Below are 284090 nucleotides of genomic sequence, written 5' to 3' on the forward strand. Positions count from 1 at the left end.
GGCAGGTGAAGCCGTTGAAGCTACTGGCAGGGATGGTACTGGCAAGTGAAGCCGTAGAAGCTACTGGCAAGGCAGGTACTGGCAAGTGAAGCTGGTGAAGCTACTGGCAGGGATGGTACTGGCAAGTGAAGCCGTAGAAGCTACTGGCAAGGCAGGTACTGGCAAGTGAAGCTGGTGAAGCTACTGGCAGCTGAAGTACTGGCAGGTGAAGCCCTTGAAGGTACTGGCAGCTGAAGTACTGGCAGGTGTAGCCGTTGAAGCTACTGGCAGGGATGGTACTGGCAAGTGAAGCCGTTGAAGCTACTGGCAGGGATGGTACTGGCAAGTGAAGCCGTTGAAGCTACTGGCAGGGATGGTACTGGCAAGTGAAGCCGTTGAAGCTACTGGCAAGGCAAGTACTGGCAAGTGAAGCCGTTGAAGCTACCTACAAGGCAAGTACTGGCAAGTGAAGCTGGTGAAGCTACTGGCAGGGATGGTACTGGCAAGTGAAGCCGTTGAAGCTACCTACAAGGCAGGTACTGGCAAGGGAATCTGGTGAAGCTACTGGCAGCTGAAGTACTGGCAGGTGAAGCCCTTGAAGCTACTGGCAGCTGAAGTACTGGCAGGTGAAGCCGTTGAAGCTACTGGCAGGGATGGTACTGGCAAGTGAAGCTGTTGAAGCTACTGGCAGGGATGGTACTGGCAAGTGAAGCCGTTGAAGCTACTGGTAGGGAAGGTACTGGCAAGTGAAGCCGTAGAAGCTACTGGCAAGGCATGTACTGGCAAGTGAAGCCATTGAAGCTACTGGCAGCTGAAGTACTGGCAGGTAAAGCCATTGAAGCTACTGACAGCGAAGGTATGGCAAATGAAGCCATTGAAGCTACTGGTAGGGAAGGTACTGGCAAGTGAAGCCGTAGAAGCTATTGGCAATGCAAGTACTGGCAAGTGAAGCCATTGAAGCTACTGCCAGCTGAAGTACTGGCAAGTGAAGCCGTTGAAGCTACTGGCAGGGATGGTACAGGCAAGTGAAGCTGTTGAAGCTACTGGCAGGGAAGGTACTGGCAAGTGAATCCGTTGAAGCTACTGGCATGGCAAGTAGTGGCAGTTCAAGCAAGGGGAGCTGTTGGCAGGTCATCATGGTGCTAAGTTTCCTAATTTTATATTTAAAAATGATGGCAATGAATGCATTTTTTGTAAACGGGGAGAGGAGTGGTTGAGGGGGGGAATTAAACATCAGGGGATGAACCGATGTGCTTCAAGCTTGGCATGCCTTAAGTCCTACGTAGGGACTAGAATGTTGCCAAGTTACATGTCTTTCCATTTAAAAATGACAGCGTATTTGATTTGATTTTTTAAAAAAACACAAACGTTTTAAAAAAGCTCCTAAAAATCACGGATACAACCATTGTGCTTCAAACTTTGCCTACATAAAGCCCTACTTGTGCTATGATACTGCCATTTAAAGTAAACATCAGGGTATGAACCGATGTGCTTCAAACTTTGCCTACCTAAAGCCCTACTTGTTCTTTTACACTGACAAATTTCATGTCTTTACCTTAAAAAGTAATGGACGTTAATGGATTTCTTGCAAATTCCTTCATGTAGTCCTTGAAAAAAATGTCTGAATTTCCGAATTGATCTGAATCGATTCGGAGTACTGGCAGGTGAAGCCGTTGAAGCTACTGGCAGGGATGGTACTGGCAAGTGAAGCCGTTGAAGCTACTGGCAGGGATGGTACTGGCAAGTGAAGCCGTTGAAGCTACTGGCAGGGATGGTACTGGCAAGTGAAGCCGTTGAAGCTACTGGTAGGGAAGGTACTGGCAAGTGAAGCCGTTGAAGCTACTACCAAGGCAGGTACTTGCAAGTGAAGCTGGTGAAGCTACTGGCAGCTGAAGTACTCGCAGGTGAAGCCCTTGAAGACACTGGCAGCTGAAGTACTGGCAGGTGAAGCCGTTGAAGCTACTGGCAGGGATGGTACTGGCAAGTGAAGCCGTTGAAGCTACTGGCAGGGATGGTACTGGCAAGTGAAGCCGTTGAAGCTACTAGCAGGGATGGTACTGCAAGTGAAGCCGTTGAAGCTACTGGTAGGGAAGGTACTGGCGAGTGAAGCCGTTGAAGCTACTGGCAAGGCAAGTACTGGCAAGTGAAGCCGTTGAAGCTACCTACAACGCAAGTACTGGCAAGTGAAGCCGTTGAAGCTACTGGCAGGGATGGTACTGGCAAGTGAAGCCGTTGAAGCTACTGGCAGGGAAGGTACTGGCAAGTGAAGCCGTTGAAGCTACTGGCATGGCAAGTAGTGGCAGGCCAAGCAAGGGGAGCTGTTGGCAGGTCATCATGGTGCTAAGTTTCCTTATTTTATATTTAAAAATGATGGCTATGAATGCATTTTTTGTAAACGGGGAAAGGAGTGGTTGAGGGGGGGAATTAAACATCAGGGGATGAACCGATGTGCTTCAAGCTTGGCATGCCTTAAGTCCTACGTAGGGACTAGAATGTTGCCAAGTTACATGTCTTTCCATTTAAAAATGACAGCGTATTTGATTTGATTTTTTAAAAAAACTCAAACGTTTTAAAAAAGCTCCTAAAAATCACGGATACAACCAATGTGCTTCAAACTTTGCCTACATAAAGCCCTACTTGTGCTATGATACTGCCATATAAAGTAAAAATCTGGGTATGAACTGATGTGCTTCAAACTTTGCCTACCTAAAGCCCTTCTTGTGCTTTTATACTGACAAATTTCATGTCTTTACCTTAAAAAGTAATGGACGTTAATGGATTTCTTGCAAATTCCTTCATGTAGTCCTTGAAAAAAATGTCTGAATTTCCGAATTGATCTGAATTGATTCGGAGTACTGGCAGGTGAAGCCGTTGAAGCTACTGGTAGCGAAGGTACTGGCAAGTGAAGCCGTAGAAGCTACTGGCAAGGCATGTACTGGCAAGTGAAGCCATTGAAGCTACTGGCAGCTGAAGTACTGGCAGGTAAAGCCATTGAAGCTACTGACAGCGAAGGTACTGGCAATTGAAGCCATTGAAGCTACTGGTAGGGAAAGTACTGGCAAGTGAAGCCGTAGAAGCTACTGGCAATGCAAGTACTGGCAAGTGAAGCCATTGAAGCTACTGGCAGCAGAAGTACTGGCAGGTAAAGCCATTGAAGCTACTGACAGCGAAGGTACTGGCAAATGAAGCCATTGAAGCTACTGGTAGGGAAGTTACTGGCAGGTGAAGCCGTTGAAGCTACTGTCAAGGCAGGTACTGGCAAGTGAAGCCGTTGAAGCTACCTACAAGGCAAGTACTGGCAAGTGAAGCCGTTGAAGCTACTGGCAGGGATGGTACTGGCAAGTGAAGCCGTAGAAGCTACTGTCAAGGCAAGTACCGGCAAGTGAATCTGGTGAAGCTACTGGCAGCTGAAGTACTGGCAGGTGAAGCCCTTGAAGCTACTGGCAGCTGAAATACTGGCAGGTGAAGCCGTTGAAGCTACTGGCAGGGATGGTACTGGCAAGTGAAGCTGTTGAAGCTACTGGCAGGGATGGTACTGGCAAGTGAAGCCGTTGAAGCTACTGGTAGGGAAGGTACTGGCAAGTGAAGCCGTAGAAGCTACTGGCAAGGCATGTACTGGCAAGTGAAGCCATTGAAGCTACTGGCAGCTGAAGTACTGGCAGGTAAAGCCATTGAAGCTACTGACAGCGAAGGTATGGCAAATGAAGCCATTGAAGCTACTGGTAGGGAAGGTACTGGCAAGTGAAGCCGTAGAAGCTATTGGCAGTGCAAGTACTGGCAAGTGAAGCCATTGAAGCTACTGGCAGCAGAAGTACTGGCAGGTAAAGCCATTGAAGCTACTGACAGCGAAGGTACTGGCAAGTGAAGCCATTGAAGCTAATGGTAGGGAAGTTACTGGCAGGTGAAGCCGTTGAAGCTACTGGCAAGGCAGGTACTGGCAAGTGAAGCCGTTGAAGCTACCTACAAGGCAAGTACTGGCAAGTGAAGCCGTTGAAGCTACTGGCAGGGATGGTACTGGCAAGTGAAGCCGTTGAAGCTACTGGCAGGGAAGGTACTGGCAAGTGAAGCCGTTGAAGCTACTGGCATGGCAAGTAGTGGCAGGCCAAGCAAGGGGAGCTGTTGGCAGGTCATCATGGTGCTAAGTTTCCTAATTTTATATTTAAAAATGATGGCAATGAATGTATTTTTTGTAAACGGGGAGAGGAGTGGTTGAGGGGGGAATTAAACATCAGGGGATGAACCGATGTGCTTAAAGCTTGGCATGCCTTAAGTCCTACGTAGAGACTAGAATGTTGCCAAGTTACATGTCTTTCCATTTAAAAATGACAGCGTATTTGATTTGATTTTTTTAAAAAAACTCAAACGTTTTAAAAAAGCTCCTAAAAATCACGGATACAACCAATGTGCTTCAAACTTTGCCTACCTAAAGCCCTACTTGTGCTTTTATACTGACAAATTTCATGTCTTTACCATAAAAAGTAATGGACGTCCTTGAAAAAAATGTCTGAATTTCCAAATTGATCTGAATCGATTCGGAGTACTGGCAGGTGAAGCCGTTGAAGCTACTGGCAGGGATGGTACTGGCAAGTGAAGCCGTAGAAGCTACTGGCAAGGCAGGTACTGGCAAGTGAAGCTGGTGAAGCTACTGGCAGGGATGGTACTGGCAAGTGAAGCCGTTGAAGCTACTGGCAGCTGAAGTACTGGCAGGTGAAGCCGTTGAAGCTACTGGCAGGGATGGTACTGGCAAGTGAAGCCGTTGAAGCTACTAGCAAGGCAGGTACTGGCAAGTGAAGCTGGTGAAGCTACTGGCAGCTGAAGTACTGGCAGGTGAAGCCCTTGAAGCTACTGGCAGCTGAAGTACTGGCAGGTGAAGCCGTTGAAGCTACTGGCAGGGATGGTACTGGCAAGTGAAGCTGTTGAAGCTACTGGCAGGGATGGTACTGGCAAGTGAAGCCGTTGAAGCTACTGGTAGGGAAGGTACTGGCAAGTGAAGCCGTAGAAGCTACTGGCAAGGCATGTACTGGCAAGTGAAGCCATTGAAGCTACTGGTAGGGAAGGTACTGGCAAGTGAAGCCGTAGAAGCTATTGGCAATGCAAGTACTGGCAAGTGAAGCCATTGAAGCTACCGCCAGCTGAAGTACTGGCAAGTGAAGCCGTTGAAGCTACTGGCAGGGAAGGTACTGGCAAGTGAATCCGTTGAAGCTACTGGCATGGCAAGTAGTGGCAGTTCAAGCAAGGGGAGCTGTTGGCAGGTCATCATGGTGCTAAGTTTCCTAATTTTATATTTAAAAATGATGGCAATGAATGCATTTTTTGTAAACGGGGAGAGGAGTGGTTGAGGGGGGGAATTAAACATCAGGGGATGAACCGATGTGCTTCAAGCTTGGCATGCCTTAAGTCCTACGTAGGGACTAGAATTTTGCCAAGTTACATGTCTTTCCATTTAAAAATGACAGCGTATTTGATTTGATTTTTTAAAAAAACACAAACGTTTTAAAAAAGCTCCTAAAAATCACGGATACAACCAATGTGCTTCAAACTTTGCCTACATAAAGCCCTACTTGTGCTATGATACTGCCATTTAAAGTAAACATCAGGGTATGAACCGATGTGCTTCAAACTTTGCCTACCTAAAGCCCTACTTGTTCTTTTACACTGACAAATTTCATGTCTTTACCTTAAAAAGTAATGGACGTTAATGGATTTCTTGCAAATTCCTTCATGTAGTCCTTGAAAAAAATGTCTGAATTTCCGAATTGATCTGAATTGATTCGGAGTACTGGCAGGTGAAGCCGTTGAAGCTACTGGCAGGGATGGTACTGGCAAGTGAAGCCGTTGAAGCTACTGGTAGGGAAGGTACTGGCGAGTGAAGCCGTTGAAGCTACTGGCAAGGCAAGTACTGGCAAGTGAAGCCGTTGAAGCTACTGGCAGGGATGGTACTGGCAAGTGAAGCCGTTGAAGCTACTGGCAGGGATGGTACTGGCAAGTGAAGCCGTTGAAGCTACTGGCAGGGATGGTACTGGCAAGTGAAGCCGTTGAAGCTACTGGTAGGGAAGGTACTGGCGAGTGAAGCCGTTGAAGCTACTGGCAAGGCAAGTACTGGCAAGTGAAGCCGTTGAAGCTACCTACAAGGCAAGTACTGGCAAGTGAAGCTGGTGAAGCTACTGGCAATGCAAGTACTGGCAAGTGAAGCCATTGAAGCTACTGCCAGCTGAAGTACTGGCAAGTGAAGCCGTTGAAGCTACTGGCAGGGATGGTACTGGCAAGTGAAGCTGTTGAAGCTACTGGCAGGGAAGGTACTGGCAAGTGAAGCCGTTGAAGCTACTGGCATGGCAAGTAGTGGCAGGCCAAGCAAGGGGAGCTGTTGGCAGGTCATCATGGCGCTAAGTTTCCTAATTTTATATTTAAAAATGATGGCAATGAATGCATTTTTTGTAAACGGGGAGAGGAGTGCTTGAGGGGGGGAATTAAACATCAGGGGATGAATCGATGTGCTTCAAGCTTCGCATGCCTTAAGTCCTACGTAGGGACTAGAATGTTGCCAAGTTACATGTCTTTCCATTTAAAAATGACAGCGTATTTGATTTGATTTTTTTTAAAAACTCAAACGTTTTAAAAAAGCTCCTAAAAATCACAGATACAACCAATGTGCTTTAAACTTTGCCTACCTAAAGCCCTACTTTTGCTTTTATACTGACAAATTTCATGTCTTTACCTTAAAAAGTAATGGACGTTAATGGATTTCTTGCAAATTCCTTCATGTAGTCCTTGAAAAAAATGTCTGAATTTCCGAATTGATCTGAATCGATTCGGAGCGACCCAGTACACTTTGCATCGATTTGGACCGACCCTATACACCTCATATCAATTTGGTCCGACCCGATCGGCCTCAGATCTGCTTTAGAGTGGTCCGAATCCCCCCGATCCGGATCGGATTTGAGATTTGGATCCGGAGCAGTGCACAACACTACTGACAGGTCCATGCCCTACCAGTACCAAGTAGCTTCAACAGCTTCGCGTGCCTGTACCAGTAGCTGGCAAAACTACTTGCAGCTGAAATACTGGCAGTTGAAGCTGTTGAAGCTACTGGCAAGGCAAGTACTGGCAAGTGAAGGCAGTGAAGCTACTGGCAGCTGAAGTACTGGCAGGCGAAGCCATTGAAGCTACTGGCAGGGATGGTACTGGCAAGTGAAGCCGTTGAAGCTACTGGCAGGGATGGTACTGGCAAGTGAAGCCGTAGAAGCTACTGGCAAGGCAAGTACCGGCAAGTGAAGCCGGTGAAGCTACTGGCAGGGATGGTACTGGCAGGTGAAGCCGTTGAAGCTACTGCCAGTGATGGTACTGGCAAGTGAAGCCGTTGAAGCTACTGGCAGGGATGGTACTGGCAGGTGAAGCCGTTTAAGCTACTGGCAGGGATGGTACTGGCAAGTGAAGCCGTTGAAGCTACTGGTAGGGAATGTACTGGCAAGTGAAGCTGACAAAGCTACTTGCAGCTGAAACACTGACAGGTGAAGCTGTTGAAGCTACTAGCAAGGCAGGTACTGGCAGTGAAGCCCTTGAAGCTACTGGCAGGGATGGTACTGGCAGGTGAAGCCGTTTAAGCTACTGGCAGGGATGGTACTGGCAAGTGAAGCCGTTGAAGCTACTGGTAGGGAATGTACTGGCAAGTGAAGCTGACAAAGCTACTTGCAGCTGAAACACTGACAGGTGAAGCTGTTGAAGCTACTAGCAAGGCAGGTACTGGCAAGTGAAGCTGGTGAAGCTACTGGCAGCTGAAGTACTGGCAGGTGAAGCCGTTGAAGCTACTGGTAGGGAGTGTACTGGCAAGTGAAGCTGGCAAAGCTACTTGCAGCTGAAACACTGACAGGTGAAGCTGTTGAAGCTGCTGGCAAGGCAGGTACCGGCAAGTGAAGCCGGTGAAGCTACTGGCAGCTGAAGTACTGGCACGTGAAGCCATTGAAGCTACTGGCAGCGAAGGTACTGGCAAATGAAGCCATTGAAGCTACTGGTAGGGAAGGTACTGGCAAGTGAAGCCGTTGAAGCTACTGGCAAGGCAAGTACCGGCAAGTGAAGCCGGTGAAGCTACTGGCAGCTGAAGTACTGGCAGGCGAAGCCATTGAAGCTACTGGCAGGAATGGTACTGGCAAGTGAAGCCATTGAAGCTACTGGCAGGGATGGTACTGGCAAGTGAAGCCATTGAACCTACTGACAGCGAAGGTACTGGCAAATGAAGCCATTGAAGCTACTGGTAGGGAAAGTATTGGCAAGTGAAGCCGTAGAAGCTACTGGCAAGGCAAGTACTGGCAAGTGAAGCTGGCAAAGCTACTTGCAGCTGAAATACTGACAGGTGAAGCCGTTGAATCTACTGGCAGGGATGGTACTGGCAAGTGAAGCCGCTGAAGTTATGGAAGGGACAGTACTGGCATGTGAAGCCGTTGAAGCTACTGGAAGGGACAGTACTGGCATGTGAAGCCATTGAAGCTACTGGCAGGGATGGTACTGGCAAGTGAAGCCGTTGAAGCTACTGGCAGGGATGGTACTGGCAAGTGAAGCCGTTGAAGCTACTGGAAGGGACAGTACTGGCATGTGAAGCCATTGAAGCTACTGGAAGGGACAGTACTGGCTAAAGACTCATTTGCTGCACAGCGGTTTCTCTGTTTGGGGTTATGCTAGAACGGAGGCGATGGCTAGACCAGGCCTATATCCCGGGATCATCCCTGTGCATCCAAATGATACACAGGGGATCCCAGGAGCAGGCAGGGTCAACCCCTCCATTTACCTGGGATAATCCTTAGGTCTAGCTAAGGCTGGAAATGCAGACCATTTCCAATCCCATGCAAAAGGATTGCTTACAATCTTGGCTTCGGCAGCAACAAGTGACTCAGAACAGAGAAATGTTGGCTGAGTTCAGACGTCACGCTAATCAGCGAGAAATATTAACAGAATGGGAAAGAACGGTCGATTAGTGGGTCGTCCAGCCTCTAACCTGCCTCTGGTACAGCCGATTTCCCGGAATCACCTGCTTTTCAAAAAAGAAGTTGCAGTTTCACTTTCGATCTACCGATCTCTGGCGTGCAGCCGGATCCCGACGGAAAGTCGCTTTGCACCACGTGCTTTCTTTCCCTAAGGCAGAGAAGGAGGCAAGGCGCCGGCGTGAGCGGTTCTGCTTTCTCCGTCCGCTTCCCACGGTTTGATTCCGACGCGTTTTGCAATTCCCAAAGCATTTGCATCTCCCCGCGGCTCGGGCTTCCCCCCTCTGTCGGGAATCTCTCGGGGGAACTTCTGTTCCGCTCCTGTTCGCCGGCCAGCCGCTCTGCAGTCTCCACTCGGCACGCAGCCCACCGCCTTTACGCTCAGGCTCGGGCTGCAGCTGAACGCCTTCGCCGTCGTCTGTGCGCAACAGCGACTCGGATCCCCCTTCCCCCACGGATTAAGGGGTGTCTATAACGAGTCCCCCCCCCCCCCGCTGTTGCAGAGAACGAGGCGCCACGAAGTGATCGAGAAATCCGAGCGGAAGCGAAAGCATCAAATAGACCGAAGGTAAGAAATCGCATTGAGGTCACTGCTGCTGCGCCCTCGCTTCTTCCTCTCCAGCGGGCTGGAATCATAGAATAGAATCATAGAATAGCAGAGTTGGAAGGGGCCTACAAGGCCATCGAGTCCAACCCCCTGCTCAATGCAGGAAAATCGTGCAGGAAATGCAGGAAATCATGCAGGAAATCATTAGATCCCGGGGCGAAGGAGGTGGAGAGAGGGTACCAGGAAAGCCAAGGTCCGGGAAGGGTTAAGTCCCTGTTTTCCTTCTGCAGATCCGCTGTCCTTCGCCCGATGGCTTCAGAATATACCTGCATGACAGCTCCTACCTACCTAATCGAGAACAGACGCGATGGGAAGTTTGTGGTAAATGAGGAGGCTGCAGACTTGCTTACGGGGATCCGCCAGCCCGTGGTGGTAGTGGCCATCGCAGGGCTGTACCGCACGGGCAAGTCCTACCTTATGAACAGACTCGCCGGCAAGAGAAAAGGTGAGCGGCTGCCCAAATGCTACCTGACACTAAAAGAAAGGGATGGAGTCTGGTGGCTTAGCGCAGGGGCACTAAGGAAAAAAGGCGGTGGTGTCCGGTGCAGTTGGAACTGGGAGTAGAGCCACCGAAATCCATGAGACTTAAATCAGTTACGCCCCTGGATTTTTCTGCCTGTCCTGGGAAGAAGCACAGGGGAAGAGGAGTGTAATAACAGTAATAATATTTATACAGAACCATCAGCCTACATGCTGCTTTACAAAGTATATCAATGACAGGTCTCTGCCCCAAGGAGCTTGCAATTTAGATTTCAACAGAGCGCAAAGAATAGGCAAGAATAACAAGAAGGGCCCACATGAACAAGCAGAGTTACCCAGGCTTGGCCTCTTTTTCATTACATGTAGTTGAACTTTGTTTCACTTGGGGGTTAGGTGCTCGGAGTTTAAGCCAAAGTAGAGGGCGTAGCCTGCAAGGATGGCCAACTTGTGGCGCTCCAGATGTTTTGGCCTACAACTCCCATGATCCCTCACCATTGGCTATGCTAGCTAGGACTTAGGGGAATTGTAGGCCAAAGCATCTGGAGGGCCACACATTGCCCACTCCTGGTTTACAGCCTGATCCTAGGCATGTTTGCTCAGAAGTAAGCTGGATCTGGACTCTAGTGGTGCTTAGAGTAGACCCACTGAAATCAATGGGACGTAAATCAGTTACGCCTTACTCGCCCCATTCACTTCAATGTGTCTATTCTAATTACGCCTGGATCCAAGCCACTGAGTTCAGTAGGAACAGCCTTGCAGGCTGCAGCCTTAGCCCTTGTGTTTCCTCAGACTGAACCTCTGTGCGTCCCTCCCTCAGGTTTCTGCCTGGGCGCCACTGTGCAGGCACTGACCAAGGGCATCTGGATGTGGTGCCTACCTCATCCCCACAGGCCTGATTGCACGCTGGTCTTGCTGGACACGGAGGGATTGGGTGATGTGCGGAAGGTGAGTGGGGGAAGACGCAGCAATGTGCGGGGCAAAAGATGCCAATATGGTGCCTGTGTTGGTGGATGATGATTTACATGGGTTCTCTGATCTCACTGTGTCAATCCTTTTGGAATGTTTCCATTACCCAGAAGATGGTGGAAAGACAAGAACAAGTTTCTAGTCCCCATATCTGTAGAGGAAGACCTACAAAGCTCTGGTCAGGATTTATTAAGATACAGAAACCGGAGGTGTCTTAGTGCAGGTAGTGCTGCTCAGCCAATGTGGCTTCTGTCATGTGAACCACCACAACTCATTATCATAAGCAACAGCTCCTTCCTGTGCTACTCTTGTAATCCTGCAATGCTTTCATATCACTCCAGTCTTCACCAATTCGATGTATGCATGTCTGTAAAAACACCACCACCAAAGCCTTTCAAGGCAGCTTAGAATAAATCAATAAAAAGTATATATTTATTTCATTATTAAATTCATTATTAAGCTTGAAACCCATTGAGAAGTTAGTAATCACAAACACAGCTGTGATTCCAAATTGAGCCACTAAGGCTTTGTGTACTTTCTATTAAAATAATCGAAATATGTGCTAAGACATATACTGAATCTGGTATGCTTTAGATCATGCTCTTTTATCTTTCTTTGCTTACTTTGCATAATAACAATCCTGCTTCATAGTAGGAACACACTTTCAAAGGCTTTGGGGAACGTTGGACTCCAATTCCCATCAGCCCTAGCCAGCATGGCCATGCTGACTGGGGCTGATAGGAGCTGGAGTCCACAACAACTGGCGGGCCGCAGGTTCCCCATCCCTGCATTAGGAACTAGAAGCTTGCTTTACATTTTAAACAAATCTTGAGATTCTCAGGATGCTCAGTTCCTTTGCCCTAATTCTGGAACAAGCCACTTTGGAGCCCTTGGGAGAGATGGAGTGGCGAGATATAAGCACCAAAATAAAATGTGTTTTGCGCATGTCAGGCACTTGCCCACAGTTGTGGGATGTGCACACCGCTAGCCACCACAAGCTTTCCAAATGCAGACTCAGCCGTCTCAATTCAAACAACCCCTTCTACCAGGTTTAACAGAGTCCGCTCCAAAGCAACTGCCTTTTTGCATGCAGTTCCCAGAGAAAGGATCTGCGGTGGAGAATGGGGCGTCAGTTTCTGGGGCTAATGGAGGCTTTGGAAATGAGGTCCTAAAAATTGCCTTTCTGTTTCAGGGGAACACAGAGAATGATTCATGGATCTTTGCACTGGCCATTCTGCTCAGCAGCACCCTGGTGTATAACAGCATGGTCGCTATTGACCAGAATGCCTTGGAGAAGCTGCAGTATCCTTCTGAGGCATCAGAAATTCCAAGGAGACTGGACAGTGTCCCCTCCCTCTGACTGGGATGGATTTGCCACCAACTTCCCCAAAGGCTCAGGTGCTTCCTGGTCTGGTGACAGTGACTGCTCTGGGGTGCCTTTCCTTTTCTGGGAGTTCACCCATCCCTAGTTTAAGGCCATCTTGATAAAGAAGCCCCCTGCCACAATGCCCTCCCTAAATTACTGTTGTGAGATCTGTTAAAGAAAGTGCTCTCTGGACATGCTCAAGGGTCCATCTTTTGGCTGCCAGCCAGCTCAAGGTCCACATTTTTAGTAAAGACATGATTTGGGAGAAGTTCACGGTGAAATCCAACCTAAGTCTTAGAGTAGAGTCACTGAAATGAATGGGATTTAGGTTGGACCACATTCATTTCAATGGATCTACTCTAAGTAGGGCCTGTGCTACTTACCCTCCAATTCTATTTATTTTATTTATTTGTTACATTTTCATACCGCCATCAGCTGAAGCTCTCTGGGCAAGTGCATAATTAAAAACTATAAAATACAAGTATAAATTTGAAACATTACAAGTTTAAAATGCAATATAAAACCAGCTACATTAAAGACCAGGGGAAGCCTGTGTAAAAAGGTATGTCTTCAGGAGACGTTTCAAAGATATTATGTTTTCCACCTCCCAAATCGCATGGGGGAGGGCCCTCCAGAGGGTGGGTGCCACCACAGAGAAGGCTCAACAACATCAGGTTTTTCCCTTAGCCAGCTGCAGGTATGTTGTGGAGCTGACAAAGAAGATTAGAGCAAAAGTTTCCTCTGGACGTTCACAAGAGGACGACAATTCTGCCGAATTTGTTCGTTTCTTCCCGGCCTTTATCTGGGCTGTGCGGGATTTCACGCTGCAACTGGAGATAAACGGGCAGCCTGTCAGCGAGGACGGGTACCTGGAGGATGCTTTGAAATTGCAGCAAGGTGAGCGCAAAATAAAATGCAACATGGAAGACGAGGAAGACAATTGTCCCACTACCCTGCATCAGAGCAGACCTTTCTAAGGGGTTATCTTGTTTTGCCACTAGCTACACTTCCCTTTTACAATTCAATCGGGACTTGATCAGGGTTTTTTTCTATCAGGGATATTCGCTCTGTTTTATAGGGTCTGCTGGGCATTGCTGCCCCTTTGTGTCCCTGCAGGGCAAAATGTTGATGCTACCCATTTAAAGGAAGGGCTAACACAGGGGTGGGCAACTTGTGTCCCTCCAGATATTTTGCTCTATAATTCACATCCTCCCTCACCATTGGCTATGTTAGCTACGGCTGATGGAAAGTAGGCCAAGACATCTGGAGGGCCACAAGTAACTCACGGCTCATCTACACCAAGCAGAATATTCCACTATGAATCATAGAATCATAGAATAGCAGAGTTGGAAGGGGCCTACAAGGCCATCGAGTCCAACCCCCTGCTCAATGCAGGAATCCACCCTAAAGCATCCCCGACAGATGCTTGTCCAGCTGCCTCTTGAAGGCCTCTAGTGTGGGAGAGCCCACAACCTCCCTAGGTAAAAGTGGTACGAAAGTGGTATGTAAAAGTCAGAAACCACAACAATGCTTTATAGTGGTATTGAAGTGCATTAACAACTGTTGGGACCCATTGACACATGCCATATACCACTTTCATAGTGTTATATCCTGCTTGGTGTAGATATGTCATGGGCCCTAACAGTTATCAATGCACTTCAGTACCACTATAAAGCAGTAATGTAGATCCTGCAGCGCACTTCAATGCTGCTATAAAGCAGTAGTGTGACTCCTGCCTTTCATACCGCTTCCATAGTGGAATATCCTGCTTGGTGTAGATGAGCCCTCACTCCTGGATTAACAGCACAATCCAACTCCCTTTCCATTCAGTGGTGCTCTCTCAGGTAAGTATGTATAGTGTGTGTGTGCAAACCATTGAAGTCCGAGGAGTCCTATTCATCCTTCCTGCTGTGCTGATTTACTCATTAAGGGCACAGTCCTGTGCATGTTTGAATATGCTGTCTGGGGAATGCTGGGAATTGTAGGATTTTTCTTTCTTTCTAAACATGCATAGGATTGTGGCTTATGTTCTTCTCCCTGCAAGCCACTCTTCGCCCCATAGAACAAAACATACAGGTATCATACGTGGGACTTGAGGCACATGACTCCGATTTCAGACTACATGGCAGCTGTAAAAAGATTGCAACCCAGATACTTTTAAAAAAAATATATCAAAACTTTTTAATACCACACTTCAGTTGTATTCCCAGGGTGGCTTTGTTTCTTGTTGTGAGTCATCATGAGAATTTTTGTATCTGGTCAAGAGGGCAGGGCTCCTGCAGCTTTAACTGTTGTGATGAAGAGGGAATTTCACCCGGTGCTGCATGCACGCAAATGACACCTGTTGAAATCCCCTTTTCTATACAACTGTTAAAGATACAGGAGCTTTGTCCTCCTTTCCATGTGGTCACCCTAGCAATATCGAGCATTGTTTTTCCCTATTCCATTCCTCTCTCCCAGCATTTGAGGGCAGTTGATGTGCAAAACTTCTGGAGGGCCCTAGGTTGGGGACGGCTTGCGATCTGGCACTACTAACAAAGTACCCCGGCCCGCCTGCCTCTTCTTCTTCCCTAGGCGACTCAGAGCAAATCAATAAGTGCAACATGCCCCGGTTATGTATCCGCAAGTTCTTCCCTTCGCGGAAATGTTTCACGTTTGACCGTCCAACTAACAAGCGGAACCTGCCTCGGCTTGAGGAACTGGAAGAAGAAGAGCTGGAGGTTGATTTTTTGGAACCAATGACCCGTTTCTGTGAACACATTTGGAAGACCTCCCAACCCAAGACGGTACCAGGAGGCCACACTGTGACTGGAAGAAGTGAGGAAAATTCCTACAAAGTAATAGGATGGGGAAGATTCCAACGACACGCCAATCCATTATGGGTAAAACAACCCCTACAACAGACCATGGCTTATCAGGGTGGATTGTTTCTGAAAAACAACCCACCCTGATAAAACCGGTCCAGGTTCAGATGATAGGTTATTCCATCATGGGTTATTCAAGAACATTACTCATTGTGGGTTAGCGTGTCATTTGAATGTAGTTGTATAATCTCAGCAATGTATGTTCTGCCCTGATGACATAAAAACTCTGTTTCTAGAATGCGTTAGGCAAACCAAGTGAATTTGTTTGCTTGCCATTGCGTGTGTACTTGTGTGTGTTTTCCTGATTTCAAAGAACTTCTTTTTCATGGCAGTGTTTGCAAAGAACTGGAACTCAGTGTAAGGAGATTAATTCAGGTGCTCATTCCAGTTCCACAGTTCGTGATTCTGCAGCTTCGCTGACCCTTTCCTTTTCAGTGCTTGCGAACCTGGTGAAGTCCTACGTGGATGCTATCAACAGCGGGGAAGTGCCTTGCTTGGAGAATGCAGTCCTGGCCCTGGCCGAGATTGAGAATTCAGCTGCCATGCGGGAGGCCATTTCCAGCTATGAAGAACGGATGGGACAGCGGCTGAAGATGCCCACGGGCACGGTGGAAGAGCTGCTGCGGGTGCACGCAGAGTGTGAGCGGGAGGCCAACGCCGTGTTCATGGCCCGTGCATTTGGGGAGAACATTAAAAGCTTTCAAGAGGAGCTTGCGGTATGTTTCCTCCTGTGCCTCATAACTCCCTATGCCAGTGTTGGAAGAAGAGGGCCACAGGGTTATTTTCGCCCAGCACTGGGATTCATTTCTGTGGTTCCTAAAGTGACACCACCACCCCGCAATGTCAACAAGTAAAAAGTCCATGGAGTCTGATGCCATTCTGGATGTTCAACAGGTCTCCAGAGATGCCTTATTCTTTCTAAATATTTCTAATCATATACAATATTAAAATTTTCCTATTATAATTTATAATATTACAATCCACATCAAAAGAATCCCAATATTTTTGAGAGAGCAGTGACCTGGATAGGCCCAGGGGAATCTCCTAAAACTTGCAAAACCACATGAATAAAATAACGAAGTGCAAGCTTCCTTAGACAAAATCCAATTTCGGCTGCTTAGTTATAAATGTCATGGCTAGGAGAATCTTTTAAAAATTTACATGGTTTTCCAAAAGTCTCTTCGTTCAAAACAGGGTCAACCGCATATTGTCCCCTGCAAAGGGCCAAGGGGAAGTAAGTGTATCTAATGGCCAGCTCAGTTCAACTGGAAACTAGACTCCCCCAAACAAAGAAATTCTTTTCTTTTTTAATTGCCTTTGTCTCCCACTATCCCTGGATTATTTAAAACTGATCCAATCAGGATGAGAAGAAAAATGTGACAGCCATGGAAACAGAACAGAAAAACTAGACCATCCAATGAGTTTCCTTACCTTATAAGTGCAGGATGAAAGGACTTAATCTAGTATTCATAGAATAGTAGAGTTGGAAGGGGCCTACAAGGCCATCGAGTCCAACCCCCTGCTCAATGCAGGAATCCACCCTAAAGCATCCCTGACAGATGGTTGTCCAGCTGCCTCTTGAAGGCCTCTAGTGTGGGAGAGCCCACAACCTGACCAGGCAACTGGTTCCATTGTCGTACTGTCAGGAAGTTTTTCTTGATGTCCAGCCAGATTCTGGCTTCCTGTAACTTGAGCCCCTTATTCCGTGTCCTGCACTGTGGGATGATCGAGAAGAGATCCTGGCCCTCCTCTGTGTGACAACCTTTTAAGTATTTGAAGAGTGCTATCAGGTCTCCCCTCAATCTTCTCTTCTCCAGGCTAAACATGCCCAGTTCTGTCATTCTCTCTTCATAGAGCTTTGTTTCCAGACCCCTGTTCAGCCTTATTACTTGTCTGTGTGAGACGAGATCTCCACAGGATCTCCACCCATCTCCGAGCAGACAAACAGCTGAGTGGGGGAGGGGGAAGCAGTTTTTTTTTAATTTAACTTTAGAAAAGTTGGAGACAAATTAAGTTGGCCAAACCGTTAAAGATCCAGCCAATTCTTTTGGTTTTGTTGGGGGATACGGTGACAGTTCAGACGGATTGAAATTTGTACTGTGGATTAGACGTAGCGTTTGTATGTTTTCCCATGGCATAATAAGCTGGTGAGGAGCACCTTTTGACTATTTTTATCATGCTGTATTTCTGGTGCTTCCTTTGTTTTGGTCTGGCAGCAAAAGTTGAAGCAGAAACAGAAGGAGTTCTGCGAGAGGAATGAGCAGGAGTCCCGCGACCGCTGCTTTGCTGCACTTACAGGACTTGCCCAGGAGCTGGAAAATGGGATCCAACGGGGAATCTACTCTGTGCCTGGAGGCTACAAGCATTTTTTGAAGAAAATGCATGAAATAGAAGAGGAATATCATTCGGTGCCTGACAAAGGAATTCAGGTAGGGCAGTACCCAGCAATTCTGTGATGCATAAAAAGAGAGCATCCTGATGTTGACGGAGGATAGCTCCATACTATGTAGACCAACACTACAATACTATGCACTCCTCCTTGGAGAAAGTCCCATTCAACTCACTGGGCCTGTTCAGACAACACGCTAAGCCATGGTTAGGCCACTAACTTTTTTGCAACAAATAGTGGGCGTGTTTAAACCGTGGTTATGTAGCCACCATGGTTAGGAATGGTTCACATGACACGCTAGGCCAGAATGTTTAGCTCAAAATGCTTGACCACCGTGGGTTAGCGCGTCATCTGAACAGGGTCAATGGAACTTCATTCTGAGTAACCATGCATAGAATTGTCCTGTTAAACTGGCTTAAGAGACATTCCCTCTTTGCAAGATAGGGGTTAGAGATTACAAAAACACATTTTTCAACACCACACCAAACTATAATTACTCCCTGTATGCCTCTTTAAAAACTAGTCGCTGTAGGGTGACCATATGAAAAGGAGGACAGGGCTCCTGTATCTTTAACAGTTGCATAGAAAAGGGAATTTCGGCAAGTGTATTTTGTATATATGGAGAACCTGGTGAAATTCCCTCTTCATCACAACAGTTAAAGCTGCAGGAGCCCTGCCCTCTTTTAAATCTGGTCACTCTAGTATAGCTCCTGCAGCTTTAACTGTTGTGATGATGAGGAAATTTCACCAGGTTCTCCGTATATACAAATGACACCTGCTGAAATTCCCTTTTCAATACAACTGTTAAGGATACAGGAGCCCGGTCCTCCTTTTTCATATGGTCACCCTATGCACTCCTGTTCTGATTGTGGCTTTCCATTGGAGCATCTGGATGGCCGTTGTGGAATCAGAATGCTGGACTAGATAGACCTTTGCTATAATCCGTCATGGCTCTTCTATTTACATACCATCTTTTTGCCTTGAATCCCAATATGAAATCACATTTGGTTTTCTCATTTTTAGGTAAGATTAATAACCTTTGCTCCCAAACAGGCTGACAAAGCTCTTGAAGAGTTCCTGAAATCCAAGGAGACGGTGGCAAAATCTATCCTTCAGATGGACAAGGCCCTGACTGACAAGGAGAAAGAAATTGAAGGTGCAGATCTGGTCAAAAAGGCCTTATACATTACAAATTTATACATCCTAAAAATTGAAATCCCACTCAAAGCTTGGGCAAATTAGAGAATCGTTATAATTTGTGCCATATTGGCAATGTGGTGAACAACCTCGGAGGGTATTCTAAGGTCTGGATGTCAACACAGGGCCGATTTTGTCCCCCTAACTTCCAAAGGTGGGACCACTCTGGGCAAGGCCAAAACCGAAGATTGTAGCACACAGGTAGACTCAAAACAGGAGCAGGGGGCCTTGTGTGCTTTCCTGACTGCTAGCAATTCAGTGGCTTCTTTCTCTCCTGCCCCCCAGCCCAGCGCACTGAGGCCCAAGCAGCCAAACTTCAGCAGAAGCTATTGGAGCAGGAGCAGGCCAGGCTGGCGCAAATGCTGGACGATCAGAAACGAAGCCATGAAGAGCAGCTCCAGCTGCTGAACAAGAAGATGGAGGAGGAGAAGAAGAAGATGCAAGAGGAAACCGAAAGGATGTTGCAGCATAAGCTCAAGGTAACGAGCCCTCAGCCAGGTGCACACTCTGACTCGCTACAATGTGTCATCTATCCAGCCTAGGTACAGGCAAGCTGGTGCCTTCCAGGTGCAGTACCAAACAACTCCGTAATCCCTGAGCCTTGGGCATGCTTGCTGGGGTTGATGGTGGTTGTAGTCCAAAATAACTGATGGGCCCCCGATTGTCTATTTCTCCTATATGTCCTCTGACTCATTATAGCGCGTAATGTATTCATCCTCATGTTATGATGGTACACAGCTGGTAACACACACCAGGCCAAATCTACCCTACAGCCAAAGTCATCTTCTTGGCAGAGGCAACATATCTCTACAAATACAATATGTAGAAAAATACTTTTTAAACAATATGGAATGTAGGATTCCATATTGTTTGAGATTGGCTGGCCTGCAGCAGCCCAGCAACGTCATCGTTGAACTGAGTTTGGAATCATGTCCTTCCTGGATCCTGCCTCATGCTCTCTGTGCCACATCAGATTTTGCCCAAATTTCTGCCCAAAACAACATTCCTAAGAGAAGCTCAATCTAGGAGTACATCTGTCTTCAGGAAGTCTCTCTCATTTAGCATCATGGTGAAAAATGTGTGTTTTGTGTCTTACCAACGCAACAACTAGGCAATGTGGGCATTCTCGTCTAAGCTTGGCCCGATTTCTTTTTTTCTTTCTTTGCAATATTTATATACCGCTCCCCATTCAAAATTTCAGAGCAGTGTACAAGATAAAACTCAATAAAAACAGAATAAAACACCTTAAAATAGATTTTTTAAAGCAAAATGAAAGGTGAACTGTGAACCATGGCTGGTTATTAAGGAAAGGCTTCCTGGAATGATGACATTTTCAGGAGTCACCGAAAGGAATACAAAGTTGGCGCCTGACTGACCTCCAGAGGCAGGGAATTCCATAGGAAGGGGGCCACCACACTGAAGGCTCTTCCCCTGGTGGACTCCAGTCGGGGGATGGGTCTATTCCATTTCATTTGTGTTTGCTGCTTTCTGCCCCTCTGTAACCTCTCTCTGTGATCCTTACCTTTTCCAGGAACATGAGCAACTGGTGAAAGAAGGATTTGAACAAAAAGCCAGAGAAATGGAAAGTGAAATTCAACGACTTAAAGAAGAGAGTAGCAACTCTTTTATGTCACACCTAGCGCATCTAATAGAAAAACTGGGCCCGCATCTGATAGCTTTGGGGGGTCAGGCTATGCAACATAAGATGTATTCTGACATAGCTAAAATACCAAAAGATTCAAAGAAATAGTTCAGAGATGGGAAAGATTAGGTCTGGTTGCAGAGCTGTGTTTGAATTTATCGTTTGATACCCCCAAACAAAAATGGTTACAGGGGAGCGCTGGATGTAGGCCTCTGCTGCTTAAATTATTTTAGGATAAATCACAAAGTGTTCTCCCTTGGTGTATTTGCCCTGGCATTTTCTCTCTAAATTAGAATTAGAGAATTTTAATTAATCTTTCCAAAATTTAATTTTCTGCTTTTTCTCTCAAAATTCCATATTTCCCAAGTGTGGAAAATGTCCTCCAGGGCCCCATCATTGCATGCTTTTAAGGAATCCCGGAAGACTAACTTCTTTACTCTGGCTTTCCCCTGAATTATATTTTATCAGACTGGGTCATAGCTGCAATTGTGTTGTGGGTCTCTGCCCTTTGCTGATGTTTGTTGTTTGGGGGTACTTTTACTGCGTTGATTTTTTTTTATGAATTATATACATGTTATTGTTATAAGCTTGCTTGGGAGGGCTCCTACCCTGAAAGTGGCCTATAAATATTTTAAATTAAATAAAATATAAAGTAAGCAGCCAGCAAGTGCTTGTATGAAAATAATCTGTAAACTCTATATCAACTCTATATATTTTCTCAGTATTTTAACACCTAATTTAACTTAAATTTAAACCTTGTTTTAATTCTGTATTTTAACCTATATCAACTTTTGCTGTGTGGTTTTATCCTGGTTTTGTTTTTTATATTGTATTTTGTATGTGTATTTAGATTGTTGGTTTTTATACTCTTCATGGTTTTAATTTTTGTGAACCGCCCAGAGAGCTTCAGCTATTGGGCGGTATAAAAATGTAATAAATAAATAAATAAAGCGTTTTTGCAGACTCGTCAGTTTGAATTAAGCGGGGAGGGGGGGCTTTTAAAATGTAGATTTTTAGAAATAAATTGATAAGATGTGAAATTAAAAAGCAAAGGTCATGGTGTGCTGACTGTAACTGGGCATGTTTAGCCTGGAGAAGAGAAGATTGAGGGGAGACATGATAGCACTCTTCAAATACTTGAAAGGTTGTCACACAGAGGAGGGCCAGGATCTCTTCTCGATCCTCCCAGAGTGCAGGACACAGAATAAGGGGCTCAAGTTACAGGAAGCCAGATTCCGGCTGGACATCAGGAAGAACTTCCTGACTGTTAGAGCAGTACGACAATGGAATCAGTTACCTAGGGAGGTTGTGGGCTGTCCCACACTAGAGGCCTTCAAGAGGCAGCTGGACAACCATCTGTCAGGGATGCTTTAGGGTGGATTCCTGCATTGAGCAGGGGGTTGGACTCGATGGCCTTGTAGACCCCTTCCAACTCTACTATTCTATGATTCTATGTGTTTTACATCTCTCAGTGACTGTTCTCTTGACATTCGAGCAACTGTTCCAGCAGTTAAAATCGTTTCTGAGGCATTATCCATCTGGTGCTAGTAGAAAACCTTAGGGATGCTGATAAAATCACACATTTACTGTCAAATACTTGTATTTGATAAGCCTGTTATGATAAGCATAGCTAGATTTGCTGTAAACACAGCCCAGATCAGAAGAGACAAAGGCCTTAGCTAGACCTAAGGTTTATCCTGGGATCATCCCTGCCTGATCCTGGGATCCCCTGTGTGTCATTTACATGAACAAGGATGACCCCAGGACAATCCCGGGATAAACCTTAGGTCTAGCTAAGGCCTTAGAGGCCAACTGCTCCGCTTAATAATCCTGTGCCAGCAAACATCCTTGCTCCCCCCTTCTGAATGTTTATTTTAATTACAATTTTAAACTTATGTATTCTGACTTGTGTGGCAAGTGGGCTTCACCTTTTTATTGGAAATATTGTATTGATTGTATAATTCAATGTTTTTTGTTGTTTTTCTCTCCCTCCTTTTACTGTAATTGTGGCTAAAACCTAAACAGGTTGCCTAATCAACATATTTGATAGCCCGCGACGGAGGAGGGAAGATCTCGCATTGTGTTTAACACGAGATCCCTCTTTTGTTCACATGCGAGGTGTGACATCCTCAGAAGGAGAGGTGTTGCGCCTGCCATTTTTTAATTTCTTTAAGGGGAAGCAGCGCACAAACGCTCGTGAGCTAAAGGGAAGTTGTTTTTAATTTAAATTGTTTTCCTCGCTCCCCCCACCCTATCCCCAACGGGTGCAGCTCCCGGCTCCTCGCGAAGAATCGCGCAGAGCCGGGTCAACCAGCGGCACCCAGCCACACGTTCCGCGGTCTTGGGCTCAGCCCAGGACCGTGGAAAAAACAGGGCCAAAGGAGAGGGCGAGATCCCGGGGCAAGGGAGGGATCATCCCTCCCTGATCCCGGGATCCCCTGTGCGTCATGTGGACTCACAGGGACAATCCCAGGTATCATCCTGGGATTTCGCCCGGTCTAGCTAAGGCCTGAGTCCTGTGTGCTGACACTGTTTGCCCAGGAATGCTCTAAGTTCCAAAGAGTGTTTACTTCTGCTCTGCTTGGGAAACTGTAAAAACAGATGACTTGGTTCAAAACTATGCCTGTTTAAAGAAGGGAGATTTGACCTTAGATTGGGGCAACAACTGCGTGATGGTGGATATCAAGAACCGAATTGCAATTAGCAAACATACTGTATTGTAAAAACAACAACCATAGCACTGTTTGAGAAAACTTTATGGAGAAATCAATACTGTAGAAGAAAGTAAACAAAGCAGAGCGAATGGAATATTGTTGGCTAAGGTCAGTCAGCCTTGGCGACGGTAGTCAACTATTCAAAGAGGTAGCCATGGTGTATGGAATGTAAAAGGTTGCTGCATCTCTTAAAAACGAGTCCTGGAAAATTAATGCTCTAACCAGGTGGGGAGCAAGATACATCCTTTGCTGTTCTTCATACATGCCTTTTTCTTTTCTTAATTTCATTCTGTTGCTGTATTCATTTTTATCTTCAACATAGGCCCTTTCTACACGTAAGGATTATCCCAGGAAAATGGAGGGGTTGTCCCTGCCTGCTCCCGGGATCCCCTCTGTGTCATTTGCATGCACAGGGACAATCCCTGGAAAAAAGGCAGGTGTAGAAATGGCCATAGAGCTTCTCTGAGACTGCTTATACTTATCGTGTGTAGCCTACAAAAGTGTTGTCAGGAGCCCCTGACTTCGGTCTCCCACCTCCGGGTTTGCTTTACTCTATCAGTCAAATCAGCCTGGCCAGTTTGAGCGATCAACTTCACGCGTGACGTTTTTAAGTGTACATAACAAGCATGAATTGATCACGAAGGCGACGCACCCCTTTGCAAAACCCTATGCCGTGCAGATATGCTCCTCTGGGAGCTGTAATTGGCTGCCGTTTCCAGCCGAGTGGGCATTAGGTGGTAAACCCAGGTTTCCTTTTGCATACTGTGTGAAATGGCTGTAAGACCATCTCCAACGACTACGTTGAATCAGCAGATAACAGGCTCTGAAAGTGCAATCATGCCATCTAATCCAGATTGTTTTCCAGTCCCCAGGACTTGTTACGTTTCCAGCCTCAAGCCATCTAGTGCTAAACAAAGCGGAATGCATTGTGTGCCTTTCCAAGGCAGGAAAAAGGAAGGGCTGCAGGCCAGGCCTTGTTCCTGTCTGGTTACAAGTGCATGAACAATTTAGAAAGCCCAACAACAACTTTACCCACGGGACCTGGCAATACAAATGAAAGAGCCTCTGCCAGAGTCCCCAGAATAGCACCAATCCAACGTTGGCTATTGATCTCCTCATTCTGTTGCTCCAACTGCTGAATCTCCATAGTTAGTTGGTTAGCTTCCCTCTGAAATCCCTGCTTGATCATTGCCTCTTGTTCCTAGAAGTAGAAGAAGTGTTAAAGTCACTAGATCAAGAGCAAAGGGTGCGAGTTGGTTTGCAGCGTGCTTAGGAATGTCGCCAATAAAAAACAAACCAAGCGGTCCTCCTCCCATGATTAGAACTACATAAGGGGGAGGACAGAGATGTGCTCATTGGCCCTGGGCCCTGCACTGTCTCCCTGTCGTCCAGCTCCTTCATTCTCCAGATGTTGGAGGGGTAACTGCTGCACTGGGGTAGGGGTTGCTCTTCCAGGATCTCTTATCGATCCTCCCAGAGTGTAGGACACAGAATAATGGGCTCAAGTTACAGGAAGCCAGATTCCGGCTGGACATCAGGAAGAACTTCCTGACTGTTAGAGCAGTACGACAATGGAATCAGTTACCTAGGGAGGTTGTGGGCTCTCCCACACTAGAGGCCTTCAAGAGGCAGCTGGACAAGCATCTGTCATGTATGCTTTGGGGTGGATTCCTGCATTGAGCAAGGGGTTGGACTCTGTGGCCTTATAGGCCCCTTCCAACTCTACTATTCTATGATTCCTGTCTAGGCTCTCCATGCAATATAGAATCTTACACGAGTGGAGCAGGCTCCCTGCTAGAAAAAGTACGTAGAGGTTAGTGGATCCGAGCAACAGGAACACGCAGAGGAGACAGTGCCAATGAGCGCGTCCCACTCTCCCCCACTCACGTGAGGTGTGGGAACACCTTGAGAGGTCCTGGGAAGGGTAAAAGTGGCCTCAAAATCAATTTCAACAAAATAAAAAGCACTCGAACAGGGCTCCAGACAGGAAACTAAATGGGATTCCCACATAAGGTAAAGTAATTGAGTTAGTGTCCTTTGGAAGCATAGTCCTTCGTGTTCTGGCATGCCTCTAGCATTTTGGGCCCTCAGTCTCTTAGAAGTGGAGAACACACACGCCCCTCCGCAAACAAAATATGTCACAGTTCCCACAACTACAGAGTTTAGTTCAACTCCAAAACAAAACTGCTGAAGGAAACCCGAGTGCAAGGAAGGTCTCCTGCCGCTCACACACAAAATTCTTGGAATGCAAGGAATTAAAAATCCTGTTGGACTAGCATAGTGAATGTGCTACTTATAGAGGTGGTCAATCATGACCTCCAACAATTGTGATTGGCTGTTGGCCCAGTAGGTGGAGCTGGAAAGCTAATATAATTCTCCAGACACTCAAGGAGACACATCAGAGCATGACAATTGTTCCTCCGGACTAAAACCTTCCCTGCACAGTTCAGAGTGGCCAGGCTGACATATAGTTTGCCTCAGATGTATGCCCAGTTGCCAATTAAGTAGCAGTCCTGGGATTGTGAGGAGGAAGTGGCAATGCCCCACCAGCTTCCTTGAGCATGACCCATTTATAGCAGGCATGATTCCAACGCTCTCCACCCCAGGTGATTTTTTCAGAAATTGAGACAAGGCCCCAGCTGGCCCTGTGACAGTTACCCTGAGTTTGCTCTCCATCATCTTCTGCAGCTCTTCCAAGAGCTTCTCCCTTTCTTTCACCATCTTCTCCTCCAGCTGTTTCATGTTCATCTCATAACTCCGTTGCTGATCCTCCATCTTCTGTTCTAGAATAGCCTGCTGCTGCTTCTGGATCTCCCATTCTCGCTCTGCTTCCTCAGCCTTTGCCTTCATCTCTGTCCCAGAAGAAAGACAAAGAATGAATCTCTACTGGTGTTGGGTGCTTCCATACAGAGAGCTGCTATCACTATAAATCAAAAGGCACTGTGCAGCATACCCATATTTTTCTCCTTAATTGATCGTCCGCAGTGAGAAAGAAGGTGGAAGAAACAGTGGGAAAACAAAGGAGGGCCATGAGTAGAAGAGGACAATACCTGGACACCCATAAAAGTCAGTGAACAAGGCAGGGTAATGGTGTGATAAAAGCCTCATCTGGAAGCAACCAAAGAGGTGCCTTTCCAGTAAATCTGTTACTTATAGGAACACATACAAATATCCTTTTCTTAATGGCCTGTACCTTAAGGCATGGGTGGAAGGAAAAGAGATCTCCAGATGTTTTGAACATCAACTCCCAGCATTCCTGTTCACTGGCCAGGCAGGCAGAGGCTTCTGGGAGTTGGTACAAAACATCTAGAGATCTACCTGCTTTAAGATGTGCTCAGTTAAGAAGTTTGTCAAAGCCTCACACTGCCTTCTTTCCCTGCCACCAGACCTCTTTCAATACTGGGGACGTTTGACAGATTTGCACACCTATGTGCTCATGGCACACTTAAAGTGGTCTTTAAACGTGGTCGTGGTACAATTATAGGCTCTTTGATCCTATCTTACAGTTCTATGACACCCTTGTTTAGCAGACTGCAATACATGTATACTGCAGGTGAGGAAATACAATTATGACAATTTGGTGGTTTATAGTAAGGAAAATAAAAATGTTCAAGTATTCAGTACTAGGAGGAGGAGGAGGAGGAGGAGGAGAAAAATACATCTGAAACTAAGGAAAATAACCCCAAATTAGCTCTGGGGCACTGAGGAATAAATGTGGATTGAAATGAAGTAGAAAGACCTAAGCCAGCCATTGCGTTAAAAGCTCAACCCATTTGTTCCAAATATCCCCCTCCATACCAAATAACAGAGGTCTCGAACCTCAAAACAGCCCCATACAGCTGGTGCTAATGGCCGTTTCCCATATGCCCTTTTAAAGACATGGTAGAGGTATTACAGCTCATTCATTGCTTTGCAGTCTCTGTTGGAAAGGTCAGGTGTTAAACAGCTACGCAACTGACACACACAGAGGTCCTGCAGTTCACCTTGTCGCAGTTCTAGCCAGAGTGAATAATTATCGGACACGACATTTTCAAAGACAGGAGGGGCTCCAGTGACATTAGCCAGTAGCATGGAAATCCGTCCTCGAGCTCCCTCTGAATTTCTTGAGCTCACAAACTTGGTGGGGAGCAGGAGATGAAAAGCTGGGCGTCACTTTCCTTTGTATATTTTGGCTATATCAAGTGGCTACTTCCAAATCTTCTAGGTGAGGTGCAGTGGAGTGGTCCAGCTGCATGAGGGAGGGGACGTAGGGCCTTTCCCACCCAGAGAGCACCACCAGCAGCACAAATATCTACCACATGTGGATATTATACCAGCTGCTTACCTGCCATTTCCTTCTCTTTCTCTTGGAGGGCTTCATCATTCTGAAGTATGGTTCTGCCTATGTGCTTCTTGTCCTTAAGGAACTGCTGCAGGACAACCTCAGCCTGGATAGAGAAGCAGCAACAGTCAGCAGAGCTTAGGCCAAAATGCTCCTATGCTAAGAGAAAGCTGTCAATCGACTGTCGGAACTGAATATTGATATGATGAAAACGTTGGAAACCCCTGCCCTACACCTTACCCACCTTTACTCCTTTTTTAGGTTCCTGCTGGTATCTTTGTTCCAGTTTCTTCAGGTCATCCACAAAGACCTGGTGGCCACCAGGCCGGGAGTAAATTCCTTTCTTGATGTTGTTTTCCAACTTCTGAGCCAGGGACGTCAACACAGCCCAACAGTGTGTTGTGGATTCCTGCTCATTCTTATGGCAGTACTCCTCCTTCTTCTGATCCAGGGTTTTCTGGCAGGATAAAAATATACGAAATAAAGCTGAAACACAAAAAAACTAGTTCATTGGCTGGGCAAAATTCCCTAGATTCCAGATATCTTCATCTATTTAATCAAACAGTTGGGCTGCTCCTTTTGGTGCTCAACAGGTTTTGCCCACACTGCTGATGAATAAAGGAAGGTCAAAAGGGTGGATTTATCCACATTTTCTTTGGATGCTTATACAGAGAAGTGAGAATTCCATTTTTTGGCAATGATAGTAGGGTGACCATATGAAAAGGAGGACAGGGCTCCTGTATCTTTAACAATTGTATTGAAAAGGAAATTTCAGCAGGTGTCATTTGTATATATAGGGAACCTGGGGAAATTTCCTCTTCATCACCACAGTTAAAGCTGCAGGTGGCCTGCCCTCTTTTAAATCTGGTCACTCTAGTATAGCTCCTGCAGCTTTAACTGTTGTGATGAAGAGGGAATTTCACCAGATTTCCCATATATACAAATGACACCTGCTGAAATTCCCTTTTCTATGCAACTGTTAAAGATACAGGAGCCCTGTCCTCCTTTTCATATCGTCACCCTAAATGATAGCAGCCCAAAATCTCATGACACATTAATGGACATGCACCAAACTCCCCTCCTCCTATGCTCATTAAGTTATTTATTTATTTAAAACATTTATATCCCGCCCTATATCAATAAGATCTCAGGGCGGCGTACAGATAAAAGCATACAGTATAAAACAATAAATATACACAGCTAAAAACAAATTAAACCATAAACCAAGTTAAAACGATATATAATTTAAAAGTAGTAAAACTATTAAAACAGTTAAAACAATGTGCCTAATGAATTCAACCTAGTGAGTTGCTGAAATAAAACTGAAAATACAAAATTACCAAAATAGTATCCTGGCTGATTTCTAATAATTAACATGATATTGTTTTGTTGCAATAAATAGAGTGGGAGAATGTGTTAATTTGTCTAGGTTTAAGGAAACTGGTAAAAACAGTATACCAAATTTTGGTATAACGATGTCTGTTAAAATAAAATCATGTGTTGGTAGAAAATGTATTTAATCTTAAAACAAATATGTACACTTAAAATTTAAGCAGAATGGTCCACATACAACAAACATCAAACATACATCCCAAACGCGTTTCATCAGTGGGGAAAGAATTATATGCTGATTTTAAAAAACTTATTATGCCAATTTTAAAACCACTTTTTTATGCCCCAGATACAGGGGTTTCCAATAGGACCAACAGTTGGCTCCTGTAAGTCTTCAAAAATGTGGCAAAAAAGACAGGGGACTAGGCATCCCCTCCTGTCTTCAAGAGGCTTGACTCCAAAGTTATATCTGATGCATAACTGATATCTCTGGTTCATGTAGGCTTGTGCATTGCACTAACTTCAGAGGTATATGCACAATAAGTCTTCTTCTGTGGAAGAACCTGGCTTACCTGGGGTAGTGGACTCTCCTTCCCCCAAAGACATGTCTGAGACGGTGTTGCAGCAGGAGAGGGGACGTGCAGCTGAGGAAGATGCAGGCCCCTTGGGAGGGCTACGTGAAGGCCACCCTCCACTAGTGCAGATTCTGAGCCAGGAACAAGTCATCCACCCAGCCCTCAGGAAAGACGGCGACTGAAGCGCAGAGTCCGGCCTTCAAGGAAAAGTCCTCAACGGCAGGCCAGAAACTCAGCTCTGTGAATGTCACCTTATATAGCTGGTGGAGATGGAAAGTTCCTTAAAGAGCCACAGCTGGAGCTGGGTAGAACCAGGCTCAGGCTTTGCATAAAAGGATGCTTCAAAGAAGCACTCGGCACTGGCAAACAACAGCTGTGATATTGCTGGTTTTGCTTTCTATGCCCTGTTTCCTGTATTCATGACCTTGGGCTTTATCATGACTGGAACTTTGGACCAGATCTCAGGCTGCGACTCTGGACTTTGATTTCGGACTTTGATGCTACGTCTCTGCTGCTGGAACTTGTTTATCTCTGCCCGTTATTCCTGGCAACTAGGAGCTTTGCTGCTGGCTGGCTTCCCAGACAGACTTGTTAAGACTCTGTATCCATAAACACGACATACATCAACAAATGAACCCTCCAGCAGTCCATCTGTAAAAGAATAATTTCACCAGCACTGGGAACACACCTTCCCCTCTTTTTTCTTCAGTTATCAGGTTTCTGGCTTCTTCCAGCGCCTCCTTCCTTGTTTGCCATCAGACCACCAGCCTTGACATACATATTGACATCTCAAGAGACAACCTACCACGAGCCCAGCCTGGAACCGATGTGAGTCATCGTTGAAGGCACGAGCCATGAACACCTGGAGGGCTTCCTCCTCACACTCTGCGTGAATCCTCAGTAGCTCCTGAACAGCGGCTGTGGGCAGCTTCGCCTTCTGCTTCATCAGCTCCACGTAGCGAGCAACAGCGTCATTCACAGCAGCCGTGTTCTCAATCTCAGCCAAGGCCAGCACTGCGTTCTCCATACAAGGCACTTGCCCGCTGCAGATGGTTTCCACATAGGTCACCACCAGCTTCGCCAGCACTACAAGGAAAAAATAACAGAAACTCTTGTGGTGACACTCCTTTGGGGTCACAGTTAATTTCTTGTGTTCATAGAAGTTCACTGCAGTGCAAATTCAAGTGTTTAGGACTTCCCATAGATAGGGGGTGTCAAATGCAGTGGATCTTGAACATTGCGGAGCAGGATTTGTTTCCCTTCTCAACTGGCCTTTGACTGGCCAGCTTATGATCCAGAAGTGAAAACATATGACCTGAGTTTAGTTAGATTCAAAAAAAGGAAGGCAGTAGTTGAATGATCTAATATATACAGAGTGCCCAAAGCACACAACTACAAGATATACATTCAAGGATGGACAGTGATAATTAAACTTGTTTATTCACAGAAATGATGGTTATAACTGATGCATCCCCTGCACGGCGAAATGACACGGTCATCAATGGCAAACTGCTGGTTGCCTAACAAAACTGTACATGAAAATTACTCCTAATACAATCATCTTCACATTTTTATAATGAATAATTTCTAATGCATGATGTACATAAATCGAAACCACAATTATAGTTTATAGTTTAATACAGCACTGGTGATGACATCAGTATAGTAACCTTGTAAACTAGGTTTATAATACGAGGTTATGTTAATTGTTTTCTTTTTCTTATCAGCGTTGTAAACTTTATAACAAGCCCCTGGTTTGTTTGTCCTATTTGCGCGGTAGCTTCTTCGGAAAAAAACGCAATGATGAATCGGCTGAAACCTGTAGATTATTGTGGGGTTGACACCTCCAAAATGAAAAACAGCCGGTATGCCTTGAGCTTGGAGATACACAAATAGCAGCTGAGGCAACCAGCAGTTTGCCATTGATGACTGTGTCATTTTGCCATGCAGGGGATGCATCAGTTATAACCATCATATCTGCAAATAAACAAGTTTAATTATCACTGTCCATCTTTGAATGTATATCTTGTAGTTGTGCGCTTTGGGCACTCTGTATATATCTGAGTTTAGTTAGGACACTGCACCAAAAAATCATAGCCTGTTTGGAGAAATAGGGTACAGGGAAAGATAGAAAAAGGAAGGGTCTAAAAGAAAGACGCGTTTTAAAGTTTTAATTAATATAATTATAACAGACTGGATATATTAAAAGTGAGTCTTAGGTTGTCATTTCAGGTTAAAAGTAGATTTTGTGTCAACGTGGTCAAAGGCCACTGGCCTTGTCCCTCTGCTACGACGACAGCTGTTCAGAGGAAGGACCACAGGGCTAGGAGGACTCACAGTGGCCGGTGACAACGTGCCCGCCTGGGATGGTCTTTGCCATGGATGTGCAGTAGATGTAACGGCAGAACTGGGCTGCTTGTTCCACAAAGTCGGGGTCCAGCTCACTCTCCTGCATCTGCTCCAGACGATGCAGGTTCTTCCGATGAGTAGGGCGGTCAAAGATGAAGCATTTCCGAGTGGGGAAGAACATGTGGATACATTTACGAGGGAGGTTGAACAGCTCGATATCATGAGTGTTACCTGGAGAGAACAAGATAGAGGTGGGTCGGCTGCAAGTGAATCCATCAGTGCAAAGATGTTGGAACATGACAAAAAAGAAAGATTCAGTCACCTACTACGCATTCACCTGCTACGCAGTTCCACTTAATTTTGCCATGTTTATAGATCCGCCTTTATACTTTCTTTCCCTCCCATCTGACCCATGTCTGGCTGAAGACTGCAATCCTGCAGGCAGGGCTATTTTATTAATAATTTTATGCAGCATCCAGTCATTTTAAATGTGGCATGAACTGTGATTTTTTTTTATTCTGTATTTTATTGCTGTTTGTTGAAAGCAATCTCATGGAAATGAGGGGTAAAAATGTTTCAAAGAACTCTTTTCAATAAAGGTTGTGTGCGGAACCAAAAATATACTCCATGCGGAGCAAATTTAGCCATTAGCGACTTGCCACAAGATTATGCTGATAATCTTGTGGCACATTTGTCCTCGCTACCTGTCTTTAATTTCAAGGCGCTTTCCAGATAATCATCTGCAGTCATGGGGCATTTATTCAGTTCCAGTTGCAAGGAGAAATCCCTCAAAGCCCAGATGAAGTTTGGGAAGAACCGAACAAATTCAGCGGAATCTTCCAGTCCTTCAGCATTCTCCCCGGATGAGACTTTTGCTTTGATGTGCTTTGTCAGCATTGTCACGTAGCTGTTGGCCTGGTTTAGGAATCAAGAGACCCGCTGTCCCTGCAGGGAGGGACCTGCCCCACAGAAATACATCTATCTCATAACATCACATAATAGAGCAGACAAATAGATGTGAAGGAGGAGGCTCCCGTGCCTGTAATCACTTGCACATAGTGGGGAGATGCCCCCACTGCTGAAATGCCTTTGCAAAAGAGGAGTTGTGCCTCTTTTGAATTTGGCCCACCTGTTGATGAGTAACCAGTGGCACTGCGTAGAGTATGTTTTAAGGTGGATCCTTGCATTAAGCAGGGTGTTGGACTCAATGGCCTTATAGGCCCCTTCCCCCCAAAAAATGGGCTCTTTTCCCTCACCCCACCCGGAAAGTGAGTTTTCAGAAGGATACTGAAGTTGGTTCATAGCATTCTGGTCAATGGTATTCATATTGTTGTAGATCAGGGTACTGCTAAGGAGCACGGCTAAAGCAAAAATCCAGGAGTCAATCTGGGAATCGCCCTAAGAAAAAGGAAGAAATAAATATTGTAAGCTAATGTTGTCGCTGTACAATCAAGAAACAGATTCATTAAACACAGGGTGGGCAACACACTGCTAGTGGATCACATGAGGCCTCTGTTGATCCCTCTCCTAGTGCAGCCTCTGCCGCCCCCTGAATTTTTTACTTTTTAAAAAACGATCCAACTTTTTACAGAGTTTCTTCATTGAAATCTGTTTTATGCATACCTTCAAAATCTAAATCAGAGGTTGCAAAAGGTACCACTGATGTGTGCAGTTCCTCGTTCTATAGAGGAACAGCTGCCTAGAACAGCTTTCACCTATCTAGGGCCCTCCAAATGTGTTAGACTACAACACAGCCATTGGCCATTCTGGCTGGGGATGATGGAAAATGTACTCCAACCACATCTGCGGTTCGGTAAGGCTGACTTAGAAAGCCAACAATTGGGTTTGGTTGCAGCTTCATTGCGGCTTGCCCCTGACTCTAAGGGTGCCAAGTGTTTTCTAGCAGGGCTCCTGTGTGTATTACTATCATGTAACAGGCTGAAATTCCATATTACTATAGTAGCTGTGTGCCTTTGGCATTCGTTGGTTGCTATCATTCATATCAACTACTGCCTTCTCTAATTTTGTGCACAGGCTGAAATTCAACAGGTGCAGCATGTACTGCTTGTGGGTTCCTGGTCAATAGCTGGTTGACCACAGTGGGAACAGAATGCTGCACTAGATGGACCCTCGGTCTGTTTCAGTATGGCTCTTCTTATGTTCTTATACCACTGCATACAAAAAGTTCAAGTCACCTTTTCCACATCACCTAGTCCCTCAGTATCTAGAAGGACAAGGGTTTGGTTAGGCCTCTCAGGGTGGGGAAGGCACCACATCCAGATTCCCTTGGTGGTTGCTTGCACTGTAGAGCCCAGCAGGAAACCTATATGTGGCAATAATTATGTATTACAGAGTTGAAGATGAAAGAACTAGAAACACGTAAGTTGGAGTGACTGGGGAGAGGGGTTGCCACCTGTTTCTTGGAAGACTCCTATGTCTTTAGCCATTTGTCTTTGGTTTTCTTGGAAGGCTCCTATGTCTTTGTGACAGGCAAACATTCAAAGGGTGTAGATTTTCCCAGTGTGGTGATAGGGAAAGCTGCATTCCCCATATTTCTGTTTGTCATGGTCAAGGCACATGAGGCCTCTTAGGGGAAAAAAGGGGGGGTGACATTGCTATGCAGAGGGCTGCTTTATATTTTTCAGATATTTAAAAATAATACAGAAGAACAGAATTCCATACACAAAGCAAAATGGGTTTCAGAGAGCTTGTAAAGTGCAAGATTCAGATGGAGCTACCACTAAATAAACTTTAATAAAATTTGATAAAATATCTAATCCGTACTACAAAATATAAAAAGTAATCATAGAAAATAATAATTATATAACAAACCATATAAAATATACCAAATTGGAAATTAAACCATCCACAAACATAGTGACCTTACTTGTTTCTAATAAACGTATAGTAGGCAGTAATAGTTTACATCCAACTGTCCCAGATGTGTTTCAACCCCAAGGGTCTTCGTCAGTGGGATAAAGAGTTTTATCAAAGCTACAGCCAAAAACACTGGAGTTAATTGTCCAATTCAGACTAGAAAGTCGCTCTTGTATAGCTTATCTGTTTCCATTTATAGATGCATAAAAAGTGGAAGAGGGATATAGCGTTCCCCCCTATCACATAGCTGATGATGTATAACTGAAGCATCCATAAACCAAATCAAAACATGAATCAGGCTTTCAATAAAGCTCTGATGTGAAGAATCTATGTATGTCAGGCTTGAAAGGAAGAGAGCCCTGGTCACCATGGTCCACATACAGAGTGCTCCACCCTGCCAATTTGGGCAGAAAACCCTTGATTTTAGAATTCATCTTCTTCCCTCCCATCCCTTGGTCGACTTGAGCTCTGTGTCTCTCACCTGAAGTCTTGCCAGCTAGTTTGCTCATGAGGTAGGACTTGCCCGTGCGGTACAGTCCCACAATGGCCACCACCACCACTGGTTGGCGGATTTCAGAGAGCAGCCAAAGGGCCTCTTGACAGACATGGAACTGCCTTCCCCTGTTCTCGATCAGGCACATGGGAGCCGACATGCAGAGTTTGGAGGCCATTGCTCACAGCCTGGAAGAGCTGCAGTTGGGATGAGGAGAGAGAGACAGAAAAACCAGCAAGAGTCACCAGTGTATATATTTCATATTAATACACAGTATTCCTAGCGGGAACATTCTGGGGATTCTGGAACTGCAGACATTTTTACAGGACACAGATGTTTTCACTGTTTCTGGAGGGAAGTTCCCATGCTTGAAGAATATGAACACAGGGACCCATTGGTCACCAGCCAGGAAATCCTTTTCACATTGATGGCTGTACCAAAGAACCTGATGGCTGTGTGCTACCTCCAGTATCAGAGGTAGTAAGTCCAGTTGCAGAGGAACATGGGTGGGAGGGTATTTTCAGATATTTTCCTGTTTTTCTGCCTGAAACTCCCATTGACTGAAAAATACGAGTACAAGAAATCACTGGTCACCAGCCAAGAGAATCAGGAAGATGCTAAATATGATTGAATCCAAGAAATCAAAACCCCTTATCATTCTTCTATGCGGAGTTCACTGAGGCCACAGCTAGACCTAAGATTTATCCTGGGATCATCTAGGGTTCAGTCCTGCCTGAGCACTGGATCCCCTGTGTGTCACCTAGATGAACAGGTTTGACCCCTGGATGATCCAGGGATAAACCTTAGGGCCAGATCTACACGTCGTTGCGAAGGCGCTTGCGTGCGTCTGGAGTGCGCCCCGAAGCTCATCGAGACACACAGGCTTACTTTCAAAGTGCATTTTCCCGGCTTTTGGGCGCTGTTATTTAGTCCGTCTTAAGTGAATTTAAGGCGTCCCTTCTTCCACCGTGTGTAACAATTATTCACTCTTTCCTCCCTGCCCCGCTCCGCCCAGACTTATTTTGTTGCCTTTTGACTTCCGATACCATTTCCGGTGCGAACAGCAGCATCCATCTTTAATCATCACCTTTCCCGCGTGTGACAGGTGAGGTCGGTTCCATTTTCCTCATTGCTTTCCTCTGTTTGTGAGTCCCTGGTTTGTGGTCCCTGTTTGTGGGTCCCTGGTCGACAGCTGGTTGGCCACTGTGTGAAAAGAGTGCTGGTAGACCCTTGGTCTGATCCAGTAGGTCTCTTCTTATGTTATTACGTTCTTAACCCATGTGCTGGCCACAGAACCTCTGTGTTCCACAGAAGGTTCTGGTGTGACCAACATTCTAGGGATACGCTCACATTTCATACAAGGTCCTGTTGGATTGTACCATCTCACAGGGCATTTTGGCACCGGAGGCAGAAAATCCAAAGAGCACACTTCTCCCCTTCACAGTAAACAAACAGAAAACAACACTCACAATGACAAATTAAATTAATGACAATACGCTTACCTTTAACAGCATGGAAAATCTGCCCAAGGTAGCTGTCTCACAATAAATCCCATGCTTTTACAAAGGATGAATCTTTGCTCCTGGAGGGTGTAGGTTACATTGCGGCATTTGTGTGCACATGTGTGTGTGTGTGTGTATTAGTGAGAGGGTGTGTGTTTCCCCATATCAGGAATTCATAGGTGAAACGGATGGAACTCACAGCCCATCATAAACAAGTTTATGCAGAAGGAAGGCTGCTTCAAAATGTCGGACGAGGGGAGGCTTGACCACGAGAGATGGAAAATAGGATGGAGGCAACACTGCTAATTCTTGTCCTGTCTAGCTTGACAATGGAACACTGTGAGACGCACACACCACGAAAGGGCCTGGATCTTCCAAACGATTAGGTTCGCGCGTCTGACATCCTATCCAGCCCATCTCACGCCTTCAAGCCACATGTGGTTTATTGCAATCCGCGGCCGGATTCTTACTAGATTGAACACTAAGCAGGATATAACACTTTGAAAACGTTCTGAAGACTGTATACAGAGTGTGTCCTGGGCCTCATCTACACCAAGCAGAATATTGCACTATGAAAGCGGTATATAAAAGGCAGGAGCCACACCAAGCAGGATATAGCGGTGTGAAAGTGGTATATAGTATGTGTCAATGGGCCCAAACAATTGTCAGTGCACTTCAATACCGCTATAAAGCAGTAGTGTGGCTCCTGCCTTTATATATCGCTTTCATAGTGCCATATCCTGCTTGGTGTAGATGAGGCCCTGGGCCCCAACAGTTGTCACTACTGCTATAAACCATTTTAAGGCAGTAGTGTAGATCCTGCCCAGATCCTGCGTGGGGCAGGGTGGGGGGCCTGTTTTGCATGAAATCCCCAGGTGGACCGATGACCCCTCTTTCCCCCTGTCCCTCCCCATCCCCACCCCCAGGCTTTCAGGTTCGCGCTCGACCAGACGCAGGCGGCCCACACGCGTTTCGACACCCCGGAAAGCAGAACATCCAACATGGCAACAAGCCACAACCGATCCCGTGTGCGCGTCTACTCAGAAGCAAGCCCCACAGACTCCAAAGGCATTTTTGCAGGGTTACAGCCTTCATTCATCCAGGCAACCGGAGGAAGATAACGCTCCGCACCCGTCGCTGCAGAGAGCGTAGATTCCAACGGAGCAGCACCTGCCCCAGAGAAATGCAGGCATAATGGGAAGCTGAGTTTTAGAGGGAGGGGGGCTCATTCCTTACCTCCCTTGTCACGTCCTCCAACTCAGCGGCCGATTGCTCTGTTTGCAGTTCATTGGTGCTCGCAGAAACTGAAAGCAAAACCTGATTCCGCAGGATGTGCGCTTTTCGCGGTTCGCTTGGGGCTTCCAGGAATCTGGGTGGGTGGGGGCAGAATCCGAATCGTCCGGGAGGGACGTCTGAGGGGCATTCTGGGGTGGACCGACTCTCCTTGACCCCTGTTTCAGCGAGCACAAAGGAAGAACTTCGTGATGGGTTGAATCCAAATTTTAGGCATGCTTGAAGTAGACCCGTTGAAATCAATGGGACTTGAAGTCCCACTAATTTTAACGGATCTAGTCTAAATGGGAGCAGTTATTTCTTACACCCATCCGATTTCCAGGGTGGTCTACAAAAAGATTCAAACAATTAAAAGGTAAACACACACACGAAATGAGCTTAAAACACAAAATTATAAATGCAGCATTAAACAGTCCGCAGAATAAAAATGGTAACTTAGAAAGAGCTAGGACATGTAAAAAGGACTTTGCCTGACAACAGTGCCAGCTCCAGGTTTGGGGTCCTTCAAGCAAGACCACCTCAATGGACCCCCTCCTTTAATGAGTCTACCTTCTCACCAGCCTTTCTTCAGGTGCTGTTATTTCTCCTCCTCCACTTTCTCATGAGTACAATCACTTTCTTGGCACAGAGAGCTCTGTCAGACGAGTGTTTTATCGCGGATTTTCACGGCTCCCTCTCACAACATCGTCTCACAACCCCCCGCCCCCCGCCCCCCAAAACACCCCAGTAAGTCCAACTTCTTTTTAAAGAGGAAGTTACCACTGCTGTGTGCAGAAGAAGCACCGGGATCAAAATGGCCCACTGAATGGGCCACGTGCATGTTATTTCCTCTTTCAAAAGAGGAAGTAATGAGGGACAAATGTGTGGGCGGAGAAGTGACGGTAAGCAAACGCGATTTTCCCTCGTGTGATGCTGCTCAGAGAGCCAGTGAACAAGCAGGCAGTGGCATCTCCTGCCCCTCCTTCTCAACATCACCATTATTTTCCGGGCCAGAGCAAGAGGCAGGTGAACAAGCAGGTGGCAATGGCGAAGAGGAGGAGAAACTCTAGGGGTGTGTGTGTCTTTTTAGTGGCCCTCTGCTAATGTATGAGCCCTTGGCACGTGTCCTGCCAATAGCAGAGTTGGAAGGGGCCTGTAAGGCCATCGAGTCCAACCCCCTGCTCAATGCAGGAATCCACCTTAAAGCATCCCTGACAGATGGTTGTCCAGCTGCCTCTTGAAGGCCTCTAGTGTGGGAGAGCCCACGATCTCCCTAGGCAATTGGTTCCATTGTCGTACTGCTCTAACAGTCAGGAAGTTTTTCCTGATGTCCAGCTGGAATCTGGCTTCCTGTAACTTAAGCCCGTTATTCCGTGTCCTGCACTCTGGGAGGATCGGGAAGAGATCCTGGCCCTCCTCTGTGTGACAACCTTTCAAGTTCTTGAAGAGTCCTATCCTGTCTCCCTTCAGTCTTCTCTTCTCCAGGCTAAACATGCCCAGTTCTTTCAGTCTCTCTTCATAGGGCTTTGCTTCCAGACCCCTGATCATCCTGGTTGCTCTCCTCTGAACCCCCTCCAGCTCGTCTGCATCCTTCTTGAAGAACTGGGCACCAGACTTCAAGAAGTGTAAATAAAATGTTAAGTGGAAGGGGCCTGTAAGGCCATCGAGTCCAACCCCCTGCTCAATGCAGGAATCCACCTTAAAGCATCCCTGACAGATGGTTGTCCAGCTGCCTCTTGAAGGCCTCTAGTGTGGGAGAGCCCACGATCTCCCTAGGCAATTGGTTCCATTGTCGTACTGCTCTAACAGTCAGGAAGTTTTTCCTGATGTCCAGCCGGAATCTGGCTTCTTTTAACTTGAGCCTGTTATTCCGTGTCCTGCACTCTGGGAGGATCGAGAAGAGATCCTGGCCCTCCTCTGTGTGACAACCTTTTAAGTATTTGAAGAGTGCTATCATGTCCCCCCTCAATCTTCTCTTCTCCAGGCTAAACATGCCCAGTTCTTTCAGTCCTGGCTAGCAACAGTGACAGGGATTGGCTGAAGGGGCTCCACTTCAACGCAATCTTGGGTAGTATCAAAAGACTCTGCTGTATCATGTTACTTACCCGCCCAAGGGTCTCTACTTGTCTTGCTCAGCTTCGTCCATTTTTTCTCGTCGTCCCTTATGCCTGGAATTCTCTTCCAGAGCATTTGCGGATCACAAGTTCAATTACTGTTTTTAAAGCTAAATTGAAAACTTTTCTTTTTTCTACAGCTTTTAGAACTTGACTTTGTTCTTACTTTCACACTGGCTTGGTTCAGACAACACGCTAAACCATGCGGCTTAAGCACAAAATGGTTAAGGGAATGCATTAACCTTAATGCATTCCCTTAACCATTTTGTGGTCTATGGCCATACTATCCTGAATGCACCCGATCTCGCCTAACCATTTTGTTGTTAAGCAGCATGGTTTAGCGTGTTGTCCGAACCAGGCCACTGTTAGTCTTATTGTCCCGTGCCTATTTGGTGCATTCTCTTAGAATCATAGAATCATAGAATAGCAGAGTTGGAAGGGGCCTACAAGGCCATCGAGTCCAACCCCCTGCTCAATGCAGGAATCCACCCTAAAGCATCCCTGACAGAGGGTTGTCCAGCTGCCTCTTGAATGCCTCTAGTGTGGGAGAGGCCACAACCTCCCTAGGTAACTGATTCCATTGTCTTACTGCTCTAACAGTCAGGAAGTTTTTCCTGATGTCCAGCTGGAATCTGGCTTCCTTTAACTTGAGCCCGTTATTCTGTGTCCTGCACTCTGGGAGAATCGAGAAGAGATCCTGGCCCTCCTCTGTGTGACAACCTTTTAAGTATTTGAAGAGTGCTATCATGTCTCCCCTAAATCTTCTCTTCTCCAGGCTAAACATGCCCAGTTCTTTCAATCTCTCTTCATAGGGCTTTGTTTCCAGACCCCTGATCATCCTGGTCGCCCTCCTCTGAACACGCTCCAGCTTGTCTGCGTCCTTCTTGAATTGTGGAACCCAGAACTGGACGCAATACTCTAGATGAGGCCTAACCAGGGCCGAATAGAGAGGAACCAGTACCTCTCTATTCTTCCCTTTCTTCTTATTATTTTATTAGAATGTAAGCCTTTATGTCAAGTTGTTGCTGTTTATTCTTTTACTATGTACAGCACCAAGTACATTGATGGTGCTATATTAATTAATTAAATAAATAAATAATAATCAAGCAAAGATCTATTTACTTCGGTATCCTGCTTCCCACAGTAACTGGACAAATGTTTCCCAAGAAGGGGATGAACATAACTTCCCTTCACCACTGTTTGTTCTCCAGCAACTGATATTTAGAGGTTTCCTGGAAGCTCCATGTACTGTAGCTATCATAGCTAACCTCTGTGAAATAAATCCATCTTCAGTGCATTTCGCAAAGCCTCGTTTAAAGCATTGTGAAATCTGTCAGGGGGAAAAAGCAAATTCGTTGAATGGATTTATTCCTCTCAATTTAAAAATAGTGTTGTGAACCAGCGCTTCCAGAAGAGGTTTTTATTGTGCAATTGCCCTGGCTCATTCATGGAATTTTACGAGGCCTGCAGGCATCATCGCCTTCAATTTGTAGTCCTTGCGTATTTTCCCACTGCTTGCTGCTTATCAGGGGAAAAAAATCTGTTAAGGAAGAAAAGATAGAATAACTGCACAACAACCTTTGATTGTTTGTGCAACAAGGTCTCCATCTGGTAGTGCCCAAAGTTTGGTCTTGTTTTAAAGTTGCATTAAAGTTCTGGGTTTTTTTTATGTATACCACCATGGAAGACAGTTTTGGATGAATGTATGGTTTATTTAAAAATAAAAATAAAAGAAGAGTGGAAGAGTACCGAAGGAGAAGAGCCAAAACAAACAAGGGGGGAAAAGTAACTTTTAATTTCTGATTTGTTTTGGCCACAACTCTTTGGCAAGATCTACACATGGTTTTATAATGTTTTCGAATGGTATTGATAACTGTAGGGGCTTGTGACACATTCCGTAAACCATTTTCAAACTGCTTCCAAAGTGTTATATCCTGCTTGGTGTAGATCTGGCCTTTCTCAAAACAAATAAGCAAGGAAGCTGGGTATGTTCACCTGCTTGACATCTTTGATTCTGAGAAATTCCTTGCCTTTGTTTTAAGCTGTATTTGTTGTTTATTCGTTCAGTCGCTTCCGACTCTTCGTGACTTCATGGACCAGCCCACGCCAGAGCTTTCTGTCAGCTGTGGCCACCCCTAGCTCCCCCAAGGTCAAGCCTGTCACCTCCAGAATATCATCCATCCATCTTGCCCTTGGTCGGCCCCTCTTCCTTTTGCCTTCCACTTTCCCTAGCATCAGCCTCTTCTCCAGGGTATCCTGTCTTCTCATTATGTGGCCAAAGTACTTCAGTTTTGCCTTTAATACCATTCCCTCGAGTGAGCAGTCTGGCTTTATTTCCTGGAGTATGGACTGGTTTGATCTTCTTGCAGTCCAAGACACTCTCAGCATTTTCCTCCAACACCACAGTTCAAAAGCATCTATCTTCCTTCGCTCAGCCTTCCTTATCGTCCAGCTCTCGCAGCCATAGGTTACTACGGGGAATACCATTGCTTTAACTATGCGGACCTTTGTTGTCAGTGTGGTGTCTCTGCTCTGAACTATTTTATCAAGATTTGTCATTGCTCTCCTCCCAAAAAGTAAGCGTCTTCTGATTTCCTGGCTGCAGTCAGCGTCTGCATTATTTTTGGGCCCAGAAATACAAAGTCTGTCACTGCCTCCACGTTTTCTCCCTCTATTTGCCAGTTATCAATCAAGCTGGTTGCCATAATCTTGGTTTTTTTGAGGTTTAACTGCAACCCAGCTTTTGCACTTTCTTCTTTCACCTTTGTCATAAGGCTCCTCAGCTCCTCCTCGCTTTCAGCCATCAGAGTGGTGTCATCTGCATATCTGAGGTTGTTAATGTTTCTTCCTGCGATTTTAACTCCAGCCTTGGATTCGTCAAGCCCAGCACATCGCATGATGTGTTCTGCATACAAGTTGAATAGGTAAGGTGAGAGTATACAACCCTGCCGTACTCCTTTCCCAATCTTAAACCAGTCCGTTGTTCCGTGGTCTGTTCTTACCATTGCTACTTGTTCGTTATACAGATTCCTCAGGAGGCAGACTAGATGACTTGGTATCCCCATACCACCAAGAACTTGCCACAATTTGTTATGATCCACACAGTCAAAGGCTTTAGAATAGTCAATAAAACAGAAATAGATGTTTTTCTGGAACTCCCTGGCTTTCTCCATTATCCAGCGGATATTGGCAATTTGGTCTCTAGTTCCTCTGCCTTTTCTAAACCCAGCTTGTACATCCGGCAATTCTCGCTCCATGAATTGCTGGAGTCTACCTTGCAGGATCTGGGTTAAGATGAATGGCTTCCGTCCGTCAATATGTAAGCTCTTATTGCCCCCTGGTGGCTAATAAGTACCCGACTTTTTAAATGCAGAGTTTTGGGAGAAAGCCCAGCAGTGACTACGAGTTAGCAACTGCGTCGTATAACTGGCACGGCACACTGCACAGCCACTGCAGGGCAAATAAGCTATATAGACAGCCCCCTAGGCAATGTCAGAATGGATCATCCCAGCTCAGTCAGGCTTTCTCATCAAGACCAGAAGGGGGATGACTGAAGACCAGCAGTAGCTGTTGTGTTATGCACACAGCATTTTTCTAAATTGAGGGAATTCTTTGACATGCATAATTGCATATTTACCCTCACAAGAACACCAGAAAGGAAGAAAACAAGCCAGAGTGCCCAAAGGTGCAAGTTATTTTTATTTATAATTTCTGCAAAAAACAAACAACCACACATTTTGCATGTTTCATTCTCATTCTGCATTTGTTCTCATAATAGGCTGTAGTTCTCTCTGCTCACGTCCCTAGAAGCAAGTCCCATTGAATTATGTGGAATTTACTTCTGAGTAAATATTCCAGAAGGACTGTTTATTGATTGAATGAACTTGTGCACCACTCTTCGTAAAAAATTACAAAGTGGTTTACAAATAAAAATAAGAATGCAAACGCCTATACTAAATAAAACAATACATTAAAAAAATTCAAACCAACAGTTAGATCAGGGGTGGGCAATTTGTGGCCCCCCAAGATGCTTTGCCCGACACACCTCCGAAGGCAGGGACTTCCACAATGGAGGTGCTATGACCTAGAAGGCCTTCGCTTGTCCTTGGCCATTCTCAAGAGATCACACAGGTGGGACCACTACTCCTGTTTTGACTAATACTGGCACGCAGGCTTTGGATCTCACCCTGAAGCCTGGAAACTTCTTGATGGAACCCTTCCTTCTGAAGCCGGCTCTGCTCCTGGTAGAGGGGAAATGTAGAACGATATCAGTGCAAAACTGAGAAGTCAGGGAGAAATATACAGAGGATATTTTGCACACATCACATGGAGCCCAGCTACATCAAAGCCCAGCTATTTTCTAGGATTGCCATCTCCCATGGTCCTTCAAAGTCTGCAAGGGAGGAACAAACAGAGTCTGTAAAAAGCCAAAAACTTCTCAGAATGTCACTCGTCCCCCAACCCTGGTGATAACACGCTGCCATGATCTTCTTTCATAAAATCAACCTTGGAACAGCCACCTGCTTTTACTGCAACTCCACTAAATATTCTGGAAGATTTAAAGTTAATGGCGCTTTAAGAGTTCAGGTGCATGGAGGCATCTGGTCTTCCATTTGTTTGCTCCTCCTTGCTGTGGGAGAGCCTTGTCGCCCAATCCTGTCCATAATTAACAAGTAGTAAGTTGTGCATAGGACTGCAGTCTTAAAAGATACAGACACATGGGAGCGGTTAGGACAAGACACTAATCCTCCCCCACAGGGGTGGGCAGAAGACAGATCCAGATCTACTGGTGTATCTTTGGGTGATCTGCAGTAGATCAGCCAGGATTTCTGAAATTTCCCCCTTTTGCTCATAACATATCAGGAGTGTAGAAGCAGTTCTAAAGCATGGAATAAGAGAAAAGTTAGGTGTGTGCTTCAAAACCAAAACAATGCAACATGGCCATTTAAATGGGGGCCCTGTAAGACCACTGGGTAAAATCCAACACAAGTCCTACTTAGAGCAGACTCTTTGAAATGAATGGAACTTGGGTTATCTTAAGTCCCATTCATTTCAATGGGACTACTCTAAGTAGGACTTAGGTTGGATTTTACCCATTAAGTCCAGGATCTCAAACCACCTACCGGCACAACTGCAGTCTCTGGGCTTTATACTGTTAATTTTACCCTACCCAGTGCCTGTTTACCCTACCCAGTGCCTGTTTATCCTACCCTGGGCCTGTTTACCCTACCCAGTGCCTGTTTACCCTACCCTGTGCCTGTTTGCTTTCTCTTCCCCTCCTTATTGTTTTATTATGGTTTTATTAGATTGTAAGCCTATGCGGCAGGGTCTTGCTATTTACTGTTTTACTCTGTACAGCACCATGTACATTGATGGTGCTATATAAATAAATAATAATAATAATAATAATAATAATAATAATAATAATAATAATGAAAAGCAAGCAAGAGTAGGAAGCCACTGCTTGGAGGAAGAGGAGCGTAGCCTTCACAATCATTCATCCATCCTGCTTCTCCTAGTAACGTGGCAGGAAGGCGTGGGCAAGCAATGGCTCTAAGGAGCAACCGCCACTTTCAAAATAAAACGAAATAATAGATATGGGGACAGGGAAGGCCACCTACCTGGATCCTCTGGCTCAGGATTTTCTCATGGTCAGCTATGAGTTTCATCCTATCCTCCTCCATCTTGGCCATTAACTGCCTCTTGTGCTCCTCAAAACTCCGCTCCTTCTCCCGGGCCATCTGCTCGGTCTGCTGTTGCAATCTCCTTTGCAGCTCAGCCTCCTGTTTGGAGGCCTCGGCCCGGGCTTTCTCCGCTGAGGAGGCAAAAAAACCCAAGTCGGTGAGTCAGGGAAAGCAGGTGCAGCTAGTCAATGCCTTGGCTTTTCTCCAATCTGGAAAGCTTGGTCTTGGGTTAATATGTGTGTTGGTTTAATATGTGTGTAAGGCATAGACAGGCCTGCAAACCCCCTCCAAGTTATTTATGTAGTTTATTTATTACATTTCTATACTGCTCAACAGCCAAAGCTCTCTGGGTATGTCACAACAATTAGAACCATGAAATACAGCAACATCAAACACAATATATATTTGTCAAAAACTACAGTATAAAACCGAAGTTAAAAAAACAACAACCAGCAGTAAAGATTTAAAAAACACGAGAACAGATTTTAAAACAACAAAAACTAGAGAACTAAAACGCCTGGGCTCACCTTCAATCTCCTTCTGTTTGTTTGTGAGGTTCTGGTCAGCCTGCAGAATGGACTTGGCTGCTGTCTCTTTCGATTTCAGGAATTCTTGCAGGGCCTCAGAAGCCTGAGGGGAATAGGGAAAGCTTGAGGTGGTTCACTTTACTATGAAGCTTTTTATACAAGGCATTTATCGTGCGCTTGTGACGGTTCGCTCACAGAAGTTCCAGGGTCATTTTCACGACGTTGTCAAACTCCGGTGTCTCTCTCATCATATTTTAGGTTTATTCCGCAATTTTATAAATCAATGAAAATGCAGTAATAAAAAAACCTGGCCAAAACCCGCCATCAAAAGCCATGTGATTTGAGAATCCCATGTGATTTGAGAAATCCTGCAGCACCATCTACTGGCCGTATCAATGAAACGTATGGAACATGCCCAGAAAGGAACCAGGTAAAACAAAGGTTGCACGGGGGTGGGTGGGGGGCGGGACGAGACTTTACTTGTTCCCCATCATGAATCCAGAAAGATTTAGCCAGGGTAAAACAGTGGGATTTTCCCTTAATGCGTTCTTTCCCAAGCTATGTACAAGAAGGAGCCCCATAAGGGGCACACCCTCCAGTTCGCTGTGCAAAGTGCAGAATCGGAGTTTCACCCGAATGTCAAGGTTGCTGGCCAACGTACCCTGAGTCCTTTCTCAGGCACCATGTGATACATCGTCACAATTTGCTGCTGGTCTTCCATGAACTGCTGGTAGCCTCCGGGTACTGAGTAGTTCCCACTAGCGATCTTGTCCTCCAGTTGCTGGAACAGTTCAGTGAGCACAGCCTGGCAGCGATCCCAGGACGCCTGCTCGTTCCAATGGCAGAGTTCCTCCAGCTTCAACCGCAGCTGGTTCTGCAGGGTGGAAAAAGAGAGACATAGGCCTTAGCTAGACCTAAGGTTTACCCCAGGATTGTCCCGGGGTCATACCCGTTCATGTAAATGACACACAGGATATCCCGGGAGCAGGCAGGGACGACCCCGGGATAAACCTTAGGTCTAGCTAAGGCCAGAGAGGCTCTGATCAATGCTCCCCAACACAGAAATGATCCTATGGAACCAAAGCTTTGAATGCTCTGCATTAAAAGAAAAGTTAGTTTCTTTGGCTTCCCCTCCTCACAAGTAAATCTCCCAAGCATGCACCTTATGACATGCTCCAGAACCTGTTGACACATACTAGAGTTCCACAGCAGAGGGGGGAGGGGGCAGAAAGTAGATCTGCAGATGTTTTGGATGCCAACTTCCAGCATTCCTAACCATTGGCTATGCTGACAGGGGCTTCTGGGAGTTGAAGTCACAAACATCTGGAGATCTACCTTCTGCCCATACATGTCAATGTAGAAAGGTTCCTCTCAACCCAGAGGGAGGATGTACATCTCATTTCCACTAAAGACAGGTGGCTGCTGTGGGTAGAACTGCCTTTGCCAATTTCAACTAGGGCACCAGCTGTGCCCCTTGATGGAGAAAGCAGATCTGGCTTTAGCCACATCCAGATTAGATTACTGCAACACACTCTACGTGTGTTGAAAAGCGTCTAGAAATTTCAACTGGTATGTTCTGCCAGCAACTGAAGTCATTTCTCCTTGGAAAAAGCATCAGGTTCTGCTGTTGCTTAATTTAAATTTATTTATTGTCAGTTTGTGCTCTTTGTGTGTTTGTCTTTTCTGCCGCTTTTAACTTGTCATAAATGTGTTTACTTATTGGGTTTTATATTTCTTTATATTTTGTAACCTGCTTTTGTGTCACTCCCTTTTTGGAGGAAAAAGCGGGGTAGAAGTTCCTGTATAAACTGCCCAGAGAGGTCCGGCTATTGGGCGATATAAAAATGCATAAATAAATAATGTTGCAGACAGAACAATTTCTGACCACTGCTTTTCTAGCCATACTACACCAGTCTTGTTGAAATTGTACTAGCTTATCATTTGTTTCTAGGCCCAATTCAAGGAGCTGGTGATTATCCATAGTTTGGGGCCAGGATACTTGAAGGACCACCTCATCCTGCATGAAGCTGCCCATCAATTGCAACATTTTCAGGGCCCCTGCTCAGCTTCTTGCCGCTAAAACTGGCATTATTGCTGTGGATGCAGGACAGGGCCTTTTCGGTGGCAGCCCCCCAATTGTGGAATTCCCTCCCAAGGACTGGCCCCTTCTCTGTGGTCCTTCAAGTGGACAGCTAAGACACTTTTGTTATTGTTGCGCCAGACTTTTCAGTCTGGCTTTTCAGGTGTGCTAATTATATCTACTGATGCTTTTGTTTCTGAGTTTCATTGGAGCTTTTAATTGCCAACTTTAATCATATCGACGTATTTTATATTATGGTTTTATACTGTTGTTTTATACTTTGAATGGTTTTAATTTTTGTGACCCACCCAGAGAGCTCCGGCTATTGGGAGGTATAGAAATGCAATAAATAAATAAATAAATATAAATCAATATTAATTAATTAATTAATTAATGGCCTCAGAGGCTGTTTTTCAGGCAGGAGAGAAATGTCTTAGAACATGAATAATTGCATACCATCAGTTTTCTCTGGTGCTCTTGCCCCTCGTCCTTGAAGGCCCGGTCCATGAACACTTGAATGGCCTCCTCCTCGCAGCGGGCGTGCACTTCCAGCAACTCAGCCATATCCTCCGTAGGCAGCGTCAAGAGCAGATCCACCATCGCCTCGTAGCGCAGCATAGCGTCGCCCACGGCGGCCGAGTTCTCCGTCTGAGCCAAGACCAGCACGGCGTTTTCAACGCAAGGGACGGCCCCACGGCGGATAGCGTCCACGTAGGTCTCCGCCAGCTTCCCCAAGACTGCAAGAGAACGGCAACATACTCGTTTGTATTCATTGAGTTGGGTTTCTATCCTACCTCGTCCTGAGGGCTTGGGGAGGCAAGAGCTCTGAAATTGACCTTTAGATGAAAGCTACAGGTAAAAAAAAAAAAGCACAATGTCAGAATTAGAATGTTTGGAGGACCTAAAGCAGGGAGGTCGAAACTCTTTCAGCCCAAGGGCTGAATTTATATTGGAGATGCTTTCCCAAGCCATATTCCAGTGGTGGGTGGGGCCAAAAGCAAAAGTGGGCGAGGCCAGAGCCAAAATTGGGTGGGGCCAAGATACCAGCATATTGTATTTTAAAGCTCTTACTGACTATAACTCAGCCTTAGGAAAGAGATTTCAACCTTTGAGAATGGGGAAAACAAATTCAAACGCAAGGAAATCACCAAATAGTTGGGGGAAGGGAGTATGGCCTTCTGGGGAACCCCAAATTGGGACCCCAGGTCAGTGGATTTGGACCACAGGCCTGGGGTTCAACAGGCCTGGTCTAAAGTGTCCCTCACTCCTGGACCATGAGAAGCTACAGACAGCCAACATGGAGGTGTTCATGCTAAGCCTGTGAACACCATAATACACAGAGGTTCATGTTCCAGTCTTTCCAGCCCCCCAAAATTCTGCCAGAGTTTTCGACTGCTTTCTTGGCTCCTTCCACTCACATGCGCCGGTCACCAAACGTCCTCCCTGGACCACTTTGGCCTGAGCATTCTCGAAAATGTAGTGGCAGAAAGAACGTGCTTGCTCCAAGAACTCTGGGCTCAGCTCTGATTCAGGCAGATCCTCCAAGTTCTTCAACTTTTTCCGTGGGGCCGGGCAGTCAAAGACAAAGCACTTGCGGACGGGGAAATACTGCCGCAGGTATTTCTTGGGAAGGTCCTGCTTTTCAGTGGTGTCTAGGAGGGAATTGTACACGCACACAGTCAAATTAACTGGGCTTAATGGGCCCACCCATGCCCAATTCCTTGCATCAAGCCACCCTAAGAGGCACGTAAAACTTATAATTGCCACTACAACTGGGCATTTCATCAGTCAAAAAGGTAATAATTTGGTCGTCAATTCACTAGTCAAATCCTAGTCAAACGTCATCAAATACTTTTAAAGAACTACTGATATTAGAATATAATTTCATCAACAACAGTTTGATACCTATGTTAGTTACAGAAACAAATTACTCAACTATTATTATTATTATTATTATTATTATTATTATTATTATTATTATATTTATTTGTATCCCGCCTTTTGCCCAATGCTGGGCCTCAAGGCGGCCTTATAAAGTTTAAAATATAAATGGGGGGAGGGGAACAAAACCATAAACAATTAAAAAAATACACACCAAAATTATAAGACATTAACAAAGATGGAGGGCTGGATTATTCTCCAAAGGCCTGCTTGAACAAAAAAGTTTTAGCCTGCTTCCGAAAGCCCATCAAGGAGGGAGCCAGCCTAGCTTCCCCAGGAAGAGAGTTCCAGAGCACCGGAGCAGCCAACGAGAAGGCCCTCTCCCATGTTCCCACCAAGCGTGCCTGTGAAGAAGGTGGGACTAAAAGAAGGGCCTCTCCAGAAGATCTCAAAGTACGGGCAGGCTCATAGGGGAGAATACGTTCTTTCAAATAACCTGGACCCGAACCATATAGAGCTTTATAGGTCAAAACCAGCACTTTGAATTGTGCCCGGAAACAGACTGGAAGCCAGTGGAGCTGTTTTAACAGGGGAGTTGTCTGCTCCCTGTAACCAGCCCCGGTCAACAATCTGGCTGCAGCTCTTTGAACCAGCTGGAGTTTCCGAACACTCTTCAAAGGCAGCCCCACGTAGAGCGCGTTACAGTAATCCAATCGGGATGTAACTAAGGCATGTGTCACCGTGGCCAGGTCCGACATCTCTAGGAACGGGCGCAGCTGGCGCACTAGCTTTAACTGTGCAAATGAACTCCTGGCCACCGCCGAAACCTGTTTATCCAGGCTCAGGGCTGAATCCAGAAGCACACCCAAGCTGCGGACCTGCGTCTTCAGGGGGAGTGTAACCCCATCCAACACAAGCTGAATCCCTATTCCCTGATCTGCCTTTCGACTGACCAGGAGCACCTCTGTCTTATCTGGATTGAGCTTCAATTTGTTCGCCCTCATCCAATCCATTACTGCCAACAAACAACGGCTTAGCACAGAAACTGCTTCCTTGGAATTGGGTGGAAAGGAGTAGTAGAGTTGGGTGTCATCAGCGTACTGGTGGCACCGCACCCCACAACTCCGGATAACCTCTCCCAACGGTTGTGAAACCAATTATCTTTTAAAAAATATGTAATATATTATTGCCAAATGATGCTCCCCACACGGTGGTCCAAATATATACGAAGATGATGATATTTTGCTGCCTCTTACTGGGTTTCCAAAATCTATGTTCTTTCTACATTCAGAGCCCTGCCCCAAACCTCTGGCTTGAGGTGGGAGCCTCACCCTGCCAAACAGTAGTGCCGGCCTCCCTTTATTCAAGCTGTACAAAAGATAAAGGAACCATGTAGTTACAAAGTTGTAGCTGGTGGAATAATTGTAAAAGTGTTCTGTAACACATATATTTACATTGTTTAATCACAATTATATCCACTTTATAACTATACGATTCCTTTCTTTATCTTTTGTACAGACTGTGTTTTGGGAACTTTCTTGCTGCCGTTATCTTGCTCTATTCAAGGTCACCCCCAATTGCGAATCCAATTTTTTAAGCTGTCCTGCGCTAACCTTGCAAATGTCTTGCTTCTTCCCTTGCATTCCTGGTCTTCTACATTTTTCCATAACGGTGACAGTATAGAACAGAAGACTGCCTCCCATATTGTCTGTCTTAGGCTACAGTGCAGGGAAGCACTCCTGCTATTTATCATCACCTTGGACTTCATGTAGGGGATCTCCTCTAGGGAGAGAGGAAGGAAATTTTGCCTTGAGAAGCTGGAAAAGGACACTGGCCTGGTTCGCACATCACAACAACCCATGGTGTTGTTTTTTTCCCAAACCCTTGGGTTGTTGTTAATCAGCCCCCACCCCAGCTTTTTCGAGCGGTGGAAACATTTCAAATTTTGAAGCAGTGGTGAGCATGGCCAGTCACGAAACACGTTTCCCAGAAGGCAAACTGCTGAGATTAAAAGAAACTCTTGCAAGGAATCAGAGATTACATCATTGTTTATGAAAGTTCAGTACCCCAGAGTCTCTGATCCCATAAGGCGGGGTACACAGAAGTTAGATCTCCAGATGCTTTGGACTCCCAGAAGCCCCTGCCAACATGGCCAATGACCAGGAATGCTTGGAGTTGGTCCAAAACATCTGTAGATATATTTTCTGCCCACTCCTGGCATCAGGAAGCAACGATCAGAATGTGATCAATTCCATATCCACATTAATCCAGACTGTGTATGATCATGCCTTAGGCTGCTGGGTGTTCACTGGGCTATCTAGAGGTCCTAGACACCAAAGGTGCTGCTACTTCTCTCTCAAACAGTTTACCTGAGCAGTATTCTCTCTTGTACTGTCCTCACTGCTAAGGTAGTAAGAAGTACCCAACTCCTGTTCTCATCAGTGTCCCCACAATTTCCGAGATGAATCACTGCATTGCTGATATTTATGTTGGAGTAAGCTACTGCTATCTGAGAGGGTAGTTGTGCATGCTCCCCAAATGACCAAATGTTGTATCTCCCCCACCCCACTTTCTACTTGCAGTCTTAGCAAGGTGCACCCTCAAGCCTCCCCACTGTCTCGGATTCAGCCCCAATCCTTCTAGACCTCAGGCTGAGAAGTAAAAAAGGCCCAGGTAACTTGACTGGCTTCCCACCAGCTCCTCAAAGCACCTTTCCTCCTCTGCAAGGAGTTCTCCAGATATTCATCCTCGGTGATAGAACGTCCGTCCTCCAACTCCAGCTGCAGCACGAAGTCCCGCACAACCCAGACGAAGGTCGGGAAGAACCAGGCGAAAGCGTCTGAAATCCTGTCCTCTCTTTCACAGCTCTTCTTGGCTGAGGCCTTCACTTTGATATGCTCAGTCAATTCGGTCACGAAGCTGGAGACTGGGCTAAGGAAATGACGACACATGGGGCAATGGCCAGCATGGGGCAATAAACTCTCAGCTGTTCCTCAATTTGCCAGGTGAATTCAAATCTAACCTTTTCTGGCCATGCTGTCTACACCATAGCCATAAAACTGGTGGAAGAGTCATTCCCCTGCCCGAGGGAACTTGGGGGACTGTAACTCTACGAAGGAGACCAGAGAACCGAATGACAAATTCGTTCATCAAGCTGCAGTTCCTAGGATGATTTGAAGAAAGCCACGACAATTCAATTAGAATAATATCAACCGAAGTTTGTGAACCACCCAGAGAGCTTCAGCTATTGGGTGGTATAAAAATGTAATAAATAATAAATAAATAAATTGTACTGTAGATGCCCTCTAATTCTTCCTCTCCCCATTCCTTCTTTCATTACTATTGAAAAAATATCATTACTGTTAGCAAGTCTACACTACTGACTTCATCATCCTGTCTTCTTCCGGAGAACTGTGTGTGTGTGTCTGTCTGTCTGTGGGTGTTTGGGTTAGAAACTCTAAAGAGGAGTGGACTAAAAGCACATCTGGAACCCTGGTACAACCCTGGGTGATTGGCTAGGATTTCCCACTCCCACCTGTATAACAAAAACAGCAACAAAACTACTCCCCATCCCCTAAAACTGCACTGCTGAAAGGAAGACAACTTGGGTTGATCAGGAGTGCTTTTGGGTGTGGAAGAAATAAGAAGAGCCCTGCTGCATCAGACCGAGGGTCCATCTAGTTCAGCACTCTGTTCACACAGTGGCCAACCAGCTGTCGACCAGGGACCAACAAAGCAGGACATGATGCAACAGCACCCTCCCACCCATGTTCCCCAGCAACTGGTGCACACAGGCTTACTGTCTCAGATACTGGAGGAGAACTCCATTCAGTTCGCCCACTCAAAAACAAATTTCTGGGCTCAGAATTCTTCCATGCTTAGCATCTGTCTTTTGCTCCAGGTTCTGATCAGTGAATCTCAGGATTCTAATAAAAAAAGAAAGGAGATCCCACTACCCTGAAGTCCGCCGAGCCTCTGCTCTAAGGGAGATTTCTAAGCTCTCACATCAAAACACAGTTCCCAGTATTCTCTGCAAAAGTCATCTAGTCTCAATTTAAATTTAGTGTGTTGGTGCACTTTGCAGCTTCCTCTTAATCTGGATTTGCCCACAGCTCTGTCTGAAACGCTAGAGAGCCACTGTAAGCAATACTGAGCTAGAAGAAGCGTTGCTCTGAAGGCCCAGGGATGCTTTCCTAAGGAGGGTTGGCATTACGATGCCCTCAAGTTCCACTAACCCCAGGATCTGTCAACCCATGTTCTTACAGAAAGATACTGTAGTTGCTCCAAAGCATAGTGGTTAATAGTGCCCATGCTGTTGTAGACAAAGGTGCTGCAAAGTAGAACAGAGAGGGCAAATATCCAGGAGTCGTTCTCCGGGTTGCTCTGCAAAGAGGGACATGGATGATCAGCAGAAAATTCTGGGGCAGCGAAACACCAGAACTGCAGCTAGGCACTCGGCCGGAGGGTCCCTTCCTCGCCCCATTGCATCCCTGCATATGCAGAGCCTCCTGCTCTCTTGGGAGAGATCCATATCTTTGTCCTTCTCTCGCAGGGAAAGCTTCCAAGGTGGCCTTTCCCAGCCACCATCCTCTGACTCACCTTCTCGACATCACCCAGCCCTTCCGTATCCAACAGCACCAGGGTGTGGTCAGGCCTTAGGGGGTGTGGACGACACCACATCCAGATGCCCTTGGTGTTGGCTTGCACGGTGGCCCCCAGAGAGAAACCTGTACCAGGCGGAGTTGACAAGGAAATGGAGTTCAGCTACAAAGGATTCAGCTCTGTTGTTTCTCAAAAACTGCCCATAAAAAGCATCTCTGCAGTACGGGGATATTATTATTATTATTATTATTATTATTATTATTATTATTATTATTATTATATTTATTTGTATCCCGCCTTTTGCCCAATACTGGGCCTCAAGGCCCAATACAAAATTTAAAACATATACATTGTAAACCTAGGAAAAGAAATGTACAAAAATTAATTTTTTAAAAAAAATACAGTATTAAAACATTAAATGTTTAAAACACATGACAATTTAAAGGCCTTAACACAGATGGAGGACTGGATTATTTTCCAAAGGCCTGCTGGAACAAACAAGTTTTTGCCTGCTTCCAAAAGCACATCAAGGAGGGAGCCATAGCTTCCCCGGGAAGAGAGTTCCAAAGCACTGGAGCGGCCACCGAGAAGGCCCTCTCCCAAGTTCCCACCAAGCACGCCTGTGAAGCTGGTGGGACTGAAAGAAGGGTTTCTCCAGAAGATCTCAAAGCACGGGCAGGCTCATAAGGGAGAATACTGTCTTTCTCCCTTAGGATATAGAACCTTTTGCAGTCCAAGGGACAAATTCCTATCTGGGAAAGTTCTTGGGGGTGCATTTCATCTGTGGGCACGGCCAAAGGTAGAATGGAGGGGGGCAAAATGTGATGCTTACCAATTATAAGCCTATTCAGAAGTAAGCAGGACAAGCCTCCATATGTCTACCCAGAAGTAAGCAGGACTGAATCACTCACCAGCTTCCTCCCAATTAGGGATGTCGGAGGAATCCGCAATTGATTCAAATGCGTTTGGATCTCAATGAATCCAACCTGCAGATTCTGCAGCGGCCCGGATTTTTCCAAGTCTTGCAGACCAGTTTTTTTAAAACTTTTTTTTTTAGGAAAGGAGGATTTACGCAAATATGCCCTTGTGCAAGTGCAAAGAGGAATGAAATTCTCTTTAAAAATCTGATTCTGTCAATGAGTGGACGATGGAATGAAAGATACCTGACGATCTGCAAAAAGCAGGCAGAATGGACTTAACAAAATCCAAACATCCCTACTGCCAATGTCCCACCCTGCTCTCCTGGCAGGGAAAATCTCTTATCTCCAACCAGCAGCTGATTGAAGATAAGAGCTTCCCCCCCACCCCCCGCATGGTGATAAAGGCTCTCTTTCTCACTATGCAGAGGGAAAGATCTTATCTCCTTCAGCTGCTGATCAGGAGAGAGGACACAGCCTGGGGAAGAAACAGGTGGTCCAAATGAGGAACCCCCATGGGTCACATCCAGCCCACTGTCCGGAGACGCCCCATGCCGGCTATAGGAAATAAACTGCCCCAGTACATAAGAGAAGTAGCACTCAGCCTCCAAAGACTTTTGGGGTAGGGTGGGGACACAGCCTGGCCTAAGTTCTTCCTGTACCGCAAAGAAGAGATAAGAGCATCACAAGAAGCATCTATCTACAGAGGGCCCAAAATCTCTGCTTGTTAGCAAAGAAAATATACCTCCGGCATTCTCACCTCCTTTGTTCTTTCCTGCCAGCCTGTTCATGAGGTAGGATTTGCCGGTGCGGTAGAGTCCCACGATGGCCACCACCACCACGGGCTGCTGGATGTTCTTTAGGATCTCCAAGGCTTCTTGGTTGACCTGCAGCTTTTTTCCAGGGTTGTTCTCTATGAAGCACATTGGTTCCTTCATATCGTTTGCCTCAGCTGTGGAAGTGAACGTCCAGGAAGGAGGCAAAAAATGCTTGGAAACCAGTGGGGACTGAAAGGATAAGAAAGGGGACGCTGTCAGGTTCTGTAGCCTGGACGCTGCTACTGATACGCTGCATAGTTTCTTGGAGGCCAGAGTTCCTCCAAGACGACTGGAGCTTCAGTATGTGAAAAAACAACAACAGCAGAGCGGGTGAGGGAAGAAAGAAAAGCACTATTTGGGGGCCAGTTCATGATTGGGCCACACAACTGAAATGGCTGCTGGGTATAAAGGGAAGAGGGAACGGTCAGAGGAGGGACCTCCCAATGTATCTTCACACTTCAAGTTCTTTCAAACTGGCCAACTGATGACACTGAGGAGGAAATAATGTTCGCTCTTGAGAGAAGGCCTTTTCTCGGTTTATAAGACATCAGGAGCACAGAAAAGTGGGGCTAAAGCGGGGTGGTGCTTTTTCTTGGTGAGGGAAGTGTTATCTTCAAAATTCCCCTCATGTCAGGCCACATAATTCAGCCAAAAGGAAGGTTATGGCTGTGAAGCCCAGCCGCCAAAATGGCTGCGGTCTTGTTTGGTTCTTTTGGCCTTGTTCAGATTTGTCCTGGCCTCCTAGCAGGGAAGAGGGAGGGGGTGTATGGGAGCAGCTCTCATGGTCCATCTCGGAGAGAACAGCTGGCTGAGCTAAGAGCCCCATCTCTCCTACAACAACACCTGGGAAGTTATCAGGTCGGCCCAAGGTCGTGCCAGGGAGATGTTGACTCATTTCAGCTATGGGAACGACGGCCCCGTCCGCAAGGGAGGGGGCGCCAGCGGCCTGAGTGGGGCTTGGGATTGGCTGAGATGGGTCACAATGCCCACAGACCCAAAAAGGGATAAAGGAGTGGGTAGCTGGGGGCCGGCCATCTTCCCTGAGGTTACACACGTGTGGAAAGGAAGATCACTGTCGGGGTGGGTGACAGCTCGGTTTTAGAGAGTTTTTTTGTGTTTTAAAGTGTCTGGATGTTCCAGGGGAGACTAGCCACCTTTGTGGCGTGATGGGTTCATTTTAAGCGTATGGTTGATCGCGGCTATTCTTTCCTAATCCTTCATCTTTTCCCTCCCCCTCTCTCACCTCCTTTTGCTTAAGCGCTGACTGGAGCCTTATGTGTTAGTTTTAGTGTGTGTAAATAAACTGCTTCAGTCCTTAAAGTGTGTTTGTGTGGTTATTCTCTGGAGGTCTGGCTAATACCAACTTGGGACGAGGTTAGGGAGGTAGCTGTCTGGGAAATCGGACGTTTGGTCCAGGGCCTACCTTGCAGGGATGCTGGGCGGACCCCAGCCTTCCTCCACAATGGCTACCTAAGAGGGGCGGAGGCACCAATAAAACCTGTGTAATAAAGTTGCACGAAGGGCCGAGCTACGCGCAATGCTAAAAATGTGCCACGTGTCGTCATACAAATCACCTGCATATATATAAATGAGAAAATTTCAGCAGGAAAATAGAGCAGAGGAAAGAATTAGGTCTCCCTCCCTATGGCCACAGTCGGATCAGGGCCCCTGCACCTGCTCTTTGGGAAGCAAAGAGAAGCGGCTGGCCTAAACACGTTTTGCAATCGCATGCATAAGTCATATCAAAGTTCACCCCAAGTTAGGCCTACAGCACAAGGGCCTACAGCTCGCAGTGCCTTGTGATTGAGATGGCTCCCAAGACTTGACAAGAGCTACAGTTATCCATGCTCTGATAACCTCTCGTTTGGATTACTGCAATGCGTTATATGTGGGGCTGCCTTTGAAAACGGTCCGGAAGCTTCAGCTGGTACAAAACAGGGCAGCCCGTTTACTAACAGAGACTGGCTGGCGAGATCATATTACGCCAGTCCTTTTACAACTTCACTGGCTGCCAGTCCAGGTCTGGGCCCAATTCAAAGTGCTAGTATTGAAATTTAAAGCCCTAAACGGTTTGGGGCCAGGTTATTTGAAGGAACGCCTCCTCCCATATGTACCTGCCCGGACCTTAAGATCATCTACAGGGGCCCTTCTCCGTGAGCCCCTGCCAAAGGAAGAGAGGCAGGTGGCTACTAGGAGGAGGGCTTTCTCCGCTGTGGCACCCCGGTTGTGGAATGAGCTCCCTAGAGAGGTCCACCTGGTGCCTACACTGTACTCCTTTCGTCACCAGCTGAAGACCTTTATTCTCTCAGTATTTTAACACTTAATTTTAACTTAAATTTAAATTTTACTGTTTTAACTCTGTATTTTAATCTTATATCAATTTTGCTGCGTGGTTTTATTCTGGTTGTGCTTTTTATACTGTATTTTGTATTTGTGCTTTTAACCTGTTGGTTGTTTTATTATGGTTTTAATTTTTGTGAACCGCCCAGAGAGCTTCGGCTATTGGGCGGTATAAAAATGTAATAAATAAATAAATAAATAGCTCCACCCCCATCTCCACCCTCCTAATCTTACGTGTTATCCCAGCCCTGGCTCTCTGCCTTGCCACCTACCTTGGGTTCCCACACAGAGGGCAGGGAGATTCCTGGAGTCTCTCTTCTTTCTGGGGCTGCCCCAGGGAAATCTGCTATGGGCTCCGCAAAACTCTCATAGTCTTCCTGCCGAGAGGGGAAAAAAGCATCTCTCGCAAAGGCCACCCGTTCCTCCTCACCCACTTCTATAGGCGTCCCACCAGCACCAGCTCTAGGTTTTGAGGATCCCAGGGCAAGATGCCCTCAGTGGGCCCCCTCTGCCTTCACACCACCATTATCGCTAGCTCTTCCTCCTCTTTCTCGCCGTTGCTGCGACCGGCTCGCTTGAGAGGCCGAGCGCCAGTGAGCAAGCAGGCAGTAGCACTGACTGCTCCTTGTTCTCACCACCATTATTGCCTGGGCCAAAGCGAGAGGCTGGTGAACAAGCAGGTTGCAAGGGTGAAGAGGAAAAACAGCTCCAGCTGGCTTTTGTCAGTGGCCCCTGCGGGGGTGTGGCCTACCCTTGACGACAGCCATGAGTTCCACATCCGCCCCTCCTGTCCTCCCATTCTATTAAAGCCCAGCCACAGGGGTGTTCCCAAGCGAGCTCCCCGTGAATACTGCTGGCATGCTAATTATGTCACCCTGAACCCAAATTCAACCCTACCCATGTGAACGCTGCTTCTGAGCCTTCCAAAACAGCCTCCAGAAGGATAGGTTCGTTCCGAGACAACGCAGCCACAAACTGCTCCAGACGGCTAGACAAAACTGAAAGACAAAGAAAAATACAAAACTGCCACATTTTGTACCTGTACTGGGGCGTGGGTAATGGCAGACACAGCTGTGCATGTCACAAGGCCTTCCCTGCACCCCCAAAGCTGGCTTGCTGCCCTTAAAACCAGTGGAGGATGCTATATGGTAGCCAGTATTGAAGGAAGATTCATCTTCCAGTCCGGTTGGCTTCTGTACATGAAACGGGGCAGGGCGCCATCTTGTGCTTTGACTCGGGCAGCAAAATGTCTTGGGCCAACTCTGCTGAAATATGAAGATGTGTGGATCCCCCATCACCCCCTGCGACAAAAGCCTCGTGTGGCGCAGAGTGGTAAGCGGCAGTTACTGCAGCCAAAACTCTCCCCACGGCCTGAGTTCGATCCCAGCGGAAGCTGGTTCTCAGGCAGCCAGCTCAGGTCGACTCAGCCTTCCATCCTTCTGAGATCGGTAGCTGGGGGAAAAGTAACTGCGACTGGGGAAGGCAATGGCAAACCACCCCACTACAAAGTCTGCCAAGAAAACCGCCCAGAGAGCTTGTGAACCACCCAGAGAGCTCCGGCTATTGGGCGGTATAGAAATGTAATAAATAAATAAAATAAATAAATAAATAAATAAAAGGGGAGTTGTATTTATGGTGTGAAATTTGAACTTACTTTCCCCGTTGACGCACCTCTTAGGACCTTTGCTCAGGATATACTCTTTGAATGCCTCAAGCTGCTTCTGGAAAATGGGATGCGGCGTGTGTGATTCGAAAAGCTCCCTAACATATTCATCCACATGTGGGGAACGGAAGCAGAAGGCCTTCTGAGAGGGAAACAGCCTCTGTATGCAATTGGCTGGCGTGTCTTCCGAATCTGAAAGTAAAACATGGGAGGGAAGCTAAGCTCCAGACACACCCCAAAAAATAACTGAGGAGGACTTACACAGAAATCTCATGATCTGCCCACTTTCCACACCATATTGAAGGGGGTATCAACACAACAGTCCTAAAGCAGTCCCCTCTTCCCATAGGACCCTGGGGATTGTAGTTCTGTGAGGAAGCATTCTCAGGAAGAATTCTTATTCGCCTCTTTACCTCCAAGTCTATTTCCTCCAATTGGCTCTCCTGGGTCAGATTTTAGATTGCTATTCTTTGTGGGAGGGACATTTCCTCTTGCCATTTTTGATGCTGCTACATAAATAAGCAGCGCCCTTCCCAAACTACAATCTCCAGGATTCTTTGGAGAAAGCCAGGGCAGCTCAACTAATACAAACCCTACATATGGGACTAGTGCGGTTATGTTAAATTGGATGGTTGGCTTTTTGCCTCTTCTGCTGAGAAGCTGTAGCGGAGGAATGGGCAACTTGTCCCCCACTCCCCTTGAGATTATGGCCTACAACTCCCATCGTCCCCCATTGGCTATGCTGACTAGGAGTGATGGGAGTTGTCACAGGATATCCCCAATGTGTAAAGTCGCCATTGTGCTATAATACAACCACTAGATGATGCTGTTTCATGGAACTTTATTGAGCATTGCTCAGAGTGGAAGTGTTCAGTTACGCATCATGTGATTGCTGTTGGTCGCATCTAAAGTAGCCCATAAGTAAAGGGCCCCAGAAGAAAACCTGGTAAGAATGCGGTTTTTTTTCCTTAATGCAGAGACATCCTCAGAAGGAATTGTGCAACTACACTGTCTTTTTCCTCCTTAACGGATTCTCTGCATTAAGTAAAAAGACAGAAGGGGTGGTGGGAAAATACCAGAGGGCTACAAAGGGAACACATCGTCTTCCTGTAAAACTCTGATAAAATAAAAGACCTGTCTCTGGAAGCAGCCTAGGTTATGAAAGCACACCTGCAGTGGGAGAGAGGAGGATATCCATGTTGTGGTTTGTGGTTTGGAGTATCTCTTCCCAAACAGAGTCGGAGGCCACATCTCGAAGGCACCAAACAAACTCAGGCAGAATGCTGCTAAGCAGGAAGCTGTTCTCCGAAGGACAGTCTTCAAGGATGCGCACCTTGTTGGCCAGCTCCCTCACGCATCTACAGGGGATACCAGTAAAGGAAACGCAGCAGCAGCAGCATTGACAGAGGGGTGGTCCCTCAAAGACTTCTTGAAACAAGGGAGGAACGAACCAAAAGAACCGAAGACCAAACCCTCTTTGTTCTGCTCCACTGTTTTGTCTGCCTCACATCCCCCACCATTTCTGAGGACCAAAAATTAAATTAAATATCGGCACCTCTGAGCACATGCAGACTTTACTCACTGAGCAGAATTCATATGGAAAGAGCTCCCACCCAATTCTAAGGTACAATATACTCACTCTCTTTTTTCTTTTCTTTTTAAAGATAACGGGTTCAAGTTACAGGAAGCCAGATTCCGGCTGGACATCAGGAAAAACCTTCTGACTGTTAGAGCAGTACGACAATGGAACCAGTTACCTAGGGAGGCCGTGGGCTCTCCAACACTAGAGGCATTCAAAAGGCAGCTGGACAACCATCTGTCAGATATGCTTTGGGGTGGATTCCTGCATTGTGCAGGGGGTTGGACTCGATGGCCTTTTAGGCCCCTTCCAACTCTACTATTCTATGATTCTATATGGTTTAAAATGGGGAAAAAAACCTGTGTTGTGGAGTAAGACCAGCATCAAGTAATATAGATTCTCTTTATTGGACGTTTTGCCTGTTAATTTTGATTTTGCTCTATACTTGCTTCATTGCAAAATAGAATTGACTGATTCATTTTGTATATAGTTCTGTGACTGATGCAACAAATTGCCCTTTTCTTTCTTTGAAATGTTGTATTCTGAGAAGTTCCTATCAAGGAAATAAAGCCCTGCAATTGGCAGGGGGTGTAGACAAAATGGCTGCCTTGGCAGTGAAAAGGTCACTGAACTAGGAAGGATACATCAACCGATCAAGCTCCGTCTGTGGCTCTCCGTCACATTTGGTGTTATAGATGAAGATGCTGCAGAGAAGCACATCCAAGCAGAAGAGCCTAGAGAAGGCCTCCTCCTCCTCCTGCAACAGCAACAGAGGGAACATCAGAAGCCAGGCGCAGTAGGGACAGACCACTAGTAGGCTTTGTGAAGGAAGGCTGGGGTCCACCCAGCCTCTCTGCAAGGTAAGCTCTGGACCAAACACCAGGTAACCCAGATCCTCACCTCCCGAACCCCGTACCAAGATGGTATTAGCCAGCCCTTTGGAGAAGAACCACGCACACCACAAGTTAAGGGCTGAAGCAGTTTATTTACACACACTAACTCTTAACACGTAAGGCCCCAGTCGGAAGCACAAGCAGGGAATGCGAAGGGGAGGGAAGGAGAAGGGGGGAATGGGGGAAGAGGGTTTGAGGTAGAAGTTAGCAGCCATCGAACACCAATCAATCACTTAAAACATTAACCCACCATAAATCACGCCACAAAGGCGTCTGGCCTTCCCTGGAGTGTCCAGGCACTTAAAACACAAAAAAACCTATCTAAAACCGAACCGTAACCCAGCTCACCGGCGATCTCCCATTCCACACGCATGTAAGTCCAGGGGAGATGGCTGGCCCCTGGCTACCTACTCTTTTATCTCTTTGGGGGTCTGGTAGTACCATGACCTGCGTCAACCAATCCCAACCCTCACTTAGGCCTCTGGCTCCCCCTCCCTTGCGAAGGGCTCCCACCACCACCAGGTTGTTTTACTATGTTTTTCAGGAAGTTTTAGTATGTTTTTTAGGAAGTTTTAACAATGTATACTATGTTTTTAATCAATATTTTATGTATTTTATACTTATTGTTGTTCCCCGCCTTGATCAGGATGGAGAGCCAGGTAAGAAATAATAATAATAATAATAATAATAATAATAATAATAATAATAATAATTTATTATTTTTGTGAACCGCCCAGAGAGCTCCGGCTATTGGGCGGTATAGAAATGTAATAAATAAATAAATAAATAAATAAATAATAGTTTTTTCCTACAGTTGAAGCAAGTCAACACCCAATTAGCCCGACCTTGGGCTAGTCTGATAACGTCCCAGGTGCAGCTGCTGTGGGGAGAGTGTTCAGCTTAATGAGCTGTTTCCTCAGAAATGGACCTTGAGCGCTGTTCTCCCAAACTCCCCCCTCCCTCCCCATTACGAGGCCTGAACAGTTTGAACAAGACCGCAGCCATCTTGGGTCGGTCTTCACAGGCTTGGCTGCAGCTGTGCCTTTATCACAGCTTGATCTGCCTATGATCATCTCCAAGCTGTAAAGGTTTTGACCTGCTCACTTCCGCACAGTGAGCTGCTGTTGAAGGCACATGGGAGAGCCAGCGTGGTGTAAGAACACAGGAAGAGCCATGCTGGATCAGACCAAGGGTCCATCTAGTCCAGCACTCTGTTCACACAGTGGACCACCAGCTGTTGACCAGGAACCCGCAAGCAGGACACTCTGCAACAGCACCCTCCCACCCATGCTCCCCAGCAACTGGTGTATCTAGGCTTACTGCCTCTGATACTGGAGGTAGCACATAGCCATCAGGGCTAGTAGCCATGGACAGCCTTCTCCTTGGAATTTATCCAACCCTCTTTTCAAGCCATACAAATTGGTGGCCATCGCTACATCTTAACTATGTGCTGTGTGAAGAAGTACTTCCTTTTATCTGTCTGGAATTTCCCACCCTTTAACTTCATGGGATGACCCAAGATTCTACTATTATGGGAGAGGGAGAAAAATGTCTCCCCATTCACATTTTCCACACCATGCATATATATATATATATATATATATATATATATATATATATATACACACACCTCTATCATGCCTCCTTTTTTCCCAAGCTAAACAATCCTAGTTTTGTAACCTTCCCTCATAGGGGAGACGCTCCAGCCCTTTGATCATTTTAGTTGCCCTTTTCTGCACTTTTTACAGCTCTACAATTTTTTTTTTTTTTTTTAGGTCTGTTGACCAGAGCTGTACACAGTATTCTAAGTGCGGTCGCACCGTAGATAGCATAAAATGAAGAACCATCTTACTTCCTCCATTTGCTCAGGGAGGCCCTCGGTATCCAGCAACACCAGGGTTTCATCTCGCTTGGTTGGGTGCGGCAGCAGCTGCATCCAAATCCCTGGCGTGGCACCAAAGCCTGTGGACAGAAGGGGTGCAAGCAATGAAGTGGCAGGGCGCTTCATCTGGAGCAGGCGGGGCGACCGAAAGAGTGTGATGGCCATGCTCACCTTTCTTCTGCTCCGCCAGCTGGTCCATGAGGAAGGACTTCCCAGTGCCTTTGGGTCCAAAGATGCCTACTACATGGAGTGGGCCGGTGACCTTTCTGAGCAAGGCCAAGGCTGCTGGGTTCACACGAAGTGACGACTCCACCAGACAGATGGGCTCCGTCATCCTGGCTGGGGAGCATGGAGTAAGAAGGACAGGGTGAAGGGGCAATGCTTGTTGGCTGGCTGGCTGTGTGTTATGATGAATTACAAAACTATTGATAGATGACTGTAAGAAGCTGCTATTATTTTTATTTATTGCTAGTAAATAGACCCAGCTTGTCATAGCTCCTAGGACAGTATTCAATGTTAGTCCTATTTAGAGTAGTCCCAATCCACTAAAATTAATGGGATTTGGGTATGCAGGTTGACTCAGGAGAAAGCCCAGGAGTGTAAGGCAATGCCCAACCAGGTAACATCAGTAAGCTCACAGCCTGGCTGACAGATTCCTCAGTCAGTCTCCAGTTGTCTGTATCATTATGTGTTTGGGGGTCAGTCTAAATGACCTCCTAGCAACCCCTGTTTCCTCTTCAGGGGCGGGGAGGGCTGCCTTTTAAATATGTCTGAACAATATATATAATTCATTGTTTTACTATGTACAGCACCATGTGCATTGATGGCACTATATAAATAATAATAATATACAAATAATGGCATGATCCAGCTACTATTAAACACTTTTAGCTACCTAAACTTATGCATGTTTACGTAGAAGTAATTTCCAGAGAGCTCACTGGGACTTACTTAATTATAAAGAATCTCCTTAAATTAACAGAGTACATCTTGACTAATGAGTTAAAAGCATATTACATGTCAGACATTTTCAGACTAAGCCCAGGAATAGGGTATTGAGGGTATGCGATATTATTCAACAGGGTCATGGGGGGAAAAGTTTTGAAGAACACTCTAGGATCCACTGTTGATGAAGGATGGTTTCCAGAAATAGAAATATACACATAAATGTAAACAAATAAGTCCCATCCCCCCTCCGAAAAATTGGGAAGTCTACACCCTCCCACTGACATAATTTAAGACATAATTTTCTTTGTTACTAATGTTGATGGTTTCTTCTGTTGTTGTTGTTTTAAATTGTGTTTTGCCTGCTCCTCATAAGCTGGCAAAACCAAAGACGTTCCTTACAGTTTAGGAGCTTGTAGCTCCATTTGTTTAAAATAGAAAAGAAAAGAAAAAGTAAAAATAGTAAAATCAATTTGTAATAATTGTTTGAATACACTGTATTTTTAATATACCAAATAGGATGGTTTTAGGGCAAACCAACTTGTACATAATTACATTTTATGTTCCTAGAGTAACAAAGTGGCTTTCAATCTGTAAAAAGTGCAACTATTCCTCGCTCTTTGCCCCGAAGGAACTCCGACAACACGCTCGCGTGCACACACGGAAACGCGCACACCAACACTTCCCTCCTCCTCCAGGCCCGTCCCGTCGGCATCCAGGCTCTGAAACCCGAAAGAAGCCCGGCACTCGTACCTGGCCCGGTGTGTCGTTACGGTGGAAAGCCCTTCGGGAGACCACTGCAGTGGAAGGAGCCGGTGAACGATTCCCCCCAAATGCAGGGATGGAGAGGCGAGGCGCGGCTATTGATGCACTTTCAGTACTGCTGCACTTTCATTTTCGCTTCGGTAGCGCAGTGGGGGGAGGTGCGTGCGTGTGTGTATTTTAAGGGATCTGATCATCTCTCCCTCTTGCCAGGGGTGGTGCCAGGATGGGCGGAGAGGGGGAGAGCCGATCGCTTCCACTTCTTGGGCTCTCCGCTGCCTCAAGGGCGGCGACATCCAGATCGGTTTTGCAGAGCAGTTTTTCTTGAGCGATTCTCCTCTGGCACGTTTCCACCTCCCTTCCTTCGCAGGCCCCGCAGCCGACTCGCATGCAGCAAAGGACGGGGAGAGCGAGCGCAGCGCCCGGCTCCGCCCGGAAGCGACACGACAGTCATCAGACGTTCTAAATGAGGCGGGATGGCGGCCACAGGCTCCGCCCCCACCGACGCTCTCGTCCTTTCGAACGTCTGAACCTGGTTTCAAGCCATTTAGGGCTTTGTAAATTAGTGCCAGCAGCACTTTGAAGTTGGCCCATAAATGCACTGACAGTCGCTCCACATCATAGTTCTAGAATGACTCGGGAAGGAATCCTGGGAGCCCATTGTTTCTCAAAGAAGGAATCAAAACAGGAAGGGACAATGCTGGAAAGGAGACAAGCAAGAGCGCTGTTCATCACTTGTACAAGAGCTACTAATTTTTATCCGGTGAGCAGCCCAGTGCTATCCATGTTTTGTCAGAGATATGTCCCACTGAATTCAATGCGCAGGTCTGCAACTGTATTTTGTGAGTGTGGATAGACTGACAGGGAGTGGCCCCAATCCAGCTGCACCACTTGCAGAGTCCTCTCCATTTCACCCTCCTAATGTGTGCAATTTTCTGGATTGGGGCCAGCCTGCATGCAATAAGTACAGGAACAAGATGTGTGAGATTTGACAGCAATGTAGCTGGTGTGCACTTTTCCAGGTCTGGGCACTGTATCTGCCCAGTAAGTTTTCAGATTTGGGGGTGAGATGAGATTTAGCAAGCTCCAAAAATCCAAAGATTAAACTGCAAATAGCTAAACAATAAATACGTCAATGCATTTTATTTAGCAGCAAAGATGCCAGATTATATATGTTTGCACCTAATGCCATTACAATCTCAGCCCGGACTCGCTCCACTAGAGAGAAAGAGCCGACCACAAAAGTTCTTTGTAGATGCACACATACCTGGCTGAACCAAAATGGCCACCGCTCAGGTGACAAATTGGAGTGGCTGGTTCAGAATGCTTAGTGGAGGGGCGATAGCAGGGGGGCGAAAACCAAACAAAACCCACCATCCGCAAGGGTGGCATTCGTGGGCTTCTTTTCTTCAGCCTGCGTGGCTTTTAATTTTAAACATGAGATGGGCACAGAGATGAAAGTCCAGGACAGGCCTAGTTGGAATCCAGATTAAAGACTCCCTTGATGGCCTTATAGGCCCCTTCCAACTCTACTATTCTATTAAATGTGGATTCCTGCATGGAGCAGGGGGTTGGACTTGATGGCCTTAGAGGCCCCTTCCAACTCTACTATTCTATGATTCTATAATTCTATGATAACATTTCCTCAGCAGGACTGGGCGACATACCAATTCTATGGGCAGTTAAAATTTTGTTTCTAAGTTGCTTGCCTTAACAATGCCTGAGCAGCAATGAAGAGCCCTGGTGCAGCAGCAGTTGTCGTCTGACTCATGAGCCTCTTGACTTTAAAGAGTCTTTTAGTGGCCACATTGATTCTACTAAGACAATGCAAAGTAGTGAAGCTAAGATCCACACCTGGTTAGCTGAACTAGGTTCTCTGGCCGCAAAGAAAGGGGTGGTACTTAAAAGGGCAGCATAAGTCTGAATCCCTAGGCTTAAGGAAATACAATCTCAGTATTTGGAATGCTTTGCATATGTCTAACGGCAATCAAGAATTTTGGATAATTGCAATTGTTCATAACAATAGTCAGTCTGTTGGAAGACAAACATTTCGACATGAAGCTGTTAATGCGCTGTATCTACTTTTGGTTTCGTCACAGAATTGGGAATCAAGCACTTCTTGAAGAGCGGTTCCTTTCCTGCTTTTCTGCTACATAAAGGCACCCCGTGTTGATATCGCTGTTTTCTCAGAAACTGGGGAAGCGCACGTGCAGCCTTCACCCTCAAGAGCCTACAAATCCCAGCATGACTTGGGCAGGAGGGAAGAACCAAGGCAGCCATCATCTGGAAGTGGCTTGCCATCCTGGGCCTGAAGGGAGAGCACCTGGGGCCGGCTGCCTTGGTTCACAGGCTCCATCAGGAACAGGAAGGAAGGTGGCTGCAGCTTCAGGCCTGTCACCAATGGCAACGACTGAGCTAACAGTCCCTCACGGCCTACCACAGCTTGCGCAGTGCAGCATGGACCGGATTGGCCAGACTTTACTTCCCATGATCTTCAGTGGCAGGACTCCCATTGGGCAAGTCAGCACCATGGCAAAAGGCATGTTGGGAGTTGTAGTTTTTGTTTTCTGCAGGGAAAAGTAAAATCATAGAATCATAGAACAACAGAGTTGGAAGGGGCCTACAAGGCCATCGAGTCCAACCCCCTGCTCAATGCAGGAATCCACCCTAAAGCATCCCTGTCAGATGGTTGTCCAGCTGCCTTTTGAATGCCTCTAGTATGGGAGAGCCCACAACCTCCCTAGGTAACTGATTCCATTTTTGTACTGCTCTAACAGTCAGGAAGTTTTTCCTGATTTCCGGCTGGAATCTGGCTTCCTTTAACTTAAGCCCGTTATTCCGTGTCCTGCACTCTGGGAGGATTGAGAAGAGATCCTGGCCCTCCTCTGTATGACAACCTTTTAAGTATTTGAAGAGTGCTACCATGTCTCCCCTCAATCTTCTCTTCTCCAGGCTAAACATGCCCAGTTCTTTCAGTCTCTCCTCATAGGGCTTTGTTTCCAGACCCCTGATCATCCTGGTTGCCCTCCTCTGGACACGCTCCAGCTTGTCTGCGTCCTTCTTGAATTGTGGAGCCCAGAACTGGACGCAATACTCTAGATGAGGCCTAACCAGAGCCGAATAGAGAGGAACCAGTACCTCACGCGATTTGAAAGCTATACTATTAATGCAGCCCAAAATAGCATTTGCCTTTCTTGCAGCTATATCGCACTGTTGGCTCATATTCAGCTTGCGATCTACAACAATTCCAAGATCCTTCTCGTTTGTAGTATCGCTGAGCCAAGTATTCCCCATCTTGTAACTGTGCATTTGGTTTCTATTTCCTAAATGTAGAGCTTGGCATTTATCTCTATTAAATTTCATTCTGTTGTTTTCAGCCCAGCGCTCCAGCCTATCAAGATCACTTTGAAGTTTGTTTCTGTCTTCCAGGGTATTAGCTCTCCCACCCAATTTTGTGTCATCTGCAAATTTGATAAGCATTCCCTGCACCTCCTCATCCAAATCATTAATAAAAATGTTGAAGAGCACTGGGCACTTAAATGGATAGACTAAACCACGAACAAAATTAAGACAGCAACTCTGGAATGTGTTGTCCGTTTCAAAGCTTCATCAGTAAAGAATACGATGTGATAAGGATGCTAGAAGATGCTTGCACGCTGACACCCGTGGGGGGAGTAAGCACTTCTTAAATAGGATTTTTATGTTGTATAAGATAGGTCACTATGCCACAATGAATGAACAGGAGGATGTATGCTCTTATCTGTGGAGCCTCCTTAAACTTGTGCTATTCCTTGACCGACGGGTGTAGTGAATCCCATAATTTTGAAGAAGTCCTTCTTTTGATTTGTCCTGAATTTCCCACCAATCAGCTTCATGGGATGACCCTTTTGGGTTCTGATGCTAAGAGAAAGGGAGAAAAATGTCTCATAGCAGCACCCCCAACACCCCCATGTGTCGGGGGTGAGAGAAAAAAAGAAACAAGTTTAATTTGTTTTAAAGTAACATCACAGGTCTAACACCAGCCTACCTTGCAGGGTTGTTGTGAGGTAAGAAAGGTAAAAAAAGATACAAATTTAATTCATTTAAAAATTAATGCACAGGCCAAGCTACTACTACTTTAAGAGGATTACTTCGCAGACATATATTTTAAGGGCCCTGAGGAACATTGGGTATATCAGCTAGTGACAGAATAAAAATATTAGTCTTTAAGTTGCCACAAGACTCTGAAATTGTTTTTGCTGCAATGCACTAACATGGCTACTACTCTGGAAATTGATAAAAAGTAAATCTCCCTTCATCTCCCCCTCACTCCATCCACAGAGATGCCATCTTCAAAGGATCACACAGATTAGTTCTGTGTGGGACTAAAGGGGGCATAACGTTATATGAATGTTTAACAAATTCTTCTCTTTATTTTAGTCATTAGAAAAGTTTATGGATACTATGAAAATTCCTTGTAAAATATTCGCTTTGCATGCTATTAAAGCAGGTTTACCTATCTAGTGAATTGGTACTCAGGGTTGTCAATGAGTGTAATATTAAATATTACATTCTAATCTATAATGTACATTTATTGTACCAATATCCCCTAGATAGATAGATATACTGTTATCTTCTGCCATCACCACTGACAGAAAGAGGGCCCCCAAGACTGTTTTGCTTTGAGTCCTAGATTACCACTCTGCAGCCCTGGTTTGGCTCAGTTTCCCCCCCTCCCAACCAAAATTTAAAGTCTACAGCCCTACTTTCTGACACGAAACCCTTCTATACATCCTCCTATCCCTATTTTTCACAATGGTTCAGCCCAACTGTTGTTGGCTTTCTCCTTCCCAATGATTTGAGCAGACGACTCCCATCTCCTGCTCGTGCCGCGGGGGGCGGGGCGGGGCGGCGCGGCGCTCTCATCGCTCATTGGCTCTTTTCTTCGGACTGCATGAAAAGCGACAGTTTAGCAGAATACGATCAAAGTAATTAAACTAGTGAGAGGCGGGCACAAGAGAGCAATTTGTGATTGGACAAGAGGACAGGGGATAAATAAGACTCTTGTTTATTGATTCACCATCCAAGCGAAAGATGTTAAGGATGCTGTGATTGGTTGTTTGACGTCGAAGCCCCTAGGAACCGTTTAATAGGCACGAATGCTATCTATATAGGATTCTGAAGTATATTTTTGAGTTTTCCTTTCCACCAAATCGCTCCACAAAAAGGATCCTATAGGCAATATCCATCAGTTTCAAAGTCGCATGGTAATTCTATTAAAAAAAAGTTACCTCACAATTCCTAAGAGTAGCTTTATTAGCGCTCAGAAGGAGCCCAGGGTTAAAATCTACATTGCCTCAGTCACAACAGTCCTTTTATAACATTTTTTGGCCACAGCTTCTTCGTGAGGGCATCATTCCTCTATTACTACCCCCCAAAGTATCATTTCTTTTGTAGTAACTCTCACAGTAATACCGCTTCAGTTACCTGGTAGCACTGTTTTCCCCTCAAAGGAAGCCCATGGTGTCCTGGGCTGTTTTGTCCTAACATCACTTCATATGGACACCATGAATGTTCCCATTCAACAGTTTCCCCATGGCAACGTAGCCCCAGACCCCACATTGCCCTATAGTGACAACCTGCCTCTACTGCAATTCCATCACATTGATCTTTCTCTGTCCTGTCAAAATACTACACAATCCCCTACAAGTGTCTTATTTTCTTATATCTCCCCAAAGAGGAGATATCCAGACGCATTTGTGACTATAATCGCCTTCTTCTTCTGAAGCAGTTGTTTCAGCCAGCAGATTTCTGGGGCTGCAATCAAAAACATACTTCCATCGAAATGAAAACAACAAAACTACTAACATTTCTCGTGACATGAGCTTTCCCTGGAAATAGGGCTCATCTCAAAGTACTTACTGCAATGTGTTTGTGTCATTTAAAAAAGCTTCAGTCAAGAGTTTTAGGATCATTTAAAATGTTTACATTAGGGACAAAAATGTTGAAGGCTAGCGCAGGTAAAATCGCATCTTTGACCTCACACATTTATTTACTACCATCCATCACACACTTACTTCCACCCAGATAATTCTGCTCCTACCGTCAGCATGCAACCATATAAAGTGGGAAATTGCATATTTGGAGTCAGGAAAGATATGGGATTTTTAAAGTGCATGGTCAGGGTACTCCTACTGGCATACATTTCTGTCCTTCAAAGCTCTTTATTCAATATCAGATTAACATGATGGGCAGCTCTGTTTGGATTGAGGAAGGGGGTTCACTTTTCCTTAAGGAGACTTATTTTTCCTCCCTTTCAGATTCACACATCATGGGAGACAATGAGGAGCCTGACACTACAGCCGCACCAAATATTCATCACTGCCCCTCAGACTCCACCACAGATGACAGCGGCACCCAAGACGATTGTACGCTCCCCAGTGTTGTGCGCTCTCCAACCTGTGCCCGCTGCCGCAATCACGGCATCAGGATCCCATTGAAAGGCCACAAGAACAATTGCCAATTCCAGGGCTGCCAGTGCAACAAATGTATCCTTATTCTGTACGTTTAGTGGGAGAGCAAGATGAAAGTGGGTGTTGTTGACCCCTGACATTGTTGAGAGATGTGTTGCAGGATACACAGTGTGGGTCTCAGTAGGTGGCACTGTTCCCCCATGAATAAGGGCTTCATCATATTGGGCTGAAATAATACTTGAGTACTCGCCCCCCTTTGTGCTTTGCTTGGGGTTTGCTAGCTCAGTGACAAGCTCATTAATAAGGATATGTATTCATAACATTTCTAGACCACCCAATAGCTGAGGCTCTCTGGGCAGTTTATGATGAGGATGATGAATGCATATTACAGTGTTTTGTTTTCTAAACAGCACTCCTTGTCTGCCAGAAACTCCCTGTTTTCTAAAGATCAAACTACACATTATACATAAATGTGTAGTGAAACCATTTTTATTTAACTGAAAGGCAGCCTTGGGATGCAACAAGTTTGATTGGAAAATCAGCAGGTTACATGTGAATCTGAAACTCCAAAACAGGGAAAGCAATTTTTATTGGGGAGTGGGGAGGCAGTGAATGGGAAAAGGGGTTAAAAACACCTCATTTGCCTGGATTTGTATTTGCTTTCTCTATTACTTTTTTATTTAATGGGTTCTTCTTAAATTGTATTGAAACTGGTTTTATTTAAAATTGTTTATATTTAATATGATTCTATTGAAATATATGTTGCACTGTTGATATTGATCTATTGTTTAGGCTGCAAACGGCTTTGTTTACATGAAGCATAGGGTTACATAAAACTATGTTCTTGAAAGGTAGCTAAGAAATGGGTTAAATAAATTATAAATAAATCTCCCCAGGCAGAGACGCCGTGTCATGGCTGCCCAGGTGGCCCTACGCAGACAGCAGGAGATGGAGTTGAGGAAACGGCTGGCCAGTGGTTTGGTACAGCTTCCGGACAACTGGCCATCAAACTCCCTCCACCTGGCCAAACCATTCAAAGGGATTAAACCATGCAGGGGAGAGGAAGGTAAGCCACTGTGAGAATCCTATTGAAGTAGTAGGGCATTGATTAAAAGAAATAAAAATAATAAACATATGGAGTGTCTATTATTTCACATCTCATTGATCTGAATTTGCTTCAAATCCTAAATGTGTTTAGGAGTACACCTTTTAGCATTAATTATATGTGTAATCCCATCAATATAAATGGGATTTAGGAACACCTGGCTTTCTTTGGATTGTTCCTAAATTCTAAAACACAGCCACATTTATGATTGTATTTCAAGTGTGTATAAAAGGAGAAGTTTCTCTTTAGCTTTGCGGTTAGCACAAGAATGAGTAAGATAGGCTCCCAAGCATAATCTAAAATATATTTAAGATATGTGTTTTCAGCAATAAAAGAAATGGGGATTCCTGCATGATATTCGCAAAAACAGCCTCATACGCCCTTGCAAACATGGTTGAAACCTGTGGCAGGTGGGACAGAGAACTGATTGGGAAGAATGATTTGGAGCAAAAAATCAGTGGGTGGGGAAGAGTTATGCGTTCTTTCCCTGCAGTTTCTACACTCCAATTGGCTCTCTCCTGAAGACGCTTTTCCCTAGGAAAATCAACAACCACCATGTGAATTTTGCGAACATGCACGTGTAGTTCAGTCCTTAAGATCAGGCTGCTAACCTATTGTCTAACATACTAAATCATGGGATGTACATTGGTTGCTTACCAGATTTTCAGTAATGAATTAATTGACTCTTTCAGCCCTTGCATTTATGAATACAAACATCAAAAGAACGACAAGTCTTGCTCCAACTTTGGGCAGTATTCAGGTTCGTGGCTATTGGTGACTCTCACAGGCCTCTCCTCTTTTGTTGCTCAGACAAGAAGGAGAATGAAGAACCCTTGAAAGATTCAGAGGATGGACTCAGAGGGGCCACAGGATTCCTACGACGACAAAGACTGAGAGTTACTAGGAAGGTGAGGAAAAGGGACCATATCACTGACGACCCTAAGTTCTTATCGGATAGAGTCATTTTTGACAATGGATTATTGTTGGCACTTGCAGAAGGAGATTTGCAGTTTCCTCTTTACATTGGAAACAAGGTGCCTTTTTTTCCAAGATAAAGACAGCTCTGTAAAATTGTAATAGAATCTTTAAAGCAAAATGGCCAGGAAATGGAAGATAGACTAGAGGTGAAAGCCTTTAAACAGGAAAGCCACATGTCCCATCCCTTTACAAAAAAAGTGCATACTTAAAGGGAGAAATCTCTATATTTCAGAGAGAAAATTGTGCATATCTCAGTATCTTCTAATTAAACATAAAATAGTCATTTGCATCCAATTTTTCCAATGTGGCATCAGAGTCAACACTAGCCTTGATCCTTAAAATGGCTGGTCCCCTTTACGGAGTCTTAAGTGTGGGCAAGGAGTGAAAAGGAACCTCAGTACAGCGGTGTCTTCATCCCTGGCCAAACTGGATCCAGGCACATTTGATTTCTTCAGCTATAGGACAAATGGCAGGGTCAGCAGCTGAAACCTTGCAGTAAACTTCCCCTAAGATGCTATCAGGATTAGTAATATATGTTATGTAACTGAAATTATAAAACACATGCAGATTTATTTATTTTTAAATCCAACATGTCTTGTTTACAGGTTCCCATGAGGTAAGCATTCTTTTGCTGTCTCAGAATCAGAGCATTTGGTTCATTTGTGTGACAAAAAAAATGTATATGTCATCTCATCTGTTGTTGTTTGCAATATTTACAAGTTGGTGTCATTGTTCTTTAGGAATGTTCCTGGTTGCCTCTCCCTCACTATTCTAAAATGACAGAGCTGCCTTGGGCCTATGGAGGACATCAACCACCTCATACTCCTTGGTTCCCACCTCCACTTCCTATGCCTCCTGCATCCTTCTGCCCGTTCTTGCCCCAGGATCATTCATTTCATCTTTCAGCTATGGGAGGTAGGTAACCTGTTTCTCTAGTATCAGAACTGGGGTAGTTTATTTGCTATGGAAATTGGCCTTGGAGCCTGTAGTCAAATTCCAATTCAGACATTTCTGGCTGGACGGGATGGGGGAAATGGGGCGCCCTTCCTCTCCAATGGGGCCCCATTCACACTATCCCATGCAGCCACTTTCTAGGGTTGCTGTTTTTTAAAACTATCGGGGAGATTTGCACAAAAGTGCCAAAGCTCAAGACCCAGTGCTGTAACTGCTCTGAAGAGAAACCGCAAAAAGGGCAGGGAGAGGGAGCCAATAACTCCCATTTCGGATAGCCAAATCTGCACTCTCGCAAAAGACCAGGAATAAATAAATAAGTATGATCCCATTTGTGTGATCCCAAAACACCAGGAAAAAAAATTAAAAGGTGTTGAACAGATGATGTTCCTTCCAAAGTGCTGTTTGGGCATAAATGGAGGGGCAGTCACTGGCAAGGGAGGCTGGAGGCGGTCCTGGTGAGATCGCAAAGAGTGGCACAGGCTTTTTTTTTGCCACTCTTGACTTGGCATGACACAACAAGGTGCTGTTGCAGACTGAATATTCAAGTCACCCAGCACATGCCACAACCCACCATAGCTTAAGTAAGCCACAGTGGGCTGTGGTGATCATGCAAACTGCTTCAATATAAGCTGTCTAGGCCCCTGTTGCTTTTTTAAACCAGCCCTGAAAAATGCTGTCCCCTCAAGGTCCAGTGTCTTATACTGCAAATACATTACTGGCCTCGATACTCGGGATCTGACCACAGCAGCTTTTCTTTTTCCTGCAGGTTGTGATGCTAATGATACTTTGTACATGACAGACAGTTATATGACAGCCCGGGGACAGATGTTTCACCAGACCGCTGGCTCTTCCTGGTGCTTACCTGCACCAGCTGACCTGCCTAGGTACATTGTGCATCCCTCGCAGTCCTGCATAGGGAATATTTAAGGCTAAGCAGAGGAGTGGACTGAAACTGGGAGCTTTCAGAACAGGAATGTGGACTGACATCAGCTAATATAAAGACATGCCAGGAGTGCTAACTGTGGGAGTTGAAATCCTTCATCCCTATAGTTCTAAAAACTAGATTAATCTGGGTTATTAGGTGCATTCCTATAGGCAGATCATGTCAATGTTTTGTGAGGGGAAAGTTTCAGTGAAAATAATGGAAACCTATCACCCTTGTAAGAAGAAATTCTGGCAGATCTACTTAGTAAAAAAGAATGCCATGTTATCTCCATTCAGATTGCTTAATTTCTAAATATTGGCCCTTATTCTACCATACTCCCATAGAACCTGTTGGATATCCCTAAAAGGTGTATGTATGTGGGTGGGGAGAGCTTAGTTCCAGAGTCTCTCTTAATTGAAATTTTGAGCTAGCAGCTCTATCACCTGTCCACAAACACTTGCCCACACAATATGATGGAAGATCTGCTATTCTGCAAAATATTTTCCTGTCCAAAATGTTTATGCTCATGACAGTCATTATAAATACACTGAGGAAAGTCTGGCTGCTGTAAAGTCCTGTCTCCCTGCTGTGCTGAGATTAATCTAGGACAAGACAGGAAGCAGTTTGTGGTTCTCTGGGTATTAATCACAGTATTGATATAGTCATGGGGTACAGTATCTCCAGCATATTGGAATGAACATATCTTTTGGCTGTGAGCCTACATGCACTTTGATATAAATACTTTTAATTTATATCAGTAGGACTTACTACTCACATAGTGACTGGGTTTTCTACAGTGTCAGGATGCACGTTGGCTAATAGCAAAGAAGGGCTAATCCAGCTAAATATCAGGCCTGTTGGGCAATGGAAATTGCTTCAGTAGAAAATACTACCTATCTAATTATGTATTTTTTTATTTTCTGGCACCAGTATATCAACAGCTGCCTATAACAAACATTTACTGCAAACAGCGAGTAGTGGGTGGAAACGTAAAGTGAACTTGGGAGAATGACAGCTGCAGTAGCCCCTCTTCCCCCTCAACAGCTTGTGGTTTAGCAAGGACAGAAGGCGAGTGGGAGACAAGATGCCAGTGAGGAACTTTATAAACAGGGCTGATATGCTCTCTCTCTCTCTTCCCTTCCAGCCGCATGGCCCTAAACCCCCTTAATGGCAACATGGATTTGAACAGACGTCCAAAGGTTCCACCGTTGGGAGGTCAGGTATTCTGATCCTTGTATGTTGCACAAAGATATACCATGAGCTGGAGTAATTCTCCCCACCTTCTTCTCCAAAGAAGAGAACACATGTTTGGTTGATGTTGCAGGAAGGTAGTAAAGCTGACAGCTGGGATTATTCAATCTGCCTGTCTGTCTGTCTGTGTGTGTGTGTGTGTTGTGGGAGTGGAGGGTGGGAGAGAAAGAGAGAATACAGACACGAAAATATGGTGAGTATTCTCTCCTGATTGCCTGCATTTCCAGTTGATGGTCCACAGGAGTGTTAGCTTGTCACAGATACATGGATTCTACTACAAGGTTTCCTTCTTCAGGGGTACCTTGGAATGTATAATGTCTTTACTCATGCTTTTCGTATAACAGGCTTCATGACTCATTGAGCTGGAGCATATACAGTATAACAGCGGCAAATCATGGGTTATTTAACCCACAATTTACGGGAAAGCATGCCACCTGCAAGCCTGGTTTTTGTAAACAACCTCCAATCGGCATGATCAGAGGTTGTCAGCGTGGCATGCGAACCCACACCAATGGGTTTAGAGGCTAAATGAACCAGCAGTTAACCCAAGGTTTGTTGTTGGGTTAACCCATCAGCCTGGATTCACATGTCACACTGACAGCTTCCGATTAGAGAATGATGGAGTAGGATACAGGATTTATCTTGCTTTTATTCTGATTCCTAGCTCTGTGAAAGGAACATGTATAATCTGTTCATGAGGTGTTCATTGCCTGTTAATGTCTATTTGCTAACCACAGGGTTAACCATCTCTTCTCCCTCTCTTTCAGCCAACCTCCTCTCCTCACATTTCAGTCTGGCCCACCAGAGGATTTATCTTCTCACCCCTTTCTGAACAACAGCTCCAGAAAGAGGCTGCTGAAGCCCTGATGGTGCTGAGAAATGCCCCCCAGTCAAGTCCCATTCTTGCCACTTCAGGGCTTCTTCCGTCTGCCAGCTCTGCACCTGCTCTAATGGCCTCATCAGCTTTCTCCCACCCCTCAGAGGCAGTTCACAACCGTGGCGGGTCCAGTCCCTTCCAGCAGCATCCCTCATGCTTCATGCCTCCATGTGGCATGCATGCTGTAAAGGCCTCCCGGGACGTATCTTTGAAAGGAAACCATATGCCTCCCGAACCAGTTAGTGCTCATGGAGAACAGGTTCCAGGGTCCCTCTTCCTTCCTTCACTGCATGGTAGTGCTCTTCCCCAGCAGTACAAAAATGTCCATCTCTTCTCAGTTGCACCATCACGGGGGCCTCAGGTGGCTACTTCTGTAATGGTCTCCAGTATCCAAGCTGTCAAACCTAGCTTCGGAGCAGCTTCCAGTGTCAGCCATCACAACTTTGCCCCAAGCTTGGCAGCCTGTCACACTTCCTCAGGCTCTGTGTCAAAGACCATCTGCATGCCACCAACTATAGATGCTGGTTGGATCTCACAAACAAACGTTGAAGTCCTTGCTCCACCCAGCTCCACTCACAGCAGCCCTCAACTGCTGCCCTTCTGTGTCCCGCCAATGGACGTATCTGTCACGATGCCCCTACAAACTGGCATCCCATGCACCCCAATCGGGATGGAATTGCACATGCTACCCAGGCTGTCACTACTGAATCCCACCCCCTACATTATAGCTCAGCAAGCTTTCCCAGACCCAATGTTTCTCCCTGGGCAGAAGTCTCAGCAATGCCAGCAGCAGCAGAGCCAAGAAGGAAGGTGTTCCACTAAAGTGCGGGAAGAAGAAGAACAGGAGAGCTGCCCCAAGGTGCCCGGGAGCAAGGCTGCAAAAGGTAAACCAGAGACACTCTGCACCTGCTGCAATCAATGCAGGAACAACTAAGGGTGCAATTCTAAGTTGATAGTTGGCAGACTCCAAAGTCAGAGACTGCTGTCCTGTTTCTCAAAACCTCCTGCCTTCTTGGGAGACAATAACGAGGCTTGCTAAGTAATCCACAAAGCTTTATTCAAGCAATAAACCTCTCTTCCCACTTGAAGAGAGTCTAGGCACAACTATGCAAACTAAGCGAGACAATTGTCCTTTCAAGAAGAATGGAAAGCCTTTTCCCCAGATGCGTTAACTTCAGAGACTGGTTCTGAGGCAGCTTCTAACTGGACGCCAGCCGGGCTGACTTTGTCTTGCTTTCTTTTAGCTCCGCTCATTTTAGTCTCCAGTGTACTCTAGGATCAGCTAACCCTTCCGTGCTCTCCCCCTCGGAAGAATGTTGGCTTCCCACGGACTGTATTATTTGCCCTTGACGAGATAAGCTCTGGAGAGGGTTCACTGCCAGGTGGTGAAGAGCCTGTGAGAGCTTTCTACCCCACTGGTACAGGCTGGCCTGTTTTTGGCACCGTCTCCTCTACTTCAGAGTCTGATTCTGATTGATCACCTGAAACACCTTCTTCCAACCCAGGGAGAGCAGAGCTAGACATGACACCTGCCAAGTCTCCTAATGCAGGGCAGCCAGAGCACAGAGACAATCCTTGCCTCCGTGCTCTGGCCACCTTGCATTTTTGCTAGATAGATGGTTTTGCACCACCACCACCACCCTGTCTGCACTCAAGTTTCCAAGCACAGATAAGTAGCCAGCATAGTTTTCTCTCTGCGCTGGCTACAAGGAGAAGGGGGAGGGACCAGTTTACTTGCTCTGAGTTTGGAGCCAGTAAACTGAACAACCCTATGGCTCCCCAGACACTGTCATCCCTATCCATGTATAGGGATATCCCTGCTGTAAGATCAACAGTCGTGGAGTAATTTTTTAAAAGAATTCATACAAACTAGCTTGGGTAGATTCTCCTTCATTACAAAATCCAATTTCAGTGCCCAAGGGGGAAAAAGCTCTCTGTTGGCTTTCTCATAATCTGAGGATCTTCTGAAAGAAAATAGGACTTCCTCTTGGGTACTATTACCAAGTGGCAGTATCCATACCAGAAATGAGGCAGCTTCTCTGGGTATGTTTTGACAATGATCAAACTAAAAAAACTAAACAAAAGCTGAGAAATTTTCTGGAATTTCTTTATTAAACACCTTCACCTTTGTAACAGGAGGTCACACAGCTGAGCTCCCTATAGGAAAGGCTACAATCTTCAAATAACTTATTTCAGATTAGTTCCATCATGGGATTTGAGGATCACAGTCATACTGATATGTAGGGTACATGGAAAAGATCTGAGTGTCTGGGAGAAATAATCCAGAAAGGATTGCAATTCACACAGGACTCTTGCAGTGTGTCAGCCTAATGTTTGTAATGGCCATAGCTACCAGGGTTCACTCCAGTTCAGGCAGAAGACAATGCAATTCCAATCACGCTTCCTTCTGGCTGACCTGGCAAACCCAGGTCGTCCACATGGTATTTCCAAATAGCAGCCTGACACTCTGCTGGAGACCTGTCTGAGCGGCCGTCATGAGATCAGTGTGATGGTTATATGGGTACAAATAGGGGAAGGGTATATAAGGGAGCTACAACCAGAGATAAAACGGAGTTTCTCTTTTCCATCTAGGTTCTACAGAAGTCGCACCTGACTTCCTTGCATCCCAGCAATCATGCAACCGCTCTGTTCAGCAAGCCTCACCAAGTCAACCACAGCCAAACCACCTCCATCAGACCAACACCTCCCCCTCTGTTTCTCTAAGCATTACCCAGACGGGTTCCATTTCCCTCCCCAGCTAGGCTTCTGATAATGGGAGGTAAGAGACAGGGGTGGCCATACATCCACTTGCGTAAATGGAATACAGGGAGGGGGTTCTGTTGGGTAAGGTCCCTCGTTTAAAGGGTGGGGTGGCCCATGGCCAGGAAACAACCTTTGCATATGTTCCGTTCTGATCCACAACTGAGTTACTGCAACTGCTGGTGGTTCTATTGTGTCAACACAAAGCCGGGATCAGTTAATAATTTCAATTCATTTTTAACTAGTTCAGTGTCAGATGAGAGGTAGCGTTTGTGAAAGTGATGTGAAGAAATGTTATTTTTAAATAAAACGGAGTTAGGTTTTAGCTAATAGCTTAAGCAGTTTATGTTTCTTCTTGAAGAAATGGGATATTGTAATGATTTTTTTAAAATAGTTTTTAAATAAATCACATTGCAATGATTAATGGTCACGAGATGGTTTTAGGGAACATGAAGAATCTGATCCATTTACAAGGTCTTTGCTATTGATTTCATGACTCAAGAGAAGATATATGTGTTACATTCTCTACAGCACTGTTTGCTGCCAATAAAATGTTGTGAAGAACAGCAGTAGTTCGTACGAGGTTTTTTTATCCCAAGGCTACTGGTTTGAAAGATCTTTTACTTTGTATCTGATGCTTATGTGTTGCTATTGCAGGGAGGATTCAAGTTTTATAAATCGGATCCATTTAGATTCTGAACCCAGAATTTTCAAATTCTGCACTCAGAGTATATTAAATAATTACAAATATACTCAGAGTATATTTGTAAGCTTTATGCTGAGCTCAGTATTGAAGGCAGTCAAATTTTGAATTGCGGGTTGGTGGGTGGGTGAAGTATGTTATGACAGGTGCCTTTGAGGATATGCAAGAAGGCTATGAACGAAGACCACAAGGTATTATTATTCTGCCTTTTTCACAATACTGGGAAGGTTAGATAGCCACCCAACTCACAGACAATCTCTCCCCTGCATGCTCAATTCTTATATAAATATTTCTACTTATTTTCAAACTTATCTCCACAAGAGTTATAATGATCTTTTAAATGGAAGAATCACAGAAATCCAAGTGCTATAACACGTACCAGACCCTGTATGGTCATTTGTACATACGCAGTCACAGAAAGCCACCTTTAGAACTTTCTCTCTACAGCAGACATCAAAGAATCCAGGTGTTGTGAACAATAAAGTGACGTTTCTTCTGGAGTACAAATTGTGATCTCCCCCAAAATGGTCATTTCCCCCAATCTACTCTTTTTTTTTAACACAAGAGGGGAGAGGGAAACGCAAGCAAGACAAGGGAGATCCTTTCTGTTACTTCATGCTCCTCCTAAAAAAGACTTTAATTATTACAGGGTGACCATATGGAAAGGAGGACCGGGCTCCTGTATTTTTAACAGTTGTATTCCAAAGGGAATTTCAGCAGGTGTCATTTGTATATATGGAGAACCTGGTGGAATTCCCTCTTCATCACAGCAGTTAAAGCTGCAGGAGCCCTGCCCTCTTTTAAATCTGGTCACTCTAGTATAGCTCCTGCAGCTTTAACTGTTGTAATGAAGGGGGAATTTCACCAGGTTCCCCATATATACAAATGACACCTGCTGAAATTCCCTTTTCTATGCAACTGTTAAAGATACAGGAGCCCTGTCCTTTTCATATGGGCACCCTAATTATTAGTACTCCACACACTGACGCATCCTACATCACAGTGTTCCAGCATTTGGTAAACAACTGTTCCAGAATCACATCAGTTGAACTACTCAGTACAACTTGCAGAGCATGTTGTTCAGTTCTAATTTTAAAGGTAGCCAGCCTGTGGCAAGGCAACTGGACAGCATTTAACATGATAGGATTCTATCTGATAAGAGTCAACAACTTGCTCACTTCACCATTCAAACCACTCAAGTGGAGCACATGCTTGAAATAAATGCTAAGATAACAGGAAGGCTGAGCAGATCAGGCCTTAGCTGGGGATGTCCATGAGAGCATTGGCTGTTGTTGCTAATAGGATTGTAATGGATCCTAATGAGAGGAGGAGGATAATGGTAAGCCGAATAGGGTTTAATAGCACCACTTCCCAGTGGGCAGATGGAGATTTCCTTGAGACAAACAGTAAAATGGTCAGATACTTAGAGGAGCAGCCAACAATACAAAGAAAGGGAACTGTGTCAGCAAAAGTAAGCTTGGGATCAAATTATTTTCTTTGTTCTCTTCCTCCCCTTTCTTTGGAGCTTGAACTGAGGCAGAGAAACAACCATATTTAACAAACATGCAACATTAGGGCGACCATATGAAAAGGAGGACAGGGCTCCTGTCTCTTTAACGGTTGCATGGAAAAGGGAATTTCAGCAGGTGTCATTTGTAGATATGGAGAACCTGGTGAAATTCCCTCTTCACCACCACAGTTAAAGCTGCAGGAGCTATACTGCAGCTATACTGTGACCAGATTTAAAAGAGGGCAGGGCACCTGCAGCTTTCACTGTTGTGATGAAGAGGGAATTTCACCAGGTTCCAATATATATAAATGACACCTGCTGACATTCCCTTTTCAATACAACTGTTAAAGATACAGGAGCCCTGTCCTCCTTTTCATATGGTCACCCTATGCAACATGCACCAAAGAAATGAACAGGGGGGGTGGGGGAGTTAAAACAATGATCAAACTAAAAAAACTAAACAAAAGCTGAGGATCATGCTTCAAACACAATCTAGAACTACTCTTCCAGTGCATACGGGTAGTATAAAATGGCTGGGAATAAAGTTATATTGCTTGAAGGACCTAGATATAATATAATCCCACCCTCAATACTGAGGCTTGGAGAAAAATATCACAAGCCACTCTAGTTTGGGAAGATCCCTTCTTAATCAAAAAACAAGGTTAATTCACAAACATAAGAACAAAATTCACCTATTGAATCTTCCCAGGGGAAAATAAGGCAGGGATCAGGGCAGGGCAGAGAGAAAGCCTGGGCCCCGCCCATAAAGTTGAGCACTGGCTTACACAAAAAAAGAATACTTACTTTTTCCACATAGTTATATATTTGGGAACACAACGTTTGCTTTTTTTATTATTAGAATCCCAAGGTCCATCAATTGGAGCCAAGTGCAAAATGATGACTCAAGAGGATTGAGATATACTTACAGTTAAAGAACAGGGTGCCTCTGAACAAATGCCCAACACAGGAATTTCTTTCCACAGTCCTTCCACATAAAAATTCACTCCTGGGTTTTCCCCAAGCTGTCTTCATTTTAGCAGCCTAATTTATTGGGGGGGGGGGGGAGCTGTTTCCTTGCTGCTATTATTAAAAACTGGGAATCAGTAACCCATGACTATCCACAGCAAATCACCTAAAGAACTATGAGTAGATCCCAGTCTACGTTCCAATCACCCTGACTTTCACAGACACCAGCTGCAGTCACCTCTAGGGATTGACACATCTTCAAAAAGGGCCACTGGGATTACAGAGATATCTGTGACTATTCCTGTGTATGCAGTTGGTTCACACAAATGTTTCTCCACATGACGGAGTAGTGAATGCAAGCTTGGCAGAAATATTCTCTAGCCGATACAAGTTTTACTTTTGAATTTCAGATTCAAGGACAGCAAAATTAAGTGGCACCTGTAAAAACATCCTCAGGGCATGCCTTCCACAAAGTTACTAGAAGAGGTGGAGAATTACCTGCTAACCCACCCACCCCAAAAAAGCACAATGTGAGAAACAAGGACAATCTACCTGGTGTATGGTGTACTCATACCTTTCTGTGTTGATCTGTACCACATCTTCTTGTTGTTGTCCTTCTGTTTATAGGAAAATGGAGCCCCTGTCTGGCTGATGGAGAGAATGCAATGGCTTTGCATTGGTCAATTCCTATTCGCAGATAAGAATATACATGGAGTGGTTCTTCATACACAAATGTGGATATTGAAATTGAAGTTTGGCTCAGAATCTGGCTTCCTGTAACTTGAGCCCGTTATTCCGTGTCCTGCTCTCTGGGATGACCGAGAAGAGATCCTGGCCCTCCTCTGTATGACAACCTTTTAAGTATTTGAAGAGTGCTATCATGTCTCCCCTCAATCTTCTCTTGTCCAGGCTAAACATGCCCAGTAGTTTCAGTCTCTCTTCATGGGGCTTTGTTTTCCAGACCCCTGACCATCCTGGTTGCCCTCCTCTGAACACGCTCACTCCAGCTTGTCTGCGTCCTTCTTGAATTGTGGAGCCCAGAACTGGACGCAATACTCTAGATGAGGCCTAACCAGGGCCAAATAGAGAGGAACCAGTACCTCACGTGATTTGGAAGCTATACTTCTATTAATGCAGCCCCAAATAGCATTTGCCTTTCTTGCAGCCATATTGCACTGTTGGCTCATATTCAGCTTGTTATCTACAACAATTCCAAGATCCTTCTCATTTGTAGTATTGCTGAGCCAAGTATCCCCCATCTTGTAACTCAACCTTCCTTAGTCTGGACACCTCTTCCAGTAGAGGACGCCATCCAACAGAGGACTGCCAGCTCCCCAAACTTCAGGACTGTCCTCTGTAAAGGAGGAGACCTGGGCACCCTACGTCACCACATGCCTTGTGCATTGCTTGAGCACCAGGCAGCATGAGGCCCATGGTGTAAGGAGGGTCTTGCAAAGTCGGTCTTGCTGATGCATCTGGTTCTTTCTCCTGTTCCTTCCCACCATCCCAACCATCACATACCCATTCTAAAAGGTTGAAATGTCTCTCTTCGGGTGACGTTCCCGGCAGTTAGAGATGTCAGGGAAAGGAGTTTGGATGTGTATGAACCCGACCCACGGCTTCAGCAGTGGGGAGCTTCCTCTAAGTCACACGAATCCCACAGACTTGTGGATCATTCTTCATTGTTTTTTTTCTTTCTGGAATTTTACACAAATTTAGTCATAGGAAAATATAAAATGTTTAAAAAGGAACTGGCCAGAAGCCTTAAAATATACACTTTTTGCATGTGCCCATGTCTACATGTCGCATATGACTAGATGGACTTAATTTAATAAGCTATAAAACATCCACAGAAACCACATTTCAGTAGCCGTTCCATTTCCCGCAAAATCAAAGGTCATAATCGTATACATGGAACTTTTTAAAGAGCAGTCCACCACACAAAAAAATTGGGGGGATCGCTAGACAGGTGATAGATTTGGCATTGGTGTCAGCCCTTTTGAGGTCGGGAGGAAATGTAGGATAACCCACCGGAGGCAAAACAGTGGTGGTGAGTCCTCTTCGTGATGTATTTTTTTCTGTCAGTAAAGGGGAGCTTTGAGCCATGTTGTGCGGGTCACAGTAGAATTTCCTGGGGTTGAGCTGGGCACTTGAGAAACCAGTTGAAGACTGGGACTGCTGGGGACTGCTGGCTTTCTTGTTGTCTCTCTCTCTCTCTCTTTAAAAAACAACAACAACAACAACAACATCAACAACACCCCTTTTGATACTACAGAAGTGGTCCAGGGAGTTATCTAGGCAATATGGAAGAATGCTGAAGTGCTTTTAACCTGTTGGTTGTTTTATTATGGTTTTAATTTTTATGAACCGCCCAGAGAGCTTCGGCTATTGGGCGGTATAAAAATGTAATAAATAAATAAATAAATAAATCTCCTTTCAAGAAAGTTCAGGGACAGCAACTCGCCAACCCATCCCCACGTTCTCAAGGCATTTCCCTTAGGGCTCCCACCTGTCAAGAGTTCTCCTGCAATTTCAGGACACCTCTTCTCGATGTAGATGATCTGGGCAACAGAAAGGAACCGTGGAGTTTCTTCCTGATCAAGGAGGATTCCTTGAAAGCGCCTCCCTGTGCCAGGGAGCCAGAAGCGAGGGCCGTCAACAAGGGCCCTGGAACACATGAAGGGAGCCTGAGAAGCAAAAGGAATAACAGACAAGAAGACTACCGGCCGTCTGCCTGTCTCTGCTGGGGCCCAGGACACACACCATATACTGTTGTCAAAACTGTTACATTTATTTATTTATTTAAATTTTTATTTATTTAAATTTTTGTATACTTTTAATGTTTACTATTTTTAATTGTTGTAAACCGCCCAGAGAGCTTCGGCTGTGGGGCGGTATATAAATGTAATTAAATAAATAAAACGGTTATAAAGCTCTTTAAAGCGCTTTAAAGCAGTAGTGTAGATGGTCGAGGGAATTTCCCCCTCTTTCCCCCCCATGCTTTGAATTTTACAGGGGTGGGCAACCTGCTTTGTTTTAACTGTTTTATTCTGTTTTTATTTTCATTTTACCTTGTACACCGCTCCGAATTTTTTCAATGGGGAGCGGTATATAAGTATTCTAAATAAATAAATAAGGAAGGGGGGGGGCAGAACAGCGGGAAGATGAATGGAATAGCGGCATTCGGAGAGAGTAGCCGGTACCATTTTCTTCACGAAACAGGGGTGGGGGGAAGGAACGCAGCCTCCTCCCCTCAGTTTGCCCAGTCACATGGTTCCGTCCAGGCCGCAGCAGCAACCGCTCCCAGAATAGCGGACGTGAGACCGAATAGTCGGCGGCCAGAGAAGTTTCCTGCCGCTGCTTCGGGGTCGGACGACGAAGCGATTCTTGTTTTAACAACCCTGTGAGTATTCCCCCCCTTTTTTTTCGAATGGTACTGGCTGTTTGCAGTGCAGAGAGGAAACGGGCAAGACGAACCATTGCGCATTAGAGGGGTGGACTGACTACGTCTGCTTTATCTTCCTCTGGGGAAACTTAATGCCCACTCTTCAATGAGCAGGCTTTAAAGACGAGAGAGGCGCCTCGGACCATCTCGTGAAACATTCGGAGAGACTGTGCACGCAATCCTTGTTTCTCTCCCCCCCCCCGTTATACGCATTGGTACCGCCCACTACGCATTGGAATCATCGGACAATCGGGGATGGTACCACTAGGCACTGGGAAGGGAGGAGTGGAAAGGACCATTATGCCAAAAAAAAAAGGGGTAGCTGCAGAGAAATCCACCTCCTGTGCTGCTTGATGAGACTAAGATCCCTAGGTTTCAACCTCGACCCCCCACACAAAAAATAAAAATGCAATGAAATGTGGTTTGTTTGTTTTTATCATCCTCTGTGCCTGCTTTAAAGCGAAGGAACCCCAAATATGAGTGGGATAAAACCTCCCCTTTCTTTGAGGAATGGTACCGGCGATGCTTTGTGTAGCGGGGGTGAATAGGCGAAACCACTCAGCCTCGACGGGGGGGGGGAGAAGGGAAGGCTGGCGTCAGCAGGCTAGCTTGCTCGTTTGCCTACCTGGACTCGCCTTCCTTGGGCTGGTCCTCTGTGCAGGTGTGCAGCCCCCTCCCTTGAAACGGCCCGGTCCATTCTTCACCATGGGAAGTGCAGTGCAGTTGCACCGGGTGCAGGTGTGGGTGGGCAAGCTGTTGTGGGTGATTCCATTCTGGTTGTGTGCTTTGTCTCCCTAGGAGCCGGAAGCAAGACTCATGAGTGACGGTGACAAGAACCCAGCCAGCACCCCCACCCCAGTCACTGATGTGCAAGGGGATGGACGATGGATTTCCCTGGTGAGAGGCCCCATTGATCCCCAGGAGAGGCTGGCTTGTCTCTGCAGAGGACAAAGCTGGAGCGAGGGGTCACGGGAGGGGGCCTGCAGCCACATGCCTCTTCCACTTGCCCAAACCTGACCAGCATTGGCTCAAAAGGTCTCTGATCTTTGGCTCTGTGCTCCTCTTGGGATAAGGCAGAAGCAACCTGGGTCTTCCCATTTTCATTTAATGTTTATTATCGTACCCTTGGGCAGTGTTTATTTGAAAAGAGTTGGAAGACCTAAAGACCGTAGTGCATGCACTGGTAACTTCGAGGCTCGACTTCTGCAATGCACTCTACATGGGGCTACCTTTGTGCCTAGTCCAGAAACTTCGATTAGTCCAAAATATGGCAGCCAGGTTGGTCACTGGTGCACCTAGGGGTGACCACATTACACCAGTTTTAAAATCTCTTCACTGGCTGCCAATTAGTTTCCAGGCGAAGTATAAAGTATTGGTTATCACCTTTAAACCCCTACATGGTTTGGGTCCAGGCTACCTGCGGGATCGCCTTCTCCCATACAATCCGCCCTGCACACTCAGGTCCTCTGGGAAGAATCTACTTCAGTCAACCAAAACTAGGCTGATGGGTATAACTCAGAGGACCTTCTCTTCTGCTGCTCCCAGACTGTGAAATGTCCTGCCGGAGGAGACTCAACTTGACAGTCTTTTAGCATTTAAAAAAGCAATAAAGACTGATCTATTCCGGTAGGCCTATCCAGTGAAATTTTAGAATTTTTAAAAGAATGTTTTAAGGATGTTTTAATCATGTATGCTATGTTTTTAATCAGTTTTTTAATGTGTTTTATATTCACTGTTGTTCTCCGCCTCGATCCAAGTGGAGAGGCGGGTAAGAAATTATTATTATTATTAAAAGGTTAATTTAATCGTACTGGGGTGGGTGGGTTCAAAATGGACCCTTGACTTGACAGAGATGGAGGGGAAAATCCACTCCTGCAGAGGCACTGGAACGCAGAGCAATATAGCCGTCTTGGTCTTGGGACTCACATTTAACCCTCAACATGGGACCTATTTTTAATGTTATACCTATTGAAATAAAAACAACTGAGAGTCTTGTGACACCTTGAAGGCTAACAGATTTTGAAAAGAAAAGAAAATGTCGTGGAAGCTTTTGGGGATTAGACTCCACTTTGTCATTTAATCTTATGTCTCTCTGCTCCTCTATTCCTGTCAGCTTTCCTCTCTCACACTTCTCTGTTTTTCTGGGGGGTGGGGGTGGGGCGGAAACACCTGACTACTTCATCTTAATTTCCACAAAAGAAAATGATGCTAGTAAATGACCTAGTATTGGCTTTGAATGCTACAAAAACTGAGCCCACATTTCTGCTGTGCCGCAAAGCTTATTGGGAAAGTTCAGCCTAACCCGGCTTTGACTTGACCGCACCATCTCCTTCCGATGAGGCTGTGGAGGTGTGTGCAGTTTGTGCTTCTCTGTTGTTGGACCTTTGATATCAGAGATCCCCAAAAAGAAAGTATTCTGTAGATGTGCAGTGGGAGGCTGAGTACGTGCAAGACTCAAAGTCCTCCTGTGCCCCTGTCACACCCCAGCTGATGTATTTCATCTCCCTTCTCAGTGATTTGGAAAAGTAAAAATGGTCAATTAAAAAAAGGGGGGGAACCTCTTACACACAGAGGTTTGTAATATCTCTGCCAGTGCAAGATATTGAAAAAGGCAATTCTTCTGTCTTGCTTCCTCCCATTCCCTTCCCCATAAGATTGCTCTGTAATATCTGGAAACTGCTTTAGATGGAATAGTTACCTTTTTAGCATTCCTGAACAAGGGTGGATGATAAAAGTGGAGGTTCCAACCTCCAACTAAATATGTAAATAGATGGCAATTCTGTATGGTATTTGAGGCAGTAAGTCTGGGTGCACCAGTTGCTGGGGAACATGGGTGGGAGGGTGCTGTTGCACCTGTGTCCTGATTTGTGGGTCCCTGGTCAACAGCTGGTTGGCCACTGTGTGAACAAAGTGCTGGACTAGATGGACCCTTGGTCTGATCCAGCAGGGCTCTTCTTATGTTCTTATGGTAAGTAAATGCAAGTTTAGCACTAGGCTGTCATAGTAAAGTTGCATTAATTCATTTGGGATTAAGTTTGTGATCCTGCGCGGCACTAGGCACATCTTAAATCCACAGACTTCAATGGGATTAGGCACATCCAACTGTATAAACTTAGAATTCCTAGGTTTTCCTCCTCTCCCCACAGTAGATAATGTTCCCTTTTTAATTCCCTCTCGTGATATTCCTATTCTTTCTTTTTTCTAAAGCTTTTAAAACTTGATTTTGTTCTGACTTTTATACTGTTAGTTTTACTCTACCCTGTGCCTGTTTGGTGCATTCTCTTCCCCTTCTTATTGTTTTATTATGATTTTATTAGAATGTAAGCCTATGTGGCAGGGTTTTGCTATTTTATTGTTTTACTCTGTACAGAACCATATACATTGATGGTGCTATATAAATAAATAATAATCTTTCTTCCTGTAAAACAGCACAATCGTTTTATTGCCGATAGCAAAGACAAGGAACCAGAGGTTGTCTTCATCGGGGATTCTTTGGTGCAACTTCTTCACCAGTTTGAGGTAAAGTGGCTCTGAAAGGAACTTCTAGGGAGCAAAATGGCTAAGAGGAATCTCTTGTATAATCTGATGGCTGTTTTTTTCCGCCCCCAGATCTGGAGGGAGCTTTTCTCCCCTCTACATGCTCTCAACTTTGGCATTGGGGGTGATGCCACTCAGCACGTGCTCTGGCGCCTGCAGAACGGGGAGCTGCAGCACATCCGACCAAAGGTAATGGGGGAAGGGGCAGATGAAATGGTTGTATCCTGGCTCAGGCCATTGACCCATAGTGCCCAGTATTGTCAACGCTGACGCCGTTCTCTAACTTCACAAGCAAAGGAGTTTTTCAGCCTTGCTGCCCAAGAACCTTTTAGCTGGAGCTGCCATGGATTGAGTCTGAAGCCTCATCAATGCAATGCACAGGGCCATGCCTCTAGCTCCCTCCTTGTGAATGCTCCCTTCTTGCAGGAAGCGTTTCAGCAGGATCAGGGGCGCATGAATGCAAAGCAGCAAGAGGAAACAACATCACTATAGTGAATGCAGATTTCTAGGGAGAACTAGGTCTTTTTGAATTCCACAACAAGGAAACCAAGCATAAATCCTGCAGGTCTGCATAGGTTGAGTTGCAAATGATTTGTTCCGTTTCCGGGAACAGGTTTTTAAGAAGTACTTTGGTCATTTTTTAAGAGCGAGGACTGGGAGGGAAGTATCCCCGTAGTAATCAAAAGCTCATGAATGCAGAAAGTCCCCAAAACAGGAAATGCAGCTCAGGTGCCTTTTCCCTATCTGCTATTATGGCCATGCTGGCTGGGGAATGATGGGAGTTGCAGTCCAATGCAGCTGGAAGGCAGCAGGTTTGGGAAGTCTGATCTACACCTTCTGATGCATCGCCATCGCTGTTAAAGACCCGAACCTTCATTTTTTAAAAAAAACTGGAAGCAGAGATTAAGGTGCTAAGTTGTGTCCGGTTTAAAATTCCAACCTCGTAGACTTCTCAGAATACACACTGCCCAGTGTTGCTACCACAGAAGGATGCTGTCCAGAGTGCCAAAGATAGGTATCCCACCGCGCACACACCCTGGTGGCCAGGCACCCGTTCTGCTGCTTTCCTTCAGCCATAGGGTCTAGAAACATCCAGCTAAAAAAGTATGGGACTTCCATCCCACCCACATCGCAATGGCAGGGCCATCCCTTGCATCACAACACGGCAGACAAAAGCAGAATATCCAGAGGCTGTTAGTGGGAAATCCTGAAAGCGTTCCGAAAGAGAACAGATGTTTGGTGGCAACGGTGACCTCTTTTAGCCCGCGATAGCTTCCTCACCCTCCTGTACTCATTTTCTCTCTTTCACCTGTAGATTGTGGTCGTCTGGGTGGGCACCAACAACCACGGACACACAGCAGAGGAGGTAGCTGGCGGCATAGAAGCTATTGTGCGTGTCATCAATCAGCAGCAACCGCAGGCCCGGGTGGTTGTGATGGTAAGTGCGACTCTGGGTGGGAGCGCTAGGGAGGGGTGCAGAACTAAAGTGTGCAAATGGACTTCTATCTCCTATGTCCTGAATACAGGGCTTGCTGCCCCGGGGCAAGAACCCCAACCCTCTAAGGGAGAAGAACCGAAGAGCGAACGAACTACTTGAGAGTAAGGTGCCGCTGCTGCCTAACGCCTCCTTTTTCAATGCCGATCCGGGTTTTGTGCATTCGGATGGGACCATAAGTCACCATGACATGTACGACTACCTCCACCTGAGCCGCAATGGGTATGCTAGACTCTGTCCTGGGCTGCATCGCCTGCTGCTGTGTTTGCTAGGAGAATGCCATGCCCAGGCTCCTTGACCGATAGGGTTATCCATGCCCAAGATGGACCCAGGCCCTGGCAGGGGGTGCCCACTTAGCGGCTAGAAGGCGGCTGCCATCTCCTCCTCCCGTCTTCAGCTGGGTAGGCAATAGATGCAGCTCCCCCAACAGCTGTTTCTTTTGCCTTTGCTTACCCAGTATTCAGCACTGAATAGTGGTTTTCCATCCCTTTCAGCATGGGTGTTAGTTCTTTAGACTGTTAAGTGGTTGTGGGAAATTGGGTCGGGATGGATGGGAGCTAAAAACAGTTCTGGGAAAGGAGAAGCATGTTGGCCTATTTATGCCCGGGGAAAATACACTGGGCACAGAGCAAGTTAATGGGAACTGGCCTATGTTTACTTAATAAAAATCAGTGTGTACATTTCTTGAGTGCAAGACTGGTTCTTTTTCTTCTTCACTAGAACTGAGTGTTCTTTGACTGGTGATTCATGGAAGAGAGAGGCTCCATCCTGTACAATTAATTTTTTCTGAACTTGATAGAGAAAGGGAGCTCTTCTCAGAACCAGGAGGTGGGGCTTACTGGGGAATCAGTGACAGCAATTCCTAAGTTAAAGCCACACTGCAGAGCCTTGAAACGCGTTCCCTCCCCTCCTATTAACCTCCACATGCATCCCTCGTACAAAAGAGATTAGATCCTTTTCCTTATAGGGAAAGAGCTGAAAAGATACATTATGTCTCCTAAATGCTTAGAAATCCAATCAGATTGAATCAGTAGAGTTGGAAGGGGCCTGTAAGGCCATCGACTCCAACCCCCTGCTCAATGCAGGAGTCCAGCTGCCTCTAGTGTGGGAGAGCCCACGATAATTGGTTCTACTGTTGTACTGCTCTAACAGGAAGTTTTTCCTGATGTCCAGACGGAATCTGGCTTCCTATAACTGGAGCCTAATAGAAGGGATTGTGAAGGGATGTTTACACTTAACAGCCCCAGCACTTTTCAATCGTGAATGCTATCCTTCTCACAATAAAAGAGGAAAAAACTCAGAAAGGGAATACAATCAGAAAAGATATATAAATCAGATGAATTAAAGGACTCCATTTAAGCATACTATTTGAGGCATCTATCCTCCTGGTGCTGTGGGTACTTCAAAAAAAATCCACCAGGATACTTCACATTCTGAAACCTGTAGAAATTTTGTGTAAATATGCATACTTTATGCTACTGCTGCAATGCACAGGGAGAAGAGGAGGAGCTACAAAGGGCTCAAAAAGTAAGCCCCGCCCACAGGAACTCCTCCGCCTTTTGAGGCTTCTACAGACATTAAACCACACATTTCAAGCATACCTTGAGGTTTAGAAAACTGCCGAAGCAGAGAAGTCAACGAAAGCTGGATCTACAGATGCAGACGAGACCGAACACGTTTTGGTGGTGCGTACAAGTCTTGCCAAAGGAGATTATCGAAATACGAGCGACTTACTCCACAACCAAACAGATTGTTAAAGAGCTTTAATAGTATGTGAGGTGGGGCCACCCCAATACAGAAGGGGCTACACATGGTCAACATGTGGCCGCGGCCACCAGGGCACTCACACGTGGGGGAGGGGGAGCCTCCATCCACCAGCACCCGCCCTCTTGGTTCTTACGCAATCCGTGCTGGGCCAGCCCCCCTGCCCCAAGACCCCCTCTCGTCTCCTATCCAGATTTCGGCTGCGCTGCACACACAACGTCTCTCCCCCAAACAACGCCCCCCCTTCCCCTCTCCTCATCAAAGCAGAACCTTGACCAGACAGAGGGACAGGTGTCGTCTCCAAAGCCCAACTGACCCTGGCAGCAGTCTGGATGTGCTTTCCTATTCTTCCTCCAGTGACCCAGCTGTCCGAGTGACCCCAGCAAGACCCTGCCCAGGAGGGAGGGCTGTAAACAGTCCCTCGCCCACCCACTGCAGCAGCGGGTGGGAAGGACCCTCCTTTCCGCCCCAGTTACTGACACAGAAGCGATGAGTATGTGGGATCTCAAAATATTTAACATTGTTAAAAGGGCAGGAGGGGGGGGGGTTTGAAAGTAGAAGCCGTCACTTTACAGATGTTTGTTGCTGATGGCCCTTGGTACCCCCCTCCCCAACAAGGGCAAAGTCTGTGTCCTGGAATGGTTGATATTTCAGCACCTCCACTGAGTCCTCGGGAGGAGGGGGGGTGCAGAGGAACCCGCAGGAGTCCACAAGCCCTTCCCTTTCGGATTAGAACGGCTGGACAGGAGTGCAAGAAGGGAGCAGAGGAAGAGTCGGCGTGGGCAGCGGCCTCCCCTTTCAGTCCCAGTGGCAGGGGGAGCGGTGACATTAGCAGGGGAAGGGCATGAGTGGGGAGGAGGGATGGGGGCAGAGCTCCGAGTTCCCCCATCCACAAGGCTGTTTATCTCGCTTAGCTGTTCGGAGGCATTCATCTGCTGCTGGTGTTGCCGCTGCCGCCGCCGCCGCCCCCTGGAGAAGATTGCTGGTTACAGTCCCAACCAGCTGCCGTGGTAGACGGGGTGGCGGTTGGGGTGGCAGCGGCGGCGGCCTCCGCTCCTTGTGCCGAGTCCTGCGGGAGGGACAGCTCCAAAGGCTGCCCCTCTGCGGTGCTGCCCTGGCCGGCGGGGCCTCCGGGCTCTGGTGTGCTTGGCGCCTGCTCCGTCGGGGTGGCTGCTTGCATAATCTTCTGTCTCACTTCCCGGATCTTGAGCTGCAAGCAGACTTTGGTAGGGAAGATGTCGGAGTAGCGGGCTTGGAAAGCTGCGGTAGCCTGGGCTGTGATAGGGGGGTGGGGGGAAAAGCCTGTCAGGATCTCAGCAAGTTGCCTGCGGGGAGCAGAGGAGAGGGGGAAGAGCTGCTTGTACGGGGCGGGGGGCTTGTTTACTCGCAGAAATTGTCGCCTCTTTAAAATAAATAGCAGAAGGGAACGAGACCCTTTCCTAAGGCAATAATCCAGAAAAACGGAGGACGGGGTGCATTTTTATCTGCCGCTTCTAAGACAGCACCCACAAAGCTGGAGGAAAGTAGTGTGGAAAGGCACACAGCCCTCACTTTCTGTTGCCAAATGACAGCTGCCGTTTGGCAATAGGACACTGAGGGTTTGTTCTGGGAAGCCTGTGATTGGTTGACATTCAAACAGCTGTTCCATTGGACCCCAGAAGCGTCACACTGCGTTGGGATTAGAAGCTCTCTCCCAGGGCAACTTTCACAATGATGGGGGGGGGGGGGGCACAGGCACAAAATAATGACGCCTCTCCCACGACCGCATCAGCCAGGGTGGCAATGTTGAATTTCCTCCCTACCTGAAGGGAAGAAGCCATGATCCTGGAAGAGCTGCATGACCAAAGCCCTCCTCTGGTCCAAGGTGCGTCGGAGCGACGAGTACGGCACCTTCTCGTACTCCAGCTCACCAAGTACGTCATCCGAGTCTGTGCCTACAAGAGACGGGGACTGCTAGCATCCAGAGCCCACCAGGACCCTGTAACCAACTGGGCAAATACTACTACTGGCCATGCTGGCTGGGGCTTATCGAATTTGTAGTCCAACGCATCTGGAAGGCACTGGATTAGGGAAGTCTATTCTCGGGTCACCACGCAGCCTCTGTCTTTGCCCCTGCCACATTTTGAAATGGCACAACCCAATCGTTAGGCAAGCAGAGTTAAACGATCACTGGTGTCCCCCCGCGCCCCCCCCCCATCAATTTGGAGAGTCACGTCTCGCCATCGCCCGGCAACCACGACTTGCTTCTTGTGGGTAAGACCAGAAGCAGCGCGTAGGATCAGCGGCAGCCGCCGACAACAGAAAAGGGGCTGGGGAAACACGGAAGGTTTGCGGATTGTGATGCAGAGCGAAGCCCCAAAGGGCCAGAGAAGCGAGAGATTTGCGTTTCATCCTAGTCCTGCCCGCTCCCACCCTCACCTACCGGTTTTGTCGAAGGTGAAGATGTCTCCTTCGCACTTGGCGCTCTTGGGAGTGTTGGGCTCTGAACTGCAGCTGGAGCGACGCCGCATCTTCCGCTTGGGGGAGATGGGGTCCTCGGTGGAGGAGTCCAGGTCTGAAAAGGAAGCCCAAGCCGCGCGGCTAAGCCAGACGCCCAACGGTCCAGCCCAGGTAAAACCCAAAGTGCAGCATTACGAACTCGTCATATAAATAGCTTCACCTCTTAGGGGGTTGGAAACAATGTGTGACTTCATGCTTCCTTTGTACATTATCCCAGAGGTGTAGAAGGAGAGAGGTAAAGAGATTCCCCCTACCGCCCCCACCCGCTGGTTTCTGAAAGCAGACAATTATTCTTCACTACCGTGAGGGCTAGTTACATCGTCTTTATTTACTACATATTTTTAATCAACGTAACTCAAAGTTCAAAGCAGTCAATAAAACCATAAGGCTAATCTTTTTTAAAGACTTCATGGAAAGCTGTTAAAACAGCTGTCTAAATGTGATATACTCAAGAAGTCCCACAACAGCGTTTCTTGATTCAAGCAACCCTCATCAGCCCTGCTGCCTCCTCTCCTAGCCGTATGGAGGTTTTCCACAGCATAGATAGCGTTTCATCCACCACATATATGCCTGGCGGTTGCAATTCTTTGTCCTGGCTCCATTGCTACCTCAAGTCCTAGATTTTTCTCACTGTTGGGACTACACTCCCTTTCATCTTATTTATTTATTACATTTATATCCTGCCTTTTTCCCTCCAAGGAACCCAAGGTGGCATACATAATCCTCCTCCTCCTCTCCATGTTATCCTCACAACAACAACCCTGTGAGCTGGGTTGGGCTGAGAGTCTGTGACTGGCCCAAAGTCACCCAGTGGGTTTCCATGGCCGAGTGGGGATGAGAACCTGGATCTCCCGACTCCCAGTCCAACACTCTAGCCACTACGCCACGCTGTCTCTTCCAAAATTCAGTCAATACTATCCCCAACCGGCTTCCCTGTCCCTGACCAGCCCTTACCAGTGGAGTTCTTGCGCTTTTTACGGTAACTGCCCAGGATGGCACGGGGTGAGGTGGCAAGCGACTGCAGAGTGGGCGAGGGCAGCACCTCCTCAGGCTTGAATTCAGGCAGCTCAGCAAAGCGCTCCTCGAAATCCACCTCTGACAGAACCCTGCTGAGGGAGGGATGAGGTATGGGTCACGCCGTGCAGCCAATTGACCCCTCCCCAGAAGAGCTCCCCAACCCAAATCGCTCTTCATGCTTCGCTCCTCAAAATGACAGCACCCCCCCAGTCTCTGGGATTCCATCTCCACTGCACCAGACCTCCGTGGGGGCTTCAGATATGCAAGGCGGCTTCACGTGTGTCTTTAACTCATACAAGCAACCCCACCCCTTCTGAGAGAATATCGCCACGCAAAACAGGCACAACATAATGTGCAAGTGGTCATGGAAGTTCCTTTTCCAATGAGCAAATAGGCACTGGAACATTAATGCTCGCATTGGCTTCTCGATATGTATACCCAAACAGGAACAGACACTGGCTTATTTGCACGCAGAGAGGGGTGTGTGTGTTTTCTCTGTTAGTGAGTGTTGCCTGGGCATAACCAGCCTGCGCATTCAACCCAAGCACATGCCCCAGAATCTTCAGCCCTTCCAGCAAAGCGTATATGATTCCTGTCTATAGTTAATTCTACCAGTTCTGCGGCATCGACTTTTCTAGCTTCAGGGAACTCTTTGCACATTTAAATGCTCATCAGGAAATCCCTTAGCATTGCAGAGAATTCTGGGAAGTATTCTAGGGCAGGGGTCCCCAACCCCCGGGCCACGGACCGGTACCGTTCTGTGGCCTGTTAGGAACCGGGATGCGCAGGTGAGCTGCTTTCACCCCTCACCCCCACCCCAGTGTACCTGGGCACGGGGCGCCATCTCGCCTGCCCAGCCGAAGCGAAGCCAGGATGTTGGAGCTGGGGGGGGGGGGCAGGGGGGGCTTCCCCAAACCATCCCCTCAACCACCCCCCAGGTCCATGGAAAAATTGTCTTCCACAAAACCGGTCCCTGGTGTCAAAATGGTTGGGGACCGCTGTTCTAGGGCATACTCAATTTCATACAGAGCACTATCTAGAGCAGGGGTGGGCAGATGTTTTGGACTACAACTATTGGCCATGTTTACTGAGGCTAATAGGAGTAGGAGTCAAAAGCTCTAGAGCAGCCTTTCTCAACCTGGGGCGCTCCAGATGTGTTGGACTGCATCTCCCAGAATGCCCCAGCCAGCTGGCTGGGGCATTCTGGGAGTTGTAGTCCAACACATCTGGAGCGCCCCAGGTTGAGAGAGGCTGCTCTAGAGGTTCACCATCACCCTGACGTGAACTGAAGGTGCACCCTCAAACACAACCAACCCTAGTCACTGAAAGGGAAGATTGGCAGCAACAGGCAAGCTGTCTTTCAAGGTCTCCTTGAGGAATACCTTGGCTGGGTTCACACAATACGGTGGTTGAGTGCAAGTTGTTTGTTGAACCATGGGTTATCGCGTTGTCCAAAAGCAACATTTTCTATTTTTATCAAACAAGCCACCTTAGGCACCTATGGCTTGTTGTTTGGTTGTTCAGGGTAGTTTACAAGCCAAACTGCATGGTTAACAAGCCACCCTGTGGAAAACGGGCTGCATTCAGGCAACACGTTAACCTACCCTGCAGAAAACATGTTGTGTTCAGACAGCAAAATAACCCACGGTTCAACAACAACCCACACTCAACCACCGAGTGTGGCTTAGCGTGTTGTGCGAACTCAACCCTTTATAAGCTCTCCCACGATATAGTTCACAAAGCACGAATCCCGAGGGTCCTCAGCAACACACTCTTTCAGTGTCATTGCCTCCCAAATTACTCACTTGTCAACCGAGTCAAAAGTTTTCTTCAGCGGAGGAGGCCGAACCTTCACTTTTTTCCCTGGTGGTCCCTCCTTTGGCTCGGGCCCTTCAGATGTCGAGGCTGTTGCTGTTGCAGAAGCGCCGCCTCTAGAGCCCTCCCCGGAGTTTGAAGGGCCAGGGCTGAGTGAGGACGATGGGCCTGTGGATGGTGCTGAAGCTTCGGAGCGGCCCTCAGGACCCGCCGTCCTCCAGTCGGGAGAAGTGGGGAATTTCAGGGCCTGAGCAAGAAGTGGGAGAGAAAGAGGTAATGCCAGTGAACAGCTTGGGAGAGGCATTTAGAAGGACGACAGTGAAAACAGAGGCACTTTGGAAAGACACAAATGGGAAAGTGATCTACATGGGGAGAACCTCTTTGTTGTTTATGAATCAGGATCAAAGGGGGGGGGAGATAATCTGGCAGCTTGAGGCAGGTTTCTCACTCAAACCCAAGTAACTCATGTTCAAACCCATTAACCTTTGTGAGCTCAAAGCTTGCTGCCAAAAGCCAACCAAAAACAGAACGCTCTTCCAAGGTCTTTGAAAGATGCTCAAGCTACAGCTTTGGCTAGCCTCGAAAGAGATGATTCAGGGGAGGATGGCCACCAAGAAGGCCTTCCTATGTGCTTTCCGAGTTTTGCAAAGAGGCTGCTCGTGGCCCATCTCCAAGTAGGGTAAGGCTTTGGGGTTGGAAGCAACAGTGAAGGCTGGTGGAGGTTGAGCAAAGGTCTCGAGGCCTTCTTACCGTCTCGGGGCCTTTGCTGCCCAGCGGAGGGACAGGCTGAGGGTCACGGACCGTCCTCTCTTCACTGGGCCCTGCTGCTGTTTCCCGCTGACTCCAGACTTCTGTGGTTACTGTCTCGGTCACTTGCGGCTGCTGGGGTGACGGGGGTGACACTGGCTCCCAAGAATCCCGCTTCAACTCCTGGGCTTTGGCTGGGCTCTGTTCAGTACCCCGACATGCAGGAGAAGAGGGGGGCTCTTGGGGTCCCGTCTCCCGTGAAGCCCGCTCCATGGCTTCAGCCTCCCGATGGTATCGCGCGCCCCCAGATTCCTGCTGCTGTCCCACAGGAGGCCGAACTGAACCTGGCGAGGGGGCCGACTCGTAAGAGCCAACAGGGATGCTGGCGATGGCAGCTTTCACCTTCTGAGGTGGCTTGAGCGGTGGCCGCTGAGGTCGGGCAGTTGCTGAAGGAACGACCTGGGTGGCTGGAAAGAATGATGGTTACTGACAACTCAGATCATCCACAGTTCCCCGAGTTTATTCTCCACTCTTCATCAATTCACCCCGCCCCAGGGGGCTTGTCGCCTTTATCTGCAGAGCTGCATTTATTCTGGGATTCCATTTGAGGGCAAAGAGCCCACATAGATCCAGATTCTGCATCTTGAAAGAGCCAACTGTTATTAAAAGCAAGTTTCCTAGTCTTTATATTTGACAAGCTATGCTTGAAAACATGTGGGCAACTCCCGCTAAAATCCCCAGAGCCAAAGTAGGCTCAGCAAAACTTCTGGTAGTTTTTCGCAGGAGTAGCGAAAGCGAAATGATGAGCACAATTTGGCATGTTTAGAAATTCCAGGATTTGGGACATCTAGGTGCAAAATTCCCCCCGCTTGTCTGCCTTCACACAAGTTTCCTCTCCATAGGGCAAGCACCAGCTCAAAATGTGACTGGCCAGCCCCAATTCCCGCCCTCCACTCACTCCATACCTGTGGAAATCAGTCCCTGGCTGGAACCCCCAAGGCTCTGAGTGCTGCTGCTGCTGCCTCCCGCCTTGGGCAGGATAGCTGTGGGAGAGGAGACAGTGGCTGTGCTTGTGGCTGCCACCGTGTAGACCACACTGTGACTGGCTGGCTGAGCAGGACTGGTCCCAGTGGGGCTGGGGTAGATGGCAGTGATCACCTGCCCTTGTCCAGCGCAGGAAGCTGGGAGCTGGGGGCTCTGAAGGGGGGACATGCCCACTTGCCCTGGAGCCAAGAGAGGGCTCTGACCTGGAGGAAGCAGAACAGGAAGGGGAATCAGACACATGGACTAAAATCCCCCTTGATGCCAGTTTTTACCAGCACTCTCTCCACCACACCACACCACACCCCTATCACAAAAGAACACAGCCCGCCCGCCCGCCAGCCAGCAAGCCAGCCTGGCACCAGCTCCAGCCTCCCCTTCCCTGCCCCCGCGGCCTTACCCGAGAGCAGTGGCTGCACTATGGCCTGCCCGTTTGGCCCGATAGTTGTAAAACCCAGTGCCATGGGGGCAGGGCCCACTGGGGACTGGACGTAGGTGGTGGCAGATGCGGTCGGGGGGCCGCTGGGCTGTGAATGGGAGGCCGAGTTGCCCAGGGACAGAGGGTGCCCAGCTGCCGACTGCACATAGGTGATCCTGGGGGCAGAGAGAGGGAGTGGGTTATCGTGGATGTTGCTGAAAAGGCGCAAGAGTCCCCCCCAGGTGCCCCCAGGATCAGGCACTGCAAATCAGCATAGAAAATCTCTACCTGGTGGAGGAGGAGGGCAAGAGGACTTTCTGGGTTTGGCTCGGAGAGCCCACCACTGCGGTAGCTACAGTGCCCTGGAGAGCAGCTGGGCTGAGCGGGGGGACCAGGGTGGCGGTGCTTTGCGAAGACGGCTGGGGCTGGACCACTGGCACTGGAGTGAGCTGGATGATCTGAACGGACAGAAAAACCGGATCAGCACACAGCCTCAAACAAAGTGATCCATGCACATGTACACACACGGACCTACCCGTTCACGGAGTTCATAGAACCTGCTCCCTACACGGAATATTAGCAATGTCAACCAACAAAATAGAATTTTCTAAGCCGTTCAGATTTAATTTGTTGAGTTCTCAATTCAGCATTTCCAGAAACAGACTAACCCAGTTTAGGTATTCTGCTCTAACTGTAATAGAGGAAGGATAGTGGGGGCTGGAAGTGTGAGTCCGTGCTCAGTAGGAACAGGGACACTTAGAAGATACTACTTTTGCTATTAATACCTTCCCACAACCCTGAGGACTAGAAGCTTATCTGAAAAGGAAAAAAACAAACAAACCCAACAACAGCGTTTTCAGGATTCCAATAAATAATAATAATAATAATAATAATAATAATAATAATAAATTTATTTTTACCCGCCTCTCCCTTTGGATCGAGGCGGGGAACAACATTAGAACAGGAATCAATACATCTTAAAAAATCATGATTTTACATTGATCTGGATAGGCCTGCCGGAAAAGGCTAGTCTTTAAAGCTGCCTTAAAATCACACATAGTGTTAATTTTACGAATCTCCTCCGGTAGGCCATTCCACAATCTGGGGGCGACAGAAGAAAAGGTCCTTTGGGAAACTGATGTCAGCCTAGTTTTAGCTAACTGAAGTAAGTTCACCCCAGAGGACCTGAGTTTGCGGAGCGGACTATATGGGAGAAGGCGATCCCGCAGGTAACCTGGACCCAAACCATTTAGGGCTTTAAAGGTGATGACCAACACTTTGTACTTTGCCCGGAAACTAATTGGCAGCCAGTGGAGTGATTTTAATGTTGGTGTAATGTGGTCACCCCTAGGTGTACCGGTGACCAACCTGGCTAACATATTTTGAACTAGTTGAAGTTGCAGGGCATACTGTACTGAAGTTTCATTCCAGTTTTGTAGCATATTTGTGACCCTCTATTGGGACAACAACACAAATATTTTCTCTTTTGAAACAAGGTTTTACTTACTAAAAATGTCTTACAGAAAAATATTTATACTACACAATCTACAGCAGTAGAGAATGATAATTCCTGTATATAATGTATGCATATACAACACTCGAAATGCTTTCAATGTTGTAACAAGGTGTAACGATATTGAAATATGTCACATTTCTACTCGCTGCAGTGAAATTACAACCATGTCATAATCACAGACACCTATATATATTATTTGGGGGGCGCGGGGAGAATACAAATGCTGGAAAGAAAAAACTAAAATTGCATGAAATGCCTTTTTTCCAGGCTGTGAAATTGTACTTTTTGAAACATGGTGAACAAAAGCCCTGCTCTACCTTGCGGTTCAAGAGAAGTATCTGGAATAGTGTATAGTTTCTACTAAAGGCTTCAAAACCAAAAAGTGTCTGGAGTGGGATGTGTAGAGAATGGGGCAGGAGGAGGGGTGGGGGGGAGACTCCTTCACTGAAGACATTCCAAGCCCCCAACTCTACGCTTAACTTCCACCCCCATGCATCTGACAACCCACCGTGCCTTTGTGCTTCCAAAATAAAACATTAAAAGCCATCCATATATGCCAGTTCTGCACCATTTATGCCAGTCACAACATTTGCAATTAGCAACACAGACGTCTAAGATGAATATACATTAGCCAAAGAGTAAAGGCCTACTTCAGCAATTCTTCCTCCGTCCTCTTTGGACACTAACCTTACTGGCTGGCTGGCTCCCATTTTGCACTGGAACTGGGAAAGGCTGAGTCACCAAAGGAAGTTGGGCGGTGGTGGTGGTCCTCACTGTCACTTGGGGGGCTGCCATGGGCACCAGGACTTTGCCTTGCACCTGGAGCCCTGCAGGAGGCATCACCTGTCCAGACACAAGGTGGGTGGAACTGCCAGGAGAGGGAACCTGTACCGGAGACACTGACTGAACTGTGGGAGGGGAGAGAAAAGAGAAAGAACACACAGTAAAGTCAGTGTCAAGCCCAGGGTCTGAATGAAAAAAGCAACCCACCGCATCCGAAAAAGGATATTGTAGAGCTGGAAAAGGTGCAGAACAGGGAAACTAAGATGATCAGGGGACAGAAGCACCATTCTTGCAAGAGAAGTTAATATTTGGAACTTTTTAGTAAGTAACGGGGGACAAGGCCCAAGTTTACAACTACAGTTATCCATGCTCTGATAACCTCTCGTTTGGATTACTGCAATGTGGGGCTGCCTTTGAAAACGGTCCGGAAACTTCAGCTGGTACAATACTGGGCAGCACGTTTACTAACAGGGACTGGCTGGTGAGACCACATCACGCCAGTCCTTCTACAACTTCATTGGCTGCCAGTCCAGGTCCGGGCCCAATTCAAAGTGCTGGTACTAACATTCAAAGCCCTAAAAGGTTTGGGGCCAGGTTATTTGAAGGAACGTCTCCTCCCATATGTGCCTGCCCAGACCTTAAGATCATCCACAGGGGTCCTTCTCCATGATCCCCTGCCAAAGAAAGTGAGGCAGGTGGCTACTAGGAAGAGGGCTTTCTCTGCTGTGGCACCCTGGCTGTGGAACGAGCTCCCCAGAGAAGTTTGGCTGGCGCCTACACTGTACTCCTTCCATCACCAGCTGAAGATCTTTTTATTTTCTCAGTATTTTAACACCTATTAACTTAAATTTAAACTTTGCTGTTTTAATTCCATATTTTAACCTATATCAAATTTTACTGTGTGGTTTTATCCTGGTTGTGCTTTTTATATTGTGTTTTTAGATGGTTGTTTGTTTTTATGCTCTTTATGGTTTTAATTTTTGTGAACCGCCCAGAGAGCTTCGGCTATTGGGCGGTATAAAAATGTAATAAATAAATAAATATGCATGGGTGGCGTGGAGAAATGTTTTTCTCATTATGCCAGAACACTGGGCCATCTAACGAAGCTGGCCGGTGGGCGATTCTGGACAGACAAAAGGGAGGACTTCTTCACAGAGTGCACAGGTAATGTGGAATTCTCTGCCACAAGGTGTAATGATGGCGACTGGTAGGAGGGATTACTTAGGGGATTAGATAAATTCATGGAGCATAAGACTATCAATGGATACCAGCCATCCTGGCTAAGTGTTTCCTCCAGGATAAGAGGCACCATGGCTCTGAATACCAGTTGTTAGGGAATATCAGAGAGGAGGGGCGAAGGGAGACACAGACATTGCTCTCATATCTGGCTAGTTTCCCATAGGCATCTAGTTAGGTGGGAAACAGGATACTGGACTAGGTACAGCAGGGCTCCTCTTGAGCTCTTAGCCCAGGGAGAAGCAACTTCTGTATTCTTAGGGGCTGCTTCTTCCTTCAGTTAGTGGTCCAGAGACCAGGTTGTATACTATGCTGCACAAAACTGACCCACCTATCCTGCCCAAACAGGTGGCCAGGCTCCATAGTATAAAAATGGCTGTGTTACAAATAACCCCCCTCACACGTTATTAGACCCAGGAACTCCCCTCTGATGTGGTGAAGCTGTCAATACTCAACATACTGGGGATTTGGAGCTAAATGCCATCAATACGCTGATGACACGCAGCTCTGTCTCCCTGTGACAACTGAATCAGGTGAGGCTGTGCAGGTCCTGGACCAGTGCCTAGACTCGGTAATGGGCTGGATGAGAGCCAATAAACTGAGACTTAATCCTGGCAAGACGGAAGCCCTGTGGGTGAGTGGTTCCCGAGTCCGAGAGACAGGCTCATTGCCTGTTCTGGATGGGGTTTCACTGCCTCTGAAAGAACAGGTTCATAGTTTGGGGGTACTCTTAGACCCATTTCTGTCGTTGGAGGCTCAAGTAGCCGCCACGGCTCGGAGTGCCTTTTACCATCTTCAGTTGGTTCGCCAACTATGGCCTCTCCTGGACAGGGATAGCTTGGCCACGGTGGTACAGGCATTGGTAACTTCAAGATTGGATTACTGAAATGCGCTCTATGTGGGGCTGCCCTTGAAGTTGCTCCGGAAACTGGTGCTAGTGCAGAAGGCTGCAGCTCGGCTGTTGTCTGGAGCTGCCCCTTTCCAGCATGCAACTCCTCTGCTGAGGGAACTGCACTGGCTGCCTATTCGCTACTGGGCCAGGTTTAAGGTTCTTGTACTTGTGTACAAAGCCCTAAACAACTTGGGACCAGGATACCTGAGAGAGCGCCTTCTGCCTTACCAACCTGCCCGGTCACAGAGGTCATCCGAAGGTCTGCTCCTGGTGGTTCCACATAGATCCATTCTCCGATTGGAATCCACCAGGGGAAGAGCCTTCAGCGTGGTGGCACCCCTCCTGTGGAATTCCCTGCCTCTGGAGATCAGGCAGGCTCCAACCTTGTACTCCTTTCGGCGCCTCCTGAAAACATCTTTATTCCAAGAAGCCTTTCCTTAATATGAAGCCTTGAATCTCTGTTTTTGCTTCTTTTAAATTTTGTTTTAACGGTTTTATTCTGTATTTATTTTCATTTTATCTTGTACACCGCTTCGAAATTTTTCAATGGGGAGCGGGGTATATAAATATTCTAAATAAATAAATACTGGGCCCTGTGAACATACCATTCTCATGGCTGCTGAATGCATGGCCAGTGGGCACGTCAAGGTTTGGGCAAACCCGTGTGGGCTGTGATCTAAGCCTCCAAACCATTGTTCAGAAGCAAGCTTAATAAACAGAGCAATGGCTTGGAGCGAGGCTATCTGAAGGAACGCCTCCTCCCATATGTACCTGCCCGGGTCCTTCTCCGTGAGCCCCTGCCAAAGGAAGTGAGGCAGGTGGCTACCAGGAGGAGGGCCTTCTCTGCTCCCTAAAGAGGTTCACCTGGCGCCTACATTATACAATTCTCAACGCCAGGAGAAGACCTTTTTATTTTCTCAGCATTTTAATGGTCTAGTAACTTAATTTTAACTTTGCTGTTTTAAATTTGTACTTTAAATCTGTATTAATTTCTGCATGGCTGCTTGATTTTATCCTAGTTGTGTTTTTATATTGTATTTTATATTATGCTTTTATACTGGTTGTTTTATATTTTGAATGTTTTTTGTGGTTTTAATTTTTGTAAACTTCCCAGAGAGCTTTGGCTATTGGGCGGTATAAAAATGCAATCAATCAATCGAGATACAGAGGGCCCAAACCTTATCGGCCCATCCAACCTAGGCCCTTACCTTTGGGCGATGAGGACATGACAGTGACGCTGCTGTTGCTGCTTCCTGGGGCAGGCTGGATGATGGGGATGGCTTGAGGTGTGGTGATCACCTTCCCATTGGCTGGAGGCAGAGTGAAGTGGATGCTAGTGGCTCCGGGGGCGCCTGCTCCTGCCGGCACCTTCCCTCCAGCCACCTGCAGCTGCTGAGGCAACGTGGGCAGGATGTACTGCACCTGAGTGATGCCGCCAGCCTTGCCCGCTGCCCCCGACAGGATGCTTTGAGGCTGCAGGATGCTGAGGGGCACTGGACCATTCTGCCCAGGTGGATTCTGGGTGATGAACTGCACGGAGGGCTGCTGGGTAATGGCACCAGGAGGCAACACCGTCACTGGGACTCCAGCCCCTCCTGCCCCTCCGGCTTGCCCGTATCCTTGAGTACCTACAAGCAGGTTGGTCACGACGCTGCCCTGGCTTGGGGGGCCCTTCCCCACAGCAGCCAAGCCCTGCCCGATGAGCGGCCCGGCGACTAGATGAGGAGATGCGGCTTGAATCCCGGGCATCACAGAAGACTGCGGAGTCTTCTTATCGGCATAGAGAAGACCAATGCGCCCCACGGAGATCCCATCAGGTTTAGGGTTCCCCTCCGAGGGCGGGGGGCTGAGCAGCGGTAGCCCTTCCCCTGATCCACGCAGGAAGGGCTTGCTGGCAATGGGTACAGGAGTGCTGCTGACTGGCTTGACCACGTTCGTGACGACGGTGGAGGCCGTGCGGACCAGGCTGGGTGCCCCGCTGTAACCAATCACCCCCACATTTGGAGCGCTCATGGATGGGGCCGTCACCAGCACCGTGCCAGAGGACAAGCGGACGGGATCAGGCAGCACCACAGCCTGCACCATCCCGCCGGGCGGAGAGATGACGGAGTGCATAGGGGGAGCAGTGAGGGGGGCTGCTCCAGACTCCCCAACCGCCTGGGAGCCTCCTGCACTGTCTGCCCGTTTCCGCCTGTAGGGGGCCGGAGCCGAGTCGAAGCGCGGCTCCAGGCGCTTGGCTGGGGTGTTGTGTGGACGTAACCCTCCGCGGGAGTCTTGGGCCTTGAAGGTGCTGGGTGCCATCTGGAAGGAGCCGTAAGATTTGGAAGGGGGCTGCTGGTCATGGCCGTGAGGTGGTGGCGGCGGCGGCGGCGGCTCTAAATCCAGGGTGGGTGGCGGACGGCAGGGGGCAAAGGCACCAGAGGAAGGGGGCAGCACTGCTGTGCGGATCACTGGGGAGAAGAGCTTCCGCCCATAGCCCTACAAGCAAATGGGACATCTGTTAAAAGGAGGCAGGAACACACACACACACACCCCGTGAAAGCATCTCACACTGTTCTGCCCAGCGGCTCCCAGTGCGCCTGCTCCCATACATCCCCTATAGCAGTGCAACTCCCAAGATGGAGGCTGAGCTCTGAAACAAGTCAGTTTCTGGTTCAAAAACCACTTCTGCCAGGTTGCCTTTAGGCAAGCCACTTTCTCGGGCTTCAGCCCCTCAGCCACGGAGACAATACCAGTCTCCCTAACAGGGTGACTGTAAGATTAGCAAGTGTGTAAGTGCTCTGAACATTCCAAAGCACCTCAGACAGACACCTAGCATGATCTTTTCACCAGGCAGTGACCTGCTGACGTTATACCTATTGCTGCCCTTTCAGCCCTAACTTCCAGCCAGTCGCTTGCATCACACTCACCTTGCCCTCAGAGTCATCCCCCAAGGACCCCTCGCTGTCACTGTCCGTCACTCGCTCCTTGCATTTCAGGTCGACGTCAGCTGGGTTGAACCCATCTTCGGCTGTAGGAGAAGAGCAAAGTGAGTCAGCAAGACATCTGACCGCCCCACTCAGTATGCCACTTCCCCCACTAAAACCTTCCAGGAGAGAGAGAGAGAGAGGGGGAGATGAGAGAGGTTATTATCCAAGAGATAGGATTACTGCAGACCTGCAAATGCACTTACTGCAAATGTAAGCACAAAACAAAGGTTTTGGGGGAGTGTGTGTATGTGTGTGTGCTGCTACCCACTGGAAAAGAACTCCATTGGGAGAGTTTGGGTGCAGGAGGAAGCTAAGCAATCAGGGGAACCGAAGCTGGCGGTGGAGAATAATCAAGGCACAAGGAAATATTGTGATGGACTGAGGGAAAGCAAGGAAGGAATGTCAGGTTCCTGTCTGGCCACAACTTTGCTTTGAATCAAAGGAATTTGGCTTCTAGTGCAGAGAATCTCTTTCAATACCTACTCAAGATTACTGAAATATAGATCAGTTACCTTTTAACCACCTTGCCCAACTCACAATAAAAACAACACAAATTGCGGACTTTCCCACACGTGCAGAACATGCTTCTTGGCCAAAGTGAGGATTAGGAAGCCAGGCCATTGGTTCATTTAGCTCAGTATTTCCTGCACGAATTGGCAGCAGCTCTTCCAGATTTCAGAAGAGGGCATTTCCCAGATTATCTGGAGATGGCAGGGATCAAACCTGGGGACCTTCAGCATGTAAACAGGCATGCTACCACTGAGCCATAGATCTTCCCTTAATAAAAGTAGGTGAACAGAGGAAGCTGCCTTACACCCATTTCTTTTCCCTGTGACCCATTCAGTGTAAGGGAATCAGAATGTTTCTATTTATTCCAGATTAGCTAATGTGGGGTGCAATTATTTCATGTGGTACCCAAAACATCAGAAAATCCCAGCTGTTATTTTTGTAAGACAACATTTCTGAGACATTGTGGTCATGGAAATAAGCTTGGTCAAAGTTAAACCCTCTAAAATGAAAAGCTACCCAGGAGAGGATTGTACTGACTACCACAACAAAGACTTCCACTCTTCGCAGTATTCCATCTCTCCCAAAGGGCCTCAAAGCTCCACACTTCAGTCTTTACCTATCACCCTGCCAATATTTCTTGATTTTTATGCCTCTTTCATGTTGCACTTTGGCAATTACAGCAATATATCCAAGCTAGTGAGTTGCCTGGGAAAGAGTCTGCCTTATTTTCTGTTGGAGCAGAAAACAAGGTTCAAAAGAGTAGTTTCGTGTTTCGGGGCTCAGATCCCACCTTTACCTTGTACTCAAATTCTTGAGCACTTTTCTTAGCGTTTAGCCTCACCTTCCATGACGGGTGTTGCCACAGCCACCACGGCAGCCATTTTGTGAAGGGGGCATGCCGCTCATGGCAGCCATTTTGCGATGGCACCCATAATACTTCTCAAAGTTCCAAATGTGCCCACAGGCTGGGGATCTCTAAACTGTATAATCCTGTGTAGAGCATGTCAAAATCAAGAAGGAAGAGCACCAAAACAATGTGCCCGGGGAGTAGTCAACCTTAGATGACTCAAAGTGAGCCAAGTGAAGCACAAAATGTCCGCAGGGTTCCAGTCAATCTCACTAGGTGATCAGACTCTGAATGCAAGCAAATCGCGTCCAAAGCGACATGTGGAATGGGAGGACAATTTCATTCTATACTGGAGTCCCTGATGGCCCAGTGTAAGAAGAAAAACAGATCCAGGGTAATGGAGAAGATAGAACTTTCTGACCCCAGTGGGCCATGATCTATGCAGCAAATCACAAGGTGTTTGCTAAACATATCGAATTATGTCTGGAGCCCAGTAAGGTATCTGGGGTCAGCTAAGCTGCAGTCTCTCCAGCCCCTGCCTGACCAACCTAGTTCACAACTTGGGAACACAAGTTTATATAACAGAAACTGGTGCTAGCATAGTGCGGTTTAGGGATACGACATGTGCTCTTCTACCAGGTTTGGGTAGTGTTCTCCTCACCAATGACATCGTCGTCACCCTCTTCTTCGCAGATAACCATACGTTCTTCGTCACTGGTCATGTCCTCGCTGGTTGTGCGCTGAGACCGGGAGGCACGGGAGGAATGCGGGTGCAGGGAGTGGCGAGGGCCCTCCCCAGGAGTTGCAAACGGGGACCCTGAGGGGCCCAGCCCCCCATACTGCCCCTTGCCGCTGACGTACGCAGACTGTCCGGAGCACATCTGGAATAGAACACAATGACCTGTTACGCTTCCACATCTCCCTAAGCAAGAGATCTTGTGCCTGGGGCATAAAGGCATGGTGTCCCTCAGATTGGACATGCTCTGGCTGAAGGAGGGAACAGCATGAAAACCAGCCAAACTGACAAGGGGCGTTTCTTAACGAATTATGTGGCACTGCCTCATTTTTAAGAGCTTTCCAAATCAGCCTTGGGCACTCATCTGAGCAATATTGCCTTTGTTGTGCCCTACGCACAGGCGCACAGAGAGAGAGAAAGAGAGAGAAAGAGAGAGAAGGAAGAGAATATATAGAGATGTGAAGGCCTGGGGGGGGGAGGGGGGACTGGAAAGAATGTGAAAAGGCACCAAAAAAGCCTGTGCCCGCCCCCCTGAAATTTTGGGGAAATTGAGGGGGAAATATTTCCCCCTGAATTTTCCCAGTTTTCCGTGCCAACTCATCTCTCTTCTATCTGTGAGTAAATAAAATATACACTGCACGAGTTTTAATGTAATATTTTATTATGTTTTCTAAGCTACTCAGAGTATGTATATTAATAGGCAGCCATATAAATGTGGTAAATGGCTGGAAAAAACCCAGTTGGCAACAAGTAACTGCCTCGCTGGGAGGCTAGCAGCCCTCCAATTCCTGCGTACCCTTGGATTCCAGGGGTGATCACAGTCTAACTGCCCCACAAGCATCTCCAGTTCCTGCTGACCTGCCCTTGCCCCTACAACCCCACTGTGCTGGCATACCTGGGTGAGCTCTTGTAGCACCTGGCTGTCACGGTCGCTCTCCAGCCCATGCACTCCACTGTGGGAGAAGGCCCGTGGGCGCTGTGCACCGGGCCCTGCTGCAGCCAAGATGCGTTCCCCATGGCCATGGCCAGATCCTACGACACCTGCTTTGCCCTCTGGCCCCAGTAGCACCTGCATCTCAGAAGGGCCTGTTGGGGAGGGGAATAAAAGTAGTCAGAAGAGCAGGGAGGAGACTTACCAAGGTGTGGTGGGAGACATGAAGGGAGCTCACCTCCTGGCACAGCAGCAGTGCCAGTCTCCGACATGCTGCGCTCTCGTGTCTCCTTGGCACATACTCCTGGCCCAGAGGGCTTCACATCTGAGCTTGACTTCTTCCGATCTTTGTTACACCATTTCCAGTCAGGGTGTGCTTTGAAATGGGCTTCCTTCACCTGGCAGGGATGGGGCATGGCGGGGGGGGGGGGAGAGGGGAAGGAGGAGAGAAGAGCAGAGAGCCGTGAACAGAGAGATTCCTGAGTAGCACTCCAGATGCTAAGGGCAAAGTGGGAATGGCCATCACCAAGGCTGCGCCTACTCCATACCACAAAAAGTTTAACAATCTGAGTCATGAAAAGCCAGAATCTGCAACCTGTATAACTTAAGTACAGTTATGTGATTCCCATAAATCAGCCTAATTTATTCTAGCTTTACTAGTACTAGGTAGGAATAGAAGCTGTGTACAACTTTGAAGCCCTGCTCCTCCAAAACTGGAAACCTTTTCTAGACAAACTTCTGAGATGTCTCCAAACTTTACAGATACTCACCTTGGCAGCCATAAATGCTAGAAACTTCATTGAGTAAAAGCTGAGACTCTCAGGAAGTTCAGTTCTGCAGCCAATGCCACATTACACGCCTTTTCTATAGTCTTGGTGTAACTCACTGCCCTGGCGATATCCACGATGCCCTTCCACTCTTTGAAACAGAATCCCAAATGACGAGATGGATCATTGATTTGATCTAGCCATGCCGACAACACGAGAAAAGGCAACGGCTCCCCCAAACAGAGTTCTGACCCATAGCACTGCCCTCTGGGCCAGCCCACTCTATTATTATTATTATTATTAGTAGTAGTAGTAGTAGTAGTAGTAGTAGTATCCTGCCTTTTGCCCAATACTGGGCCTCAAGGTGGCCTTACAAAATTTAAAACATATACATTTTAAACCTAGGAAAAGAAATGTACAAAAAAAAATTACAATATTAAAACATAAACTTTACAAGTCCTTAACATAGATGGAGGACTAGATTATTTTCCAAAGGCCTGCTGGAACAAACAAGTTTTTGCCTGCTTCCGAAAGCCCATCAAGGAGGGAGCCAGCGTAGCTTCCCCGGGAAGAGAGTTCCAAAGCACTGGAGCAGCCACCGAGAAGGCCCTCTCCCAGCGTGCCTGTGAAGATGGTGGGACTGAAAGAAGGGCTTCTCCAGAAGATCTCAAAGCATGGGCACGTTCATAAAGGAGAATACAGTCTTTCAGATAACCTGGGCCCGAGCCACTCTAGGAGGTTATACCTGGAAGGCCAAGTCGTGGTACTTCTGTTTCTCCTTGGGCCCTAGTGCGTACCACCACTCGCCCAGGATCTTGCTGACGGTACGGTTGTCTTGGTTGGGGTGCCGTTGGTGCACCAGGGCCCGGTGCCGCTTGCTGAAGATCATGAAAGCATTCATAGGCCGCCGAATGTGATCCTTTTCTCTCTACCAAAAAAAAAGGGGGGGGGGAGATGCTTATGCAAAGGATGAAAATGTCACAATGAATTTTATCCTTTCCCCAGCACAAACATGGAATTCTAGCAAGCATTACATAGGGGGAATAAGGGGAAGCAAAGGATTTTCTTGGAAAACCCAGCATGTTAAGGAGAGGGAGGGGGGAAGAGAGCCACCACACCTTGTTTGGACTGCGGCCATCCTTCTCGGAGGAAGAATCTCGCTCTTTGGGCAGGGCACTCAACGACTGGGTACGACGTTTGCCAGGCGGCAGTGGGAGTTGGATCTCAGAGGGAACAACAGACAGGAACCTAAGGAAATAGACAGGGCAGGAGGAGCAGGTTCAGTTTGGGCCACCTCCTGCCAGTGGTCCTCCCAGCATCTGCCATCAACTCCTCCTGCGCCCCCACTTCTTTCTCTCGCTCATTATGTTCAGGTTCTCTCCCAACTATTGCTGAACTGCCCTCCTTCAAGTCAGTGCCTCCAGCTGCACATTCTCCATCTTTGCTCCACGTCAGGACCAGCTATTCTACTAAAATACAGAGGGTAAGCAGTCTGACCTCTGCCATGGACCTCTGCCTTTGTGTAAGGCATTCATTGTTAAAAAAAAACCCGAGGCTGCCTGTCAAACGGAGGAACTGCAACCTCACAAGGTTCTTGTGAGGGCGGACATACGTGGCTCTGTGGTACAGCACATCCTCTTCATGCAGGGAGTCCCAGGTCCAATCCCTGGCATCACCAGTTAAAAAGATCAGGTAGCAGGGAATAGTATGTTTTGCCTGAAACTCTAGAGAGCTGCTGCCAGTCAGTGTGGAGAACGGACCAACAAAATGACTCAGTATAGGGCAACTTCCTATGTTCCTAAAGCACATTGCAGTACTCACGCATCGTCATGGTCACTCTCTGTCTCGCTGTCCAGGCGTGGGTGTCCTGAGACATCATCGTCGTGCTGGGATGGACCCCCACCTGCTCCTGGAGTCACTGCTGATGGCTGGGGAACTGGAAGTGGGCTGTCAGGGTGCAAGGTGTTTGGCCGCCCTGTCTCTGCCCCTGAAGACACTCCAGGGAGCTCATGGGCCACAGCAGCTGATTCCGGAGGTTCTGAGAAGGCAAACGCTAGAGTGAGAATGAACGGCCATGCGCTATCAGAGAGAGGGGTGTCACCAACACATGCAGCCTCTGTCTTTGCCGGCAAGGAATCACACACATTCCTATGACAGCCTGTTTCTAATAACAGAGTCTGGTGGGAAACCTGCACATATTCCTTATCCCCTACCTTTCCCCTAATCCCCCTTACCTTTGTTCTGATTGGATGTGGAGGGATGACTGACAGGCTGTTGGCCTTCACTGGGCTGCACTGAGGAATCCGGCTGGCTGGGAGCCAGAAAGGGCACTAGGGAATGCCATGGGAATACTGCCACAGACCGCGGCTCCACATTTGTCCACACTGGTGGGAGGGGAGAAACACAAAGCATTACAACAGCCAACTCAGGCCAGCAGGTCAAAGAAGGGGTGTGAGATTCAATGGAGTGGGGGGAGACTGGGAGTCAGGACTCCAGCATGGCATTGCTGGGGAATCAATCCAAGTCTCCCTCTCTCTCTCTCACACACACACTCACACACACACAAACACACACCTCTCTCTCTCTCTAACAAACTCATCCTTTCCCTGAGAAACATGTTCTGTTTTTGTCTACAATCCTCAATCCCAACAGTCCCAATCTGTGCCATGCCTTATCGGTAGTCACTGCAGTCTCTGGGGAGGGGGCAGTGGGAGATTTTCTCCTCCGTCTGCCAGGAAGCAACCCTGGCCTCCTCCGCCCTTCCCAGCTGGAAGCCAGGCAAAGGAATTTTACAGCTGCAGGAGGGGAAGGGGAGGGAGGGGTTGAGGGGCCCAGCTCACTCAGACTCCCACGCTTACTAGGGCAGCCAAGCTGCTTGGCTTCATCCCAACCAGAGGGTTTGGGAGCATCTTCAGGAGCTCAGCTTGCACAGGCCCAAGAGAGCCAAACACTATCCCAGGGCAGCCTGCCACTGACCCCTTCAAGAGGGGCTGAAGGGCCTCCCCATTGAGGAAGAAGTGTCCACAGCATCAGACCCTGCTTACAAGCCATTCACTACGAAAACAAAAAAATGTTATGGCCTGCTTACGCAGGCGCTCTCTCCCATCACTTCCTGCTGCCCCCATATCAGGCTAAGCAATACTTCCTTTCTGGGGTGTCCAGGAAAAAAGCTAGTACGGAGGAATGAGACAGACGCACAAGTTGGCACACATACACACAGTTTGTAACACCTGTACTTCCTAGTTCTATGATACCCACAAACCACACTTCATCTACAACACGTAGACCTCAACAAGCCCAAATGCAATGTGACACCCCTTCAAGACACTCTTAGCCCTACAGCTTGTCAATCCACAACACAGCAACAAGTGAGAACAAACCAGAGCCTTGCACCATTGCAATAGACCACAGATCACGCGGTGTTTGCAAAAAACAAACCAACCCAACCAACACACAACACACTGTAGGCATCCCAGATTAGCCTTCCGTTGGACTCATCCAGCAGTAATACAGCTCTCTGTTTCAGCAACACCGACACTGTTTGTGTCACTTGTCCTATAGGTCCAGCAATAGCTTCTATACAATGTATAGAAAAACACCCACAACTGGAAAATATAGGCTAACTAGCTCGGCGCAAAGCATCTTCCAGATCAGCCCTGTGAACAGAGCAGCACTGAACAGTTAAGACTCCAAACCGAACCCAAAGTTATAGTACAACCTAACATACCTTATATCTTAGTGATGCCACTGCTTTCTTACATACTCAGTACTCCACCAGTAATGATATATACCAGGAAAGCAATTGCTAACTTTTTTGGGCAGGGGCCATAGCTCAGCAGCAGCACAAATGTTTTGCATGCAGAAAGGTCCCTCCAGTGAAAAAGGGTCGGGTAGTAGGCAAAGAGAAATGCCTCAGCCTAAAGCCCCGGAGAGTTACTGCAAGTCAGGGCAGACAATATTGGGCCCCGATAGACAAATAGCCTGATCTGCTATAAGGCAGCTTTCTAAGTTCCTACAGTGATCATCATTCCTTTGCAAAAGAAAGGATGTTGATGCTCCTTTTATTGTATTTGAAGTTTAAACTAAGGTATATGTTTTTGGGATTTGAGGGGGGGGTCAATAAGCCATCTCCGAATACTTGTTTAAAAGGATGTTAACATTATAAAATGTGTAAGGAGGACTGCTTTGCTTTTTTTCAGAAAGGAAGAGACAGGTCTATTCCCACTGGAAACCGCTGGACATAATGCCCCTTTCCCATCATCCCTCTTTCCTCCCTTGCAGTCCCTGATGGATCATACACATCCCCCCACCCCTCCCATGCATGTAAACTTAACTCAATTATTAAAAGCACTGAGAGCATCGTGGTCAGGCTCTGCCGGGAAGTGCTGGCTCAGTGGCTTCCTGTCCTCCGGCTGGTGACCACATCCCTATGCGGGAGGGGGAAGGATTTAAGGGGGGAGGATGGGAAGGAAGGGGGACAGTAGAAGCAAGGGCATGAGGAGTTAAAGACCCTCCCCCTAATCTGCACAGTAAGTACCAAGAACCTTAAATATCAAAACTGGAGTCCACCTGCCCCACCCCAGCACTAACCCCAAGCAAAGATTACAGATTCGGCTCTCCGAGATTGACGACAAACTGTAAGACATGTGTCTGCACTTTCTTTGCCACATGTGAGAAAGGGTTAGTCTGAAGCCACACAACAAGCTGAATACAGGACTCAGGAGTCCTCTCATCCAGTGCCCTGCTCTGACCACCAAAATGTCCTCTTCAGCATCCAACACACAAATGGACACAGAGAATAGAAGTAAAAGTCCTGCCTGGGTTCAGATCTCACCTTTGCTATGAACTACGTGGCTATGAGTTCATCACTACCTCTCAGCCTCAGTTTCTCAACTATAAAGGTGGAAAACAAAATGACCACATCACAGAATTGGTACGAAGGTAAAACATAGGAAATATAACCATTTATGAATTAGAAATACAATGCACTTTTAAAACAAGGACACACCTGGGCTGGCCTTCTCCAGCTTCCACTTGATCTATAGAAGGATGGCAATAAAGGGGCGGGGTGAATATTGTCCACAGGAAGGGGCTTCTTGTCAAATGAGATGTGCAGGTGCACTCTCCATCAGGGCTGCCCCTTTTATTACTGGCTCTGCTACTGTGCCTTTAAAGGCAACCTGGCTTGCTGAAATTTAGGAACTGTTTTGTTACTGTTTTGTGGGGAAAACTTCACCTGCTAAATTTGTATGTACCAGGTAAGTGTTAAGAACACAGCACCATGGGCCAGCAAAAACATTAAAGTAGAAACCCCTACAACCAACACACATCATGACCTCCTTGTCTTGAGACAAGGACTGGAGCTTGAAAGTTGCCTTGAATCCCATTTCATATCTGCATCCAACTGGCTTCCTGAACCTAAAACGATGACCAAGCAGGCCCCCCTTAAGAGTGGATATTCCAAGAAACCCATTCCCTCCACTTTCCATCCTATAGAGCTCAAACACTGATAGTTAGCAATATATTCAATGGCAGGCACCCTCAAATAGCAGGCACCCTTAAAAAAAAGGTTAAAGGTCAGCCAACTGCAGCCTCAGGTCACACACACCCTCCGAAACACCTTCTCTTCCAGCAAGATTAAGGGTGTGATACAGAACGCTGTGGCACTGCGCCTTGCACATCTCCATACACACATGTAACACCTTTCAGAGTTACTAGCATCACGCTTCACAACCCACAGTCCACTGACCGAACATGCCCAGCCCTCTGTGCGGTAGAGGGGGCAGCGTTGCCGGGGGTCTTTCCGTGGAGAACATTCCGAAGCGTGACAAGTCGTGAGGACAGGCAACCAGTCTCTCAGCAGCCCGGCCTGGATCACATTCTCCCCCTTCGCCTCCTCCCTCCTCCAGGGATGGGAGGGAGGTGTGGGGATGGCCTCTGAAGAGGCCCTGCGAGGTCTGCAGCTTTGGGGTGGGTGTCCCGTGGGTCAGCAAGCCGGTACTCCTCTAAGGCAGGGGGACGCCTCAGCTGGTCCCATGCGGGAAGAAGGCCAGCTGGATGTCAACAGTCTGGAGGGCACCACGTGCAACACTCTTCTCTTACGACCTGTTCTGGTCCTCTTTACAGGCGGAGCGGGTCTCGGAGTCAGCCAGGCAGTCAGCATGGGGTAAGTTCAAAAACATCTTAGGGTGGGGGTGGGGGTGAAGAGAGATGAGGTAGGTGTGCGATTATACGTGTGTGTGTGTGTGTGTGTGTGTGTGTGTGTGTGTGTGTAAAAAAAGAGAAAGAGAAGGGAGTGCTCAGAAGGGTAATTCAGCTGCTCACTTCATCCTGCCAGAAACCGATGCTGTAGTGGTGATTGCGAAGCAGAGAGGGGTGTGCGGGAGGGGAGGGGAGGCGGTGCTGGGGTGCAAGTGTGCTTCCTGAGGTAGGTGTGTGAGAACTGCAGGGCACCCCCCCCCGCCTGCTGTTAAAAAGAGGTGAGGGGGCAGACAGGCAGAAGGGTGAGAAGCCGAAGGGGGAGCAGCCTATGCCGCCTGCCCTGTCCCCACTTCCATCAGCCACGATCGCCTGGCAGGATTACAGTGTGCGCGCGAGGAAGGCGAGGAAGAGAGGGGGAGCGGCGGCGGCGGCGGGGGGGGGGGGGAGCAGAGAGAGAGAGAGGAGAGAGAGAGAGAAGGGGAGGGGGGGAGAAGGGGTCGCAAGTTGTCCGGCTGCCCGCCGCCCCCTTCCCTTCCTGCTCGCTGGGCTGTCGCTGCTGTCGGCGACAGGCGGGCGGTTGCTTGTCACGGCGCCTCTTGACGGAGAGGGGAGGGGGGAGAAGGTTGTCGCTGCTGAGGCGTTTGCTGCTCCGCCTGTCGCGCCGTCCCCTCCGGTTGTAACGTTGTAACCAAACACCATTCAACTGCCTCCCGCCTTCCTCCTCCTCCTCTTCCTCCTCCCTTTCCCAGCCGCTCTGGGCTACGAACAAGGGCGGCCCCCTCCTTCGCTCGCCCCCTCCCTTCTCCTCCTCTCTCTCTCTCTCTCTCTCTCTCACACACACACACACACACACACACTCTCTCTCTCTCTCCCTCTCACAGAGTCCCGTCACGCATGCCCAATTAGCCCTCGCCACGCCATTGGCTGCCGCCACACCGGGTCATTCACATGCAAATAAGCCCCCCCTTCCCAGTCACACACACACACACCGCGACCTCCCATTGGCCGCCCCTGGAATGTCAGTCATATGCAAATTTAAGGCCCGCCGCGAGGGGGAGAACGGATCACGGGGCCAAAGGGATTCCCATTGGCTGCGGTTTACTCCAGCCTTCTCTCTCTCTCTCTCTCTCCCTCTCGCCCCGCAACCCCGCGCCAGTCTCCCTTCTATTCTACCACCTCCGAGCCCAGGGAGAGGGAGAGGGAGAGACCACGCCCGGGGCGCGGGAGGGGCCGGCTGGAGTGGGGGGGGAGGATTGAGAGAGAGGGTGAGAGGAGATGGTTAAGGAGGTGAGAGGAAAAGAAGACCTCGAGGGCGAAAGGGGGGCAACGAGGAGGCCACAGCGAGGCAGTGGAAGGGGTGATAAGGGGGGTGGCAAGGAGAAAACAAGGAAGGCGTGGAGGGGGGCAGGAAGAAAGCGTGGGGCGAGGAAGGTGAAGAGGGAAGGCGGAGAAGAAAAGGCCTTGTGCAGGAAAGAGGGGGACAAATATGGGTAAGGAAAAGGAGGTGCGGGCAGGTAAGCGAGTGAAGCTGAGGGGAAAGCAAAAAGAAAAGTATGAAAGGGCAAAGAAAGGGTGGGGCATAGGAAGACATGAGGGGGGAGAGGCAAGCTGAGGGGGGAATATGGGGGGGAGAAAAAGGAGGGGTAATAAAAAGGAGAAGATGGTTGAGTGTAAGGAAAGAATGAGTGAGGTGAGGTGGGTAAGGAAAAGAGGAAACAAATGGGAGACCTGGGCTGAGTTCGGACTTCCATTTTGCTCCTATTACCACCACCCTTGGTTAGCGCGTCCTCCGAACGCCGCAATGTAGTCAAGTACCAGAACAGGGGGTAAGAAAGCAAAGGATGAGAGGCTGAGGGGGGCGGAGCAGAGAGGAGCAATGAAAGAGAAGAAAGGTTTGGGACAAGAGTTTGGGGGTCATTTGCTGGAATGTGCAATATGCAACTTGTTGCCCCGATGTGCCCCCTCTTTCCCAGCTCTGCTTATGCCTTGACATAAAACACCTGTTCACTTCTCCCCCTCAGGTAGTAACAGCTTCTGGGTCCTGACTAGGGTGGCTCACCTTTTTGCCCACATGCTGTAGCCACCGGTTCCTGGGCACCACATCGAATAGGCCCGCACAAGCAAAATGCAGACATCTATTTACAAACTTGCTAAGCTGCACGCCCAGGTAGCTGTACATATGCATAGACCTACATGTGAATTAGCGGCATCCTTCCGTTACACCTGGTTTGGGCATGGATACGCAAGCCCAACCGGGCATGCAACCTGATGGAGACATGTTGAGATGGGCACATTATTATGTACTCACATACATGCATGCCATTGAATTAAAGTCACTCCTATTTCTCTCTCACATACACACACACACGCATTGAAGCTGCTTCTGCTGGCAGGCAGCCCAGCCAGGCTAGGGATTAAGAGCTTGCAGCACAGACGCATTCCTAGGATAATCTATCCTCCCTGGGGCAGGGGGGGCGGGAAAGATGGGGGGGGCGGAGAGACAGTGAACGGTGAGTGTTGTACACCACACAGCACCCCCATGCCTCTTCTTCCAAAGAGTGGCCTCCACTTGGCTCCCTATGACTCAGACTCCCTTAATACTACAGCCCCCTTCCCCCGCAAGCCTGACTCAATGCTGCCTCTGCTCACAGCTGGTGGGGTGGGTGGGATGTAACCAGCCTCCTTCCCCCAGCAGACAGCCAATAGCTTATGAGGTGAAGTGAGGAGACACACAGGAACACCCCCACACATACACACACGCACTCTAAATCTGGGCACAAGGCCAAGCCTGGGCGAGGATCCCATTGTTGAGAGAATGGGGGGGGGGGGGGAAGGACACAAACACGCCACTCCCAGCACGCACTGCACCACGCCAAGGGCGGGGTGAGATGAGACTGACCGTGACATTGGTGGTGGGGGAATACAACCATTACACATAAAAAGTACCACCCACACTCAACTCTCATACACCACAATGTACATCTGGTCACGTGCAGGTAACTCATGCCAACCTAACCTTCCTCAAGTTTCTCTCAATACAGCCATGCACACACAGGCACTCACACACACGAACACGAAAGCCTGCAGTAAAATGTATCTGCATCTGTTGCAGAGTATGGCAACAAACACTGGCTGAGTTTGGACGACATGCTAATCAATGGTTGTTCCCCATTCTGCTCCTATTACCCACCCCCAGTTGATTAGCCATTAGTTACATTCATTCAGAATTTGCCATCCCTGTGACACCACCAACATAACACACACTTATGCCCCCTGAGAGTAAAGGAAAAGGAGAGAGAAATGAGGAACACACAACAAATCCCCTTCTCTTCCAAAAGCAAAAAATTCTCAGAACAAGAGGCATGCACATAACATACTCAAGCCCCAGATACCTCTGGCAGAGAAGGAGGGGGAGTTTTTATTATGTGGTAAGTTCTGCACTTCACAAGTGGTTTAAAAGAAGGGACAACCAATTACACCAATCTGTCTATCTCAAAGGAAAGGAAAGTCTCCAGCTGTGATTGCATCCTATGGGCTGCATTGAGGAATACTCCCTGACTTTCTGAGGTTAGATTAAAGGGAACAGATGGAGTGGGTGACATGGCGTGAATCAGGTAGAGCTGTGGGGGAGGGACCACATAGGCTAGCGGACATTGGCTAGAGCCGATAGAAGTTACAGTGGATTTAGGTGGAAAGGCCAAGTGAAGACCAGCTGCATAGAAGCATGCGTTGACTTGTCAAAAAAAATCCAATTCCTGTCTTACTTCCCATTTCAAAATGCGGGCGACACAAAAATAGTCCGCTAGCATGTCCTCACTTATTATTTCAATATCAGTTGTATTATTTACATAAACCATCCTACTTCCAAGGAGTTCAGGGCAGGGCAGCGTTATGAGCTATTCTACAGCGCCAAGCTCTTCCGAATTTCATTCACATGGATACACACAACACCAGGAGTTTCAAAGAAGTATGTCTTGCTTCTGTGCTGTTCACACAGACTACGTACATAAATACATTCACTCTGTCTGTCCCTCCCCCCCCCCTCTCTCTCATGCACACACACACACCAGACTCATATTCAATGACGTCACAGATTGGTTTCTTAGAAATGAAGGCTTCCTCTTTATGGAGGGTGTGGAGATCCTGGGAAGATTAACAGCAGGGGCTTACTCTAGTATCATCCTCACTAAACTCAAAAGCTCATACTCCTCTTTAAAAAGAGTCTGAACTCTGCCTTACTTAATTCTTGTTCTGCCTTCAGTGAGGCATAGCAGTCTCACAAGGTGGTCAGCCGATAACAGAGCTAAACCACTTCAGCATAAAGGTGAACGTTCCATGCAAAAATATTTTTTAAAAAAAATTCCACACAGAAAACTAGGCATCAGGGAGGAAGTGAAGCAAGAATCCTTCTCCCTGACATACTAGTTGTCTATGTGGAACAAATTTATAATGATGATCATGATGATGATTGTATAAAGGAATATTTAACAATGTAAGCCCCTCCCTGCAAACTGAAGTATGGCAGCCCAGACACAGGGAGACCACCTCAAGTGACCACAGCCCAGAGTTATGAATACATTTAGGGTTTGTTAAACTTAATATTAACACAAACATGACATCAGTTACTGTAAGGAAAGCAGTGGACACCTCTTACACTCACACACAAAGCTGCAAAATCTGTTCCTGTCTGAATTTCAATATAGCAGCAGGCTCTATGTTCACTGTGGCTACTGCATGGAAATTTTGCATCCGGTGTGCCCTATGTAATTCAAGTGACCTACCGGTGTGCATTATACACTATATACTATGAAAGCACATTCATTCCCTGTATAATTACCCGTGTATTTCCCACAATGTAGATAATATTCAGTAATAGAACTGTGTACGTGTTGCATTCCAAGAAGTGGTGGTGCACTTTATACAAGACCCCCGTGCTTCGGTGCTCCACTGCCCTTTGACGTAGTGTAGTGATGGCCACCAATTTGGATGTCTTTAAAAGGGGGGTTAGATAAATTCCTGGAGAAGTCTATTAATGCCTACTAGTCCTGATAGCTATATGCTACCTCTAGTAGCATAGACAGTAAGTCTACGTACACCAGTTGCCGGGGAACATGGATGGGAGGGTAGTATTGCACTCGTGTCCTGCTTGTGGGTTCCTGGTCAATAGCTGGTTGGCCACTCTATGAACAGAATGCAGGACTAGTTGCGCCTTTGGCCTGATCCAGCATGGCATTTCTTATGATGCAATAAAAGATGAAAAGGAGACATGTCCCCAAATGCTCAGGAGCCTAGGACATTGTCTTATACCACGTCAGACTATGCATTTATGTAGCCCAGTATTGTCTCCTGCACAGACTGGCAGCAGTTATCAAGGGTCTCAGACAGAGGTCTTTCCTATCATCTGCTACCTGATTTGTTTAACTGGAGATATCATGGATTGAAGCTGGGATCTTCTGAATGCAAAGCAGGAGCTCTGCCGGTGAGCTACGATCCCTACCCTAACAGGCTACAGAGCTGCGACTGACTACGGCTCGTTGGTGCAAGTCTAGTTCACATTCAAGTACATACATCTCCCCTGTCATGTTTTATATGTTTACCATGGCAAAACCCTGGTGGACCCAGACAGGCAAGTTAAGAGAGGAAAGTTTATCAGCCTCACATTGTAACAACTTCCAGAGAGATAGCTGTGTTAGTCTATTGCAACAAAACCAAAAATTCTTATTGTCCCATAAACATCAACAAAACATGTCAGGCGCCACAAGATTATCTGTTGTTTCAGCCTCACATGTAAGTATGGCACACTTGCTCACTTTCAGTGCAATGGTATATATTTTTGAAGCATAAGCATGGAATATCAGCTTGTTAGCATGACATTAGGACATTCAGACCGTGCTTGGGACTGTACCGAAGGCTTGCTTGAGTTGCAATGCAAACTGTGGACACGTGCATATGCAAGGGATATGTGCATGCATGCTCACAGAAAAGATGGAGCATACAACAAGTGGATCAGGGTTAGTATGGGAGTGCAAGAGCTGGCATTGCTGCGGTGCCCTCCAAACACAACACATCCCAAGCCATGCGCACCAATGTGCAACCCTCCCCCCCACCCCCCCAAAAATCTGGATTCAGTCCCTCCCATTGGTGATAAAAATAGAGACGGGGCTCCAAGCGAGCAGCAGGGAGACGGTAGTCTTGGTTACCAGTTGCCAAGAGACAGCAAACTGCATTTGTGATGCTGCAGGGAGCCAGAGCCTTGGGAATGGGAGACGTACATGCCTTATACGTTTGGGTCTTTTCCTTTGCCCCAGCCATCCCTTTCTCTACACATATCCTAACCCCCGCTCCCAAGGAGTGTGTCCAGTGGGAGTAGAAAGCAGGTGGGGGCCAAGCACAGTCATAACTACCCCAACAAGTTCCATAGCAGGCACATAGGAGATGGAGTTCAGGAACACCCAATGATGTTCTAGAGCCACCACCACCACCCCATTATCATTTTAGTGGCAACAGCTACCAGAAAGGTCTGTGAGAGCATTCATTGGGATTGGGAGCATAAGGAGATTACACTCAGCTAGGTCTTCTAGGTCTCTTCCTCTTTACCCCACTCATTTATATAATTTCACATGATGCTCTGGCCAGCTTGCATTCAGGTGCAGCAACTCATGTACACTGACGCAAAAAGGCATATGCCAAGGAGGTATCTAGGCTGGTGTACAACCTTTTGTTCACATGGGTACCTGCAGTTATGCTGATGGAAGATTCAATTGTTATGTCTTTTCCAAATACTGGAGCCATTCCTATATATGCACACTCAGGTAAGCGTATTATGAAACTTGAACCCATGCGCCACCATGTCACACACTTGCCTGCACGTGGAGGCATATGCCAAGGAGGTATCTAGGCTGGTGTACAACCTCTTGTTCACATGGGTACCTGCAGTTATGGAGCCATTCCTATATATGCACACTCAGGTAAGCGTATTATGAAACTTGAACCCATGCGCCACCATGTCACGCACTTGCCTGCATGTGGAGTCATGGGAACAACCCCACAATTGATCTCTCAGTCGTGGCTTTGCAGCAAATGCTTCTACCCAGATTTTTCAAAGCCAGGGGCTGGAGGGTGAAACAGCTGCTTTGAGGGAAACTGACAGAAGGTCACAATACTGGTCTCTCCAGAACAACCACCTTCTATCCGCTCTGCACACTACCGTACAATGTCTGAAGCTTTTCACCATATAATAAGATCACGAAGCGCCAACGCTTCCAAATATCTGTTGGAGCGGTATTGACCCAGCATGTCTGTGCTGGATGCAACAAAGCGGTCTTGAAAACAAAGACAACTAGCAAACTCCCAACATATACCTCAGCCAGTCAGCAGCGGCCTTGAAAGAATGAAAAAAGAGCCAACTTCCTTCCACTGTACAAAGGCTTCCCAGCCTGCAGACAATTCCTATTCACTGCAGGCGAGAAGTTATTTACAAGCCTTCAATGCATCCTTCCCAGTCACTAATCATTAATTGAGTAGCTCCTGGAATCACCTAACCTGATTTTAAGAAGAGCTCAAGCCCAAACTGACCAAAATTTGTGTCTGGGCAAATGGATTTAGGCTCCTGGTTCCACCCTGCATTAAAAGATTTCTTGGTGCTTTAACGTAGTTGAGACCAGAATCGATGCTTCGGGCTCAACAGATTCAGACAAGAAAGCATACAGATCCGAAGTTCCTTTCAGCGGTAGCTAATACGGTTATTTATTCATTTTTAATGGATTTGTGATTCTACAAGACTTGTCCGGTCCATGATCCAACCCCAGGGGAAGCTTGGATAATTCTTGTTCCGTTGCCTTCTTGGGACTGCAACAATAGATATGTAAACAACCGGTATCCCATAATAGTTGACTGCAGGGTCATATGTTGCATGAGCCTGTTCTCCATCCAAGAGTGACTTTGGAAGCCAGTGATTGAACATGAGAAACTGGGTGGGGGGGTGAGGAGAGAGAATAGAATACATGTTTCCCAGCTTCCCACTTCACAGGAGCCGGAATTAGAACATGAAAGCTTTGCCTGCCTCCATTTTCAAGAGAGGCGGCGGGGGGGGGGGGGGGGGGAGAGAGAGAGAGAGAGAGAGAGAGAGAGAATCTGACTGGTCCTGTTTTCAATTATGACCCAGGAGAGCGAAGCTGAAATCCCAACTCAGGCCTGGGAAAACGAGGTGACCTTGGGCACTTTACATTCTCTTTCTCTCTTCCAGCCTCAGATTCTATTCTATCATCTATCAAAAAGAGATTATTAAAGACCTTGGGCATGATCCAGTCCAAATCAAGCTTGGTTTCAACATGAGACTTAAGCATGTACTTAAATTTCTCCCACTGAAATCAGCGGAGTAAACTTTGTGGCTGGGTTATGTGAACGCAAGAGGCAAATTGGTGGAGGTGAGTCTATGGATGGCTATGAGCCACAAGAACTAGATGGACCCAACAGCGGGAAGCATCCTGGATGTATCTGGCTTGCTGCTTAGGAGACAGGATGGTGGGCTAGAGGGACCTTTGGTCTGATCCAGCAAGGCCCTCAAGACAGCAGTGTTACCTGCCTTAAATGTAAGTTGGACCACAAGTCTAAAACAGAGCATTGACAAACCTTTTACCCTCCTTTCTTTGGCATATACACATCACATCCTCGTCTGTACCTGCTACTCCTTGTCCCAGGCTGGATGCATAAGACTGCGGGGGGAAACACTATCCCCAAATAAACGGCACTGACACTGCAGCTCCCTGCTAGGTGCAGCAGCAGCATGTATCCCATACTTTGTTTTGGAGAGAAATCCCTATTTCTAAGCATAATTGATGCAGCACTATCAACGTGCAAAGCCCTTTACCAACTTGAATGTGCAGGCCTTCACAATGACCCTGTGGAGCAGGCCACCATCACTACCATTTTACAAAAGGAGGAGAATCGAGGCTCCCAGATTTGCCCAAGGCAGCACAGAGCGTCTGATGAAAGTCAGGACTCCCGGATCTCAACCAAACTCTTTTAACCACTAAGCCGTACAGTAAGCAAGACACGCTTTCTTCCACTAAAACAGCCTTGTAAAGAAGCTCACCCACCCACCCAAGTTAGTAGCCTGCAAGAAAATTTACTAGCCTGCTCAAGTTTGGCAGAGGAGGTGCGAAGACAACATTCGGCACAGAGGAGGGGACCTCCCTTCTATAGCAGCCTGCGTGGTTTCTACGCTGGGTGCAGAGGAGTCCTCCACAAGTCTGCTCACTCGCCTGCATGCCATTCCTAGTCACCTACGGCTACCAGACTTTTGCTTAAGTACGAGGTTGCGCAAAACACAACCTCAGCCTCTCTCAACACAACTCAGTCCAAGGAGTAAACTGTTATGACGAAGCCAGAACTGTTGAGAGGATTGAAAACAGAGCAGATATTTGCATCACAACTAATTCCAAGAAAGAAGCACACAAGCCTGTGCCCCAGCCACTCCCGGTTTTGAACGGTACATTTATTCAATAAATGAAATAAAACACACACACACACAGATCGGTGGTACACTATAAAGACAGAAATAGACAGATCCTCTTACCTGTGCCAGGCCTTCCCATGATAATCTCCTTCTTGGGAGCAGGATGGCTGGTGTACTCGCCCGGGACGATGACAGGCAGGAGGGCCGCTGGAGAGGGATGGAAGGCGACTGGCTGAAAGGGAGAGGAGACACTGAAAACGGGTGGGGCCTGCTCTGGGGCAGAGACCACGCTGGGCTGGCTGGAAGGCAGAGTCCGGCCTACGTTAATGGGCACCGGCACCTGGAGCTGCCCTTTGCCCGATAAGGGATGGTCCTTGGAGCCGGCTTTCCCCATCCGCGGGCTGCCTACCCGCCCCTCCAGGGGTTTCTCGGTGAACTTGGAGGGCAGCGGCACGTCTGGGTTGCGTACGATGACAGGAGAGTCCCTCTGCACAGCGGGCACCCGGCGCACGGTAGGGCTGGGGTCAGAGGTCAGCCCGGTTGGCGGGGGCACCAGCAGGAGCGGAGAGGCCTGCTGGGAGCGCGAGGAAAAGGGCCCGGCTCCCGCGGGCGACACGGCCCGGAAGCCAGCGGGCGTAGAGGGGGTCGGCGTGTGCGAGACGGATTCGACCCCGGAGTCCAGGCTGTCGTTCTTGTGGAAGTCGGCTGCCGAGCCCGTGCTGCTGTGGTGGGAGTCGGCTTTCCGTTTGCTGGGGCTCATTGGCACCGTGAAGGTGAGGTTGGTCTGGAAGGTGATGCCCGAGTGGTGGCGCTCCCGGGGGGCAGCGTGATGCAACATCTCGGGGCTCAGCACGGCGCCCCCCACACCCTTGGGGGTGCTGGCGCTCACGTGACGGCTGCGCGCAGCAGCCCGCTGGATGACCGGCGAGGCGTTGATGGGGCTGAAGTTGGCCGGACGGAAACCAAAGAGCGGGGACGGCGAGGGGGACGGAGCGGGCGAGAAGGGCGACTGGTTGGAGACAGGAGAGAAGGAGGGCGTGCCAGAGCGAGAGCTGCCCAGGGACACCAGCATGACGGCCGCTTCGCACTCGTCGAACTCGAAGCGCGACAGGTCCGCGGGGGCCACCAGGCGAGGGCGGGAATCCCCCCGCACGCTGCTGGCCTCACTGTCCCGCGAGGTCTCGTCCCAGTCGAACTCGGCGCTGCCCTCCCGCAGCCCGCTGGCCCGGCCCTCGGAGAGGCTTTCCATCTCCTTGGTGCGCATGGAGAGGTGACGGGAGCAATAGCCCCGCCGCTGGGACTCCTTCATGCAGCCCTCCCGGGAGCAGAGCCGCCGCCACTGCTTGCCGTTGAACTTCTTGCGGATGCCGTTGGGGGTGCACACCACGTCCCCTTTCTTGTACTTCTGCTGGGCAGCCGTCAGGGGCGTGCGGGAGCGGGAGGAACCCGGCGTGCTGCATTTGTCCACCGACATGACGCTGCTGCTGCGGCTCCCGCTCGCTTCCGGGGTGAGCAGAGGGGACGGCTGCTCAGGAAGACGGGGGAAGGCCGGCGACTTGGGCGGAGAGAGGATCTGGGGCGGCACCACCACGGATTTCTCTTCTGTCCGCACACCAGCACTGATTTTGGAGACCTCGGCATCTTCCGGTTGCTTCGGCTCCGGGCACGGGAGGGCCAAAGCAACCTCCTCCTGTTCCGGCAAAGGCGGTGGCTTTTCGGGTGGCTTGCTGTCTTCGGGAGGAGCTTCGCAGCTCCAGGGTGGACGCAGGAGGCGCAGGGCGGAGCGTGGCACCCAGGCGGAATCTTTACGAGCAGCAGTGCCGGGGAGAACCACGGGGCGAGCAAACCGGACTTTGTAGGAAGCGGGCTTGGTGCTCACCTCCACCACAGTGCCTTCCCGATAAGCCGTTTCCTCGGGGTCCACGCACGCGCAGACCGGCGTCCCCACGGTCAAGGCGCCCGTCGGAGGCGTGGCATCCAGGACCACATCCACAGCACCGAAGCCCAGTGCCCCTTCGTAGTACGCCGTGACACGGTCCCCGACAAACTGCACGCCCAAGCCCTGCCCTTGGCGGATCTGCTTCACTATGGCTGGCTGAAAGAGTCCTTCGCGTTGCGCCAGCACCCGCTGCGAGCGCAGCTGCCGCAGATCGTATTCGCTCGGCGGTGTCCCCCACGTGTCCCTCACCCCCTTGTCGTTTTCGTCCGCGGAGTGCTCGCTCGCTGTGTCAGTACTAGAGGAGGGGCAGCGCCGAGGTTCGTCCTCAGGGGGCAGCGCCGGGCCCTCGCTCCCGTTTGATTCTTCCCCACCGGGGTACTTTCTGCACGGTGCCCGGGATTTAAAAGTGGCCGTCTTGCGGTTCAGCGAGGCTTCCGCCCCACAGGTCTCAGCCCCCTGGTCCCCCTCGCCCTCGGGCAGTTTGTAAGGGTCATCATGAGCTCCCGCCAGTTCCCGCAGGCTGGGGTCCATCTGGACTTGCATGCGCCGGGCGCCCACAAAGGCTTGGGGTTGATCGGTAGCCTCCTCCCCTGCTCCCTCTTTGGGTCTGGGCCCCTCCTCAATGGCTGTCTTGCGTTTCTGAGCTTTGGCCCTGGTGGAGGGTGGGGAACGGCTGCTGCTGCTGCTTGAAGAGGAGGAGGAAGAGGAGGAGGAGGAAGAGGCAGCACTGGCAGCCTTCCTTGCCTGTTTCATCTTCCCCCCAGGCTGGGTGTGGACTTAGGGAGCTAAGGAGAGAAAGACAAGAGAGGAAGGTTACTAGGGCATGCCTGGGCTACTGATATCAAAGGTCCAGAAATCTTGAGCTCTGAACCCCCATCTTGCTCTGGCATTGCTTCATAACCTGACCTATTCCCACTCCCCACATAATTTTACCCCCCACCCCCAACTTCTTTTATTTTAAACTGAAGGGTGTGGTATCACATATTTCCAATTAGTAATAATAATTATAATAATAATTCACTTGCTCCTACTGCTCTTCTCCTGCTCCAACTCTCAGAATCCTCTCCCACTAAACACAACCCCTACCCATTTCTCACTCATAAAAGGCCAAAATCTACTGAACTCCAAAGCAGTTTTGAGCTCTTTAACCCCATATTTAATCAGAACTCCTCAACTCCTGCCTGGGAATATTCAGAAATGAGAAGTGCACAAATTTAAGAAGGGACATACACAAAGGGTGATAGTGCACATGCTTTGCCCTGCCATGCCAGGTAGGGCAGGAAAAAAACTGCAGCCTGAAAACCTGGAGAACTATGGCTGCCAACCAGTGTCAGCAACACTGGGCTAGAATCATAGAATAGTAGAGTTGGAAGAGGCCTACAAGGCCACTGAGTCCAACCCCCTGCTCTGTGCAGGAATCCAGCTGCCTCTTGAAGGCCTGTAGTGGAGGAGAGCCCACGACCTCCCTAGATAGACCAAGGGTCTGACTCAGTATAAGACTGCTTCCTATATGCCTATGGCATGGTCAGGAACACCTGTGCCCTGGTGTTTACGATGCACGAAGGGAAAGGTTATTTGATTGTAAAAACCCCATAAGGAAAGTCAGCCATACTGGAACAAGCAAAGGGGTCCTTTTAACTGAATCTAGGACTAAGCATGTCTGGGAATGTAGGGGATTGCAGTAGTCCAGCGCATCTGGAGGGCCCTGAGTTGGGGAAGGCTGTCCTAAATATCGATGCAGGGTTTTGTGTAACTCAAAGGCTGTACCTCCAGCATTTTAAACATCAGAACTGTGGTTCATATGCAGGGACAGGCCTTTACCCTCATTTTGGTTGGGGGGAGGGCAGGTGTCCCTGATAGTGGGTGTTATGCTGAAGGCCAGAGGGAAAGGCAGCCAATTGCCTGCCTCAGCATTAGGTAGCCCAGTAAAAGGCATGCCCTCACTTGTTCAGTGAAAGCAACACATCTTCTTAAGACTTTTATAACGTGAACCCCTGGTATGGGTCTACCTGCCCCCACTTTACCCTGGCACAACTAAAAGCATCCCTTATTCTGTACGGTTAACCTAAGGCAGCATTTAGGGGAAGTTACCTCCTTGCACACGATAACCTCCCCACCACCACCACCAATCCCTTGAATGCAGGGAAAGGAAGAGGAGCAGCTGATTGCTAGGAGTCCTCCCAAGGAATCCTCCCCAGTTCCCACCTCACTTGCTGCCTGAAGACAGGAGGAGGGTGCAAAGGAATGCTGAAATGGTTGTAACCATCCGCTAACTTAGTCAAGTCGGGGCTGATGCCAAATTTCCTCCTCTTCCCCCCACCCCACCCCACCCCACCAAAAATGGGAGGGACAAGATGCTTCCTGGAAAAACAGACCATGGCTGAACAATCTCAAGGATTGGCGCTACAACATTCCTGATGTTATCACTCTGAATTCCCTGCTCAGCTTCCAAATGTTTCTCAACAGAGGTTATTGCAGATACTCCATAGCTAGCCCCTGCTTCCCCCGTAAAGCCTCTAAACATTTTCAATGTCTCCCACCATTCCCTAGATCCCTGTGCTTTGTATCTGCAATGAATTGCCCTTCAAAGTCTTTCTCCTGAAGAGGGGAACCGTTGGTTACTGAAGGAATGGAACTCTGCATGTACTTAGAGGCATTCTCCTTTATCCATCCGTTGACATATTCTTGGGCTGAGCCTTGGCATCCAGAACACATTCATGTGCTACCTGGTGAGACTGGGCTCCTTCCCTTCTCACCCCCATCCCTCACCCTAACTCCCAGTACAATCTACCACCACCCCATCCCACCGGTAGGAAGTGTTTAGAAGGGGTCTTTTTTCAGTCAATGTCTTACCCTTGCTCCCCCCTACACACGGATGTGCCATCCTTTCTTGCCCCCCTCTCCCACAGTCAACATGATGGTAACTGCTCTTGCCCACAACCTTATCTTTAAGAGGCGGTCAGACCCTCTGCACACCCTGCAGCAATCATCCAATGACCTTGCTCACCCCAAGTGCTTTCAGAGGCTGCAGATACTTTCCTCTGCTCCCATCAATCTCTTCCCTCTCTCCACCCCCCACTTCCCATATTATGCAACTCCTACACTCCCCAGCTCCTCTCCCCGCTCCTGTCCCGCCACACGCACACACTGGCCAGGCCTGCCTGCCAATCCTTCTATCCTATAATAACTGGTATTGGGTCTCAGCCTGGAACCCTGCCTGCTCAAAGCCATCCTGTAATAGATACCGTCTCTCTTTCTCCCGGACCCACTCCATGCCTAAGGAAGGGGAGGTGGGCAAAGTTGGCATTTCTCCTTGATCCCCTTTTCAGATGCAGCAAAAGGGGGCTCTGCACTCTTGGCAGAGGGGACCACTAAAAGTTGCAGCCAATAATAATAAAAAGTAAGCAGGCGAGGTGCTGCTATCTCCTGTTTTGCAACTCCCAAGGTCCCCATTTTGTGATAGTAGAGTTGGTGCCTCCTGGGACATTATTAGGGTGGGGGGAGTAAAGTTGATGCACCCCACTTCTTCCACCTTTTTCTTTTGAAGGATATGGTGAAGATGTTACCCTCCGTGGCTTCTCCTCTTCCCCACTCCTTGGGGGGGTACTAGAGTTGGTACCTCCCACCCCCTTACCTGAATGACCCCCCTCTTTCCAGGGAGTTTAGTAATGCTGGAAATCTTTATCCAGGGAATCTTGGTACAGTCCAGTTCCCCCCCTTATCCTCGATGGTCCAGCCCGAGCCCCTCTCGGCCCCTCCGAGCCCCTTTTACTCCAGCAGACAAAATGGTGAATGAATCTGGACCAGCTGGAACCGCTGCCCAATCAGCACCCACAACTCTGTGACAGATTTTCACAACAGCCAATAGCTCGTCACCAGAGGATGCACATTCCCCACCTCCCAAGACAGGCATTAAGCATCGCCTATCAGCACTCAAGCGGGGCGGCGAGACTAGTGAAAGAATTCCTGCCCCTCTCTTGAGAGGAGCACGTACAGTAGCCTGTAAAAAGGCGCATTTGGATAGAAGTGGGAGAAGCTCAACATACAGTAACCAATAGGGGAAAAGAGGTGGAGCAAGAACACAGACTTGTTTACCTGGCGCTGGACGAACAGGAAGAGCGAGGCTACTCTGAGCCTCATGGGAGATGTAGTCCTCAAGGACTTTTGCCACCAGTTTATTAATCCTTTAACCCTCACAGAAAAACTTTAATTCCCATGACGCCCCGCGAAACGGCTGAGGCAGGAATCGGGAGCAATACTTCACGGGACTTGTAGTTCTTGCTACTATTCTCTATCCTGCGGAATACCAAACCATGGAAGGAAAAGACACCAATTCCCAGCCTGCCTTGTAGGAATTGCCTCAGCGTCTTCAAAATGTTGGGCGCGCAAGGCCTGATGGCCGTCGTAGTCATGGCTCCTGGAGAGTGTTGTGGAAAAAACCAGGAAGTTCTCATGAAAAGAACCACAACTCCCAGGAAGTACCGCGCACCGTTTCTCAGGATGGTGGGGATGCCGGATACTTCATACGAGCGATAGTCTCCAAGACCAGAACTCGCCATAGGAAAAGCTGAGGAAGGCGACGGTGAAAGACTAGGATACCCATCATGCTTTGGGACAAGACAGCGTCCAAACAAGAAAAGTCAACGCACGGCCTCATGGGGTTTGTAGTCCGCAGAAGCGACCCGCCCTCTAGGATATCCTGGGGAGTTCCCCGGAAAAGACTACAACTCCCATCAAGCTCCGCTACTTACTTCTAGTCCACCCCCTCCCCCCGCAAAGGGCTGCAAAGTACAACTCCTGAGGTGAGGGGGGGTGGACTTCGTCCCCATCCCAAGTCCCCTCGGCGGAAGGTCGGTCTGAATGTAATTTGCATGTCATTAGCATAATCATTAACTCACCCGTGGTCCGCTCCTGGCCTCCTCTCGCCCCGGCCGGGCCCCTCGCGCTTCCCCTCAGCAACAGCGGAGCCGCCGCCGACAGCGCCGCGGCCAATCAGCGTCCGGACCGGGATCCCCTTCCCCACGTGGGGCTGGAGAGGCGGGGCCGGCAACAGCCAATCCGTGCCTGGGGCGGCCTGGGAATGAGGTCACCATGCTGAGCTCGCATTGGCCGGGGCTGCCAGAGTTCGGAGCCAATCAGAAGGCGTTTTCGGCCGGACAGGAACGGGCGAGAAGTCGGGAGTTGTGTATTTGGGGACCTGGAGATGCGGCTGTTTCTAGGACTTCTTGCTCGCGCGCACGTGTGCACGCATCCCGCTCGCCACCCTTCGTTCCCCAATCGCAAGAAAGTGCAATGCAATTGCACCGCCTTTTGCACCAGCGCCAACTTGTGCACCCACCCCGTGCAATTTTAGCTTCGCCCGGGGGAGGCGGGCACGCGATGCAACTTGAGTATGTTAACGCGCATTCCCCTTGCTTAGAGCGTGTGCAGAGGAAATGCACGTAGGCCGTCAGTATATGTAAGGCAAGCTCTGCCATCAGCAGCTTGGTTGAGAGTTTGCAGTGCATTTCCTGACACACAGAAAGAATGATCACGCATGCCTGCAAATTACCCTCTAGACGCCTTGGCTGCATGTCATTTATCTTGCATAACGTGTCTGGTCGTGCATAGGTATGGATTAAAGACCTGCAATTGCAGGTTTAGTTAAAAGGATAGGGCAGCTAGAGAGCTCTCTCTCTCTCTGTGTGTTTTTAATTGTTTTCCGTGACGTTCTGGAGAACTCAATCCCACCTACCGCCTTGATGTGGGCAAGGCACTGGTCTTTAGGTTTGCTACTAAATTAGCAATAACTGAAGCCTCCCCCCTCCACCGCCCCCAAAACACAGCACCTCGTTCCTTGGCCCAGCAATTGCCAACCCAGAAGTACAGAGGGCTGTGTGGGCAGCATCTTCTATAAATGAGCTTCTCAAAAGCCACTTTTCAGGTGTGGATTTGAAGCCTTGTCCCATGACCCTTCCAGTGGCCTGCTCTAAATAGCCAATGCCCGTGCTGACCGGGAATGATGGGAGTTGTAATCCAACACATCTGGAGGGCCTGAGGTTGAAAAGGCTGCCTCAGTTCAAACATGGGTGGTGCTTCCTGGTGCCACTTCTGTGTTTTTAAAGGCACGACGTTTTTGATATGTTCGGTTGAATCACTGCCTTGTGTGCTCAAGAATCCTTTGCTCGTGAAGCATCTCAGGCAACCAACCAAGAGCTTGAACATGTACAGACATATTCTGTCTCGTTTCAGATTGCTTTGGCTCCAAACATATCTTCTGGGATGGGGGGGAAAACCCACCAAATGTTTTATAGGTTTAAAAGTCTGCAGCGCTTTGAAAAAAGCAGTAAAAGGTATCATCCTGCCTACACAGGTTTATGTCTTGCTTTGTTTATATGAACCCCGGCAAAAGCAAATGTATTTTGGCCATGCTTCAGCCTCACCTGCTGCTGGAATGTCCAAATCCACACACCCCACAACTCAGCTTCTCCAAAATTAAATTCAGCCCTGGGGCTGCGAGAGATTCCACATCCCTCCACAAAAAGGAGCCATTTAAACCAGCCTCCCCCATCACATCCACATTATATAAACCAACCCTCAGTCCTAAATTTGGGGGGCTGCCTGCTCTTGGTTGAATACAATTGCTCTTGAGGAAACCCTGTTCTCTATGAGGGCATAACTACACTGGAGGTATATCAGTCATGGCTCCCTACAAAGGATCCTGGGAACTGTAGTTTTCCACTAGCACCCCTGTTACAACGGCAATGTCTTCTTCGCTGCTCCCAAAGTTGGCATTTGTTCCCCCATTGGATTCTGCTGTGCTCGCAATGAATGCCAGTTTCAAGGCTTTTGCTTTTGACTGAAAATCCACATATCTCCCAGGATCTGTTGATTTCTGGGCCTAAATTAGCATTCTCTGCTATCTTGTTTGAACATAGTACACCCACTGCAGAAGACTTCTAGATCAGCCTTCCCCAACCTGGGGCGCTCCAGATGTGTTGGACTGCATCTCCCATTCTGGCTGGGGCATTCTGGGAGATGCAGTCCAACACATCTGGAGCGCCCCAGGATTTGTCCGAGTTTTTGATGGCAAATCTGGGTGGGGGAGGGGAAATCTGGATTTTTTTTTCAAAGAGCAGCTCTAATGGGAATTAACAAAAATGCTTATAACTCTATCGTTTTTTAAGATAAAGACATGAAACTTGGCACAATGGTAGCTCTTAGGAAGGGCTTTAGTCATACCAAATTTGAAACAGATCCGTTCATCCATTGATTTTTTAGGATTTTTTTTTAAATGAGGTTTTAAAATTATTATTGTTTAAACTGTCATTTTTAAAGATAAAGAGCTGAAAGTTGGCACCATGAAGAGCTTTAGCCGTACCAAATTTGAAACAGATCTGGGGGCAGTAGCAAACCCTGTTAACAACAACAGCAGCTTGCAATGAGTGAAGATAAAGTCAGAAAAGATATTTGAGGGAAGGGGAGAATGTAACACACAGAGTATAGCAAAAGCTTCAAAGTACAGCAAAAGCTACAAAAGTAGGAGTGAGTGAAGTTAATTTCAGATACATTGAATCTCTCACTTGTTCTTTATTTCAATGATTTTAACATTAAGATGTTATGTAGAACAGATTTGTCTTAAATGTGTGCTGTAAAATCAGACAAGTGACCAAGGCTATGTTTGGGTGGGCACGCCCCCTTGGTAATAGACACGCCCCCTTGGGGGCGACCATGTTGTCCTCCTTTTTGGTTTCCAAAATATGGTCACCCTATGATAACATCTAAATACAGGAAGACCTATGAGGTCAGACCATAGGTCCGGCCAACTCACTATTGTCTCCACTAGAGCTGAGGAACGTGTGAATAGGCTCAATGCTGATACTAACCCTGGCAGGATCTACACTACTGTTTTAAAACGGTTTATAACAGTAGTGACAACTGTTGGGACTCAGGACACATTCCATATATAGTTTTCAAAATGTTTTGGAAGTGTCCTATCTTGCTTGGTGTAGATCTGGCCCCAGGCTCCAAAAGACCAACAAACTGATGTTTTAAGGTGGATTCCTGCACTGAGCAAAAAGTATACATAATACAAGATAATAAAATAAGATGATAATAATAATAAAAATAAAAAACCCTCTAATGTACAAAATTTAAAACAATTTAAACAGCTAACATGTTTACAATAAGATACTGGACCAGATAGAAATAATTGACATAGATGCCCATTGATATGCCCTAAGATGCCTGAGAATAGAGGATAGTCTTAACCCAACACCAAAAAGATGATAGTGTTGGAACCACACAGACTTCATTGGGGAGAGCAGTCCTCCTCCCTCCCAATCCCCTTTCCTTTTGTGTCATGTCTTTTAGATTGTAAGCCTGTGGGCAGGGACTGTCAAGAAATACTTTTGTAAGCCGCCATGAGAGCCTTTTTTGGCTGAATGGCGGCATAAAAATGCTTAAATAAATAAATAAATAATATGTCCCATAATATATATATTTTAAAAAATCCTCCATTATCTAACCAGTCATTTTGAGAAACAGCCACCACTACCAAAAAGAGCCAAAATTCAAGTTCGCTTGCCAATTTGTTTCGTTCTGCTTGGAAACCCTTATAGTAGGGCTAAATAAATTTCATGCTTCTAGCATATATGAGCCTTTCTTGTCAAATAGCCAGAAACACAAATTTACATACATAGAGGCTTCATCCTTTTATTTTTGCTATTTGCCTGTAATAAAATTTAAAACGGGAACTAACGTAGACGAAGTCAACACGTTTAAGGCTGCACTCCTATATACACTTACTTGGGGGCAAGTCCTAGTGAAGTCAATTTATCTTACCTCTGAGTAGATACATAAAGGGTTGCACTGGTCCATTGTTAAGTGCCGCTGAAGCTAAGCATCATCATGAGAAACACATTTAAAAAAAACAATGTAACTTTCTGTGACCCTTTTTGATAATACAAAGACTGCATGAAATGGTAAAAACCGGAGCAGAACACTCATCTGTACCCATAAACAAAGTCTAATCATGCAATTATTGGGAGGAGCTCAGCCTCTCAGAGGCTGAAATCCTATTTCCACTTACCTGGGAGTAAGCTTGATTGAACTCAGTGGGAAGTACTTCTCAGTAGACTTGTAAAGGATTGTGCTGAAAACCTCCAGTACAAGGGCTGGAACAGATATTCAGGGTCCTGACATTGGTTATTTAAAGAGATAATAACTTAGAGAGACTCCAAGCAATCTCCAGCCTTAATGCTGGCTCCAGGCACTATTAAGACAGTAGGCCTCTGCTGGTCCTAGGAGCCCTGGCAAATGCCGCATTGATGCTGTGATTATAGCTCTTGAATGTAGAACATAATCTATTTTAGAAGTTAGTCCCCCTATTACCACATAGGGTAATACAACCTCCAGTTTTCTGCTGTGGTTTCAACATCCCCTTGCAGACACACTTGTTCTTCATACTGGTCTCAGCCCCTGGGATTTGTTTCTTGCAAGTCCTGGGATCTGAATCTTTCCATATTAGCAAAGGATTATTTTCTCTCCACTTGCAAGCTGGCTGGAAAAAGAGTGCATCTGAACTGGGCATGTTTAGCCTGGAGAAGAGAAGATTGAGGGGAGACATGATTGCACTCTTCAAATACTTAAAAGGTTGTCACACAGGAGGGCCAGGATCTCTTCTTGATCCTCCCAGAGTGCAGGACACGGAATAATGGGCTCAAGTTAAAGGAAGCCAGATTCCAGCTGGACATCAGGAAAAACTTCCTGACTGTTAGAGCAGTGCGACAATGGAATCAGTTACCTAGGGAGGTTGTGGGCTCTCCCACACTAGAGGCCTTCAAGAGGCAGCTGGACAAGCATCTGTCAGGGATGCTTTAGGGTGGATTCCTGCATTGAGCAGGGGGTTGGACTTGATGGCCTTGTAGGCCCCTTCCAACTCTGCTATTCTATGACTCTATGATTCTACGTGAAAAGTTTATTTCCCATACCATTGCATAATCATAGCCAGACTTCCATGTATCTCAAGATAGGTAAGATTCCCTGCACTTCACATTCAACTAATTAAATGTTGTGTATGGTTCCAAAATATTAGGGCAAAGGGTTTCCTTTACCTAGCTTTTGGATTTAATCGTTAATTGTAGGGTATTTTGTTGGGAGTATTGCAGAAGTTCTAGCAGATGGGTGGAAAGAAATTGCTGGATGTATTGTATGCCTGTAAGAAATACAAGCCAGGTAAAGCAAGTTCTTTTTACCCCTTTTCATTAGCATAGGAATATACAAGTTTTGGAGTTACACAGACCTCTTAACTGAGCAGTGTGAAAATACACCTAATTCTCAGCTATGCAACAAGCAAAGTGCATCACCAAAGCAAATATTTGTCGTCTCAGAGACAAAGTGACTTAATCACAGCATGGTTTTTTCCAGTTCAAATGTTACAAAGCAAGGTGTTGTAATGACCCCGGAGGCCATGGTCTTTATTATTGAATTCCATTCTGCTCGATAAAGAGTCCTGTGGAGCTCTAAAGCTCACATATTTCTACTTGCACAAACATTGGTCCAAGTTGCATGAGGGAAAGGCACTCTGTGCTCATGCTCAGAATTCTCAATATTTTATTTGTTCCAGAGCTGAGCCCTGACATTGAAAAATGGCTAAACTTTGGTGGCCTCTGACTCATTGAATCCATATGTCAATGGATTCTGCTGGTCAAAGTAAAGGTGCAGTCCTGTACATGTTTAGACAGTTAAAAGTCCTACAATTCCCAGCATGCCCTGGCTGGAAGGATGCTGGGTGTTGTAGGACTTTTTCTGTCTAAATATGCATAGGATTGCACAGTAAATGTCTCTAAACATACTTTTTAACCGCTGGGTGTCAACATTAGGAGCAGATGCCCTCTAAATGAAGGGCATCTTTCTCACCCTAAGAAAAGAAATTAATTGTGATACCTCCCTTTAGTTCTGGAACATAATAAAGAAATACATGAAGAGTGCCTCCGACCATGTGCAGAATGCATTTAATGTAACTACTCCTAAACTCTGTCCTTGCCCTGTAGTAGGGAGACAGAACAATCTGTTAACTAAAGTTTTTTTTTTTAAAAAAAACATATTGCAATTGGAGCCACCCCACAATAAGGTTTGCTTTTAGAGTGTGTAGGATTAATGCTTGCCAGCTCTCAGAGGAACCCACTCCCTGGCTGAGTTTGGAGGACACGCTAATTGTTTCCCATTCTGTTCCTATTTCCCACCCACCCCCAGTTGAGTAGTGTGCTGTCCGAACTCAGCTTCTGTGTTCTGTGCATGCCTCCTGGTTGCGTGAGACCCCAACCACCACCACAACAGGGACTCACAGACAGACACAACAGGCAGCCTCCTTTCGAAGAACACAATTCCATTGGCTCTCTGTCTGGGCACTCATTGAGTCGCAGCCGAATGCCAAAGCGGGGGAAACACGACTGCCCCCACCTTCCCAATCAAGGGTTGGTTATAAAGAGGCAAGCCGGAACAGCGGCGAATCATACAGAGACGCGGCGAGGAGTCTCCGATGGGTGGGTTCGGAGGGGCGGCCTGCCTGTCTGTCTGCGTCGATTCCGCACGGGTTGCTGTTGCAGAGGCGCGCCACGTGGGAACGCCCGGTCCTTTTGGGGGGTGAGGGTAACTCGCGTCGCCTCCGGACGGCCGGGCGAGTCTACGAGAGCCGGCAGGAGGCGCTGCAAAGCAAGGGCGCCGGCGAGTCCAAGCTCCACGCGAGAGGGGAGGCAGGCAGGCAGAAGCCGTGTGCGTGCGAATGGCCGTGCGGGCCCGTGCTTGCGTCTCCCGCGCCTCTCGCCCAGGGCAGGGCAGGGCAGGGCAGGGGAAGAGGGCGATGCCAGCTGGCAGGCACCCCGGGGCGGGGAGGCGGCGGCGGCGGCGGCAGGAACAGCGGCAAAGATTTCACAGCAGCTGTTTTTAGTGCCTGCTGCTAATTCAGCCGCAGGAACAAACTTTTCCTTTTGCCTCGCGCTGCTATTTCGGCAATGGAGGAGTCACAAGGCGCCCGGCCTTCCCTTCTAAGTTTAATCCTCCTTTACTCCTTCTTTTCCTCCTTCTCTTCTTCCTAAGCCGACCCCGCCCTGAAGCTAAATATATACACCCTTCTCTCCGCTCCGGACCCTTCCCTTCGGCCGGTTCCCTGAGTTGACTTTTGGAGCTCGCCGAAAGTGGGGGACACACACGATATTTCCTATCTATGGGGGCCTCCCTGAAAGAGTGAGCCCACTTTTTTTATCTCTCGAACCCTGTCTCTCTTCTTTGCTCTGTAAGTGACTTTATTCTCTCCTTTTCCCCTCTCTTCCTCCTGTGCCTCTAATGTGTATGTATGTGTCAGAATATTTTGCATATCTCAGGACGCTCCATGCCATTATTCTTGGCTTTCCCCCTTTCTTTAGGGTAGTTTGAAAGCAGCCCTGAAAACAGGGAGAAGTGTGTGTGGTTTATTTGTTTTTTGGGGGGTGTCCTTAGTCTCCCCCCCTCTTGAAGAGGGGTGCAATTTAAGGACATTTCAATAAGAGATGCTAAGAGACGACTTAAAAAAAAAAGCCTAGAATGTGTCACATCTTCATGTGAAAACAGCAGTTTGAAAGTGGGAGGGAGACATTAAAAAAGGAATGTACCTTCTAATTAGTATAGCTTTTTTGTTTGATTTTACACATAGTTTTTGGGTTGGTTTTTTTTAAGAGTGCTAAAAAGTGTATATGAGCCTCTCTCTCTCTCTCTCTCTCTCTCTCTGGGCCGTGTATGGATGTAAGACTGAAAATGTAAGGGAGCCATTTTAAACCTGAGTGTATATTGAGGGCTAATCCTGGTTTTACCGTGTGCATAGCAAAGCGGTTTTAGTCAAAACTGATTTAAACCTCATATGATTTAAATCTGTGGAAAATCGGGCAGGGGGCGGAAATGTCCATATAAGTTACCACTTGTGAGAAGGGCGATGCTTTTAAAGCTACCAAAAGCCTGGAATTGTGGGTTCTATGTTTTTAATTGTGGCTGAAAAGGAGGGAAGTTTATTTACCTAGATTTGCTTCTCACACACTTCTTACCTTTCCAACAAACTCTGTGAGGTAGGTTGGACTGAGTAATGGTAAGTTACCAAGAGCCAGTTGTGTGACTTCGTTTCCCCATCCATACTAGTTGGACATTAATTGATTTGGTAGGATCCCTGGAGTAGTGAACATTTGGAGAAGTGTGGGCATGTGTGTAGTGGTATTATTTCCTAAAAAGCTGAAAATGTTGCGGAAAGCCAACAATAATAGACCTGATGGTTTGTGTTTTAATAATCGAACTGAACAAAGTGGGGAAATTGGGCTGGATATTTAGGGAGAAGCTCTAGTATCATTGGATTGGTTGTATGCTCTTTGGGGCGGAGAACTGACATCTTGTGCTCTGTAAATCCCCATGTACACTGAAAGCTCTGTATAAGTGACTAATAATGATGATAACAGTAGTGATAGCTTTTCAGGGAGTGGGCAGGCAGGTCTTAATTCATGCTAGGCCTCTGTTCTAGAGTGTGCCGAATGCCAAGAATCCACCCTGAACAATATCAAGCGTGTTTCTGAGCATATCTAGTTTACCTTGCCCTCAATATTGAGTAACCCTGGGCAACCCTTACACATTTCGGATTAGGGAACAGGGCCGCTGGGTCAGAGGGGCATGTCTTCTAGGCAGGCTAAAGGCCTGGGGGTTGACATGTTGCTTTTTAAAAGTTAACCTCTGCCTACCAGGGGCTGTGATTCCAAAAGCATCCCGTCCCTCCCCCCACCCCCCGCCTGCCTACAGTGCGATACAGTTCAGCTCCATTATTTCCCATAGAGTCTAAATGAAACGGATGCGGTTTGTACTGTGGAGCCTGGACTCAGGGACCGGCGTAAGGAAGGGATCCGGTTACTGGGGTTCGCCAGCCTATTTGTCAATCTGGCAGAGGGGCAGCCAATAAGTCAGCTAGGAAGGGGTGTAAATTAGGAAGCCTGGCTTAGGGGGCGGGAGGGTGCCGGCCCTCAGTCCTGTAATACGCCAGCCCAGCCACAAACTTCCCACCCGATAATTATAGAGAGAATAATGCTGCATTATTTATAACGCTGACTATTTATAACCAGGGCCCAGAAAATGTGGCACCAGACCGGGGTTGCTGCTGCTGCTGCTGGGCTTGTGACCCACGCCACCCATTCGTTGCAGTCGTAAAGCCAGCATAGGCCCAAGGACAGGGCAGAAAGGGTGGGTGAGTGGGCCAGAAACGGGGCTGCAAAGAGGATTCCTACAGGAGGTGCTTTTATTCTGCAATAGGAGATCACACCCCCCCCCAAAGAGTAGGAGGAATTGGAGGTCAGGATTTGTGCTGGGGGAGGGGGAGGAGTTGGGTGCCGTTTGGGTCTTCCAGCCTCCCCCTTCCATCTCTGGTCCTTGTGTAGCCTCTTTCTCTCCCCCCCCCAACCTCCTCACCCACCCCCTTTCATTCCATTCCCCCTGAGCTGTCACTTTTCATGCCTGGGGAGATTGTTCCCATATTTTGGCCTGGTTCCCCCAGTAGCCTGGTCGCCAGGGGTCAGCGGCAGGGGTCAGGACCGGAAAATTCCCACATGTCTCTTTAAACAGGTGCCAAATCTCAGGCTTAGGTTAACCCCTTGCATCCTGGGGCATAGTGTGAGCATTCCTCCTCCTCCTCCTCCCACCAGCCTTTGTCTAGATCAGTGTGTTCCTAAAGTCCCAGTAGCTGCTGCATCTCCTTCAGCTTCTTCTTTTCTTAATCTGAATTAAAATTGCAAATGCTCTTCACTCCTGTGCCCCAAATTATTTCCTTATATGTATTTATAATACTTCTACACTGCTTCATGTAATACAATCTCTTAAGTGGTTCACACAAGAATGAAGATATAAAAATGCCATAAAAAGGATAATTAAAGACATTACAGCAAAGACTTTAAGAGAAGCAGTGTGGTGTAGTGGTTAGAGTATCGGGCTGGGACTCAGGCGATCCAGGTTCTAGTCCCCACTTGGCCATGAAGCTCACTGGGTGACTTTGGGCCTATCACTGACTCTCTGCATAGCCTACTTCACAGGGTTTTAAGGATAAAATGGAGAGGAGGGGGAACCATGAAAGCTGCCCTGGGTTTCTTATAAGAGGAAAGCCGGCAGGATATAAATGTAATAAATAAATAAATAAAACAGTGTCATAGTCCATTGCAAGTCAGGGGAAGCCTGTTTCCAAGAGGAATTTGAACCTTGCCATGGTTTCTGTCTTTCGAACTACACATGGGAGGGTGTTTCAGAGGGTGGGTGCCACTGCTGAGAAAGCCCACTTACATGCTGTTCCATTCTATTGGTCATAGACTAATAAGAGAGCCAGTGTGGTGCAGCTGTTAAGAGTGCTGGGCTGGGAGTCAGGAGATCTGGGTTCTGGTCCTCACTCGGCCATCGAAGCTCACTGAGTGACTTTGGGCCAGTCACAGACACTTAGCCCAACCCACCTCACAGGGTTGTTGTGGTGAGGATAAAACGGAAAGGAGGAGGATTATGTACACCGCCTTGGGTTCCTTGGAGGAAAAAAGGTGAGATGTAAATGCAATAATAAATAAATAAAATTACACACACAAGTTGTACTTTTCCGTCTTTTCACACACATACACATCTGGGACTAAACACACATCCTTAACAAGCAAGTGCAGCCTTCACACTTATGGGGAATTGTCACAGATAGATTTACCTGCTGCTATTTTAATGTGTGAAACGACGTCTAGAATTATCAACGCATATGAATGACACCCAATTTTCTACATTTTGTATATTACATATTGAATAGTGTAGCCCATTGGGCGTGTCATTCATATACATGATAATAACATCTAACAGTAATTGTTTGAATATTCAGCATTACTTATATTTAGTATCACATAGATAAAAACAATTATAAAAACTTTGCAATTTATTTTTCATGATCCTTGTTTGTTTGGTGTATTTACCGTGTCGAGGGTTCCTCCTATGTCAACTCTTGCTCTTCAATCTTAAAACATAACCTGGATTATTTCCAACACAGGTTCCCCCTTTTTGTGCTCATTTTCTAACCCTCTGTTCTGTTTGCATAGCCACAGACTCCCCAACTTTGGAATGTACTGCAGATGTCGGTCTCCATCAAGCAAACGGGATGGAACGGCGGACTGGAGACAAGGTGCAGTAAGCCTTTTAGATCTACTGTTATGCCTGCCGGTTAGGCCCCATTTCCTCTTGCCCATGTATTCGTGACTGTACTGCTTCTGTGTCAAGCTGCCTCAGGTGTTACTAACGCCATAATGAATGAAGTTAGGAATAATTTAGGCCCGTTTCCTGGCACAAAGTCCTCCCTTGCTTCCACCCATAGTTACGCTTCTAATTTTAGTCCCTGCTGCCTCAGAAGAATCCATCTCTAGGGATTGTCCAGGCCACAGTTTGACCTGGCCAGGAGATGAAAGGATTGGGGGGGGGGGAGTATACATAGATGGCACAATTCCAAAAGTCAAGATTTCCTTTCCCCCATTTTTGAGTCTCCCCCTCAGAAGCAACCAATGGAGGTACAGCTCCCCCTAGTTAAGGGGGGAGTGGATAACATCCTTCCTTCTCTGGGTGTTGGGCTGTTGCATCAGACGTACATGTGTGTATATATATTATATGTGCACATAAATGCAAGGCGGGTTCTGCGTTGTACAAAAGTCACTTGTGTCTAAATGAGGCAATCGAAAACAAACACCTTTATAATTACCCCCTTGAGCATTGGCATGTAGCCCAGAGACCCAGAGAAGAGAGAGGGGTTCCCATGGGGATGGGTTGTGTGAGGCATTGGTGTCTGTGTGCACACAACGTATGCACGGGCTTACCGATAAAAGCATTGTATTTTGTTCTGGGAGAACCAAGTTCAAAGCTCATCTTTGCCATGACAGTTCATGGGGTCCGCCATGGGCCAGTTAAAGGCACAGAATGGTAAGGCAGGATTCTGGAGAATCCTGGATTGCCATGAACAAGCTGTATGTTGGCATATGCCTCACATTCACTCCCGCTTGGCTTCTCTTGCTAGCGCAACCAGCTAAACAAGCCAGAACATGGTTTGTTTAGTAGATAGTCTAAATCCAAGATCTTGGCTTGTTTTTCCCAAACAAGCCAGGATCTGTATGTCAAGAACAAACCCTGGTTTACAATCCTGGCTTGTAAATGGAGAGACAAACTAAGTTCAGCAAATGCAGTCATATTCTCTCAGCAGCAGCTCCAATAGAATAATTGGAGAATCAAGAGATGTGTTTTCATACAACGCATAATGAACATATGAGACTCATTGCCACGAGATGTGTAGATGGCCACTAGCCTAGAAGGCTTTAAAAAAAAAGAGCTGTACAAATTCAATGGGTAAGTACCTCTGTGAATACTATTTGCTGAGGACAAACGGCGCGGGAGGGAGGTTGCTTTTGTGCCCCTTGAAATGTTCTAAACTAGCCAGTGTAGGAAAAAATAGGCTGAGATATTTTGGTGGCCCCTTGGTATGATCCAGAAGGGCTCTACTTAGATGGCTGCATACACAAACGCAATGGCACTGTATGCATTGACCATGCTATAGACAATTAGGAATAATATGAGGCTATACAGTATCCCATACTGTATATGCAGTGGCACATATATTCCATACTAAGCATACATTTCAACACTCAAAAAATGCTTGCTCAGTGTGTATGTATAATATAATGCATAGTATATAGTATAGATCAGGGGTGGGCAACAGATAGTTTTGGGCCGGCTCCCATAAGCTCCTGCCAGCATGGCCAATGGTCAGTAATGCTGGGAGCTGAAGTCCAAAACATCTGGAGATTTACCTTCTGCCCACCCGTGATATAGATATATATGGAGCTTCTTCACATTGAAACAGACCCATGGTCCATCTAGTTGGCTGTACTGATAGTGCCTCTGTGAGGTCTGAGGCAGAAGATTTTTCTCCCTGCCCTACAGTATGAGACTCTTGAACTGGTGATGCCAAGGATTTTACTTGGGGCTCTTTAACCAAACTTTGCCCTTACATAGTAAAAACCATTCACACATGTTACCTTGATCTATCTGTCTATCTTTCTTTCTTTCTTTCTTTCTTTCTTTCTTTCTTGCATTTATATACCGCCCCATAGCTGATGCTCTCTGGGCAGTTCACATAAGATAAAACATTTAAAAACAATATACAAAAGTTAAAAACCACAAAAACATGCAAAATTCACATACATTTAAAACCACTATATCAACTTTTAGAAACGATGAGCCTAAAAAAACAAACCCAGGCTCATTATATATTGCTAAATGCCTGGGAGAAGAGAAAAGTCTTGACCTGGCACCGAAAAGATGACAGTGTCGGTGCCAGACAGACCTCATCAGGGAGATTCTTCCACAGTTGGGGGGCCACCACAGAGAAGGCCCTTTCTTATTGCCACCCTCCGAGCTTCCCTCGGAGTTGGCACCCAGAAGAGGACCTTAGATGTTGAACATAGTGTTCGGGTAGGTTCATGTCGGGAAAGGTATTCCATCAGGTATTGTGGTCCCAAGCTGTTCTTACAATAACCCTGTAAGGTAGGTCAGAATTCTTATTCCCGTAACATAGATGGGAGTTGGAGTTGCCTAAGGCTACCTAGTGAGTTCAATTGGCACTAAGGACTTCCTGATCCCAGTTAGTTACCCTGCTGTAACGTCCTTACACTTGTATGTGTGCTTTACCACTAACTTATGGCCCCATCTAATAATTCATTCACTTATATCTGGGTCATTCAGCTCTTAATTTTGAGGGTTTGTTTCATCTTGTAACGCTTAGCATCAGTTTGACCAATTAATTGAATATGGATGCTCACCTCTTTCTTTTTTTCCTTTTTTAAATTAATTGAATAACCAGACAAATTACCAAATGTATTAATCAGCTGCATCAATGCAGGCACAGATGAGGCGAGTTCAGATATAAACAATAGAAGATCATCCACGTAAAGAATAATAAATAAATAAATTCTAAACAGCGATGCACAAATCCATGAATACTACTGTTCTATCTAATAGCACACTCCAGAGGTTCTAAACATAAATCAAAGGTCAAAGGAGAAAGTGGACATCCCTGTCTGGTTCCTCTCTCAAGTGGCGAAAAAAGCCAAAAAGGCCTCATTAGTCTGGTGACGTACCCCAGGATAACGCTAGTTTGTGCCAAGATAAATGCTGCAGAATTTTAACTGCGACTACACCAATGGCTAATGAAAACATCACAATTTTCTCTGCTTTGTCGCTAAACATTCTAATGCCATCTGTTAAGATCAGTTCTCAAACCATTCCTCATTTGTGCACATAAATGTTACTTACATGTATGCAGTCATGGTTTTTTTTTTTTAATCTTTATGGCTTAAAATGGCAGCTAAAATAAACACTGGAGGCCACACTCTGCAACAGTCAGGCAGGTTAAGAACCTGCTAGATTGCAATCTTAATCCCATCCTCCAAACTCCTTGTTTAAACAGAAGGAGACATGCAGCATCATCACCTCTAATACTGAACCCAAAATGAAACAAGAGGGAGGTACCAGCATGTGCAGGTGAACCCCGAGGTCTGTAGAAATTCAGAACATTCTTTTTTAAAACCTTCAATAAAAGCTACAGGGTTGACTGATCTGGAGCGACAGAATGTTGAGTTCCAGTTGGAAGAGGGTAACAGAAAACCGGCGAGAGTGAATTGGCCTGCTTGAGCCTTTTCGTATCTATCCTTGAGGAAGGTGTAGTTGTTGGGAACCAGGGGTGCAGCTAAGGCTGGATCTCCAGGCTTAGGCCTAGGGGCCTCTTGAATGACCACCCAGAAAGCAGCGACACCTGAAATAGCAGCATCCTTCTTATTTTAAAAGGGGGCAGCCAGATATGTAGAACATTACAGATGCTCTTTCTGTTTCTTTTGCTTTTAAGATATCTTGCCCTTTTCTGTAACTAAAGACGTAATCATATGCCTGTTTCGACAGAGAAAAGGCTTACAAGTTGTAGGCCTTTTCTCTGTCGAAACAGGTGTAAGACTGCACCCTAAATGGTTCTTATTTGCAAATAAATGTGTTCAGCATCAGAAGCAAACTCCATTTTATCCATGATGTCACACTTGTGCCATGATTTCAGTGGGTTTAAAATGTGAAACACTACATGCTCAAAGTATTATTGCTTTTTTAAAAACAACAACACAGGCTTTGCTTGCAGGAGCGTGATTGCCCTAACGTATGGAGGATGTAAAAGCAGTTGTGAAAAGTGGAACAGTGGTGTGTGTGTCTGTGGTGGTGGTGGTGGTGGGAATAGACACACGTTGGGGTGCAACTCTATGCATATTTAGGCAAAAAAATCTTAAAACTCCCAGCATGCCCCAGTTAGCATGGGTGGCTAGGGAATACTGGGAATTGTAGGTGTTTTTTTCTTGTCTAAACATTATAGAATTGCACCCTTAGTTGTGTGCTTCACAACTGAAGTAAAACACATGGCCATCAAAATCCTCCCCATAAGACCATTATTTTATTAATTTAATTTATGTGTAATACTTACACTACTTAAAATAATAAAATCCCTAAGCAGTTCATGAAATCTAAAATTACCTAGCTGCATCACTCCGTCACCCTGAACAGGAGAGTTATTTTGTTTTTTTGTTTGCATTTTAGGGACTGACAAGGTTGACAATGTACAGCTGCACAGATCTCTCCTATGCATGTTTTAGGCACAAGGTCCATCTGGTCTAGCATTCTTTCCAACCATGAGCAGGCTGATATCCCTCACAAGCCATAATACTAGAACCTGGGGTCGTCCCATGATGCTGATTGGTGGGAGATTCAGGACAAATAAAAGGAAGGACGTCTTCACACAGTGCGTAGTTAAATTATGGAACTCGCTACTGCAGGATGTAGTGATGGCCACTAATTTGGATGGGGGTTGGATAAATTCCTGCAGGAGAAGGCTATCCATGGCTACTAGCCCTGATGGCTATGTGCTAACTCCAGTATCCAAGGCAGGAAGCCTCTGTTCACCAGTTGCTGGGGAACATGGGTGCTGCTTGTGGGTTCCTGATTGACAGCTGGCTGGTCACTGTGTGAACAGTGCTAGGCTAGATGGACCCTCGGTCTGACCAGCATGGCACTTCTTACGTTCTTCTTACGTTCTTCTTACGTTCTTACGTTCTTCTTACGTTCTTCTTACGTTCTTCTTACGTTCTTACATTCTTCTTACGTTCTTACATTCTTCTTATGTTCTTACATTCTTCTTACGTTCTTACGTTCTTTCTTCTTACATTCTTACGTTCTTCTTACGTTCTTCTTACGTTCTTCTTACGTTCTTACGTTCTTACGTTCTTCTTACGTTCTTACGTTCTTCTTACGTTCTTATGTTCTTCTTACGTTCTTACATTCTTCTTACGTTCTTCTTACGTTCTTACGTTCTTCTTACGTTCTTCTTACGTTCTTACATTCTTCTTACGTTCTTACATTCTTCTTACGTTCTTACGTTCTTAAACCAGTTATGAAAACATTGGCTTACTCTTGTTGGTTTGCTACTAGGGAATGTTGCACAGACACCCACAACATGCACAGAAAATGCCAATCAATGCCCAGGAATAAATGCTTGCAACTTGCAACCCACCCAAGTTGAACACAGCCCACTAGAGCTTCGGCTATTGGGCGGTATAAAATGTAATAAATAAATAAATAAATAAATTTGTATGGCATCCCACTAAGGGCTCAGTAGGCCTTTTAGGTTGTTTCTGTGTTTTTTGATGCCTGCCAGGATCTAAAGCAATGATTCTTGGACACCTAGCAGGCAGCAGTACATAGCCAATGGACAGCATATGACTTGGGAGGTCACAAGTTGTACAGAAAACCTTTCCCCATCCGTTTCAGATTCGTTGTAGCTGGGCTACAGCTCTCCATTTTTCATAGGGTAAAAGCAGATCCTCATATAGACCTCAGCAAATTTGCCCTTCCCATAGATGAAGCTCATTGGGTGACTTTGAGCCAGTTGCTATCTCTCAGCCTAACCTACCTCACAAGATTGTTGTTAGGAGAAAAATGGGGAGAGATTTACCTATGCCATTCAGAGCCACCTTGGAGGGAGAGCAGGGTAGTAAATCTTCAACAACCATGTAAACAAACATCCCAAACATGGGACGAAGTTGAAGCATTTTTTAAAAAAATTAATTAAAAATGACCCCATTGAAAAGAGCTGAAATCATTACATCAGTGTCAGGGATTGCATTGGTATGTCCAGTTTTGGGGGAGCCAACTCCAGTTTTGGAGGGAACCCTGCATAAGGCTGGAAAAAAGTTTCATGTCTCAAGACACCTGGATGAGTGGGCACTGTAGATTTCTCCAGCCCGGCTCTGCAGCTAAGACAATGCTGAGGTTTAAGAGGTGGCTTTGAAATAGATTATCCAGACTGTAGGTAGCAGCTTTTATAGAATGAGAGAGGGCTGCATTCATATAAATTTGCCTTGAATTCTGGAATTAAATTGTACCTGTAAAACTAGTGCTTTTTAAACTTTTGGCTCTCCCTTGCAGACATTTGCCATGGAGAATCCTGTGTGTTATAAAGGATTCTGGGAGCATATGCTAGAGCACCCTGTGCTGTGAGAGTCCATTTCTGCCCTAAAACATGCTCCATGCTCCCATGGTTTAAACTTTTGTAACCCGCCCAGAGAGCTTCAGCTATGGGGTGGTATATAAATGTAAATAATAATAATATAATGCAGCTGCGCATTCTTGAAGGATTGGCAGGCAAGCCGTCTTTCAGTGAAACCTTGTCCTCTTTTATTGATCTTCTCATTGAGGAACCACCGATAGGTTTCCATGTAAATCTAGGCGTTTCCCTGAACTCAGTTTATAAACAACTGGATTGAGATACCAAATCTAACAGATGTGGGGGAGTACTTTTTCATGGAGTTCATAATTTTACTATGGGATTCACTGCCACAAGGTGGGGTGAGGGCCTTGAATTTAGATGGCTTTAAAAGTGGATTGGACAAATTCATGGCGGATAACTTAACAATTGGTTTCTAGTTTTGACAGCTAAACCACAACTCCATGTTCAGGGTCAGTGCATGCCATTGAATGCTATTTCCTGAGAGGCAACAGAAGGGCAGGGGGCTACGCACTTATTTATTTGTTAATTTTATATCCCACCTTTTCCTCCAAGGAACTCAAGGCGCTACATGATCCTCCTCTCTATTCTATCCTCGTAACAACCCTGTGAGGTAGATTAGACTGAGGGTTGGTGACGGGCCTACATTCACCCAGTGAGCGTCATGATTTCAACCTGGATCTGCTCAGTCCAGCACTGTAAATGCTACGCTACACTGGCTCCCCTGTTGCCTTTGATTTTTACTTGTACAGTTCCTTTCAAATGTTTTGGACTTCTATTCCCATCAGCCCCAGCCAGCATAACCAGTGTTCAGGAATCCTGGGAAGTGTAGTCCAAAAGTATTTGCAATATTTAAATGCTGCCACAAGTGTGTTTTTAATTAAGCATAGAGGTTAGGAAGACACCATAAATACCAGCTTCCTAATCTATGTACCGGAGGCAAGAAATTTTATTGGATTCAGAGAGCGCTTACGAGCTACTGAAGTCCACAATGTCTCCTAAGTTCTGTAAGGGAGGCTTCCTCCTTGTCCTTCCTCTCTTGTGGAAGTCAGGGGGGAGCAAGTGTGCTCTCCCAGTTCTCTAAATCTTTAATTTCAGCTTCGCAGAACTGGCTCTCACTTCATCAGAGAGAGGCAGAGGCCGGTGGCAAACAACCACGTTTTGTGTGGATGGAAAGCAATCCTGCTTGTTGGGGCCTTTTCCCAAGCCCTGGTCTATGTCTCTCCCGATCTCTGCTTGTCTGCATGGAGGATGGATGGAATCTTCCAACATGCCTGGACAGGGAGCCCTCCCCGCTTGCATTCCTTCAGATCTGCTGCTGCCTGTTGCATGCCCCGTGGCCCAGGAACAAACAACAGGGGCTGTTCCCATACCCAGTCTTCACTTTTCCTAGCGCCTTCTCTGCTCTAGCTGAACTCTCCCCCCTTGAGTGTTCGTGGTGCTCGACGTTTTACCAGAACTCCCTCTCTCAACTTCACAATAGTGCTAACCAGTAAGATCAATAATATTCCTGCTTTACAGATGGAGGTAGCTGAGGGTGACAGACAGGAGTGAACCTAGGAACGTTCACAGCTGAGCAAGGAATCATAAGAGAAGGTTCAGGTCCCACACAGTCCAAAGGCAGCCCTGTTTCTTCTTGATGCTTTCATGCTTCCTTCCCCAGCCTGGCGCCCTCCACATACTGTGTACCTCAACTCCCATCAGCCACAGCCAGCAGGGTCAGTGGTTAGGAAACCTGGATCTTGTAATCCAAAACATCTGGATCACACTAGGTTGGGGAAGGGCATTTTAATGCATACTCATGTCTTGCATAGAACAAACTTGAGGATTTTTACCACCATAGGTATGTGGTAGTTGACGATATCCCAGCATTTTACATTTTATTATTATTATAACATTTGTATCCTGCTTTTCTCCCAAGGATAAAAGTGTCCCCAGACCCCCTGTCATGTCACAAAGGACTTGTGGGGCGGGGGCACAATCTCCATTTCTGTGGGGATGCAGCTATGCTGGAGAAGGCTTCTGACCTGGTGCATGGCCCCTGGATTTTACTGCCCTAGGCAACTTCCTAGCCAGCCCAGATTAGGTCTTGTAATCCAAAACATCTGGATCACACTAGGTTGGGGAAGGGCATTTTAATGCATACTCATGTCTTGCATAGAACAAACGAGGATTTTTACCACCATAGGTATGTGGTAGTTGACGATATCCCAGCATTTTACATTTTATTATTATTATAACATTTGTATCCTGCTTTTCTCCCAAGGATAAAAGTGTCCCCAGACCCCCTGTCATGTCACAAAGGACTTGTGGGGCGGGGGCACAATCTCCATTTCTGTGGGGATGCAGCTATGCTGGAGAAGGCTTCTGACCTGGTGCATGGCCCCTGGATTTTACTGCCCTAGGCAACTTCCTAGCCAGCCCAGATTAGGTCGTCTCCCATCTAAGCACTGACTGGACTTTAACAAAAATAATAGCATCATGTGCCTTCAGACCATTGTCTGGACATTCTTCCCCACCCTCCCATCTTATCAGTATCCTTTCCCTGTTCCTCCAGGCTATTCACAGAATGCTTTTAGTTCTTTCCTCTTCCCCTGATTCACTCTCTCTTTGGTTTTTGATCATGTGCATGTTTGTTTGTTTTGTTTTAAATACACCCCTAGGATACTTGTAATACGCTTTGAACCTTTTCCTCCATGGCCTGCATCCCACTCCCGCGGCTCATTGAGATGGCTGCAGTTTTGCCTTCCAAAAGGTCTTCCTCCCACCTGTGATTTTTGTTTCCCAGAGAAGCCAGTCTCTGTTGACCATGGACTTTGATGTTGGGACCCCATTTCTAATTCCTCCCTCAGCCATGAAATTCAGTTTATGGGTCCTTGGACTGTTCACAATCTCTCCTCCTCATCTACCTCGCAGGATTGTTGTGAGGATAAGAATGGTAAACCACATTGAACTCTGAAAAATGTTACAGAATGAGGCAAGGTTGTTCTGTATTTGCCATGCAAGGGCAAAAACACATACTGAAACTAAGAATCTTAGTTTTCATTTTTAAAATAAAGTGCATCTCTGGACATTAAGGAAGTCAAGTGAGTTTGAAAGTGTGTGGGTGAAATCTCAGACACTGGGTGGAGGTCATGATGAGCAGGATTTCCAGTTGAGGTTGTGGGGTGCTTCAGTGCCTTTTATAGCTCCTTTCCATGACTAGCAGAAGCAATATAGAACCCAGTTTGTTGTTAATTATTACCCCAGGGCCAGTAACGGAAATTGTACATTGGGTGCCATTTGTCAGGGAGGTAAGGCCTTTGAGCCTGCAGGGTAGGGCCTTCTCAATGCTGGCACCGCAACTGCAGAATAGTTTTATGTAGTGGTATCTTTATGGTCTTGGCTCTTACCTTCCTTAAATGGCTCTGCCCTTTCTCTCTTGCTGCTGCTTATGCTTGGAACATCTTTTCAGGACATCTACATGATGACCCCCTCTATTTTTTCTTTCAAATCTTTCCTCATATCCTATAGGGAGCTGCCTATATCTAGCGAGCTATCTCAGCATTTTCAACAAGTGGCACTCCAGGGTTTTAGACACGGTTCTTTTCCAGCTCTACCTGGAGATACTAAGGATTAATCCTGGACCCTTTTGCAGGCAAAGCAGGTGCTGTACCACTGAGACCTTTCCCTTTGGCTAATTCCTTAGTTCTCATTTCCTGCTAAGCATAAGAACTGAATTGAAGGCACTCCCACCCTCTATCACTGCATTGAATTTTAGACTGTAAGCTCCTTGGGACAGGGACCTGACATCTTGTTGATGCTCTGTAAAAGTTCCGTTCACATTGACAGCGCTATATTAAAAACCCCCCACTATATTTAAAAAAAACACCAACAACAGCAGCCTCAGAATCATACTGTGTGTTACCACGTTGAAATGTTTATATTTTCTTATTCGTTTGATTTCTGATTGATAACTGATATTATAGGGGGGATATTTCAGTTATTATGGCTGTTGTATTGGTGTTTGATACCGATTTTTATTTTAAGCAGCTTTTAAGGAAAGGTTATTAAGTAATTTTATAAACAAGGTACAGTACCTTATACTGTATCTAAAAGGCACTTAAAAATAAACAGAGCTTTATTTGATCAGTCTAAAAGGCTCTTTGGGTCAGGAGGGAGAAACCTCTGGGCTATGGGCCTAATCCAGATCATCACAGAGGTTCCCCATCCAGCCCACAGAGCCTTCCTGGATTCTTCCAGGGGGCATGGCTTGGTTCTGTAGAGGAATCCTGGCTGTTATCTCCAATCACAGATTAGAGATAACAGCAGAGGATGTGGTTCCCAATGGCTGGAGCATGCGCTGCCTTCCTCATTGGGAAGCGTTGTGCAGTCACTTCAGCTGAACTGAGCTGGAGCACTCTTCCAGTTGCTAGTCTCCCCCTCACCTCAGATGAAGCCCCATTGAACATAGTGGGATGTATGTATGAGTAAACATGCATAGCATTGTGTTGGTAGGCTGCAATCCTATAGCTTATTTGGAAGTAAACCCCACTCAACGTGGTGGGATGTACCGTATTTCTTCGATTCTAAGACACTTTCCCCCCATATAAACATCTCTAAAAACGGGGTGCATCTTAGAATCGTGGGTGCGTTTATTATTTCTTATAATCAAAGCTTTTTTTCTGTTGGTAGTACTGAAATTAGTGTGCGTCTTACAATCGATGGCGTCTTAGAATCGAAGAAATACGGTAATTGCTAGTAAACATGCACAGGATCATTCTGCTGCACACCCAGCATTCTGTTTCCAGCAGTGTACAGCCAGATTTTCCCAGTAAGTCCACCAAAAGGTCAGGAAGGCAATAAGCCTCCCTTGTCCCTATTTGATGCCATGTCAGTGCATCTTGTGGCAGTGAGTCCCACAAATTAATGATTAGGCCGGCATGTTGAAATTATGGCAAATATAACTAATGAAGGTTGCAAAATCCAGGTTTCCTTGCCACAAAAATGGGCTGGACTAGACAGTCCTTGTGGGTCCCTTCCAACTCCATAATTAGAAGCATAGATATCCTTGGTTATTATTTATTCTCTCAAAGACTGTATGGTGCCCTAGGTCTTCTGAGTATTATGGACTGTGTGTGTGTGTGTGCCTGCGCGCGCCCCTTCCCCGCAAATAACTCGGCTTGTCACCCATCAGCTCCTCTCTCTGCCTCTTCCTTCTCACCCCGCCCCCACCCCCCAAAATACCACCCAGGCTCGCGGGCGCTCTCTCCGCGCGGCCCCTTTAATCGGCCCCTCCCTCCCCTCGGCTCTGTGGGCGGAGCCGAGCCAGGCTGGGGCGGAGGGGCGGGCTCAACGTGTCCATGGCGACGCGGCGGTGACGTGCGACAGGGGGCGTGGGCGTCCCGGCTCCATATGAGGGCGAGGGGGGGAAAGCGAGGGGGGCCAGAGCCCGAGACCGACCCGGCGGCTGGAGGCTGCAGCGCGAGGAGCCATGAAGACCCCGGCGGACGCAGGTGGGGACCGCGGGAAGGTCCCAAGCAGGAGGGTTGGGGGGCGCCGGGGACGAGCGGGGGCCGGAGGAGGAGGAGGAGGAGGAAGGCGACCACGACACGTGGGCTGGAAAGTTGGAGGGGATGCGGGGAACTTCTCTTCCCCCCACTCCCACGGGGTGGTCGGTTGACCCTGGACGAGTGGGGCTATAGGGGGCAGGGGGCGTCCCTAGTGGGATTAAACGGGTGGAGTGGGGGGGGGGCGAATGGAGAGGACTCGATCCTGCTCTGTGGGGAGCCCTGAGTAAAGGGGTTTTTTATTTTAATCTGTAGGGTGCTGTAAAGAATAGGGAAGATCCGTAGCGGGTTTCAGCTTGTTCGTGGGTGAAACTGTAATGGAGGTTCCTGCAGGGAAAGTGTGGGGTGGGGGTGGGGGGGAGGGATGATCTGTAGGCAAGTTCTCGCTCCTCTCCTCCCGCCCCCGTTTCCTTGAGTCCATCTCTCTCTGGCAGCTAATGGAGGCTACTTAACTCTTATTTCCTGCCCCTGGAGCCCCTGGGGGGAGATCCTTTGCAGGCGGCGGGCGGACGGGATGCCGCCTTCTCCCCCTCCCCTCTCTCGGCTTCGCCGGAGTTTGCCAGCCGGAGCAGCGGGACCTGTTGCATCTCCCAGCCCCGAGTTTCTTGCTTGCTTCTGCCGCGGCGGCTGCTCTTGGAGGCGGTCCGAGGACCGAGGCGCCGCTCGCTTAAGCCGGGAGTTTTCTTTCTTCCCTGGAAAGGCGTAGGGCGAGAGGGGGGGGGCGGTGGCGGTGGCTTTCAGGAGTTAAGGGGAGTGGGGGGCTTTCAGGAGTTGGGGGGCTGGCGCAGGCCAGCCCTCCCTAGCCCCCGGTCCGTCCGTTTGTTCTGCAGCGGATGCTGGTGGCAGGCGGAGGGGGCAGGAGAATGAATGAGGGCCGATTGAGGCTTGTGTGGGCCCTGATTTGTGGGGGTGGGGAGTGTGTGTGGGGTAATTGGGAAAAGCCGTGGGCCGAGTGTCTTCTCTTCTCCCCCCCCCCGGAAGGGGGAGAAATAGTTCTTGAAAACAGATCCACTTCTGGGTGTTCGAATTCGGATAGAGTGAACCCAGATTTGGGGAGGGGGCGTTAGAGAGGCGTTGTAGGGATACTAAGCGCCACGTTGCTGCCGCTGCACGCAACAAGGTCATGCATCCGTAGCGAAGTGGGGAGGGGGGGTGACTTTGGGGGGAGGGGTGCAGCTCGCCACCCTTCCCCCCCCCCGCTCCATGGATCGACCCGAAGCCCTTCTCACTCGTCCCATCTTGTCTTATATTAAATCTTGGAAGCGCTTAAAAGTGATGTTTGGGAAAGATGGGGAGGGGAGGGGAGGGGGCAAAGTGATACACGAAAAACAAATGAGATGCGTGTGCGGTGCTTGTTGTTTTGCTTCCCCGGTTACCCGGGGGGGGGAGTGTGTGTGTTCGTGTTCCCTGCCCCCCCTCCCCACGCCTAGCATCTTGTTTGCAAGTGGGGTTGAAACGGTTCACGGTGGATCGCGCTGTATTTCGTGTAAATATAAATATCGAGAGAGAGGGACGCGGGGTGGGGGGAGTAGTGGAGGAAAAGTTGCAAAGCGTTCCGAACTGGAAATTCGGCGTTCGAAAAGGGAACTTTTGTTTCCGACAAACAACGTGGTGTTAAGGTGGCCCTGGCCGGGATGGGCTGTGTAAACGCGCGGGGGTGGGGTGGGGGGGCAATGCCTTGTTGTGTCCTGTCTGGGGTGGGGGGAGGTCTCTCGTCTTCCCCCTCCCAACCTGGGGGCATGTAGAGGTATCCAGATATATACTAAAACCTGGACTGCTCGGAGTGGGGAGGCAAAATAGTTCTACTCTGCAGTCTTTTTACACTAGCTAGCGAATGCTACCTTAAATCTAGTCCCAATCTTGCCTTGGCGGGTTGTGGGGAGGATGAGGAGGTTAATCTCCAACCTTAAACTCTGGACTTTAACCCCTTCTAAAAAGGAAGGGGGGGCTGTCTTTGCAGAAGAATTCTTTCCTCTCTTCCCCACCCCCCTCTTCGAAATCAAAGAAATGCTAAATGCAAATCCTGCCTTAGTTTAGTTTACTGGGCTGGGAGGAAGGGGGAGTAACTGAGCCGCCTTTAAATGGGGAGGACTTTACATACATATGTGCGTGTTTGGGGGGGGGGGGAGTGTCGGTCACTTTTACTAAGCTGGATTCTGGGGTGGGGGTGGGGGCATTTTCCAGTCCTTAGAGGGCGAACTGTTCAGGGTCTTGGTGGACTTTGCTCCTGGAAAGGGGTGGGGGAGGCAAGGAGGAGACAAAGCTGAGAGTTTGCATTAGAAGGTGGAGAAACACTTAGTTTGAAAGGGGCTTTTTTTTTTTTTTTTTTGGAGCGGAGATGGCTAAGACGGTAGTTCCTTAAATATATATACTGCAAAGGCTCTGGGGGAGGGGTCAGATTCTTTCCTCTCTTCTCCCCCCCCCCTTTCTCCTTCCTCTCTCTCACTCTGGTTTTGTTCAGAGCTTCCACACCAACCCCCTCGGCGCCACCCTCCCAACCCCCCTCCTTCCGAGCTTGATTGTCTGTCTCCTGGAATCTTGTGTGTCTTTTTTTTTTTTAAGTGCCTCTTGCTTCTGTTCCGACATGTCTTTCTCCTCACACCTCTTCTTTGCAATAATCGAGGCCACTGAAAACTCCCCCCCCTCCTTTAAACTCTGGGAAAGTTCTTTTCTTTGGGCGTCTGTTTAAAAAACACACACAACCAAACAAAAAACACACACTAATAATTCCTGGGCCTCGCCCAAACCACTGACAAAATAAAACCTTGCTGCGTTAGCCCCCCTGCTGGAATCTCCCACATGCACAAGGTACCCTTCCAGATCCCAACAGCTACACTTAATTTTTCCAGAGTCTTAAACATTTTTTTTTTTAAAAAAAAAGCACGTTGTTTTCCAGCTATTGCTTCTGTGTGTGGTGAGGCGGGGGGGGGGGGAGTTGTCTGGGTTACTCTTTCTTGCCCACCCCTCTCTGGCATACTGCAAGCAGACTGTCTCAGATGTGGCTTCCACTAGCGAGCGTGCCCCCCCCCCTTTTCCCCACACCCCACTTGCCTGCTAAAAGCCAGAGAGAATGGTGTGCTTGTGCATGCGGCTTTAAGAAGCTGTTGGCATTGGGGAATGATGTAATATTAAGGGTTTTTTTTTTCTTTTTCTTTCTGAAGCTGGGATTGAATTCCAGCCCTTTTAGCTTCTGGCTCCGGGGATTAGTCACAGGGGTGGTGTGGTTTGGAGTGTGTAAAGGAGAGGGGGGGTGATTTAAAGAGATATCAACTTAATTTCCAGTTTTCTTCTCTCCCCCCCATCCTCCCTTTTTCTTTTCTTCTTTTTTTTTTCTATCTTCCAGGAAATCCCTCAGCAAATAACCATAGAGCACCTTCTCCAAAATAGACCATAGTTCCTTGAAGGAGGGGGAGGGAAGGGCTCTGCAGAGCTAGCCTAGAGTTAGTAAAACCAGACAAAAGGAGGTAAAGTGTGTTTAAGATGGAGTCCCCTTTCAGCTGAGCTTTGAAATTAAAAAAAACACCCAACTTTGGCTAAAACTTTGGCAAGTAGGAGCAGTTTCAGCCCCCAGACACACACACACACTCATATTAACTCCCCCCACTTCTCGCTTAGGAAGCAGTGGAAAATACGAAGGGGGGGGGGTGCGTGGAGGGCCCGGGTTGGCCGGAGTCTCCTGCAAAGAAAGTTGGAAGCCAGAGCTGGGGTTGCAAACACTCCATGTATTGTGTGTGTGCTCTGCGTCTCACCAAAGCAAGGCCCCTTCTTACTCCTAGTCCCTGGACTGGGGCCTGCTCTGAGGGTGGGAGGTGTTCCCTCCCCATCTGGGATAGACTTGAGGCTGCTGGCTCCCCTCCCACTGTGAAGGTGTGTGGCGGGTAGTCTTAACTCCTGCCATGAAGGCATGTGGAGTCTTGTTCTTAGATTTGTTGCGGGGTGGGGTGGGGGCAGAGAAAAATCATTTGAACAAATGTCTTATTGGTGAGGCATCTGGGACCTATAAAAGTCTGGGACAGGGGAACGGAGGAGATTGGATCACACACACGCACACGCTCCCTGCATGTGGTTTGGGAGAGGATATGGCTGAGGGTGCGTGGGTGGTACAGACCTGTCATACTCTCTGTGGTAGGGACTGTCGGTGTCTCGTCTTCCCCCCCCCACCCTTTGGCACTGGGCTGCTGCTGGTTTGTGCCAGGCCTGGGGGCACCGCCAGCCAACAGACGGTGGTTTTTACCGCCTCCCTCTCTGGGCTGGCACATGAGATAGCTGACTTGGTGGAGACATGGTGGCAACAGCCCTGGGCGCGCGGGCGAGCCTGGAAGAGCTTGTTGAACTATCTGTGCCTTTGCCACCTTGGACGAAAGGGTGGGATTATTGTGGCAGCAGGGAGGGGGGACAGGGGATCTCACGCAAGAAGCTTTCCATCCCAACCCCCCCCCCCGAAACAAAAGTGGCCCAGTGGGTGTTCCATTGTGGTGGGAGTTAGAAGATAAGGATAGCGTCTGAGCCGAGGGGCTGCATCTCGCTGGATTGCTGAGTTGCTGGTTTTGATTGTAAATAGAACTTTTGTGGCTAAAAAAGAGCAGAGATTGTGTGCGTGTGTAACTTTATTTTTTTATGGAGGGGAGTTAGTGCCATAAAACCCTTTTCCCTGGAAGATTAAATCGCTGCAGCTGGATCAGTGTGAGGGAGCTAGGATGGGATGGCTGGGATAAGTATTGATAAGAGGATTGTTCCTTTGAGGAATGGGGCAATGGAAATGCCCGTCCCGCCTTTCTCTTCTCCCCCCACCGCCCTCCCTTGGATAGCCTGAACAGAAATGTGTCTGGTGTCTTCATAGAAGGGTATTAGTCCCTCTCTTCTGTAGCAGTTCCACTTTCTGACCCTGTCCAGACAACATGCTAAGCCATGGTGGTTAAGCATTTTAAGCTAAACATTATGGCTTAGTGTGTCGTGTGAACCATTCCAAGCCATGGTGGCTACCTAACCACGATTTAAACACACTCGCGAAGTATTTGCTGCCAGAGGGTTGGCGGCCTAACCATCGTTTAGTGTGTTGTCTGAATATGCCCTCCGTCCCCATAGCAAGCACCTCACACTTCATTAAGAGTGGTTCAGGTTTGGTCGGAGGCCTTATATCTTTCGTTGAATACTTGTGATATCCCCACCACCTCTTGTTCCAAAATAAGTCACAGCAACTTGATGTCCGGACAACGTTCTTATAGGACTACCCCATACAGAGGAGCAGATGGGTTTGCTGATAAGCCAAATTTCCTCCCCACCCCTAAACTGTAAGGCACTCATGGAGTCTGATGTGCAAAAGTGAGGTTAGGTGGTATTTTGGGGGAGGGTGGATTTCTGTGGCAGGTCAGATACTTTGAGGCTCAGCATTGGGCAAAAGGCGGGATACAAATAAATATAATAATAATACTTTGCTTTGTACAGTGCTTAATATTTCATTGGGTGCTATACAAACATTCAGTAGTGTCACTGAGGACTGGTCCCCGCTTTGTGGAATTAAGAAATGCATACACCTGTATAATGCACATACCTGAACGTCGTGATCAATATCAGAGCCAATGTGGTGTAGTGGCTAACCTGTTGGACTGGGAGTCAAGAGATCTGGGTTCTAGTTCCTCACTCAGCCATGGAAACCCACTGAGTGACTTCGGGCCGGTCACAGACTCTCTGCCCAACCCACCTCACAGGGTTGTTGTTGTGAGTATAAAACAGAAAGGAGGAGGATTATGCACACCGCCTTGGGTTCCTTGGAGGAAAAAAAGCGAGATGTAACTGCAATAATAAAAATAAATAAAATTACATACCCAAATTGTACTTTTCCATCTTTTGACCACACTCATACACATCTGGGACCAAACACACTTCCTTAACAAGCGAGTGCCGCCTTCACACTTACGGGGAATTGTCACAGATTGGTTTACCTGCTGCTATTTTAATGTGTGAAACGATGTCTAGAATAGCAACCTTTAGACTTGAGTTTATGCAAAGAAGTTCTGGGATGTATATATATGTACGTGTGTGTGTGTGTGTATGTGTGTGTGTGTGCGCGCAGCGCGGGGGATGCCCCGGTTTGTCACAGTCATGTGAGCCTTGGAATAATTTCTCCCTCTCTTGTTTCTGTTATACCCCGGGAGGACTCCATTGGGGTGGGGGTGGGAGAATGCACCGGCGTATCTGGTAGCACCAGCCTGAGAACAGTAGCCCATTCAGAGTGCTGTGTTTGGATCTCGGCAGGCGGCTGATGTCACAGCCACCCCCCTCCCCCCACCGCCTTGCTAATTAGTGAGAACAGGCCCGTGTGTGTGCGTGCGTGCGTGCGTGTGGGGGGCTGACTCAGATGCTGCAGCCGGGGGAGGAGTGGGCCTGACTTGTTTTCCCTTCTGTGCCTCCCCCCTTCAAACTCGCAAGAACTGGGAGATGGGGTGCCTCCACCTACTCTGGTACAGATGGGGAAGAATTGGAGCACGGATGGAATAAAACAAGGAATAGAGGCCTCGGGTATGAGAAACGTGGGGAGGGACTCCCCCCCCCCCCATTCCCAGATTTGCTCCAAGTTGAAGCAGCTTCTGTCCCCGCAATCTTTAACAGGTGCTGTGCTTTGATACTCCAAACCAGGTACTCACAGTGAAGTCTCCTCTATTCTCATGAAGAGGGTTCCAAGAAGCAAAATTTTGCCCCCACCCCACCCCACACACTAGTGGCACTAAGATGTGGCCAACTCTGGGGAGGAGGGGACAGCGTGGCAGTTGGCATTTGTGCAAGAGTCTTGTGTGGGCACCCTGTGCGTGGCCCGTTTTGTGCCAAGACGGTGGGGTACCTCCCAAGCGCCTGGGTTTCTAATCCAGCTCGGTTGTGGGGTGCTCTTGGCTGCCTCTCCTTGGGGTGCTGCCCAGTTCATGCTGTCTCTTCTCTCTTCCTCCAGTTTATTTTTAGCCTCTGTCTCCCTTGCTGTTGCCTGTTGCTTGGAGACTGGTACTTTGGGGGGGGGGGTTCTGTTTGTAAAGGCCCTGTGGTGCCAGGGAGCAAGGCGAGTGGAAAGGATGCTTAGTTGCTCTCTTGTTGGGGTGCACAACTCTTTACTGCCTGAGGTACACTTCAGCCTTGTTCCTTGTCAGTTAGTGGATTATCAGGCATTGGGGGTGAGGATACAACGGAGACTTGGAGGCCCCCTGAAGGTTGGCGTGTATGGGGCCGGTTTTTTAGCCCTCCCACCCCTCTCTAGATGACATCACCATCCTAATGGCTCGGTCTCCGCCGATGCCCTTGAGCCCGGCGCCCGCGTCCCCGGCCTCCATTACAAGGCCCTGAATTATTGATGGGCTCAGAGCGCCTGGGGTTTGGGAAATGGGAAACCACAGCCCCCCTCCTCCTCCTTAACCCCCCCAGCAAAGCTCAGACACCCCCTCCCCCAAGGCATTGGGCACAGGCTCAGCAATTTCAGCAAAGGAGATATGGAAGCAGGTGGGGGCAGGAGGGAAGTGGAGGGGGGTTCTCCTATATATATACCACACATACCCTGGCTTTGCATGGGGTGCATAGCTACTGGCCTGTATGTAAGGGGCAGCGACGTGAGTGTCGGTGTGATGGAGCGGATAGAGGTTTGGATCTGGACCCAGGTCTATATCCCCACTTGGCCACGAAGTTCACGGTGTGGCTTTCGGCCAGTCACTCTCAGCCTAACCTACCTCGCAGGGTTGTTGTGGCACCCACCCTCTGGCAAACCCTCCCTCGTGCCATGCAGGAGGCGGAAAATATAACATCCTTTTAAACGCCTCTTGGAAACACTTATTTTTAGCCAACACTTCCCGTGGACTATAACTTATTCTGGTTTTATATGATATTTTTAAAGTTTTAAATCTTGACTTCTTTGTATGGTATGGTTTTAATTTTAAACTGCCCAGCGAGCCTCAGCTATTGGGCAGTATAAAACCGTAATAAATAAATAAATGAATGAATAAAAAACGGAGGAGGCATAATCATGGGTAGTGCTTTGATTTCTGTGGAGGGAAGGTGGGATATAAATACAAGCGGATTTAGGGGGAACTGTGTTTGTAGGGGCAGGAGGTGGTGAAGCATTGTCTAATTAGAAAGCGTGGTCTTCTCCCCCCCCCCCCGACCTCCAGTCCCCCAAATACCTGGCTCGTGTGGGTGGGAAGGGCCACTCCATTTACCAGGCCTTGGGCGAGGGCATATGGGGAAATGGCCCTATTGTCTTCGCTTCTGACTTCCTGTTTATGAGAGGACAGCGGAGGGCAGCAGAAACTTTGCCTCTCATAGGAGGGGAGTGAATAGGGATTTAGTCCCTGGGCGAAGCAGGATGTGTGGAAACTGGGCCTGTGTGGTGTCTGAAAGATTAGGGACCTCTGCGCACGCCCCAGCACCCCGCCCGGTTTGCTCCCGACATTTTGGCTCCTGGGGTGCCCACAGAGGCTTGCATGTGATTCTCTCTTAAGTCCCATAGTATATCGTATGTGTTTCTGAGGGAAGGAGGGCTTCTGACGGCCTCTGCGTCTTTCCCCCCTGCAACCCCCCCTCCCCAGGAATGCTCGGGAGTTGGGCTAGGCTGCTGCCTCGTGGCTGGAAAAAAAGGGCCCCTTGTCTGGGAGCTGCTGACCTCAGCCACTAACCATCTCCCCCCCCCCCCACAGCCTGCCTAGTGAGAACATGGCACAAAGAACGCCCCCCCTCCTCTTCCAAACATGTTGATGCTTTTTCCCTCGGCCATAATGGGGCTGATTCTTTTTCCCAGAGTTCTTGAGCTGTTACTCTTAGATCCTCACTTTCTCTCTTCTCCTCCGCCTCTCTTGCCATCACCAAACTCCTTTTCTCGTGTGTTTGTTACTCCGGGAATATTTTGGTGCTAGGGAGACTTGAAAGGTGTGTGCCTAGCCAGGTATGTGTCCCCTGGGCAAAAACTCCTGCAAGTTGGGAACAGAGGGCGGCCAGCTCTTTACCCTTTCCCTCCAGGTAGGGAGGCTGAGATCAAGAGGCAAACTAGGTTGCTTGCTCCCTCCCTCCCACCCACGCTCGGAGGAGGATCTGCCTGGGACCTAGCCTGGAAGTCGCAAGGCGGCTTGGCCAGCCTCCCAGCCTCCTGGCTGCACAACGGGAGAGGCGGCGGCGACGGCGGCAGCAGCCGGTTTCCTGTTTTCCCTCCCTGTGCACGCTGGGGAGTGTGTGTGGAAGGGTGGGGGTGGAATCCATGCGCCCTCCTAGCTGCAACCTGGATGGAGGTGGTGTGAGAAAGAGAAAAGTGCCGAGAGTCTTCCAATACGAGCCCTCTTTTGGTTTAACCACTGAGCATTTCTGCCAGCACGTACCGATGGGATGCAGGAAGTGGATCAGAGTATGGGAAATGGCAGGAGCTTTGTTCCAACTATTCTTCCTTTAACAACAACAAAAAAAGTTTCTTTGCATTCTCTCTCCCTCCCCACGCTTTTATCCAGAGCTGGCTAACTCTCTGCTTCTCTTTGCCAGGGTTCGCCTTCCCAGACTGGGCCTACAAACCCGAGTCGAGTCCTGGCTCACGGCAGATCCAGCTGTGGCATTTTATCCTGGAACTGCTGCGCAAAGAAGAGTACCATGATGTCATCGCCTGGCAGGGGGACTACGGTGAATTCGTCATCAAGGATCCAGACGAGGTGGCCCGGCTCTGGGGAGTGCGGAAATGCAAGCCTCAAATGAACTACGACAAGCTGAGCAGGGCCCTGAGGTGAGCGTGGAAGGGCTGGGTGGCGAGCGGGTGCCAAAACTAGAAAGAGAAGCTCCAGGAATCCCCTCCCCCTCAGCTTGCTCTCACATGCCTGCAGGATGGCTACCTGGCGTGCAATTTGGCACCCTCTGGCCTTGTGTTATTGCATGTTGCTAGTCCTTATAGATTTTGACGTGAATAGGTGGCATCTGGTGAAATCCCAGAGCTGGGACTGAGCCATCAGAGGGCAGGGCTTCAGCCTCAGCGTAGGTAACCGTCTGCACTGCTCTCACCCGTTGCTACTATCACCTGCTTTTTCTAGATTTAGCTATACTTGAAACCTTTTGTCCATTCCTCTGTGAGAACTTTCATTAAATAAATAAATAAATAAATTCTATTTTCATAGCATCATAGAATAGTAGAGTTAGAAGGGGTCTAAAAGGCCATCGAATCCAACCCCCTGCTCATTGCAGGAATCTACCTTAAAGCATCCCTGACAGATGGCTGTCCAGCTGCCTCTTGAACGCCTCTAGTGTGGGAGAGCCCACCACCTCCCTAGGTCACTGTTTCTGTTGTCATACTGCTCTAACATTCAGGAAGTTTTTCCTGATGTCCAGCCAGGATCTGGCTTCCTGCAACTTGAGCCCATTTTCCTGCACTCTGGGAGGATCGAGAAGAGATCCTGGCCTTCCTCTGTGTGACAACCTTTCAAGTCCTTGAAGAGTGCTGTCATGTCTCCCTTCAATCTTCTCTTCTCCAGGCTAAACATGCCCAGTTCTTTCAGTCTCTCCTCATAGGGCTTTGTTCCCTGAATGTTTAGAGAAGAATGAATTGTGGAAAATACGCAGATGCATACAAATTTGCATAACACATCCTGGTTTTGGCTTTACTTGGTGCAGAATCTGGAGGGGAGCAGGTGCTAAACACACATACCTCTGGTTTTTATATTTTGCTGTATTCCACTCATCTTCCAAGATACTCAAGGTGCTATAATGTCTAGTTCTAGTCTGGAACCAGGACCGGCGCTACCATTAGGCCAACTAGGCAGCCACCTAGGGTACAGACCTCAGAGAAGCACAGTAATGCCCTTTAAAGGTCACAGTTTTATATAAATTAGCTGTTTTAAGGGAAAAAAACATAATAAAAGGAAAATATAATAGTTCAGAAACTCTTCTTGAACAGCTAAATTGATGTTGGCAATTTTTTGTTGGGGGTGCAAGTAGTTTGCCTTGCCTAGGGCGCAAAATAGTCTGGCACTGGCCCTGTCTGGAACTACACCAATTTGTTCTCTAGGTAGGATTTTTTTTTAAAAAAAAAAATTTTTTTTTTAATTTTTTTAGATAGAACAGAAAATAAAACAGGTCTCTAGGTAGGATGTCTGGTCATGGTCCTCTTTTTGGAACAAAAAGTTTCTTTACTTTTTGGAACAAAAAGTAAACAAAATCATAGAGAGACCAGATGTAGGTTAAGAACCCTTTTAAAAGCCCACGTCTGAAATAACTCTAGTATCATAAGAGTTCAAAAGAGGTCATCTAATCCAAACACTACCACCTTGCTCAATGGAAGATGCAGTATGGCATTCCTGACAGATAGCCACCTAACCTCTCCTTAAATACAGTGAAAAAGAGCCCACCACCTCCTGATATAGTCTGTTGCACTGTCCATAACCAGAGTCGTTGTTTGCATTCCTGGATTGTAACACACAACAGAAAGCAGTGCAGGCCGGCGGTTCCGATGTCAATGAATCCACTCCGGCTTTCAGTCAGAACTATTCAGAACTTGAATAGCTCCCTTGGAGTTCTGACTGGTTCTTATGGAAACCCGGAGCGGATTCACTGTCCCATTGACATCAGAGCCCCACCAGCTTCAACTGAACAGAAGCTAATTAGGCTGTCACTCCAGAGGCACAATTGCACAAGTCTGCATGTGCCATGGTTCTTTGGGGTCGAAATGGAAAGTCTTTGGGCTTCATGGTAGATTCTAGCCTTCCTCAAGCTGGTCCCCTCCAGATGTTTTGGACTTCAGGCCAGCACATCAGGAGAGCATCGGCTTGGGGAAGGCTGATATAGTGGGTGGTAGGTAGGGATCATGACAGAGTGGGTACTTTGAATGCAGAAGGTCCCCAGGTTCACTCTTTAGCCTCTCTGGCTAAAGGTAGCAGGTGATGGGAGGGGGAGACCCCTGCTGGAGGCCCTGGGGAGTGCTGCTGGTCAGTGGTAGACAAAACGAGATGAGATGGACAAATAGTCTAACCTGGTATAAAGCGGCTTCCTACATCCCTTAAGGCGAGAGCAACGGCGGGCATGATTGGCTCTTCCAGAATCCGTACAGGGCTGGGAGCTCTATGATCCGGCTTCAGCGGGTGCAAAGTTGCTGCTGTTCCTCTACTTGCTCTCGAGGAGGAAGGCATTGAGGATGTGGGGCTGGAAGGAAACGGCTCTAAATCCCAGGTGCTTAGCTGTAGGAGAAGGGGGCTTTGGCAAATCACTGTGTCTCAGCCTCTGTTTCCCATCTGTACAATGGGAAGATAACTTCCCTGTTAATTTAGGGGTGGGAAATGTGTCCATGCCCCTATAAAGGGATGGCTTGGTTGCGTGTTGCTAGTGAAGAACAACAACAAATGTTACTAGCCTGCGTATCTCCACGTGCCTGTTGGGGTGGTGAAAACCAACCATATGAGGAAATGGTTCCTACAGGCAACCGTGCAAGTGGTTCTTTACAAGCCTGTGATACATTTCCTGTGCAGCCATAAGGTTTAGAAACCTGTCCCTTCTGAATGTGAACAGGTGGTGTTTAACAACTGCTCAGGCTGCAAAACTCAAATCTTCCAGGGCTGTGCAGGAACCACAGGCCACCCACTATGTATTCAGAGCCTGAAGTGTTTCTGGAGTGGGTGTTCAGTGGGACTTGTGAGTCACTGACGTTACATTTCTCCTCCTCATTGTCCTCCTTCAGGTACTACTACAACAAGCGAATCCTACACAAGACCAAGGGCAAACGTTTCACCTACAAGTTCAACTTTAACAAGTTGGTGCTGGTCAACTACCCTTTCATTGACATGGGCATGGCAGGTGAGTGCGGTGGTGGTGGTGGGGCACGTTATATTGGGAAGGGGGTATTAAGGATCCGTGCCTGTCAATGAAGCTTTCACAATTTGTTAGCTTTGGACAGTCCTCTCTCTACTCTTCTCCCAAACAACTTGACCTTCTGACACCTTGAGTGCCGGAGAAACTTTAGCTTAAATGCAAGTTGGCACCACTGAGGAATACGTAGTGAGCAGTTGCATTTCAAGATACAGAAATTTGGGAGCTGTGTGTGTGTGTGTATCCATCCGTGTCTCCAAGAATTGGGGTGCTGCCTTGAACACACACAAGCAGCAACACCTCCCAATGTCCTGGTGGTTGTGTATCGGCTACTCATACAACATGGATCAGGGGTCTTATTTGGGACCCCAGGAATCCCAATAGCCCATTCTTCTTTTGGAGGTGTGATAGGAAGGGGGTTATGTCTGAGGAAGGGTGCAAAGTAATAATCCTTCCGTGGGGAGAAAGATGTCTGTGAAAGAGCACAGGTTAAGAAGATAAGAGCCATGCAGCATCTCTTTCCTGTTCCCCAGCAACTGGTATACATATTGATGCCTCCATTATGATGAGTAGCAGTCATTGAGAGCCTTCTCCTCCATGACTTCATCTAACCTCATTTTAAAGCCATCCAAATCCCAGCCCGTCAGTATCAATGGATGTTCTGCAAGGGTCCATCTAGTCCAGCATTCCGTCCACACCGCTGCCCACACGAAACCCACAAGCAAGTCCTGAGTGCGAAAGCACCCTCCCACCCATGTTCCCCAGCAACTGGTGTATATGCATGAAGTACAGTCCTTGAAGTTTCCAGTTAAGTGGAGGCAGGGCTAGGAAACACCTGTGCCTGAGGCACGGAGCAGCCTTCCCCAATGTGGGGTCCTCCAGTTGTGTTGGACTATGTCTGGAGGGCACCAGGTTGAGGAAGGGTGCCTTGGATGGGTGGCTGCCCCCAAAGGGCCTTCCTGGGTTAGGCAGGCCAGTGGTCTGATGAAAGCTGCCTTGTACTGAATGTGCTCAGGCTGGGACTTGGGTGGGAAGTGGTTGAGTGAGCAATTAAGAATATAGGAAGAGCCCTGCTGGATCATGCCAGAGGCCTATCTAATTCATAGTTCACTGGATGCCTGTGGGAAGCCCACAGGAACACTTCCCCAGCGACTGGTATTCAGAGGGACGGTGCCTCTGGTATTGGAGGTCCTACATAACAGAACAGTGATAGGAAGCTTTGATGAGTTGGGTCCTCTCGGGGGGGGGGTTCCTTTCCCACCCCAGAACATTGTGGTTTCCCCCCTAACTCCTTCTCCCTGCACCCACAGGTGGGGCAGTGCCCCAGAGCGCCCCACCGGTGCCCTCGGGTGGCTCCCACTTCCGCTTCCCGCCCTCTACGCCGTCCGACGTGCTGTCGCCTGCCGAGGACCTGCGTTCGCCTGGCGTCTTCTCGGCCGTGGCTCGCCGCTTGGCTCGCGGCTCGGTCAGCGACTGCAGCGACGGCACTTCGGCCAACTCGGAGGTGGAGGAGTCCTTGGCTGAGGAGCAGCGGCGTGGCGGAGGGGAGGCCGGCGGCTTCCGTGGCCCCCCAGTGCCCGGCCACCCCCGCCTGGCCCACGACAGCCTCTTCAGGATTTACCCTCGCCCTCGGGTTCCTGAGCCCCTCAGCCCTTTCCCCGTGTCTCCCTTGGCTGGGCCCGCGGCCCTTCTGCCCCCTCAGCTGTCCCCAGCCCTGCCTCTCACGCCCTCACACCTGAACTACACTCCCTCGCCTACCCTCAGCCCCATGTATCCGGGCGGCTCCCACTTCTCCTTCAACCCTGAGGACATGAAGCGCTACCTCCAAGCCCACACCCAGAGCGTCTATAACTACCACCTCAGCCCCCGGGCCTTCCTGCACTACCCTAACATTGTCATCCCGCAGCCGCAGCGCCTCGAGAAGCCCCCTCTCCCGCCCCCGCCCCCGCAGGCCGAAGAGCCCCCGAGCCCTTTCAAGTTCAAGCTGCAGCCCCCGCCACTGGGGCGTCGCAACCGCGACAAGCAGCAGCCCGTGGCCGTGGCCCCAGGAGAATCCAGCAGTGGTCTGCCCTCCTCCTCCTCCTCCTCCTCTTCTTCTGCTTCTACATCCGCCACTGAGCTGCCGCTCCCCCAGATTAAAGTAGAGCCCATCTCGGAGGGCGAGTCGGAGGAGGACCTCACCGTCGAGGTCACAGACATCAGCGAAGACGATGACGAGGAGGTCTTCAAAGCCCCTCCTGCACCGCTTGAGAAGGCCGAGGAGGAGGAGACCCGGGCGGTGGCGCCCCCTGTCTCCCGGGCTGGAGAGAGCGGCAAGTGCATCCCGCTCAAGTTACGTTTCAAACGCCGCTGGAGCGAGGATCAGCGGCTGGAAGCAGGCATGGGGGCCGAAGAAACCGATGACAAAAAGGTGAAGGGGGAAGACAGTGCCTGCAGCCACGCGGAAGGAACAGGAGGCAGACGGATCAGCACAGAGCTCCAGCGAGCCACTGCTGAACTGACCCTGGAGAACCGGGACTCTTAGAGCTGGGATTTGCAGCCCCCCTCCCTTCCCGGGACAGATGGACACATGGACGGGAGCAGAGGGGGCTGGTGTTGCTGCCTTAACTCAGAGTTTATCTTCTTACCTTTTGTCAGTTTTCCTTCCCTTCTCTTCTCTTCCCTGTTTCTCCCGAAACTCTGTAAATTTTATTATTATTTCTTTTCTGGAAGCCAGAAAATCTTAGGGGTGCGGAAAATATTGAACAGTTTTTACTTGTCTATATACATATATAAATATAAATATATATATATATATAAACTCTTTGCGGGGGTGGGGGGATTTCTAAAAATGAATATGCCACGGCAATTTTTACTCTTAAATGTTCTCTTTCACCTGTTACCCACTTCCTTGGAGTCCTTTGAGGTATAGAGCCCCAGGGCCTTTTTTTAATTAGGCAAAGAAAGAAACCCCACAGAAATAAGTAGTCGCTTTTTAAAACAAAAAGCTCCTCACTGTTTTTTTTGCCTTCATGGGGGATTGTACGGGTGGTCTTAGGAAAGCTATTGCCCCAATACCTTCCTCCTCTACCACCCCCTGCCCTCCCCCTCCCCCCCAGTATTGGCAAGTTTAAGCACAATATACTTTTTAATCCCCCAATGGATTGAAAAGAGAATTAGCCATATATCCTCATATCCATCTCACTCCCCCATCCAAATAGCACTATGAGAAGCGTGTGTGTGTCTGTGCGTGTGTGTGGATAACTAATAACCCCTTCTGTTTTAAAGACCCACCCACTGTATAAGTGACGTCTTTACCATTTAAAATCTAGCCCATCACTTCATCGCGTCCTCGTCTCTCCCCCACCTGGATTGTAAGTTGATGTCTTTGTGAAACCTTGTGATCAAGAGCAGTGGCAGAAGGGAGATTCCCCCCCTTCCCCCCCTCCTCCTGTTCTCCAAAGAAAACCCTTCATAATACATTGCTTTATGTAACCAAAAAAGTGGGCTTGGGTGCCGTGCAGTCCCCTCGGCCTGTCCCACTGTGGGGTTAGGGAAGGGGGTGGGGGTTTGAAGGTTTTTTTAAAGTGCCTGTTGAAGTACTGTTTCCAAGGGAACCTAAGCAGGGAGTGGGCTGTCCTTTTACTCTCTCTCCCCGCTACTGTTGTCCCAGGAACCCAATCCCTTCTTCCCATTTCCTCCTTCTCCTCCCCAAAGAAATGAAGGCACTGTTTCATCACTTCATTGAATAACTCCTCCTTTTCGCCTCCCAGAGAGGGAGAATCTGGAACCATCCCACTCATCTATTGAAGAGGAAAATGTGGGGAGGGGGCAGTAATGTAAGGTGATGGTGCCTTTGAAAAAGAAAGCAGGGATTTCCCCCCCCCCCAAAACACATCCATGTACCCTCCCAATTGTGCTCCAATCCCTTACAGGCATATTTGCCTTTGTTCTCAGCTGCTCCCCACTTAAGCAGGAAATAAACTTTCCAGTTCCCGTCAGGAGAGAGAGGTTGGTGCGTTTTTCCTATGAGAAAACCGAAAGGGCCTGTTTTGGAAAGGATGCTGTTAGCTTGATGGCTGGCGCTGGATCTTAAACTGCTGTTTGTGGGGTGAACATAAAGCAGCAACATGCTTGTGGGGTTTTTTTTTAATACAGCCTTATTCAGATTCTTTGTACATATCAAAGAAATGGGGGTGTCTCATTTTAAGAATGTAAAAAAAAAATTAAAAAAAACCAATAAAAGGGTTTTGAGATTTCATAACTTCGTGCTCCCTTTTTAAAAACAACAGCAAAACTATATGAATATTGGAAAGTTCTTCTCAGTAAATAACATGCTTTAGTCTTTGTATCAATGCAGGCACCAAGGCATTTTGCACTCAGGTAACACAGACTCTCTACCAAGGAAAGCCGGATTTGGGAATATGTATAGTTTTTGCAGAATTTCTACTAACTTGCATATTTATAGATGCCTCACCCATAACCACAGCAAATGTCTTTCTCCATCCTTCTAGCTTCTAATAGTTTTGCAGGGATTCATGTGCACATACTTCCTTGGTAGCCATAAGGAATTTGTGCGCATAATGAAAGCTGAGATCCTTGAAGCTAAAATTCTGCACTCCCGCATTGGGTGCCTTCTCTGCACTCTTACCTAGTTGTGTAAGGGTCATGCTCCTGTTTCATTTCTATCCATGCATGGAGTTCCTTGACCTAGATAGCTCTCCCCTTCTCCCCCGCTTCAGATTCTTTAAACTTGACTGAAAATTAACTAAAACTGTAGTTGCAGTGTTCTTATTTTCCATTCCTATCTTAGCATATCAAAAGTGCTTTGAAAGGAGCTCTGTGATTGCTTGCTGCTGCGTTTCTTCTCCTTTTGAACAAGTATAAGCCTGCAAGGAATCATCTTGTTGATCCTACTTGTTTTCTGCCTAGAGCTCAAGGCAACGTACATGGGAATAATCCTGTTTGTAAACTGTCTTGTATGGTTTGAGGAAGTTAGGTTTTTTGTGGGTCTCTATCCAGGGGAATTGATAGACACTTAAAAGATCTGAGGCTGTGGCCTATAGACACAACATTGCTTAAGTTTGGCATAGATGAATGGATATGCAAGTTTTGAAATCACTAGAATTTACATTTTACAGAAGGCAAGCCAATTTCCCATCCAAGTAAACCCAAGTAATTTTAAAATGCATTTGCATCCCACCCCTAGAACACCCAAATCAGTTCAATTCCCATCTCGATGATCCAGTCCCTAGTCCAAACTCAATGTCTATCAAATTACCTGCATGCTTTAATCATTACATCATCCCCCTAGCCTTAGTTCAAAGGGGAAAAGAAATGGTTTATTCAACACGGGTTTTGGTGCACCGATATGGAGTGGCACAGCAGCTCAGTTCAGCAGCCCTCTAAACTTTGCATTAAGAGTTTGAAAAAGAAAGAAAAGGTGCCACAAGCACGCAGCTGCTCTTGAGGCCAGGCCCAAAAGACATAGGGCCCCTTGCCCTCGGCCAGGCCCTTATGAACGCCCCTAGTCTCTACCATCCATGAATACCATACCGACTGCTCTCTGACCCACAGGAACACTGGGGGTTCCCCCTCTGCCCCGTGACCTCCTTCCTGCTTTTCTAATTCCCCATTTTCAAAATGACCGAGCCTGCTTAGAATGGGCCAGCCAGTCCCATATTCTCAGTGAGAAAGAGTAGGGCCCCTTCAAAATTGTTCATGGGAGAGGTGGAGATTAGCTACTGTGATGAGGCTTGAAGGAAAGTGGTGCGGAGTCTAGGGCCAATCTCTCCGGTTAAAATTTTTCCATATGTTTTTTTCTCAATGCAGAAACTCAGTGCAGAGGGTGGGGGGATCTTGATTTGCATTATGCCAACTCCTGCAGTTCATTGCTAACGTGTACCTTAAGATGTGTTCAGTTTGGCCAATGTTTCCCTTTTGGAGACTGCCTGTCATTCCAAGAGCAAAAAATAAGGATAGGGAGACAACCTGATTTGCTGTTCGTCACGTCAGGATCTTGTTTGGTTCAGTTTTGGACATAACTGAATGTCACCAATAGCATAGCAACAAGAGTTGTGGGAGAGCAGGTCAAGATCAAACGAAAGTGCTGATCGGATTCAATTGTTTCCTTATATCACAAACTTCAGGCAGGAAGTTGTCTTCCCTTGGCTACTATGGCATCCATACTTATGAACAGCACAAGCAAAGAAATAGTGGGGCTTGCATTTCCCTTAGTTTGTTTATTTGTTGTTTCAACCGTCATGGTCATATCAATTTTACAAATGCATAGATAAGCACACAAACTTTACAATACAAAGAAGTAAAATACAAAAAGATACTAAAAGAAGATTCATAGCGGTCAGTATGGTGAAGTAGTATTAACTTGTATACATCTATGGCCCTTTTAATGTAAATTCTTAATGTCTTATTTTAATTTTTGTATTAAAACTAACTTTTAGATATTTGTGGGCACCTTTTAATGAAAACCTTTTAAGTATCTTTTTGTATTTTACTTCTTTGTATTGTAAAGTTTTTGTGTGCTTATCTATGCATTTATTAAGTTGATATAACCATGATGGTTGAAACAACAAATAAACACAACTAATTGTGTTTCCCTTGGCGCTAAAGGCTGACCAAACTTTTCTGCAAACTCAACCCCCTGATCTGTACTATATGTGGGCCCAGCTCAGGTTTTGTTTGAAAACAGGATAAAAATTTATTTATTGACCTTTTGAAAAAAGGTCTTGGGAAATATTGGGACTGGGTTTATTGTGGGAGTGAAGATTTAATGTATGAACGCAGTGGCTGTTTGAAACTCAATCTTGTGTGGTACATTATGGCCTAGATGTTGCTATGTCATTAAAATCTCAAACTGAACTTGCTACTTAATCTGGTGCACCTTTGGTGTAAGTCCACATGGGCCTGGATAGGGCAGGCAAACGAACCCGATGGAGGCTAATATTTTGCTAGGTTGCTTCCTCTTCTATCTCATCCCCGGTTCTCCACTGCACCATTCTCCCTCTATGTTGTAGAGTTTTGGGGAAACATCTGCTTCGAGCCTGTGTTCCATGTATGCTGCAACGTTGTGGAATGTGACATTGGCTGCAGAATTCAACTTTCTGAACGGCTCAGCTCTTTTTTACGGTTGGAAGGACATGTCTGAAAATGTGAGGCTAATGCTTTCTTGAAGTTTTGGAAGCCAGAAGCAGTTGGGGAGGAGGGGAGAGGGGAATTGAATAAGAACAGGATCCAGCAAAACTCCTTTCCTTTCTCCAAGATGGGTAAAAGTCAAGAGTAAAACATGCAAGCTTGCAAACTGTATACAGGCTGCAGAATTTGGATAGCTTGATGCAGAATATTAATTTTTTTTTTTAGTGTTAAAATTCATCCAGCCTATTTTAGTCCCACTCTGGAAACTACTGGGCATGATTAAGTTTGTCTTTGGCTGCCTTTTTCTCTCTTTTTTAAGCTTTAGGGGAAAGCGTGTGGAATTCTGATACATAATTTCTTTTGCTTCTTCTCTTTTAGAGGTGGGGTGGGGGTTGAAAGAGGTATTCAAATCCCAGAACAGACCTGAGAACTGCACCCCTTCACCTCTTAGTGGTGTGTCATCATCACCCCTAGCATTCTGCCCTCTTGCTAGAAAGACCGGTTTGCGTTAAGAGTGTCTTGCATCCTGTCCTGGGGCAAGTCAAAGTTCCTCTTCTGTCCACTCCGTTGAAGGCTGTAAAAATGTTCGAGCAAGCAAGCTGAATTTTAGCACCTCAAAAGCAGCAGCAGCTAGTCACTAAGCTTGAGACCACCATGATTTTCTAGCATTTGGGGGGGGTATTAGAGCTTTCGAACCTCCTTGTTTGTCTTCCCAAGAAAGTTAAGAGCTCTTTCACACTGGGATCAGTTTAGGCATATAGCAGAACCAACTGGTTTATCTTTGCCCGGACCATGCCTTTTAGACTGAGAAGTATTTTGTGAACTGTTGTTTTCCCTTAAAAGTATCTGGAGAATCAAAAGACTTCTGGTGCTCTAAAAGGTGAAGAGAAAAGAACACAGTTTCATACCTGGAGCGGAAGGTGGTGCGGAAATTCAAAATGTGTGTGGGGGTCCATCTTATTTATACAGTCTGTTTTTAAAAAATGCATAAGAGTGGCTGAAAACCAGCGCACTTAAAATGTATCTTCACTTTAAATGCTTTCTGAGGAGAAAGGTCTTTGCTATTTTTTGGAAGACGGTTGAGGAAGGGTATCAGCTAGTATCTTAAATTCAAGAGGAATGTTATCACGGCACAAAAGACACTGTTCCTTCTAACTGTTGGCTCCGATGTCAGTAGGGTGATGAATCTGCTCCGGGTTTCACTCAGAACTAGTCAGAACTCTAAAGGAACTATCCAAGATGTACCATCCATTGTATTTTTGCAGCCATGAGGACTAGAAACTTACGTCTGTGCTCTCATATCTCTACCTATGACCATTCCTCCAGCTCAGCCATAATAATAATAATAATTTTCTTGCCCGCCTCTCCATCTTGATAGAGGCGGGGGATAACAACAAACGATAAAATACATAATACTCAATTAAAACATAATATACATTGTTAAAAAATCCTAAAAAATTACTCTTTTCTCCCTTACTGTCTCTTATGCCTGAAACACTTCCTACAAGACCTCTGTGATATCTTCTCTATAGTCACCTCCTTCAAATCCCTCCTCAAAAACTCTGGTTTTTCATGAACCCTTTGGCGAAATCCCGTAGTCCTCTAAATTTGTGCAGTTTTGTGTAAGTGAATACAAATGTTTCTCCTGGCCACCTGACTCTCACCATATTCTGTCCCTTCCCCCATTGCTTTCTAATGTTGAATTTTCGAAAGTAATCTCCTTGGGGCAGCTCTCTACCCCCCCCCCCCCCAAAATACTCTTTGAAAAGGGCTTAAACTTGAGGGTGCTATATAAACCATAATACAGAAGATGACTTGTATGACTTAAATTAACCGCAACAGCCAGCAGACTGAGAGTCTAGGAGCAGGCCTCAAGTTTTTTGCCAACGTTTTTACTGTCATAAAGGTCTTCTGAAAGCCCCTTGGGACTTTTTCTGTTCTACTCTCTAAGTGGAAGGAAACACGGGTCAGATGTGGGTGCCAGAATATCTTGTCCTTCCTGCTGTTCTTGCCATGCCTGATAGAAAGAGGAAATCTGCCAACCCAGACGAAATCAAAACTCCACGATTCCAGGAACGGCAGACTTCCTAAGTGCCTTCCGGAAACTTCAAGCAGGGTGGTAGTCATCATTTGGTGGTTTGAAGTTTTACAAATTTGGCCCCTGAAAATGGAGTTGCTGGCCATGCCCATAACTATTCTCAAGCAGATATTATCTTCCCTCCAAGCGGAGACTAGCAACCTGCAGCGTCTGCCAGAAGACGAAAGGGGGGGGGGGGGGAGAATAATACTTCTCAGTACTTCTAAAGTACCTCTCTTAGCACGGACTGCCTGTCCAAGTGCTTGGCTTGCATCGACTGAAAAGCAGGGACGGTTTTGTTCTTCTTGGTTCAAGTTATATTAGGAAACAACATGCAATTATCTTGTAATGTGCAAAAAGAACCTCGCCAGCTGCAGTGTGTGTGAAGTAGCATACTATGCTTCACCTGGGGCCTCAGTGTTCATGCCCATGCATGTGTGCGCATAGTGACATGATACATTCATATTCTCTCACATATATGCACAGTCTCTCAGTTTCTAGAGGTCTGGGAGGGAGGAAAGGCAAGCCGAGACCTGAAAATACAGCATCTCAAACTAACAAAACATTTAAAAGGCAAGCACAGAGCAAGCTACCAAAGACAAGCGTCTGAAAACCAGAACCCTTCCCTGCTAGAAATGATTGAAATACATTCATTTAATTGCTGTCTCTTTCCCTCAGAGTGGTGTACGTGGTTTCTCTCCACCACCCCTCCATTTATCCTCAGGACAACCCTGTGAGGTAGGTTAAGATCGAGAGAGTGTCTGGCCCAAAACCACCCGGCAAGAGTATTTGTTTGCCTTTTATATCTTCCGAGTCCTCGGGTCTGCTTTCTGAGGTAGATCCAGAAGAACACACCCTTTGAAACTATTTTCGGGTTGGGTTTCTGCAAATATCTTAAGTCAGGCCTAGCCTGGGGGCAGCTGAGGGCGAAGAGGGTCTCTTTGGGCTGAGGGCACCACCTACCCTGGACAGATGCCCCATGCGGGCTTCCCAGAAGGCGGGTAGGTGGGTGGCCAGCCGGGCCGCTCCAGCTGCCAGCCCTTCAGAGGCGGCTGAGGATGCGGGAAGCAGGGTGGGGCGGCTGTTTCTGCCTTTGCTATTTTGGGAAGCAGGGCCTGAGCCAAGAGATGTGTGTCTCCTAGCAACGGTGATGCTTCTCTCAGGAGCAATGGGAAGGTGAGGGGGGGGGCATTGCTCGGGGTGTGTGTGAAGGGGGGCAGGCTGGTGGATGCTTTGGTACAGGCCCGTTGCTGCCCACCCAAGCCTTGCCCACCCCTGTTCGGTGCTCTTGCCTTGGCCACCCTTGGCCAACAGCAGCACTGTTGACGTGAGCCTGCAGGTGCCTCTGTGTGTGTCTGTGCGCGAGCACGGCACAGTGCCGTCATCCCCTAATTGAATTAATCTCGCCTGCTCCCAGTGGGAGGCTCTTTGCTTCTTACCCTTGACTTACTAAATAATTCATTAACCTCCTCTCAGGCGCTCTCGCCCCCCTTCCTCTCTCCCCCCCCCCAACCACTTTAACCCTTTAGGCTTTACGTTCCTACACTGGAAAGTCGGCAGGGGGTGGCGGGAGAGCGGGAAATTCCCCTTCAGGATTTGTGTACGCGGCGCTTGGCCGCTACGGGCCCAGCGGTCAGGGTTGCGTGTGGCCCTTCGGCCAGATGAATGGGGTTTAATGAACGCTGAACTGCCTGGTTCAGATCATGACGAGGATCTGCCTCTTCCAGCGTTCGGACTCCGGTGATGGTAGACCCACGGGTGCTAAGAAAATCCTTGCTAGGCAGTGCTGGATTTAGGAACAAGCCAAATAAGCCATGGCTTTGGGCGTCATATTCCGAAGGCCCTCCTCTAAATATGTTGGAGATAACGGCGATGCATTATAATTGGAATTGTTTTGGCTTAAATGTGTTGGAAAATTTGGTGTGACTTACAACAGAGTTGCCTTATGTAGAGAAAGCGTGACAACACAGCATTTAGTATTGGAGGCAATAAGCGCAGACTAGTGCCAGTTTTTTAAAAGTTCAAATCAGCACATCTTCAGAGAAGGCCATCTAAAACTGATTAGTAGTACGCACCCCCTAACATTGGATGGTACTTTTTAAATTACCCTTTCTATTATAATGAAATACAGTTTTTTTCCTCTTTATTTTTATGGCATTGGGCCTCAGAAACGTGACATGGTTTAAGGCCTTAGCATGTCTTAATGTACTGAGTGTGAGGGGTGGTGCTTCTTCCTCATTGCTGCCTGCTTTGACTGGCAGTGTCTCTCCTAGGTTTTGGATGACCCTTTTAACAGGGGATGCTAGTTATTGCTTTGATAAATGGAGATGGGTGTTGTTCAAGTCATATGAAGCAGCACAGGAGAAAATATAGGTGGGGATGCATCAGCCAAGACAAGGGGCGGGAGAGATTGTGCAAAACAGAAGAGGTTATAATGAAGACAATGCAGAGGATCTCTTCCGCCAGATAGCTGGAGGGTTTTGAATATTCAGTATAGCTCCAGCACTCGATAAATTCTGAAGCATTAACTATGAGGACTAGTATCTTAAAGCCAATGGAGAAAACTGTAGAGCAGACGTGGGGAACCTTTTTGACCAGAGGGCCACCTTGGTTCAGGGCAACATGTTGCAGGCCGCATGCTAGCAGTGGGAGAGGTCACCCAACAGTTGTCATGCAGCCTCAACTTGAATGCCCAGATCCCATTTGCCCTCTCACAACCATGCACTCTCACAATCGCAGATTCACACTCGCACACACCCCGTTCCCCCCACGGCAATCAATCTCTTTAAAAGCCTGACTGCAGTAGGGAGACATAATTAGGGGAAGGGCACAACGTTGGGGAGGAGAGAGTTAAACATTACCTCCACAGCATTGACCCACACACAAATCCTCCCTCTTGGAGGCTTTTAAAAATCCTCCTTGAAGCGTGGGAGGGAGGGAGGAAGGGAAATCCCTGATCTCCGATTGGAGATAAGCCAGCAGGGAAACTGGCAGCTTGGCTGTGGACCTCCCACAGGCCGGAGAGTCAGTTCAGGATCTACTGTAATCGCTTGGAAAGCCATGTGGCTAATACCTGTGCACTCCCTGTTAGGTTTGGGCTGCGATCTGAAGCACATTCGCTAAAGGAATTATTATCACCGAATGACTTATTTTTGACCAGGGTTGCTAATTGACCAGGAAACTAAAAAATGGACTGACCCGGTTGGTTCTCTGCCTTCTGCAGCAGCTTCATCTTGCAGAAATCATCAGGTGAAGCTCTTCATTGCAGGAGGACAAAACATGACCGACTGCTACTGTCTGAAGATCAGGCCAATGCTAAAGAAAGATAAGTGCAAAGGCAGGTCAAAAGCCGGCACTGTACTTAGTAGAGATGTTTAAGACGAGGTTATAAGTATGGCAGAGTTAGTAAACTAGGAGCAAAATGAAACACAAACGGGCCCCAGTGCTCGGTATACCTGAGAATGTTTGTTGTGCATTTTCTTCTTCACTGGTAGACTCACCCAAGAGGGTCATATCTACACTTGGATCTCCATTGAGGTCTCTTGGCTTTTGATCTTACAAGGCACCGGAGGCAAAACCGTTTGTTTCTAGGAGTATGGTCCACCATGGTAGTAACCCTGGATTGAGATCTGCACCTCCCTGTTCTGGCTGCCGGGTGCCTGGCTAAACTGCCTAGTTTGTGATATTTACACAAAAAGCAACTTGCTCTTACAGAACAGTGCTTAATGTCCTAAAGGACTGGGAACTTCATCAGTCCTGGAAATTTTGCTCCTAATTCTGGGACAGGCTATGGTTTTTCCGGGGGGGGGGGGGCAATGTATTTTGCACATGCTCAGAAGGATACTAGGCTTAATCATTACTTCATATGCTCCAGAGACTAAGGAAAAGTTTTCATAGAGCTCAGATAAAAATCCTGTTCAAAAGCAAAACTTGTTTGGGCAAGCAAATGATCTCTTGGTCTATTATTATGAATTTTCTTGGCTCCATCTTTCATTATACGAGGACTTGAGTTCACCTAATGAGGTTGATGAACAATCCTAGGTTCAGGAAAGCCAGAAGGAAGTCATTCTTCACACAATGTAAAATTAACGTAAGGGATTCACTGCCACTAGATGTAAGGATGGTTAGTAACGTTGATGGCTTTGGGAAAAGACTGAACAAAAATCCAACCTCTAACAGCTTTTAGGCATAATAGCTGAACGGGACCTCGTTTCAGAGGGTGTAATAAATAACACAGAAGCTCATCAGCAAAAATTATTTATTTATTTTATTTACAATATTTATATACCACTCCCCACTGAAAATTTCGGAGCGGTGTACAAGATAAAATAACAGAATAAAACACTTTAAAATAGATTTTAAAAGAAGCAAAATGTACAGTGAATTGTGGCTGGTTATTAAGAAAAGACTTCCTGGAATAATGTTTTCAGGAGGTGCCGAAAGGAATACAAAGTTAGCGCCTGCCTGACCTCCAGAGGCAGGGAGTTCCACAGGAGGGGCGCCACCACGCTGAAGGCTCTTCCCCTGGTGGACTCCAATCAGAGGATTGGTCTATGTGGAACCACCAGGAGCAGGCCCTCGGTTGACCTCAGTGACTGGGCAGGTTAGTAGGGGAGAAGGCGCTCTCTCAGGTATCCTGGTCCCAAGTTGTTTAGGGCTTTGTACACAAGTACAAGAACCTTAAACCTGGCCCAGTAGTGAATAGGCAGCAAGTGCAGTTTCCTCAGCAGAGGAGTTACATGCTGGAAAGGGGCAGCTCCAGACAACAGCCGAGCTGCAGCGTTCTGCACTAGCTCCAGCTTCCGGAGCAGCTTTAAGGGCAGCCCCACATAGAGCACATTGCAGTAATCCAATCTTGAGGTTACCACTGGCTGTACCACCGTGGCCGATTTTATTACAATACTTCCCCCCCCCCTCCTTCCCCATTTCCTGAATTTAGGACTCTTGATCATTGTTCCTCTACTTCAGCCTTTCTCAACCTGGTGCCCTCTAGATATGCTGGACTACAACCCCCATCATGCCCCTACCAGCATGGCCAACCGTTGTCCAACACATCTAGAGGGCACCAGGATGGGGAAGGCTGATCTGCCGTGCGGCCTTCTGCCCTATTTCTGGTCTCCGAAACTTGTCCCCCTTCTTTTGGCCTCTGTGTAGCTGCTCACCTGCAGGAAAAGTTTTGCTGTCTAAAAAAACCACACACACACACACACACATTCCACACAGACGTGCACACATATGGACGTTTCTCTGCTCTCTTAGCTATGCTGGGGTTTTTCCTGGAGTACAGGAACAAAATGCTCCAAGCGCCCCCTACTTGGAATCCAGTTCAAGAGCACCCCTCCGGCCTACTTGGGTTTATATCCCTCTCTGCTAGGGTTTATGGATAACTGCAGTGGCTTTAGTCAGCAACTGGTTTTCAAGAGAGCAGGGAGGGAAAGAGAGATTAGGGCACCCATTTTCAATCCCACCCAACAGTGGTACAGTTAAGGTTAGATCTTGGACCTAAATGACCACCCAGAGAAAAGTACGTGCAGAAGGAAACACCATTTGATCCCTGTAGTCATGATGGTGTTATGATTTAAGTCAATTTTAAGGTGCCCGCGAATGTTTTTTTTAAATTTTCATTCAGGGCTTGCTAACAATTTTGCTGTTCCTACCGAGCAGGAAAGTAGAAGTAGTTTTAAAGCATGGAACAGCAAGCGACGGGGTGGAAGAGAAACGCTAGCTGTGTGCTTCACAACTAAAGGAATCCACGTGGACCGTTTAAAGGGATCCCCATAAGACCATGAAGTCCACGGTCTAAAATTTCCTAGTTATACCACTGTTATGGAGCTACTCTCACTGGAGATGCCAGGACTCCAACTTGGGACCTTCTGACTGCAAAGCACAGTGCCACAGAGCGGTGGCCCTCTCCCCCACGTAACTGGGGGCTTGTAAAGAAATTCCCCTTGATGACTAATAGTGCACACCTATACTCTGTGAAGAAGTAAGTCTCACTGAACTAAATGAGACTTACTCCCAGGTAAGTGTGCATACTTTAGGACTGCAGCCTAAAAAAATCCCTTCTCATTGGGGTAACGCCGGAAAATGATATGTCTAATACTCGTTTGTATTATTATTTAGTACAATTTTATTCCTGCTCAAAATAGCATCCAAACCCCTCAACCCATTGTATCCCTACAACAACTCTATGAGGTAGGTTAAGTCCTCTTGCCATAGCCAGCTCTCTCCCTACATCTCTTTGACTTTTGGGATGACAACTTGGGGGCATTTATTATGAAAGAGCAGCCAGAACGTTCTGGTTTACACATAACACTAACCCATAGTTTATTGAAATCATAGTCTGTTGTCCTACCCTGGGTTTGTCTGGCAGACGATTGAACAAACCACGGCTTGCTTGTTTCCCTTCTCCTTCGCCACGCCCCCACCCCATACCCCCAATGCCTTTGTGGTACTGCAGTACTGGTATATAAAGAGGCTGGGGTTTTTGACCACTCTTGCCTGCTGCCTTTGTAGCCTGGCAAAACAACCCATGAACAACCCACAATTCTGAGTTAGCACTTAAAAGACATCACATGTTTTAAACAACCTACAGCTCACAACCCAACAATAACTCTTGGGCCAGTTAGAACAATACTGTCCATGGGTTAAACAGTTTGCTCAATATGACAGTCCATGGGATGTCATGCATGAGTGGGAGAGAGCAGGCACACTGCCTCCCACATGCCTGCCACTTTTAATCAGCAACCCACAAGCAGCTTCAACATAGGTTGCAGAGTGTGTCATCCATACCTAGACTGTTTGGTTGTTTAGCCTCTAAACAACCCAGCAGTCCAGGTTTCCACAGTATGGGAAACCCATAGTATGTTGGGTTGTCATTACGTGCAAACCAGGTCAAAGTTGTTTCATCTGAATGACTGGCCTCTTGGAGTAATAAGTCTTCTGGAATAGGAGCTCTTCTGGAAAAATGACTCCACCATGAACATCTCCTGGAGCAATTTACAGTGCAATCCTATACATGTGTACTCAGAAGTAATTCCCGCTATGTTCAGTGGGGCTTATCCTTAGTAAAATGTGCATAGGGTTGTGACCTTAAGTTCTACTTTTCTAAATGCCCTGAGGACAGTAAGGAACATGGATATTATTCTGACATGTCCCGACAATAACGCTTCTATCTGTCCAGAACCAATTTGTTGGCAAAAGAATAGTAGCCTCCAGGGCATGGAATAAATGTGTTTTTTCATCTTTCCTTCTCTTATGTTGTTTCAAGGTGCGTGCAAATTTCAGGTGTGGTTCCTTGCTTTTCTTCTTTTTTAAGCTCATAAATTTCTTTTGCATGACGAGAGGGTGTCAGGGGTGCAAAAAGACTTTTAGCCTGGAATCCATTTGAAGTACTTGGCACTGATGCCGAAAGCAGTGGCATTTCTCTGACGCATATATTGATAATTATTTATTTAAGAGAATTGACACACTGCCCTTGTATTGTAATAACAAGATGAACGATAACATCTAACAATACAATGAAACAGATAAAAGCAACTTAAGGCAAGGCAATTAGTCTCCTAAAACTCATCAGCCTGGCAGGTGAAATGCCAGCCAGAATAAAAAATGTCTTCACTAGGGAGCAACAGGTGAAGAGATGGCTTATTTATCTAGAAAAAAGCACATACTCAAATGAACAGCAATGGAAGGATATGGGATCATACCCAGGCCTCTGAGGGGGTATCTGTTGTTCCCACCACCTCTTGCTAACCCGGACACATATGTGGAGGAACTGGTGGCTGAGACAATAATAGGATTTACTAGAACTCCACACTGGGGGCTCAGGGAGTGTTCTGGGCCTTTCTCTTCAGAAGGATCCTCCTATAAACCAGTATGAGAATTGCAGCTCTCAGTTATTTCTGATTTAGATTGTAAGCTCCTCTGGGAGGAGGGATGTGTTTATATTGACTGTTCTGCAACTCTTCAGCACCTTCAATGCCGCAGCCTGCATTTTACCTGGCCGACAATAAAATCACACTGCCAGGTAACCAATCCTAAGCCTCGAAAAGGCCTTTGAATCTAGATTCTGCCAAATTCCATCACCTGCCCACCAAATTCTGCCTGGCTCTGCCACCTAGCTCTGTGCTAGGAGTCAGTATTGTGGAAATGAAGAAACTGCCAGTCGTTTCAAATGAAACGATTTGAAAACTGCAAGAAGAGATCTACTGAGAGCCTATGTGGAGCAGCTGACACAGCAGCCTGTGGTAGTCTAGTGCCTTCTACAGGCCTATCCAGTAGAATTTTAGGATATTTTTAGTAGGTTTTTAGGACGATTTTAGGATGTTTTTAAACAGTATTTTGTGTATTTTATGCTTGTTGTTCCCCGCCTCGATCCAATTGGAGAGGCAGGTAAGAAATATATTACTATTACTATTATTATTACTATTACTACTACTACTCCCCTCATCCTTCACCATTTGGCCATGCTGCCTGGGGCTGATGGAAGCTGTGGTCCAAGTCATCTGTAGCGCACACCAGGTTGAGCAATTGAATTCATGCAAGTGATAATAAGGGGAGAAGTCTATTTTTTATTATTATTATTTGCTATGTACCCCCTTAATCAGCTCTCCTCCAACCTGCTTGAAACTCAGGAGATCGTTTATCCAGACGAGAATACTACATTTCCCATAAACCTCCACTGGGAACAGCGCGGTGCGCGACGGGAATTGTCTCTCTCTCCCCCCGCCCCGCGCGATACATGACGGGAATTGTGTTTTTTCCCTAACGCGGCGCATGACGGGAATGGTGTTTCTTGCTCGTTCCACACTGCATGCCGGGAAGCTTACTCAGGAGGCACCTTCTAAGACCATCGTCCGCCTTGTGAACAACGCGTCGACGGGGCTAAGGGGTCTCAGGACCCCCCGAAGTTACAGTGGCCTCGTTCCCACCCATCGCTCCCTCACACAGCCCTCGGCCTTTCTTCTCGCAATGCACGATGGGCGCTGTAGTCCACTCATTGTAGTCAAGGTCCCGGCTCGAGTCACGGGGTCCGCGCGGAGCACATTGGGAGAGCAATGCCTTAACCGCAGCGACGCGCCTCCCATCGTGCATCGCGCCGCAGCTTGCTAGGCCTCACTCCGGATCCAATTGAAATAATGGAAAACAGATCCAAATGGGCACAAGGTTAAGTTTCCTTTCATTTTCAGGCGGCCGAGAGTTTGTGATACTGCGCAGTCGCGACCCGTGTTACCCTTTTTCGTACCGGACGGAGCCCAGATTCAGCCTTCCTTCCCCACTAAACATGACTGCCATTGTATTCCCATTCTGCGATAGGATAGCCATCCTCGCGCTGAGAATGCTGGGAAACGTAGTCTCTTTCCTTACGCTCCGGACGAGTCGCTATGCGACTATGGACTTCATTTCCCATGCCTCTTTGCTTCAGGCTGTAGGTGTGCTCCTAGCATGCTGGGAAATGTATTCCCTAGGCCTAGCAGACAGAGGAGCGCTACACGATCAGGGGACTCTTTGTCCCATGATGACCTTCGGCAGGCGCCCGAAGGGCTTGTCCTTGCGCTGACGCTTCTGGGAAATGGAGTCCACCCTTCCGTAACAGATAAGGCGGCGGTCGGTGGCGAGGACTCCATTTCCCATTGGCTCTTGCAACAGGGCCGGGCAGGGCCGGCTCCCGAGCCGCCTCAGACGGAGCCAGCCAGCCAGCCAGCGCGGCCCCCCTTCCCTTTTCCCCGGTCCCGGCCTCACCATGAGCAGCGGTAGCGCCGGCTCTTCCCGGCCCCGAACGAGTTCTTTCGCAGACCCGTCCGGCGGGGCTCCCGCCACAGCCCCCGCCGCGCCCGGCCCGACCTCGGGGGCAGCGCCAGGGGGGAAACCCGGGGGGGCTGCCGGGCCTGGGCCGGGGGGAGGCGGGACCAGCTCGTCGGTCGGCGCCTTCCCGGGGCTCAAGCTCGGCCGTAAGTATGGGCGGGGGGAGGCGGGGCGGAGGGGGAAATGAATGGTGGGAGGAGGAGGAGGAGGAGGAGGAGGAAGGAAAGGGGAGGACACAAAGAATGAGTGGGGGAGGGGAGGGGGATGCATTGAATGAAATGAACCGAAGTAGAAGGGAAGGGTGGCGGGGATCCTGGAAGGGCCGAGGCAGAAGGGGGCAGTGGGGAAAGAGGTTGGGTAGGGGCAAATGGAGAGAGGCTGGCCCAGGGGGTCGCCTGGGGGGACCGGGGGTGAGCAGCGTTTGAGGAGATGGGAAACTGTTGGCCGAGATGGGGCGGTAGGGAGGAGTCACTGCGAGCCACACCTGCCTTCAGAAGAGCAAGAGGGAGTGGTGTTTGGGGGGCAGAAAGGGGTGAGCAGAAGGAAGGGGGCAAATGGACGGGGCACGCTGGTAAGAAAAGGTGTTTCTGGGGTTCTGGTTTTTTTAGGGGGCGGGGTGGGCGGAGACTTGCTCATGGGGACCAGGACGGGAGAGGGAGGGGTTGCTTGATACATGAGGGAGGGAGGTGCAGAGAGATCCGAGTGGGTTGGTGCAAGGGAGGTCTTGGTTGCTTCAGGCTCTGCGTTGGCAGGCCCAGCCCAGCGCCTGGAGGAAGAAGCTATTTGAGGTCAGTGGGCAGCAGCGGGACAAGGGGTCCAGAATTATACCAGTGACGTCAGGATGAAATCATTGAAGCGGGGAGGTTAGCCAGGGGTGTTCTTTTCCATGGGGTTAGAGCTGGCTGCCCATGACCCACCGCTACAGTTGCTGGACCTTTATTTAGCGCCTGTCGGGTGCTGAGAGGAGCAGAGTGTGTAGAAGTGGCACGATGCCTTCCGCTGGGCGTTTGCAATGAAAGATGGGCTGGACGAAGCAGGGGAAGGAGAGCCGATGATGCTTGATGAAAGAGTAGGGAGAGCTGGAGTAGAAACTGGTTGCCTGGTAACAGACATTGCAGAATGGGCGTGGCTATGGGAGCCCAGGTACGGTGGTGCAGATGTGGGGTTGAGAAGAGGTGTGAGGTAAATGTGTCGGGTGGAGGAAGACTGGCACTCAATTAGAAACCAAAAAGGGGTGATTTTTTTTCAGTGCAAAAACTTGGGGAACAAAGGCATAACTAATAATGCCCAGGTAAGCAATTAGTACAGCCCACTTTGGGAACACTGGGTGAAGGCTAAGATCCTCCTAACCTCAGAATAGCCTGGCAGCAAGTTCTGTTATTGCAGTTGCCCCTCCTTCCTGTCCCCGTTTGGCTGGCAGTTGCGGGAGGCGTAAGAGCAACATCTTGAAACGCCACATTTGATACACAGGCCTAGAGGTCCTATTCCCTGCCACCATCTGAGAGTTTCTCCTACCAGTCTGGGTTGTGTCAGGAACTGTGGGTGTGGGGTGTGAGCTTGTAGGCCGCTGGGCTAAGTGATGAAGCGGCTTGTGAATTGACGCGGGCTGGAGGAAAATCGGCCAGTGGCTTCCTATTCGGAGCTGGGAGCATTTTGAGGACATTCAGGTTAACTGTGTTTGGAGGGATTGGGAAAGGCCCAGCAACATATTCAGAGAGTGGATGGCAGATGGGGCTTGAGACTGCTTGGCGAAAACCGGGGCTTGTACCTGGGTCTCAGATCCCTGGTCTCTAATACTTCCCTTCTAACAGGAGACAGCAGCAAGGTGACCACGGTGGTTGCCACGCCCGGCCAGGGCCCCGACCGCCCCCAAGAAGTCTCGTATTCCGATATCAAGGTCATAGGCAATGGGTCCTTTGGGGTTGTCTACCAGGCCCGACTAGCAGATTCCGGTGAGCTGGTAGCTATCAAGAAGGTGTTGCAAGATAAACGCTTCAAGGTGAGTTGAAAAGGGAAGGGTCTGTCTTTCAGATTTTGCTGTTGGGATTCCACAGCTCATCTTGATCTTTCTTTGTCTTGACCTCAGAACCGTGAGCTTCAGATCATGCGGAAGCTGGATCACTGCAACATTGTTCGCCTGCGGTATTTCTTCTACTCAAGTGGGGAAAAGGTGAGGAAAGTGTGGAAGGAGGGAGAGGAGGGTGGCTTGTTGTGGATGCTAGGCGATGGTTATACAAGCCAGGGGTGGGCAGAAGGTAGGTTTGGCTATACCGGTAGATCTCTGGGTGATTTACAGTAGATTGGCAAGGATTTCTGATTCTCAACGGTTTAAAAATAGCAGTGACTAAAGGAAAGGCTCTCCCCCCACCCAAATTATACTCATGCAATGAAGGAAGCTTGGAGTAAACAGGAGAGGGTTTTTGTATGAAAGGACTGTAACCTCCTTTCAGTTCAGAACAAATTATTAGGCTCAGAATTGCTTAATTCTAACTGTATGTGTTTTGCATCAGGCTTAGTTAAACACAATGAAGATTCAACAAGCCTGAAGTCTGCCCACACCTGGTATAGGCCATGGAAGAGTAGTGATGCTCCTCTCTTCCCCACCTCTGCCCCACATTTTTAAGGATCCATACTTAAGATTACTTAACCAGTCCAGGTTAATGCTCTTTAACCACCATTGTTTTTGCAGTCTGGGTAGATTTCCCTCCGCTACACACAGTACACGCATTCTCAATCCATGTATTTCAGCGAAGTGGGATTCCAGTCTCCATTTGTGATTATGAATGTAAAGCAGAGGATTGTGGATTAATTGATATGATGTGCAAGGATGTAATCTTGTGTATGTGGGGTAAACCAGCTTTCAGCTTCTTTATATCTCTGTGTAGCTCTTCCTTGAAGGAGTTCAGATGAGCTTACATGATTCTTTCTGCCCCCCCCCCCCCACTATCCTCCCAACAGCCTTTTGAGGCAGGTCAGGTTGAGAGATAGCGACTGTGCCAAGTGGCCTTCATGGCCGCGTGGGGATTTCAACCTGGCACTCCCAGTCACAGGCAAACAGCTGTGCCTTGCTGCCTCTTCTTTGGTCCCAAAAGCCTCATTTGGGAAAGGTAAATTTGCATTACTTGTATGTAACTAAACATGATTTGTGGGATGAAGTCCACAGTGGAAGTGTCAGGTGCTTTGTCCTTATGCTGCTGTATTTCCATCCAGAAAACCTTGTCAGGCCTTGAGCAATCTTCATCCCTCAATTTAAAAGTAGTGAGACATAACTGGTTATTTTTGGTGACTCTGGGCTCCTTCCTAAATCCAGGCTGTAGGGTTGCAGGCAAAGCTAATAGCAGTCCCAAAGTCAAGTGAGACTTCCCTTAATTGACCTCCTTGTTTCCAGCTCTTTGGTGTTTTTGCCAAAGCCTAATTTGAGGCACAGCTCATGAGAGCTCGGCTGCCGGATGCATTTTCATTGCTGGAGCTCAATTGAGAAATACTTGAAGGTAGTAATAGCAGAATGCCTTTGAGCATGAATACTTTGGCATCTACTACTGAGGACGCAAGAACGGGCCCCTTTACACTTGGGGCTTCAGCTGAGCCTTCCAGATAGGCTCGAGAAGCAGGTTCCTTTCTCATTTTAGAAATTAAGCATTCATTTTTGCCATCAGATTTTTATTTTTCATTGCTGCGACAAGATAATAATAATAATAATTAATAATAATATGAATGCTGGAATTCTAACAGGAGCTCATGGACAACACTGGCAACACCTCCAGGATCCCATGTTGTCCACTTCTATTTAATAAGGTGGACTTGGCCTGGAGGTTTCATTTCACCCACCTGTTTTCAATAATCTGTTGCAGAAGGATGAGGTTTATCTGAATTTAGTCCTGGACTTCGTGCCTGAGACGGTCTATCGTGTGGCCCGCCACTTCACCAAAGCCAAACAGACCATCCCTGTCATCTATGTGAAGGTACGTACGTACCCATCTTACTTTGAATACTTTGATATCCAGGAAAGTATCTTCATGTTGAGGGTTGAAGGAGGTGGGCAGGAGTGACTTCCAAGGCCTTTCCTATTTGGCAGAATGAGATCACCCCTTAGCTGGAAATGGGCAGTTCCCAGATGTTTATGCCCCAACCTTGCCAACAATGTACTCTAACCAGATTCTTTTCACTCCCAGTGCCGTATGACACCACCAAGATGCCGTATGATCCATGGTTTTTTGTTTGGTTTTTTTAAAAATGTGATTATTAATTTTTTCAGCTTGTTTAAATTATGGAAATTGAGGACCTTGACCTAAGGTTTCTGTTGGAGTATTTTTAGTATGATTGAATCGTTTTATTCTGCCTTACCTAGGTATGGAGAATGGCTGCTGTGTCAGACACTGAAACTGCATTTGTAACTACTGGAGATGTTTTCAGCCACTTTTTTGGCTTCTCAGATTTCAGCAGCCTTTGCCCATCTGCATGCAAGCATCTCTTTGCTGGTATGAGGATTAGGAACTTGATTTAATTTTTTTTAAAAAAATTGAAAGTTGAGATTCTTCTGGAAACCGAGTTCTGTGCCTGGAATATGACATTGTATGCTCTGTGCAACTGCAGCTAAACACAGTCCTGGGTGTAACAATGCAGATACCCTGGTTGTGCTACAGACAGTCACATTACAGAACGCCTGTTCCTGGCTTCCTGCTTCCAACAGAGTAGTTGTCCTGTCAAAATTGTACTAGCCCTGCGTCTTTTGAAAGGGCAAGAACCCCCTGTGTGTACGCGTTTTTAATGTACATATCTGTCAAGGCTGCTGTTTCCTTACCTGAGAGGGATTTCATTACAAGTGTCAGGTTTTATGGAGCCAATTGGAATTTCTATCATTTTCGAAAGATCTGTTTTGAATGACTTGAATTGAGAGCTTACCCTGTGTTACACCTTCCCCTAACTTGGCGCCCTTCAAATATGTAGTCCCAATGTACCTGGAGGGCACCAGCTGAGGTGGGAAGGGTGCTGTCTTGGGTTTGGGGTATCAGACAAAGAGATCCCTATTGGAAAGAGCTTTTGGGAAGAAAGGAAGATGGACCAACCCCCCTGCCTTTGAATTTAAAAGTTGTATATTCAGACATCTTCTAAAGAGTTGTTGTTGTTGTTGTTGTTGTTGTAGTAGTATCCTGCCTTTTGCCTAATGCTATATTCTCATTCCTGTTTGCCCTTTTCCGAACACAGCTTGATATCGCTTTCCTTTTTGAGTGAACGGGGTGAATTTCCATTGTGTTTAAGCCTCTTCCTGGCTAACTTTTAGACTTCTAACAATCCATTTTGCATCCATTTCGTCTTTACTTGAGTAGGTGCCCTCCAAGTGCTTTGTACTACAAGCCCCATGGTGGCTGGGGATGATGGGGCTTGTAGTCCAAATTGGGGGAAGCTGTGGACATAATAAGAACCTGCTTAGTATTGACTCAGGTCAGTGGTTCCTCTAGCTCAGTATTACCTACTCTGGCTGGCAGCAGCTTTCCAGGCTTATGGGTAAAAGGTCTTTCCCAGCACCTGTGACCTGAAAGGCTGGGAGGAAGCCCTTCCTCACGCAAAGCATGTGTTTTGGTCTCTGTTACGCCATATGGCCTAGTTGCTGCTGTGTCTTAAACTTCAATACATCTACGTTCCAGGTCCCTTTTGTCTCTAATCACTCAGGTTTTCATAACTCTCTTTGCCCTCTCAAAACTATTTGGTTCACCATGTTTTTTATGGCTCCCTGTTTTCTTCATTGCTGATCGTTTCATTATGGTTGCTTTTAATTTTGTTGTGATTTATAATTTTTTTGGTAAGCTACCTTGAGTTTAGGTTTTTTTTGTCCTCAAAAGGCAGGATGTAAACATTGAAATAAAACAAATTTCTGCAATGCTGTTAGCCATTACTTAGCTTTTCCACTTGTGTGGAATCTAAAGGACGTGAACGGCTATGTTGAGTCAGACCCATGATTCAATTTGCCCCACATTCTGTCACCTTACAGTGGCCGAAATGAGCATCATTAGGATGTGATGGTGATGTCCGTCCACCATTGATTCACAGTAGCTCGTGGTCAGAGACAGGTCATAGTTGAACATGGGGATGAAGTTAATGGCTAGTGTAGATAGCAGCTACTGAGAGGTTCTGTTCTCATCATCTTCTTTATAGAATATCATTTCAAGACAAACAGAAATATGTCTCCACATGTCACATAATTTATTTCGGACTAAGATTTCTAGCCTACTTTTCTCCAATGGAAATGCCGAAAGCAATCAAAACATTCCACGCCAAAATGCCATTACAAACCTTAATTAATGTATGGAGGGTTTTTTACCCGAACGTGTAATGATTAGGCCCGGGGCCGATGATTAGCTGTTGATTGGAAACCGATATGAACCTTGGCCTTCTTGAATAGGGCGTATGCACATGTTCTCCTGTTGAGATTTCCTTCCCCTCATGCACTTCTCCCTCTGGCTTGATTCTTTTCCCCTCGTTCTCCTAGGAATGTTCCCTCTTTCAACGCCCTGATTCTCAGTCCGGGCCTTCTGGGACATTTCCTTTCACCTCTCCTGGGCCCTGACTATTATACCCCCACCTCCTCTAAGCTCCCTGGCCTGCCTGCCTGCACTTTGCTAGAATGAGAGCAGTCCTACAACTGGCAACAAGGAAAGCCACCTTCTTCCATGCCACGCACAGGCTGCACTGCCACAAATCCCTCGGTGTGGTCTTGTGACATAGAAGGCAGCTAGCTTAGACGGCTTCAAGAAAGTTTGAGGGATTTGTAGAGCTGAGGCCTACAAAAGGTGATGAGCTAAGATGCCTAAATGGAACTTCCATTTTCAGAAGCGGCCTGCTTTGGAATGCTGGGGACAATGGGTGAAGGGAGGGAGTTGTCGTCTTCCTCCGCTGCTTGTCCACGTTCCCAAAGACATGGCTGGCTGCTGTAGCAATCGGAGCGCTTGTTCTGATACAACAAGGCCATTATATTCTTGTTACCTTAAAGCTGCGTGCTAGCGGCTATCACATCATCCATAGCAATAGACCCCATAGATGAGGTTATGCATCGCGCAAAAGTGCTTTCTCTTGCTTATCTTTCACTTGCTTCATTGGTACCAGTGGATGAACCAGGCACTGTGTGTAAAGAGCGGGTGCTCCTTTACGCTACTGTTTTATTTTGTTGAAGCTAAAAGCCTGTCTTCTCTCTCTCCTTATTCCCCCCTTCCTCCCCGCCAACAAGGTGTACATGTACCAGCTGTTCCGCAGTCTTGCTTACATCCATTCTCAAGGCGTGTGTCATCGGGACATCAAACCGCAGAACCTGCTAGTGGACCCTGATACAGCAGTCCTGAAGCTTTGTGACTTTGGCAGGTGAGGGAGGCACAGAAGGAAAGCTATTTGCAAGGCTGGCTCCTGTCCAGTGCACTTGGTTTGATGGATTTACAAGTTGGCCTGGAGCTCCAAACTTACAAGTAGACTTGCTCCGGTCTGCCTGAATTGAAATCTTCAGCCAAAGTTCCGTTTGGTTATTTTGCATCCATATGTGCCGCTCTGCTTCCACCGGGCCAGTTCGCATGACGTGACAGCCCATCGTGGCTTAATTTACCCATGAGGAGCTTTGGCGCTTGTCAGCTACCGGTGTGAATATGCAAGCCCTGGCTGGGGTTTGCTGTGGCTTGTTTCGCGTGAACCCAGGCAGCAGGGGTTATTGGAGGGTTAAATAATCCCCACCGCCTGGGTTCACACAACGCGATAACCCATGGCAACCCCCAGCTGGGGCTTGTATACTCATAATGGCAGACGACATGTGCCCCAGTGCCCCAAGGATTAATGAAGGTGGGCTGTAGTATCTTCCAAACTGGATCACGGTGTCTTATTTATTTATTACATTTCTATACTGCCCCATAGCCAAAGCGCTCTGGGCGGTTTACAAAAGTCTTATATCCCTCTGCCCCCTTTCATACTCATTGCCCAGGCATATGGCAGCACATCTTAATCACCCACATGTTTAGGGTTTTTTTTAAACGGTTTTTAATCCTTTATGTGTGTATGTTCTGTGTTTTAAAATTTTAAATTTCGTATACTTGTTTTTATCTCAATTTTAGAATTTCTGTAAACCGCCCAGAGAGCTCTGGCTGGTGCGGGGAGGGGGGAGATATAAGTGTAATAAATAAATAAATAAATGACCACATTTATTATATTTCTATACCGCCCAATAGCTAAAGCTCTTTGCGTGGTTCACAATGTGATAAAACATAATGCAAAACCTTTAATGTACAAAAGTTTAAAACCATTTGAAACAATGAAAAACAGGTAACAATAAAACTACCAGGATTTTAAAAGACTAACGTTAAGAAATCCCAACAGCCTTGGAGTAAAGGAAAGTGTTCCCCTGGGACCAAACAGATGACAGTGAACTGGTTCACACAATCAAAATAATTATTTAAATCACCCCCTGGGCACGGCTTGTTGTGTTGTCCAAACCAGGTTGCATGACTTCTTGGAGGGGGAAACAACCCTCCAATAATCCTACAACAGACCATGATGGTTATAACAGCTATAAATAACAGTAGCTTATTTAAATCGCAGTGCCTGCCAGGCATGATTTCTATAATTGCTACCCTGGTTGTATCATCCAAACCCAGGCAGCATGGTTTGTTGGAGTGGGAAAGCAATCCTCCAATAGCCCAGGGGCGGTTGTACGGTTAAATAAGCCTCTGTGGCTTATTTTGATCATGTGAACCAGCCCAATGCTGGTGCCAAGCCTACTTCACCAGGGAGAGCATTCCACAATTGGGCCACCACAAAGAAGACCCTCTCCTTTGTTGCCACCCTCCAAACTTCCCTCGGAGGAGGGTTCATACCATAGGCCTCAGATGAGGCTTTTCCACCAATCAAACGGTTGTTTGCTTTCTTGTTCCTTCAAGACAGCTGCACACATGCATGTGGTTGGTCAATATTCTTGACTGCCCTTCCCCTGCAACAAGTAAGATGCCTGAGCATTCTGTGACATCACTGCAGCACAGCCAGTGCAGTGAGAACAGAGACACGTAGGCAGCCACTTTTTAGCCTGCCTTAAATACTAAACCTGGGGTTCCGGGCTTTAATCACCGAAGGCTAAAGTTGGCTGTTTGGCGAGAGCAGGTTTTAATTGTTGAGATTCGGAGTTGAAAACACAACGTTTAAATGCAATTGCGGTGTGTGGTTTTTTCCTGTGTGTTGTGGTAAGAGGCCATCTTTGTTCTTCACTATTTTTCAACTACCAACAGGTGTTAGCTTACCTTCTAATGTAAGAGATTTCATGCTGTTTTCGATATCTCAAGAAAGCATCTGCGTTGAGAATTTTCTCTATGCGCAGACTTCCTTTGAGGAGCTGAGGGCAGCATATCTGCTCCCCTGCTATTCCTAGCCTCAAAACGATCCCCGTCAAGTAGGTGAGGGTGATTGATGGTGACTAGCCCAACGTTATCCAGTGAGCTTCATGGCGAGTGGCAATTTGATTGCCGGCCCTTCAGTTAATTTGTGCAATTGATGACTTTGGCTGATTTTAACTAAAAAGATCTCCATAGTCAAAGAGGAGCCTTCCTAAAGCTGTGAATTACACTCAGCTCTGTGTATAGTCTGCGTGCTCATCAAATCTTTGTGACGATGGAACCTAACTTTTCTGCAAGAAAAGGGAAACTCTGTGACCTGCGTAAATTAAGCAACTTCACATGATTTCTTGTTTTGCAGTTTATCCTTTTTGCAATGTTCGGTTTGCTTTTGCTAGTTGTGTGGGACAAGGGGTTGATGCTCTGGAACTCGGCTGGTTGCCGAAACTTCACTGGGCGTGAGTTGTACACGTCCATCGTAAGTCTGCAACCTTAAGGGCTTAAAACCCATGGGATCTGTGGGTTTTAAATGGAAACTGTGTTCCTTAGGACCCTATGGCCACATTCTGCATTACTCTGGAATCATGATTAATGCACAGCCCTGTGTAAATAACTTTTTAATCAGGTTGGGGGATCTTCTCCATTTGTGTAAATTCCTCAGATGAAAGCTCAAAACGCATGTTATTTGTTCTGTCCTGGGTTGGTTATTGTCCCTGGCTATCCTGAAATTTGGGCTTCGAATATACCCTATATCTTCGATTCTAAGACACACTTTTTTCACCATATAAACATCTCTAAAAATGGGGTGCGTCTTAGAATCGCAGGTGTGTCTTAGGTATTTTTTTTTCTGTTGGTGGTACTGAAATTAGTGTGCGTCTTACAATCAATGGTGTCTTACAATCGAAGAAATACGGTAAATCCTTCCCTTTTAGTTTTTAAGAATATTTATACTCATTCAGTAGGACCGCTTGCCTTCACATCAGCCCACCTGTGTTCTTCAGAGGTCCTCTTCTGGGTGCCCCTGACATCTGAAGTGAGGTGGGAGGTTGAGAGAGGCGAAGAGGCCTTCCTGTGCTGGCACTGGTGGCGAAGGAATGCTTTCCTGGGGAGGTTTGCCTGGGGGTGCTTTTTTATTTATTTATTTATTTATTTATTCATTACATTTTTATACTGCCCAATAGCCGAAGCTCTCTGGGCAGTTCACAAAAATTAAAACCATGAAGAGCATAAAAACAACCAACAAATTTAAAACACAGATACAAAATACAATATAAAAAGCACAACCAGAATAAAAGCACACAGCAAACATTAATATAGGTTAAAATGTGAGATTAAAACAGCTTTCTGGCCTCAGGCAACCCCCTTGTCATTCTTCCAGGTCTAATAGTTTCATCAAGGATGATGAATTCCAGTAGTGAGTGTGGCAGAAACAGTGGGGCCCAAATACCAGTATATTTTAGCTGGTGGAGTAGGAAAAAGTGCAGAAAAAGGCAACTAAAATGATGGACTGGAGGAACACCCCTATGAGGAAAGGTTACAACATCTGGGGCGTTTAGCTTAGAAAAAAGGTGAATAAGGGGAGTCATGATAGAAGTGTACAAAGTTATTGCACGTGGTATGAGGAGAAAGTGGATAGGGAGACATTTTTCTCCTTTATAATACTAGAACCCAAAGAGTTCCTGTAGCTCAGCCTTCCTCAACCTGGGGCGCTCCAGATGTGTTGGACTGCATCTCCCAGAATGCCCCAGCCAGCAGAGCTGGCTGGGGCATTCTGGGAGTTGTAGTCCAACATATCTGGAGCGCCATAGGTTGAGGAATGCTGCCAGTGTAGCTGAATGGTGTAAGATTCAGGACAGATGAAAGGAAGTCCTACTTCACACGCCGTGTAGTTAAACGATGGAATTCCCTATTCCCAGATGTAGTGATGGCCACCAATTTGGATGGCTTTCAAAGGGGATTGGACAAATTCATGGAGAAGAAGGCTACCATTGGCTACTATTTCCAATGGGCTATATGCTACTCCTAGTATCAGGGGCAATATGCCTATATACACCCGTTGCTGGGGAACTTGGGCGGGAGGGTGCTGTTGCACTTATGTCCTTGTTGGTTTCCTGCAACTAGATGGACCCTTGGTCTGATCCAGCAGGGTTCTTAGGCACTGTCAGTAATGAAACCTTAGGAGAGGCATTTCAACTACACAGAAGCCAGGAAATCACCAAACTAGAAATGATCTGGGGAAAGTGGAGGGGGGCAGGCAGGTGAAAGGGATGAGGATTGGGACCCCAGGCCTGAGGCGCCGCACCCCTGCCTTAAATATATTGAGCCTCTTCAGACAGCACTTCAGGCTTTGTGGTTAGCGGAACTGCAGAGGCCACCAGTGAGGGAGGAAGCAGCAGCCAGGCACCTCTCCACTGTGCCTGGGTCCAGCTCCAGTTGAGAGCTCCCTCCCTCCTGCTACCAACTGTTTCTGCAGAGGCCACCAGTGAGGGAGGAAGCAGCAGCCAGGCACCTCTCCACCGTGCCTGGGTCCAGCTCCAGCTGAGAGCCCCCTCCCTCCTGCTACCAACTGTCTCTGCAGAGGCCACCAGTGAGGGAGGAAGCAGCAGCCAGGCACCTCTCCACTGTGCCTGGGTCCAGCTCCAGTTGAGAGCCCCCTCCCTCCTGCTACCAACTGTCTCTGCAGAGGCCACCAGTGAGGGAGGAAGCAGCAGCCAGGCACCTCTCCATCGTGCCTGGGTCCAGCTCCAGCTGAGAGCCCCCTCCCTCCTGCTGTCACCTGTAACTGCTGAACTTTCCAACTAAGATTGTAGTGCCTGAATTTGCTTTCCTTTCCCCCTCCTCCTCCTCCCTCCCAATCCCCTTTCTTTTTGTGTCATGTCTTTTAGATTGTAAGCCTGTGGGCAGGGACTGTCAAGAAATACTTTTGTAAGCTGCCCTGAGAGCCTTTTTTGGCTGAATGGCGGCATAAAAATCCTTAAATAAATAAATAAATAAAATAAAAACTGTGGTTCTCTGGGGTTAGAACTAGTCACAAGCCATCCTGTCGCACACGAGACTTTAAGCCATGGTTAGAGCTGCTAACGCTGCTGCAGACGGTCCGACTGGGGTTAGCGCGTGAGCAGGGTTTAGCAAAACGCATCTCACAAGGCACCTTAAACCCTGCTGCTTAACCAGCAGGGTTTATGGTGTCCTCTGAATAGGCCCATTTTATATCTTGCCCTTCTTCTGAGGTGTTCAGGGCAGCAGATTAGGGAATTCCGACAACCCAGTGAGGTAGGTTAGAGAACGAGTGCCTGGCCAAAGCTCACTCACTGAGCTTCCCAGCTCGAGCAGGGAGTTGAACCTCCGCCGTTCGTGGTCCGATGCCGCACTGGCTCTTTATAGAAACCCCTGTTTTGCTGTTCCCCTTTTCAGTGCAAAGCAGCTTGTGCGGGGCGAGCCCAATGTTTCCTACATCTGTTCTCGCTACTACCGGGCTCCAGAGCTCATCTTTGGAGCCACCGACTACACCTCAAACATAGGTGAGTCTTGAAACCCCCCCCCCCTCCATGCATCCTGCGTGAAGTCAACGTTAACGGGACCTGGTTGCTGACAGGAGAAATGTTTTACACGTGAATTGAAAGGGTGGCTGCTTGAAACGTCATCTGATGTACGGTGCAATATGGCCTCGCTGCCCCTAAGTGGTAAAGTCATCGGAAGCTGCCTTCTGCAGAGTCATTTCTCCCTCCAACTCAGTGTTTTCTCCCCTGGCTGGCAAGCGGCTCCTCGGGGTTTCAGACGGGGGTCTTTCCCCAGCCCCTACCTGCAGATACATGCTGGGAATTGAACCAGGGACCTTTGGCATGCAAGGTGGTCTACCTTGCCGAGCTCTGTCCATAGTTCGTTAGACTGTAACGGAGTGGCAGCTGTAGGCACGCGATGCTGCTCCTCTCCCGGGAAGCCAGCTGCCACTGAAGGACCTTTCTGCTCCTTTCCTAGATATCTGGTCCGCTGGCTGTGTGCTGGCGGAACTGCTGCTGGGGCAGCCCATCTTCCCTGGGGACAGCGGAGTAGATCAGCTGGTGGAGATCATCAAGGTAATGAACCGATCGCCTTCTCTGCTAAGCCTCTCCAGGCCAGAAATCCAAATAGACACCCTTGTCTGGCCTGGGCCGTCTCGGAACGCTTTCTGCATGGACTTGCCTGCCTGGGGTCACCCCCGTGTATTTATTTATTGCATCTATATCCCACCTTTTTTTCTTCCAAGGAACCCAAGGCAGCGTACATAATCTTCCTCCTCTCCGCTTTATCCTCACAACAACCCTGTGAGGTGGGTTGGGCTGAGAGCCTGTGACTGGCCCAAAGTCACCCAGTGGGTTTCCATGGCTGAGTGGGGACTAGAACCCGGATCTTCTGCCTCCCAGCCTGACACTCTAGCCACTACACCGCACTGCCTCTAAGCAAAATCTAAATAAATATAGAGTTTCCCACCATGGCAGTGCAATGGTGGGAAATGGTCCATGTGGACTGTTAGCCAGGCTTGTTGCAACTTCCCTTCGTGCTGCACCAATGCATGATAGGAGGAGAATGGTGGTGATGATTAGAAAAGTGGCCTTTGAAGCTGCTGACCTAACTCTCCTGTAGTCTAAAACTTGCTATCTACTTATATACCTACCTCTTCCAAGAAAAAGTATGGTAATGTAAAGGGTTGTTTTTATCTCCTCCCTCCTTTTGAATAGGTTTTCCCCCTATTCAAAGAGATTCATCAACTTCATACTCTCTCCAGGCTTAAGATAGCTATAAAGACTTCCGGCAGGCCTACCCAGATGAATTTTAAACCTAAGAATTTTAAGATGTCCTGATTGTTATTTTAATATTGTATTGGTTTTATATGCTCTTTTAATCAGTGTTATGCATTTGAATTGTATTGTATTGTTGTGCTTAAGGTTGTTCCCCGCCTTGATCCAAAGGGAGAGGTGGGTAAGAAATAATAACAATAACAACAGCAACAACCTGGGGACATCAGGAAAAACTTCCTGACTGTTAGAGCAGTGCAACGGTGGAATCAGTTACCTAGGGAGGTTGTGGGCTCTCCCACACTAGAGGCCTTCAAGAGGCAGCTGGACAAGCATCTGTCAGGGATGCTTTAGGGTGGATTCCTGCATTGAGCAGGGGGTTGGACTCGATGGCCTTGTAGGCCCCTTCCAACTCTGCTATTCTATGATTCTATGAACCCCATCAGAGTGCCAGTAGCACAGGAAGGGTGGGTCAAAGAGGCATCCCAATGTGCTGTGTGGCCAAGCTTCGGTTCCCTCTGGTCTACTGCAAGAGCAAGGCTTGGGTGTGACCTCGTTCTTTCTTCTTACCCCCTCCAGGTGCTGGGGACACCGACGCGAGAACAGATCCGAGAGATGAACCCCAACTACACAGAGTTCAAGTTCCCCCAGATCAAAGCACACCCCTGGATAAAGGTGAAGAGGATTCGGGAGGTTCTTGGATTGGTGGAGGTTGTGGAGGTTCTAGGCTATCTGTGAAGGAGGAGAACCTCCGGGGTTCTAGCAGTGTTATCTTGCAGACACTCTGGCATAAGGAGACTTGTATGTACGGCTCTTAAAAATGGAAACAAGTCTACATCCAAGCAATCCAAGGGAAACAGAAATTTGGCAAACTGTGTTATTTGTGCATATTGAGTACAAATGAACGTGGGTGGTATATTTGCAGAACTCTTATTTATTTACATTTTTTATCCTGCCATTCCTATTGAAGATCTCAGGCTAGTAAACATGGTCGCCAGTCACCTTATCTTTGCAACAACCTTGTGAGGTAGGTGAATGGGTCCAAGATCACCCAATTAGCTTTGTGGCTGACCAGGGCCTTGAACCCAGATCTTTGTGGAATGAGTCCATGCTACACTGACTCTTGGAATAAATCTCTCTAAGTCATTTACCAGGGACTCTGCAGTTGGATGCTTAGGAGTTCCTCAGATGTGATCAACTAGGCCTGTTGCGTAAAATGTGCATAAGTTGTGCTTAATTTTCATCATACAACTTGAGCAGCATTTTCAGTGGGCATTGGCAGGATTTGGCATTGTGCAATTATTATTTTTTGGTGAGGGGCTGACAAGGCAAAATGCAGAGGGAAGAAGTGGCTCAGAGGGGGGGTAGAGGAACATGGAGATGGAGGGTCCTGACCAGTGCCAGGCTGCTGCTGCTGCTGCTGCTATTATTATTATTATTATTATTATTATTATTATTATTATTATTAACATTTGTATACCGCCCCATAGCCGAAGCTCTCTGGGCGGTTCACATAGGATAAAAAATATCAAAAACAATATACAAAAATTTAAAATCACAAAAACATTAAATTTAAAACCACAAAAACATACAAAAACAAACCCAGGCTAATTACATATTGCTAAATGCCTGGGAGAAGAGAAAAGTCTTGACCTGGCGCCCAAAAGATAACAATGCCAGGCGGGCCTCGTCAGGGAGATTTTTCCACAATTGGGGGGCCACCACAGAAAAGGCCCTCTCTCTTGTTGCTCTCCTCTGAGCTTCCCTCAGTGTAGGCACCCGGAGGAGGACCTTGCATGCAATTAGGCTTACATCATAAAAGTAGGGAGGGGTACAACGTTTCACTCTGCCTGTGTCGTTCATCCTGTCACCCAGATGGTAGCTTTGATCCTGCCAGGTTGAGGCTGTAAGTTACTCTAGTCTTCTCTTAGCCCTATGCATGGACAAAGAGCCATGGGGAATGACTGATAACAGTGCCGGTGTTGGAGTCTCTACCCCAGACTGTGTTTTTTAATCTTGAAGGTGCTGCAAGATTCCTTGTTAACTGGTTTATTGCAGCGTAAGCTTTCGTGGAGGAGAGCCCTCTTCACCAGCGGCATGAAGTGTTGTCCTCAATGAACATACATTTATGTACAGAGAGAAATGGTGTCAATGGGACCCAAAGGCTATGAAACGTAGACGGTACCTGTGCCCATCTCTAAGCAAAGCCGAGGTTCATGCAAAATGAGTGCAAGGACCATCCACAGCAGCAGTCATTGGTGAAAACGCAGTTTGCTATGCAGCCTTAACCCCTGTTACAGTAAATTTTGGCATAATGTGGCTTGTGTGTCTTCATTCGTTAGAAACTTGTTAAGGAAGGAGCAATAGCTCAGTGTCCAAGCCCCTACTTTGCATGCAACAGGTTGCAGTTTCAATCCTTGGCATCTCCAGGAAGGACTAGAGAAGAATCCGGTCTGAAACACTGGATGGCTGCTGCCAGTCAGTGGGCCCATTCAGAAGACACCTTAAACCGTGGCTTTAACTGTGGTGGTTAAGCCAGGAAGCCAGTCTGTGTTCAGAAGACACCTTAAATCACAGCTTTAGCCACAGTGAATAAGGTTTTTTTTCTTTATTCACCATCGTTAAAGCCATGGTTTAAGGTGTCTTCTGAACACAACCCAGCTTTCTGGCTTAACCACCATAGTTAAAGCCATGGTTTAAGGTGTCTTCTGAATAGGGCCCCTGTCGACGATGGTGAGCCAGATGGACCAATGCTCTGACTCAGTCTTAGGCAGTTCCCTGCATTCCTCAATGCAAGGGGTTGGGTGCGCACTCACCATCGTGGACCCCAAATGTCTTGGCTCTTAGATCTCCCTGATCTGCAGAGGCTTTGCAGCATGGGACCATCGGGCAGGATTGCAGAGGCGGGAGCTTTGGGCTTGTGGGTGACCCTGTGCCCTTGCCTCTCCCCATGCCAGGTGTTCAAGCCCCGCACACCGCTCGAGGCCATCTCGCTGTGCAGCCGGCTGCTGGAGTACACGCCCGCCACCCGCCTCTCCCCGCTCGAGGCCTGCGCCAACAGCTTCTTCGACGAGTTGCGCGAACCCAACGCCCGGCTGCCCAACGGCCGTGACTTGCCCCCGCTCTTCAACTTCAGCCCCGTGGGTAGGTGGCCATTGTCTGGGCTCTTCCGCGTGGTGGGGGAGTGGGGAGGGTTAGGGCACGAGAGGGAGATCCATTGCAGAGGTGGGCAAAACGTGAAGCGAGTCTTGCTAGGGGAGGCCTCCCTCTCCTCCCTGATCACGCCCCGGTTGAGCTGGGGACCAAATGAACTCCTTTGATGGCTGAACTCATTTTATTCTATTACTGCCTTTCCGCACTTTTTAACCTTTTGCTTCTTAACTCTCCTTGGCATTTGGGGTCATTTCTAACACTTCCTTTTTGGGTCAATAATGTAAGCTCAGGATAGGGGAAGGGTGACCCTGCAGATGTCATTGGACTGCGGTTTCCATCAGCCCTCACCATTTGCCTTGTTAGCTAGGGCTGATGGGCATTGCAGTTGAACAACATCTGGAGGGCCGCATGTCCTTCACCCCTGCTGTAAAGCTTTCTACCCTAGCAAGTGCCACTTCAAATTCCATCTGTTCTCTACAATAAAGGGCTTGATTCTTCTGTGATGTTTGACCCACCTCCTCTCTTTCTCTCTCTAAAACACGCGCACGCACACACGCAAGCATGTGGGGCTTCACTAAAGGGACATTGGGGCTGGACCTCAGTTAAATAGAACTGGGGAGGGACTGCAACACTGCTTCTTAAGTTCTGAAAGGCTAAATGACCCCAATGTGTTCAGCCATGAACAACACAGTAGCTCCTTTACAATGATCCAGTAAGATGAACACATTGCACAACCGGGCCCAGTTGCTGCTGTGCCATCAACATACCTACCTATCCCTACGTTGGTGCAGCAGTTAAGATAAAAGAGGCGGTAACTATTATAGGATGGGGTGAGTTGTTTTTACTCAAGGAGGCTAAGTATTTAAAGGAACAGTTATGTGTAAAATAGCAAGTCTGCTACCACCACCACTGAGCCTCCCCCCCCGGGCTTCAATTTTAGGTTTGTTGTAGGCACTAGAAACAATCTGCATGGCTATACAGCAACAACTAATCCATAACTACATATTTTTGCATTAATTTAGATTGCTGAATACACCTATTTCTTAAGCAAGCACTTAATTTGGATCGAAGTGAGCCCAGTATCAGATTAGTAAAGTGATTTTTGCTCAGGAAGAGGTTTTTTGTTTCTTTCTTTTGTTTTTTGGCAGTATTTCTCTCTTTTTATTGGAACACCTTGATTCTAAGCTTGAAGCGGAGCCTCACAAGCCGAACCTTCTACTTCTGCATCTTGGGAGGCTCAGGCAGCTGTTTGGGGCATCTGAGAAAATGTCCGACTCCACACACACACACACGGACTAGAGCCCACTATATTGGCCGAATAGAGAGTGGTCTTCATTTGATGTGTGTGTGACTCATCCTCTCCCTCTTCCCTTGCAGAGCTCTCCATTCAACCGGGGTTGAATTCCAACCTCATTCCACCACACATTCGGTCCCAGGCTGGCTCAGTGGGACCTGTGTCTGGCTCCACATCTGCGCACAGTGAGTGCTTTCCTCCTCATGATGCTTGACTTGAGTTTTGGAGCGGAGGACAGTAGCAGGAATGGGTTGTTTTGGCCTTGTTTGTGCTGGGGCACTCGAGTAAGGCCTTAGCTCTTTCTGATGCGTTCTGGGAATAGAACAGAGGGTTCAATGCTCCACCTGAGTATTTCCTGTCTGCCTCTCTCTCTCTCTCTCTCTGTAGGTGAGGGAAGAATGGGAACTGACAGGAGCCAGGTGACGCCAGGAGACGGTGCAGGACCCATTGCCAACACATCCTGAGGGGCCGCTGGGCCGGGGGGCAGGTCCCCTCCACTACCCCCTACCCCCCAGGCCACCCACATGGACTTCTCTGAACTGTGAACGGTGGGGGAAAGCAACTGTGGCCCGGGGGACCATGTGGAGCCTGCCTCCCGTTGGCCAAGGGGAAGGCCAATTGGAGATGAGCTGGCCACTTGGACGGGAGGGGGGAAGCCCCTGTCACCCCAAATCACTCGCGATTCCCTCCCATGTTGTCCCATGATGCCTCGGCATGGGGAGAGGGCAGAGAATTCCCATGGCTTAAGGGCTCCCTTTTTTTCCCCCCCAAAGCGGTTCAGGTTGGTACCTCTAGGGACGGGGAGAGACCCAAGAGCTGCAGCCGACCCCCCCCCCCTTCCTCCTGCCGTCCCTAAGTATGCCCCGGCTCAATTTTAAGTTCCTCTCGTTTTTAACATCCCGTGTAGAGAGAAAAAAAGTATATATATGGTTTTATTTCCAGACTCATGTCACTTATGCTCTCCAAACTCCAGCTCTGTGGCCCTTCACGCGGTACTATTCCCTCACCGGGTGTCCCTTTTACATCCCAGACCTGTCTGTCTCTGAAACATGGATGCTGTATTTTTAAGCGGGTCGGTTTTTTATCCCAATGAACTCAATTTGTCCCATTCAGGTGGGGAATTAGGACCATTCCGTTCCTCCCGACACCTCTTCCCGCCAGAGCCTTGTCAATTGCTGGCTGTGCCTCCACCACAATCTCTTATTGGGAACAAGCGACTCCTCTCCCCCCTTGCCTTGGGTTGTGAGAGGGGCATGGCCAACCATTCCTTGCTCCTCCAGTTTCCCAACAGCGATAGCACCTGGATTTCTTGCGGGAAATCCTTCCCCTCCCCGTGTATGGGCTGGTAGTAGAGCTGTTCTTCCCCCAAGCAGGCGGGTAAACGGCAAAAGCCTGTTCTCAACTTCAGCTGTGTCTGCTCCCCTGTAGCAGATCCCTCCCCAGCACTGCAAATCAGTGGTGTGGATGAGGGGGGCTCTCGACGGGAGCAAGTTTTAATTCCGTGCCCACGCGTCCCCCTCCTGCTGTAAATACATCTCTTCCCCCTCCCCTCCCAACAGCTTCCTTTTACCATTTCCCCTGTAAATAGATTACCATTTTTTTTTCTTAATGCAATGTTGCAATGATTGTCCTGAACTCTACTTCCCCTCTCCACCTTCAAATCGCTCTAGGATTGAGGGTTCCCCCTGGGGAGCCAGGGTGCAGCCTGTGGATAAATTCCCCCACCCCAATATCCATCCTCATCACTGCCCTCCTCTCCCTCCCGACATTGTGTGTTAGTTTCTTTCTTAGGTTTTTTGGCTGTGTACAGACATCCGGTTCAATAAATTATTGGCATGAACGGAAAGTACGGCATGGGGCTGCTTATTATGAATACTGGAACGGGGTCGGGTGGAGTAAGGTCTTGGGAATGCAGACAAGTTAAAAGTTGATGACGACAAACCACTGGGATGGCAGTGAGGTTGAGCCACTTGCAGAAATTTGTGGGAGGGGGGATCCCCGTTGGTTAAGAGTTTGGTGCTCCCAGCAACAAGGAAGACCTCCAAAGATGATAGTGGGAATCTCCTGCCGCCTTGGGCGTCAATTCTTTCAGTGTCTTTCATACAGCCATGATTTTATTCTGCAAGCTGAAATTGTGGGTTAAACCAAGGCCTGCATGTTAAAAGTATTTTGGGGTTTTAGAGATGTCTAAGTCAAGGATGGGGAATATGTGGCCTTCCAGAACATGGTTCACTGCAACTCCCATCATCCCCAGACAGCATAGCAAAGGGTGTGGGATGAGGGGAGTTGCAGACCCAACATCTGGACAGTGGTATATATTCCCCATCACTTACCTAGGTAGGCTTTGGCTTTTAAATTTGCCCCCTTTGTCAACAGGGACTACTTGAAAGATCATGAATTACCTAAATATAAAGCAATTCAAGATAGGAAAAAGCATTCCAATGGCATGTAGATGGGCAAATGTGATAACCTGCCTGCGCTTTGTCTCATGTACATGTTCTGGGAGACGGACATTGGGACATCTTAAATCTGCACACGTTCACATTCGCAATGTTATGCTTGAAGGAAGCTCTCGATATATGTAAAAAACTTGTATATTGTTAAGCCCACATCCTGTTAACTCATTTCCCCAAGAGATCAGGCCTCAAGTGTGTGGTTTTCCCAACTGAGAAAAGTGAATGGTGAGAATCTATGATGACTAGAATGTGGAAGCTCTGCAGGGCTTTCAGCTGTCAAAGTGTGGAGCAAGAGATGTCTTCAAATGACCTTGGATGGGATTTCATGGCTTCATTACGTGCATCCCCTGTCTGGGAAGTGAACATAGAAGTGTAGCCTCTCTTCCAATCTCTCCTTCAGGGACAAACCAGGGTGCAGAGCAGGGCGAAGGCTGTTTTGTTCACATAATAGTTGCAATTAAGATTTGATATTTTCATCCCATCATACTACACCATGAAAATTACTATTCTGTGGAGAAGACAGTCATCAAGAAGAATACTCTTATCTGATATGATTACTGTGAGAATAGTTCGTAGTTAATCTGCTTTAACCTATGGGTAAGCATGGCGGCATGAGTTGAGGCCATAATAAACAAGGTCTCCAAGGTGCCACAGTACAGTATTTTGTTGTAGAACTTTTAGAAATGTGACCCATTGTAAGTAATGCAGACTGCAGAATCTGCAATCCTAATTTCTTGGTGTCTTGTAGAGATGCAGTTGTGTCAAATACATAATTTTCTATATAATTTCTTATTGTACCGCTCTATACTCATGGAACAAGTATGTAAAAAACAGGCATGAAGGTTATTTTTTTTTAAAAAAAACCAAACACTGTTGAAAGGCTATAGTTGGTTTTAAAACGAGCTACGAGTAGCAGCCCTGGCTTCTGTGCATAATTTGTGTAAAAGTGAGCCAGAGTAGGAAAAACCTGCCACCTTTCAAAGCAGTAGAGATTTCTTAGTGTGATAAAGCTAGTTCCCAAATCATTTTAAGTGTGTGTGCTGTAGAGAACTCCTACATCAAACCAGCAGACATTAAGCTGGTAGCACAGAATGGACCTTCCTTTAGTTTCTGCCTGTTTCACTAGGAGTAACTTAGTTTAACCAGATTATACTAGTTTATAAGCACAAATCTTCATTCTACTGTCTGTAGGTCTCCTGGCTAACTGAAAACTTAACTTGGATAAGCAACCTATTTGGATCTGAAAACCTCCTGCCTTTGAAGCAATCATGTAAAAATGTGACTAATTATGACTCTGAATTGGGCAAGCAGTTTGTGGCCATTCAGATATTTGGCCTACAGATCCCACTATCCTCACCACTGATTAGGGCTGGGGGAATTGTAGGCCAAAACATCTGGAAGGCCACAGGTTGCCCATCCCTGCTCTAGATGTTCTCCAATGATAACTTTTGTCTACATGCCCAACCCAGCGGCCTGATGACTAAGGACTTGTATCCCACATTGTGAATCAGCAAATAATCTATTTTTCACCAAGTGTACATAAAGTAGGGAACGACACCCAATCCCAGCTCCTTGCTAGAAATACTGCTATGCAGCATGGTTTACCATGTGTTGCATCACACAGGTTTTTAGATGTACACGCTTAAAAATATCTGATACTGGCTTACGATGCAGCTAGAGGGGCATAAGCCATGGCTTGTCACCAATGATAAATAACCTGCCACCCCCCACCCCCCAAGGCATTCATTGGAAATGGCGGTGGCAGCTAGAGACTCCATTTCACTCTGAAGCAATCCTAGTTGCCAGTCAGAAATGTGCCCCCAGATACCAAGGAAAGTGCCCAGGGATACACTGGTGCCCACAGGCACACCTGTCTTTGATGTAGGCAGGGACTTCAAGGTTCAGGAACAGAAAATATAGAAGGCGTGTGCAGCAAAGGAGGCTGCAGGTATGTGCTAGGAAAAATGGTACATTGGAGAGGGAAGATAATATATATTGTATTTGTGACAATACAATTTTGTAAACATGAACCAAGGCTTAATTTGCAATGTAGATCTTTCACCATCCTCTTCCTTAAAGTACAGGTGGTGGAACAGTTCTAAAGTTCCATCCTTTGGCTCCCTCTAATTTTAAATACTCATCAACTGAACGTTAATCCACTGAAATTAAACCTGAACTTCTCTGTACAATGTATATAACTCCCACTGGCATGAGTCAAAGAAGAGCTTGCTAAGATGCCATAGATTTGCCCTTATATTTCAGGCTTGTTCGATGCTAAAGTCCCAGGTCAATTCCCAGAGGGCAGTCTCCCATGCATGTAAACCAGTATGCCTGATTTGCTAAAGTTAACTGAGTTTTTCATGCTGCCCTTTAGCTATCTTAATTTGACCCTTGACATAGAAACACAACAAAACTGCCAACTATGAGAGTCGTGGAAGATCCAGTTTGTAGACTTGCTATTTCATAAGTGGCCATTTGCAAATAGCCCAAATATAATCTACTCAACACAAACAAGTTTCCTGGCTGAAGTTCATGGCCACAGAAGAAACAATTTCCTTTTCCCACCATGCTAATATTTTATTCCCTGGAAAACATCTTAAGAATGCCCGATTCTCTTCTCTGCCATTGGAAGGCAAAAGGCAAATCAAAGTTGATCAAAATATACTGTCATCTAAAATAAGTGTGTGGACTTCCACCATTAAAAATAAATGTTGGACCTCTCTTTCAGCTAGAGTCATGTGCTCAAAACAAAATAGGAACCTGGTACTTTTACCTCTTGTGCAGAAGAGTTTTAACAAACACAGCTTGTTCTGATAGTTGCAAGGGATGAAAGAAGCTATATCTGTCCAACACTTACTTCTGTAAAATTAGCAAAGACAGAGATATGCCCATTGTATCAAGATCTGGTCATATGCCCCCCACCATAAAATGAAAAGGGGTTGCTTTAATTTTTCTCTGATTAACAGGAAACAATGCCATCTATTTCCTGGGAATAGAGGAAAAATTAATAGATGCTTTAACGGTAGGAGGGTATGTTTTACGTATTGAGTTAGTTCTAGAGCCTCACAAATAGAGACAGAACTGGAAGAAAAACTTAACAGAGTAAAACAACTTTTTTTTTTAATTTACAGTAAGAGTGGCAGAGATGGATGGTCTAACTCCATTCCAAAGTACCACCCTGTACACAAAAGAGGCATTGTCCCGAGAAATTTTCCAGATGAGGCACATGAACTGGAGCTATGCCCCAATTAAAAAAAAAAACTGAACAGGTTGCATCTGGGCACTGCATGACTGGTGCACAGGCTGTGCTGCCAGGAGAAGCATGCTAGAGTGATGCATGGAAGAAAGGAAGCTGAGCTCAGCCACCTATTAATGTGCATTCAGCCCCTGAGCACAGAAGAACTAAGGGCTGCTCAGACCCTATACAAAGGCATTGACCTGGATGTTGCCATCAAGTGTAGCCTGGTAGATTTCTATCGTTTCCACCAAGGGGAGAGGTTCAGCACTCTCAATGATCGCAATAGTCTCTCCCAACTCCGTGCACATGATAGTTTGGGTGGGCTGGCCAGTAGCCACAAGAGACCCGGCAGACTGCAATGCATCCTGGCCACCAACTTGTTCTGTATGAGTCTTGCGGTGGCTTCGCAGGTTGGAGAGGGTCTTGAAGGTTTTGGGGCAGAGGGGGCAGGGATGGGGGCGCTCGCCAGTGTGAATGCGCCGATGCTCAGCAAGGTGCATGGACTGCACAAAGGCCTTGCCGCAGTCTGGGCACCGGTAGGGGCGCTCCCCAGTGTGCAGGCGCCTGTGTTCCCGCAGATGGGTAGCCTGCCGGAAAGCCTTGCCACAGTCCGGGCAGGGGAAAGGGCGTTCACCTGTGTGGATGCGCTGGTGCAGCTGCAGCCCAGAGGCTGCCACAAACGTCTTGGCGCAAACAGGGCACTTGTGAGGGCGTAGGCCAGCGTGGCGCTGCTGATGCCGACTCAGCCCACTGGGGGTGGTGAAGGCTTTCCCACAGAGTGGGCAAGGGTAAGGACGCTGGCCTGAATGTACCAGCTGGTGCAGCGCAAGCTTGGCCAGCGAGCCCATATACTTGCCACAGGACATGCAAGGGTAAGACTGTGGCGTTGCCTGCTCCCGGCGCCTGGCGCAGCGATGCTCCTGTAACTTGGAAGCCATCACAAAGAGAGCACCACAGTCTGGGCAGCGGTGGGGCTCGTGCCCAGAATGGCTAAGCCGGTGCAGTTCCAGGAGGCGACGGCGCGGGAAGGATTTGTCACAGTCTGGGCAAGGAAAGGGCAAGCACCCTGTGTGCACAGTCCGGTGCAGGGCCAATTGGTGGGCTCGGGAAAAGGCTGCACCACAGTCTTCACAGGAGTGGGGCCCCTCCCCATTAGGTGCCATGTGCAAGAGGCGATGCTGGCGAAGATTGGAGGACTGGGTGAAGCGCTTGTTACAAACCTGGCACTGATAGGGGCGCTCTCCGGTGTGCGTCACATGGTGTCGCGCCAAGTTTGCCTGGGAGACAAAGGTCTTGCCACATTCTGAGCACTGGAATGGCCTTTCACCAGTATGCGTCCGTAGGTGGTTTCGCACATGCACCAACTTCTTGAATTTTTTGCCACAGGTGGGACACTTGTGCTTCCTCTCCAAAACATGAACTACCCGCTTATGCCGTACCATCCGGATGTGGGTGGAGAATGCCTTTCCACACTGAGGGCACAGGAACCCAGCACTGGGCGCTTCTGCTGATGTCCCCGGCGGAGAAGAGAAGGATGAGACTGAGCCATTCACAACTGACTCCCCATCATTGAGTGGTGGCTCAGGAGGTTGGCTGGGTGCATGGTCTCCTGCTCCACGAGAGGGTGGAATCCCACTCTTACCAGCATGTGTCCGCCGGTGGTAAAGGAACTTGGTCATGTTGCTGAAAGTCTTGCCACAGTGGCAGCGATGCAGAGGGTTGGCAGTGTGGCTCTTACGGTGCATGATCAGGGTCATCTCTGTAGAAAAGCCAAGACCACAGTCTACACAGAGGTAGAGGGCTTCGCCTTTGTGGATGCGCATGTGCTGCTCGAGAGATGCTGCTTTCTTGAAGATCTTGTTGCAATTCGGACATTCGTATGTACCATCCACATGTACCCGCTGGTGAGCCAACAACCGCTTGGCTGTTGTGAAACCACGCTGGCACTCGCCACACAGAAACTCTTCATTGCTCCCCATGTGCTCCTGCTGGTGCCGTCGCAGTGCCTCCACTGTACCAAAAGTCTGCTTGCATTCAGTACAGCAGAAGGCCTGAGTACGTGGAGGCACTGCTGGAGGTTCCTCAGGGCATGGCAGTGGGGACACACGAGGACTGCAAGTCTCCTGTGTTGTCACCTCAGGCGGCTCCCCACTCTCTTTCTCAATCTCAATAAAGTGTTCCCCCTGGTGCTCCAGCAGCTCCTCAGGTGTTAGGAAAAGACAGGCACACTCTGAGCACTCATAGGGATGCATAGGTGGAACTGGCTGGGGAGATGACGGAAGTAAGGGCTGCACAGGAGGTGGGGAAGCGGACTGGGAGGAGGCTTGTGGAACAGATGATTGGGATGGAGGTGAGGAAGCCGGCTGGGAAGGTGGTGGATTTGATAGGTGGGAGTCAGCCGAAGCCTCTTGTTTCTGGTGTGTCTGGCGGTGTGCCAGCCACAGGCTAGTAGAAGGAAAGAGTTCATTGCACTCATTGCATTGGTAGCGGATCTGTCTGGTGGTGGTTGGTGGAGGCTGAGGCCGAGACGGCACCTCCCTGGGGTGCACTTCCTGGTGTGCTAACAGTTCATCAGGTGACCAAAGGACACATCCACACTCCAGGCACTGATAGCGGTTGTCCTGCTGGGGCCCTGTGTCCACAACAGTCGCAGCAGCAGTAGGTTCATAGGGCTCCCCTAGATGGCTCTGCTGGTGGATCAGCACCCCCTCCAAAGTGTTGTAGAGAAGCCCACACTCTGAGCACATGAACTGGTGCTGGAAGAACAAAGATGGAGCCAGCTCCTCTGCCATGATGCCTGCAGAATCACACCTGCAAGGGGAAAGAGAAACCTAGGTGAATGAAAGGGCTATGATGGTATGTTACGGGGGGACATGTGGCCAAACAAAACTCACACTATAACCCACAGATGTACGGCTTTTTCAGCATGAAAAGGAAGCATGGAACATAAGTTCTTCGAATGTTCCGAAACGTGGTAAGAGAATGTAATGCAGAAGTTTAATAAAGGAACATATGTGTGTGCACTTTCATGAAGGCAGTGAACCGAACCTTTTGGGGAGGACAAATGGGTGACGCCATGTACACCACCGTGAAACATGGGAACAACAAAAACAAATAATAAAGTAGGGACAGGTCATGCTATGTTAGGGAGAAATATCTGAACAGGACATAAATGTGATTTTGTGGAAAGGGAACACTTGATGCCAACCCCAAACCACCCCCCTCCCGCGTTCCTTTCTTCCTTCACACCTATTACCCTCCCCCTCCGTGTCCTACCATTGCTCCCATAGATTAAACAGGGGAAGAGACTTCTTTGTGAGGTGGGATGTGCTGCTGTTATTGCGCAGGGGCCTCTGATCCCCTCAGTTCTGCGGGACATCCACAGGGATGCTGCCGAAGGGGGGAAGGTGTGAGTGCAGGAGCTGCGTGGGGAGGGGAGAAGAGGCCGGTGGCGAAAGGGGCCTCGGGCGGTGGGAGGAGCGCCACACTCACCCGGCCCGTGGGCCTAACCCACTTCTGCTACCGCTGCTTTCTCTCCTCCTGTCTGTTTTCTCCTCACTCGGGCCCGGCTTGGCCTAGGCTGCACCGCGCCCTCTCATTGCTTCCCTCATCACCACCGGCGAGCCAATCAGCTACCTCGATACTAGGGGGGCGGTTCGGTTCGAGACACTCAGTGACGTCACGACAGCCCAACCCTCAAGCGGGAGGGGTAGTAAGGACCGCGCGAGCGGCGGCCACTCAGGACAGGGGGTTGGGAGGAGACGGCGGTTGGTGGCGTTGTAGCCCCGCCCAGTCACGAGGAAGGAGCTATGTCCTCCAGCCCCACCCACCTCCTCTGTACGTTGATTACGCATCAACGCTTTCTTGCCTTTCCCCGCTTACGTAATCAGCGCCGTCTCCTTGACACCGTTCATACCGTTCACGTAAATATTTTAGTCCTTCCCTTCGCACCTTCGGTAGGCCTGAGAGGACGTAAAGCAGCCGTAAATTAATAAATCAAATGTGGAATCCATGGGGTTTCATATTTGCTTCTCCTGTCAAGGAAGTGGGCGCACAAGTGCAGGGTGATGCACCTGGAGTTGAGTAAGTCAAGTGTACATTTTTCTGTGTAATTGCTTGTTGTACTATTGTGCACTCAGGGGACACTTAGTGCAATTACGCACAAAGTAGCTGGGAAGGTGTTGCTGCTTTAACTGTTGGAAGGGTGCAATTGCTTCCACGCCCAGGTAGCAGCTTTCCGGCATGCTATGCATAATTTTTGTGTGTCTAAGAGCAAGCTGGAGTAGGGGGGAAACTTCCTCCCTTCAAAGCAATACAGATTTTTCTATGTAATAAAGCGAGTTCCCAGCTGTATTTTATTCGTATAATACTCTGTGTGTGTGTGAGCGCTTTACAAAACTCCTGCTTCAAACCAGCAGACCTCAAGTTGGAAACACATCTTCTGCCCCTTTCATAAGCGCTGGACCATAAGGAAAGCTGAGCGAAGGAAGATAGATGCTTTTGAACTGTGGTGTTGGAGGAAAATGCTGAGAGAGCCTTGGACTGCAAGAAGATCAAACCAGTCCATACTCCAGGAAATAAAGCCAGACTGCTCACTTGAGGGAATGGTATTAAAGGCAAAACTGAATTGGCCACATAATGAGAAGACATGATACCCTGGAGAAGAGGCTGATGCTAGGGAAAGGGGAAGGCAAACGGAAGAGCGACCAAGGGCAAGATGGATGGATGATATTCTGGAGGTGACAGACTTGACCTTGGGGGAGCTGGGGGTGGCGACAGCCGACAGAAAGCTCTGGCGTGGGCTGGTCCATGAAGTCACGAAGAGTTGGAAGCGACTGAACGAATAAACAACAACAAAAACTTAGTTTAACCAGATTATACTAGTTTATAAGCACAAATCTTCATTCTACCATCAGATTTCCTGGCTAACAAAAGCTTAACTTGGATAAACAGCCTATTTGGATCTAAAAACTTGGCTTTGAAGCAATCTTGTTGAAATGTGACTAGTGAAGGCTCTGAATGGGGCAGGCATAAGAACAGAGGAAGCTGCCTTATACTGAGTCAGGCCATGGGCTCATGTAGCCCAGTATTGTCAACACTGACTAGCAGCGGCTCGTCAGCATTTCAGGCAGGATTCTTTCCTAGCCCTACCTGGAGATTTATTTATTTATTTATTTATATCACTTCTATACTGCCCTCATAGCCAGGGCTCTCTGGGCGGTTTACAGAAATTCTAAAAAATTAAGATAAAAACGAGTATACAAAATTTAAAATTCTAAAACACAGAACATACACACATAAAGCATTAAAAGCCGTTAAAAACTAAACATGTCGGTAATTAAGATGTGCAGCTATATGCCTGGGCAAAGAGGAAAGTCTTAACCTCTGGAGGAGGACCTTAGATGTTGAACGTAGTGACCGGGTATATTCACCTCGGAAGAGGCGTTCCGTCAGGTATTGTGGTCCTAAGCCGTGTAAGGCTTTATAGGTCAAAACCAGCACCTTGAATTGGGCTCGGAAACTTACAGGCAACCAGTGCAAGCAGACCAGAGCAGGTGTTATATGGTTAGATGTCGGGAATGAACCTGGAACCTTCAGTATGCAAAGCATGCTGTACCACCAAGCCCTACACCCCTCCCAACTTATGGCCTTCCAGATGTTAGACCTACAACTCCCATTATCCCTCTCCACTGGCTATTCTGGCTAGGGCTGGGAGGAATTGTAGGCCAAAATCTGGAGGGTCACAAGTTTGCCCATCCCTGCTCTAGAAGTAATGTGATGATAACATTTCTCTCCATGCCCAACTCAGTGGCCTGATGACTAAGGACTTGCATCCCACATTGAGTATCAGCAAACATTTTTTTTTTACCAAGGGTACATAAAATAGGGAACGACACCCAGTACCAGCTCCTTGCTAGGAATACTGCTATGCTCCATGAAGTTCACAACAAATGAGTTTCCTGGCTGAAGTTCATGGCCACAGAAGTAATAGCTTCCTTTTCCTAATATGCTCATCTTTTCTTCCCCAGAAAACATCTTAAGAATCCCAGATTCTCTTTCCTGCCATTTGAAGGCAAATCAAAATTGATCAAAATATTTTTTTTAAAAAAAAAAAGTTCCTGTGGGGTTTTCTGCTTTTTGTTGGCTTTAAAAAAAATGTTGGACCTGACCTTTAGCTAGAGTCACATATTCAAAACAAAACAGGAAGCCTGTATTTTTATCTCTTGCATGGAAGAGACAGTTCTTACAAACACAGCCTGTTCTAATAAGGCTGCAGGGGATGAAAGAAGCTGTACCTGTCAAATGCTTCCTATGCCCATTGTGTAAGATCTGGCAACATGAACCCCTTATGAAAAGAAAAGGCTTGCTTTCATTTCTCTACAATTAACAGGAAATAATGCCATCTATTTCCTGGAAATAGACAAGTTAAGGGTAGGCGGACATGTTTTATGTATTGAGTTAAATCTAGAGCTTCACAAATAGAGACAGGATGGGAAGAAGAACTTAACAGAAAATAATAATAATAATAATAATAATAATAATAATAATACATTATTTCTCCCTTTGGATTGAGGTGGGGAAAAATTCTTAGTAAAACAACTTTTTTCTTTTTAATTTACAGTAAGTGTGTAGTCATGGCAGAGATGCATGGACTAACTCCATTCCACAGCACGCCCCCCCCCCCCCCCCCGGGAACAAAGGAGGCATTGCCCTGAGAAATTTTCCACAAGGAGCACATGAATTGGAACTAGCCCCAAATAAAAACTGAGTAGGTTGCAAACGGGCACAGCATGGCTGTTACACAGGCTCTTCTTCCAGGAGGAGTCTATATTATTAGATACAGGCAATTCAAAAGGCTGTCTTGGGTCATCTGAGGCAGCAGTTTTCATTTGCCCTACTTGGATGACCAGGTCTCACTTCTATCCTGGTTGGAATGCTTTCCACCCCAACAAGTTAGGGTACAGTTTGGAGGCTGCAGGATTGGGGTCTTACTCTCACTCTGCTCATAATCTGTCTCTGGTGGTGTAGTTGAAGGTGCCCTCCATCCCGTGCAGTGGGCTTGCATTTGTCTAAGCTATGCCCTTTTAAAGTTCAAACAATAAAGGGACAGGTTTCTCATCAATTTTATTTAGCAGCACTGTTTTTAATCAATGCCAAAAACATGTTTTTTTTTTTGTAACACTCTTTGCTCGTTTGGTAGCTTTTGCTTGGGCCTGTCCTCCTTCGATGTCACCTAACTGTCTAAGCAACAAAACCACTTGTTTTACTGGCTGTCCCTGGGCAGGTCCCAGCAGAGCATGAAGGCTCTTTTAAAAAGCGGTGTCCCACTACACATGAGCCTGGACTTCATACCGGATGTTAAAAGCTTATTGATTGGGTCACTGAAAATTGCTAGAGTAAACTGCCGCAGTAACACACTACGTCACGGCTGGACTGTTTCCTTATCCCAGTCCATGGCACCAAGGTACTGAGTTTGCAAAGCAATTTAAATCTACTCTATCAATGTGGATGTAGTGGGTTGAATCCCTCCCAAAATTTAATCATGGGGTTGTTAGACAGAGCCCCCACCTTCTGCAACTTTGCGGAGCTAAGAAACAAATCGTTTCCTCCCTGATCCCATAAACAGGCTAGCCAGGCACTATAGTCTCTTTAGGCATCGGCCAGCTTTGTTTAGATACCGCAGGTCTTACAATTCAGTTTGAGAAAAATCCCTCATTTTGTGTGTGTGGCTTGGGGATTTTGGGCTTGTTGTGGGTGGGGATTTTGTTCTGAATCAGGGGATGGGTTTTGGGTAGTTGACTTTTCAGACATGCCCTCTCCCTCAGTCCATTCTCCTTCCTCTGAGAAAGACACTCAGATATTCTTGTTTTACTTATTAGGGTCCCATTTCAGGTTAAATAATGAGTGCTCGGAATTAAGCTTGGCCCTGACCATGGCAGTGTTTCATTTTAGCACTAGGTTCTCGGCTTTTGTTTCCACTTACTGACTTTTTTTTTTTGAGCATTAACTGCCTGCATCTCATCATTCAAAATGTTGATGGTATTTTTTTTGTTTCTGGTTAACATCTTACAAGTTTTGTAAAGCGGTCAAGGAAATCCAGCCCACCCCTGTGGCCTCAGAGTTCTTCTCTTTGTCTATCCAGGTTCTTGCATGCACTGCACCAAAGTGGCAGGGGTGAGTCTTTCACACTGCACATTTGCATCCCAAGAAGTAGGGGGAATGACTGTACTTAATATTTGTGCCAAGGGATTCCACTGGCCATCTATTATTATTATTATTTATTTATATAGCACCATCAATGTAATCCTGTTGGCTCTTGGGCAAACAGCTTTCTCAACCTACATCATCATAATATATTTATTTATTACCTGCCTCTCCCTTTAGATTAAGGCAGGGAACAGCATTAATACAACAATACAATATAAATCAAATGTATAAAACGAATTAAAAGCATATATTAAAATAACAATCAGGGCATCTTAAAATTCATCTGGGTAGGCCTGCCGGAAGAGACAAGTCTTTATAGCTATCTTATACTCAGAAAGAGTGTTAAGTTGATGAATCTCCTCCGGCAGTCCATTCCACCGTCTGGGGGTGACAGAAGAAAAGGTCCTCTGGGTAACAGTTGTCAGCCTAGTTTTGGCTGACTGAAGTAAATTTTTCGCAGAGGACCTGAGTGTGCTGGGTGGATTGTACAGGGGAAGGCAATCCTGTAGGTAACCTGGACCCAAACCATGTAGGGCTTCAAAGCTAATGACCAACACACAGTGACCATTCAAACTAGTTATCCTGCTTGCTGTGCCAAATGTATCAGTCTGGAAGTCTGATCTACTCAGTGCCTACTCAAAACAGATTCTGGAGTTACTAAGATGAAACAAAACCACTTGTGTAAAAGAATGACATAGTTTATTGAATACAACATTGTAATATGGATGCAGATATAAACAATAAATGCAACAGAAGTCTGACACGTGCCCTACCAATTGGTGTGGCATTGGTTCCCTGGATGCAACAGTGTGTTGTCCCAAGGGCCTACAGTGTCTGGGCAGGCAGGTACCCTTCCTCCTCCCAAAATGAGAACAAAGAGCAAACTAGCCTGCTTGATTTTGTACAGTTTCTTTTCTGTTTCAGAAACTGTCAGGAGAAACACAGTCTGGGAAGCAAATCGTTCCCCTCAAAAGAAAGGAGGGCTCTCCTTCAGTTTTTCACAGGAAAGCAGAAGCAACATCCTTATCTCAGAGAGTGAGATAGAACAGCTGTGAGATCTTATTCTCCAGCTTCTTAATCTGTGATGTGTGCAAGAAGAAATCTACTTCTAGCATGGCCACAGTAAAATGCCCAATATACAGGTCTCGGTGCACTACATATAGCACTACATATAATAAACTGTTTTAGTTCATATCAAACTCTTCACCTTTCTTCTCAAACCAAATACAATACACGCTTTTACCAGCATGTTTGCGCCGGTGGTAAAGAAACTTGGTCATGTTGCTGAAAGTCTTGCCACAGTGGCAGCGATGCAGAGGGTTGGCAGTGTGGCTCTTACGGTGCATGATCAAGGTCATCTCTGTAGAAAACCCAAGACCACAGTCCACACATAGGTAGAGGGCTTCGCCTTTATGGATGCGCATGTGCTGTTCAAAAGAAGTCGCATTCTTGAAGATCTTGTTGCAATTTGGACATTCGTTTGTCCGATCCAAGTGTACCCGCTGGTGAGCCACCAAACGCTTGGCTGTTGTGAAACCACGCTGGCACTCGCCACACAGAAACTCCTCACTGCCCCCCATGTGCTCCTGCTGGTGCTGCTGCAGTGCCTCCACTGTACCAAAGGCCTGCTTGCACTCAGTACAGCAGAAGACCTGAGCAGATGGAGGCACTGCTGGAGGTTCCTCAGGGCATGGCAGTGGGGACACACGAGGACTGTAAGTCTCCTGTGTTGTCACCTCAGGCTGCTCCCCGCTCACTTTCTCAGTCTCATTAAAGTGTTCACTCTGGTGCTCCAGCAGCTCCTCAGGTGTTAGGAAAAGACAGGCACACTCTGAGCACTCATAGGGATGCATAGGTGGAACTGGCTGGGGAGATGATGGTAGTAACAGCTGCACAGGAGGTGGGAAAGCGGAGTGGGAGGCTTGTGGAACAGATGATTGGGATGGAGGTGAGGAAGCCGGCTGGGAAGGTGGTGGATTTGATAGGTGAGAGTCAGCCAAAGCCTCTTGTTTCTGGTGTGTCTGGTGGTGTGCCAGCCACAGGCTAGTAGAAGGAAAGAGTTCATTGCACTCATTGCATTGGTAGCGGATCTGTCTGGCGGTGGTTGGTGGAGGTTGAGGCCGAGTCGGCACCTCCCTGGGGTGCACTTCCTGGTGGGCTAACAGTTCATCAGGTGACCGAAGGACACATCCACACTCCAGGCAGTGATAGCAGTTGTCCTGCTGGGGCCCCGTGTCCACAACAGTCGCAGCAGCAGTAGGTTCATAGGGCTCCCCTAGATGGCTCTGCTGGTGGATCAGCACCCCCTCCAAAGTGCTGTAGAGAAGCCCACACTCTGAGCACATGAACTGGTGCTGGGAGAACAAAGACTGAACCACCTGCTCTGCCATGATGCCTACAAGTGCATACCTGCAAGGGGAAAGAGAAACCTAGGTGAATGAAAAGGCTATGATAGCATGTTAAGGGGGAGAACATGACCAAACAAAACTCACAATATAACCCACAGATGTTTATTTTTTTCAGCATGAAGAGGAAGCAAAAAACCACTTCTTGTAATGTGCCAAAATGTGATAGAAGAATGACAGGAGCACAACAAAAGAATTTGTGTTTATTATATATAAAAAGAAACAAGTAGACAGTTAAGATAATGGACCTAGCTACATTTGAAGGGCTGGTGGGAGGATAAAGGTGGAAAAACCAAGTATAGCACCGTGAAAATCTTACGAGGAAGAGAATAATAATAATAATAATAATAATAATAATAATAATAATAATAATAATAATAATAATAATAGCAACAACAACAACAAAAATAAATTAGAGAGGTGTCTGCTGTGGTAGGCAGAAGTATCTGAATCGCAGATAAAGGAGACTATGCGGGAAGGGAACAATTGGTGCCAACCCGAAAGGATCCTTCAAGTTTGCACGTTTTCTTTTTCTGCCCCACCCCGCACCGCCACTACCTTTGTTCCTTCCCCCTCCACGTCCTGCCAGTGCCACTGCTCCCATGAGTTAAATGCGGGGAGAGACTCTCTCTTGTGAGGTGGGAAGTGCTGCTGGTTTGCGGCAGGGGACTCTGACGTCCGCCCGGCCGCCCAGCGCTGCAGCTCTAAGGGACATCTAGGGCGGAAGAGGCAGAGGCCAGTGGCGGAAGGGCCTCGGGCGGCGGGAGGAGCGCCACACTCACCCGGCCCGCGGGCTTAACCCACGCCTGCCGCTGCCTCTGTTCTCCTCACACGGGCCCGGCTTGGCCTAGGCTGCACCGCGCCCTCGCATTACTTCACCTATCAGCCCAACGGGGCCAATCAGCTGCTTCGATACTTGGAGGGCGGTTCGGCTCGAGAGGCTCAGTGACGTCACGGCAGTCCAGCCCTTCGGCGACCACTCAGGGCAAGGACTGGAAGAACAGGGGGGTTGGCTGCATTTTAGACCCGCCCACTCACGAGGAAAGAGCGCTGCGCTTCCCTCCCCCACCTCTTCTCGGTACGCTTGTTACGCATCGACGTTTTCTTGCCTTCCCCCCGCTTACGCAATCAGCGCCTTCTCCTTGACACCGCTTATACCGTTTACATAAACATTCTATTTCCTTGCGACTTTGATAGGGGGACGGGACGGTCTGAGCGTACAGCAGCCGTAAATAAATAGTTTTATTCCACGCAATTTGCGCCACGAGAACGCGACTGTGGACGCAAATGACGCGGATCGCTGCCCTTGTTGTTGTTCTGGTTCTCCTTCCCTCAAAGGAGGGCGGCCCTCGAGAGGCTCCGCCCACGCACGTGGGACACGAGGACACCAGCGGGCTGCCCACGTGAGCGGGGGAAGGGCAGCGCACGCGCCGTCGGCGGTTATTCCGCCGAGTAGCCGACCGGCGCATGCGTAAAAGGACAACCTGCGACGCTGGGTGGGGGCAGGGGAAAAACAAACAGTATTGGACGCATGCGCGGTGGGGGAAGGGTTCGAGGTGGGGTTAGGTTGGCGCAGGCGCAGACGCGTCGAAGGTACCAGAAAGATCGAAAACGACGGTGCGGACGGGTGCAGAGCCGGTAAGGACGTTTTTATTGTTGTTATTATTTTAAAGAAAGGAGAGCCGGTAAGAGAATAGAAAATGAGATTTGGCGATATGCGGGTGGGGTAGATAGAAGAAAAAGAAACGAGTTCTGTGGTGGGGGGGTTGAGGGGGGAAGGAAGTAATGGGGAGGGGGCTGAAGGGCCCCCTCACCGTTGAGCGCGAGCAGGAGAGGCAGGGACGGTTGCTGCGCGACCTACAGAACGTCGGAGGGGGAGGGACACCTGTGAGGTAACAGTGGAAAAATACCTGAGGGGGGCGGGGGTATGTGAAGGGGGGGGGGCTTATCTGTGTGGAGAAAATGAAGCCCCTGAGGGCGAACGTGGAAACGGGTGAAATAAACGGCATGTTACAAATCGGGAGGGGAATGAGAGAGAGAAATGGTGGAGAGGAAGAATGGAGGAAAAAACACAAACAAACATAGGATGTGGGCGGGAGCGAAGAACCGACGCCCCAACCGCCCTCCTGCTCCTCCTCCCCCTCCCCCGGTGGGCGGGGCGGTTGTGCCTGCAGGGGCGGAGCCTTGGTTGGGCTGATCTGACAGAAGGCTCTGTGAGGATAGATCGGAAGGGGAGGGCTCTGCGCCAAGATGGGGTTGGGCGCGGGGCTTGTCCGCAGCTCAGCTGGGTTGTGCTTGCCCTTGTGACAGGCTTCGGGGGAGGGAGGGAGGGGAGGCTGCCGTGCCGTGTCGCGTCGCGCTGGCCCTGCTGCTGCCGCCATCTCGTGGCGCGGTGGCGCCTTGCGTCGTTCGGAGGAGGCGGTTACTCAGCCATGAAACAGCATTTTGCTTGCCTTTGCTGCCCGCCCCGCATCGTTCTTCGCTGGAAAGTAGGAGCAGAATTATTTATTTATTTATTTATATAGCACCAACAATGTACTTGGTGCTGTACAAAATATACAAATAAAACTGATACCCTGCCTAGAGGCTTACAACCTAAAATCACATTAAAAGATATGAAGGGATTCACAAAACAGAAATAAGAGAACAATCATAGTAATAAGAACAGTAAATGAAGCTAAAATACCAAAAGCTATTGAAAACAAATGGGTTTTCAAACGTGTTTTAAAATCTGCAATGGAACTCGTGGTACGTAGTTGCTCTGGAAGAGCATTCCAAGCAAACGGGGCAGCCAGAGAGAATGGGCGAATTGAACATGGTGTCAGGGGTGGGATAGATTTTTTACTTAAGGTGCAATTCTGTGAACGTTCAGACAGTTAAAAGTAGGAACTCTTTTCTTTCTTAACGTGCATAGGACTTGCACCGTTAAATGTGTGACTCTTGTGTAGGTTCAGAGGTGTGGGGGAACTACAGCTGAAGTGGTTGGCATGGTCTAATGGTTCCCATTTCTCCTTTTGCAGATGCCAGTGCAGCAGTGTTGTGGGACCTGCTTCTAAAAGAATTGTTCCTCAAGGCCTCTAACCAATTTCTGTGCTTTAGGTCTTAGAATATAAACAACTTACTGAGACATCTCTCTTCCCCCTCCCTCAGTATTCAAAGTATTGCACATCTGTTCTGTCCCACTAGCTTATAACTGTTCAAATCCTTTTAGGATTAGAGTATCCATATGGCTGACATGAGGAGGCCACTTTTTGCCCACATCTGGGAGGAGGAAGAATGCCTAGAGTACTATGGTATGATTTCCCTGCATCGAATGTTTGAAGTGATTGGCTCTCAGCTAACAGAGAATGACATGGAAGTGCTCTCTTTCCTTCTGGATGAGACACAGCCTTGGACCCACCCACTGGATCCTGCCCTTTGGGCTGTGGCAGCAGCAGAAGAGGGTGGTTCTGAGACCACCTCACCTGTGTTAGAGAGCTGGAAGAGGAAAAAACAGTGCTGGTGTAATTTGGCCAAAACTGATGGTAGTCTTGAGGTTGTTGCAGGTAGGCAGCGGCCCAAGAATGGTGTGCAACTGCTCCTGGAGCTGGAGAGGAGGGGCAAATGTGATGAAACCAACTTTGTGCAGCTGCTGCAGCTCCTGAGAATACTAACAAGGCATGATCTACTGCCATATGTCACCCTGAAAAGGCAGCGAACAGGTATTGGCCATAGCAGTAGAGAAAATATACTTAACTTTGAGGTTTTGACTGAGTTTAGCGAAATAACAAAATTCTTCCTTTAGCAGGTGCTTAATCCTAATTTGCAATCTAGCTCTTTTGCGGGATTGTTAGCACTAGGAGATTAGGTTTTATGGGGGTGGGGGGTGGAAGGCTATTAAAACTTTAATATCCAAAGAACTGGGTTTGCAGGTTGTATAGCTCAGAATGTATGCATAAGTACTTCTGCACACCTGATATCTGAGCTGAATTGTCAGGTTGGTGTTGCCTATTGGTAGAATTGTTCCCACTTAAAGTAATATATGTATTGTTTGAATTTTAAAACTTTATTTTTAGTTTCTCCTGAGAGATACACCTATGGACCATCTGTTCTGTCATCAGACCAACAAGTGGACAATTGTCTCAATTCAGCCTCTGCAGAGCCTCGGCATGATCAGTGGGAAACAGGTGTGTGACTTGTGCAGGCTAGCTATGGTTTCATCCCTTCTCTGATTTCCTCCTATTTAGTGTGAATACATGCCTTATATTGCAGTTAGAAATATTATATTGTGCCTGCAGTTTTTATATGGCTGACTCTATTTGTGCTCTTTCTCCTCCTGTAGTGGATGACATTTTTTATGATTTAAAACTTCCCTCAGATGAAATGTGGCAGTTGTTTGTAAATCACACTGTTGGCGTTTTACGTAATGGAATTCAACATAGCAGATATATAAGATCTGAGCTTTTAATTGGCAAGTTTCTGGTGCACCAAATAATTGTTTAGGCCCCTCTTTCCCTCTGTAGGCTCCAATTCCAGCAAAAGGAAGCGAGTTAGCAGAGGCCGGGCAACGTCTAATCCTCCCCGGAGACGGCGAGGAGCCAAAGCAGCTTCTGCTCCAAAGCAGGAGATCCAAGCTCCCACCAAAGTGACCTGTGGTAGGTGTTTGCCAAATATGTGCTGTGTTCCTGGGGCTCCCTTGATTTGTGCTAAATCTTTCTATAATGCCCACGAAACCACTCAAAATGCTCATTAGCAACTTCGGTTTCTGCTAAGGGTCTGATCAGTCATTCATTCTCTCTCTGGCTGGAGCCAAAGGGCACTAGGGTTGGTTGCGGGAGGGAAAGTGTCATATAAGTAGATGTAAGGTAGGCTGTCCTCTTCTATGTGAGTGAACTTGAGTTTTGGCTTGCACTATTAAATGCAGTTTAAATTCATTGATAGGACTTGGTCCCAGTGCAGTGAGGAAATGGGAGTTCTGTCCCCCTCTTTGGGGTGAGGGTGGGAAGGCTCTAATCTATTCCATGGTATGTTGCCTTCAATTCCCAGTGCGGTCTGGTTGGTACCTCTTTCACTGTTCTTCAGATGGCCACGGTTTATTTATAACCAACAAATTTTCTATCCTGCCCTTCATACAAAAGTTTCCCAGGGCATCTTACATAAAATAAAAAAGCTTTATGAATGAGGGTAAGAATGCCTTCCAATTACTAATCCCTTAGCACCACTTGCTGGGAGGGTTATGGAGGCTGTTACTTCAGTGCACTAATGTACTTGATATGCTGGTTTTGGAGAGAGGCTGTCTTAGCTGCTCTGATGATGTTTTCTGTGATGAGTTGGAGAAGCATCAAGGCAGGTAGTCTGATCTAGTTTTATTCTAGTTTTATTCTGTTTATCCTATCTGCCATTTTTCTGTTTCAGTAATTTCAGATTAAAAACAAGTTCAACTTCTTTATTTATTTATTATTATTTATTTATTTATTACATTTTTATACCGCCCAATAGCCGAAGCTCTCTGGGCGGTTCACAAAAATTAATGGGCGGTTCACAAAAATTAAACTTCTGTTGAAACAATATGCATACTCTCACCTAAATTCCAAAGGAACAGATTCTGGATTCAGAATGACAAAATCTAGATGTTTTTGATATGCTGCAGCTAATATTTGGTGGAATAAAATATAAATTATAGAATAGTAGAATTAGAGTTTTTTAGTGTTAAATGGTAGTGAAGCTTGTCAATGGGTAAGCCATATCCTTAAGTTGTGGCCAAAATTGTACATGCTCACACCTGGTCATATGGCTGTATTATCTCATGGAAAGCCTTTTTATCCATCCGTCCAGCAAAGGCCCAGACATAAAGTCAGGCCATATATTTAACAGGTCTGTTGATACAGCCTGGTTTTATTTCTGACTTTCTAAATGGGTTCATTCTCCTGTCTTAGTCAGTCTCATCAACCCATTGAACTGGATTTTGCTTAAATCCGTGACTCCTCTGAACTGCAGTTACCAATCATCTGAGTGAATTGCATTCAGATTTCTGACTTGATTTCCAGCTCAATACTGAGTGTCTGTCTCTAAGACCAGCATATATTATCTCCTTCCTGTAACTTAGGGCTTCTTCAAATATGCATTTCCTATATGGAGCAAAGTTCTGTATGTGGAAACTGTGAAATCTGCATGTAGACTTGTAGTATGAGACAAACCATACGCAGTTTTTACAGTTTTCTTATCTGGAAGTGCTTTGTGTTGCACATGCATAACATTTGAAGTGGCCCTTACTCAGCAGGTGGGTGTTAAGGGCTGGTGTGTAGGATCCCTACATAATGTGCTATTGTCTTGTGTCAGTGCAGTGCAAATGAAACAAAAGCGAATGCGCAAAAACGCTTGTCTTACTATCTGACCAATTTACAGGCAATGGGTTCTAATGAAGAAGGTTCAAAAATAATACAATGAGTGTCAAAACTGCAACTTCAAGGTGCAGCTAAGGCTTCTGCCGGGTAGGTGCAAGGATCGAACTGTAAGCTCCATTCAACACTAGTTTGTTGCCTGTATACTTTGTATTACCTTGCTTCACTGGGGCAGAACTTAAGGCTCATGTAATCCAGGCAGCTGCTTCTGAAATGAGCTCTGCTTTTTGTAACACTTCCAAGTTGTACACCTAAACTTGGGAGTCTGACACCCATCTCCCTTTCCAATGTGCAATTTCCTGGGCTACCTCAGCGCCTGCAAGAGCTAGGTCTTAGTTACTTGAAAAGAGCATACAAACCCCAGTGATCTTTTTTTTTGTTGCTGCTTGATTTCTGCCAATTCTTTCTCAATCCACCATTTAAATTCCAGGTTACTAAGCAAAAGTTGATGATAAAGAGACTCTGTCTCTCTTGTGCACTCTTCTCACAGAATGGTCTCGCAAAGGTAAATGAATCCATGCACCCAAATTTCCACCAGTTCTTTGTGAAAGCAAAACTGTTTAAATGTGTGCTGAGTTACCTATTTCTGGAGGAACCATGAGCTGCCTCACCCTGCATGCCGTCCTCTCAAAAGAGCCGACCCTTAAAGGCATATTGGCTATTCTGTTGTTTGGTGGGGACAGGGCTGCATTGGCAGCTCCTGGGATTGTGGAAGTGTGTAGAGCCGCTCCAGACTGGCACCGCGGGGGGCTTGTGCTGCAAACCTCCAGCAGGGTCTGATGGAAACAGGCTGGGATGTTCCCCTTGTGGGGCTGTCATCTGTTGATGTCTTAAGTGCCAATCTGCTGAAGGCTTTGCTCAGCTAGACAGGGAGCCAATAGCTCCCACACCAGGTGATCCCCTTGTGGATAAAGCTACTGCTGCAGATATCAGGCCACCATACCCTGCTGTGGAATCCCTCTTGGGCTCCTTAAATGTGCCCTTAGTTTCTTCACCGGTCTTTCAAATATTTCCGTCAGTTTTCTGGGGCAGTTTTCCCCCTGGCCAGTCAATGTTATTGGCGGATGAGCTGCTAAGAATTAAAAACTCGAAGATCAGTCACTGTTTTCACCTCAAAATCCACCTGGTATTGTTTCACTATTCCTCTCCTTGTAAATCTGTCAGTACAATGAATGTGACTTAGCATTGATCTGTGTGCCACTTGGTGGTCTTCAAGAACAAGGAAAAACCTCTATCCTGTGTACTTGCAGTGCAAGTTCCCAAGTGATATCTGGTATCTGCAGCAGTCCTAGAAGTTAGCCTGGGTCCTTTACACCATTTTGTGTTCTTTTGCCATATTGAATCTCAGAATGATTTCTTGATGTTACCATGTGCTAAAAGTCTTGAACCATGTTTCTCTCGGTCCACAGTTGAAATCCATCCCTGGAAAAGCATAAGTATTGGCCCAGGCAAGCGGGCCAAGTACCAGACACTGGTAAAAATACCCAAACAAACTAAAAAGCAAAAACTTAAGTGTGGCCCTCATGATTATTTCAGCTGCCTCTTCAACGCTTCTCCTATGTTAGAAGCGATCCTGCACCTGGACCCTGCAGCGCTCTTGTTAAACAAGTTGTGAGGGACACAGCCTTGGACTCTGGGACTTGTTGCCTTCTACACAATGGAGGCATTTTTTCCGCGGTTAAATCGTCTGTAATGGGGTTTGCTAGCCTGTAAACATCAATGTGTGTGTCAAAGCGGGGAGGGAGGGCAGAATGTAGCATTTGGAACAGAACTGAATCAGTACTATGTGCAAGTCCCAACTCTTTGATGAGAAACTGGTAATTTAATTCTTGTTGGGTCCTCTGATCTTGGTTTGTAAACACTTACTCATACTGAACACATGCTAAGGGGGTTGCATGGACGATGAGGTGACAGGCCTCATTCTCTGAAACCATCCTACTTGAGTGGTAATGGGCTTGAGGGCTTCTCCTTCAGTCTTGCTACTGTGATTCAAACTTGTGAAAAGACATTGGCAGAAGCCTCTGCAGTATGGGGCTCAGTGACCTATTTTCAAGTTGTCTGTACTTCCAAACAATAACCACAGTGGGATTATTTCACTGGAACTGGGGCCTGGAAGTGGAGGGTTGAGTGGGTGCAGTGGTGTTTGTGCTGCCTCAGCTAGTATTGTTTTGCCCATATAGGATAAGTGTCTAATTTAATGCAGCTGCTCAGGGCTTGCATTACTGCTGGCTGGTTAAGGTCACAGAACCAGTTTCCACCTCCTACAAACCAGTTGTGTAGGAACCCTCTCCCTCCAGCCTTTGCAGTTGACATGTGTCCTGCCTGTGTTGAAATAAAAGCTGGGTTTGTTCCCTGTAGTCTATACTTGAAGGCTTTTATTCTGTCCTGGGGGAGTAACAGGCTCCACTCACTTAAGTGTGACATAACTGTTGCACAAGGGGTGCCAGTGTGTTAACGCCAACTCTGACAGCTGCTATCATTAAGTGCTCCAGAACACTGTTGATATTGGAAAGCAGATGAGCTATTCTGTTCTGGCAAAATCATGTGCCAAACCGTGGATGCAAAAAGTCTGTATTTTAAGCTGTGTACAGGACTAATAAAATGGAACCTCTCTGCTATTCTGCATATAGCCAGCATATTGAGTGGGAGGCTGAGGTTGGGATATGGGAACAAATTCCAATGGGTCCAACGGCTGAGCTCCTTTAACATGCTGCCCCATCAAGTCGAGCAGGTGTTGCTGAACAGAGCAATGGTGGGTGTCTCTGTCTTGAATTGAAGGCTTCAAGTACATTGAGCATTATCTTTTGTGAAGATGGCACTGCTTCTATTAGAAACTCCTGGCGTTTTTACATGGACTGAAATGATGCCATTTACTGGCTAATCTCCTGTGGAATTAAAAAAAAAATCTTCAATGACAACTATCAAATATAATTTGCTGCACAGCTCTGCTGTTGCCCATCTGGAAAGAAGGGTTCTAAGTGTGCTGTTGATTGAGGACTAGCAGTCGGCTTCCAAACAGCTGCCTTATATCTACCTACCAAGGGTGGGTGTGGGCTCCAGGCCGTTCAAAGTTGCTGGTAAAGGGCTGTGACTGCACTTTGAGTTAATGCTTCTACAGGTGATGACCACAAGACACAGAGAAATTAAAGCTGACGGCCTTGTTGAGCGTATGTAATATACCACCTGCCTCATTTTTTAACGTATCCTACTCTGTATATGTTCCATTTCTCCCTCCCCTTTGAGCCTTTTAAATTTTCAGCTATAATGCTGGTATTTTGGGCACTTGAACAAAACAAATCTGTCCTTCCACTGACCATAGTTACAGCTGAACTTCACTAATTTCTTGGGGCATCTACAGCAGCATGGTAGCAAACCTGTCTTGCAGCAAGTCAGTTGCCAGGTACTATAGCCTAATTCTCTTAAAGCTTAAGCTTTTATGCAGAAGAATCCAAGTGGCTCTCAGTGGTTCTCTTTAGTTTAGGCTCTCTTGTCTTCTCCCGCCAAATCGTGACCCTTGATAAAACAATAGTTCAGGTTGATAAAGCCTTCATTCCTGTTACCAGCAATAAGAACCTGAACTAACTTGGAGAAGTTAGTTAAACATTTTGGATTGAAAATGGTTTGAAGACTTTTTGAGGGATTTTTCCATTGGCGCATATCATCAGGACTGGAGCAGATGGCTCTAAAATAGTCATGGAGCGAGGGGACTGGGGAACATATTAGATTCATGAGTTTGCTCTTACCCTGTGGGTGGGATTTGAGGCAGGATGCACCTGTACTACTTAGTAGCTGTGTTATATAATGCAGTTAGATGTGGAATATGGGGCCTTGTAGATGGGTATTAGTGAAGTTCAGCTCTAACTTCATGCCAAAGGTATATTTGAAAAACGAGTGTGAACACACCCCTTGCTGAAACTGACCATCTCAAGGGACCTGAACTTTTTGGGTAGCCTGAGTGGCCTAGATCTTCGGCTTGGTTGGTCTTTATGTTCAGCACCTGTTCAGGGCTGTTGGACAATCCAACCCTGGAATATCGCTGCATGAATGTGTGTTTGTCTACATGCACTGTTTGTGACCCCTAGCTCTAATGCCGCTTTTTCTCTTCGTTCCCTCCCCCTTTCTCTCTTTCTCTGTTCTGTGTGTCCTGCTCAGACATCCGGCTCCGTGTTCGTGCAGAATACTGTGAGCATGACCCTGTCTTGCGTCAGAATGTGATGTCGAACAAGCAGAACCGACTGGAACGTCAGTTTGATGTATTTGGGCAGTCCAACACCATCCTCAAATCCCGTGATCTGGGCTCAATCATCTGTGACATCAAGTTCTCAGAGTTGTCCTACCTTGATGCCTTCTGGAGTGATTATATGAATGGCTCACTGCTAGAGGCACTGAAGGGAGTCTTCATCACAGACTCCCTTAAAGAGGCAGTGGGTCAGGAGGCTATCCGGCTACTGGTCAATGTGGATGAGGATGATTATGAGGAAGGGAGACATCTGTTGCTGGAAAGCGTTATTCCCCAGGTCTGGTAACTCCAACCTCTAGGAAACTTAGGTAGGTTCTCTCAAGCTTGACTTGTGCAATGCATGTGCACAACTACTCTCGATTTCTTCATAATCTCCCCTGTTTGTCAGCCTCTGTCTTTCCCCAACAGCTCAGCAAAAGAGATTAATTTTGCAAATGGTATTAGGGGCCTCATTTAGGTGTTCCTACTAGACAACATGAGGTGCTCACATCCTTAAAAAAAATGATGTGGGCATTTTTCCATAAGGAGACTATTTTCACAACACATACCACAACATGGCTAGCCCTAGATGTGGACCACAAGTCCTCCATTAACAAGCTACTGCATGTAGGGCCTGGAAATACCTTCCTGTTTACAATTTCAGCAAGGCTGGGTCCTCCAGTGGATATCCTATTTAAACATTTTTAATTTGAAATATACAATACGAGTTACAAGAATATGAAGAACAAGACAAAAATGCAACAGAACCAGCAAAATAATTGCAGCATGCCAAGATCTCACTGGTCACAGCAGATGATCAGAGGCCCAAAGGCTCTCTGAAAAAGAACAGCCTTGCCTGGTGCCTGAAAACAAATAGAGATATTTATTTATTCATTTACAACATTTATATACTGCTCCCCATTCAAAATTTTGGAGTGGTGTACAAGCTAAAATACAATAAAAACAGAATAAAACATGGAGCTGTTACCCTTCTATTTAACACTTTGTTTTCTCATAGGGCACTTCTGTTTTACTCCCTGATTACCACGTGGCTTATCTGCATTGGATATATACTTCAGGAAAAAAAAATAGACTTTTAGGAAAGGAGTCTTCATCTCGTCGTGGGCTGGGCTGGATCTTGGCAGCGACGGGACTTCAGGGAGTCACAGTTGTGCCGCAGCTGTTCTTGTAGTGGTTGAAGCATTTAAAGAGCAGCATGGAATGGACTTAATGGATATTCAGGTGTAGCAGGGCTTGCACAGAGGCACCAACACGGTGTGGATTCCTCTTGGTCTGAACTGAAAGGGACACCTTTGGGGAGATAACTTTGTTCTGCTGATGAAATTTGAAGCCCCCTTGGCATAAGTTGGTGTATACATCATGTTCACCAACCATTTATGTTAATTTTTACTTCCTCTCTTGCAGAGGTGGGGAGCAGACTTAATCTGCAGAGTTGCAGGGACACTTTGAAGGCTGGCGGCGAAGCACGTTGTGTTAACCATTCTTTTTCTAAAAAAGAAATAAACCTTATTTCCCTCACACCTGATTTTCTCTTTAAGTTAAGAGTACACCAAGCCCCATGGTGGGGAGCTGATGACTTATAAAGGGGGGAACTTGAGTCACTTTTCAATTCTGTGGCGGTTTGTACATAGTATAAATAATAAGGTTTAAAAAATGGTGAAGAAGCAGTTAAGGCAGTATCTCTGCATAACTGCAGTGGGAAGGGCCAGAAGCCAGAAACATGTAATTTAAGAAGTTGTATTTTTTTTTTTACAAAAATGACTTTTTGACAAAATTCTTAATGTATTGTATTTACAAATGACAATGTCAATAAAGAAAATAATTTGCAACCGTTTGGATTCATGTTTTAATTCTAAGCTACAAGTTCAACCGCAGCTTTTAAAGCTCAACTAAAAACTTCTTTTTCCTAAAGCTTTTAAAACTTGATTTTGTTCTGACTTTATACTGTTAGTTTTACCCTACCCAGTGCCTGTTTACCCTACCCTGTGCCTGTTTGCATTCTCTTCCCCTCCTTATTGTTTTATTATGGTTTTATTAGAATGTAAGCCTATGTGGCAGGGTCTTGCTATTTACTGTTTTACTCTGTACAGCACCATGTACATTGATGGTGCTATATAAATTAATAATAATAATAATAAGCATGATCCAGAGCTGTAATAGAGGCACAAAGTGGTGATTTCAGTCCCCTGCTGTTTGCATCCATTCAGGAAAGGCAGTTAAGTATGGGGTTAATTCGTGAGTTACGTCAAAAGTTACAGCTGAATATTTTCTCATCGCAAGGGTGAGTGGCCCTGGCCCTTTCTTGGCAGAATCTTTGCAACCAGTTGTTCCCTCTTATTGGAGACCACTGTAAAAGTGTCTTCTTCACAATTTGCTGGATGAGAGCACCTCAGTCTTTCCCACACACCTGCACGTCATGTGCTTTGCACCATGTCCTGCTTGTTCATTCCTTGCTGATGGCTGGTTGGCCACTGAACAGTGCTGGACTAGATGGACCCTTGGTCTGATCCAGCATGGCAGGTCTTATGTGTTCGATAGGGACTGAAAACGGCCGCCTTTGAAGGAGCCATTGGCAGGTGAGTCATTGCTGCAACATTTCCAGCTGCTGAGCCTGCCAAGGCTGGCTTGCCCAGTGTCTAGGCAACAGGACTACTGAGGTGGCCAGTTTGACAAGGGGTCAGGGACAATATCCTCTCATACAGCAGGAGTAAAATGCCAGGTGCCCAAGAAGCAACAGACGGGTGTGAACCAGGGCAGTGGGCATTCCATTCCTTTCCCTTTGATTTAGGGTGAAGTTTAGTTTACTAGAGAATAGTGTGAGTGGTGATGGAAGCAAGTCAGGTACGAAAGGGGGAGATCACCCAAAACTTCCTGTAAGCCCCTTCTGCTCTCAGGCTAAATTAGAGCAGGGTAAAGTCTCATCAGGACTTTTTTAAGGCGTGCAAAGGATCCAGATGTAGCCCAAGGCCATTCCAGTGGTAGCCCACGTTGCACAACACTAGTGTATATAAACACCCTCTTCATGCGTTTCTTCAAGCCTCTTTTACAGAGCGGCAGGGTATGGCAATGGAGATCCCAAGGGAGTAGATTCTGCCAGAGAAGGAGGCAAGCAGTGCAGAGTCCCTTACGTTTAGTAGTCTTGTCTTGCACCCTATAGGGAACCTATCCACTAACCTGGTAAAAATCCTATGGCGGACAGGAGGATTGTCTATGGTTGGGCTTGTTCTGTCCGGGGCAGAAGGGGGTGGGGGTGGCATGCCCTATTTTTCTTTCACCTTTCCTTATCCCCCACCACCCCATTGGTTCCAGTGGGAGGAAAAATGATTACACCAGCTCCAGGACTGGTGTAGTTTTTTCTTTGTTCCAGTGGTGTATCCAGGAAAGAAGAAACTTTGGATCCAGTGAAAGAGCAGGTAGAGGCATTATCTCCTCTCTTGTCCCCTCTGGCACCTTTCCCTGGAAATCATCCTGAATGTGGCCAAGTAAATTATCTTTTCCCTGGAAGACAAAAGCGGGGGAAGTTGTTCTATCCCTCCAAAAAGCACTTAAGACTGGGCATATGAATCTCACATCTCTTAATAAAACTTTAGAAAGCTGCAATAGCTTGTATCGGGGGGGGGGGGGCGGCATCAGGATGGGGGAAAGCTGCCATAGATTTATAAGAGAACATTAAGATGTTGGCAGTTGAATGAGTCCATGAGCCTGAGGTTTCCAACATCATACGTATCGGTACCAATGCGCCGACAGATACCTCTCTTGGCACCCTCTGGATGTTTACTTTTTAAGATTTTTTAATTTATTTTTTAACTGGGAGGCTGGCATGCTGCAAAGTAAGATACCACCTTCGACTCCCATCTTTATTTGGCCTCAAAAGAGTAGCTTTGCGTTTTGGGGTTCAACCCCTGACTCCCCACCCAGCCACCTGTCACTTGTACCTACGTTATAGGGCAAATTACTTTTCTATTAGTCTCACCTGTTTTCCTTCTGGGCAATGAGCATTCTGTGACTGGTCAAGCCCATCATGGCCGACATTTTATGAACAGGCCGGGCACCCCCATGACAGCCATTTTCTGAGAGCGCCCACAATTCTCTCAGTGTTCCATATGTGCTCCACCAACAAAAAGAGGTTGGGGACCCCTGCCATGAGTGGATCTTTCAGATCTTGCTAAATCTTATGCCCTCTTGACTGGGAAACTGCCGTTCAATGAGTCAGAGCATGGCCCGCTAGTACTCAGTCTGTTTACCACAACTGGTGGTGACTGTCCAGGAACTCAGGCTGGGCTCTTTCCAGCCAGAACTGGCCCTACCATTTGGAAAGGTGAAGCAATCTCCTTCGGTTGCAAAGGCATGCAGGAGCTCGTTGTGACAGTACCTATAGCCATGCCCCCAAGGAAAATCCCCAAATGCAGTATTCAGTAATATAAAATTTCCCTACAAAGAGCAGCAGTTCATGGCATAATATAGGGTGACCATATGAAAAGGAGGACAGGGCTCCTGTATCTTTAACAGTTGCATAGAAAAGGGAATTTCAGCAGGTGTCATTTGTATATATGGGAAATCTGGTGAAATTCCCTCTTCATCACAACAGTTAAAGCTGCAGGAGCTATACTAGAGTGACCAGATTTAAAAGAGGGCAGGCCACCTGCAGCTTTAACTGTGGTGATGAAGAGGAAATTTCCCCAGGTTCCCCATATATACAAATGACACCTGCTGAAATTTCCTTTTCAATACAATTGTTAAAGATACAGGAGCCCTGTCCTCCTTTTCATATGGTCACCCTACATAATACTCCATTTGTTAGGGTCAACATGAGTGCAATTCTATGCTTTATTACCAGGGAGTAGGCTTCATTGAACTCAGTGCTGCTTACTTCTGACTGGGTTTGGTTCACCTTGTTAAATGCATATTGAACTTAGAGGAATGTTCTTCAGCCAGCTGCAATGGAAATTTGAGCTGTTAATGAGAAATGCAAACAGCCTTGTTACCATTTCAACTACTAGGACACCATCAAAGAAAAGGAAATAAATAGCCAGCCTTTGCTTGCTTATTTTCCTCATTCTCTTCCTCTCTATTAACTGGTTGCAAACAGTGGTAAACCTGAACTCTTCCTTATCACCTCATTTAGTGGAGGCTGGTGGCTCCGATGTCAGTGGGCCAGTGAATCCAGGTTTCAGTCAGAACTGTAAGGAAGGTCCTTGAGGGCTCTGATTGAAACCTGGAGCAAATTTACCACTCTACTGACCTCAGAACCACAAACCTCCACAGAGCTAAATTATTTGCTAGATAGTGGTGGTGGTGGTGGTAATTCCCATCAGTTACTGTGAAACTCCAGCAGATTTTGTCATTGTTCCTGCTGAGAAAAAGCTCCTCCAGCTGCCCTTCCCTCTCCAACTCCACACTGATTTATTATATATGTATTATTAACATTTACCCCTGTCTTACCTGCTAAAAAAAAAGCCGTCAAGGCATTGTATAACAATTTAAAACAATAAAACCCTACAACAGCCTTCCTCAACCTGGGGCGCTCCAGATGTGTTGGACTACAACTCCCAGAATGCTCCAGCCTGGCTGGGGCATTCTGGGAGATGCAGTCCAACACATCTGGAGCGCCCCAGGTTGAGGAAGGCTGCCCTACAACAAAAATAACATTAAGAACAGCAAAAATGATAAGGCTACATTGACAACATTGCCTGCTCCTCCCAGCCCATCCTATCTAAGCGTCTGTGCTCCCTGGGAAGTGGGGGTTAATCAAGAGGAAGCAATTCTAGCAATTAATATTTGTTATTGTTTCCAAACACCAATAAATAAAAAACAACAACACCTACAGCACCAAATGTAATACATATAAGCAGACACACACAAAAATCAAACAAAGCAAAAACAAAGCAAAAACAAACAAAAAAACACAAAAATAAAATGTTCTTCCAATGTTCCCCCCAGCAAAAGTATGTAACAATGTTGTTATATTTTCTTACTGTATCACTGTCAAATCCAAATCTCTAATTTCTCTCTTAACATTTTCTACATTATTGGTTGAATCCACAGATGTACAAGTCATTTTTTTCTCGTCCCTTCATAAAGTTTGCAAAAGGGTCCCATTCAGTTATAAATCTTAAAGTCGATTTTTCTCTCATAACTGCTGTGAGTTTCGCCATCTCTGCTAGCTCAAACGTCTTCAGTAGCCATTCCTCTGTTGCGGGCGCTATTTTGCCCTTCTATCTTTGGGCATATAGTCCCATGGTTCTTTTTCATCTGCTCATCTATAAATCCCAAAAGAAAGTATTCTGGTTTCAGTTGGATATTAATTTTTTGGATTACAGAGTGAATTTGCATCCAGAAAGTTTTTGCTTTTTTAAAGGTCCACCACGCATGGTAGAATGCTCATTCCTGCTCTTCACATTTCCAGCACAATCCTGATGCCCCTTTATACATTTTAGCCAATTTCGCTGGTGGCATATGCCACCTATACATCATTTTGTAAAATATATTTAAGGTTAGTACTTAATGTAAATTTTAACCCTCTTGTCCACATATATTCCCATTGTGTCATTGGTATACTATGTCCCATATCTTGGCCCCATTTTATCATACCTTCTTTCACTTGTTCTAAGAGGAAGCAATTCAACTGTGTTTGTTGTTTGGCAACGGGGCCACCAGGTGGCTCCACTCAGCTGCCTTTGTCCCGTCGCCAAAAACCTGTTTTTTTCAGAAGTTCCTAAACGAATGTCATTTCCCCCAATGATCAATCTATAATGCACGACTGATAAGTAATGGTGGGGTGGGGGAATACTGAGCATTCCTTAGATCGAGGGAGATTTCCCCCTCACACACATATACATACCACACTTCCCATTTCTATTGCAATCCCACTTCGCAGCTACTCCCAAGTCAATACAGAAAGAGTTTGGTTCAAAGTAATCCTAAGGATTTAAAAGGTGGGTACTATTTGATAACTGGAGGTTGCCGGAGGGAAGCTGACCGTTCTTTCTTTCTTTTTGCTTCTTGTGAGGCCTAGTGTGTAACAGCATGAAAGGGGGGCTCGAAACAGGTTGCTATTTGTATCTTGAATAATAACCCAAGAGGGACACAGTGCTATAGTCGCTGAGGGGGAAATCTTACCAATTTCAATCCATACTCTAGGGTGACCATATGAAAAGGAGGACAGGGCTCCTGTATCTTTAGCAGGTGTATTGAAAAGGGAATTTTAGCAGGTGTCCTTTGTATATATGGAGAACCTGGTGAAATTCCCTCTTCATTACAGCAGTTAAAGCTGCAGGTGCCCTGCCCTCTTTTAAATCTGGTCACTCTAGTATAGCTCCTGCAGCTTTAACTGTTGTGATGAAGAGGGAATTTCACCAGGTTCTCCATATATACAAATGACACCTGCTGAAATTTCCTTTTCTATGCAACTGTTAAAGATACAGGAGCCCTGTCCTCCTTTTCATATGGTCACCCTACCATACTCTGTTCACTCACCTTTTCGCTCTGCACCTGTGATATGTGCTCTTTTCCTTCTCTACCTCACTACAGCTCTTTCCTTCTCTCTGTTACCTCCCCCACAGCACCGGCCCTACTGTTAGGCAGAGGGAGGTGGTTGCCTCAAGCGACGTATGCTGAGAGGTAGCAGCAAGGGATTGGAGGAGACTTGTGTGTGCTAAGCGTCCTGCTTTGTGCCCCCTAAGCCAGTTTGCTGCCTTCAGGTGTGGTGGAGGATGCTGTCCCATCACCAGTACTGAAGAAATGTTCAGTTGCCAGTTTACTCAGCTTCTGAACGTGGCAAGGGAAGGGGTGCGGTCTTGTTCTTTGCCTCAAACAGCTACATGTCTTAGGTGGGGCCTGCCCCTCATTTCCAGGTAGAGGTGGAAAAGACCCTCATCTGAAACCCAGGAAAGCATTCGCCTGTCAGTGTAGACAGTACTGCAGTGCCCTTGTGAACTGCCCAGAGAGCTCCGGCTATTGGGCTGTACAGAAATGTAATAAATAAATAAATAAATAAATGGAATCCACACCACCACCACCCTGACTTGCCCCAATTTTTGCCAAACCATGATTCCCCCCTTGAGCGTTCTACAAGCAATAGCTCAGGGAGGCAAGCCCATTCTCCCCCTCTTCAATTAAAACACTACGTATCTGTTTCTGCACCCACAAGTCCCTCTTTAGTACAGCCATGTAATCTGCTTTTATGTTTCTTATAGTCTTAAATTTTGTATATTTGTTTTTAATGTTCCATGTTTTAATCTTTATAAACTACCCAGAGAGCTTCGGATATGGGGCAGTATACAAATGTAATATCACATCAAAAAAATATACAGAAAACTTTCAGAAACTGGGCCTACCAAAATACATCCACACCAACATCCAGAAAGAAATGTTTGTCTAGAAAAACCATCATGATCGAGAAAGAGATAATATAATAATAATTTCTGTTGCCTGCTTTTTCTCCAGGATCTTTCTGCATCCCCATTTACCCACTATCTGCCACCCTTTCTGAAAAAAACCTCATCTGGAAGCACTATATGTACTCCCCGGGTGTTTAGCGCTACAATTCCCAGCATTCTTGACCCTGGATGGGGCTGATGGGAGTTGAAATCCAAAACGTCTGGAAGGCACCAGATTGGGGAAGGCTGGTGGAAAAATACTGAGCAGAATTGAATTTTTTTGCTAGGGAATAAAGCATTGCTTCTTGGCCTTTCCCGTCCACGGTATATCCTGCTCTTTCCCCATTTAATGTTGATTGTATTTAAGACCCCTGGGCAGAAACTGCATTCCTTGTGCATTCTGTGAGGTGCCTTAGCAATGCGAAATGCCCCTTTTTAGGTCAGGGAGTAGGAGGCCTTTTGGGCCTGTGAGCAGGTTTGAGAAACGGCCCTGGGCACAACCCTAAAATGGCTGCCATGGGTGGGCACAGCTAGTCACAAAGAACAGAGGCATTAATGGGAAATTAAAAGGGCAGCAGGTAGAGTCTCCCAGTTACCAGTAAGAAAATAAAAAGATATTTTTGAAATAAAAATTTGGGAGGTATTGAGTGTCTTGGTGAACACGACCATAGTCCTAAATGTAGATTTATTTATTTATTTATTTATTTATTTATTTATTTATTACATTTTTATACCGCCCAATAGCCGAAGCTCTCTGGGCGGTTCACAAAAATTAAAACCACAGTAAAACACCAACAGGTTAAAACACAATTACGAAATACAGTATAAAAAGCGCATTAATAGCAAGCCCCCGGCCCCACAAAGACGAACACTGACATACTTTAATTCAAAACAGCTTGTTGTTTCTGATGCCATTTAGCTCTTTTTTGTAAGTTCATATCTTAATCGGCCATTAGCCGACCTTTTGCAGAGATTGTCTTTCGAATGGTTTCACAGAGGAGCACTTGCAAAAAAGCTAAGGTGCTTTGGCAGTTGCAAGGCGAGTCTTGCTTGAAGAGGAGCTGAGGTTTTGTCAAGTGCTACCTTTTGAGTTGATCAGGTGTGGCAATTCTTACACAGTGGGCTGTGCTCACAATCTTCTACATGTTTACTTGGAAGTAAGTCGTGCTGAATTCAATGGTGCTTATTTCCAAGTAAGCACGCATAAGACTGCAGCTTTGATTTTGCAGAGGAAACTGTGGTTCCCTTCTAGGAAGCTCAGTTCTTTCAAACAACATCCTTTTTTCCTCTTGCTTTTTTTTTAATGCTTAACATTAAAATTCTGATTAAGAGTTTCGATGTTCTCAAAAGTCTACTCACTTATATGCAACCATCTGGGGCCAAGGCTACAGGCAATTTGACCTCCCCCCCCCCACCTTAGGTTAAAACATTCATACATTATTATTATTATTATTATTATTATTATTATTATTATTATTATTATTATTATTATTATATTTATTTGTATCCCGCCTTTTGCCCAATATTGGGCCTCAAATTGGTGTAGTGATGGCCACCAATTTGGATGGCTTTGAAAGGGGGTTGGATAAATTCCCGGAGGAGAGGGCTATCAATGGCTACTAGACCTGATGGTTATGTGCTGCCTCCAGTATTTGAGGCAGTAAGCCTGTATGCACCAGTTGCTGGGGAACATGGATGGGAGAGTGCTGTTGCACCATGTCCTGCTTTGTTGGTCCCTGGCCCACAGCTGGTTGGCCACTGTGTGAACAGAGTGCTGGGCTAGATGGACCCTTGGTCTGATCCAGCAGGGCTCTTCTGATGTTCTTCCCTCCTCCCTATTTGGATTGGAGCTGTTGCACTGGGGGTTGCCATTAACCCTTTCCTTCCCATGTTTTCTTCAATCCTCCCCTCCTCCATGACGTTATTAGCTACAGTGAGGAATATGAGTACCCATCTTTCCCCACCTTCACAGCTAATAGTAATTTAAAGCCTCTATCCCTAATTCTGCAGCTCCAGTCCAGAGTCCCTGCCCTCTTGGTCTGCTTTTAACCAAAGGGGAAAAAAAGATGTTGGGAAATTTGATCACGAATCTCCCAAATCATGTTGAGTCCGGCCCTTAAATGACCCTAAGAATTCTCTACATGAGCAGTTTATTGCATGCTTGTGATTGGCCATTCGTGGAAGTTTGCAGGTCCTTTACAGGACGTCGTCATCCTCTAGGACATCTCCCATGCCTTTCCCTGGTAATCTTGCTTCCAAACAGATAAAAATAAAAATTGAGATAATGCAGTATGTAAAATAATTGTGGGATGTCCCCATCATGGAAAGCTGGCGTAGTGTTAAAACTCTGTCATTAGATGGTGCTGTTTCACTGAACTTAATAGCATTACCAAGAGGGGAAGTTTTCAGTTCAAAATCAGATGGACACCGTCTAAAGGAGCCAGTCATAAATGTGGAACGGCACCCTCAATGGCCCCACTGCCTCAGTGAGTCTACCTTCTCATTGCTATTGCCACCTCCTGCTCTTGCTCCTCTTCCTCTTTGTTATCATTGTTACCACTTCCTTGCTTGACAGTCAGAGAATCAGCACGTAAGCTCATCTTCTTCACTACCATTGTCTGCATCCTCTTCTTCACCACTACCATTGTCTGCATCAGAAGGAAAGAAGTAAATAAGCAAATTACAATGGTAAAAGAGAAGGAACAGCTCTATGGGGCTCTTGTTATTGGGCTGACGTGTGGGTCCTTGAAAGTTGCCCAATTATGTCTACTAATTGATTTCAGGAGCCAGAAGGTTCGACCATATAACACCTGCTCTGGTCCGCTTGCACTGACTGCCTGTATGTTTCCGAGCCCAATTCAAGGTGCTGGTTTTGACCTATAAAGCCTTACACGGCTTGGGACCACAATACCTGATGGAACGCCTCTCCCAACGTGAATATACCCGGTCACTACTTTCAAGATCTAAGGTCCTCCTCTGGATGCCTACTCTGAGAGAGGCTCGGAGTATGGCAACGAGGGACAGGGCCTTTTTGGTGGTGGCCCCCAGACTATGGAATGATCTCCTGGATGAGGCTCGCCTGGCACCAATGCTGCTATCTTTCTGGCGCCAGGTTAAGACTTTCCTCTTTGCCCAGGCATATGGTGGCACACCTTAATCATCCACATGTTTAGGTTTTTTTAATGGTTTTTAATGCTTTATGTGTGTATGTTCTGTGTTTTAGAGTTTTAAATTTTGTATACTCGTTCTTATCTTGGTTTTGGAATTTCTGTAGACCGCCCAGAGAGCCCTGGCTATGGGAGCAGTGTATAAGGGCAATAAATAAAAAATGCCCTCGATGCTGGCCATGGCAGTTATGAGTGCTAAATGGAACCTCCACAGACAGAGGCAGTATAACTCCAAATAAAAGATTATATACACAAACAACAGAGGGTGGAAATCACCTTGTTTTATGAACCTCCAGAAACATCTGACTGTCCTTGGAAACGAAAGTAAAATGAAAAGAAACTTGATGTTCATCCAGCAAGTTGATTCTTAGGTTCTTAGAGACTAGTTTGCTTATTTTTGCAGGCAAATTCAGGGGGAATAGGAAATCTGTTACAAAAAAGAAAAGAAAAAAGAAAGAGAAGGAAATTCAGCAGTGGGGATTTAAAACGAGGGACATCACTGATTATGTCAGAGCTTCACAAATTATAATAATATTAAACCTTCCTCAGATCAGGAAAAAATGCTGGTTGCCTCCCCACAAAAAAGATATTCAGCCTAACTTGGGGTCACCAATCTTGAGGCCGAAACATACACAGGATTTTGAGAATGCTCTGGACTATGCTGGGGCACCACCACAATTTTATTAGAACCCTAAGAATGATCATTTATTTATTTATTGTGTTTCTATACCGCCCAATAGCGGTAGTTCACAAAACTCTGGGCAGTTCACAAAAACGAAAACCATTCAAAATATAAAACAACAATATAAAAACATGATATAAAATACAATATAAAAGCACAACCAGGATCAAATCAGCAGCAGTACAGAAATACAAAGTTAAAATACAAATTTTCTTGACATCCTAAACCTAGGAATAGGTCATTCCTTGTTTGCTTTAAAGCAAAACCGTCTGTTCACTTCTGAGACTTTTGTAGACAAGTAAGTTGTTGTACAGCCATAAAAGTGTACCTCGGTGCCAATCATCGCAAAAGAACCTGAGCTACCAGAGGCCTTTAAAAAGCTGGACTGGAGTTCTACTCATTGAGCTATTGGCATTGCTTTGGAAACCTACCGCTCTTATAGAATCATAGAATAGCAGAGTTGGAAGGGGCCTACAAGGCCATCGAGTCCAACCCCCTGCTCAGTGCAGGAATCCACCCTAAAGCATCCCTGACAGATGGTTGTCCAGCTGCCTCTTGAAGGCTTCTAGTGTGGGAGAGCCCACAACCTCACCAGGCAACTGATTCCATTATTGTACTGCTCTAACAGTCAGGAAGTTTTTCCTGATGTCCAGCTGGAATCTGGCTTCCTTTCACTTGAGCCCGTTATTCCGTGTCCTGCACTCTGGGAGGATCGAGAAGAGATCCTGGCCCTCCTCTGTGTGACAACCCTTCAAGTATTTGAAGAGTGCAATCATGTCTCCCCTCAATCTTCTCTTCTTCAGGCTAAACATGCCCAGTTCTTTCAGTCTCTCTTCATAGGGCTTTGTTTCCAGACCCCTGATCATCCTGGTTGCCCTCCTCTGAACACGCTTCTTGGGCCCAAATAGATTTAGGGCATGGGTGGGCAATTTGTGGCCCTCCTGTTGTTTTAGCCTACAACTCCCATCTGTCCTAGTCAGCATTGCCAATGGTGAGGGATGGTGGGAATTGTAGGACAAAAAAATACATGGAGGGCCACAAACTGCTCACACCTGGTAGCAACCTCTCAGCCTTGCTGGTCCCCTTCTATTCAAGTATCACTTCCCCTTCCTGTCAGCTGACTTTGTACAACAGAGTATCTCTATGTGCTAGTTACAGACTAAGATGCCTCCTCAGGCCCTTCCTGTTTCTGCCATACTTCCTGAGGCTGCAGACCTTTCCTTGATTTTACCTGCCCCATGTCCTGCTCTTCTCTCCACGCCTGCCTTACCTGTCTGGTCTTTCTCCTGGGAACTTATTCTGCCCTAACCCCTCTGAACAATTACCTTGCTTTGCTCTTCAGACACGCACACCTGTGCAGAAGGCCTGGGACCCCTCCAGTTTGTCGCCAATGAACACAGTTATGGCATCAAAAGGTTCAGATGTGTCTCCTGGATTGCAAGGTATGAATATGTTTGAAGCTCACATTCCCAAATCTTTTGGTAGGGGGCGCCACTATACTTCATTGAAGTAGCTTGTTCCCTTCTCATTCTGAGACTACCTTGATTGTAATACATGTGTTCCTGTGTTTTTCCTCCGTGAAATGGTGGCAGTGGGAGAATACACACACACACACACACACACACACACACACACACACACACATTGGGGATCACAGCAACTGGTGGCTCTTGAGCTGAATCCAGCTCCCTAAAGCCCTCCAGGTTGCCCAATAGCGTGTTGTAGCTTTTGCAATGGGATGTTCGCAGGGCATTTTGTGCAATGGGTCTTCGGCCTACCCCAGGCCGACTCCAGTCTCAAAGTGGCCATTCAGCAAAAGTAGTTGCTGACTAGAGAACGGCTTTTGGTATTAGAGGAACATCGGGCTACTAGATTCTATTTTATTTCTGGGATACAAGAGGGAAGTAAGTGGTTGTGGCTTAAAGCCGGGGTTGTAGACTGCCGAGTTGTAGCTTTTTTTCAGAGAGGGAAAAGCTTCTAGACCAGACATGGGTAAAGTATAATTTCCTGACAAAACTATTTAGTTTGTTCATTAACATAATTTTAACGTTTGTGGTGTTCTTTATCTGTGGCATTTTGTACATCATGAAATACACCCTTCAAGGTTCACCATATTTTCCCACCAGAGTTTCCCAGCATTCAGATTTTAAACGGTTTTGCTGCCCAAAGCCCTGGCTTTCAAACGCTCCCTTTCAGGTCCCTGTGGCTGCTATTTCGACTTGAGACACAGCATTGAGTTCAAGGAAACCATGAATTTAATATAAACAAAAACCACTCTCTTTTGTTACAAAGCATCGCCAAGAGCAATCACACACCAATCTTTTTGCAACTCAGAATTCTAGGTTGATGGTGCTGGTTTTCCATTAGGGTCTACCCCCCCACCCCACCCCACCCCACGTTTGCTGCATTTGGTCAGTAGAAAGGCATCACTTTTTCTTATTTCCCCCACCCCACAGCCCTGCATGCTTGTCAGGGTTATGCTAGAGAAGGTATAATCCAACACACCAATGTGTAGAAGGCTTTGCTGAAATATATAAATTAAAGAATGAGATAGGAAAAGGGAGTGGGCAGATTTCTTAGCTCTCCCGAGAGCTTTTTTAGAACCACTTAATGTTTTTGGGCCTTCCTTATGTGACAAAATGGAAGATAAAATATTTGTGCAAAGTTAATTAAAAAGAAAAGTGAGAAACTGTTTCAAATGACATTGCTGAAGTCATGCTAAGTCAGTTGTGTACAAAATAGCCATTGCTCCTTGGTATCTATAGACATGACCCAGCCTTCTGTGTAAGCGTGGATTGAGGCGTTGTGGCTAGACACATGGACTAAAATGACATACAAAGCATCAGACATCTCAGCTGTGGTTTGGGAGCGCCAGCAGAGCTGAAAGACTGAGGTCGAATTAACAAATACACACACACACGCACACAGAGAGAAAAACTAAAACTATGCACACATTTGTAAACTATTAAGCTTTGGGTTTCAAATTAATTGAAACAATTAATCCACTCTGCATTCCTAGTTAAAAGGGCTGGAGGAGAATTTTATGATTTTCTTTTGGGTGGGTGTGTCTATTTTGCACCAAAATTTTGTGTGCTTTTCTTGATTATGGTTCAAAGCTGTGATCCTGTGTTGTGGCACAGAAGATGGTTTTTTTGCCCCCCCTCCCTCTCCGAGAAACTAATGGAATCGGTATTTTTCCACCGAACAAAAATTCCGTGCTTTGTCCTTCACTTGCTAGCATTCCATGTAACGCTAAAATAAAACACCCTCTGTACGGTGTCTAGAATCCTTGATATGTATCACTTACAGATCTTTTAATTGCCATTTCTGTAGATTTGAAACAAACATAATTCTTCATATATCTAAGGAAATAATTATCCATTCCAGTTTCCTGTCAACTAAATGCAACAGTTCCTCATTTTTGCTTTTCTGTTTCGAAAATGCTTCTATTGAGTACCTTCATTCTCCACGTTATTTCCATTTGTGATTCCTTTGATCCTCATGATGATTTTTTAAGCAACTTTCATTATTACTCAGGCTACTCCCAATTTTCATTTTTCATGGAATGCTAAATTAATGTATGAAAAAGGAACTGCATAGAATAACTAATTTTTAACTTTCAGTGTACACCAAAAACGATACGTGGTGTGGAATCTCTAAAATTATTATTACAAGGCTTCAAGAATGCCATGTACACCTAATGTATATTGTCTTAATTTTGGATTCTTTGTGAACATTTCATTATGTTAGCGTAACGACCTTAGCAATTTGAGCAATCAGTCAGTAATGTGTTCCCTAAAAATGTTCCATTGCAAACTACTGAACACCCACAGAATACACACAGAATTAGTCAGAATTAATTCCTAGTCTTTCAGAGCATACAAGATTGAACATTGCAACATATGTTGTCCAATGAAGCTGAACACTACATATCTGAATCCCGAAAAACTCAACCCTCAGACAAATAAAATACCACAATCCACGGCTACGTATCACGTGCTACGATTTTAATTCTTAATTTACTTTGGTCCCAAAAGCTTCTGGATATTCACAAACATTAGAGGAGGGAAATTATATTTATAACCAAATTGCAACTAGATCTCTTATATCTCTAAAATATTATGCATCATAACTATATTTCACATAACAAGGAATTTCATAGTACATTATTTTGGAAAGTTAATGTAAAGTTAGATACATTACATCACATTTCAGTTGTTTAACATACATGTACCTAAATGGAAGTGAATATTAGATACCCAGTGTTATAAAATTTGGCTTGGTTGGCAGACCATTTTACATTTCAAGGGTCAATTGAAGATTTTCTTCTTATTCTATTTTACACAATATTCTGAATTATTGGATATGTCTTATTTCTGTACTGGCAATCCCTCTCTCTAACAATGTGAATTCACTGACAGACACCTAATAGTATGAATAACATTTTGTAGATTTTCATATTCATTCTATATATAAAATTCTTGAAAATGCTTACTGAAAAATCATATCAATTTCCAGTAAGCATTTAAAAATTGTTGGGTTTTAACATTTTTGATCTGATCTATGTTACACAATGTTCTTAAATCTTTTACAAATAATGCATATATTGAACAACTTTAAATGTGACATGCAAAGTTCTAAATTTTATACTATGATATGTCCAAAACCTGGTTTTAAATTATCATTTAAGTACAAACAACCTCTACTTTTCATCAGTACAATTTGGTTACTAATTTTCTGTATTCATTTTATGCAAATCTTTACTTAGTTTTACATATGATTTTAATATTTGGAGCAACATATATCATCTTATATAATTAGTATATTTAAAAGACCAAAGCATAGAAATATACATGATTTGATTCTTTTGCATATAATGCTCATTATCTTTAATATATTTTACATGAAATATTTTTGCATATTGAATATAAAATACTTGTTTTTAAAGAAAATCATGAATTTAACTGCCACTGAACAGTATCTAAATATTTATTGTACATAGTATTTTTTCCTATAAATGATGCTCATCCTTTATTGGCAGTATGATGGTATTTAATAGTGCTATGTTTGTAACTGGAATAATTAAGTCTTTTGTTGCATCTGAGAATCTGAGTATTTTTACTTTGTAACATACTAAAATGCTCAGATTCTCTACAATTAGGCCACATTATTATTTTCTATAATTCTAAGTAGCATGCAAGAACTTATAATTCAAGTGCATTGTATTTCAGCTGTGATTCATATATTGCAAAAAGCATTTAACATTAGTTGCAAAATTTCTAATAATTTCCAAGCAATACTATGAATTACAAATATGCATTTTATATAATTAGCTGTTTTGCATATTCTAATGAAATCTTCTTTAGTGTATATGACTATCTTGCTATTCAGAAGAATGCATAAACACACAATTTTCTGATTTTATTTTGATACATAAGGCTTTTCACTTCTAAAATGTCCAGTATTTAATAAGCTGAAATATTACATATTTTATGCTTTGTACCTGGTATTTCTACCATAAATTATTATTGTATAAAGTGCTTTTAATTCTAAACATCACTTCACACAAACCTTTACCACAATTTTACATTAAATCCTTAATATCTGTTCCCTATATTATTTGTAGTCTATCTTGCTGAGTTGATTTTACTAAAAAGTACAATAACTTTTTACTACAAGTGATTGTATTACAGTTTTGCACATCATAATTTTAATCCTAAGTAAAAATTGATTTTAAAAGAACACCTAATAATTTTAAAAAGAAGTCTTCTGTTCCAAATTATATTACTTTCAATTCCTCAAAATATTAATCAGGTATATTACACCTCCAAACCTGTACAGTATACTTGCCCAGAAGGGCAAATTTTAAATTCTAAATATGTATTACATCAAAGTCTTTTTGTTAATTCAGAGTGTTATCTTCCTAATTGCAAGATCTTTTCATGGTCCCTTTGTGAAAGACCAGATAGAATGTTTTTCATTTCTAGTAGGCAGATCTATGTAGATGGAATGTAGAGACTGAGGGAAAACTTTTACATAGTCTTAGGGCATTAACACTCTTATATATAATCAATAGAGGTAGGAAGTTGCAAAACCTGTTTTAAGTCCCAACAAAGGTGTTTACCCAGACTTCACAGTGACACATACCATTGCACACTGCTCGCTCACACACACACTTTGGAACCCCAGAATCCTAAGCATGCATTCAAAAATAAAATTTTGCCAACATAAGTCTTGTGATTTTTCTATCATCTTTTTTCTTCCAGTGTTAAACGTTGGGGGACTCTTATCCTGCTTCTAATATTTACAGAACATCCCCCTCCCATCCTATAGATTTTTTTTTTACCCATCCTAAATCTTAACTAGGACTCTCTCCTATCCTAAAGTTTGATAATATTCCTCTCATACCCCAAACATTGATGCTTCCCATCCCCACAGTTCAATTCTATAGGCTACAAATCCTAAAAAAAAACCCACCCCCTTTGTGTATGGCTGTTTCCCCCATATTTCCCCTCCACACCCCAGCTAGGTAATCTCTACGGATTTTTTCCTTTCTTCCTCCCCCCCCCTAAAAGCCCACACTTCCCTTCCTTCTTTCCCTCAGTTGTATAATTTTGAAATTCCCCCGTTCCTAAATTTCGGGGGCTCCCCTTATTTCTGCCCTCCCATCTGCTCCCCCCTCCAATCAGGGCTCCTTTTCACGCGCACCCCATCTCCAGCCCCATCTGCTGTTGCTGCCCTGAGCATCTTTCATCCCGGTGCTGATGCTGCTGCATCTTTCTCGTTGCCTGGGCAACCGTCGCCGGGAATGGGGAGGGGGAAATGATGGAGAGAATCCGGCGCGCGCCCTGGCTCGCGCTCTGACTGCTGCCGCCGCCGCCGCCGCTTCTGCTATTGCTGCTGCTTCCCCCTCAGCCCCTGTGTATCTGGGCTGCACCCATGCGCGCATGGAGGAGTCAGCTTGCGCCCACCGATGGAAGCAGAGGTAGGTGCAGTCTCTATGCAATCCCCCCCACCCCGCCTCCTCCTCCCTGTCTCCTTCCCTCTCTCTCCCATTTAAAAATCTTTAAAACTTTGCATATTAATATCTGCGCTTTGCATAAATCTCACCCGCTCTTTATTGATTGCAAAATGCTTAATGCAGCAGCTGGTCTATTGCACACACACATACACACACACACGCACAAGGCAGTCTATTCCTTTCTCTCTCTTCGTCTCTCAACACAGCAGCTGCAATTGTTCCTTGCAAGAGCTTTCTTTTTTTCTCTCTCTGGAATTTTTTTTTCGGTCGCGTCTGTGGCTCAACCTTTAAGGAAAGGGACGAAAAATTGCAAAGAGGGGAAAAATAACGGCGATATCCATATATATAAAAAACAATTTAAAAAACTAAATAAAATGCAAAAAATATATAGACATGCTTTTAAAAGGCATTTTTATTCTTTGCAAAGAGGAGGTGTTTTGCAATGGTAAAAAATGGTATTTCCTGGCTGTTCTTTCCTTTTGCAAATGGCTTTGTGCATTGAGCGAAAGTGTTTTTCTGTTTTTCTTAAAAGAATTGTTGCATGGATAAAAATTAAATCAGAAGACGGGGGAAAAGCTGTAGAGGATTTTCTATAATTGTCTCTTTGCTTTCGGTGGCTGTGGATCGGCTTTTGATGCTCTGGCGATGAAAGAAAGAAGGGAGGGGAGAGAAAAAAAAAAGGAGGAATAGATAGAAGGAACCTGAGGAGATGGGGTGGCTGTGTCTCCGGCGTTTATGATTTTGCAAAGCGGGCATTTATTGCTCGGTAAATGCGTTGCAATATTTGGATTCTCGCTCCCCCCCCCCCCCGCGAAGAGCGGGTTAGGCACTGTGCATTATTTGGGGTTTTGCTTTGATAAACTGGGGCTGGCTGTTTTTCTTGGGGGATGAGTGTGTATGTGGATTTACTCTCTTAATAAACACAAGTTGCATAATGGAAAAAGGAAGCTGAAATGGTTTGGATTGTCGGATGGGGAGGGAGCTGGGAGAAAGCGGGGTGGGGGGGGGGAAGAAGGTGCAATGGCCGAAGCGAGGAGGGCAGGCAGATACATACAACGAGAACTGGACTCTTCTTTTGTCCGTGGAGGGGGTGGGGGTGGAGAAGAGAAGAGGGAGGGAAGGGAGGATGTTATTAATAATTATTAGCAGCCCGTGGCAGCTATTGTTAGGAGGGGGAGATATTACTAGGATCTGCAAGGGGGCAGGGGAGATCTGGGGTAGTGGTGGATGGGTGAAGAGGTCACATTTTGACCGGGGTATGTTTTGGGGCGCGGAGTTAGAAGGGGAGAATATATGGGAAAGGTGAGAAGAGGTTGATCTGGGGGAATAGGGTGTGGGGCAAGGAAGGAGAGGAGGTAATAAAGGAAAAGGGGGCGGTTGGATATCAGGACTAGGGGAAAGGGAATGGTACAGATCTGGTGGGGCAGAGAGATAAGGGGTAGGTAGAAGCAACAGAATTGAGTCAAAATCTAGAGAAGGGGGTGTTTGGTGTGTGTGAGAGAAAGGGGGCGGTGGGGGGAGAGAGCAGGGTGCACCTCTCTAAGAACAGAATGGAGAAGAATGGATTGAGGGGTGTGGCTGTTACCTTTGGGTTTCCTGAACCCCAAATCCAGATTCATCTCCCCCCCTCCCCCAATCATGCTTCATGTGATACCCTGCCCCCAGGCCAAACTGTATATTCTCTCTGCTGGAGCATCCCAGGTTTTGCGACACTGTGCTGCTGTTTTTATTTCTTCAGTCTTTGCATTAGAGAGAAAGAGAGTTGGGGAAGAGGTACCTCTGTTGTTCCCAGGCGTCTGTCCCAGACCCTGGCTTTTGCCTTGACAATTCTGTTTGTACTGGGTTTCCCCTAACTTATTCTTAGTTACTTGGAGTTCTTCAGGGGGTAATAGAATTTACTATTTGGACTTTGCTATGGAGGGAAGTACTTTGGGGGGTATGTGTTCACAGGTTGGGTACTTACAGGATGGGGAAATGGAGGCAACTGTGTATATGCTGCTAAGACCCCCTCCTGAAGAAAGACTTGCTACTGAGAGGGTCCTGATGCGTGGGCACTGCTGTGGTGAAGTCTCCAACCCTAGGCTACTTGACACTGACCTCCCCCTGTTCTTTGTTAGTGTGTTAATTTCAGACATTACATTTTTAGCCCTTGGTTGCTAAATCACAACATTAGTACTTCATTTTTCTTCAGGTATCTGTAAGCAGGGGTTGTAAATAATTCACTAGAAGTAAGCAGGTCTTTATTATGGAGACTTCTGTGACACAGGAACTAGTAGAAATTACTCTGAAGTAAATTCTGCAAAACCCTGATATGTGCAGAAGCCCCAAAGAGTTTCGTAACAGCCTGGTCCCCACCCGTAGCATTGTTGGGTGACAACAGCTTTTCTTGTTAAATATCCAGGTCTTTGTGTAATTTGAGATATTTTGTGTGTGTCCAGGTCCCTGCAGGTATAGAAATTGCCCCCATGGGTGTGTATTAATCCATCTGTTTGTCATCAATGGGGAGTGTGCATTTTTCTGTATCCCCTCCTTTTTCTTAAGTGTGCATGTCTCTGGGTAGCCATTAGAGTTGTGTTCTTTGAATGCAGTCAGAAAAGTGCGTTTTTACTCCAGATTAATCAGTCTGGAACATTTTCATTCCCCTGGTTTGGTCCTTATAAGCAGGTCGGAACTGTCACTACATATGCAAAGATTAAGTCAAACTCTGGGGGGGGGGAACACACACTACCCTTTTAGAACTCTTTCACTGCCCTAATGTCTTATATAGAAATTCAGATTCTTGTACTCCATATTCATTAATCTGGAAGAAGGAAAACCCTGGGGTTCACTAATGTGGATTAGAATCCTCACTTCATCTCTAAACATGAATTGAAAGGGTGGGGGAAAATTCAGCCCTTTATCACCCTGATTGTGAATACAACAGTGTGATTAAAGGGCACTAAGGGGTAATTAATCTGCATTAAGAGATCTTGCCTATGCACCCTGAGTATGTACAAAAGGGTGCTTAAAGTGTATTAAGGGGTAGAAGCAATACATTATCCAGCCCCCTTGTTGTACGTGGCCTTGTATGTGTCTGTTTATGTAATTGGGTAGGTCCCTCTTGTAACAAGGCCTTTAGCTGCAATGGACTTTTCTCTGAATTCTAAGAATGGGTCTTCCCTTCTGGTTGTAGGGTGTGTCATAGGAAATACTCCTTTTATGAATCTCATAGATCCCAGAAGATGCTCCAGTCTCCTCTTTGGCTTAGTGCTGAGGCCTATATAGAGCTTGCACCCCACACTTCAGTTTACAAGACCTCACTTTGATATACCCCCCCCCCCCCAGGACACTGACTCTGCATATGCAAAATCACACCCTGGTAATCTGGGTTGATTAACCTGGAGTAGCTGCAACTCATTTGGGGGTAATAATCCTTTGACTGGAGTTGAGGAGGAAGCCAAGAACTACAATTTTCAGTTTTATGTCACTTTCTGTTAGGGGAATAGGAGATAGTGACTGAGGAGGGTAGGATTCCTAAATGTGATAGCTGGAATTGGGCCTAGTGGTTAGGGCAGGAATGGCTGGGAGCCACATATAAAAGATCGCCACTTTAGACTCCATGTTAGTTGATCTGGAATAAGTGGAATCGTCGCAGGTTCTCACAATCACTAATTTGGATTAGAATCCAAATTCTACCCTTAAGCAAATATTGAAAAGATGAGGCGGGCATGAATTTAAGCTTTTCAGCCATCCTCATAGTAAGTATGACATGATGGTTGGTGGATATTAACAGGTAATAAATATCTCATTTTGTGAGAATCTGAGTATATTAAATGTTGTAAACCGCCCAGAGAGCTTCGGCTGTGGGGCGGTATATAAATGTAATAAAATAAAATAAATAAATAAATAGAAGAGTTCGCATGGAATCAGTGTACTTTTTATGGTGTTCACAACTTAAGTGTTTTGTGTGCATCGTGAATTAGTGTGGCTATGTCTCCTCTTAAAAACAAAATAAAACAGTGTGCGCTACATGTAGGGGTCGGATGGGGTCCTGCATAAGGAAGTGTTCTGTTCTCTTGTGTTCCGTGGGTGGGTGTGCTTGCTTGTATGTGTGTGTGTATGTCTTTCTGATGGGTGTGCATCTGCTGTTGTCAAGTGAGACCTCATTTCTCTGCAGTGACCTTTTTTATTGCTGCCTGGTGTGTGTATGTGCATTTGTATGTGTGTGTCTCGGTAACCCTTTCAATACTGACTGCAGTGTCTCTCTGCCCTTTATCTTCCTCTATAGCTCACCCTACTGGATAGGTCCAGTGCTGAAGCCCTTCTAGGGCCTGGCCTATGATTTCCCCAAGCGTCCTGTTTACCAGTTTGCTGCAGGGTGTCCCTCGCTGCCCCCTTTCCCTACATCTCAACTCTGACACAGACTACTCTTTGAGCTTCTCGGTGCCTGCTCAGTAGACCTGTCTGTCTGGGGATGTGTGTCAGCTTGAAGACAAGATTCTTCCTTTGCCCAACATTAGGACTTTTAATTACATATGCATATATTTTGTCTCCCTTTCTCTGGCCATTTGTTTGTATGTGTGTGTGTGTGTGTGTGTATGTATGTATATATATATATATATATATATATATTACATATATATATGCCTATACTTTCTTCAGCCTCTACACACCTCATCCTTTTCCGTGTTTCGTTCATCCTCTTTTATTTTAAGATCTTTGCTGTGCTTCTTTGCCTTCCATTTATTTCCCTTTTAAATGTATTTCTACTTTTCCTCCTAATGTTCACTGCATCCCTTTTTCAGCTTTTCCCTCCTCTTTCTATCACACATTTCTCTCCTTCTGCGCCTACTTTAGCTATTCTTCTTTCACCAAAATACCTCCAAATCCCATTCCCACAATTCCAATGTACTAGTCCCCTTTGTCCAAACAACCGTTTGCCCTTAAGCCCCCTCCTTGAAGTCATATTTCTGTTGGAAAGGAAAGGTACCTCCTTTTCCTTTTTCCTAAAATCCAGAATGTGGGATGTAATAGCACAGTGAACCTTTAAAAAACAATCCAACACCCCCCCACACACCACTGTATTTTTTTATTAAATCAGAAACCAGCCTCTAATTTAGCTTTGTGGGGTGCAGTGCACCCTACTCCCCGTTGTGAGGGATGACGCATTAATGGAAAATACTGATCCACAGTTCTCCAGTGCTACGTGAGAGCAGCCATTTCCTGGTCAAGAAACTGACCGCCAGCTCCATCTCACCCGACAAAGCGTCCAGGTCATTTATTCCATGAATGTCACCTGGGGAGGGGAGGAAGGGGGGGGAGAAAGCAGTCATACCCTTCAGCCATCAAACACTCCATCCCCCCTTGCCCCACTTTGGTGTCAGTTTCAGTGGGAATTAGATGCTTCCCACCCCACCCCCAAGCACACCTTTACCATATTTTTCTCTGGGGGAGGGTGGCCAGAAGGCCAGTGATGTGGTTGGTGTGAGGGTCTATAGTAGAGGCAGAGAGGGAAAACGTATTTAGAATCAGGGATCTGTTTGCTTTATCACAAGCAAAATAGCCCCACACTGTAGCCCAAGAAGAATAGAAGGACCCGGGAAAAGAAGAAATCAGAGAAACAGGCGAATAAAAGGATTGTTCCTTCGTTCACCTTGAGCCTCTTGAACAGTTGGAATTTTTAAAAGAAAGAATCAAAATTACAGAAGCTCTATAGATAGAAATGTAGAAAGAAAAAGATACAAAAGCAGCTACACACCTTTCAAGGAAAGAGCAGGCCCCAATAACAATTAGTAGAAATCCATCCTCATTCTTATTACTAGTGTACAATTTACCTATTGTGCTGTCTGTGTAATTGTGTGACTAAGAGATCCATTTACAAATCAATGCATGTTAAATGGGAGGCAATCAATTTAATTATCAGTCTTTCTAAAACGCAATCTTCCCATTGAAGATTTATTTTCAACTCTGTACCTTCCAACTATAAATGTAATGATCTCTTTGCAAATCTATAAGGGTAGTTATAAATTACTCCTCTTAGAAAGTTTTTGAAATTTAGCTAGCAAAAGATGGATTTGCCTGTAAATATATAGTTAATCCATAAACACCAGATTGATTTGTAATTAGATTCAATATGTCTTGATTCTTCTATGTGTTGTACAATTTTAACTAGATACATACGCGCGTATGTCTGTGTATCACAATTAAAGATTTGTTTGTAATGTCTAGGTTTGTCTATCATTATTAATATTATTTTGTTTGGATTTTATGCAAATATACACACCTAAATAACAGGTGCCATGCATCTATAAAATATACACACCTAAATATACATCTATAAAAAAGATCAGTGCTTCAATAATAATTAAAAAAACACGCAGTTAGCTTAACATCTAATTCTACATTTGAAAGTGTCTTTTGTTTTGAACATCTGATCTATCGGTAACAGGATCAGTCACTAAATACATTCATCCGTATCAATAATATCTGGTATCTATCTCCAGAACACTGTTCAATAAATATAAAGGGATCGATTTACAAACCTATAAATAATATACATCACTACATTGCGTCTTTCATTTTCCATTACACCAAGAGCCCTTCAAAGCACTTATGCAGTGTAAAAGGACTATTGTGAAACAGCGATCGGCCCACCGCCTGCAGTTTTTAAAAGAAACCCTAATAGGAACGAAGCACTAGGCCATGAGTAATAGCTGTGTTTCTAAATACGTTTGCATAGATTTGCATAGACATTTTTTAGATGCAAACAAATTATATAATTAAGAAAGACTTTCAGTTTCCTGTCAAATTGAAGTATAATATGAATAATTCTCTTTCCTTTCACTTTTCCTTATTGTTTTGTCTATGTATTGTCACCTGTCAAATTAAGTACAACCCATAATCAGTTATCCTTGTTTTAAATAATACTTCCAGATAAAATTGACACAGGATATTGTGGGGGTGAGGATCAGCTAAATCAATCCTTATAATCCATCTTTGAAACATATATAAAAATAACAGCTGGAACAGCTGCAAATACAGTAGATCAGTTGGTAAAACAGATGTAAATGTTTACAAAAGCTGTATATCATACAGTTTCAAGGGGAACACTATATTCTTCAAGGTGTAATGATTATTCCTTTCAATAGAGTTACAGTTGGTGATTCTATCATTTTCTATTTCCATATTGGCATGGGTCTGATTTATTTGGAAATATGGGCACTCCTTAAATAACATATGTGCAAGGAGATTGAGGTTTCAATAAAGAGATGTATATCTCAGTCCTCAAGCAGAATTTCACAGTTAAAAATCGCTTCAGAAGGTATACATTATTATTTTATTCTTCATTTAAAATCATAACAATGTTATCTCAAACAAATCTTAAAAGTTGGAATATCTATCATTTCTATCGGATATGGTGGGCTTAATGTGTTAATCGTTCGACAGATATGAACTGTCAGTGCGAGAGGGATTTTTTAAAATGTTTTTCGGGGTGGGTTCAGTGATTTCAATACACAGCAAAGAATAAGGGGACATTGGGGTGATCATGAAATGGAATGAGAGGTGGTTTGGACCAGATTAATGATTTCAAACTCAGCATTCCAGTTTAGTGGAAGGGTGACTGATGTGGAATTTAGAGGCATGAGAGTCTAGTTACAATTTTGATGTGGTTTTTAGGTAAATTCGAGGGACCCATACTTTTGGACTCTGCATTCTCCTTTGCTTAGGTGTATGCAGAGGTGGACGACCACCCTCCTGTCCCAGTAATCCCAGTCCACGCCGCAGTCTGCTCCTTTAGAAAGAGCACTGTTGTTTGGTTGCTCACGCCGGGCTGCAACCAGTATGTTAAATTTCTCCACAGCTGTGAAGACAGCCACATCCACCTCATCTCGCGGGAAGGAAACAGCTTCCATGTTCTGAACAATGATGAACATTAATGGAATCCAGCGAAAGAAGCAAACAGGATTTTGTTGTACTCTTATGTTGGGGGAAAATAATTATACTACTACAGGGTATACATGTGTGTGTTTGTGCTTTGCTGAAGACTCTGTGCTGAAACCTATTCTTAATTTGGACCTGTAAAACACTTTTCGTCTCACCCTTTTTTGACAGTTGAGACGGCAAAATCTTAAAACCAGAGGTGATACGATTCTTTTTACAATCCTGAGGCCTAACAAGCGTCTAATTGACATCTTGTGTGCAATGATGGCTGATCACTACCTCCGCCTCGATTGCTGCTTGCTCCTAGTGAATGGGGTCATGTGAACACTCCTCTGTGGGCCCTGATCACAGTTGGACACAACATTGTGCAACACATTTTTGTAAGGTTTGTGGTGACACAGCCCATTCATCTTCCAACTACAATCCTGGCCTGACATAAAAATGGCCAGTCAACACATTCATGGTTTCTGCAACTTGATGCAGCGACTTGGCTCTGTTCCTGATGTCCCTATTGACAAGTTGAAGTAAAAGTACCTTGCTTCAAAGATCCATTTAAACCTACCCACATAAGCGGGCCAGGTAAATCAGGATTGTGTTAATTTCGTTGCATTGTAGTTAATAGGACTAGCTCAGCCTAAACCCAGGTACTTCAACTTAATTGGCTTCCTGGGTCAGTCTAAAAAGAAACCTGTTTTGCTTTGTTCACACAGCAGTAGCCCTTGTGTATCTACCTAGAGTTGAGATTTCACATTACATTCCAAATCTGATTGCGTAGATCACTTGGTGAGTAGCAGTGAATTATATTCCAATGTAAAATCTAATCTCCCTGTAATTTTCTCTGTACTCCCAATTTTAATGTGGATTAAAGAACCTTGCTCTAGACTGACTTCAGTATGTCTACAAGAGCTTGGAAACAGAAAAAGCTTTCTTTTACCTCTGAAAGAATTAATAGAGTCAACGTGTATGTATTTTATTCTACATAGGATAGGAACGTCAGGATAAAAAAATCCTAGGGTACAGGGTTGGGTATTGAAATATTTTGATTGTAATGAAATGAAATAATCCCATTTTAAAGCTTGTTGAATTTTGCCTGTTGCAAAATATGTTGTTTTTCTAAACAATTGTAGGTGTTATAATATTTTGTCTTTTTTTAAAATTTCCCCCCACAAAATAATTCCATATCTTAAATATTTTATTTGCATCATTTAAAAAACAGTGTAGCAACTGATATTTTGTTTTGGGACTTAATGTTTTTTCACTCCTTTCTGCCTCTTAATATCTCCTAAACATTTTCAGCCCTGTTATTCAGATGGGAAAAGAGAAGATTGATAATTAAAGGACCAGAATGGAAGGGATGGGGATTTAAAATAAATAAATAAATTAATAAAATCAGAAAGAGAAAACAAATAAAAAATTAGAACTCATTAGAATCTTACAATGAAAGCTTAATGTCATGTGAAAAAAACAATTTTTTAAAAGCTACCTCCAATTTTTATAGGATGTGTTTGTGCGGTGAAAGGGTATCTGTGTGTGCTTGTTCAAACCTTTATACTCCATGCTAATTACCCAGACTAGTTAACGCCACTGTGCTTTGTATTTGTAATCTCTGCTGTGGATTAGAACTCTACTCATAAAGATTTGTTTAGAGTGTCCCAAACCCCCCCTTTTTACCACCTTTTAACCACGCTGATCATGAGTAGACTCTGGTTAAAAGGTTTTAGTGGTAAATTAGTGTTAAGTGGTCTTGAGTATACACCAATTTTAGAGGAGTTCTTCCTAATTAAAGTTCATAATAATAATGCTGAGTATTTATCTAGTGGTTTTCCAAAGTGCTTCAGGGGAAGAGAGCTTCTTTGATTTGTTCTCTTCTTGTCAAGCAAGAGGTGGGAGTGGGTGTCAGGATATCATGTACAAACATGTACATGGCATATTCAGTTTAGCACAGATCTGTTGGCACATTTTAGTTTATGTTGTCCCGATGGTGAGGATTTAAATAATTAAAAAGGAGAATTTCCCCAACTGTTTAGGATTTTGAATGTGGAAATGAGTGGTAGTTATTTCAGGCTGCTAATTTGTTTAGGGGGTGGTTTCTTTTGTACATGTCCAGCAGGGCCAACACAATTTGGGTTTATTCTTCTGTTTTAAACTTATGGTTCTATACTATGTTATTGTATTTTAGTGTTTAGCTTTGTCTTGTAAACCGCCCAGAGAGCTTTGACTAATGGGTGGTATAGAAATGCAATAAATAAATAAAAATGAATACTAGGATTCCCTATTTGCCCTTTATTTTAAGGGGCACTGTTTATATTAAAAGATTTTTTCCTTTTTCTGGAACGTTATAGCTCCGTTGTCCATAATGGATGTCCCTTATTTCAGAAAACTACCACTCTGAAGAGCGAAGGTGAAGCAGAGTGGGTGAGAAGGAGAAAGGCAACCCCCCTAAACACAATGGCAAATTAAGGAGAAAGGCACCCCCCCTAAACACAATGGCAAATTAAGATCCCAGCAATTTGAATGTGTCTGGGACATGGGCAAATTGGTGATAGGCAGAGGAATATAGACAACAGTAAGGAATGCAAGAGAGTTTGTAACGGCTGAATCTCTGGTGTTTATGTGAAGGAGCGAATCTCTGGAAGACGGGTTATATGTGTCTGTAGTGGATTAACCATTATCACATATATTAAAGGTATTCTGTTCATAGTGTCATTCTGGCCTTTACGTTGTGAGTGTGCTTTGGGATCCTTTTGAAATACTCAGTAGTGCCTTTATCACATGACAGGGGAACAGCAGCCATGTTTAGGGTTGCTATCTTTTTTCTTGACAGAGGTGTTGTGTCTTTAACAGCTCCTGAGAGGCAGAAACTCAACAGGGGCAGACCCCGCTTCTGCATTGTCATGTCACAAAAAGGTACATCTCTTGAACTTCTGCATGTTACATTGCTGCTAAAGGTAGAGCTACTCTGTTAGAGAGAGAAAAGATGGCCATGTTCCTACTTATAAGGAAATTAAAAATATCTGGTAGCCTGCACAGACTGAAAAAAACAAATGCTATGCATACTGTGATATGGGATTATTTGGACCTGGTTAGGATCTCTTAGTAGTAACCTGTGTGAAAACAGTATGTGGCAACAACATATGAAAGGTATATGGGTTGAGGTGTGTTTGGAGGAGAAAAGAAACATCGCTTTCATTGTTTTCCGGACTGCCCAAACTCGTTAGGTCATGCCCAGTTAAGAAACTGTCTTTTTTTAAAAAGTCCTTTCTTTTTCTCATTAGGGTGTTTAGAGACAACCTTTTACACTATCATCAGCACTTGTAAATTTACGGTGGTGCTCATGCATAATTTCTAGCATTTCACAGGTGAAAACAGGAACACCCCCATGCTCACAACCAAGGATCACTTGCACACATACCCCTCCATGATTTCGCACTGGCTGTGTTTGAACAAGAATGAGATGCTGCAGGCCTTGTGTTTGCGCAAACCCCATCCCTCTTCTGGCGTGGCCGTGAGGAGTTCACATGTTTTTGCTCTTAATTTCAGTTAACCACCGAGTGGTTTTGCATTTTGGTGCTCAGACCTCACGTCTGCTTCGTAGTTAGGTTCTTGGACAGGCTACTTTTCTTTTAGCCTCACCAGTTTGCCTCCTGGAAAATGAGTGTTTTGTGACTGACCATCACACCATGGCAGCCATTTTGTGAATGAGCAAGCCCCCCCTGGCAGCCATTTTGTGAGAGCACCCACAACACCCCCTCAGAATTCTAAATGTGCCCACTGACCCAGGAGGGTTGGGGACCTCTGTTTTAGTGCACTGTCTATAACTTACAAGTATAGTTAATGTTAACTACAGTTTGTTTAAACAAGCCATCTTCATGACCCATATTTGAAGACGGTTTGTTAAGGTATTGCCGAGTTTGGACAAAACAACAAGCTGTAGTTAATCTAAACTGGAAGTGAATGAATCCAAACTATTTGCAGCTGCACCAGAAAGGGAGAGGGGAGTGCATAAGCGTGAGGCTGTCTGTGACTTGCTGTCACGGTGTTTAGTTTAACAACTTGTTCTTGCTAAACTATGGGCACCTCTGCCCATAGTTTATGGGCAGTTTATTTACCTCTGCATCCAGAGCCACCTCTGGATGTCTTGCAACCTGCCAATTCCCATCTACAAGCAGCACCCTCTCTTGTAGAATAAAGATTTAGTACTTCTGGGGGCAACCAGATAGCATCATAGAAAAGTAGAGTTGGAAGGGGCCTATAAGACCATTGAGTCCAACCCCTTGCTCAATGCAGGAACATTCGTCTGGGAAGCATTAAATCTCTGTTGTGCAAGTGGTGGGTCCTGTGTGTGCAACAGCATCGGTGCAAGAGAATCGGGGAGGGCGCATGAGCGCAACATTGGATGCTGCCCTGTGGTTTGGCACGATGTCCGAACATGGCCATCGCAACTGCTGCAACTTCTCTAACTGCTGCACACTGTATTTATTTGCTCTGCAATAGCTTGTCCTGCGGTGTTTTTTTTAAAGCAGGTATAGTAGTAAAGTGGCCATAACAATCTCCTTTTTTTAAAATAAAACTTCAAAATGTTGAGCGAAATGTTTGATCTTGAAACAGATGTAGTAGTGCTCACTGTTGAATAGCCACAGTTCAGCAACAACATTTAACTATCTGGATAAATAATTATCCAGGGCATTGGATATGTGTGTTCACTAACAACATTTGCTCAAAAGCATAACTGTAATCTCACCAATAATAGGGACTGTCCCTAGTAAATAAGGTTAGTTGCAACATATGCACGTATGTAGCATCTAGCCACGTAGTGAGAATTTAGCCCCCTAGATTTCTGGCTGGATGTAGATGTGTACCTGAACACTACAAACTACTTTCTTCCCAAAAGCTATGTGCAAATTGTAGTAGGTTTGTAACCATGAATGAATGCAGTTCCCTGGAAAGAAGGAATTACTGTAAACTAGCGTAAGTCTGAAGTGCATATAATAAAAGCGAGGAGAATATGGGCTATTTAAAAGAGCATATACCTCTACTCTCAGGCTATTGACGTACACATTGCTAGAATAAGTCATGTTCCCTGCCTTTCCAGGGTGTTCCTGTCCACTGTGGACAGGACTTTTTCTCTCTGGAGCAAAGGATATTACTCGAAAAATTTCACTGAACTTCATCAGCTGTGTTCAGTATATTTTTTTTAAAAAAAAGAGTGAAAAGGAGCATGTCCCTTTTGGGGGTTTGTTTCAAATATGAAAATACTTCTGGTGAATCCATAATTACAGTTGCCTTCATGAAGATGTTCTAGTCTTCTTTAGACTCATGCCCTCGAAATGTGGACTGCAACTTCCAATATCCCCAAAAAGCTGGCTGAGGATGATCAGAGTTGCAGTCAAACATCTCTGGAGGGCACCAGGTTGAGGAAGGCTGATGTGGTTCTGATAAGCAACTCTCAAGTTTGTTTAGTTAATAGCTGACCGCTGCCCATGTCTGCTAACTGAGCTCCTTCCTCCCCTTTGAGAGGGGGCTGGCATTAAATGAAACATAAGTTTAAACATATATTTAAACGTCTTGCTACATGAACAGATTGATTAACTCATGTAGCTGACACCTCTTGGCTAGCATGTTTTTAAAAACCATGCTGTACATTAACCCGCCATGTCAATGCATCCTAAGGGACATGCCCAAGGTCAAATGCGAAGCTTGTAGCAGAGAAAAGGACCTAACCTAGGCATTTTGCCTGCTCTTGTATTATCTGTCTCTCATTGTACCCCTTAGTTAAAACAAAATGGAGCCTGAGCTGCACATAGCAGGAGAAGATAGGCATTGGTGAACAATTTGCCTCCTTGTCTGCCATTAGAACATAATAGCCATGCAGGATCAGACCAAGGGTCCAGCAAGTCCAGCATTCTATTCACACAGTAGCCAACCAGCTGTTGACCAGAGATTCACGAACAGGACACGATGCAAACCTTTGTTTTGCACTCCAAGTGAGTAGTCATTGTTGCATCCATTCTATGGAACTAAGAGAATTTGAAAAATACAGTTCTTGAAAAAGGCCATTCTAAACATCAAATTGGCGCAGGAGGACAAAAGCAGTTATTAAATATGCCTTAGTATACATTTAATTATGCTTCTGTACACACAACCAGGTTTGTTAAAAAGTGGATCTCCCCTCCCCCCCCCCACTGCTGCCCACGCACACAAACTTACACACACTGTATGCTTATGCTCTGAGTGACAATTCTAAACTGTGTTAGAAATGGTGAGCATCGAATCGGGGTTGATTGATACTCTGGAATAATTATTTCAGAATTAAAGTGTGCTAAGAGCAGTTGAACACATCATACACTAAAAGGCAATGTAAGAATGATAAATAGTAATATTGATCTTTTTGTATGCCCCCTAGGATGGCGTTATCAGGTCTCCTAGCTATTAAAAGCAAAGAACCTCTGTCCATATATAGGTGGTAAATAAACCCATAGTCGCACAGGGAGATTCTCATTTTGTATGTCTCTGGAGCAGAACATGCCTTCAAGGGGACTAAACAAATGTTTCCTTTGCATCACCAGGAGGGGCTGGATCAAAATTTGCCAAATTGGTATCCCTGCTGAAAACACACAGTGGTGTTCAAACTTTATAACTTCAGGGATGTCTGCTGACAACCTAGCCGTGGAGTTCCTGCAGGCTGAGGAGATCTCTATGGAATTTCACACTCAGGCTACATTGTGCCTCATCATTGCCCCACATCAACCAAGACTGCACCAAAGAGCTTACTCAATGTTTCCCTGCAACAATGGATCAGTAGGGTTAGCCTAGTTTTAGGGCATCTTGTCCACCAGTCAGTAGTGGCTGTTGGCTTCAGTTTTGGTGCAGCTGTGAATCCATTCTGGATTTCAGCCATAACCAGCTAGAATTCTAAAGGAGCTATCCTAGGTCCTGAACCCCTAGCGCCACCATGGGTTCAGCACCTTGGATAGCTCCCTTAGAGTTATGCCTTTAGCCCAGAGAAGATTCGCAGTCCCACTGAAATTAGAGCCATTAGCCTCCACTGTGACTAGTACTAGTCTTCTTACCACAGAACCCCTGATAAATACTCAAGGGGTATCAGGGTTTGCAAAACCGCTGCTTGTGGACCACAGTGAGGTTTGCTGGAAAGCCACATCAAGAAGAGAATGGGGGATAGCAAAGAGGTCCTTCGTCTAAGTATAGCCTGCCATTGAAGCTGTTCGCTTCTGGATTGGCAATTGGGCCCTCCAAACTAGCTCCTACCTCATTTTATTTGGCTGCTGCTCTGGCATCAGGTAAGGCTAGGGTCATGTTGAGCCAGGAACTGCCAAGGCATGTAAGAGATTTTTCAGTTTCAGCCAACAAAGAAGGGAAGAAAAACAAGAACATAGAATTGGGAAAGGGCTTGTCTAAAACATCCTTAATGGTGTCCATTCCTTAAATTTGTCACAAGGAGTTCCACTTTCGCCAAGGGTGAAACTACATCGTCACAGACGTTTTCCTAATGTAGGTGTTTGTTTCCCTGTCCATGACAATTGACATTTAGGGCTTTCAAGACCTCTCTCTGGTTTGTCCTCGGCATCTGATACGTAAAGGTGTACTACTTCTGAGCATTGAAGTTGTGTTTAGCAACTGTGGCTAAGAGCCATTGACAGACCTGTCCTCCGTGAATTTGTCTAAAAAAAACCCTTTAAATGCTGTCTGCATTAGTGGCCATCACCATATCTTGTGGTACTGAATTTTGTAAGTTAATTATATCCCAGTGCAAAGAAGTACCGTCTTTTGTCTGTCATTAATCTGTCCTGCTTAATATCTCTGTATGTGGGCGATGTTTAAAGGCACAGATGAAAGGCCGATAGAAAAGTTGGCAACCTGACAAAGACACTGCATTCAAGGCCTGAAAAGATGATACCTGATTTTTTTTTCTCATCTGTCTGGCTTTTGGCTCTGCAAAACTGCAGTAAGGGATGATGGGAAATTCTTGAAAGAAGCACAGGTGAAATGAACGGATGCATACATTTTGTGTGTGTACCTCAGCAGCGCCACATTTTAGCCCCATGGATGCACTGTGCTGCCAAGATGTCAGTAATGTGGTATTTGAAATGAAAGACATCTTTTAGGTTCTATGGAAAGAGACAGGTGGTTATGCTGTCTGGGATTGTGAAGTTCTGGATTAGGGCATGAGCCAGGTGTGGGAAGAATGTTGATCATGGCTCAGTGATAGAGAATGAGGCAATTTTTGGTGGGCCATCTATCGCTGTAGAGATGGGTGAGCTTGCCTGCACTTAACCTGGATGGACTCCAAAACTATCTGAGTTATTTCTAGAAAAAATGAGGAATAACTTTCTTCGTTTTCAGATTCAATCCATGGCTCTAAAAAGCAGGCCTCTGCCAATGTAGTCAAGACATTTCTCTGTTGCTTGGGGTTAAGCAGGTTCCTGTAGGAGAGGGCTTCTCATGAGATGTATCACACCTGTCCCACAAGCAGCACAAGTCATGGATGCTTGTGGGAAAGGTGTGATACATCCCATGAGCCAGACAATGGCTTAGAGCCAAGTCTACACCAGTGCCTAAAATGTTGTTTTTTCCCCTGAAACTGGTAAACAAAGCCAGTCCAAAGGCAACACAACATAGAGTCAACTTCTTTAGTTTTTTTTTTAATGTCAGCTGCCCTGCACTTTTGAAAGGCGACATATAAATGTTTTAAATAAATAAACATAAGGCCGTGAAAAAAAGAAATGAAAAGAAGAACATGGATCTTGGAATAAGGACCATCCGATTGGTAATAGAACTCAAGTGTTCAGGGCCTGAGGTGTAAAGTCAGATGAGAACTGCAGATTTTGAACGTGTGTGTGTGTGTGTGTGTGTTTCTGCCTAAATAATGGAGATATAGCAGAAGGAATAAAGGCTTACAAGGCCAGGTCCTTGTCCGTGGCAGTGAATTTGAGGATAGGTAGGAGCTTGGGCTATCTTGGCGACAATAACCATCCTTCCTGATCAATAATACATAATGAACACCGCATCATTAAATAATTCATCGGCAGCAAATAATTTCTGTGCCCCGAGGAAGGGAAGAAAACCCATCTCTTTAGTGCCCCGCTGGGCCAGCCTTGTGGTTTGCAGTGATTAATTAGTTTTATTTCATAATTAGCCCCCATCCTACTACCCCTGATAGAAGATTCCCTTGCAGAAACACTAGCTTTGAAACCCTCAGGGGTTTGCAGGAAAGAAAATAGAGCAATGCTTGCAAGATTGGGTCTGATGTGAACATTTTCTTTCTTTTTCTCTCCCATTCTTAATCCTTCTCTCCTGCCCTGCTTTTGTGTTCTCTGTTGTACATCTCTTTTGCTTGTTTGCCTTTTTTTTTTTAGCTTGCTTTAAAAATACTCTGTATACTTTTTTAGTTTCTTCTACATTTTCTTATGGCCAGACAGCTTTTACTTAGAACAAGCCAGCAAAGTAACCACAGACCCATTCAGTAATGCTTCCTTCTCCTCCAAAAGTTGAAAAGAGAATCTTTCCCTTAACATTCCCCATGTGAAATAAACTAGCAGACAAGTGCGCCATGTCTCCTCTAGTGTAAGTTATCTCCTTTTTATTAACCTCAGAGGTGAAATCCAGCAACACAAGAGCCCTCCTTTGCTACAAAAGAATGGACAACTTTGTGGTTATAGTTTAAATTGTGTGTTTCTGTTTCTGTTTTGTGTGTTACTAGCCACCACAGATTACATTCCAAAAACAGTGATAATTGTGAAAAAAGTGATCATCAAACTTGCTGGATGGGAATTCAGAATGGGCTTATTCTAGGGCTATTTCCACTCTATCTAGCTTTCAGAAAGACTGTCAGTGTTTGATCAGACAGACACGCAAAGGCTGTGAACTGTCTTGTATACTTTAGTCCTTGCTCTAACCACTCCTCCTACTGCCCCTGTCCTTTCCCAGAGCACAGCATCCTCTTGCTTCCACTCCACTCTACTCTTCCCCTCCCCAAGCCCAACCCTTCTACTCTCCTGATGCAGTTGGGCTGTAACTGGATTCTGCTAACCGGATTTCTGAAGCAGATTTTCACAGGTTCAGCAATTCCCGACTAGAGATGGTGGGCTGTGCTGTTCTTCACCCCCCCCCCCCCCCGCGCTTATTTTCAGCAGTTTGGCAGTAAAGGAAGGATGAGGAGGGAGGGAGGAAGAGAAGGTTATGGATGACTCTTATTTCTTCCCTTAAGGATGTCTGGGATAAGGGGGAGGGTCCAAGGGTGGGGCAATTTTGCCCTCCCCTGACATCTTTTGTCTTTTCCTGATAGCCTTAGTATGAGTTTTACCCTCTCTTCTGCAGCAGAAATTTAGGAGAATGATAGATGCAATCCGAAAGGGGTCATGATGCATGTAATAGATAACTTTGAATATACAAATGCAAATTTGCAAATGTTAATACATTTGTACGTTTGGGCACAGCTCCCGACAAATGTGCATACCCCTTGCTTCAGAGTCACTTAAGGACACTTTTAGACAAACTGCGCACGCACACAGACGCACACAGGTGATTGTGCACATTGATGCCATCTTCACATGTATCACAAAACATATATTTTAGCCTGTCTCAAAATAACTTGGGAGCGTGTGTACGAATGAGCACACTATACTTTTTGAATGTGCAGGAATTCAGTTTTTAAAATGTGTTTTGTTGGAAGGTGGATTTACATCCGGGTTGAAGCTGATTGCATTGGAGAGCCAGTGTGGAGTGTTGGACTGGAATTCGGCTGGGATTCAACCATGGAAGCTCACTGGGTGACTTTGGGCCAGTCACTGACTCTCAGTCTAACCTACATCAGAGGGTCGTTGTGAGGATTAGATGGTGAAGAGGAGGACCATGTGAGCTGCCCTGGGTTCCTTGCAAGTGGAAAAAGGGTGGAATATAAATGTAATAAAGAAACAACAACAAAAATAATACGACATGCTTCTCCACACCATAAAGCTACATAGGAATTTTAAGCGTACTGGTGAATATGTGGTACCTACAATACTCTGTACCTATCTGTCTCAGTTATATACAAAGAGCCCTACTGGATCAGACTAAGGGTAGATTTACATTAGTGCTTTTTATCAGTATTGAGATGCTCTGAAATGCAGTGATCACTGTTGGGACACATTATACATTCGATATACCGTTTTTTCTAGCATTATTTCTTGCTTATATTGTACTATTCAAATTACTTGAACAGACGTCATCGTGTGTGCTACAAGTTATAAACGCGCAAGAGGGATATAGCGTCATTTATGATGGGATTGTATCCATATGGCACAAGGTGTAGCTGTGGTCTACCTGTTCATCTAGACTAGAAATCACCAGCCAGATCCCTCTGGAAATAGAAAAATATGAAGGTGTTGGTTCTCAGTTTTGTCCCCAGCATTCAGATGGGCCTTAGTCTGATCTAGCAAGAATGTTTTCTCATCCTTATCCAGTTGTGAGTGCTCTCAAATGTAAGTCACATGTATCAGTCCCAGGTGCATCAAGATTTGTCCTATTTTACCCTTACCCTTGCTTGGTTCACTAAAAACTGGAGACAGACAAGTGTGTATTTCTTTTTTTAGAGAGTTGAAAGCACTTTGAAACAAGGATTGCTGGTCATGTTATGTAATTTTATCAATGGCAAACAGGTTTGGCAGGTTTTTGTATTGTTTAAAGACCCTGCCAAATCTGTTCGACCAGCAGCAACAATAGGACAAAACAAATATGTGTGGGCACCATTAGAGATGCCTCTCTCAAATCTTTTTCAATTCAAAAAATAAAAAGCAATTATTGCCAGTCGGTTGCTAAGAAAAAATTAAAACCATGAATCCCATATATTATTTCCTACTCTGGAGGGGTGGGAATATATCCCCTAATACTCTCTCCTCGGACCAGGGTTTTATTGCTTCCCATTGTACACTCTGCCATGTGGATGAATTTCTCTGTTTTTGTGTTGGTGCCAGCCTGTCTGCTTTCCTCAGGAGATGTACATCTTTATGCTTGCATGCTGTGATGCTCTGTCTGTCTGGGTATCCCTGGTTGTCTGCCACTGATTTGGTTCCACTTTTCTTCACTCCCTCCTTAGACCCTGGCATATTTTGCTGCTGGTGGAAACACCAGAGCCCAATCACCAATCATGTCCTCAAGCCATTATTCCTTCTGTGCCCTTGTGACCTTTACCAGGATGGTTTCGAATTCATATTTATGGGGTCACAAGGTGGGGATGGGGGGAGGAGGGGCATGCAGACCAACACAATGGGAACTAGGGCAAACATGACCCTCACAACACCCTATACATTACAAGCCATATGGACACCCAAACTAATGCACATAGTATCCCATTTGAAGCACAACGTGGTCTCCTTTAGCACAATCCTGCAGCTTACAGTGTAGTGTTTAAAGTTCCCAAACTGGATTATGCCTGTGCTGTCCTACACCACAAGTAATACACACAGTGAACATGATTGCTTAAAACATGCACCAGAATCGCTATAGATGACAATAACTTAACATTCACTGCCTCTCTCATGCGCCACCTGGTCAAAAACAACTCCAATAGATTTTAGACAGCAGTTGCGCACTGAACATGGCTCACAAGCATTAAAAATGTAGCAGAAGCTGCACTTGAGTGTGATCAAATTGTATTTGAGGCCAGGATTTGGGTACATCTGAAGGTGAGACTTTGGGTGGTTATCTCCTGGTTGTATCAGGATGCATTACAACTCAGATGTAAAAGTGAGATTAGGATGGTTGGATCTCATGGGAGCACATTTGTGGCAAGGTTGCCAACTAGCAGGGATATTTAGGTTAGCTGAAAGAGTAACATTCAGATGAATTTTAGGATGGAATAAAGCTGGCTTGCAAGTACCCACTTGCATGGTTGTGTGTGGTGAGTTAAAAATTAACCTGCAGGTGACCAACCAGTAAAGATTTTTAAAAAACTTGTAGGGAGTTCGTATTTTTTCCTGAGGTTGTCAAATAACTAGCGGAGATGGTTGGGAGAAATTGGACTAGTAAACATTTTTATGGATTTATTTGCAGATTTGATCTAAAGGCAAGATGAGTATATGTGAGGTAAAAGCCAGGTGTGTTAGAGGACAGGTGTTGCAATATATATGGTTCCATATATGCGGTTGTAACCAGCATGAACCCTGAGGCCAGTATTAAGATGCAAGTGAGTTAAAATCAGTCCCAAACTGACTGGAAACGTCTGTCTATTCCCATTCAGTGCTGACATTTCTTTCCAGAATGGCAGGTCAGCAGAGCTAGGGAGTCCCACTGACCTGTCCTGTCCTGGAAATGAACATTTCAGCTTGTTTCTAGGGCTACTGTTGGAAGCATAATTCCTGTTACGAAAGCGGTGAGTCCCACAAGCGGTACAGAACTAGCAGGAACGGAGCGGCAGTATTTCTGTGTATTTGCTCCTCTGCTGTTCTCATCCTGCACTCAAGCTACATGGTCACTCAGGTCCATTTTGTCTTCACTCAGCAGGCCTATTTTTTTCTGGATGTTAGGGCCTTGACACATGCTGTGTACAGGGAATGTGATAACTTTCGAAAACCAATTCCTGTCCTGGGGGTCCATTTCAGTGAAGGCTTAAGATATTCAGGCCTAAAACTGAGTAATCCTCAGACTACATTTCCCCTCTGTTCTTTCAGAAGTTTTCATATGCATTCAGCTAGGCTGTACAGTCATCACTACTAGTAGGCCATATAACCAGAGTGGGCAATATCAGAACCCCAAGTTTCATTTCTTAAAAGAGTTTCTAGATCTCGGGATTGAAGGTATAAGATTGTAAATGGGACATAAATGGTAAAGGATTAAAAATGAGAAGGCATACTTCACATCTGGTGATATCTGTAAGTTGAATTAAGTTATAGAGTAACACCTTCAGAAAAGAAGAATGTTGTCGAAGAAGTGCACAATGGCCCTGTTGTATGCAAGGATTATTAATGGCATGCAGTTAAAACAAGCACATTAGCTGTGGGCCTTCTATTTGTGGGGCCTTCAGTAGTGAGTCAAGTGTGTGGCAACAGGGTGGGAAGTTAAGGATGTGGTCTCGGTTTTTCACATGTTCTTTCCCACCCCTATTTTCCCTGCACAGGGGTCTTTTCCTTTACCTTCTACCCCACAGCCCATGTATTTCCCCTTGCCCCCGTTCCTGTCGATAGGTTAATTGCCCAGGGTCAGGGTTATTGACAGCCTGATTAGTGCCCCTGTCAGCTCTGTACCAGGCTAATCTAGGCGGCCACAGCCCGGAAACACCAGCGCATTGATTTTTTGGGGGATTCCCAGCGACCCCCGCGCTGACACATTGATCTGGCTCCCGGGAGCGTACTCTCTGTCAGCGCCTCACTGCAGGCCTGCCTTCCTGTCCCAGCCGTATCTACTCTGCCGTACTTAGGAGCCGGGCCGGGATGCTAAGAAGAGGCACCAGGTCTTGTTGCTGCTATAGTTGGGGGATTAAAAATGCCCAATTTACAAACACTTGCTGTAACCACTAGGCCTCAGATGTCTACCAGAAATGGTAGAAACAGGAGCAGGACCTTATTTCTCCTTCACAAGCACCGCTTGAGGCAATGTATTAAAATGCCCACCCCCACTTCAACCCTGTCTCCCAGAGCTCTTGGGCCTAACAACCTGGAGCCTTCTTCATCTTTTCCCCAAGAGAAGGCCTAAGACGTTTATGTGCCTCAGGCCTAACATCTAAATGTTGTCCCCCATGGAGGTAAAAAATATAAAAAGCTATACAACTGAAAATTTGCTGCCCTTTAATGGTGCCCCGGTGCCTGCCATCTAATAAGCTAGGCCGCCTCCCCCTTCCTAGTGAGCTGGCTGTGTCCCCCTTCTCACAGCCAATCACCAGGGGCGGCCCAAGAAATTTTGCTGCCTGAGGCAAAAGATAAGATGCTGTCCTTTGCCCAGTCCATGTACAGAACAGGACTGAATTGGCAATTGATTCTTATTTCAACACTGGCGAGGGGATAGCGACTTCCATCACAGGCTACCTTTAGGAGTCCAAGACAGGTTGTCTTTCATACTTTCCCAGATGGGATCAGCCAGAGAGTTCATGAAAATTGTTAGGGGGCTGCAGCTGCTGCCCACCCCCTGCATCTGCCGCCTGAGTCTATTGCTACATTCTGCCTAATGGAAGGGCCGGCCCTGCCAATCACACCTCACTGGGAACTTTGCATTGTGTACTTAACTTGCCTTGGTCCTGATACTTCATTCCTGCAGCTTGTTATAACCTACACTGCTTACAGAGTTGTGATTTTGTTGCCTCACTCTTTCCTTCACTCCTTTCTGCTTCTGAACATATATACAAGGTGGCATGGAGGGAGTGGGGTGGTGATGGAGTCCCTTCTATCTGCTACTGCAGCAACAGCACAATCCCCAGTGTGGTGCTGACCTAGTCCATCCCCTGTGGTCAGTTTTTGGTTAGGCCATCCCTTTCCCCCCACCTAATGGCAAAGTCAGCCTGCTTCTCTTAGAGCTGCAGAAAGTGACTCCGGGAGTCCTCATTCTAAACACTTCCAGCCATAACTAGTAGGATCCTAGTTTACACCTGGAGGTAGGAATAGAACCTTGAACCCCAGTTCTCCATATCCCCAGAAGGCATTAGGAGGAAGCTCTCGATAACAACTCTGTGAAGAAAAATAAGGAAAGTAACTAGCTGAGCCCCTTCCCAAAGGGAAACAGTGAGCAGAAGAGGCTGGGATTCCCCCCACCCAACCCCGTCACACACCATACATGCTTCCTCTAGCTTTCAAGTGCTTTAATGTAAGACTGGGGTTCCCCCCCTCCCCCCCGACTGCCCCCTGCCATCACTTACACAAATATTGACGCTAATGGCGTGTAGCGGGATGTAGAACATCCCAGCCTTCTAATTGTTGTGACTGGGGATCGGCAGGCCGATTAAACGCCATTGATTTTCTCATACTAACCGCATTGATTTTTAAATTTCCTATTGATTCCTGCCCTAAATCTCTTTAAGCAAAGACTTCACTCCGCAGATGACATCGGCTGATTAGCAGGAACAACTGTGGGTATGCTCCATAGCCGGGGGTGGGGGGGTAAGGAGGAGGAGAGCAATTTTTGTCACTTCTGGAGGGGCTAAGAACCAGGACGCCTGGATTCTGGCATCGAAATGGATGTGGGCTTTGGTGAGTTATAGCAGAAACACCACAAGCTAAGAGCTAGGACTTCAATGCTCTGGGAGAGGACTATTTGGTCATAAGTGGGTAGCTGTGGTTTGGACCCTGAGCGGAGCCTTTTGGAGTGACCTGGGTGTTTGCAAGCGCCCTTGTGGATTCTCTTGCCAGTGAGTCACAGGGCCAGTTTTTTTGACACAACTTTCCCCCCTCGACATGAGTGCTTTGAGACCTTTCCCATGAAAAAATACCCAAATGAAATGGTTCATCCAAACTGACCATCTGTGTGTATTTTCGAGGAAAGCTCCATAGCACTACATTTCTGTTTAACCTTCTCAGGGATCAATCCTGAAAGGATTTTTAGTTTCTACATATTTTTTTTTCTTCATACGCTTTCTCTGGTACAAGAATAAATACAGATTTGGAAGAGGCCCCTTTCTGGATCATAGAATTTGTCTCACTCTGTTACAATCATTCACTATGAGTGTGGCCATCTTTGTATCCTGCATAATTCAGGTGTGTAATTGGAGGGAAAATATCTTAGGACCTAGTAAGTTTTTCTAGGTACCAATTAGGAAGAGGGACCTATTTCTTGACTTCTGCCAGGTACCAGTCACCAGGACAATTCTTTAGGTGCCAGTGATTATGGGGCATCTGGATTTTTGTTCTTAGGTACATATCTGGCTTGGAAAGACCATGAATAGCCAATTGGTGGCATAGTGCTAAATGGCACAGACACCAGGACCTCATAGTTAAAAGTAGGAAGGCCCGTCTATGCCTGACAGAGAGTTGGTCTATGCTCGGCTTTTTCCCTCAGTGCTGAGGTGCTATGTGCCCCCCAGCTCAGTAGGCTAGGAGCAAAACCACTTTAAGGCCTTGGTGTGTGTGTGTGTACGTGCATGCATAATATATCTGACAATTGGGATACTTGCAGGGCTGGTGTCAACATTTTCCATTCTAGGGCAGCTCCCCCACCCCCCGGCGCAACCTGGCTTAATCCACTTCTGATGCCTGCTTGCCCCCCATCCACCCAAAGTCTTGCTATCCTTCAGACTTTTCACAGTACTTTGCTCCAGAGCACTGGGAGAAATGAAAATGGCAGCTACACCCAGCACTACTCAACAATGCTGTCCTCCATCTCTAGTGAAGCTCACTAAGACTCATGGATACAGGAGGTGCCTACCATAGGGCACCTTGCCCCAGGGAGCCCCTTCAAACCTGGAGCTAGGCCTGCACATTTGCCAGAAAGGTTCCCTACCTGTGGATTATACGTACCAAGCAAGTTGCCTTGGTAACTAGCCCCATCATTAAGTGCCCATGGACAGCACCATTGTGCAAGAATAATTTTAGGGGAGATGATTGTAAGTCATCCAGGTATGAAGTTCTCAGAGAGATTTATATGTGGTGGGGCAGGCCCAGGTTTAGACATAGGAAGCTGATATCTAGTCAGTCATATCTAGCCCAGTATTGTCGATACTGACTGGCAGAAGCTCTCCAGGGTTTCAGGAAGGTGGAACCTGGAACTTTCTGCATGGAAAGCTGGTGTTCTACCATTGAGGAATGGTCTCATCAATAAATGGGTGACCCTTAGGTAATTTGAGCCTGAGGCAGAGAGGGCATGTGATAGGTTGAAAACTCTTTACAAGGGAGCTGAAAACCAAACCACAGAGCCAGTAAACGATGGACAAGGAAGGGACATGAATTTTGTGAAGATGAAGATTTCCTTTGCAGGGGAAAGAAATTGGCACCTTTAATATTTTGCTTAACTTGAATATGTCCCCCATCCCTCTGATGATGGTTTATGGGTGCACAAAAGAGCCATTGTATCCTGTGAAATGTTGAAATAGTTTTCTCTTCCATTATTCTCTCTGATCAAACAGGTCTTATGGGGTTTTAAAGCATTTCAAAAACCTGCAGGACCTGTTTGACTTGAGAGGACAGTAGGAAAAAATAAATGAGCATGTGCACACTGAAACAAAGTTAGCTTTATCATACCCCCTTTCAACTCGCTTAAAAGCTATTGTTTGCCTCTGATACTAGAATACATACAGTTAGCCCGGTTGACCATGTACAAGCCCTTCATCATGTCCCAGTTATGCAATGTATGCAGAAATGCTGCTATGTACAGCTCCCTTGATGTATGCTAATAAGTGTGCAATTGCTATCCTAGGCCTTTCCTTTCTGCAGCTGGCTCTGCTTTCTGACACCCTCTTTTCTCTCCTTAGGTTCTGGACTGGACTGGAGTGAATGTACTACAGCTGCCACTTCTGCCTGAAAGGTCAGTGTTTCTGCAAATTCTATTTCTAGGGTGTATGACTGGGAGGGTGCCTGTTGATTCTCTCCAGAGAGAAAAAAGACAACAGAAAGAGGCGCACTAACTGACAACCCCCCAAAAATGCGTTTGGGACTCTGACTCATTGTATTTGTGCCACATGTAAGGGCAAAACTACACATTACACGCATGGCCATGACTGATGCCTGCTTTTTCTAGGGAAAAGCGGTCTCAAGAGGGGATGATTTTGAGCAGAGAAGCGTCTAGTTTTCATTGTATGCTTTCTCAGCCTGCTACTTCTCCACTCCATATTGTTTCACCCCAAACCAAGACCAACCAGCCCCCCAGCTTATAAATGTGACTGTGAGGGTAAATATGCTTCCTGATCTCAGCAGGGATAGAGTGGGGGCCAGAGAGGGTATATGATTTGGACCAGAGAAGTGGCAGGCAGGGAAGGGGTTAAGCACTGTCTGCCACTTCTCCCCTAACAAATTACCCCATCCCAAAGCTGCTGTTTTCTTAGGAAAAGCAGTTGTCAGGTTTTTGTTACTTGTGTATGCATATAACTTGTAGTTACACCGTAAATATCACTGATGCGTGATAGACTGTGGAAGGAAAATCACCATCACATATAGACAATGTAGGTTTTTACATTCACATTGTAGACCAATGTAAGTACAAACTCATTAAAGGTGCTTCCAGAGAAGGTGTTTATTGTGCAATCACCCTGTCTCCTTCACTGAATTTTATGGTGGGGTGGGGGGTCTAAGCAGTCTTGCGTCTTTTCTATCTTTTCTTCCTTATCTGATTTTCCGCAGTAAGAGAAAAAGACAGACAAAGTGGTGGGAAAACGTAGGAGGGTTACTAGTGGAGAATGGCGGCATATAGTGTGCCTGAAAAATTCTGTGAATGAGGCAGGGTAATGGTGCAATAAAAGCATCATCTGGAAGCACTCCTTTGTAACCCTCCATCTCTTCTTCCATATTTTTTCTTACCACGAAAAAGAAAAGGGGAAAGTCATTTAATAGGGAAAGATAACTGCACAATGCATTTTGATTGGTAACACTAGGAGCCATCCTAAACACCCCAAGTCAACACTCTACAGCAGATGTAAACTAGTTTTCGTGCCCTTCCATCCCCTCTGGGAACTGTAGTTCTTTGATGGAGCTGGGGATCTCTGATGCAAAATTCTCAGTCCCCTCTCCAAAATGCAATTCACAGGATTTGGCGGGGGGAGCCAGGATGGTTAAACTGGTATAAGACCCATCTTTGTAGTGTGGTTATGTCTGAAGTTTTACGTGTGAAAATATCAAAACAGTGTGAATGAAGAAGAAAGGAAGCTACCATACTGAAATAAATGCACAAGGATCTTGGGGTGTGC

The 284090-nt window shown here is 46.5% G+C and overlaps 11 protein-coding genes across 16 annotated transcripts; 6 read left to right on the forward strand and 5 right to left on the reverse strand.

Annotated features, from left to right (window-relative positions):
- The first annotated feature begins 9083 nt into the window (after window positions 1-9083).
- On the forward strand, window positions 9084-21417 carry LOC134407874 (guanylate-binding protein 1-like). The gene is made up of 11 exons (XM_063139866.1): window positions 9084-9519; window positions 9789-10003; window positions 10856-10983; window positions 12197-12306; window positions 13068-13267; window positions 14945-15187; window positions 15670-15950; window positions 17451-17663; window positions 18677-18779; window positions 19106-19299; window positions 20352-21417. Exons 2-11 carry the CDS (start codon window positions 9808-9810, stop codon window positions 20568-20570), a joined length of 1887 nt encoding a protein of 628 aa, XP_062995936.1. The 5' UTR covers window positions 9084-9519; window positions 9789-9807; the 3' UTR covers window positions 20571-21417.
- Window positions 21418-23200: 1783 nt separating this feature from the next.
- Window positions 23201-151839, reverse strand: LOC134407875 (guanylate-binding protein 1-like). Its single transcript, XM_063139867.1, has 11 exons — window positions 151827-151839; window positions 35112-35319; window positions 33949-34076; window positions 33042-33151; window positions 32458-32660; window positions 31742-31984; window positions 30210-30490; window positions 27742-27954; window positions 27501-27603; window positions 25835-26028; window positions 23201-24377 (listed from the first exon to the last, which is right to left on the reverse strand). Exons 2-11 carry the CDS (start codon window positions 35299-35301, stop codon window positions 24165-24167), a joined length of 1878 nt encoding a protein of 625 aa, XP_062995937.1. The 5' UTR covers window positions 35302-35319; window positions 151827-151839; the 3' UTR covers window positions 23201-24164.
- LOC134408471 (guanylate-binding protein 1-like) lies at window positions 43688-66982 on the reverse strand. The gene is made up of 18 exons (XM_063140768.1): window positions 66576-66982; window positions 65049-65216; window positions 64848-64957; window positions 62747-62859; window positions 61694-61881; window positions 60515-60715; window positions 59758-59858; window positions 59133-59237; window positions 56463-56709; window positions 54783-54910; window positions 54457-54566; window positions 52894-53102; window positions 49721-49954; window positions 48759-49039; window positions 46884-47096; window positions 46223-46325; window positions 45633-45826; window positions 43688-44252 (listed from the first exon to the last, which is right to left on the reverse strand). The coding sequence occupies exons 2-18, from the start codon at window positions 65209-65211 to the stop codon at window positions 44127-44129; spliced, it is 2826 nt and encodes a 941-aa protein (XP_062996838.1). The 5' UTR covers window positions 65212-65216; window positions 66576-66982; the 3' UTR covers window positions 43688-44126.
- Window positions 65485-82311, forward strand: DMRTC2 (DMRT like family C2). Its single transcript, XM_063139743.1, has 11 exons — window positions 65485-65496; window positions 66521-66637; window positions 66870-67119; window positions 72884-73124; window positions 73933-74102; window positions 74952-75049; window positions 75860-76034; window positions 76840-76957; window positions 78143-78218; window positions 79017-80010; window positions 81719-82311. Exons 1-11 carry the CDS (start codon window positions 65485-65487, stop codon window positions 81886-81888), a joined length of 2421 nt encoding a protein of 806 aa, XP_062995813.1. The 3' UTR covers window positions 81889-82311.
- On the forward strand, window positions 88341-94222 carry PAFAH1B3 (platelet activating factor acetylhydrolase 1b catalytic subunit 3). Its single transcript, XM_063140842.1, has 6 exons — window positions 88341-88468; window positions 89309-89407; window positions 91940-92029; window positions 92120-92236; window positions 93363-93485; window positions 93574-94222. Exons 2-6 carry the CDS (start codon window positions 89327-89329, stop codon window positions 93838-93840), a joined length of 678 nt encoding a protein of 225 aa, XP_062996912.1. The 5' UTR covers window positions 88341-88468; window positions 89309-89326; the 3' UTR covers window positions 93841-94222.
- Window positions 95291-136633, reverse strand: CIC (capicua transcriptional repressor). 3 transcript variants are annotated; one of them, XM_063139865.1, is made up of 21 exons: window positions 136526-136633; window positions 129809-132412; window positions 116265-116414; window positions 115852-116068; window positions 115149-115278; window positions 114776-114958; window positions 113502-113661; window positions 113228-113418; window positions 112258-112477; window positions 110180-110280; window positions 108479-109748; window positions 105047-105267; window positions 103132-103301; window positions 102826-103019; window positions 102350-102631; window positions 101388-101851; window positions 100628-100884; window positions 98760-98911; window positions 97729-97860; window positions 97109-97240; window positions 95291-96581 (listed from the first exon to the last, which is right to left on the reverse strand). In XM_063139865.1, the coding sequence occupies exons 2-21, from the start codon at window positions 132378-132380 to the stop codon at window positions 96235-96237; spliced, it is 7545 nt and encodes a 2514-aa protein (XP_062995935.1). In that variant the 5' UTR covers window positions 132381-132412; window positions 136526-136633; the 3' UTR covers window positions 95291-96234. The 3 variants fall into 3 exon arrangements, with proteins under 3 accessions (XP_062995935.1, XP_062995933.1, XP_062995934.1); XM_063139863.1 differs by having other exon boundaries at window positions 98760-98914; XM_063139864.1 differs by lacking the exon at window positions 136526-136633 and adding an exon at window positions 135262-135338 and having other exon boundaries at window positions 98760-98914.
- On the forward strand, window positions 147690-176838 carry ERF (ETS2 repressor factor). 2 transcript variants are annotated; one of them, XM_063139868.1, is made up of 4 exons: window positions 147690-147801; window positions 169299-169533; window positions 172468-172583; window positions 173906-176838. In XM_063139868.1, the coding sequence occupies exons 1-4, from the start codon at window positions 147741-147743 to the stop codon at window positions 175117-175119; spliced, it is 1626 nt and encodes a 541-aa protein (XP_062995938.1). In that variant the 5' UTR covers window positions 147690-147740; the 3' UTR covers window positions 175120-176838. The 2 variants fall into 2 exon arrangements, with proteins under 2 accessions (XP_062995938.1, XP_062995939.1); XM_063139869.1 differs by lacking the exon at window positions 147690-147801 and adding an exon at window positions 159688-159746.
- Window positions 176839-190877: 14039 nt separating this feature from the next.
- GSK3A (glycogen synthase kinase 3 alpha) lies at window positions 190878-212022 on the forward strand. 2 transcript variants are annotated; one of them, XM_063139908.1, is made up of 11 exons: window positions 190878-190968; window positions 193419-193606; window positions 193694-193777; window positions 195459-195569; window positions 198830-198960; window positions 204375-204481; window positions 204939-205036; window positions 206315-206410; window positions 208693-208879; window positions 210266-210367; window positions 210570-212022. In XM_063139908.1, exons 1-11 carry the CDS (start codon window positions 190941-190943, stop codon window positions 210644-210646), a joined length of 1209 nt encoding a protein of 402 aa, XP_062995978.1. In that variant the 5' UTR covers window positions 190878-190940; the 3' UTR covers window positions 210647-212022. The 2 variants fall into 2 exon arrangements, with proteins under 2 accessions (XP_062995978.1, XP_062995977.1); XM_063139907.1 differs by lacking the exon at window positions 190878-190968 and adding an exon at window positions 191457-191753.
- A 2618-nt stretch (window positions 212023-214640) lies between these two features.
- On the reverse strand, window positions 214641-219478 carry LOC134408093 (zinc finger protein 574-like). Of its 2 annotated transcripts, none has more exons than XM_063140180.1 (2): window positions 219369-219478; window positions 214641-218687 (listed from the first exon to the last, which is right to left on the reverse strand). In XM_063140180.1, exon 2 carries the CDS (start codon window positions 218666-218668, stop codon window positions 216059-216061), a length of 2610 nt encoding a protein of 869 aa, XP_062996250.1. In that variant the 5' UTR covers window positions 218669-218687; window positions 219369-219478; the 3' UTR covers window positions 214641-216058. The 2 variants fall into 2 exon arrangements, with proteins under 2 accessions (XP_062996250.1, XP_062996251.1); XM_063140181.1 differs by lacking the exon at window positions 219369-219478 and adding an exon at window positions 219153-219207.
- Window positions 219479-224761: 5283 nt separating this feature from the next.
- Window positions 224762-227407, reverse strand: ZNF526 (zinc finger protein 526). The gene is made up of 2 exons (XM_063140305.1): window positions 227369-227407; window positions 224762-226493 (listed from the first exon to the last, which is right to left on the reverse strand). Exon 2 carries the CDS (start codon window positions 226472-226474, stop codon window positions 225269-225271), a length of 1206 nt encoding a protein of 401 aa, XP_062996375.1. The 5' UTR covers window positions 226475-226493; window positions 227369-227407; the 3' UTR covers window positions 224762-225268.
- A 638-nt stretch (window positions 227408-228045) lies between these two features.
- Window positions 228046-238938, forward strand: DEDD2 (death effector domain containing 2). The gene is made up of 6 exons (XM_063139870.1): window positions 228046-228127; window positions 229510-230190; window positions 230545-230655; window positions 230992-231123; window positions 237022-237417; window positions 238107-238938. Exons 2-5 carry the CDS (start codon window positions 229716-229718, stop codon window positions 237393-237395), a joined length of 1092 nt encoding a protein of 363 aa, XP_062995940.1. The 5' UTR covers window positions 228046-228127; window positions 229510-229715; the 3' UTR covers window positions 237396-237417; window positions 238107-238938.
- The last annotated feature ends 45152 nt before the right edge of the window (window positions 238939-284090 follow it).

Source organism: Elgaria multicarinata, chromosome 13, assembly GCF_023053635.1.
Source record: "Elgaria multicarinata webbii isolate HBS135686 ecotype San Diego chromosome 13, rElgMul1.1.pri, whole genome shotgun sequence".
Lineage (NCBI taxonomy): Eukaryota > Metazoa > Chordata > Lepidosauria > Squamata > Anguidae > Elgaria > Elgaria multicarinata.

Coding starts and splice junctions, on each gene's coding strand:
- LOC134407874 (XM_063139866.1), top strand. CDS start 9,808: ATGGCTTCAGAATATACCTGCATGACAGCTCCTACCTACCTAATCGAG. Junction 12,307..13,067: donor AATGCCTTGGAGAAGCTGCA/GTATCCTTCTGA, acceptor AGCCAGCTGCAG/GTATGTTGTGGAGCTGACAA. Junction 15,951..17,450: donor GCTTTCAAGAGGAGCTTGCG/GTATGTTTCCTC, acceptor TTGGTCTGGCAG/CAAAAGTTGAAGCAGAAACA.
- LOC134407875 (XM_063139867.1), bottom strand. CDS start 35,301: ATGGCCTCCAAACTCTGCATGTCGGCTCCCATGTGCCTGATCGAGAAC. Junction 34,077..35,111: donor ACTAGCTGGCAAGACTTCAG/GTGAGAGACACA, acceptor TGCCACATATAG/GTTTCCTGCTGGGCTCTACA. Junction 31,985..32,457: donor CGCCTTGAAATTAAAGACAG/GTAGCGAGGACA, acceptor TGTTCTCTCCAG/GTAACACTCATGATATCGAG.
- LOC134408471 (XM_063140768.1), bottom strand. CDS start 65,211: ATGACGGAGCCCATCTGTCTGGTGGAGTCGTCACTTCGTGTGAACCCA. Junction 56,710..59,132: donor CCTCTGTGTGGGAACCCAAG/GTAGGTGGCAAG, acceptor TTATCCTTTCAG/TCCCCACTGGTTTCCAAGCA. Junction 44,253..45,632: donor TCCTGAGCCAGAGGATCCAG/GTAGGTGGCCTT, acceptor CCCCTCTACCAG/GAGCAGAGCCGGCTTCAGAA.
- DMRTC2 (XM_063139743.1), top strand. Junction 73,125..73,932: donor AACAAATGTATCCTTATTCT/GTACGTTTAGTG, acceptor AAATCTCCCCAG/GCAGAGACGCCGTGTCATGG. Junction 80,011..81,718: donor CGGGAGCAAGGCTGCAAAAG/GTAAACCAGAGA, acceptor TTTTCCATCTAG/GTTCTACAGAAGTCGCACCT.
- PAFAH1B3 (XM_063140842.1), top strand. CDS start 89,327: ATGAGTGACGGTGACAAGAACCCAGCCAGCACCCCCACCCCAGTCACT. Junction 89,408..91,939: donor ATGGACGATGGATTTCCCTG/GTGAGAGGCCCC, acceptor CCTGTAAAACAG/CACAATCGTTTTATTGCCGA. Junction 92,030..92,119: donor AACTTCTTCACCAGTTTGAG/GTAAAGTGGCTC, acceptor TTCCGCCCCCAG/ATCTGGAGGGAGCTTTTCTC.
- CIC (XM_063139863.1), bottom strand. CDS start 132,380: ATGAAACAGGCAAGGAAGGCTGCCAGTGCTGCCTCTTCCTCCTCCTCC. Junction 113,662..114,775: donor ACCACGACTTGGCCTTCCAG/GTATAACCTCCT, acceptor CATCCCTGCCAG/GTGAAGGAAGCCCATTTCAA. Junction 97,241..97,728: donor CTTCACCTTCGACAAAACCG/GTAGGTGAGGGT, acceptor CGTCTCTTGTAG/GCACAGACTCGGATGACGTA.
- ERF (XM_063139868.1), top strand. CDS start 147,741: ATGTACTGCAGATGTCGGTCTCCATCAAGCAAACGGGATGGAACGGCG. Junction 147,802..169,298: donor AACGGCGGACTGGAGACAAG/GTGCAGTAAGCC, acceptor TCTCTTTGCCAG/GGTTCGCCTTCCCAGACTGG. Junction 169,534..172,467: donor AAGCTGAGCAGGGCCCTGAG/GTGAGCGTGGAA, acceptor GTCCTCCTTCAG/GTACTACTACAACAAGCGAA.
- GSK3A (XM_063139907.1), top strand. CDS start 191,546: ATGAGCAGCGGTAGCGCCGGCTCTTCCCGGCCCCGAACGAGTTCTTTC. Junction 193,778..195,458: donor TCTACTCAAGTGGGGAAAAG/GTGAGGAAAGTG, acceptor AATCTGTTGCAG/AAGGATGAGGTTTATCTGAA. Junction 208,880..210,265: donor CTTCAACTTCAGCCCCGTGG/GTAGGTGGCCAT, acceptor CTTCCCTTGCAG/AGCTCTCCATTCAACCGGGG.
- LOC134408093 (XM_063140180.1), bottom strand. CDS start 218,668: ATGGCAGAGGAGCTGGCTCCATCTTTGTTCTTCCAGCACCAGTTCATG.
- ZNF526 (XM_063140305.1), bottom strand. CDS start 226,474: ATGGCAGAGCAGGTGGTTCAGTCTTTGTTCTCCCAGCACCAGTTCATG.
- DEDD2 (XM_063139870.1), top strand. CDS start 229,716: ATGGCTGACATGAGGAGGCCACTTTTTGCCCACATCTGGGAGGAGGAA. Junction 230,191..230,544: donor CCTGAAAAGGCAGCGAACAG/GTATTGGCCATA, acceptor CTTTATTTTTAG/TTTCTCCTGAGAGATACACC. Junction 231,124..237,021: donor TCCCACCAAAGTGACCTGTG/GTAGGTGTTTGC, acceptor TGTCCTGCTCAG/ACATCCGGCTCCGTGTTCGT.